Source organism: Pholcus phalangioides, unplaced genomic scaffold (genome assembly GCF_987345545.1).
Source record: "Pholcus phalangioides strain wild (caught in Gottingen) unplaced genomic scaffold, Ppha-v1.0 ptg000015l_1, whole genome shotgun sequence".
In the NCBI taxonomy this organism is placed as follows: Eukaryota; Metazoa; Arthropoda; class Arachnida; order Araneae; family Pholcidae; genus Pholcus; species Pholcus phalangioides.
This window is the reverse complement of record NW_028301608.1, coordinates 110,606,316-110,825,610: the sequence shown is the minus strand read 5'-3', so window position 1 is coordinate 110,825,610 and position 219,295 is coordinate 110,606,316. Positions and strand designations below refer to the sequence as shown.

Sequence of the window (219,295 nt, the reverse complement as noted above, 5' to 3'; positions counted from 1 at the left end):
CCGGGACTATACCAGGAAATACGGGACGTATAGTCACCCTATTGCTTTCTCCGTTTCGTATAATTTTTGCGTGTGACCACATTATTATCCTTACTTTACTAGATATTCCCATATTTTCTTGTTTTTGGCTGTCAAGATTTTTTGAATGTTCTGGTTTTTTTCCCTTTTTGTTCCCGAGCATCAATTTTCAATATTAACTCAAATTGTTGAAGGTAAATTCTATAACTTTTTAATTATATTACGATAATTATGGATAATACAGTCGAATCCCATTATAACGAACTCCAACAGACCGGAGAAATCACTTCGTTATAACGAAATTTCATTATAAAGGAATTCCAGGTTTTTCATTAGGGGCTGTTCAAGTATTACGTCAGCAAATTTTTAGCATTTTTGACCCCCTCCCTCCCCCTTGTCAGCAAAAGTCAGCTAAACTCTGCCCACCACCCATCAGAAAAATTTCGTCATCAGCTCTGCTCCCTCTGTATCCTAATGCATATTGGTAGGATCAGAGACGTACACAGGGGGAGGGGGGGGGCATGGAGGGGCTCGGGGGCACCGACGATTAAAAAAAAATTTTTTAATGCAAAAAAAAAAATTTTTTTTTAATTGAAATTTGAGAAGAAAATATCTTTATATATCATTATAATCCATTTTTATAATCTCGCATAACGGCCCTTGGTCCACGGACCAAATATGGCCCTGGGAATTATCTGATGCGGCCTGCCCTCCTCAAACCTAATTTTGAAAATGAACTAAGCGACACATTTACAGATAGCTTAAGTGGCCCGTGGCACATTTTCAGATCACTTAAATGACCTGGGACACAGTTCCAGAACACTTAAGCGATCCGTGACACATTTAGAGATCCCTTGAGTGACATGTGGCATAGTTAACTACATCACTGAAGTTACCCGCGGCACGCATTCTCATATTATTTCAATTATCGCGGCATATAATTACGGATCACTTGAGTGATGTGGCACAATTCCTGAGCAATTAATACTTGAATGACCCCTTATTTCTATGTAAACTTATCTGTGGATTGGAAAAGTGTTCGCTTAAACGAGATTTTCGCCATAACGATATTCGTTAAAACGGGATTCGACTGTATTCATCTCGCGTATTCTTCATGTTAAACGGTTTTTTCAATGAAATGCCTGTGTTATATCATTGTAGTTTGCTGTTATTCATTCCCTTCAATTCATGCCATGGGCAACTATTTTTAACAATTTCAGCGATAATTAGCAATATTCTGCCGGCACACTGGCGATTTCATATAGTCGACGCTCGTTATAACGACCCCCACGCTTTAGCAACCATTCCATTACAACGACCGATAGGATAAGTCTTAAATGTTTTCATACAACGGCTATCATATATGTTTTCCATTTGATATAAATTAAAGACTCTCCCAATATAACGTCCGTTTTCGATGGAACGAACGGGATTGTTATATCGAACGTTGACATTATTTCAGAAATTATGATCTTGATTTTCGTACTTTTCTTGATAAAACCGGGAAACGTGCGTCTATTACATTTTGACTGAGGGTGATCACGTATGCCTAGTATTTTTCAGGACATTCCCATGTTTTCCTGTAACTTTGACATCCCCGCTATTTATTTGTAAGGGGTCATTCAAGTATTACGTCAGCATCGATGTTGGGGGGGGGGGGGGTTCCGATTTGCTGACTTTTAATGACAAGGTGGGAGGTTTGGATAATGCTTACGTCATCAACCACGTTTTATGAAAATATGAAAAATATTCTTAAATGGCATTCTTACTCGGTGCGTCGAAAACGAGAAAAATCTTTAGCTATTTTGTGGGCACCTGAACTAACATTCTCCCTAATGATAAATCCCTTACAGAGCCACTTCAGTGATTTCTAAATATTTCACGGATCCAAGTGATCTGAAATGTGTCCGGGCTGCTTAAGTGATCCGTAATTATATGCCGCGGATCACTTAAATAATCTGAGAATGTACCGCGGGTAACTTGAGGGATGTAGAACCACACTGGGGTAGAACTCCTTAATATATGAAGGCGTCTTACACTGGGGGCCACTTAAGTGCTCTAAAACTACGTCACATGTCATTCAAGGACCTCTAAATGTTACACGGATCGCTTAAATGTTCTGGAATTGTACCACGGGCCGCTTAAATGTTCTGGAATTGTACCACGAGACACTTAAGCGATTTGTAAATGTGTCATTTGATTCATTTTTACAAAATTAGGTTTGAGAAGGGCAGGTCGCATCATATAACCTCCTATGCCCTCCCGCCCTTGTACGGTTCTGATCCCACCAATATGCGTTAGGATTCAGAGGGGCAGAGCTGTTGACGAAATTTTGCTGACAAGGGGGGGGGGGGGGGAAGGTCAGAGTTCTGCTGACAAGGAGGGGGGAGGGGGTCAAAAATGGCTAAAAATCTGCATACGCAATGCTTGAACGGCCCCTTACTGGCTAGTTCCTGTATTCAGCATCCAAATCTCCGTATTTTTATCGAGAATTATGGTCAGTTTATTATAACTTTCTGATTGAGTCCATGTTACGGAATACGTGCTGCCATCTATTTACCACGAAGGTGGGCTGGAAAACTGTCTGACTGAAATCGAACTTGATGGAGTTAACGGGCCTCTTAATGCACCCTTGTTCGCTTTTCAACGAACAGCTCCATACGAGCTGATTTTTCCAGTTTAAAATTGGAAATTATGATTTAAAAAAAAGAAGGAAAAAAAAAAGAAGTTTATTTAGATGCTTGTAGTTGATGTTTGTGTCGATAGATGGCGCGCGTGTGTAAGGCTGGAAGACCAGCGTGGAATTTTTGGCCGATTCCCCATCCTATTAATGACGACTGTCGGCGCACAAATCGGCCAGGAAGGCCTATGAAGAGAGAAGAAAAGGAAAACAAGGTGAAAAAAAGAAAAGAGAAATATGGACACAATTAGTCTGTCAGGCTGTCCTAAATTTAGCCAGAGTAATACCACAAGCATCTCTTTCTGTAAGGGATTTCATCATTGTCACCAAGAGAAAACGCCATTGAACAGTCACATCCCAATCTGGTAGGGAAAAAGAGGAAAAAAAACACTGCATGGGTGTCGCGGCGCAAAAAACCCCTAAGTTACATGCTATTCAAAAATTGTTCATACAACATAGGATGATAATCCAAAAAAACAAACAATACTAGACAATAAGACAAAATATGAGTTCTGTTCAGTAAGTGCTCATAACAAAATAAAAGGAAATTACTGCAGTCGGCCCCCGTATTCGCGGTTTTTTCCTTTATCGGAAATTTTTTTTTTTGTCAACACTCAGCAATCGTCATTCACGTGTTTTTCTTACAAAATTTGAGTTGTGCGTGCTTAGGATGGCGCATTTTCTAGTGCTACTGATAATGCTTCGAAAAGGCAAAAAAAAGTGGAAACTTAACAGGAAAAATTGGATATATATTGACTATGCTTGGCAGAAGTAAGTCAATTGCCATTATGGAATCAACGAATCTACAATATATCAAGAAAAGGGAATCTGAAATTGGAGCAACCGTGGCTGTATAGCTGCGCACCTTTGACAGCGAAAACTTAGCATCGTCCACGCTAGGCGAACTGACACGCAAGAAACAACGGAAAAAATTGGTATCGTACAACAAACCATAACCCAAGCTGATAAGACCACACAAACTGGGACACAGGAACAAGAACGTACTCTAGCAAACAAAGAGGACAGGGGCAGAAGTAACCAGCTGAGTAGCAAGTAGTAGACTCCACAAAAAGATGAAATCAACAAGGATAAAAATAGGAAGGAGGAAAGGACCAATTCATCTATGACCCGAAGAACTCTGCTGCCTCTCCTCCAAAGGAAAACAAAAAAGACCTGAACATTTCATCGTACAAGATGAAATAAATCAGTTCGAAATAGTTGATGAAATCAACGATATGGATGCAACATCGACAGAAACATCACGTGAAGAATTTAAAGAGGTAAAACGTAAGAAACGGGAAAAGAAAAGTGAGAAACCGGGTGAGAAGTAGAAAGAAAAACAGGAAAATAATTTCAGGAAAACTTCATACCATTCTTCTCATCCAAAATCATAAATCTAAGAAACGAGACATATACTACGAATTTGAAACAATTGTGTGCAAATTCCACAGGAAAATATGTCAAACTCGTAAAATTAGTAAAGGTTATGCAGTTGATTGTTATAAAAACGACACTTGTTTTATGATTAAAACACAGATTCCCCTCTAGGAAATTAACTAGAGATAATATTTATGCAGTGCTTACAGAATCAGCGAATACTGAGGAAAGAAGCAGTATTAAACAATTAGCAGTAATACAAAATCAAAATATTTCGAAAAGAAGTAAAAAAACCAGTTAAAATACATCAAATAATGAATCTAGTGTTCAAAAAACACGTATCGTTCTTATTTACATAAGAAGACACTCTATGGGTGATGAAACAATCAGCTTAACAAAATTTTTGGGCAATTTCGACTCGGAGATAATATCAACCGGTCCAATTAGGAATGGTACTGCAATTAAATGCAAATCTATACAAACTTGTCGTAATATCAAGAACAGTTTGGCAGTTCATAGATTTCTAAGAAATCATGCTATAACATTGAGTCCGACATTGTACTTAACCCAGAAAAATGTAAAGTCGTATGGTTTGCCAATCGTAGGACAATTTCACCGCTTTGCTGTTTGTACATTGTTCATCCACTCCGTCCCGTTAAATCTATATATATAAAATTGATTTTCTGTCTGTCTGTGTGTGTATGGTCTCTATACAAATATACAATTTTAGATCGATCGTCGCCAAATTTTGCATATATACCAAATGGGACCCAAATAGAGCAGGGCAAATGCCCCAAATGAGCAAAAAACTGTCGAGCAACAAGGGCCTAAACAATCACCCCATGTTGTCGCCTGACGTCAATAAAAAAGTTTTTTGGAAGTCATAAAATGTCTCAAACATGACGTGATAAAATGGTCATTATGTCCATTTTGGAAACGTAGAAAAACGACCATTTGCAAATAGTTAGACTTTCAGAAGATAGATGGCGCTATTTGAAGAGACGAGGGGGGTGGTGAAATTTTGGCACCGGTCGGAATCGAACCCAGTACTTTCCAGGATTGTCCCCATGTATCTCATGCCATGCCCCTACCGATCGCGCTATCGTAGCAGAAACCACCAGATGTTATTTTATGAACACTTTAAAAGTATTGATTAGTTATTACTTGTATTGGTAAGTTTAGCCGATAGCAGTTATTTTTTCGTTTTCTTTTATTTTTTTATCCTTGAAAAATATAGGAATATAATTATAAATATACTTATTTGCGTTATTTATAATTATCGAAAAAAAAGTAATAAAAATTCAGTTTTGTAGTTCAATGTACACGTCAAAGAATTCGTTGCATCTTTTTCAATTGTTGACAGATTTCACAGATTCTCTGATCTTCCCTAAAAGCATGATATGGATGCAATTATAATTTATATAACGTGTTGATAAATTTATATGAACAATTACGCATTGAAGAATTTTACATTTCCATTCAAACAAAATCACACGTAAAAGTACTTCATTTATCTTGTGACAGCCAGTAACGAATAGGCCTAGGGTAATTTTGAAACACCCTCTGAAGGTTCCTTAACAAACATTTCGGATAATTTTGATATTTTCAACCGGAACAGAGTTTTTCAGTTCGAAAGAAATTCGTGATTTTTATGACGCAAAATCATTTACGCCATTTAATATCACGTCATTTCATTAAGGTCATCAAGTATCACGTCATTTCCTGTGGCCATTAAATGACTTCGAAATAACGTGATTATTTTTTTGACTGACGTCATTCAGAGAAAATGACCAAATTTTCACGTCATATTTGACGTCAGGCGTCTACTTGGGACTTTTGGAACGTTTATTTTGGTTACCGTGGCCCCCTAGCAATGCATATATGAATTGACATCATCATCATCGTGCCCCTCAGCAATAATGGCCTTGCCCCCACAGACTTCCAAGTCTATCTCCGCCTATGGTATATATGTATAATAGTTTATGCCTTTATAATGGTTTGCCACTTTTTTCAATCCTCCCAGTAACGACAGCTTTTTGAATAGACGTCATAATCATCATCAGCATCGCTTTGAGGGTCAGGCAAAGGGTGATCCTCATAGAAATCAGCGTTAAAATTTCCGATTTTACTGTAGAAAATTCGGTGAGATTTTCTGTCACATCAATAATTTCAAAAACTGTATAGAATTCTTGATTTTTGAAATATCCGCTTAAGATATACGAAGCCCAGGAGATTAAATATGAAGTAATTATCCGGACCTACTTTTGAGTTGGATAACCATGCAATAACACATTGATTTCAACTTTTTATTTATATCTTCTCAAGCATGAACATTAATGTCTCCGTATTGTCTTTTGATATTCAACTGCATAAATTCATGTGGGTTAGGAAATTGAAAATTAATTATGAACCCGTAAAAAGTACATTTTTGAAAGCTGAAACAGGCAGATGGGTAACTTGAAGTTCAAATGGGGGAAAATTGAAATACTTAGCCCCCCTTAAAAAAGAGGAAAAAATATATATATATTTATTTCTATGTTTCTTTAAATCTAGATTTGTTTCTTTCATGAGTCGCACGGGAAGTCGCCGTATTGGTTAACTTAGACACGGTTTGCATGCCTCTAAAAGAAAGAGGGAGATATCACGTGATCCAAAAAGCCTCATTGAAGAAAACCCAGGCAGCGCCGGGTACTACAGCTAGTATGTTAAATATTTGGGTCGCGTTTTCAAAAAAACAATGACTTTCACACCTCACATAAAATACGCCTGTAACAAAGCCAACAAAATAATGGGAGTTTTAAACAAAATCACTTTTACTCAAGTAAAGCTCTCACTCAAAAATAAAATTCTTCTCTTTAAGTCAGTTGTCAGACCCACACTCCTTTATGCTTCCCCTGCTTGGGCTCCTGCGACAAAAACTAACATCAGAATTCTTCAACGAATGCAAGATAAAATTTTAAGGAGATTTGTATGGGCCCATTGGTTTATTAGAAATTGCAATATACTCAGAGAGTTTGCACTACCTAAAATTTGTGTTACATCAAACAACTTAATAAGAATCAATTCCAGTTGATGGATAACTCTGAATTTCAGCATATCAAAAATATTGTCAACTACAATGAGTCCCCTTCTTCACGAAATGCTCGGAAGAAGGTTTTCAGAAGGCCGAGGCAATTCTTCCATCTTCGATGGGAGAATCTTCGGTAGTTTTTGTTGTACATATTCTTGTAAATTAGTTCCTTTCTTGTTATCTTGTATTCTTGGCACCTATTTAATCAATTGGATCTTATTTAATCATATCCTATTCGCATTTATATCGAAATGTTTAAAAAATGAAAAATTTTTTTTACCTCTTATGAAAACTGATTACTTAAGAACTTTATATACACTGTGGCGTTGCCTCGTTAGTCCTTCTAAATCTTGGAGTTATGTAGACTTTTTTCGGAACTCGCAAATATACATGTGTTGATCCATTTGCTACTTGTATTTTACAGCCATCTTCATCTGCAGCTTCCTTTGGACCTGTTGGTGCGTGGTGGCATTTTTTGACTATGTTTGAAACCAGGCTTAATTTAACATAGCCATGATCGTGACTTTCGAAATTGACAAAAATTTTTCTTTTTTTCACATACATGCACACACACTTACTAACTTACATAATCTTTCTTCCCTTCTGCATAGGCGTATCTTGGCCCGTATTTATTCCCACTATCAGCTCTTAGGCGCTGGGTATGGGGGAAAAATTTTGATGCTGGTCTAGTGTAGGCATGGTCCCCAAAACATTACAGTATATGGAGTATGTCCATTAGTCCAGGACTAACTAAGCCTCGGAAAAGCGGAAGAATGACTTTAGGAGAACGCGAAGAGACCTTTTTGAAAATGAGATCAAGTATTCTATTCGATTTTTTGAACACCGCCGATTTTTTTCTGAACTATGTTCAGAAAACCTAAGCCACTCGTCAATGAAAAATCCCAAATCGGTGACCCTAGTTGCATCCGGGATAGTGACACCATTCAACTAGTAAGAGAACCGTGGGTTGTTCGAACCAAAATGAGCGACCATGCACTTAACGCTAAACATCATGCTCTATTTGCCCATGTCCAATCCGGTTTAAGTTGGTCTGGAACAACTCCCTATCACTTTGATTCCAGACTACCCCCATTAGCTTTACGTCATCTGCGAATTTGCTAGCAATCCCATCGATTTTATCGATAAAAAGTGAAAAAAGTATGGTGACAAGGACACTTCCTTGAGGAACTCCAAGGCCTGTCCAACCAGAGAATTCCCCGTTCACCATAACTCGTTGTGACCTATCTCTTAACCACGGTTCTACCCAATTCAGCAAATTGCCCCCAATCCCAATCTCGTGTAAACGCTTCAAGAGTTTACAATGTTGGACCATATAGAATGCCTTCTGGAAATCAAGGTAAACAACATCTACACATTTTTGCCATTACCCAAAGTCTTTCAAAAAGCCTCATTGCTCTTTGATCCCGATGGACTTTTTTTCATAGTGTTATTTAATATATTCCGTCATTAAGACGATACGTTTCTCGTCCGTCTCCCGAGTATCATTATACAGACGTTCCGCTATAATGCAGTTGGAAAAACAATTTTGATCTTTGATTTGAATAAAAGAATAAAAATCCAAATTGGCTTCGTTAGAAATGCGGCAGATAACGGGGGCATTTTTGCAAAAAATAAAGTCGGGATGGGATGACCAAAATCACAAGAAAATACGGGAATGTCTCGGGAAATACGGATCATATGGTTATCCTAAGTCACGGGTTCTTAACCTATGGGTCACGACCCAAACTTCATTCGCACGAGCTTCCGAGATGAGTTGAACAAATCCACTTACAACCAGGAATTCTTGAGCAATGGGCCACAACCAAAACTTCATTCGCATTGGGCTTCCCAGATGAGTCTTACGAACCCACTTAGAAAAATGTAAAAATATGTATGTTGTGAATGTATTTATTGCGTCACTTAGCTTCACTAATTTAGAGTAAGGCGACTTGATAAGGGCCCTATTATAGTGGCTATAATTTGGAGGAACAAAACGATCCTATGGATCACAAAGCTGATCTTATTATTGATTTTGGGTCCTGGCATAAAAAAGTTAAGAACCCCTGTCTTAGGTTATAACGAACGTCGACTGTAATATTATTCCACAAAATTTACCTTATTTTAACGTGTATAAGGAACCTGTTTTTGCCAAAAATTTGGTCCCAAAAATAGGCGGGGAGGAAGGTTTCCTATACACATGGATAGCATTATAGATACTTACAAACTACTCAATTCCTTGCAATTTGCTATGAGAGTAACTCTGATGATGATAATTTACTTATTGAAGCTTATTAGTGATGTATCAGATGAGAATGATGAGGAATTTAATAGTTTCTATGACAAATAAAAAATATCTTTGCAAACTTTTTTTCCCGAATTTTAAACCAAAAAAATCAATTTGTTTCTTATACACGAGGATTCCTTATACACATTAAAATACAGTACATGTAGAAAAGGGGGGGGGGGGGAGGAAAAAAAAGAGTTAATTTCCTTTTCTGCAGTGCTTTTTATTAGAACTACTTATGAATAAACAGATACACAAAGATCGTGAAAAGGACATGTAGTTCTGAGATATCTTAAATATCAATTATACAAACATGAAAAATTCCGGAATCCGACTATCAAATCCCAGAAAAAGACTCTATGACATTGAAGTACCAAAAAACTACCGGATCAAAATAAATTACTTATTAAAACAGAGTAAAAAACGATATCTTCTTATTTTACAGTGCAAATATCTTTTTTCTTTTTCTTCGGCTTTTATAAAAAAGAAAAACAACAAAATCGTCTTTTTTTTCTCCCACTTCACTCACAAACAGACAACATGTACATACTCCCATGTTTCTTTTCTTCACAACAATTCTGTGATGGTGTCATGTATATTTTTACCATAGCAAGAACAAACGCATAAATTCACATCAGGAGATTTTTAAATTCATTTCAATTTTTCCACTGAATAAATAAAAATTTAATTATCAATCATAAATTTCCACAAGGATGACTTAAATAACTTCCCAGCACACACAATTATCAGTGGAAAAATATTTGGTGGAATTAATCAACAATATACTAGTGATAGAGATATACCCTGTTTTGAATAATCCATAAGTATCTATCATTTACTATGTACTGAATGTTTGAAAAAATTAACCAATTTCCATTTCTTAATCAGGAACATAAGAGAGGATTTTGAAAGCTATCCATAATGCAATTTGAGCTTCAAAATGAAGAATAATTTATTAATTGAATATGCAAGTAATGATGGGTTTTTGGACGGATTATAAAAACATAAAAAAAAGAACCCACAGAGAGTGCAACAGGTACAATGGATATTTTAGTTTAGCAATTTCAATTTATTTCAATTAAAAAAATTTTTTAGAGAATTTTTACATAGAAATTGCAGCTTTTTGGTCGTACAGTAATTGTTACTCGATTTCGATTCTCCTTGGGTGTAAGTGTGTGTTCATGTTGCTATGGTTTGTTCCTTTTAAATATCACTTTTCCAAAATTTTTACAAAAACCGATTCATTGTAGACACTTGGAAACTACGTACAGGTATGCTTCAACATCAGTATTAGATTGGAAAGAAAGTAAATGACTGGTAATGAGACTCTGATTTTCGAAGTAACGATCATAAAATGGGTGACTAGGTAGCGAGATCGCTTGTGAATTTTGCATAATATTATTAGCTCCATGACTTAGCCTATTTGATTTGAGAAAAATTGATTTTGCAGGTAAAAATGAAAGCGACACATTACGGATGATGCAAAAATATAACGAGAGTGCCTTTCCCCACACCAGTGTGTCCAGTTTCAAATATTTTTCCATTTGAAATCCCTTTGATGAAGAACATCAATAGTAAGTGAGGAATAGTTGAAGACATTAGCCGAGATCAATCTACGTGCTTATTTAAATAGTAACTATTTAAACCAGCATAGTTACACACCTCATTCCAGTGGCGTAGGAACCAAGGATACTGTGAGTACGTACATTCCCGTGGAAATCTGTAAAACGAATCAGAGCACCCCCAGAACTGATTCAGAAATGAAAATTTTCCATGTGAAACTCAAGACAAGTACCCACAGGTTCGAAACACTTCCAACTCCCCTGCCTCCATGAACTTGGCGGGGTGAAAAATAGATTAATTTTGCAATCCAGCAAAGCCACTGCTGAGCTGAAAGTCAGTCACCTGGAAATAATGATCCCTAGCAAAATTTGGGAACTTCAAACATATTCATCTTTCCATTGCCCTTGCTGATAACCATTTTCTTTTTTTCCAGTTTTATGTAGTGTTTCCTGTATGGGAAGACGCACCAACACATGAGAAAGCATTAGGGAGGGGTAATCCTACATCTTAAGGGGTAATCCACATCCGTACATTCAGGACTCAGCACATATGCAGAAATTGGCTGACTGAATTGTGTAGACTGAAATTGTGCCAGTGCAAATAAAAGAATTGAGGGCCTCAAAATAATAAAATAAATTTTCATATCGGGTCACGAAATACCCAAGTTTAGTCTTATATAGGAGGAGAACAGGTAGTCTCAAATGAAGGAGATTATATTTAAATAGATCACAAGAGTTGCAATTTCTTGTGTTTTCCCTTCAAGGACTTTTACTTTCTTTCTAACCTAATATATACATCAATATATTTGTATACAAAGTATAATAAAGAAAAAAATACTTAAAAAAATATTGAAAACAAACAAATAATATGCAAAAAATTCCCACAACTTCTTGAATAGCATAACATTTGCACAAGGGGGGGGGGGGGGAGTAAATCTTATGACAATTTAAAGTATACATACAATATAACAAAGTAGCTCCCAAAGTCTAACAGTCAATCACCATAAATTCCATATATTCTTCAGTAAGTTCCAGTCACGTAAAAAAGAAAAAAAAACTCACATTTTTTTTAAAGTGAAACAGGATGCATTTTCGGGGCACCTTGTTCCCATTTTGTTTTACTACAAAATATAATACTGCTAAAAAAATTTCATTTCATTTGTTTATTATTTTTATTAAAAAGGCTACAGAGATATACAACGATTAAAAATAAAAATAAAATGAAATACTTTTTTTTTTAAATCCAAAAAAAAATTTCTCGCAGTAACCGAGAAAATGATAAGAAAAACGCACACCCATAATCAAAAAATTTGGTGTCTTCAATTCTTCGATTTCGATTCCGAATGACATTTAAATGAGCAGAATAATAATAGTAGATGGTATAGTAAACTTAAGGAATGGGCCATTTCTATGCATTATAACTACTTTCATACATTCAGCGAGTAATCAAATATTTAATTTAAAGATTATTTATAAAGCTACAGTTCTATTTGATGAAAATTTATAAGGGAAGTAAAATATTATTTTACAAATAAATAAATTGGTTGTGCAGCATTGATCCTTAGTTAAAAATTGGGTTGGTTCTGAAGTTTGGTTTATATTTAGAATTACAATTCAATTTATGAAAGTACAATCAAGCTATGAATAAAGTTTTTTTTTAAATGGATATTTTCTTATTTATATATGCTCTATAAAATCATGTGTCAATTATTTTAATGGCACAAAGAAAAGTTTCTCAGAACAATAGACATAAAGGGGATCACAAATTTTTAGGTAGGGTGCACATGAACACCAATTTCTCTAATAAAGACTGAGTTATTTAGAATCTTTTTGAAATGACAAATTTTAATTATTTCTCTAATTAAGGAAATCAATCTTCGAGTAAGTACAGTGGTAGCTCAAAGTATTGACCATAACTGATTCTGAGAGTTAATGTGAGGATTTTATGTTCCGCTTTTACACCCAGTAAAGGGAGGTGGGAAAAAAAGAACCTTCAACAAAAATATAGCATACTTTTTGACATGAGTAATAGTATCAACTGACTATCTTAGACTAATGCTTGATACAGTTTTTATCAAAATTTGAATCCGGCTTTAATTGAACCATTAAACTTTTCTATGTGAGAATATATACAGTAAAACCTTGTTAGTCGTCACTCTGGTTAAGTCGTTGTTTTTCTTCGGTACTGTCTAGCTTCCATAGATAATATATAATGTTCATAAACCCTAATTTACTCATCGCTAATTTTGCTTAACTCATCACTATGGAAAAGTTTGGGAGAGAAGAACAGATTATTTCTATGGCTTACCTTTAAAGAAAGAGCTTGATAACAGCATTGCCACATGTTCAAAAGCGACCATATAAGCCTTGTGTACAAAAGCGAAACAGCTCAAGTAAAGAAAGTTTGCTGAGGAAGTTCATTTGTCAGCTAAGACACAAAAGTTATTGTGAAACGTTTGGGACTGTCAGAGTTGGACCCGATTTCTACATAGACCCCACTAATTTGGAGCTTCAAATTTAAACAAAAATATCTTTGTTGTAAAACGAGACATTTTTTCCAAGTTGAGACCTTCTAATATCTGCTTACCCTGCCCAGAGTTTTATACATGTAAAATGAATGTGTAATAGTTATGTTGTAGAGAAAAGATTTCTACAACATAACTATATTTTAATAGTTATGTTTTATAGTTATATTTTAATAGTTATGTTTTATAGTTATATTTTAATAGTTATGTTTTATAGTTATATTTTAATAGTTATGTTTTATAGTTATATTTTAATAGTTTTTATAGTTATATTTTAATAACTATATAAAAAGACTATATTTTAATAGTTGCTCCAATTAGTCTAAATTAAAATTTTTTTGGTTTTAACAATAAGTATACCAGTGTATTTTACAATAATGAGTTAAATACTATATATAAAAAAAGTAAAAGTTTTGTTAATATTGTATTTTAAATTCATATGTTAATAAATGTTATATTACTTTAAATTTATATGATTTTTGCCATATTCCACACTGAAACTGATGGCACTTTGCTTAAGCCATCATAATGTTTAGATAACTTGAGTGACGACTTATCAAGGTTTTACTGTAATTTGGGAAATTAACTTGAAAAAAAAAACTGTAGAATTTATGATTTCAAAGATTCATACTTTACATAAAAATTTCTTTTTCATAGATACCTGAATTTTTATCATATTTTTCACAGAAAAAAGTGAAATCAAATCCGAGCTGTCTCACATCAATGACTAGCATATGTCTTATTTCTCTAACTTATACTAAAGATAAAGGAAAATTAAGATTATAAAAAAAGTTATTTTTGAATGGTTGAATAATTATAATAACAACAATTTACAATTATACTAGAAATATGTATACCATGCTTTTTATTACATCACTTAGACATAAATTTAACTTCAAATGATTCACACAAATGGCTCTTCCTCTTCAAATGACAGCATAGTGGTGAATGAAATAGCCAATGAATCAATGATAAAAGCAAAGCACTCATACAAAATTATTTGAGATTTCAGATTAAGATATTAATTTTAATAAAATAAAATTTAATTAAAATTTCTTTTTTAGTGTTTTTGATATTTCTTTAGCATATATTTCTATAATGGTGACAAAATGAAATCTAACATATAGTCTCCCAAAAACTGGTCATAATTCTTTCTAGTTTATTTTTCATTCATTTCACATTCAATTCATTCAGGTAATAACATTATTGGAGCAAAAAAGGAAAACTTTTTTGCGGGAATTTACGTGCTCCAATACAATTCTCAAATTATCATGTTCAAGAAATCATATTTTTCATCCTTGCACAATAAAGTTGATAATTACTGATTTAATGAAACACAAGCATATATAAGCTTGAATTTCTCAACTTTCATTTTTCCTAATTTGAATTACGTTGCAATTAAGCTGTGGGAGGTGGGGGTTGAATATGAAACAAAAGTGCTGAATTAGCAAGTTATTTAACATCTTCAATAGAGAATCATGAATAAGCATTCAATTTTGACAAAGCAAACTAACAGTTCAAAGTCAATGCATTTTTTTTTCTACAACAATACTGCTGTTTATATGAACATCTAGGTTTTCAGTTTTCATGAAAATTGGTTGTACAAGCGAAGTACATAGCAAAGTTCAAGCTTATTAGTTTTAATTAATTAAATATTCCAATGTCTAAAAAGAAAATAGAATAATTAAGATTGATCGAGGAGTGAGTAAAAACTAGCATCATTAATGTTTTTTGGTCCAAATGACAAAAATAAAATAAAATAATTCATATAAATAATATACTGGATATAAGATACTACAGAGGAAAAGAGAAACTCCACAGCTAGTTAAATATGGAGGACATTCAGTCACGGCACTGCATAAAAAAACTGACTAGTGGCATCATTTAATTCTTTTACGACCATATTAACAAAATGATGTAGTATTTTATGCACACATGCTTAACATATTATTACACTGTCAATAAGAAATTTTAAAAGCCATAGGTTGCAAGTTATGGGAAAAACTATGTACATGTGGTGGGGAGGGGAGGGAGAAAAAAAATGCACGAGAGGAAATTACAGCTTCTTTGGTTATGAGGGCGCACAAAAAATATATCAACAACATTTAGGAAAAGTGTCAACGTTTAAATTACAGACACCATCGCAATAAATACTATTCTCTACAAGTTTAAAGTCGACATCAAAAAATAAATTATCCTACCTCTAGAGTACAAATTCAGAAATGTATATATATATATATATATATATATATATGCGTGACAAACAATCAGGAAACAAAACTTTTTTTGGAGTAATTTCAAGTGTACAACCAGTTTTTCTTCACTTCTTTTTTCTCAATCTTTTCATCACCAACCTATTTACATACATTAGATTCAATACATATAAATACACAATCTGGTGAGGAGCAATCCAATCCTCAGCATGGGGGCTGCCAGACTATAACATGCCAATCCATGGTGATATAAACATCACTAGCTGCAATTATTACACACTGAGTGAAATTGGGGTGTTTTATCTCTATTGATTACTGATTCCTAAATTAGTACAAATGCTTTAAAGCATGTCGAATGGGGGGGCAGATAAAAGATACAAGATAATTTCATCATCAATCGCTTCTATTTATATAAAGTATTTTGGATGGAAAGTCATGTTATGCTACTATAAGTAATTCACAAAGCAGCATGAAATATTTACATATTATTTTGGAAATTACATGTTTGGTGGACTGTATTAATATAATTTCTTTTAAATGAATCTAAAATTCATACAACTGAACCATGTGTGGCAGAAAACTATTTTCATTTTCATGTTTTCAGAAAAAAAAACCTCACTTACAAAAATAAAGAGCAATTATTTGTAAATTTCCTTTTGAATAATAATTCTTGAAATCTTATAACTTACAAGGCAGTGACATATCTTCATTTTCACATAAGTAATGAGAAACATAATGTGTATTGAAACTGTCTCGTTGTCTATTCAATTGTAATCTTGATTTATTATTGTTTTAGAAATTAGATGAGAAAAAATATACGAAAAAGGCAATAAAAAAATTAATTTGGAAAACATTTTTTATTGTAACTTTTTTGCAAAAAAGAAAAAAAATTTTTAAGTAAAGTAAGTATTGTATTGAAATAATTTTTCAGAAGGTATTTCAGATATAAACATAAATCCAGTAAGAAGGGAATCAATGAAATCACCACTCGAATGATTAGTCAATGTCCATAGAAAGTCAATCCCAATTTCCATTTTTTTAACATCTCTCCTTTTAGATCAAAAAAATAAATTTAATCTGTGAGGATGAGCAATCACCCTCCCTCAATACAGTTTACATCGAAAAACATGAATGGTTACTTTGAATAGCTCACAAATGAAAAATATCAAATAGTTTTTTATTAGGTGATGAGAGTCGCGCTGAATCCAAATAAACACACACATTCAGCGCATTCGTCAAGACAAATATTCTTAATAGCTATAAAAATAGAATGATGCAGAAAACCTGCAATTTTGGTTTCAAATATATCTAGTCTGGCATTTCATTTAAAAAAATTCAGTTTTTTTGACCAATATTTTGTATGAAAATAAACGAGCTTTTCATTTTTGTTTATCTTTTTTTTTCCTCGAAAATTTCTTACCTCTATTTGGGGCTTAAACTGTGAGAAAGTAGGGATAAAACATGAAAAAAGAATCCCATTCAAAACTCTTTTTGTTCTGATTTCGACCCATGCTAATATTGTGAAGTTTTACAAATCTACTTTTAAAAATATTTCCACGGTTTTTTTGGGAAAAACAAACTGTTGGGGAGAAAGAGAAAGCTCATAGGGACAATTACGATAAAGAGCTGATTGTCAATAAATTTATTTTTGAAGAGTTGAATGGGTAATGGTTTTATTTCATGTCATTTATTCATAAAAATCTGCTCCACATTCATTCAGATAAATTGACAAAGACAAAAAAATAATAGTAAATAAATAATTCTCTGTAATCGTTCACTTCAAATTTTTTTAAATATGAGCAGCATCAAATAATAATAATAAAAAAAGTTATATAAATATGTTCATAAAGAAAAATATGTATAAAAAATACTCAAAGAACTTCAAAAAATACAGCAAATACATGACTTTCCAGCAAACCATCTGAGAAATTCTTGGCACATCAACGACACAGAATAAAAAAAAATCAAAGTGAAAAAAAAACAATCCTCATAATTATCAAAATGGCAAAAACTAACTATTGTACATTGAAATATGAATCTATAACATTTTATAAACCACAAACTTCAAACACACAACATAATCTGTAAAAAGAAAAGAGAAAAAACAAAAACAATGTTTTTCAGCAATACACATGTTTAGAATTTAAGTTTTGTATTTAAAAAAAGAAATCAAGAAAGCTGAAACAAATTTTCTCTAAAAACTCACAAAAATAATTTCAATTTGATTTAATTTATGATCTATCTATCAATCAGAAAGTCAGTTGCTGTGATATAAAATAGCAGGCCTATTAGAATCTTCATTTCAGTTCTTGAGTTTACAACCATTTCTGCTATAAGGATCGAAGTGCTGCTACAGCACTACAAATATGTCTATAAGCTATACCTCCTATTGCACATTATTTTATGCCATGCAAGCAAAACATTGAAATGCATGCATTTTATGTATATTTACATGTTGACACCAGTTAAAAAATGGACCATCATTGAAACAACATTGTTCAGTCATTTTTTCCTTTAATGAACGAAAGTTTTTCCTCAATCATTAGTGTACATGCATACTATTTCTTGAATTATACACTATTTTATTATCTGCATCTCCTTGGTCAGTTTTTATTAGTTCTCAAAATTTTAAATATTCAGACAGCAGAAAGGGATTATGCATTAAAAACTAAAAAATGTTGTTTCAATGCAGTTGTAACAACAAAGATACTTTTTACAACTTACTGCTTTACATTTTGTATGTATCAGGGTACAAAAAATTTATGTTTCCATTATTTGTGCACAGGAAAAGAGGTATGAAACAGGTATATTAAAGAGAGAGAGTACAGAGTTTTGCATAACACGCAATTTATCTAATGAATATTGTATGCAAGCAACATCACTGATACATGTACAAAATTCAAATTCTGATTGATGAATGAAAGATCAAAAGCAATATATATTTCATTCAAAACATTGGGAGAGAAAAAAAATCTAGACATTTCGAAATCCCATTCTTAATCAAAATAGAAAAAAAGTGAAAAAATAAACAAATAAAAGATAACTTTAAAAAAGAAAAATGCATTGTCGCCAGGTTAGATACACATGAATGCAGTCAATGTTTTAAGCATTTTACAGTACTTTGTACATTCTTTCATGTTTAAAAACAAATCACAAACCTCAAACATTCAACAATCGCTGGATTTGAACTTTCACTACAAAATAAACAAAATTCTTTTCTATATAATTTTGAATTTTTTCTAAGACACAAAATTCACCAAAATACACACAAACTTCCTGAAAAGGATGTCCATTATAATAAAAACTTTTCTCTTCTGTTGAGGGAAGAAACTGCAACAGAAGAGTGGTATTTACAAAAAAAAAAGGATAGGGATGGAGAGAAGAGTGATCATGTTTGATTTTTATCCCTTCATTATTAAAACTGTTTATTTTTTTTTCTCTTTCTTGATTCCCTTACACTGTTTATAAAATTAAAACTATGTATTCAGTGATTTATTAGTTAGGTAATGACATTTGCCTACTCCTCTTCCCAAACGTCAAAATATAAATACCAGTGGAAAAGCAGCATGAATTCGACCAAAGAAAAAATGAGACAGTGAGAATACAATCTTGATTAATCAATGAATACTGTAAGCATCATATGTTTTAATATAATTTCATAAATAATATCTAGTAAGTTTATTGCTATTTTTGATAGCTTCCTTCTAACTATTGCAGGATTTGACAAAATCGTGATAAAACAACATATGTATGGATATTAACTAGTCATCTGGCCAATTAATTTCTCCTTTTTCCCTTTCTAAAAATTTGAAGGCAATAAAATAGAGTTTCCTGATTAAAAAATTTTAATCAGGACCAGATGACTGGTTAATTTGTTTTATCACACTTTCTTACAAAACACTTGTCCACATTATGCCCACATCTTTATGTGGACACAATAATTTTGAAATAAAATTTTCTTCCCCTTGCACTAAAATTTGAATGACTTTGAACACTGAACACTTCTACAACAGAGCAAATTATTTGGTGATTTGAGTCCAAGTAAGCTTGAATGTGTGAAAAAATTCAATATCTTTCATAAAAATAGATAAATAGATATCAAATAACAAAAGGTTAAATAATAATTATTAAATGCATTTAAAATCTACTTGTTTACACATATGACTAGTCAATCTCATGAACACAAATATGACACAAGGATAATAAAAAATTCCAAGTATTTTAGGTATTAAAATATTTTTTAATTAAAAAAAAGTAAAAATCCAACTCAAAATTTAAAAAAACGTTTTATACTTCATCTGAAAAAGAAAGTTGACTTACAATCTAAATATTTTAACAGGTTTCAATTTTTTTCCTGAGAACATATTTTGGGGCAGATTCTGTTAACAAAACTAAAAGCTGTAAGATAAAAGTATTTCCAGCCATAGTTAAACTAATAAAGTTTCTTGAATAAAATTTTCATCATTATGGGAAGGAAACTATCACAACCTTAAATGATATTGATATTAAGATAAAAGAACAAATAATCCTTATTCAGAAATAGGACTATGCTGATAAAAAAAAAAACAGTTGCATGAAAACATGGCTGCTAAGACAATATATGTATACGTGTGTATGTATGTGTGTCTGTGTTTCAAATACTTTAGCATCAGATCTCAATCTCATAAATAAGACACACACTGACTGCACATATGTAAGATGCTAGAGATTTTAAAAACAACACTGGCGATTTATGCGCTTCCAGTTACTCAATAATCTTTTCTTTTTTTTCACAGACAACTTCACAGCCTTTTTAAATAAGCTCTACATTACTCTTGATATTCGCTGTTTCTATGTATAGTACAAAAAAAAGTTCTTGACTAAATAAAAATATGAGCTAAAAAATAAAATGTAGGGAAAATAAACAAAAATCAACAAACAGAAAAGGAAAAAAAAACCCCTTGAAAGTGCATCCCACTGCATTTTTCGGGACTAGAAAAAACTTTCACACAAAATAATATCAAATATATTAAATATAAAAATTGAAAGCTTTCTAAAAATGTAACAAAAACTCCATAAAAATGTTTTTACGCATAATTACAACACTGCATCCATTTAATGTACAAAGGAGACAGCAGTATTGATAGTAACAACAACAAGAACAACAGTGACTTTACAAAAATCTTGATAGTTAAAACACTGCACTTAAAAATAGTTAAATGACTTCTGAGGGAAAAATTTTTCACAGACACAGCATTTTCCCTCCAACTCTCTTTGAGAAATACTATGTTACAACTCCATGAAAGAACACACTCCAGTTTAAATATATAATATATGTGTGTAAATATATATATATATGTATATAGAGAATCATACACAGATATTTAAAAACACACGCACGCGCACACACAATTCTATAAAACCATAGATTGAATACAGTGGAATGCACTTTTAATTAAAAAAATTCAATACAATAGTCCAGAGGGGGTAATAGAAAATTGATTCACGATCACAAGGACCACTTTCTTACCCCCTCCTATCTATATTTTCAAAATATTTTTTGCTGTTACTGTTGCATCCCCCTTCAGTTACAGTCTCTAAAATGGATGCTAATATTGTAGCATAACCTGTATAAATATTGTGGGATTCTAAAATAAATACATCTATACCTAATTCAACGAGCACATCATGCATTCACTGTCATAAATAATAAATATATTTGTTGTCTTTTCCACAGGTTTAACTTCAGAAAAGGCTGAAAGACTATTGGTGGTCTTGCTGCTGCCAAAACCCATAGTTCACTAATGTGATGTGCAAAAATATTTTCATATTTCCTCCATTTTAATTTATGAATTTTTTCCCTTTCCTAATGAACCCAATCCAAGTACTGATCAGAAAACACAAAAATAGTTAAACGTTCTGTAGTAAAAACTTTTTCCCCTTCACTGACATATTTTTTCTCATTAAAAAAAAATTATAATGAATAAAAATTTTGAGCAGCCTTCAAGACTGGCAAAAAAGCAAATATTTGCAGACATTATTAGTTTTAATCAGCTATATTCTAACTGTACAGAGCTTCATATAAATTTTTCTCTCTTGAAAAAGAAGATAGTTATGAGTTTGCAAAAATTTTGTTAAGTTTAAATAACATTAATTCATTTAAAATTCATCCCTTCCATCGGAAAAAAGGACTGGAAGAGGAAAAAACTATTTCTATTTATTGCTAAGGTGAAAAACTTTAATTTTAATATATCTATATATATATATTTCCCCCTCGAATAATCTGTAATTAGCAGTGCTAAGGCAACAAATTTGCTATAATTTTCAGCATTTTTGCGGGAGGATATTAAAGATGGCTATGACAGACAGCTCTTGAAAAAAGAAATCTTAATAGTCAAATTCAAAAGAACTACTAAAATCTAAAGAGAAAATATTATTCAAGTTCTTGATTCCAAAACTATAATAAGATACAATTTTTAAAACTCAATAATTTCATAGAATACTAATAACTTTCACTAAAAGGATCTATCTATAAAAGGTGAGATGAAATATATTTAAAAAGGGGGAGGGGCGCATCTTTGGCATATCATACATGTATAACATACATACATATATTATATATTTGTTTAAATATTTCATTCAGTATAAACTGAATGAAATGTATATTTGTTTGTTTAATAAATCTATGTAGAGAAGGGAATTTTAGAAGCAAAATGTTATGAATCAAACAAATACTCAAATCGGGTAATTCTTTTCTTTTTTTTGTGAAAATATAAAATTTAGAAAAACCAAAAAAAACAACAACTATGCAATTGGACAGAACATGCTGCATTACAAGTAAAGCTTCAGCTATTTCTCATGACTTAATCATTTCCTGAACCAACCATAGTATTTACTATTAGAATAATATTACAAGCTGGAAACATTGGTACAAACATTGAATAATATATATTCATCACATAAAACTGAAGTTTTTCTGCAATTTTCATTTTCAATTTCTTCCTAAATTCATACATTTCAAATAAGCTCACTTTAAAAATTCAATTGCACAACTTCATACTAGGCAAAATAATATAGAATTGCACTAAAAAATATTATATATATATTATATTTTCTAATTCACACAGAGTCACCGGTCCAGTTTCTGAGTTTGTAGCATTCAAGAAAGGTTTTTGAATCGCAGCACATTTGAACATTTGACAGTCCAAAAGCGCAATCTGTAACACTATAATTTACATGCACATATATTTACATACATACACACACATACGCAAAATCACACATGCAACACCAGTGAAACATTTCAAGTGAAAAGGGGGGGGGGGGGTATCATAAATAAAAAATTTTGTCTTGACTTCCAAAGTATTTTTAAATTAAATTCAAATATTTAGGTTATATATATATATATATATCACTAAAAATTTCTATTTAGTTGGTTCAGGAAATGGAGTGACTCAACTTCTCCCGCAGCTGTTTCAGCAATAGCCAAAAATTAAGCTTGAAATTTGTTTCAACACCACCGGAAAGGTACAGCTCTTGGCCTGTCAGCACCCTCTTTGACAAGAGGTTTGTGAAATTCTCTACCTGGTCTCGAGTGAATTGTTGACCAGCAGTGCTCGCAATAATACTGCAAACAGGTGACATTAGCGCAAAAGAATGGAGCAAATTTACCAGCGCATCGAGCTCCTTGACATTCATCACACATCTGGTCATCTAATACATAGGGTTTGACTTCAACCTGAAAAGGGCATATAAAACATTTATCTATAAGAAAAAATATTAATACTCTGTACCTTTATTCAGCATATAAATACTTTGTTTCATTTATAATAAATAATATTATGAAAAAAATTATCACAATTATGAAGTTTTTGAATGGTTGGGAGTGTGCTAAAAAAAACCAGTGGTACCTTGCAATTAGACACTAATCCAAACTAATGTTAAAATATTTTCCTACGAAAAAATAAATAATTCTCTGAAATAATTAAATAATTCTATGAAAAATAGATAAATTTTTTTGTTAAGCTTATCTCCATTCCATTACTAGTAAAATAGAAAAATGAGAGGAATATGCAGAATAACTTTTCTGCAACAATATTGAATATAATGATGCGATGATACTTTTTAAAAAAAATCTTGTTTGGAATCGCTTATAGTCTGATATGATATGATATCCTCTTGAAGGGATTTTGAAACATCTACAACAATATTTTTATATTTCATTCATAATCCCCTTCAATGTATTTTTAAACTTCCCACCAGTTTTTTTTCTTTTCCGAAGGTATCTACTAAAATCTATATTTTGCTCCACCTGATCGCCAAAAATATTAATGAAGTTGTCTGTGTTGCCACTTTTTGTGTAATGCACAGAAGTGTTTACTGAATGAACCCCTTTACGGGGGTGAAGCATCAGACAATTTTATTAATCAACTTTTATTAATCAATTTCATTTTTGATTAATTATAATTTTTTGCAACAAATAAATAAGTGAATTTTCTGGAGGCAGTAAAAAAAATTCAATTTAGAAGACATGTCAACAACATCATGAACTTGGTTATGTGTGATGAATAGTGCTGCTGCTTCTCGATATACTATACCTTTTACAACTATATTTTCTCTTGGTCTGCAGAATATAGTTATATCGAGATTTCTCTTACCACACTATTGTGTGTCCTTTATGTATTTCTACCATATTGTATAATGAATTAAATCACAAAATACATTGCTGTATAGGCTTAAACAATGCATATAATATCTGAATGGCCTTAGATGTTGGATGGAATTTTTATTCATCATTTTTCTACCTTTTCTTGTTCCATCTTTGCCTGAACAGGGATGAAGAACTGATCAAATTCTGTCTTCAATTTAATCTTTTTAACTAAATCTTCTAATTTTGTCATGATTTTTGCTGCAGTTCTTTGACTTGCCGTAGCAGTTTCTCCCAGCTTCTGAGAACACTATTTGGTTGCCTGCTTGTTCTTCTTCCCAATCAAGAAAACCAGGCTTAACTTGCTTTGATTTTTAAAATTTGATCTGAAGTATAAGCGAATTTTTCTTCTGAAATTTTTCAAAAATTAACCCTAGCCTTTTTGAGTAATTTTCAAAGTTACCCGAGGTCTTTCATCATTTGTCTTCATCATATAAAGAGTGTGTGTGGTTTTCCCATCTCTTCACTGATCAAAGATCAATTCTGGTCAGAAATCTTCTTTGTTACAGTGCATCCTAGGTTCCATGGTCTGTTATCAAAGAAATCGCCACGATCGACACTTAAGAGCACCATACTTCTGAAATATACTTGTAATTTTTAATGTAACTTTGTTTTTATTTGAAATTTCTTTTATTCTTATCTATGATCAACTAAGTGTGCTTCTACACAGAATTATTTCAGCTGTTACTTCAGCAAAAAAATTATGAGCCCTAGGATATTTCCTTGAGGACCCTACTTGTAATATCTCTCCTATCAAAAGAATTTCCCATTTATTATAACCCGTTGTGATCTATCTTCTACCAATGAATCTAGCAATGCACCATGCTTTTATTGAGAAATGTTTATGAATATATAATGACTGATTGAAAAATTAGTGCATGCAGGGGACATTTCCGTGTATGTGTTATGCATCTACTGTAAAGATCATTATTTTAACCCTCCGAGGATCACAGAAGATTCACAAAATGGTTTGAAAAAAAACACTTCACCTTAAACAAAATGTTTTAAAAAGTGGCCAGCTAGAAAATGCTTTCCCCTCTTCTGCTCCGCCGGACATCGAGCAAGGGGTGCTAGGGATTTGACTGAAGTGGCATTTGTGTAACGCCCACTTAATGCCTCTATTCTTTAGGCGGCTGAACAATAGTGCACCTCTGGATTTTTGTCGAACCTGCTCAATCGTACTGATAGAGTAGAGACTAATTTACTTGTTCACGGTTTAACTATTCAGAAATATAGATGAGGGAAATATGCTGAAAAATTTGTATTTTAGGTGTTCTGCATATGAGATAATTTATAATTTAGGTTTAAAAAAATAAAGGAGGAAAAGTGTGTATAGATCTTGAACGTATAATTCATGCTTGATTATTTTTTTAGATCATCAATCTATTTTAGGGGTTCTTATCGCATCAACTTCAGAAATGGGTCATACAAATCCATCTGAATTATAAATATACCTCATATTTGCTGTTCCACTAATTTCACAAATAATGAAAATCGAACATTTTGTTTATATAGGTGTGTACAAACTTTTTTTATAGGTGTTTGTATTGTTATTTAATAGGCGCTTTCAGATACAAAATATAAGGCTTCTAAAGTTGATCATTCCGTTGAATTTGTGTTACGGCTAAAAAAAGTAAAAAAACTCCAATTTAATTTATTACTATGTCATTTCCGTTTTCAATACTCGAATTTTTTAGTTCGGTGTTTCTCAACCTTTCTGAACCCAAGGACCACTGAAATGTCTCACACAATTTTTCGGACCACATGTGTCCCCTATTACGGGACATTCCTGTAATTTTTGTTCCAATTATTTTTTTTATACAATTTGTTCCGTTTTTTTCAACAAGGCTTTATTTAAATTTGTAAATTTACTGAAGTCGTGAATGCACAGACACGCATTCATGTTGCAAGGGGTACTATAGTTATTAAAATATAAAATTTAATTTTCTATACAGACATACTATGCCCAAAAATCCAACTAGAAAGTCGTTGCCCTGACTCTCCTTATGATGTCAAAAAATTCCACGTTTCTAAGTGGAATATTCACTGAGATATTCGAATTAGAAAAATGGGGGGAATGTTGGGGAAAAATAGCATTGGAATGAGGGTAAATTGTTTTACCACGTGGAAACATGGAATTTGTTTTTGTTGACTGCAGTAGAGACAGGCTACAGACTTTTTAATTTGATTTTCGGGCACAGGGTGTCCGTACAAAAACTAATGTGTTTTATTTTAGTAACTAACCAGCACCCTTTGAAACATGAATGATGTATCTGAGTAATGCTCGCTATTTGGATACTTTTTCTCATTGGAAGTATGCCTCTAGTGACAACATTCACCAGTAAAATGCCGTGCGTACCGTTAACTGTGCCCCCCGTATATATTTTATGGTTAATGCAAAAAATTTGGTTATTATGCATAATTCCAGACCATTTTGACAAATTTGTTAAATTTTCCTAAATTTATCACATTTACCGGTGATAAATAGACAAATACCGATGTTCAAGACAAAGAGTCAAAAAGTCTGATTCTTTGTCTTGAACGGCGAGTAACTCCAGCTATAAAGATTATTTTGTCTTTCCACTATTTGTCTCTGCTACTGAAGAAGGAACTTCATACAGTTCCGAAACGCATCTAGCTGTTGTTCTCTTCTAATTTTTGGTATGCTCACGTTGTTTTCCCTAGTATATTGTCTCACCCAAAAGGTAATTCCAACATTCTAAAGGTAACATTCTAACGATAGCTAACATTACAAGATTGATAATAATTTATATGTTTTTATCATTATAACATCATTTTAATTTAATTTAATTCCTCCCATTAAGTAAAATTCCTCCATTAAGAAAAAACTGATAAGTGGTTGAATTTGGGAATATTTCTGCATGATTTGTTCCATATTTATGTTATTTATCAACTACATTCGGGAATTATGTGTAATCACTGATAAAAGTGATAAATGTAGGAAAATTAATCTACTTTATACCAACGCGATTGGTGATTACGCATAATAACTGGTGATTATGGGTAATCACCAGTTATTATGCTACCAGTATTATCACCAGTAATTAATCTACTTTATACCAAGGCGATTGGTGATTACGCATAATAACTGGTGATTATGGGTAATCACAGATTTTTCATATTTACTGCAACATATACACTTGTTCATACCATTCTCACAAAATCAGTTTTGATAGCTTTTCAATGAAGTATTTTCTCTACCATACAGATGTGGGGTAAACGAAGTACTTGAAAATTATGATGAATATAAGAAAGACACCTGAAGTAGCAATTATTAAATTTGTGAATTGAACCGATAGTAGAAAAATAAAAGAATGAGAAAAAGTCCCCACATAAAAATACAGTTGGCTACAAAAATTCAGTAAAATGTTCCGCATTGCAAGGCATTGAGAACTAGCGGCACATTTGCAATATTAATAATATTCTCGCATATTTCTCGAGGATTTCTTGCATTAAGTTTGGACCAGTCCATATTACATCATTTATGTCTTCCTCTTCCGACTCGGAAACGGATTATTTTAGATGATTCATTTTCTGAGCTAGATAAAAAAGCTCTTCTCTGTCACTCATTTTTTTTTTTTTTACATTGTTTCAATATTGTCGCAAGTGAAAATGAAGGTGATGAAGCAGTCAATTGATTATAGGCAACTGAATTGAACCGTTTTTGAGATAGTTTCTTAACAGGAAAGAAAAAATTTTAGCTAACAATAAAATAAAGAAAAAAAAAAAAGAATTTCAGGAAGAGGGATTTAGAGGGGAAAGGAAAATCTTTATCTCTTTTCACTTGTACTGACGTTACGTTTCTTTCAAACTTGCTAGTACAATGAATAGGAATGTATTTCGTACCGGTAATACGGGGTATTTATCTGTATTTGAAGAATGGTCCACTTATCTCAACGCAAAGCTAATAAAGCTGAATAAATTCCTGAAAATTATGTTGAACCCCCCCCCCTTCCCCACCGTGAACTTCCGTATCTCTGCTCATTACTATGTGCAAGATTACAAGAAAAATAAATCTGATTTCAAAGGATTCACCTATGGACTCTTTGTCACCGATGTTCAAATGATGATTTTTTTCCAGTAATTTCTCAATCACAAACGAAAAACTCCTTCTTTACAGTCACTCCTCTTTTACGGACAAGTTGTTTGTTCCGCAGGGTGTCCGCAAGAGAGGGGATTCACACTGTATTTCATTGATAAGCGGATGCAGGCGCTTTGAACGAGGGGGGAGGGGGCGGATTTTCCTCCTCCACTCTCCGCCTATGATAATACTGATTTATTTTTGGGGAAACGGAGGGCGGTAGGGGCAAAGGGGCAGGGAGGCTGACCCAACCCCACAAGCCCATTAAAAATTAGGAAAAAGAAATTATACAGTGAAACTCCTCTAAGATGACAGGTTAGCCACTGATCGCATACAGAGGTGGCCGCGAAATAGGGGTTATTTTTGTATTACACTCATGTCCATAAATTAAGGATAATTCAGAATCACACGGAAATCAAAATCTAAAGTAAAAATTTCCCCTGTAGAATTATCACACACATCTGCAAGAATGATATGCAAATTTCAGGAAGCTACCAGATGATGCCGATAGAAGTAACTTCCAAAAGAAGCAGACGGAGCGCAGCATCCGACCTGTCTTGTCAGCTATCTGCATCCACGGGTACCACAGTTTCAAGGCAAACCGTGTACAGACGTTTGGGAGATATTGGTCTATATGCTCACAGGCTTGTCAGATGTGTTCCGCTCACGGCAACTCACTGTCGGCAGCGATTAGCCTGGAGTAGAGAACATGCAATGTGGACATCATCACAGTGGGTTTGTGTGATGTTTTCTGACGCGTCTAGGTTTAGCTTGCAGTCTGATTCACGTCGGACTTTCATATGGAGAACGCCAGGTACCCGTTACCACCAAGACAACATCATTGAACGACACCGTTACGGTGGTGCAGCATTGGCGTTTGGGGTGGAATTATACTGGGTTCCAGAACAGATCTGCATGTTCAAACCGGAACCACGAAAGCCCAAATTTATCGGGACATCATTCTGGAAGAACATGTACGTTTGTTTAGGGGTGCCATGGGCGCAGAATTTGTGTTTATGGATGACAACGCCCGTCCTCACCGAGCAAACATCGTAGACGAATGCCTTGAATCTGAGGATATAACCCGAATGGAATGGCCAGCATTCTCACCTGACTTGAATCCGATAGAGCATGTGTGGGACATGCTTGGCCGACGAGTTGCAGCCCGTCAACCACCTCCTACATGTGTACCGGAACTTCGGAGAGCATTGCTTGCTGAGTGGAGGGATCTTCCCCAAGATCAGATCAATAATTTGATACGCAGCATGCCCAGGCGTTGTACGGACTGTATTTCATCGCATGGGAGACATACAATGTATTAACCATCATACCAACCATGTAATAGTAAGTTTTTGTAAAGGAGATATTTTTTACAATTGCTCCAGGGAGCAAAAATCGTAGTTTTTATGAATGGTATCATACATACACCATCGTTTTTGTTCTTTATCTTTTGTTTAATAAATGGGCTTTATGAATAAGCAACGTTTGTTTTGTTTCTGAACCTTTATTTGCCGGAGCTGGCATTATCCTTAATTTATGGACATGAGTGTAGGCTCCATATATGGCTCCAACATAGGCTTCATAGACATATGGAGCCTATTTTCCGTTCCAAGAAAAACTTGCTGCAAAGGTAAGTTGGCCAGAGAATAGGGTTGGCTGCCTATGAAGTTTCACTAGATTTATGTAAAAAAAAATTGAAATATTAAAAGAAAATACACTCTTTATTTGTTATATTTACCAATTTCTGTTAATATAAATGCTTTTTGAAGGGTAGTAACTCAGAATTTCTCAGTACGAAAATTTTTGTGCCCCCCCCCCCCTCCCCGCGAAGTCTTTTATGTCTCTCTCGAAAGTTGATCCTGCGTATGCCACTCGGTAGAGGCGACCAGTCCCCCTCTGTTTCCGCTCATGATTTTATTGCTCTGCTATAGGTATTTAATTTTCAATTGCAACACACAATTATTGAAAGGTTGCATAAAATTTCTATGATAAACACAACGTTTAATAAAAATTGCAGACATTGATAAATTGACAGAATGAAATATGCTACAGTCTATCAAAGTCTTTTACAAGAAAATCTGTTTCCCTTTGTTGACGGGAATTATCTGATATCCAAGAATGCTTCTATTTCACTGCTGAGTTCCTAATACCTCCCCAACCCAAAGTAGTCTACGTGATAATCCTCGAAGAAAACCGATGTCAAACAACACTCAATTGTTCATTTGTGTTCGTCTATGTATGAGTATTTGTGTTATCAATGTGTAGGAAGGTACATGTGCCCCACAACTCTTCTTTTCCCGTGTCCTTTTATTTTAGAGATCTTCAAGTGAGGGGCAATCTGAAGATTAAAAATGGAGAAAGGAAAGGAGCGTATGACATGGCAGTATTAGTGTCCAGTGCAATACAAAAGATATGGGGGAAGGAACTGGTTTTCTCAGACGCAGATGTGCGTTCCTGGCACTTTCGAAACTATTTTTGGTGAATGGATATGTGAGTTGCTGCCACTTTTGGTACACCAGAGTTTTGACTCACATATGCGTCTCGGCCCCTCAGCTGGTTAAGGAATGTGTTTGTTCGTTCATTGTTTTCTTATGTGTTTGGAAAGGGCAGCCATTCCAAATTCAAAAGCAATAAATCGGCAGATTATTTCTTGCCTGTATGCATCATGTGTGAATTTAAAATGTTGTTGACCTGATTGCTGTGGAGACTTTAATTTCCTTAATAATCAGAAACAATATATCTTGTCTTAACGCAAATGAAAGAAATTCATTCCAGCTTTACCTAGTTTTTTTACCTTTTCTCTCATCATCTCGAAGCTTTATTGTAACTCTATGAATGAAAGTTAGTTTTTTCTCTTCCCACTCTATACTCATGTTTACTGGGTCCCCTCCACATATAATGTATCTTTCTACATTAATGAACACACAGGGGAAAAGTGTACATATGGGAAGGTGAGAAAGAGGATAAGGACGAAAGAGAAATCTACTGTACCTTTTTCCTTCTCCTATTTCTAACATGCAAATAAGGAAACCAGTTTTTTTAGACACCTCAAGAGAAATCTACTGTACCTTTTTCCTTCTCCTATTTCTAACATGCAAATAAGGAAACCAGTTTTTTTAGACACCTCAAATACAGATTGTCTAAGTTTGTGGCCAAAAGCCTAAACATAAAATGGGGTTAAATAGGGGGAATGGGCCCACTCATAAAAAATCACAACTTCAGCCAACCACCACTGCCGTAGGGCAAGGGCATTGGATGTGTTGCCAACCTATGTGTGCTTGTATTGGGCTTCATGTAGGAAATTTTGATTTCTGAATTAATTGATGAGGGGGAGAGTTTGCTCAGACCCATGCCACAAATTACTGAGGGTGCTTGAGAACAACCCCAGCTCTGACATCACTGCCTGAGGGGATCAAACCTGAGTCTTTCTGATGCAAGCCCATCACAATGTCAATCTGACCAAAAATCTTGAGCCATACTTATTGCAAAACGTTGTCAAATTTCATTTTCATTTCAATTTTATTGAAGGAATACAAAATATTTGTTCTGTATTCCTTTCTTTATTGAAAAAAAGAATTCTCAAAGGTTAGTTCTTTAAAATTAAATTAGTAAGTTTAACAGTACCTTTGTACCTTTAATCTCATAGATATTACTCTGGGGAAATTTAAGCAATGGCACATCCTTCAGTAACTCTGTGAAAAAAAAACATGGTATTTGCTTTTGGTTAAGTGGTGTGTGTGTTATATATTCTCCCAAACAACCTTTACTACTTTATTTTCATTCAATCAAACATAAGGGGCTGTTCAAGTATTGCGTCATCATAGATGGGGGAGGGGGGGGGGGTTCCCGATTTGCTGACTTTTGATGACAAGAGGGGAGGGGGGGGGGGTTTGGATAATGCTTACGTCATCAACCACCCTTTATGAAAATATGAGTTGGATTCAGAGGGGCAGAGCTGATGACGAAATTTTGCTGACAAGGGGGGGAGGGGGTCAAAAATGGCTAAAAATTTGCTTACATAATACTTGAACGGCCCCTAATGAGATAGAAATAAAAAAAATGCTGGTCAAGACTATTATTCTTTAAAGTGACACCAGAAGTTTTAAATCTACCTGTATATGAAAATTTGGTGCATCAAATAAGATTAATAACATAATTTATAAAATAATTTTATAAAACTAAATTTGAGTCTTGATGTTAGAGGATTTGAATGAACTCTTACAAGTACAGTCAAACCTCAATACCTGAAATTTGAAAGTTTTCAAGACATTGAGAATCATTTTAAAACACATCCACAAATTGACAGGTATCGAAATAAGAGTTGCTGTAATTGTACATCATACTTTTTTTTGTTGCTACATAATTTTTGTTTTATTTTTTTAAGATATTCTAAGAAGTACTTCACAATATTTGAAAATTTGCATCAATTCCCTTTTTTTTACTAGCAAGTGAATTCAATTTATATTTGACTCTATCTCAAAATGTACACTTGTCTCCATCTTCAATGTACACGATGCATCCAATGTAAAATGTACAAATAGCTTTGTAATCTAAAAAATTTTCATGGGAAAAGAGTACTGCTCTCTGATTAGTGATTGCTCAAACCCAACCACCCTTAGTCAGAGAGCAATTCCAAAAAAGAAAGGGATCACAATTGTAGAGATAAACTCCCCCCGGCCTAATCAAATCCTTTTGTAATATATCCATCATTAAATCAGTCTGGGGAAAAATTCAGAGAAAAAACAGGTTCATTTAACAATGCTGAAATCTCATGTCCCATCTAGTGGTTAATGGCACATACCGTTACTAGTACTGAACCATAAATGCATCTCGTAGAAATTATTCTGAAGGAAATTAAACAATGGTACCATAGTAACTCTGTGAAGAAAAAACATGGTATTTGTTTTAGGTGAAGTGGTGTTATATATTCTCTAAAAACAACCTTTCCTACTTTGTTATTATGATTCAATCACACATAATGAGATAAAAAAAATGCTGGTCAAGGCTATTATCCTTTAAAGTGGCACCAGAAGTTTTAAAACTGATGCATAACCAAATTAAAGAATGGTGTGAAGAACTTTTGTGAGTATTGCAATTGACAGATTCAAGCACTGAAACTATTTAAATGCCAGTGAACATTCTATCATTCAAGGGCCAAACATATGCAATGGCCTATAATGAGATTGGGTTAATTTTACTTATTTTTTCTTTAAAAATAATATGACAGCATGCTGCTATTATACTGAAGTTAACTTATTAGACATCATCTTCAATAAGATGATGTGAAAAAAAGCTGATGAAAAATCATGTGAAAAACACCTTTCACCATCTGATGTCGAGCAAATGCACTTATAGTTAATTTCAGGTTAACTTTGCAGTGAAGAGAAAGGTAGATAGTGTATTCCTTTACCACAAAATACAGTTCCCATATATTGGAGGTTTATGATGATCATTTATACAGAATATTTAAATTTTTTTCTATGATTTTGAAGAAAATATTGAAAAAACATAGTTTTGAACCAATGTTTACTTGTTTAAAATATTTAATTTCGAAAAATATTGCTTACCATTATCAAAAATCCACAGCAACCACAACAACATTTTACCATGATATCTTAGAAATTTTCTCTGCCTATATCACTGTTGTGTTTTTTTCATTACACAATTACGTATATATTTTATATCGTTTATTTAGTTGAATTTCTCATAACAATGCAATTTTCCATTTAGTTTTGCATGCGGTTATAGGCTTACATCAAGATGAATATTCAATCAGTTTTTTTCTTCCGAAAATAGGCTTCAATAAATTTTGATATTTACGCGTAAATAACACAGGAAGTATTCCTCATTCAGGAGAGTGCCGATACCATTGTAAGAGGCTCTTTATGGCTCTTAAGGTGTTGGTTTCCTAGGTCCTCCTTTTTTTTAAAATTATTTATTTCTTGCCATGTTCATAGGATGGGGTGGTTTCTGAATTTCTATAGCCGATCATATAGAATGTTGAAATGAGTAATGCATTTTCACCCACACAAACACCATCTTCCACCCACAGCAGCAGGGGGCCACCTGTTTCTCCAGATGCTCTTTCAGTGTCTCTTCACAAACCAAGCTAGGGCCCACAGTGGTTTAGGATTGCAGTGAATTTTTCTTCTTTTATGTGTGACAGTTGTTTTTTTAATAATTGCTGTAAATAAAACTTGATAAGAATCATCTGTATTAACCATGAGCAGCATGTCAAAAATGAAACTGTCGTGAAAACAAATGGCATAGACGCACACCGTTCGGGTGGGTAAGCAATAGAAATTTTTTGGTAAGAAAAGTGAGTAAAGGAATTCTCAACTTTTCGCCATAATTGTTATTATTATTATTAATTGTTATTATTATTTGGTACTATTCCAATATTCAGACGAGAAAACCGGTTTGATAGGAGTTAACCTGCTTGTTCTTAATTACTTTTTTTTTATTGGCTTCAAAAATTTTATTTAATGTTTATTTGTTCCATGTAAATTAAAAAAAAATTCATAAACCCTGAGTTTTTGAGAGCCATATACACTGGTGAAATAAATTAAGAGAATTTGCATATTTTATCGAATTTCATGAAAAGAACTGAACTGAATGTAAACCACTGCTTCTAGACAAAAATACAAGTCTTGTACGTCAAATACGTAAGCGTACACGTGTGCGTAGGCGGAGCCAGTAGAGAAACAGGCTTTATAAGCGCGCGTAAGTTAAGATGCATTTCGTTCGCTAGCACACCTCGGCAAATTTCTTGGTGTTATTTTGCAGCAATCTGTTAATTTCAAATTGTAACAGTAAAAATGGGTAACCACCAACGTTTAGATGATGGCATGAGGTGGCGAATTGTGGGGAGGCTAGAAGTAGGCCAATCTCAAGTCCAGATTTGTAGAGAGTTCAATTTAATCCCCAGCGCCGTGTGTAACTTATGGAAACAGCTCCAGGATACCGGATCCATGGAGAGAAAGCCTGGGCAAGGTCATCCAAGACCCACGACGGCCAGAGAAGATTGCCCTTTGTAGATTATAGCGAGACGTAACAGGAGTGCTACAGCTTCTCAGCTTTCTCATGACTTGAATGCAGCCACAGGACCCGTGTATCAAGGGTGACTGTTTCCAAAAGACTTCATGAGAGAGGGTTGTTTGCAAGAAGGCCTGCTGTTTGCGTCCTGCTCACTTCTACGGACAGGAAAATCCGTTTATCATGGTGCAGAGAGCATAGAAATTGGAGCATGGATCAATGGGCGACCGTTCTCTTCACTGATGAGTCCTGGTTCAGCCTAAGCACAGATTCTCGCCGTACGTTCATATGGAGAGAACCAGGGATCCGCTACCTACCCTCCAATGTCAGCGAAATCGACCATTATGGCGGAGGAGGTTTGATGGTCTGGGCAGGAATCATATTGGATGGCCGCACACCTCTGCATGTCTTTGAAAGAGGCACTGTGACTGGTGTGAGGTATAGGGATGAGGTCTTGGAGCCCCATATTCGCCTTTTCAGGGGTGCAGTTGGCCCTGAGTTCATTTTAATGGACGATAACGCAAGGCCACATAGAGCTCTTCTGGTCGGCGATTTTCTAAAGAGTGAAGATATTCGCCAGAATGGATAGGCCAGCCAGATCTCCAGACCTTAACCCTATACAGCATGTCTGGGACGCTCTGGGGGGGGGGCAATTGCAACTTGCAACCCCCCTTCGGGAACCATCCAGGGAATGAAAACAGCGTTGCTGAATGAGTGGGACCAATTGACACAGGAAATGATAAACTGCCTTATTTCAAGTATGAAATCATGCTGCGAGACCTGTATATCTGTAAGAGGGGACCATATCCCCTATTAACCCATCTATTAACCCATTTTTTTGTGCAACCGCTGTTTCATACATTCCGACTCCAACGAGTGTTACGCACGATCATTCGTGCGTATTACAATTATTGAATGGTTATTTGTTTTGTATTGTATCAATGTATATACATATAAAATTTCATTAAAATTGGTACAATAGTTCTAGAGATAATCGACCAAGTCTGCAAATTCTCTTAATTTCTTACACCAGTGTAGTTAATATACAGCATTTTAAAATTATACGTTGCATTCGTATTACTGTGTAGCATTTTTTCTATAAATAAATTTCAGTTGTGAGGGGAGGGAAATATATTGCAGAAAAATATTATTATATTTTTTACAATTTTTGGTGTTACTTACATCAACAAGGAAAAAAAATGATTTCAGAAACCACACTTTAATTTCTGCAAGTATCGACAGTGTTTTTCTTGTTTGTTTTTTTCACTATCTAGTTATTACTTATTGTGAAATTTTTTATATGCATTACGTTACACGTGAAAAAAAATTTCTCCATGAGATTGGCGAGAATCAGCAATGTATTGCCGCGATCCTGAATCAATACATGGGTTGAAAGGCTTTCATTGCCGCAGCAATGTGTGATGCGGTTCCCTCGTTAGTTCCCCCTTCACTGCAAAGTTGACCTGAAACAGACTGTAGATAGTTGGACGATCGGGGATCGTTTTATTTTTGTTTTCTTCCTTTTTATCGTTTATTCTCATTATTACTGTTTTGTAAGATGGCAACAGTTACGTTCAAAACATCGTGGTAACAAGTCGCACATATATGTAGCTTGCATGTTTTATATTTGAAGAAATTAAATCTAATTCTAAAATGTCGTCTCATAATTCCGAACAAGCGACTGCAAAGCTAGCCCCAAAGAAATCAGCAGGTGCATATTGTGAAGCGCCATGATAATGGTCCGTCGAGAAGCCGGAGGCTCTTCATGTGTACTTGTTTCGATTTGGAAGCCGGACAGCTCGGTGATAGGAAAGGAAACTTAGTCAACCAAAATAAGCGAGTGTTATCGGTGAGTGAACTCAATTCTTTTCCGTGGCGTTTCTGTTTGAATTAAATTGTTTGTCAATATGCCGAAATCAAAATCTAGTGATGTGCTCTCAAAATTCAAGCTCTGGACGAAGGAAATTTGAACGGCGGAGGAAGAGGTGTCAGCCATTTTAGAATCCGATGACGTGTATTTGCTACGGGAATTCAAGAGCAAGCTAAAAAACTTGAATCAGAATCTAGAGAGGTGTTACCGCGATATCGAATGACTCAATTGGCGAAGTGGAGTATGACGGCTACGTAGAGCTGAGACGAAGAATTCGCGAGATGACAAGTTCGGTGTCGATGGCTGAAGATAGTTTCAGCCAGCCCAGTGAAAAATCTCAGTCGAAGGACAATAATCTCAAGCTGCCAACGTTCGAGTTGCCGGAGTTCAAGGGCGAGTTTGGGGGTTGGCTGAGCTTCAAGGAAATCTTCGAGGGTTCTATCGGGAACAACCCCAATTTATCAGATGTCCAGAAGTTCCAGTATCTGAAGGCGGCCCTGAAAGGTGAAGCAGCGAGATTAGTATCGGGATTTGCGATTACGAGTGCGAATTATTCTCAAGCGTGGGATTCTCTGAAGTCGAGATATGACAACAAGCGTGAACTCGCGTATGCACAGTGCGCCAAGATATTCCAGCTGAAACAAGTGAAAATCGTGAATTCAAGAAACATCTTGGAACTGCTGGACACGGCGAACGAGGCAATATGAAATCTACAGTGCTTGGGACTTGAAGTAAGTGGTCTCTCGAATGTACTATTGATGTACTTTCTAAAACAAAAATTAGATGATAGTCTAATCAAGCAGCGGGAACTAAGTCAAGGTCAAGATTATCCAGAGTATGATGAATTCATAGCTTTCCTTGAAAAACAGGCCAGGTGTCTAAAGTCTGTCCAAGATGGCCCCAGACCAAGGGAAGTGTCGAAAGGCAATTCTAGACTCGCTTTTTCCTGTGCTACTCGTAAACAAGCTAATGTGTTGTGTATAGTGTGTAAACAAGATCATAAGCTCAGTGATTGTAGCAAATTTAAATCCATGACATTCAACGATAGGTGGATTTTCGTGAAGTCAAATAAGCTATGCTTCAATTGCTTGAGGAATAATCACTCAGCTGCAAAATGTTTGTTTACAACCCGCTGCCAGTGTTGTAAAGGAAAGCACCATACTCTCTTGCATGAATTCAAGGTACAGCCTCCTGTCGTAACACCTATGAGTGAAGAAGCAGCAGTGTCGAGCACTTTCAATGTTTCCAAAGCAAAATCAAGTCAAGTACTGTTGTCTACAGCACTCATAAATGTCCGTGGGTGTCGGGGTGATTATGTAAAATGTCGAGCACTCCTGGATAGTGGCTCCCAAACATCTCTCATAACCAAGGACTGTTGCAAGAAAGTAGGAATGATATTCAACAAATCTAATCATTCAGTTCTAGGCGTCAGTGATGAAATATGTGACGTTTCGACAGCACAAGTGAATCTGAAGTTCATATCGCAAGTTGCAGCAAGGGTCAAATCCATACAACAACAGCATTAGTTGTCGAAAAACTGTCTTCAAAAATCCCCAACTTCGAGATATCCGTTCCTGAGGGAATATTTGGTGACATTCAACTAGCCGATCCTGAATTCTACAAGTCGAGGCCGATCGATATAATTCTAGGTGTAGATGTTTTCTTCAATATTCTGGAGCCGGAACGACTCTCAATGCCTGGAGTTCCACTTGCAGTGAGGACAAAACTGGGATGGATACTGACTGGAAGGGTGCCGGCTAAGGGGACACGGCAAGGACTCGAAATTAGCTGCACTCAGACTCAGTGTTGTAGTGCTAGTGTGGACGAGATTCTCAACCGGTTCTGGGAACTGGAAGCGATTCCCGCTGAAAGAGAAGAATTGCCCGATGAAATGATGTGCCAGGAAATTTACTCTACAGATGTCAAGAGAAGTGATTTGGGACGGTATGTAGTGAGTCTGCCATTCAAATCTACAACTGCTGAGTTGGGAGAATCTAGATCCATAGCAGTCACGTCAAATGATTCAAGACACTGGAGAGACGTTTGTCAAGCCAACCCGAACTCAAAAAGAAATACATGGACTTCATGAACGAGTACCAAGAACTGGGTCATATGGAGCTCATTCCAGAATCAAGCGTGAGTACTCATTGCACTGAGCATTTCTATATGCCACATTATGGTGTCCTGAGAGAGCAGAGCAGCATGACTAGACTGAGGGTGGTGTTCGATGTCTTGTGCAAGACGTCATCAGGTATCTCACTAAATCAAATTCTGCATTCTGGTCCGAGAATCCAGGAAGATATCTTTGATGTTCTTATACGATTCAGATCGCATGCTGTTGCACTCACCGCCGACATAGAAAAGATGTTTAGACAGATTCTCGTTCAGAGAAATCACTCCGAGTTTCAACGCATAGTGTGGAGAAACGAGCCAAGTGAGGAGTTGAAGGACTATAGACTGACTACAGTTACTTATGGTACAACCTGTGCTCCGTTCTTGGCCATTCGAACAATTCAGCAGCTGATTCAAGATGAAGAGCGACAATTCCCAGATGTTTCAAGGATTGCATTGAAGGATTTCTACGTCGACAATTTGCTGACCGGTGCTGCAACCATCAGTGAAGCAAGGATGTTGATGAACAAAATGATAAAACTCATGCAAAGGGGAGGCTTCCAGTTGAGGAAGTGGAACTCTAACATCAAGGCAGTTATGAATGACCTTCCCCCGGAACTTCAAGGTTCTACAAATCTGGTTCAATTCGAAAAAACTCCGTTCACAAAAATTCTGGGAATTCTATGGAATACATGTGTAGATACCTTCGTTGTTCAGGTTGATGAAACTTCCACAGAAATCCAAACAAAAAGACAGCTCCTATCCCAGATTGCTAAGGTTTATGATCCTCTGGGTTTTTCGAGTCCGACCACCATGATCCTAAAAATTCTGATGCACGGTCTGTGGAAGGATCATAGGGGTTGGGATGAACCCTTTGACGCCTCATGTCTTGTCGGATGGAGAAAAATTAGTAAGGAGTTTTCTCTCCTGAAGGACATTTCTGTTCCCAGATTTCTTATGGGGAGTACAAGGACTGTCACGAGTATGGACATTCATGGATTTTGTGATGCATCATGTAAGGCATATTCTGCAGTTTGTTACCTTCGCACTGAGTTTACAGATGATGCAGTGAATGTAGCCTTGATATGTGCAAAGACAAAGGTTGCCCCATTGAAATCTACAACCATACCACGTCTGGAACTGTGTGGAGCAGTGTTGCTGGCTAAACTATCCGAACGAGTGAATGGAGCTTTGAATTTGAAAATCAACAACACAATTCTGTGGGCTGACTTGAAGGTTGTACTTCATTGGATAAAATCTGATCCCACTAGGTGGAGGACATTTGTCGCGAACCGAGTGAAACAGATTCACGTATAAAGTGATCCAAATCAATGGCATCACGTTCCCGGCAAGGAGAACCCAGCTGATTGTGCCTCCAGGGGGTTACCACCGTCACAGCTGAGAGAAAATTTCTTGTGGTGGAGAGGGCCAGATTGGTTAAGTAAAAGTGGCATGGTGATACCATCCAATTCTGACCCTTCAGACCAGTTGATGGAGGATGAATCGGAATTAAAGAAGTCTGTGAATGCAACCCAATCTCACAAAATCGTGGAAGAATGGAGTTTGATCAGCAAGTATTCATCGTTTGTTAAACTTCAACGTGTTGCTGCTTGGAGTCTTCGTTTCATCCACTACTGTAAATCCAAGAACAAAATCGTTGGTACACTAAGTGCTTCTGAATTAAATGATGCTACTCTAGCATTAGTTCGGATCGTGCAGAACTCAGAGTTCAAGGATGAACACAGTTTTCTTGATAAGGGAAATCCCCTTCCACCCACAAACAAATTCTTGTCACTAAGTCCATTCATCGATTCAAGGGGTTTGATACGAGTGGGTGGTAGATTGAAACATTCGAATCTTAGTACAAGTGCCAAGCATCCATTGCTCCTGCCTAAAAATCATCATCTGACATCCCTGATAGTGGAACATTTCCATCTCAAATACCTTCATGCTGGAGCTGAACTTGTTCTCTCAATGATTCGACAGCAATTCTGGATTACGTCGGGTAGAAGCACCGTAAGAAAAATACTCAACAGGTGCGTAACCTGTTACAGATTCAAGGCACGACCTGAGACGTCAATGTTGGGTAATTTACCCGCACACAGAGTCTTGCCCTGCAGACCGTTCCAAAGAACTGGTGTAGACTTTGCCAGACCGATTACAACGAAGCCGATATTGACGAGGTCGAAGGTTCGACTGAAGTCATACTTAGCGAAATGAATGTTGTTGAAGCATACTAATAACGCATGCTTCACAACAAAGGCAATTCACATTGAAATCGTGTCAGAGCTAAGTACTGCAGCTTTCCTTGCAGCATTTAGAAGATTCATATCCAGAAGAGGGAAGCCCACAGATATGTATTCGGACAATACAACCAACTTCAAGGGTGCTGCCAATTATTTAAAGGTGCAGTTCGATTTCTGTAAATCTCAAGATGTACAGAAAGTTATCTCTGAAGAAAAAATCAACTGGCACTTCATTCCTCCGTTATCACCTCACTTTGGTGGACTGTGGGAATCCAACATCAAATGTTTAAAGCGTCATCTGTTGAAAACGTGCAAGGGAAGTGCTCTCACTTATGAGGAGTTAACTACTCTGACTGTCCAGATTGAAGCTTGCATGAATTCAAGACCCCTAACTCAACTCCGCCAAGATCCAAACGAGCTGCAAGCTCTGACTCCTGGACATTTTCTCATCGGTACTCCAATGACTGCTGTACACGAAGGTGATGGTGAAGCATCGGGAAGTCTACAAGCCAAATAGGCCAAGATACAAAAATTGCAAAAGGATTTCTGGAATCGATGGTCCAGGGAATATTTGACCAGTCTTCAACCAAGGATGAAGTGGAAACGTGAAACGTCAAACATAGCAGTCGGCGATCTCGTTATCTTCAAGGAAGACACACCTCCCCTCAAGTGGCACTTGGCTCGAGTGACCCAAGTCTTTCCAGGTGACGACGGAAAGGTCAGAGTTGTGGAAATCAAGACTGTGAATGGTTTATACAAACGTTCCGTGAAACATCTATGTCGTTTGCCAGTCGATTATTGACTGTCACGTTTTTGGGGCGAGAGTATGGACGATCAGGGATCGTTTTATTTTTGTTTTCTTCCTTTTTAATCGTTTATTCTCATTATTACTGTTTTGTAAGATGGCAACAGTTACGTTCAAAACATTGTGGTAACAAGTCGCACATGTATGTAGCTTGCATGTTTTATATTTGAAGAAATTAAATCTAATTCTAAAATGTCGTCTCATAATTCCGAACAAGCGACTGCGAAGCAAGCCCCAAAGAAATCAGCAGGTGCATATTGTGAAGCGCCAATAGTTATTTATTATGAAGTACAATGATCTCTCACTTATACATTTCTCTCAGTTAGTTATAAGATGATTTTCCTTTAGACCCACGTGAAATATAATCTCACATGATTGTATATGTGATATATCACATAAATTATAATTGAAGATATCAAGGCTAAGATAAAAAGGGGGTGACTATGTGAAATTACACCGAATGTATGTCTAAAGCAAAGGAAAAGGAAAAAAAAAGTTAAGATGCACAGGCTTTTATAATAAAGAGGTTTAAAACATTGAGGTTTGACTGCATACAATTTTTTATGAGTTATAAATGATTAAAATTACCCTTTTCTCAATATCACCATGCTGTAGCTGAACAAATCTTGCACTAATAGCAGCAATGTAGCTCTGTTGATTGGAGAAAGCTACCCTTCCTGCTCCCTTTGGATATTTTAATTCTGGATCAGTATCGATACCTGCATAGCAAACTCCACCATAGAGTCTATCCATTATCATTGCTAATTCCACTAAAAAGTAATGAAATAGGTGTAATTTTTATTTCATTTTTGAACAATTTAAAAGTCAATGTCACTTTTGAAATACCCTTTTTTTTTAAAAATTTGTGATTATATTTTTATGCATGATACATCTTCATCTAAACAAATGTAATCCATGGTGGCCATTCTCATGAAATTAGCCTCTACATTGCGTCAAAAATATTTGGAATAGAACTGTTTTTTGTCACTTTCTAATAATATTCCTGTTGCTAACATGTCACAACTCTATTCATAATTTTTTCATCAGTATACAGTGTCTTTATAATTAAAGTTTCACTTTGAGGTCTGGTCCCTCCCCCCCCCCCAAAATATGAGAAAATGACAAAAAAAGGGAAAAAGATGGCCAAATATATTGTTCTATAACTTTGGTTCCCCCTCTCGAAATAAAAGTGCCCCCCCCCCCCTGAACGAAATTTCTGGCTACGCCCCTGGGTCATGGGATTCAATTTTAAGCAAAAAATGACAATTTTTGACCACCAGGTGCAAAAGTGGCACTTCTTAATTGCAGTTATATTTTTTCCATGGTCCAAATAATGTATATACCAAGTTCTAATGAAATATGTCCACCACAACGGGCGCTACACAGGTCGGAGTAATGAGTATAATTCAACTGACATTCAAGGAAACAATTATTTTCCGGATATGATGCTGAGGTGAACTCGGAAAGAAAAGTCACCAGGACTCGAACCCAGGCCCTCTTGTATACCGGGCAAGCATGCTACCATCTACACCACTGAAGACATGACCCTGCCTTCCTTATTTCACGCCCTGTGGCATGAGGCGCTGAAGTAGAGGTATTAGTAGCCTCTCTTAACTTCAGGAAATGGCCCCCGGGTGAGACGGTTTAGGATGAGATGGATGGCTTTTTTGGATGGTTCATTCTGATGGATGGTCCGAGTCTCAGCAGAGACGTGATGACTTTTCTTTCCGAGTTCACCTCAGCATCATATCCGGAAAATAACAGTTTCCTTGATATCTCAGGCTGGAAAAAAAAAAGCAGCCATCCATCTCACCCTAAACCGTCCCACCCGGGGGCCATTTCCTGAAGTTAAGAGAGGATACTAATGCCTCTACTTCAGCGCCTCACGCCAAAGGGCTTGAAATAAGGTAGGCAGGGTCATGTCTCCAGTGGAGTAGATGGTAATGCCATTCACTTAAAAAAAAGCCACCCATCTCACCTCAACTGACACTACTCAGCTCACAGTGCCTATTGTGGTGGACATATTTTATTGAAACTTGGTATATACATTATTTGGACCATGGGAAAAGGATAACTGCAATTAAAAAGAACCACTTTTTTCCCTGGTGGTCAAACATTCAACTTTTTTGCGTAAAATTGAATCCCATGACCTCCTGTAAACTATTACCAAGTTCGATAACATTTTGTCCTGCAGTTTTCCTTTTATGCCCATTTAAAAGTGTTACTTTAATTATGAAGACCCAGTATTTTTAAACTATTGCTTGGACAAATTATCATTTCTTAAGAAAATGATCTTCGTCTGGCTGTCACCAGCCTGTTTTTCAAATTTTATACTGATAACTCTTTATCTTAAAACAAAAATATATTCTAATTTTCAATACTATCTTAGGGGCAGTATACTTTCATATTTTATGTTTTTTATAATTTAAACATTTTTTATCAATAGTTTATAGCTGAATGAAAATTTTCACCAGTTTTTTTCCCATTTGTGACTTTTGGAAAACATAAGTGACAAGTGGTTTTGTAGGACTTGAACCATCAAATTTTATGTTGAAAAAGTTGAAGAATATGGCCATCATTTGAACTTTCTTTCAAATCAATTAGAATTGGAAATTAATTCACAAAGTAGATGTATTCAGGAAAAAGGAGGCAAATCTTTTTATTAAACGTTCTCCTGGCTACTTTTTTTGGTGAGAAATATACAGTTGAAAATTATTTTCACTTTACCACATGCTTCAGATCAGAGTCCTATTATTTCTGAAAAGCTCATGTTTCAACATGCTTAGTTTTTGATGAGTGTTGCAAAACATATTAAAATGTATTTCTCCTGGCATTAGGCTACCAGAAGGAAGGCTTGATCATAAGTTACAGGGGGGGGGGGGGAATTAAAAAAAAAATCCAGATTTCTTGGTTGCAACATTAAGCTGCAGTAATGTTTCATCTAAAGACTTTGCTTTCAGAGTGTCTCTTGTTCTCTAGCAAAACAAAAACAAATTAAAAATCTGTTGTCTTCTTGAAATTGATGAAAAAAGGAACATTTTTATACACACACACACACAAAAATAATGATAATAAATAAAAATGCAAATAACAAAAATTATTCAGAATTGAAGTTTGAAATAAGTTACAACAGTAGATGAAACATCTTGCGAGTTTCAAACCTAAATATCAAGTTAAGTGATAAAACAGGCAAAATATCATGTCAGATTTGCTTATCTCTTAACATGGTTAAACTTGAATTAATTTTTTTCACCATGATTTTTGAACAAACTTTGGTGCTGACTATATTTTATCAGCAGGTAAAGAAGTTAAGAATTTTTTTGAATTTTTTTATTGACATATATTTTTGATAATTTTTTGTCCAATTTCATGAGAATGACCATCATAAAAACCATCATAAAAAAAAAAAATTGTGCTTGAATATCATGCTCATCAGAAAAAAAAGTACAACTGAATAATTAAATAGCATAATAAGCAGCACATTCAAATAGTTCATGAAATTGGAGAGCATGGTGATAGAACTCCCAAAGCCGAACGTTTTGCATTATTCTGCAATGAACTCTTGGCTGACTGGAAATTGTTTGCAGTAAAAATTCCCATAATAGTGTGGTTTTCTACACTTTTCTTAAAATTCTTCCAGATTATTCTGAAGTAGCACTGATTGTTCTGTGACATACGTCACAGATTTTTGCATATTCTGCTTCGAGGGCAAGAACAAGATAGCATACTATCTCAAACTTTTCAAAGAATCAAAAAAAATTTTTAATAGAAAAATAATTTTTTTATTTAAATAAATTATGGTAGGGAGGTATTAGGAAAAAAGATAATGTTCACCTCTAATTATATATGCCCTATATCTGTATCTGTTGCTTCACCAAAAGAAATAGAATACTTTTAGGCATAAAAACATGATAATATCATGGCAAAAAACAAAGCTATTTAGTTCTTGTACCAGGATGTCCAATTGAACTAAAATAGTTAATTTAAAAAATGGTATGATATGTCATGCATAATAGTTATCATAGCCATAATTTGTTTTTTCCTCCATAAAAAACAAAGAAAATAATTTTTATCTTTGCCACCTACTTTTTCAAGCAATAATTTGAATAAAATACATGTTAATAACTAAAATCTAAATGAGAGCATATTTTTCTATTTTTGTGTGCCGCCATATCTCAATTTGACAATTAGAAAAAAATCCAAATTCGCTACATACACTTTGTATGATATTTCTGAAATAAATGATTTATAACTGTACAATCACAAAATTCAAAATGCAAAAGTTGACTTTTAAACATATCTACCTGCTTTTAGGGGTCTTGGAACTCCTCCAACAAAAACAGTCTTTCTGGGATCCAGGGGCATCGAAGCATCAAGCACAAAATCAGCATCACTCAGTCTCCAAGGTCTAATTTGCACCTAATATTATCATAATGATTTATTATCCCAGTCAACAGTCTGATAAATACCAAAAACAAATTAAATAATTATTATGTCAAAACTAATGAAAAATATACTCATTTTTTCACATTTGGCTTCTGTATTCTGGCAGCTCACAATACTGTTGGCTTGACCACAAATCCTTAAATTACTGCTTGAACAAATGTCAACTGCACAAAGCTTTTGGCCTCCAAGATGCTTGCTCAAAGGACCAAATATTAAAAATCACCCTGAGTTTGATAAATGCTGTAGGATTAATGTGTGGCAGTACCTCACAACCAGTCAATAACTGCCCAGTTTTGGTGGTCATACTGAGTCATTATTGTGTCACAGAAAGACTTCATTAGTATCTTTGTTTAACTGAACGCGCTCCTCTACAGGAGAATTCTTCATAATTCTTATGAATGGCTTTTTGAATTGCACAAAGAAATAGCAGACAGTATATATCCATAATTAAATCAGTCTCCTCCCCCCCCCCCCCATTCAAAACATCCACATAAATAGTACACTTGTCATGACCCCAAAACACTGATGCATAACCAAATCAAAGAATGGTGTGAAGAACCTTTTGTGAGTATTGCAATTGACAAATTCAAGCACTAAAACTATTTAAATGCCAGTGAACATTCTAACATTCATGGGCCAAACATATGTAATGGCCTATAATGAGATTGGGTTAATTTTATTTATTTTTTCTTTAAAAATAATATGACAGCATGCTGCTATTATACTGAAGCTAACTGATTAGACATCATCGTCAATAAGATGATGTGAAAAAAAACTGATGAAAAAGCATGTGAAAAACACCTTTCACCATCTGATGTCGAGTAAATGCACTTAGATAGTTATTTATTATGAAGTATGGTGATCTCTCACTTATACATTTCTCTCAGTAAGTTATAAGATGATTTTCTGCTTTTCTGGTCAAAAATATAGGTAAATAATGCTATTCACTTATATGCCTTTCCCACTTGTGATCCTCATATATTCCTAAGGGGATTAGCATGATCCGTCTAGAGAAATAGACTCATGCATCTTTTTTTAAATTTTTTCCTTGTTCCCTTGCAACTCATATGTGAGAGGTTACTGTATTTATACACTGTACAATGAGACTTTGGTATAAAATCACCTCTGGGGATAGAATAAAAGTGATTTTATAAGCATGGTGACTTAATAATGGGTAAGTTTACTGCGTGTTATTTTATCCTATGAGTGCTATTTTTACTTGAGATCTTCCCCTTTTTTAAACTACTATGAAAGTAAAATTTGAGTATTATGAAAAAAAAAAAATTCCACAAAATATCTTCATTGAATACCAAATATTTAATATTACCATGATAGAGAAAAAAAAGAGGTTCCATAATAAAAAAATACAAACAATGCATGTGCATTAAAACCATAAATAACTATACAAAAACTATACAAAAATATTTGTCTCATTTATTGTCTGTCAAAGTATTTTCTTCTGCAGTATCTTTAAATTTCAAATTATTCAGAAAGCATTGGGTTTCTTCATTCATGAAAACTGTGTAGCTCTAATGAAGTTTTAAATCCAACATGAGAAGCTGGTGAGGATTGAAGGAAGGCAATTTGCTTTCAGAATTTTACTCTAAAAATGTTTTAGTTCATATATTCTTCTCCCAAAAACTTGAATGTGCTTGTATATAAGTTCTAAAGTATATAAATACAATAGATGCTGCTCATAATTGGAATCAAGAATAACATTATCATTAGCTATTTTTATCTCTCTCACAAAATACAGCAACAGATATATATCATAATATGCAAAAACAGAATTTTGGTTAATTACCTATTTTGTTTGTTTTCCCTTGTTTTTTTGTTTTTGTTTTTTTTGGGCTCATTTTGAAGCTGAGGTTGCACCAGACTTCCCACCCTCCCAATCATTTATCTTTATCAGCCTGAAGGCCTAGGAATTCAGATTTTGTACCTCCTTTCCCGTTAACAAACTTTTCTAGACACTTTTCACATTGTCCTAATTGGGCCATAGCAACTGCCATGATCCATGTACGTGTGGCACTGAGTGCTGGCAATAGGCTTCTCTATAGTGGAAGCAAATGAAAGAATAAAAAAGTCTCAAATTCTTGCTCAGCTTCTTTATGACCAGATTCACACTTCCAAGGATTTTTCCAAGTTTTTTTCAGTTTCCAAGGCTTTCCTCCAGGAATCTATGACATGTACTTATAGTAAAAAGTATTAATTACAGTCCGTATTAATCAATTCTATTCTAATTTCTCCCAACCAATGAATTAAAAAAAGAAATTATCTTAGCTTGAAAGAAAGAATTCACATTTTGGAACAATATGATAAGTGATAAGATGCCAAAAATGAATCAGTAGAATGGCATGGCATGATTTAGCATTTTGCGATAAGTTTTGTGTAAATACATTGGGACTGCCAATGTGAACTGCTATTTTTCTTATTCACATCTCGATTTTCCCCGGGCATAATTATGAATTGGTTATTGCTATAGAAAACTTTGAATCCTTCACATTAAGCAACATGCACTGCATTTTAAATGACAATGATATTTTTCTGAATTTCATTGAAATGAAATTTTCTTACTGGTTTATCCTTGATAGTGGGACTAGACACACATAGATATAACTTTTCATCTTCCTGAATGCACGTATCAATTAATGCTTGCACAGATGACTCGTCTTGAAATAATAAAAATGCATACCCTATAAAAAAGGGAAAAAAAATCCCTGAGGTGCAAGATAAACAAAAATGTTTTTACTAAAAAACACACACACATACACAAATACTGGACAATAACAAACTACAAGGATTACAAAAAAACACATATACACATAACGAATATACACTATGTGGCCCCAAGGGACACTAAGTCCTTCCAGGAAGCCAAAAAAGATTTGTATTATATTGCTTCGCCGCCATTGTGATCCAAGAGCATGCAAGGTATGGATGGTTTGACCTAATCGCTCTGAATAGCAAAGAGTGACGTCATCCTTTGATAAGTTGCCATCTGGTGGCAGCATCAGCAATTATGAGCTTGGCCTGAGTTATGTCAGACCGTTTATGTACGGTCCCGTTCAGTGCACACAAGCTCTAAGGAAAGATTGAAATGTTCATTGCCTTTGTAGTTTAATGGTCTAGGGTGCTAACCCAGAAAGTGAGAGGACATGAGTTCGATTCTCTGCAAGGGCAGTTGAATTTTCACTCTTTCCTAAATTCATATTCTGGGAATGTCTAAAATTATGGTTTCTAAATTTCTGACATTTTGATGCCTTCGGGAATCAAGAAATCTCATTTCCCAAGAATTCTGAGGAACTCCCATTTAATAGAACCCAGTTTATACAACCTTTTTCTCCTACCTCGATTAATCTTTATTCTTTTTAAAGTTAAAATATTTATGTGTTGTACCACTTTAATTATTTGACACAAATCCCAGATTTTATAACAATTAATTAAATTGATTAATATTCTATTATTATTAATATTATATCATCAGAAATATATTACTTGCTAATCCATGCAGTAGACATAAAAGGTTTGAAAATCCTTGCATTAAATGGTGAATTGGACAGTTCCAGTGCCATCTTAACACATGGCCTTGAGCTCTCAGGGGGAACCTTACGATAATAAGATGTCTTAAAGATTTTCGGGATAAGGCATGCAAATTTGTAAGCAATCACTTCTAGTCAGGTAGGAGACCTCAGAAAAATCAATTAGCCTGAGGTCATGGTGGTCTTAAGATGACTGTGGACACTCCTGGTGGGTCACTAGGTCCTAAACTTCATTGCAGTTTGACCAGGCTTTGAAACACATACAATTTCATATTTTTCCTATTGCAGATTAAATTAAATTTATACAGCATGAAATTTTATTTTCTCCAATTTTTCAGTTATCAAATGGCACATTTAACCCTTTTTTTTATTTTTCCCAGTTTAGATTGAGCAAAGTGATGAAAAAAGAGACGTGTCTACCTTTTCTATAGCTTGAATCCTAACTTGATAGCATGTATATGTACTATGAAGCTTCATTCCAATTCTGCTGATCAAATGTGTATACATCACACTCAATCACTATTGATAAAAATAATGATTACTACACACACACTAGCACAAAATAAGCGTTCCCAAATTTCTCCAGGTTCTGCTTTAGAATCTTTCATCAAAGCCATTGACATGTCTTTTTCCTCAATCCTGTTTTGATAAATGAATTTTGTGTTGATTCGTGACCATTTAAGTCCCTCTGACATATCCTTTCAGATCACTGACCTGGTAGATGCCATAAAAAGTATGGCAATTTACCAAAATATCCCCTCAAAGACACACAATACCCTTCCCCCTTTTCTCTTTATAAAACGTTTGAGAGATTTATAGTTTTAACTGTGAAAGAAAATTATTTCCCTTCCTGCATAACAATGTTCATGTTCAAAACCCAATGTCAACCACTCTAAAGTAAAAAAAAATGCTCCAATCACTCCTTCATTAGCCTAGGAGCGGGGGGGGGGGGGGCATGTTCCAGTATCTTCAGACCACAAAATGCTCAGCTTTAGATATCATCCTGTACTGATCTTCATCTAAACAGGGTGTTGTGTATTAGGACTATACAATAAATCCTGGTTGTATACCCTCTTTTTGTCTTCACAAACTTACATTTTTGGCTTCTGTTTCTTTCTTTCTTCTATTACTTTCCCAAGTAATTCAAGAGAAACTTAATTGATTTTTCAACAAATATTTCTCATTGATTTTTTGAAAAAAATTTTATGTTCCATTCTAAATATTAGTGTTGCAACAGTATTTTCCTAATTTCTTGGGAATTTTTGTCAGGATTTCATGAATGGGATATTGTAAAAAATTCCAGAGAACAGACAGATAAGTATTCCCGCCTGGAAACACTGCCCACAATACACATAATAACATTTAATTTTTAATATAATTTTAGGTAGTAATATATAATATAACCTTGCTATTTTTATATATACTTATCTAGCTTTTCAATGACAGTTTCAGAACATGTCTTCATAATTTTGAATGCTTTTCACATATTTGAAAATTTCATATTTGTGGTTAGTATTATTAGTTGTTGGTGGTTTTTTTGACTGAAATTAATTAGTTAATTTAGGAGCAGTAAATAAGAAACATTTTAAAAAGAGATGTTTTCTTTTGTTTTCGGCACTTGAAAATTATGTTTGAATGTTGTTGCAATTCTATTCGTTTTTCTCAGAAGCCAATCTTTATTTTTCATCGCACAGTGTATCGTTCTGTAAATATATAACTGTCTGATGTCTAGCGTGTGACAGCTTATTTTTCTATTGTTTAGGTATAGGTTCCAGTATAGGTTTGTGTTATCATAGTTCTTACCTTGCTATATTTGTTACTTAGTTTCATAATATTACAATGGTATGCTCCACCCCATGCACATAAACCGTAAATTACAATTGAGAAAGACAAGCGTAAAAGACATCTTTCACAAATCTTCCCCTATTAAATACTTAAGCTAATATAAAATAGCTGTGCAAAATCTTTTTTTTTTTGTTTTTGTTATTTTATTACAATGAGTATTCCATTTCAAGTTGTCCTGTATTAAACATGATTTGCTAATGATTTCTTTGTTAAGCATGCAATCACTATTTTTGAAATTAATTTCATAACCACAGAATGTTTTAGGACATAGTACTATTAACTGGGACAACTTTGCCAGTTTTTGAAAAAATATGATGTTTTGCATGTCCATGTTTTGTTGCCCTGTCAAGTTTCTGAACTAATCAATAGAGGCGCCAATGTTTTCATCACACAGAGAAGACATTAAATGATAGATTTTTCATGCATTTTTAGCCTCACCAGTTTTTTTACAGGCCTTTATCAGTGTGTGTGTGATTTTTGTTTTCGACTTGCAGTATAGGAGTTTGTGGTAGTCTACAAAAGTGTCACTCTGCCCATTCATTTAAAGGTAAGTAAAAACTGCTTGTTTTGCTTGATACAGCACATAATCTTCTTTCAGATGTAAATTTTATGTTGTATTTAGGTTCAATAATATTAATTGGCAATGTTGTGCCAGGAAGCTTGGTGAAAATGGGGCAACATTGCTAATCTAGTTTTGTCATTTTTTTCAAATTCTTACATACATTTTTTTTTTTTTTTTTTTTTGCATTTTTGTGTTTGTTTTAGAGGTCGCTTTCAGATGCCAAAATGCATTAGTACCAAGTTGAGAGGCCACAGGTATCAAAATTATGATGATACAATGCTGCAGCCAGATTTTACAGAATAGAGAAAGACGGTGAATTGATATGGCAGGAGAAGCTGTTGGTAAATCACACTTGATGGAGAAGGACCAACCCATTCTGAGTACCTCTACAATGAATCAGATTGGGGAAACTCTTGAGAAAAAAAACAATCAGAGGAATGACCATCACAGCAGTGAATCCAGACATGCCAACATTGGCTTGAAGCTTGTTAGTAGTGATGAATGTTCAGTTTTGCCATGGGGGGGGGGGGGGGGGGGGCAGGACAGCATAATCATAGTATGATAAAAAACCAAACTTAATTAAATATTTTTAAAATTTTAATTGAAAGTTCATTAAATACAGCACTTTATTGGCATTAGAGCCTAAAGGACTCAGGTCACATGAGCCTCACCACCTTCACTCCCAAAGCAACTTTCCAGGGTCACAGTCCCTGCAGGTCAAAACCTGCATACTCCCATGTTGGCCATATATATGGACGTCTGTCAACAATAGACCCCCCTCCCTGTTTTCTTCATATCAGATCTCCTACGGCACCTATGACAAAATATTCCTTCTACCACAATTTCCGCGAACTTGACCAACACCAGCTAGAGCTGCTCTAGTTAGTGTTGGCTAGACCATGCGCTATGCAAATGAAGCTGGGTCCAGACCTGCCACACTGAACCACTCAAAAACCTGTTTTTAGCCTACAGCGCATTGCAGTTTTGATGGAAAACAGATTTTTCACGTTTGGGCATCGAGTAGAGCAATGGGTTTAAACACGGCTTTACAGATTGCCTTCTGTGCACAGACAAAACAGATCGGCTCCGAGTTCTTCTATCGAACTCAGTCACATGCATATATGAATCCATCATTATGATAAAGATAGATGGAATTTAAAAATAAAAAAATAAGTAAAACACTGCACAAAACTCGAAGACCCAATTTTTTTAAACCGATTTCCGTAGTATTGAGAGTATCTCCAATAGCTCCATAGTTTATTGCAGGCATGCGTAGAAACTATGGACTTAATATGAAACATGTAAGGTGTTCTCATAGCAGTTGGCACCTCTGTGAATCTGACTGTGCTGCTTTTTGTTTACATGACACATCCAAATCAGAATCCAAGCAAGATGCAGAACCTACTGAAGAGCTTGATTAGTCGCTCCTGCTGTTTCCACTTATTCCCTGTGAAGATGGACATGATTCAACCATAGACAAAATGATGAATGCCAATGTGACACCAAGAGATTGAAGGTATGGTTCTTAAACAACTACAGCTAGGAGTGTTTGTTACGGTAAAGTTCCGTTTTCTTGGTCAACTCACTTAATTCTATGGAGATGGGGAGTTTGAGTTGTCATATTAAATATGACGACAGAGAAAATTTTTGACTTCCCTAATGCACCTGAATGTATATAATTGAAAAATGCACAAGACATCGTGTATATAATTGACTTTTCTCACAATGGAAAAATGTGGCAAATTTACTTTTTCGATGAAAATGTCAAAATTTTCTTTGAACTTTCAAACCTTCTGATTTTAATGTTTTGAATTTTTGTCTGTGTACCTTTTTTTACAATAAAGAGTTAATGCTAATGTGTAAGGTAGGGGTTCTCAAACTGTGTGCCTTCAACCTTTGTCAGGGGCGGCGCAGAGCTGATATCCTGACAAAAGTTTTTCGAAAATATTGTTTGTTAAACAGCTCTGGGGAGCCGGTGGAGCTCGTAGATAAGTACCGAACAGGGAAACATGGAAAAATACCGAAATAGAAAAAGTATGGGAATCACTGGAGTAAGGTGTTCTCATAGTTAAAAAAAAATTTCTGGTGTTTTTTTTTGGCAATTTCCACTGGTTTTAACATAGATGGCAAAGTTACCTCATTCCTAGGGTAACTGTGCCAATGTTGTTTTTTTATTTTTTTATGGCAGTTTTGAAGCTTTTTGTATATTACTGGTTGACAAAGCAGTTGAAAGAAAAAAAAAAATGCGGCAAAGTTGTCCCAGTTGACAGTACCAAAAAAAAACCCTTCTGTTATTTGTTAAAGACTACTGCTACTACTGAACCAGACATGCACCTCATCCATATTCCTCTGCGGAACTTCAAACAAATTGGTACATGTTGAAATGTGTGTGTATGTGTAGCGAATCTGACGTGAAGTTTGTTTCTGTGTAATGCTTGTTATGTGTAGTATGCCACCATCTGCTATCAGTTTTTCTAACTATGAGTGACATGTAATGATTGAATAATTGTATTGTTGTCTGCCTTTTGCTCTCTGTGGTGAGACTTTTTAACAGGGAGATCGGCTCGCATTTGCACCTAGAGGTTGGGAGCCACAGAAAACCAACTTCAGCCGACCACCACCATAGCGACGGTGAGGTTCAAACCCAGGTCCCTGCGATGCGAGTCCACTGCCAAAGACTGTAGAACTTTGGCAGTCTTTGCCAAAAAGTGTAGAATCGAGTAATATATGTGGGCTGGGCATTGTCTTTGTTCAAAAGCCAATTTCTACCACATGTATATGCTGTCCCTCAGATCTTGTGCACCCCCCCCCCCCACATGGTTCAATCCCAAATCTATATACATAATTTTTTTTTTTGTGTGTGTGTGTCTGTGTATGTTCTCTATACAAATCTACAATTTTAGATCGATCCACACCATTATATACAAATTTTGCATATATACCAAACAGGGCCCGAATTGAACAATAGGCTACTTTAAAAGTTCGTCAGAGAAGGGCAAATGTCCGAAATGAACAGAAAAACTGTTGGGAAACAATGGTTGTTGGACCTCAACAATTACTTCTGGAATGTTTACTTTGGTTACGACTGTTCCCTAGCAAGGTGTTTCTGACGTGCATATGCCTTTATAATGGTTTGTCACTTCTTTAATCCTGTCAGTATAGGCCTATGTATAATATTTTATATGTCTTTATAGTGGTTTGTTACTTTTTCCATCCTCTGAGCAATTGAAGAAACCTGGGCAGTGTCAGCTGGTCATTAATAATATTCAATGGCAAATGGCAAATTTTATAGCTCAGAAATTCAGATAAAGGTATTTTGATCATTTTAATCCATTCCACAGTTTATAAACTTCATTGATTGACATTATAAATGGCACAATGAAAATCACCACACTTTCGCACATTGATCTAAAATTGTTGCCATATATTTTTTTAAGATGATTTTGTGCAGGTGATAGTGATTTTCCACTTAACCCTGAGAACAATAAACCCAGGAAGAATAATACCTTATATTTATTATTATTATTATTAATACTATAGGCATATTCCTTTACTACCCTAAAAAGAAGGAAAAAAAGTAGATTTCAAGCACCATCACTTTCCTTCTGTTGCCAAAATGTAAACAAAAACTGGCTCGGCCCACTGGCAGCTGATTTGACAGGTTGGGGGTATGGATAACATGTTAGAGTGAAGAGCCCACTTCACAAAATCGGGCTCTGAGATGTCTCACATTGCCAAAATACAAAGCATCGAGTTAAGCAAGACATCCAGGAAATGACATATAGAAGGTCAATTGATAGAATATTAATCTTTTTTTTTTTTTTTTTTTTCCAATTTCACCTGTTGAAGAATGTCCACTTCACAGCCAATCTCAGTTTACAACAATAGTATTGAACCTTTTGGATTTCTTGGGCCCCATTGGAAAAAAAAGAAACTATTTCAGGTCACACTCACACACAATGTATAAATGATAGCTGATGAGAACACTTTGATGTCAAACTTTAAATTCCAAGACAAATAAAATGAGCGGAGCTCTTTCTTCTATGTTCCATAAGAATGTGGAGGTGGATGCTTTTGTAACTGCTGTTTTGGAGCTTGATTTTCAAGAGATTGAAAGTTTTGAAATAATAATTATAAAATAATAGTTGCCGTTAAAATTTTTATAAGGTTCTAATAAGGTTAGAAGTGGAATGGTTGTTTCCATTGCATCACTTTTTTTTATGCTGTTTTACACTGAAAATTCATAATAAAATTTAATTTTTTTTGTCACAGATATTTTTTAGGAATTGAAAAAAAATTACCTTTAGGAGGAAAATATGATTTACTCTCTGCTTTGTGTGGCCAGTCAACAACTAATGGTCCAAACCTTCTGAAACTAGCTGTTATCTCCTCTGTAATATGAAAAATATTAAATAAATCACAATGAAAAAGAGAATATTCAAAAAAAATTTTCACATAGATTTTCAGAATTACTATCATATGTTTTTAATGGAATTAATAAATCTTTCTCTCTCTCAGGTTCTATTCAAAAATCTAATTTAACTATTTAAACTTATATATATTTTCTATAACCCTTTCACTGAATATTTTGTGATTTCACTGATTTCATTCAAAGTGTTATTGTGGTGAATATGTAAGCCTGTCTTAATGTAATAATTTCTGTCCATCAATGATTAATGACTAAACAGAGTGTAAAAGAAATAATTCTATGATATACAGTCAAGTTCACTTATAACATACCCCTCTAGTGATAAGAGAAGTGTATTTTATACAATCAAAGTCCTGCACCTAGCTTATACAGCAGTTATATATCTGCATAAAGTGCACTATGGAGATTGTCATAGACGAAATAAGTTTATGCAGTACTTAATTAAATTTAATGCAACATGAAAATAGTTTTTGGTTGGCATCTTCTGAGGAATTTTGAAAATTTATTACAATGCATGATATACTGAACATGCACACATTTTTTAAATTTAATTAATTTCACTGGTATTATTTGAGTTTATGCTTACAGTTTCATTCAAACAAGTCAGCATTGTACAATTACTTTAAAAAACAAACAACTAATGTTCATAAATTTTATTCGTCATCAATCAACATGATTTTGTAGTCTTTCAACAGATAGAGATTTGATGCTTTTAAAACAGTGCAGATTTCTGCTTTTCCTGATCACAAAAGATGCTTGTTTATCACTGCCATCTACTAGGTGATCCAAAAGTATCAGAAAAAGGAAATATTTAAGGATCTGAAAAACATCAGCAATGCAGTTTTCACAGAAATATATAAAACGAGGTTTTTTTTTCAATAAAATAATTTTTTATGTTCAAATTATGTGTTTTTGTTATGTTGTAGCCACAGCGTATGTTCAAGCAGGGTATTTAATGACAGCAGTAAAAATATGTATAACTGAATGACCCAAAAATCAGGGGATTACAAAACCACATGTTATAATTGTACTCCACTGTAACTGGAATATAGATTGCTGATTACCCCAAAAGTACAAGATTACTTTTTACCATTTTCTGGCGAGCACACATGTTTCAGCTGCTGTTAATGTTCATTATAATATTAAAATGAATATTTTGTGACAACACCTGAAAGTCAAAAGTCTGCTAAGATGACTAGTTGAGCCTTTACTGAAATCAATGTATTAAGAATATTTTTACAAGATGCTCAATATACAGTCAAACACTATTATAGTAAACTGTCTGCGGACGCAATAAAAAGTTCACTATAATCAAAGGCTCACCATATCAAAATTTATTGAAACATTAATATTTCTTAGCATTTGATGGTGGTTTTGTTGGAAACATTCACTGAGATGACACACAATTTACTATTAAATTATTAATCATTGGGAGGCGAAAAAACAAGCTCGATGCACTTAAGATTTTCAAGTGGGGATAGCCAGTACAATTGTCTATGAGGAATACAATCTTGAACTTTGTTTTCACCAAGTCGCTGTCCTACTGACAAAGCTCTTCTTCAAGTGCATAAGCTGTCAACCTAGCTTTTTGATTAACTTTGTAATTTACAGGTAGCTTTTTAACATTCTTAAAACATCTAGGCTCTTGAGAGTTGCCTATTACAGTTAGTTTTAGTTTCTCTCCAAACTATTAATGTTTACACGCATGATAACACTTACTCTAACTTTCGACAGCTTCCCGCCACAGCATTTTCCTCTTTTAAATGTTAAAGTTTGATTCTGAGTCATTTTGTAAAATAACCCAGCTTCGTTAGCATAAAAATGCCCTTCTCTTATCCCAGATTACATCCGGCCACACTTGAGACTCCCAGTTTTCGACATCTGATGCATTCATGCTGCACCCGCAACCTTAGCACATAAAATATTGTTTCATTTTCTGTCCAGCTAGCCATTAGAATGTACAAAAGCCTTTTCTTCAAAACATTCAGCAAACTCATTTGCTTTGTTTTGCAGAGTGACTTCTGTCTCAGGAAAATTTCAATTAATTCAGCTGAATGGTGAACCATTTTAAAAGAGCTTTTTCTACCCTTTTTTGGCTCAATGTAGCTTCTTTGCTTCATCCAGATATTTTTCATAAGCAGCAATGATTATGCTACGATTTCTCCAAATGTTGGAAACTAGATTTTGATAAGGAAAATTCCTTGCACATTGCTGATTGATTGGATCCATCCTCAATACTTTTGATTATTTTTATTTTAACATCAACTGAAAATGCTTTCTTTACTGCATTTGCAATTTTACCAATTTTTTTTAAAGATGCTGCTGAGATGGCAAAATATCTGATTAGTCCGAAGTGGTCATATGGATATGAAGACAGCGGCAGGAGATAGAAAGGAAAAGGACATCAGATGCCTCTAGGTCTGTTCTACAATTGTTCTGATTTCTCAAGGAGTGTTTTGAAAGGAGTGGGGTCTTTTAGTGGTCCAGTGGATTCCTAGAAATGGGGGGAGGGTGGGAGGAAAGAAGAATGTTGTTTATTGGGTAGTGGACTAGGGGTTGATTCCTAGAAATGGCGGGGAGAATGAAAGAGTAGGATTTGACACAGAAGTCAAGAAACATTGTCTTTCAGGATCCTAATATGTACAAGCTTACTTTTGAAAAACTGGAAAAAAATCTGCAGAAGGGACATTTCATTATAAACAGACTTTCATTTTCTCAGCGGTTCACTATATAAATTTTAAATAACATTAGTTAAATAGGTGTTCAGTTGGGACCACTGAAAAAGTTCACTATAATCGAGAGTTCATTATATCCCAGGTTCACTACAGCAAGGTTCATCTGTAGATGACTAAATGTTGCATTCAGGCATTTTAGGCAGCTGATGTCATAAAAAAAAATGAACAGATAATGCTATAATGCTACTCAACCTTAAGTCTGAAGTCTATGGAGATGATATGATGCTTTATACAAATTTCATTTATGTACAGTCGAGTGCACTTATAACATATCTGGAACACGGTTTTGTATTCACAGATTTTTTTGCCCATTCACTTCCATATATTTTTACCTCTGTTACTGCATACCTGCTTAAAACATACACTGTTGATATACCAAAAACACTCTCTTAACCTACAAAATAATAAAGCTATAACATACTGCAAACTTAAACTTAGAAAAATAAAGCTAAAAACTGACTGATGATGATACAGCAACATATATTGTATGCAGATGATATCATGATTGGTTTTTTTTCACAGAAAGCTGTAGAAATTTTTATAATTATAAAAAAATTATTGTTGAAATAATTACATTAGCACTGCAATCATCTACAGCTAAAAAGCACTATCTGTTAGTAACAAATACAACTATCTGTTAGTAACAAATACAACTATCTGTACAGTAAAATTATGTGTTATTTAAAAAAAACTCTTTCAATGTATTTATGTGAAAATTGCATTAAATATGTTCTTCAAATTATTGAATGCTTAATTTTTCTCTGTTTGGATCACTTGGTGGATGGTAGTGATAAATGATTGTTGTGATAGGTAAAAGCAGAAATCTGCTCTCTTTTAACATCATCAAATCACAAAGTATTGAAGGCTATGCAAAAGCATATCGATTGATGTTAAGTAACATTCATGGACATATCAGTTGCTTTTTTTTAATGCATTGTATAAATGCTGGCAATTTTAATGAAAACTATTAGAATAAACAGACTAATAAAATTTTCATTCTTCAACAACAATTGGTTAGAAATGAAACAAAATAGAACGTCATCTAGATTAAATAACATATATAAAGTGCCAAAAACAAATAAAATGTTATTTCAAAAGAGTTATAGATACACCGCTCCAAAAATAATGAATCTATACCATACAATCAATCATACAAATACTTACATAAGATCTAATAACAATATATTCACGTTTTCTATGAATACCAGTCTAGAATCTATATTACAACAATAATACAACCACATGATACAATCCATCTGTATGTAAAATTTCTTTGTAACATAAATACAAAAAAAAAAAAAAACAAAAAAAAAAACTGTATATTGAACAATTATAAACCGACCTAAACCATAATAGGCTGTTGCTAAGAAAAATAATCTACGGAGAAACCCTTGTAGACCTACTGGAAGGACAGGCATGTCCCTTGAGGTCAAAAGTGTATGTTGAATGTGTTTCTGTATATGCTTGTATATATGTTTGTATGTTATAATAAAAATAAAAAAAACTCAAATAATTCCAGTTAAATCAATTAAGTTAGAACAAAATGTATGCATGTTCTGTATACAGTATCCTGTATGTACTGTACTCCAAAAACCATGTGTTCATGCTATGTTAAATTTATTTATTTATGTGCTGCACAAGCTTGTTTTGTCCAGGACAACCAAAATAATGCACTTAATGCATACAACTTCTATATAAGCTCATTTCGCGATCTTGCTTCTAACATATGCGTTGGTTACAACCTACACTTCTTAAATTACCAAGGGGGTACATTATAAGCAAACTCAACTGTATTTTAAAATTTCATTTAATTTATTAGATCATAATTTCATACATCACATATCAGGGCTTGACAAATCCCAGCTGCCAGATAGCTGCGGCGACTATAAAATCAGCATTAACACTTAAATTTTTTTGATTTCATGCAGTATGTCTCTCAACATACAAAGGGGATGCAGAGTTCCAAAAAGTAGGGAAAGCATTCTTTAGGACCATTTTTCTTGAAAATAAAATCATGCTTTGTTTCCAAGAAATTTGGCTGGCGCCTAAATATTTGAATAACTTGTAAAGAAAAACCCCTTCATATATATATAATTCCCTAAGAAGCACTTAAATACCAATACTGGGAGTGTATTTATAAATAACTTTGGAAACTGCTATACACATTTGATAGAATAAAATATAAAATGAAATTACACAAAATAATCATAATATACAGTCAAACCTCGTTAATGAGTCACTATTGTGAGAGCAAAAATATGACTCAGTAAGCGGAGTGACTCGTTAAACAGAGTAAGCCATAGCTATGCCAATTCCTGTCTGAGGGCAATTGGGACTTCCTAAAAGTGACCCGGTAAGCGAAGTGATGTGTTAACCACGTGACGTACTAACGAGGTTTGACTGTGTATATATATACACAGGTTTGAGTTAAGTTAGTAGCACAAAAAGTTATGGGAATATAACAAATACAAAAAATATATACCTATTATGTTGATAAAAGGTAAATACATATAGTGTGTGTGTGTGGGGCTAGCTTTCAGAGCACTACTTCAATTAGATATGAAGAAGCCAATTAATGGGTTATGCAGTTACGGTACTAAAATGTTAAAATAAATTTCAGTATCATTTATTGTGTGAATGTATTTTTTAAGTTTTCTTTTTAAATGGGGTAGATTTAAGATGTTTTGCATTTAAATATGATATTGAATCGAAAAACCTTGACACTAGGAAAATGAAATGTTTTTGTAAAATACCTTTGTGTACATAAATACAATTTGGTCTACATGGATTGGCAAATGATATTGATTTTGAACAGAGTAACTGCTGCTTTGAATAAATATAATTAGCAAACTGTTGAAATGTCAGCATTTTGGGAGAGAATTTGAGACAGGTAACATCAATTACACAAACATAAATTTTCCGAACTCGGTCAGCAACACCTTTTCAACCTAACTCATTTTCAGTTTTCTATAGTCAATAATGCTGAACACAGTTGGTATTTTCTTGGAACTTGAATTCTTTCATCTCCCAACTCAATAGCCTTGTTCTATTGTACAATAATCCACTTCCAAACAATTGTACATACCGTACCCATGAGCTATACAAGTAAACAATGGCGGACCCGTCTAGCAGGTGTTGCCACCTTGTCGCGGTGAGCGGGCTAGCGTGTGTTATGATCTACTGAGCTATGCTGGCGGTAGAATTCGCTACCGGTAGGGTCACCCATGTCAGACAGGTCAGTAGTGAAACACCTGACTAAGAGCAACACCAAAAACCCAATCCCAGGTGTGAGGAACCATGCTGATGGATGAATGTCACCTAGGGAAGATGGTGTTGCAAACGGTCCCCTCGAGGAACCAGGCAAAACCTCGTTGTAACTGAGCCCTGCACCTGCACAGGGAGGCTATGCAGGTGTAGACTAAGAGATTCCTCCCAGTTCTCCGGTTTCTGTATGGAAACTAATAAAAATAAACCAAAAAATGGATTGGGTACTTCTTTGAATGACACCCGATCGATCGGTTCATTTGGGTCACAGAAAGGAGGGCATCAGCAACCCTGCAGCACGCTGAACCAATGGTTGGGATGCGAGTTATCCTCACTAAAATGCAGAGATGCAATCAACGCCGTCTTCTGAAAAAGAAAGCTGAGAAGCAGCTGACAGCTGCTGATGCATCTGTGAAGACTGATGGTGGATCAAAACGACCCAGAACAGATGCCTCACCTACTGCAAAAGCAGTGACCACTGTAAAGAAGCCAAAGACAGAATCTAGTCCTAGGACATTTGCTCAAGCGGTGAAAAGCACCAAAATGGCAGTTGTGAGAGAAGCATTTCCCTCACAAAAGCTAAATAAAGAGAATGTTGATCTCATTCAGCAAGAGATCCTTGGGAAGATTGATCTGATCCCTACAGGAGATCATCTACTTAAGATTCAGGGTTCAACCTTAACTGGTGGAGCACTGATGATCTACTGCGATGATGCTGAAACAGTGGAATGGGTGAAAGCCACCTTCCATGGTAATAGGCAAGTTTTGAGTGGCGAGGCACTCAGGATCTTGAGGGACAAAGAGTTGCAGAAGCCTGTCAAGGTTGCCTTCAAAACAAAGGATACGTACACCAAAGAGCCCGTGACTTTGCTGAGGAGGATCAACCGTTACAGCCCAGAGTTGAAATCTGAGGAGTGGAGGGTGCTACAGAAATCTGTGGAGCTACACTCTATAAGATGGGATTTTTGAGGTTGGACGGGAGGCTGCAGAAGCAATCAAATGGGGATCTTCAAGATTCTCAATGATCCCAAAGTGAAGGAGGGTACACAAAGTGCATCTGTAATCTCACAAACAAATAATTTGAGCACTTCCAATGAGGAAGCTAAAGCAAAGGACGGCATATCAGAGCAATCTGCAACCTCCTCTCAAGTAAGTAATTCTACTATTCCGCAAGAAAATGAATTACCTAAAATTCATGAGCTAGATAGGATTGGCAGGACTTCAGTGAAGAGGGTGTCCCTGACCTATCCTCTTCTGATGATACTAGTGGGGGCAATTTGCCTTCATAGTTTTATTACTATAAGCAAAGCTGTTCTAGTCAATCTTCATCATAGTCGCTCTGCTTCAGCCATACTAGGTATGAAGATGACTAGAGGTAAGATTGACATTGCTTTGATACAGGAACCTTGGAATGTAAATGGTAAAATTTTAGGTCTGAAGGTCAAGGGATATAATATCTTTTATGATGTTCTCAGTGACAGACCTAGAGCTTGCATTATTGCCAGTGCTAGGCTCACTGTGATAAATCTGGTAAAATATCTGAGTAGTGACACTGTTGCTATCAAGATAGCTTATGAAATGCAAGGCCATAAAGAAGAAATCATCTTTACGTCAGCATATCTTCCTTGAAGAAAGACCCACTTTCAAATGCTGCTAAAGAACTTTTCCAGTATTGCAGCGTGGGCAAAAAGAAACTCATCCTTGGTTGTGATGCTAATGCTCACCATGTTTTATGGGGGAGCAGTGATTGCAATAAGCGAAGTGAGGATCTTTTAGAATATATATTGCATTACAATCTGTACATTCTTAACAAAGGTAATGAACCTATTTTTGTTACTGTTAATAGAAGTGAGGTTATTGACGTTACATTATGTAATAGCTCATGCTATGATCATATTGAAGACTGGAAGGTCTCGGATGAAATCATGCAGTCAGACCACCGTCTGATCATTTGCAGGACCAATTAAAACAGTAACAGTAAGTAGACATCCAAGGTTAACTAATTGGGTTGCTTACAAAGAGGATCTTCAAGCCTTGACATCTGGTCAATTTGGAAAGTTTCCCTCCGTACTCGATTTGGAGCTGTCTGTTGACCAGCTGCAACATGTCATTCTCCAATCTTTTCACCAAAATTGTAAGACTACCAATGCGGAATCACAAATATTAGTGCCTTGGTGGTCAAAAGAGCTGAGTAAAATGAGAAAAAGCTGTAGAAAGCTTTTTAATAGAACTAAAAAAAGTGGTAAGTGGCAGCAATATAAAACTGCACTCACTGCTTATAATAAAGCCATCAGAGATTAAAAGAGAGCCTCTTGGAGAAAGTATTGTGATGATATTAATGATATCCCTGCTACGGCAAGGTTGGTCAAAATAATGCCCAAAGACACTTGGTTGCCCCAAGACAATTACTTGATATTGAGGGAGACTTTGATAAGGTTCCTATTGACACTATTCTTCGAGCTCTTGAGAGAAGAAGTGTTAATAAGACAATTATTAATTGGATCAATAATTTGTTATCCTTCAGGTGCATAAATGCATCTGTATGTGGAGATAACATGACAATTCATGCACAAGCTGGATGCACGGAGGGAGGTGTAGTCTCTCCTACTTTGTGGTGTCTAGTTGTGGACTCACTTCTGGAGAAAATGGCTAAATCTGGAATGGCTTGCATTGGTTATGCTGATGATGTTGTAATCGTTGCTAGGGGCAAGTACATTGATACTGTATCTAGTATTATGTCTGATGCCTTTAGGAAGGTTGAAAAGTGGTGTGACAGTGAAGGACTTTCTGTTAACCCACAAAAGACTATCATGGTTGCTTTTACCAGAAAAAAAGACCTTTCTTTGAAGAATATAAAGTTCTTTGGTCTTTGAATATGCCAGTGAGGTTCAATTTCTAGGTGTATACCTAGATCAGAAACTGACCTGGAAGAAGCACCTAGAGTTTTGTCTGAACAAAGATAAGAGAGTTTTTTGGGCCTGCAGAAATGCTATTGGAAGGACATGGGGATTAAATCCCAGAGTCATCCACTGGATCTACTCAATGATCATATCTCCTATTATTACTTATGGTTCTGTTGTCTGGTGGTCCAGAACAAGATACAATACGGTTAAGTCAGACTTGGCTAAACTACAAAGAATGGTTTGCATGGCCATCTCTGGCTGTATGAAAACTACTCCTACTGAAGCACTCGAACTTTTACTCGGGATGTATCCTCTACATATGCGTATAGAGGCTGAAGCAATCCTCTGTATGAAAAGATTCAAGAATTTGGGTCATTGGAAAGAGTACTCACAGTACTTATAATGGGGTTGGTCTTGATGTAAATGTTACACAACATCCATATCTCAACATGCCAAGCAATGGCATGCTTTCCAAATTTGCATTTAATAAGCCTTATATGGTTCAATTCCCTTCTAGGGAAGACTGGGGCATTGCTCCTACTCACAGTGATAGAAATCTTATTTGATATACTGACGGCTCTAAGCTTGGAAACAGTACTGGAGCTGGAGTATGCTGTCCTGGAGATGGTACACAGTTATCATATCCTTTAGATGGCTACACCACTGTTTTTCAGGCTGAAATCTTTGCAATTCTCATGTGTTGTAAAATTTGCATAGATAGAGGTTTTAGTAGAAGATGCATTTTTATATTTTCTGACAGTCAGGCTGCTCTGATGGCTCATCAGAAGTCTAAAATCACCTCTCGTGTGGTCTGGGAGAATATTACAATGCACTCTGTAATTTATCCAACAACAACAGAGTCAAGCTTTGCTGGGTACCGGGCCAGACCTTCCAGATTTTCATGGTTTAAAAAAACCCACTGAAGATGATCAAAACCTTCCAGATTTGAAAGAATGCTTAGATATGCTTCAGGAGCTCCCTGTATTCCAGTCCCGTCACAAAGAGGATGTGAAAATGAACAATCAAGTTGATCAGGATGACTGTAAAAGTGATGAAGATGAACCAACGGCAGATGTAATAATGCACAGTGAGGCAGAACAGCATTTCATAAAATGTCTAGCGTGGTTAGAATCGCAGCCTAATGCTACGCCGCTTCAATTTCTAATGTTGAAGCTATTACGGGATGAGACTGCAAAATGTCGTATAAGCAAGTTGAAACAATTAAAGATTCATTTTTTTGAATGATTTGACAGCATTATTTATCATGAGCATGTGTATTTGTTTTACCATTTTATTATTTTTTTTACAATTTTTTCTTTTGTGATATACTGCTTTTTTTTCATTTACTTTTCAGAATAAGTCGGTTAAATTTAATTATTTTAAGGTTTTTGTTGCTAAATTTCAATTTATTCCTTTGTGTTATCAAATTATTTTCAAAATCGATTTTCTAAACTTTCCACTTTTCTGAACACCCTTCGTCCTGATGTGTTCGGATAATCAATGTTCTACTGTATATATTAATCAAACTACTTTTTTATAGGTTGGTTATAGGATGAACATTATTATTGTAATTACCACCGTAAATGCCAAGGCCACATATAATACATGTGATGATTGAACCCATGAAAAAATTTAATGCTTTTGACATTATAAAGACAATTACATGAACATAAGGTGATTACATTGGTTAGTTGGAATTTTTTTAGTTTTTTAGGGTCAAGAGAATCATCTTGTAAGAAAAATTTCATTCACTTACGCTTTTCCATATCATTTTATTATAAACCAATTCCAAATTTAAAAAAGTTGTAATTAATTTTTTGGTTCAATACTTCTGCTGGATTATTACTAGCATACATAATCACAGTATTATTAGCTAAGCAAATAATTTTACCAAAAATACTGATATTACCCATCATTTATGAATATTTGAAACAAAAGGGGAACTTAAAAAAAGACCCTGAGGTACTCAGTGTTGGAGAATTTTTTTAGTAAAAATTTTATAACATTTGATTTTTTCTATCCTTTTTTCCAGGTAGGATTTCATCAAATCATGCATGCCACTGCTGATACCTTTCACACACTTTTTACAAATAATTGACAAATTCATGAAATTTAAAATTTGAATCTCTGTCTAGAAGGGGAGGGTCAGAGTGGGTGAACTGTTACACCCAGTGGTAATGCCTTAAAATAAGAAACTGGAAAAATCTCAGAAATGACCAGTCAAAATTTGACAATGAATTCAAATACCATATCCTTGAAAGTAAAATTCGCAAACATTTCATTAAACTAGCCAAAAAAAAGCTATTTATCAATTTAACATATGAAATGCTTCTGAAACACAATGAAAAAAATCCCATTTTAAAGTTGTTTCTCTTTGGTTATCCAAAACAAATTCCATGAGGGAGACTGAGATGTTAGAATTGAATATTGAATCAATGAATTGTTCAATATTTGAATTTAAAATTTTATTGCTTTGGGTATTTTTATATGTATAGTATTAAAATTATTACATTAAACTATTCAGTAAGCTAAAAAAACATCCTCAATTACCTTAATGCTACATAAAAACATAGCTCTAACTAGATTCAGAAAAATTAAATAAATTAACTTAAATTTAATAAGTAATGGCTCAATACCTTCATCTATATCTGGTGGTAGACCACCCACAAATACTTTTCTTGAATACCTTTCTCCCGGATCAGAACCTGACTGTGATTTTGGAGAGCAAAGCAGTGATGAACCAACAATTCCCATTGGATCCAGAGAGCATCCCTCGTCCAGCAAGTGGTTGTCCTCCAGTCCAGTAAAAAAGGGTGATTTACCTAAAATAATAATGATGAAAGATCAAAATCTACAAAGTCAGAGCTGGAGAGAACAAAAAGATGAGTTATGTTACAGCCTTAGAGACAGAGCTTCAACTACTTATGTTTCATATGAATGTATGCTTGTATTTTTGTAATTCATCATCAACAGAGAACCAAAATTTTTCTCCAACTTCAAGTTTCTACAGTAGCAGAGCCTGGTATAAAAGTATGGTTTATAACAAGAATCTTGCTATAATGAGTGCTTAGCAAGGGATTGTCAAAAAGCTAATGTTAAAGGTAAAAAATATTCGGTTATAACAAATCGAAAATTATAAAGCTTTTGTGCTATAACATCGAAAAAAATTCCCAGAGAATTCCCAGTTTTTCCTTTCTCTTTCTTCAAGAAATAAACTAAGAATGATATTTATTATAGCAAATGCCCCTCATAAACATTACTCTGAAGTGAGTACTTTAACAAAGAATGGACTCAGAAAATTAAAACGTTTTTTACCCCCCCCCCCCATTCTCTTATACTTTCCCTCCAACTTCTGTCTCTCCTGATGACCATGGTTATTGTCAGGGCTTGTCTCACTTGTCTCACCAGAATTTACAATATAAAATTACTTCCGAACAGCTGAACAAATCTGCTAAAAAAAAAAAAAACTCCCTCATTCACAGAAAAATGTAAAGAAATCTGTAGAGCAATGAAAGTGAGAATGAATGAATGAACGCCAGATCTCTGACGCTAGGCTTATTCCGTTTAAGAGATCTCTTCCTGTCCAGCTGCACAGAATAGTCTGGAACAAATGGAAGTGTGCAGTGTTATAATACTCAGAATTTTAATTCTTCGGGTGGTCAACTAAATTGCTTTGATAATGCGAAATTCCATGCAAAAACCATAGAACTTGGAGAATCTACTGTTGTGAGAAAGAAAATCAATTTCATGACTGGAGTTCATTCCATATGATTATAACAACATGATCTGAGAGATGTTTTAGTGCAGATAAAGCAACAATTTCCAACAATTTATAGGCTAACAGATCAAGGGATTAAAATTTGCTTACAACGAGAAATTTGTTATATTGTAAATTTTTTTCATGATTGTGAGCAGTTGTTATAATGGTCTTTAACTGTAACTCAAATTCTAAAAAAATTTCTTTTGTGGGATTAGCTTAATTATTTGATGTACAGTATTTATTTTCATAATTTATACATGCACAAGACACAAGACTGATCTAATTTTCAAATGCTAGTCAGTGTTATGTAAATAAATAAAGAGCATGTACATATATATATATATATATATATATATATATATATTACTTGGTAATTAACCATGATAGAGTATGCCTGTAAAAGTCTTCAAAGATCTTTTTGCCTGTCAGGGAAGGTGAATTGAATAAGTAATTATTAGGGATAGGATTTTTATGCTCTAACAACTTCTAAAATATACTTTATAAAAAATTCATTTATGCTCTTAAAAAACTGTAAATATGCCCTATAAAATGAAAAATATGTCCTTTTCCAAAAAAAAATTTTCATTCTTATTTTAAATAACACCAGCTTTAGCAAAATAATATGATAATGAGAAGTGTTGATGCAGTCTAAACTAATTTGAACCATTACTTATTGTATGAACAGAAATTCTTTGTTTTACTAAATAAAAATCATCGAGCCAAATTTTCCCTTAAAAATTTCCTATTTGTTGAGCAAGTTTTTTTTTCAAATTCAGAATTAATGTGTTGCCATCTATAGGTAAAAATACCTAGCCAAGTAGCGTGTATTTGGCTTTAGAAAAAGCACATAATTAAAAGTAATAACAATAAATAATTCTTTTTATTTGATAAAATTCCCCACAAACACTAAATTCCCACCATTTACCAATTTTTCCCCACGAGTTACAATCATCAACACCAATTTAAATGATTAATCTATTTGCAGCCACACACCAGTGTCCTTGAAAGGCTAGTATTTTTATGCTCCAAAAATTCAATGTCATTACTGATGGTTGAAAAACCTGAATTCCAGGATTTTTTACCAATCAGCAGTGACATTGCATTTTCAGTGTATAAAAATCCTAGCTCTAGGAGCTTTTGTCAGAGGCAGGAACTGCAAAAACCAGTCTGAAGCGGGATTGGAATAGCGAGGAAAAATTTACTTTTTATTAAAAATTATGAAACATACAAAATATGCCTAAAAATTGTGAAAATATGCTCTATTACGTAAAAATAGTGAAATATGCAAAAAAAAAAAAAAATAAAAAATAGGCAAAGATATAGAAATCTGAGCCCTAGTAATTATATATACAGTATTAGGGCACATGCAGGATTTTCTCAAGCTGCATCACCAAACCTCTCATATGCTAGTGAATAAAATGAATCATAAAAATGTTTGAAATAAATCATAGTTCATAAAATTTCACCCAGTTATTCAAGAAAATATTTGTCACTTCCATCAAATTTCTACTTGAACAAAATTTAATCATAAAACCAATTCTACAATTATCTTAATCCCTTTCTGGCTTAACCTCTTGCGCTGGAAAGACATTATATGCACGTCGCTTGTTATCTGCTTCTAAAGTGGCAATGACGTGCTATGCACTTCTACTAAATTTACTGTTTATAATAAGTAAGTAGGTGTTACAGCAACGCGATATTCGAGAGTGCATCAGTATCAATGCAGTATTGCAGAGAGCTGCATTTGTTGTAAAATTTTATTTGCTTTACTGCAGTACAATGAATAACAACAACAGCATGGGTGGTGTCGATCTACAGGATAACTACTTATCTTCTTTTCCTATGATGAGAAAATTTTATAAAAGCTACAGAAAAATATTTTTTATCTAATGGATATGACATTTTTTAACGCATTTGTTTTATTTCGCAAAGTACAACAAACGCCAAATGGCAGGAAATATTCATTTTCAAAATTTCGGCTGGACGTTTCAGAAGAAATCTTACAAAGTATAAATATTCCTGAATATCAAACACGCGGAAGGTCTTTTGAAGAAAATATACCACTGCGTCTGCAGGCAAAACAGTGGGGACATAATCCAGGAAAAATTTCACCTACCAAAGGTAAACAAAGGCCTCAGTGAAAGTGCAAGGTATGTGCGAAACACAATAAATGCAGTGAAACTGTCTGGGAGTGTAAGAAATGTCTTGTTGCATTGCATATTTTTCAAGTTTATACTGTACAGAATTATTAATAAAATGCTTTAAAAACATTGTAAGTCTTATTTATATTTATCTAAATAGTGCGACTATATGAATTTTTTAAACACAATCTGCTTAAAACTTTAATAGAAATTATTACAAGTAAAAGCTCACTTTGGACAAGTTAGTCAAGGGCTTCTGCCAATTAACTTTCAGCACAAGATGTTCCTGAGCTGAGTGTAAATATAAATGTAAAGTATGAAAGACTGGATACCAAGGGTAGATGAATATGAGGTTTAGGAAGAAAATTCACATGCCTCTGCAGGGAATCAAATCACGAACTACTCACAGTCTGGACGAGTGTTCTACTATTATGCTACAAAGGACTGACATTTCCTTTCCTTAGAGAGAATTTTCATTTCGAACTTTATCTTCATCTCTGTTTGGCATAAAATCTTTCATACTTCGTTTGAACAGTGGAGAATGACATCATTTTTCTCAAATACGAATGATCTGTGAATCAGTGGTTTGGGCATAGAGAAATTGAACAGATAGTACCTAATGCTTCATATTAGCAATATCTGTTGATTTTGCAATCATTTTCAAAAATTTTTTGTTTATAAAAATAAGCATTAATAAAAATTTTACACTTTTTGATCTTAAATCTAAATAAATTGAGCCTGGTTAAAGTCTGGAATGGAACTGAAAGAGGACATAGAAGATTAAAAGTTTATTAAGATAAGTCTTCTATGCATTTAGAACAATTCATTTTTTTGATAGTATTCCAGGTTTGAAGTTTAAATGTGAAATGAATCAAGTTATGGGTGTGAAATGTCTCATTTAGACATGAAAACAAACATCTATATGGATATTCAACTGAATAAAATTGTGTGGATCAACAGTTTAAAATCAAAATAAATCATACATCAAATCAAGAAATTTTCTGGACATTATGCTGAGGTGAACTTGGGAAAGAAAAGCCAGCTTTCTCCACTGAGAAACAAACCCAGGACCTCTTGCAAACCTCAAGCAAGCACATGATGACCATTATACAATAGAGACATAATTGTTCTTCCCTTAAAACAGCATGAATTGCTGCAGCGTAAATTGCTGAGTAGAGACATTGCAGCCTCTCAATTTTCTCATTGTGAGGATCCAGGTTCAAACCCCGTTGATGCACACTGGGAGTCAGCTGAAGTTGATTTTTTGTAGTTTTACAATGTCAAGGCATGAATGTGAGCTGGGCTCCCATTTGAAAAAGTCTCTCTGCAGAGAGTTGGCAGACCTTTAACACAATGTTACATAACATAAAAGTTCAAGCATTTACCATTTTCATTTCAAAATACAGAAAACAGAGGACAGCACCAGCAAGAACACAAAATATGAACACCTCTAACAACATAAATACATTAGGGCCACGCATATACGTATACTCATAAAATACATTCCAACATGTACCAATTCATTAGAAATTCTGAAGAATCATGTATATGAGATGGATGTTCAGTTAAGTAGTAGTAGCCTCTCAATTTCAGCAATTGACTTCCAGATGGCGGCAGTAGAGATGGATGATTTTTTTTTCTGCTACGATACATCAAATCAAGAAATTTTATGGGTATTATGCCGAGGTGAACTTGGAAAAGAAAACCCTGTTGTTCCCAAGGGATACAATGGGCTTTTCTTTCCCAAGTTCACCTCGGCATAATATCCAGAAAATATTTTGATTTTATGTATCATGGACGAGAAAAAATCATCCAGATCATACATTTTCTAAATACAGTCAACGCTCGTTATAATGACAGACAGTTATAGGCACCATCCCATTACAGCAACCAGTATGACAGGTCTCAAATATTTGCTTATTTCCACCATGTTATTTTGGTGGAAATAGTATCAATATATCCATTACAATGACCAAGCTCAACTCGGTCCCCGCTTTATTTGCAAAGAAATGGGCATTGCAGAAGAAAGGGTATGAAACATAGATGATGGAAAGCCTGGTAAACTAGCGTCATAGCTGGAAATGAGGCAAACCAAAGACTCACTGCGGTCTGGTGAGTCGATTGGATGGTGGTGTTTCCCCCCCCCCCCTTCCCTGTTTCCTTATCCTATTATGCTATAATTTCACATCCACTTCCCATGCAGTTGATTTTTTAAAATCTTATTCAAAATTTTATCACACAATTTTACTTAATTTCTCGATGGCAGAAAAATAGACATGTGAACTCATTTTTCTGCATAGTCATCTTATATATATTAGCCAATATAAGCTAATATATTATATTGGCTAACAGAAGTAAGTTTCTTTACATCAGTCCGGGGGTGTGAGCATTTCTATTATGTATTGGCTTACTAATTACAAGCCAATATATTATATTGCACTATTGTTTGAATTTAAATCATTTATCAATGTCTTAAATGAAGGCTGAATGAATTTATTTAAATTTCTTTTTTTTTTTTTGAACAGGTCTATATAAATAATTATGCAGAATATTTCACATGTATTTTTCTGTTAAATATAAGCTACATATGGTATGCCAATTGTGTTTGTATAAAATGAGCAAATTTAAGTAAAATGCTCCAATAAAACTAGAAGAAAAATAAAAATAAAATATGAAATTTTAGGACATCCATATAAATGAAAAAATATTTTTGCGATTAACATGTTTTATTCCCTACAATAGTTCATTGTTAGACAATAGATTTTTTTGGATATTATGTCAAGGTGAACTTGGGGAAAGAAAAGCCAGTTGTCGAAACTGGGAAACAAACCTAGAACTTCTTGCAAACTGGACAAGCACACACTGACCATTATACTAAGCGGAGACACAATCTTTCTTTCCTTAAAACACATACAACAGCTTGAATTGCTGAGTAGAGATATTGAAGCCTCTCAATTTTAGCAAAGGTACACACACACACATTTTGGTGCACGCACATATATAAAAATATGTAAATTATGACATTTAAATTTATATGACTATAAATTAAAATTCATTTATTATTATTTAGACTCATTCATCCAAATCCAGAAGTATTTAGAAAACTGGATTGGAATGAGAAATGAATTAAAATAAATAGAGAATTTCTTAACCATTTTGAATTTTGCCAATGATATTGTTATTATCAGGGGTAATCCAGACAAACTAGAAGAAATGATACAAGATCTGGCAAAGGCACGTATTCAGGTGAATTAGAAAATGAATCTGCAAAAAACTGCCTCCATCCAGCAGAGGATTGAAAATGATTGATGACGATGAAATTAGAACTGATGTAACTCGATCCAGTGAGGAGAAACGTTGCCCCCCCCCCCCCTCCCCAACAAAAAATCCTGAAAAGCTGAGAGAAAGAGCAAAACAAAATATCAGAATTTCCTGGTTTTAAAAGACATTTTTTTAACTACAATAAATTCACTTTTACCAGTCATTAAAACAAAATTAGTTTTAAATACATATTAGTTTCATTTGACCAGAGTAAAAATAAGAAAGAAGCTAGGAGCTTTTTCTGAATTTCGTTATATTCTATGAGGCACATGACCCTGGGGGGGGGGGGGCGAAAGGGATGAATCCTATTTGTTTGTTTAAATAAACCGATAGGATCTTATGCTAAGCCCAAAGCTCCTACCACCCCCTGGACACTTGCATTGCCCCCAAGGGGGGTGATACTGCTCACTTTGGGAAATACTGGTTTACATCATAAATTTGTTTGGGAGTGGGGCCGTGAAAAATCCTGACTCGGGATGGGGGGAATGAAAGATTCCTTGAAGCCAGACTCCAGGATGCTTACTGGGCTATAACAAAGCAAATTATTTTTCTTTCCAAAGTAGCACATTTGTGCTTTAATTAACTTAACTTGCGATATAAACTGAAGAGCCAAAAAAACTAGTACAGGCATGCGTATGCAAATAAAGAGATATGCAACCAATCAGAGTACGGCGCTGCGGTCGGCAACGCCTATATAACACAACAAGTGTCTGGCATAGTTGTTAGATCGGTTACTGCTGCTACAATGACAGGTCATCGAGATTTAAGTGAGTTTGAACGTGATGTTATAGTCGGCGCACGAGAGATGGGACATAGCATCTCCGAGGTAGCGATGAAATTTGGATTTACGTACGACCATTTCCCAAGTGTACCGTGAATATCGGGAATCCGGTAAAAAATTAAATCTACGACATCGCTGCGGCCGGAAAAAGATCATGCAAGAACGGGACCAACGACGACTGACCGGAATCATTAAACGTGACAGACGTGCAACCCTTCCGCAAATTGCTGCAGATTTCAATGCTGGGCCATCAACAAGTGTCAGCGTGCGAACCATTCAACGAAACATCATCGATATGGGCTTTCGGAACCGAAGGCCTACTCGTGTACCCTTGATGACTGCACGACACAAAGCTTTACGCCTCGCGTGGGCCCGACAACACCGACATTGGACTGGAAACACGTCGCCTGGTCTGACGAGTCTCGGTTCCAATTGCTTCGAGCTGATGGACGTGTACGGGTATGGAGACAACCTCATAAATCCATGGACCCTACATGTCAACAGGGGACTGTTCAAGCTGGTGGAGGCTCTGTGATGGTATGGGGCCTGTGCAGTTGGCGTGATATGGGACCCCTGATACGTCTAGATACGACTCTGACAGGTGACAGGTACGTAAGCATCCTGTCTGATCACCTGCACCCATTCATGTCCATTGTGCATTTCCGACGGACAATTTCAGCAGGACAATGCGACACCCCACACGTCCAGAATTGTTACAAAGTGGCTCCAGGAACACACTTCTGACTTTAGACACTTCCGCTGGCCACCTAAATCCCCAGACATGAACATTATTGAACATATCTGGGATGCCTTGCAATGTGCTGTTCAGAAGAGATCTCCACCCCCTTCCCTTACTCCTACGGATTTATGGACAGCCCTGCCAATGGTGTCAATTACCTCCAGCACTACTTCGGACATTAGTCGAGTCCATGACACGTCGTGTTGCGGCACTTCTGCGGGCTCGCGAAGGCCCTACACGATATTAGGCAGGTGTACCAGTTTTTTTGGCTCTTCAGTGTATATATACACACACAAAAGGAAAAAAAATGAATTTTAAGAGAATGAAATAGAACCTATGCAGTTGGTCTGCATCAGGGGGAACCCCATGCATGGTTTGAAAAGCGTAGGAATTTCTGAAGGGTGGCTATGCCTAAATGCATCAAAAATGCCAACCCTTGTTATAAGGGAACATTGGCATTTTTATTGCATTTAGGTATAGCCACCCTTCAGAAATTCCTACGCTTTTCGAACCATGCATGGGGTTCCCCCTGATGAAGACCAACTGCATAGGTTCTATTTCACTCTCTTAAAATACAATTTTTTTCCCTCTCTTTTCCTTTTGCATATACTTTACATATTTTTGAAAGAACAAGTGAGCAGCACTAGCGCTTTTGTCATTCAAAAAAGATATTTTTTCACTACCTCTTCATTTTTATCTTCATTTCTCTTGCATTTTTATCGTAATATATATAACACACACACACACACACACACATATATATGTGTGTGTGTGTGGCTATAATTAATATATAAATATATTAACCATTCATATATATATATATATATATATATATATATATTAATGGTAAATTACATATATATTAATTAAATAAAAATCTTTCTTTTTGTAAAATTCGTTTCTTTCAATTTCTAATTTGTGCATGGTAAACAGTAAAATAATTTCCTAATATAAGTATTATTATATGTATTTCACGATATTTCGGTGGCAGATGTTGCGAAATCGGAAATAAAGTAAATTAAAATCCAATGAATAGAATTTAAAAGAAAGGAGATATTTTTCATATCTTTTGAAGGACACAGCGCTTTGCATCGCTTTTTGTAGAAGTACGTGTTTGTGTACAGAGCGATGAGAGGATAGAAGTGGTGTTTTCTGCGCCGATACCCCATTCTTGGTTCAACTTCCGGGTGAAAGCCGCGCAATCCCCCACGCTTTTTCCTTCTTCCAACATCCCCGATCGATGGTCAGCTGAGACTACCAAGGATAAGGAAAGCTCTTCCACTCCCTTTTCCCTCTCTATTTCTATGAATAGAATCGAGAGCGGCATTGCTGATGACGGCACTGCTGCAGACAGTGGCGTAAAAACCTTGGGAATTCATTTTTATATGTTCATTTTTAAGCTTCGAATATTTCGTGGGTTGAACAATATGAAAATGTCACTAATATTTCACCTGTAGGATGGTTATACCAATACCTCCTAAATAGCATACGTACTATCAGTTGCGTATTTATGGGGGGGGGGATGGGTAAGCGGGATATAGCACAGGGTAGCAAAATTAAGTAATTGACGGTCGTCAAGAACGTTAAATTATCAGAGAACACGGGGGCAAACTTCAATTAGCTCATAGGAGTTGTCGCCTTAAACCTACGTCTGCGTAGTATCTACGAGGTATTGTAACACTGTACACACAAAAGTGGAACCTCCCTTAACGGACACTCCCCGTAAGCGGACACTTTTCTGATTCCCGGTCCCGTGGAGTAGCGCTTTAATGTATTTCTACTAACGGGGAGTTACCCCGTTAGTAAAATCAAGCAAACTCTAATTTTTTTCCCAAACTAATTATTTGAGAATTTCTGTTCATAAATCGGGAATTTATCATATTCAACGGTGATTATATATAAGCTCAAGCTCGTATTGGCAAATATGATTATCCATAAATTAATTAGTTGATTAACTGAACATAACTATGATCCAGGATTCTAATTCCGAATGGTAATATTGGTTTTGTCTGCACATGTTGATACGTGTGAAGAAAGCCAACATAAACTGATAATGTTGTTATGAACGTTTATTTCTTCTTCACAATTATTTTAATTTTTATTGCAAAATATGTGTTGTGCATACTTATCATGTACGGGAAAAAATAATTAATTGGTTTGATGAAGAGAAGAAAGGCTATAAATTTTTCTATATTTAACATACTTTCCAACTTTATTTGGGACTTATGCATAATCGCCGGCAAAAGTGATAAATGTAGTGAAATTTGATGGAACTTTCTTTATCCAGACGATTAATGATTACATACCACTGGTGTATCATTTTTCCATACACTAACACAATGTTTCCCAAAGTGGGCAATATCGCCCCCTGGTGGGCGATGGAATAGTCTGGGGGGGGGGGCGATGGAAGCTACGGTTATACCATTGGATTCTATATGCTTGTTTGAGTTGGGGGGCGATGAGAGAAAAAAATTTCTGAAGAAGGGGGCGATGGAACAAAAAAATTTGGAAAACTATGCACTAACATATAGGAACCAATTGCAGCCGAAGCCAAACGTCATATAAATGTGAAAGGCGTATAAACGAGGTTCTACTTTATATCGTACCTCCCCAATAGCGGACACCCCGCGTTAGCGGACAAAAGTTTTGGTCACATGGGTGTCGGTTATCGGGAGGTTCTACTATATAAGCATTGTATGTTGACCTACGAGTCTCTTCTTGCGAGTGATCCACAGCGAAAAATATTCGTTGAAAAGGTACCAACTTTGGAATGAATGAACTCTAGAAGCATGCGACGTACGAAAGCTCACCCAACCTTCGGAAGCTTTGAACAAGTCGAAGCCGTCAGTGTCGTAAGACTGCACTGTATCTATCTTGAAAGCAAAATCACTTCAATTTCGCACTCACTTACCGTGCTTCACAACCCCTAAGCAGTATTTCTTTGTTAACCCCCCGAAAGCTTTAGAACGCACGTTTTGATGGCTACAAGGAATCCTCTCTAAGTTGCACACGTGCGTGACTGTGAAAAAAAATTCACTATATCGAACTTTAGGCTATATGGTGGCGTTTCATTTTTGCACTCCACGCAGACAAAATTATGTGCGCAGAGTAACAACGGGTCAACGTAGGTAAAAAAACCCCAATAAGATAGCACACGTGTTACGAGTTCAATAAGGGATCCTAAAATGTACTTTTGCTCAAATGAAGTATATATTATACTAGTTACAATACCCGGCGCTGCCCGGATTTTCTTCAATGAGGCTTTTTGGATCACTCTCTTTGTGGGACATACAAACTGTGTCCACGTTAACCAATATGGTGACTCATGAAATAAACAGATTTAGATGTAAAGAAACGTAGAAATGAATTTTTTCCTACTTTTTAAGGGGCGCTAAGTATTTCGATCCCCCCCCCCTGAACTTCAAGTTATCCATCTGCCCCTGTTTCAGCTCCCAAAAATGGTCAATTAAAGCTGTGGAATTTTTTCGATGTACTTTTTACGGGCCCATAATTTATTTTATAATATCCTAACTCACATGACCTTATGCAGTTGAATATCAAAAGACAATACGGAGGCATTAATTTTCATGCTATATAAATAAAGTTGAAATCAATTTTATTGCATGAATATCCAACTCAAAAGTAGGTCTGGCTAATTACTTGATATTTAAACTCCTGGGCTTCGTATATCTCTAAGCGAACTCAATATTTCAAAAATCTAGAATTCTATGCAATTTTTAATGTTATTGATGTGGCAGGAAACCCCCACTAAAAAATTTCTGCATTTATACAGTAAAATCGGCAATTTTAACACTGATTTCTATGGGATCATCCTTTGCCTGACCTTCAAAGTGATGCTGATGATGATTCTGACGATTATTGAAAAAGTGGCAAACCATTATAAAGGCATAAACTGTTATACATATACACTGGCAGCGTTAAAGAAGCAACAAACCATTGTAAAGGCATATACACGTCTGAAACGCATTGCTATGGAACCATGGTAACCAAAGTAAACGTTCGGAAAGTGATTGTTGAGGCCGAGAAACCATTGTTGCCCGACAGTTTTTTGCCCATTTGGGGCATTTGCCCTGCTCTGACGAAATTTTAAAGTAGCCTATCGTTCAAGTCGGGTCCCACTTGGCATATATATGCAAAATTTGGCGACGATCGATCTAAAATTGTAGATTTGTATAGCGAACACACACACAGAGACAGAAAATCAATTTTACCTATATAGACTAGTTATAATACCCGGCGCTGCACGGGTTTTCTTCAATGAAGCTTTTTGGATCACGTGATATCTCCCTCTTTCTTTGAGGGATATACAAACCGTGTTCAAGTTGAACCAATATGGCGACTTTCTGCGCGACTCATGAAATAAACAAATCTAGATTTAAAGAAACGTAGAAATGAATATATATATTTTTTTCTTTTTCAATGGGTGCCAAGTATTTCGATTCCCCCCCCCCCCGAAGTTCTAGTTATTCATCTGCCGGTTTCTGCTTCAAAAAAATAGTAAAACTGTGGAATTTCTTCGATGTACTTTATGAGCCCATAATTAATTTTAAAACAATCTAAACTATATGAATTTATGCAGTTAGACAATAAGGAGACATTAATTTTCTTACTTCAGAAGATATAAATAAAAAGTTTAAATCAATGTTATTGCATGGATATCCAACTCAAAAGTAGGTCTGGCTAATCACTTCATATTTAATCTCCTGGGCTTCGTATATCTCTAAGCGAACTCAATATTTCAAAAATCTAGAATTCAATAAAATTTTTAAAATTATTGATATGTGGCGGAAAACCCCCCCAAATTTCCGCATTTCTACAGTAAAATCGGCAATTTTAACACTGATTTCTATGAGGATTACCCTTCTCCTGACCCTCAAAGCGATGCTGATGATGATTATGACGTATATTCAAAAAGACTCATTACTGAGAGTATTGAAAATGTGGCCAACCATTATAAAGGCATACTAGACTAACTACTTATATTATACATATACATATGCTAACAGGATTAGAGAAGTGACAAACCATTGTCTATTGTCGATCATGGAGGAAAGAATAATTGAAAGAAGAATTATTCTTTCCTCCATGATTGTCGATAGCAGCCTATCGTTCAAGTCGGGTCCCATTTGGTATATATACAAAATTTGGTGACGATCGATCTAAAATTGTAGATTTGTATAAACACACACACACACACACAGAGAGAAAATCAATTTTATATATATAGATTTATGTTTATAATTTGTGTAATTATCAAGTTATAATATTTGTTTAACTTGAGTTTGTTTGAAGAGATAATTGGTACATATACATTTTTAAAAAGTGTCATCAGTATATGTAAATTAGAAATTATGTGACCACTCATTATCCTCCAATCAGAGTAAGCCCAGGGGATTCTGGGAAAATTTCTCTTTCATATAAAAGGTCAATAGATCAGTAGTTGATTGTGTATTGGAGAGGTAGGAGGTTCAGTAGAATATAATCTATTATCTGGCTTATCTTGTGCATAAAATTTTTCACACCAGTCTATTTAAGATTGTTTTTGCTTACTGAGAGCACTATTTGCTGTCTGGAACAGCAGCACTTCAAATGGGCTAAAAATTTTCTAGAAGTTTTCAATTTTTCTATACTCGGAAAGAAATTGTTGCAAAATGGGAGAGAATTTTAGAAAAATCAACACGATGTTTGGCAATTCAGCACTCATTATTTGGCGAGATTAGCGATCTGACACTCGTTATTTGGCGATATTGGCGATTTAACACTCGTTATTCAGCGACATTGGCGATTTAACGCTCGTTATTCGGCGGACATGCGCTTTTTACTCCCGGAATGAATTTTTTTTTCACGAAACACCGGGATTTGACGCAATGACGATCGACTATAGTAATTTCTGCTGCTTCCAGTGGCGACTTTTATATATTTTTTGAAAACGGAAACTGACTCGCATTTGCGCTTTAATGCTGAAAGACCATTGCAAGCCATCTTCAGTTGCACAATCACGGATATTATCGGGGTGTCGAGATGGAAAGCCCGATGAGAGGCCGATAGTTTAAATAAGGCGATAGTTTAAGTACAGTGTTAAGTACAGAGTTTAAGTACATAAAACACGATCTTCTCGGAAACAATCGTTTCGCGGCAAGCAGGAAAAAAAATCTTTTGCCGTCCTTTCCGATATTCCGGGCATAATGAAGGAAAATTCGCAATTTGGCGCAGAAAAATACGAAAATACACTATCGGAGCAGGATGGCGCAAGATGTTAATTTTGGCGCAGTGCAGCGCAATTGGCGCAGAGTTCCCACCCCTGCCCACACACACATAATACATATTCACTAGTAAGGGGCCATTCAAGTATTACATAAGCAGATTTTCAGCCATTTTTGACCCCTTCCCCTTGTCAGCAAAAGTCAGCAAAACACTGACACCCCCCACCCCCTGTCAGCAAAAACGGGGAACTGCAGCAATGAAGCTAAACATTGTCAATATTTAGAATTTTTCTTCCAAGTTCTTGACTTTCAGAGGAACATTTAAACAACAGTCTTCTAGGAACATTTCCAGAAGCATCAGAGAAACCTTTGGGAGGTTTTTTTTAAGACGTTTATTTTATACGCACAATTTATATCTCGTTCCGATACTAGAATTAGCACTCTGAAAAGTGGTTTCCATAAAACCGGGAAAAAGACCACGAATACGAAAACCGCGAATATTGAAGGCCGACTGTATTTTCATATATAAAGTTGGAGAGTTATTTTATGGACACCCTGCATGCTTAAAAAAGGTAAATTTTTTTGAAAATCAATAAATTAACACTGATTAACAATGCTTGATATTTTTATTCGAAAAATTTAGTCATTAAATAAATTATTCTAAAAAGAAGCAGCACTCAAAATGACTGCCCGAGGCCCTTATAGCTGTACCGTATAGTCCGGTCCGCCCAGTGTTAACAAAATCGATTTCATACTAAATGGTGATAAATGGTCTCAAAATGAATTAACGAAATGAAAGTTGCGAAACGAACGCTACTCTAAATTGTGAAAACTTTTTCATATTTATCAAGCGGACATATATTACTTTATTTTATCTTCCTTCTTTTCTTTGGTGCTTCGGCAAGGCAACAAGTAGATCCACGAGAGAAGGCGGTTTTGACACACAATAGACATGCCGGTAATAAATTTTCTCATTCGGTTTCTAATGTGTGGCAGTTGATCTATAGACAATGAGGAGGGAAAAAACTATAGAAAACGATTACTGTATATATATATGGGCTTTTTTTTCACATCGAATTACCCATTCGTTTTCTGTTCCTACTTTCGAAATAACTGCATTCGGTTTTTGTCTTATTACTTTTATTTTACTGAAGACAGCAAGCAGCAACATCCTATTTATCGTCTTCTCAACCTTCAAGAAAAGCGACCTCTACCTATTTACTCTTTTTGTACATGGAGCAGAGCTTTCCTTTCACTTCGTGCAAGGAGAACAATTGCATGCGCGCACAAGCAGGGTACTAAACAAAAATGAGACAAGGTTAGACCGAAAGTAAAATAAAAGTAATAGACAAATGAATAAAACAATAGGAAGCAAGCTAGAATTTTTTCAAGAAATGCGGCAGCAAACTTGCACAGAGCTTGGCTCCTCAAACAACACAGAAGACGGGCTTGACACACAATGAAACGAATCCCTCCGCTACGAAGAAATAGGAGATGTGAAAATAAAATTTTTTGTGAAGAAAAAATGTTTTCTAAAAGACAAGTGAAACATTAAAGACAAGTGCAAAAAATTGAATCCACGATAAAACTTACAACGTGTATGAGCAATGAAAAACAAAGTGAAATGAAGCACAGTTAAGAATGCTGTTATTAGACTAGAGTCCCAGTTTAACTAGCAAAAAATTGTGGCAAACTCAAATGCAACAAAAAGTCGGTCAGCTCGATGTATATCAGACGCGGGCTATATTCAAAAACATTCCAGCGAACGGGGCCGCATTTTGTGAACCAAGTTAACACAAAATGGAAAAGTAGGGCCAGCAACAGAGGTTAACAGAGAGGGTCTTCACATGAACATTTATAATTTGTATAACATTTAATTTTTTAATTCATACTTTAATTTAAACAAGCTTATAAACTAAAATTCAATTGCACAACAGACTGCAGGCCAGATTCGAAACTCTGCTAGGCTGTATGTGGCCCGCGGACCAACGATTTGTAACCCCTGATTTACAACTTCCTGCCGGATATGAGAATTGTGGTTTCATTTTCTTGCGCTAGAGAGGATTATAGAACGTGTGAATACAACTGCCTTTAATGATACAAGAATTAATCAATTATATTATAAAACTACTGTATCATCTAGCTGAGATAGCCATATATGCAATATCAATTCAATTTCTTTCCAGATATTATTTTTTTATCACATGTTCACCCATCTGGGAAAGAGACTTTCTGGATATTATGCTGAAGCGAGCTTCGGAAAAAAAAAAGGTTAGTCTTCTCATCCCGCAATCGAGCTCGTGTCCTCTTGTAATCCTGGCAAGCGCACTAACCAATACAGTATTTTATAGACACAACTTTCTTTTCCTAATAATATGCATAGTAGCGCGTATCCATGCTTACCTGATATTTACGTACGATACAGTATATACACACGTGTTGAATGAAAACACTTTTTTTTCTTCTCGAAATATAAACGTCAATGGATGTTTTTCTTTCCTTCATAATTTACTTCGCTATTTTTAAACGTGGTATCGTATTTTTTACATAGACTGAAAAGTAAAACCAAATCTCTCGAGTTTTTTGAAGTTTTCTTAAAGAGAAATTAAGCTGCTAAATTTATTAAATTTTCTGTATTGAAGAGACAATTCTGTATTGAAATAACGTAAAGGCAAATCACACGTCGATTTCCTTTATGTTACGTCTTTTTTCAAATACTTTACTATAGGCTAACTATTTTTATTTCTCTATAAATTTATAACTTCCGTACATTTCTTTTCCCGAAAAATTCGAAGATCGGCTACAAAGCAAAACCATTCTGCTGATGAAATAAAACATGAAACAGAATTGAATGTTTCGACAGAAAATGTTCGTAGACTATTCACGAAATCAGCTAGTATTTGCAAAAAAGAGCAAAATGATTCGCATACCTTTCTTGAAACCTCACCATAAGCAAGTGCGATTGGACTAGTATTCAGATGAATGACTGCGTATACTCTTCAGTGATGAAAAGAAGTGAAATTCAGATTGTCCAGATGGTTATTTTTATTATTGGCATGATCTAAGAAAGCATCCGAGAACTTTATTCTGTAGAAAGCAAGAAAAAGGTTCAGTAGTATAAGTAGAGTTCGGATGAAATGGACAGACCTCATCAGCATTCTTTTAGATGGTAGTCAGAATTAATAAGCGTACAAAGAAACACTCGAAGGCCATTTGGAAAAAATATCAGAAGGTCCAAGCAGCATTTTTCAGCACGATAATGCTTCAATCATCACCTCAAAATCAATGGAAAAGTGGTTGAGAGCTAAAAAAACTCAATTTATAAAGCATGGTTTGATTTTCGTCCAGAATTCCTACAAAACCTTGTATCTTCGATGAAAAATTGTGTATTTGGTGTTATAAAAAGAAAAGCGTATATTCTAAAAGGGTCTCTAATATAAAAAGCAGTGACAATCATATGACATAGGCGAAAACTTCCAGACGAAAAATTTAGAGTTTGTCACGCGATAAAATGTTTCTCTGCTAAAAAAAAAAGAAAAAATTTGGAGGTTTTTGTTTTGAAGACCGCATAGGGGGAACCCGTATTTTTTCCGGGAAATTCCAGTATTTTTCCGTAATTATGACCATCCCGATTTTTTTCATAAAAATGCCCCGTTTTTTCCATGAAGCCTACTTAAATGTTTATTAAAAAAGATTAAAGTTATTTTGATAACACACAAATTATATGATAATTATGTCAAAAAATATGAATATTTATCTCACATTTTTCATGTTGAACGTTTTTTTTAGAGCCAATTTTAATCCACTGTAACTTGCAGTAATGCTTCATTTCACGGATGCGGGATGCTGTGTTTCAAAATGTGGCAAACGTGCTAGGTAGTCTGAATGACGTTTATGGCAACCCGTGCGGAGGCCTTCTATCTCTAGGAGGTGCTGCACTGACCCATGGGACCAGTTGAGAACCTACTGGTCCACAGACATCATTACTGGTCCGTCAAACGAAATCGGTTCTGAATAATGATTCATTTTCCTAAAATATATTATGATTTACATGGTTGATATACCACCAAGAGGTGTAAAAGCCATAATGAATAGTTCGAACTGCAGTCGAACTTCATAAAACCCCTCATTGTTGATTCTGTGGCGATAAGTGTGGAGATCCTTTAGAGGCCCTTTTTTTAATTACATTTTCAGAAAACATTCTGTAAAAGATATTTGTTACTAAGAAAACGTATAGCTATACTGATTTGTTTGCTAAGATTCAAAGAGCAAAAAATTAATTTAAAAAAATTAAAACAAAATATCTTCATAAAAGCACATGCTGTTTTTAGCATATTCAGGAAAAAATATTTTCAGGTGTCAAAGCTTCCAAGACAGACAAAAAAAAAGGACTCTGGAATGGACTGCCTATGTACTCTCTGTAATAAGATGGGATGGGGGTGGTGAAAACCACCCACATTTTTTCCCCTGACAGAAAAGATGAAAATTCATTAGATGAATGCTGTAAGATTGACAATCGGCCGATATTTACAGCTCAAAATGAAATTCTTGTGCAGTGGTAGGCATGGCCCCCACGTCCTGGAGCAAGGATCCTAGTCTGGGATCTCTTGCGGGGCCCCTGGTCAAACTTTTCACGGGCCCTTCTATAGTTAACTTATAGCTTGAAAAAGCAAAAAATGATGAAAATTGTCACGGGCCCCAGGGTTAGAGCCATGTCAGCCCCCCCCCCCTTATAGAGCCTATTTTGGTAGGATAGCATGCAAATCTCGGAAAAATATTGATTTATCGAATGAATGCTTATAATGTATAAGGATTGAGGCAACACTTAGTACACATACTTTATAATGCAGCAAAATCAGTTAATCTCATAAATTTTTGAATTTCGACATAGAGACACGGTTTTATAGAAATATTTTTTTACAGCAATAAACATTCATCTTTCGACATTAAAACGGCTAAAACAATATAAAACGATTGCGGATCGGTGATTCTCCCACAGGAGATTCTTCCGCAATCAATTAATCACCGGGAGGAAGTTTTTCCCTACTGGTCCCGCGGACCACCAATGATTTCGAACGCTGATAACGATATGAAAAATCGGAAGAATCTAGTTCCAACCGGAAGATCTTGACTATATGACAATTTTAGAAATCACTAAACTCTCCAAAAGAGTATATTTTTCAATGAAGTGGGCTTTCTTCCGACTTTCAGCATATGCAAATTAAGGGGTATGGGGAAAATTTTCGTTTGAGAAAATAATTTTTACAAAATTTCTCTGCTTGTCGATGTTGAAATAAGAGGCTTTTATGGAGGCGAGATTGCAACGTCATTGCCGCTTAAAGGGTTAATAAGGCTAAAAAATCGGAAGGCTTCCAGGTAAATCAGAATTAAATTTGTACTCAAACTTGTGACACTCAATTTCATTGCTTCCACTACAACGTAGCAAATGTTTAAAAGATTCAAAAATTAATTAAATAAAAAAATTAAAACTAATAAATTAAAAATTACATTAAATTCGAAACATTCTGCTTTGGGGGATCCTCTTTTTCTTTTCCGCGGCTTCATAAATTTCAATGGTCCACATTATAACTGGCACATTGGATGCAACCAAACCCTCTATAAAACGTCACATCTTTTTTCAAGAAGATTTTCCTCGATTTTGGGGAGGTGGTACTGCCCCTCCCCAACTTAGAAAACAATAAAACGAGGAAGAGAAATACTCCATCTCTTTCTATTAATTATACTGTATGCATGTTCTTGTACTACTTACTCTAAACGAAAGGGGGAAAAAGTACACTGTATTACGAACCAGAGAGAGAGGTCTAGACAAAATCTCAAACAATTGACATGCCCAGTCGGGCATGCAACTTGATATAATGAATGCCCAAAAAAAAATTTTGCATGTCCGAAGAATGTTAGAAAATATTATTATTGGATTGCCTTTAATTTATTTATATGGCCGAGCCGGACACGTAGGAAAGAAAAATATATGCTCGATCAAAATTTTTACATGCTCCGGGTAAGTCGAGCTATAAATTTGTCCGCCGCCGTGCGGTCATGTGGGCATCGTGCTGGACTGTTAGAAATTATCAGAGGAATGTGTACAAGGTGCATGTTCAGTTACGTAGCAGTAACTTAGTATAGATTTATCCAGTTCTGATTCAAATACACGTCTCTCTCACCTTCTGTTACCAAAATGTATAAAAAAAGCTGATTTCGCACACTCACAGTTGATGTGACAGGTTGGGGGTGGGGGATGAAAACAATGTTCGTAGGAGAAACAAAGTTACAAAGTATCTTTGTAAAAGATTATCATTTCCGAAGTGTAAAATGGTTTTTAGGAAATATCACGTAATTTCCAAAAAGAAAAGCATCAAGTTGGGCGAGATATCTCATAAATGTCACTGAGGAGGTTAACGAGTGACTTGGATTTTCAGTACATGTTCTGTGGTGGTCAAAAAGCACAAATAGAATGTTGAGTTTCATACTTGTAAGACGCATTATGGATTCAAAACGCATCTTTCTGCTTTCCTGTGTCTTAAATTCATCCTAGTCTGCGGCAGTAAGTAAGTAGCAACAGGTCCAGAAGAGACGAGAATAAGACTTTTTTACGGTTTTGATGGCATACGAGCTGAAATACGCAACTCAAAAACTAACTCTCTTTTGGAAGCCCAGAATGTCTCAACCGGTGAGTCGATTCTTCGAGCTGTGGATAGGCCTTGGAGTTTTGATAAACTTTACTTACCGTAAAATTAATTCGTAAAAAAATTTAATCTTTATGTTTAATAATAATTCAATTTAAAAATTTAATCTTGCTTCAAAACTATATTGCATATTCATAACTTTGCGACTATGTGCAGGTGTTACATGTAAAGGGATGGGACAAAGTGAGTAACTAATATTTTCCCCTCAGAACACCTGTGTAAAACCTATGGTCATATAGTGAACCTATAGTGAATTTATAGTGCAACCACTGGTGTGCAGTGGTTGCACTATAAATTCACTATGAAGAAGGTCATGGGAAATCTGACTGGGGCCCCGCGAATATCCTAGCCTCGAGGGTCCTGCCGCGGGATGTGGGTGTCGTAGCTTGCACTATAACCCAAACTTTCTCTTCCCTTCATCCTAACCTGTTCATCTCAGTGCACTATGTATTGTACCATGGAATGTGTATCAAATATTCTGTAGACTAGGTTTGCACTGAGAAGTCACACAAGGCAAAGTAACATGTGCCTCAGTCAGGGTGGCAACTAAGTGGGGAGCAGGTGGGTCTGGTGCCGTACACTGAGCTATAGGAAGGTGCCAAATTCAACCTTCAACAGCTTCTAAATCCCACAGGGACACCAAAACGTGTGTTTGCCCTGAGTGACTAAATATCTTGTTGTAGTCCTTGCCTGTGGCACAGTGGTAAGATCATCCTCCATGAGTCTGCAGGTTCAATCTTCGGGAAAAACATAGACGACGAGTTATTTCAAGTTATTATTGAACCTGAGGCAACCACCAATAGATAATGCCTTCGTATCTGAACCAACTTGGCTGATAGCAAATTGATGCATTGAGATATGACCAGATTTGGTGTGCGGTAAAGAAGTACTAGTAGCCCTGGCCACTGGGGATGGGACAAATAGTGATTTAGCCAAATATTCCACTGATGGTTTGACCGAATATTCGCCAGTCGAATAAAATTATAAATAAAATTGTTTTTAATTGAAAATAAATTATTGGTAATTTTAAATTATATTGAATTTCAATTATGAAATTTATCATTTAAATAAATATTAAAAACTGTGGTAATTGAAATATTTTTATTAAAAAGATACTGACAATGAAATTTAACGATGATATATGGTCGAACTTGGATAATTCAAAGTCCAAATTCGCTGGAGAAAATTTTGATTTATCCAAAATTTGAATTATCCACTTAATCTCTCTTGGACCTGTAAAAAAGTCTACAAATTGCAACTTAATCATCAACTTTCACATGGGGGAAGGATAAAGAAAGAAAGAAAGAAAAAGGAGATAGTAGTTTTTTTATAAAGTATTAAAATTTTATCTCAGTTACGAAACTTTCCTGAATTTTAATTATTTATAATTATAATAATTGATCTTAGCTAGTGTTCTAGAATCAACACCACTGCAGAACCATGCTTAAAGCTTTATTTACGGGCAACAATTCATGTTCATGGGTTACGGAACTGTTTTCCAAATTTTGCTTGTCATTCTCATGCTATCAATTTTTTTTTTTTTTTTTTTTTTTGTGTTTTAAATTGGGTTGCTGTATTTTTTAATTGTATGACATCCATATTTGTTATGGGTATCTTTTTCTCAGCCACCTCATTGGGCATTTTGCCTGTTGTGGTGTTGTATTTGTATTGTTTTCAACTAGACGCCATCGTGGTACTGGATATTTGGAAGAGGCCACGGGTGGAAATCAGAAATCTGATAGAGAGGGAGCCATGACAGGTAGTTAAGGGGTCGAGCACAGAGAGCTGTGAAAAAAACCCACATTATGTGAAGAAATAAAGAGAAAGTAGAAAATGAATAAAGTGAAATAGTATGACCACTTTCGAATTCAGCAGAATCATCTACAGTATCAAGATAATATTGAAGCATGGGGCACATCCGGGCAGATTCCGGGATCTCATGTCCATAAGGGGCCTACATGATGAGATCTGGTATTATGATTTTCGAGAATAAGTACAGTAATTTCGCACAACTATAGTCCAAAATAACACCATTTTCTACATTTTTTCGCTGATATTGCCTGTAGAAAGATCAAACATTAGTGTTAAACACATTTTTTTTATTCTTTATAAAGCTCAAATATGTTCTAAAAAATTAAATTTTGGACCATAGTTGTGTTACGAAGTTCAACCGCTAAGGGGGGTCATGAGGGTTAAACGGGGGGGGGGGGGGTTCGTATGGAGAAATCAGCCGAGCAGAAACCATTGAAGACAAAAATTCAAACTTCTAAGAGTGGGGTTGGGGGGTTCAAAGGTTGTATTGAGCAATCATCACTGAGCTGAAATCACTGAAGCCATAAATATGAAATTTAGTCAATAATATATTTTATAATGTAGATACTCACTAAGACTGAATTCTGAAAATTCAGAGCGAATATCCACCTCTATCCCACCCGCCTAAGTCATTGTAGTGCAAGCCATTCATCACACATAATTGATAGTTCTGTTGGCGATACAATGTTAAGCAACATCCCAGCAATACGTGAGGGAGTAATGTACCATCCCAGCAATGCACGAGAGGGAGTGCGAAAAACAAAAAGAAGAGGGTGCGAACATTTCATTCTCATTCGGATTTTCGCTATGTGAAATTGTCACGATCGGCAACCGCCAATGATAACCACACGACCGCACAGTGGCTAGATGACAAAAATATGAATATTATAGCTGGAGTTTTTACAGATTTCGTTTTTTCCCAACGATCTACGAAAAATGTCGGTAATTTAAGAGTGAACCATTCCCCTTTTAGATTCTTCGCTAAGGCGCGTGTGCAATCTTGTAAGAAATAAAGCGAATTTACGCTATATATACTTTAAATATGTTGTCTTTGAACGCAGGTTGGTAGCCGCGAAATTACCGTTATTTTCAGTATATAACCCGCAGGAGAAAAACTCTCTCCAAAATTGGAAAATTAGGCATATTCATTCAGGAACTTTGATAGTTCATGGGTTATACCAATAACAGTACAGGACTTTGTACTTCAAGGTAGTAGAACTAATTTCCAAGGTCACGAGATAACGCGATTGTGGTAGATGGCGGGAAGTGAAAAAAATTGAAGTCCCCCCCCCCCCGTATCTTTTTTCTTTGTCTCGGAAAGAACGTGTCCCGCGAACAAAATTTTCATGGTTTTTTTTTTCCTAAATTCCGGGTATTTGAAGCACTACAGTGCATTAGCGGTACCTCCGCGAACCACAAACAAGAATTGGAGCAAATGCGCAGGAATTCGGTGCCTTAGCGTACCATGTACCATGTAGCAAACCGTTTCGGCGCATTTTGGCGCAGCTCTTGCACCCCTGCTAAAGTATATTTTTTCGATTTCTGAGCATTCTGAAGAACGTGTAGAATACAGTATCTGTATTTCGTATTACACTAAAGATAATTAGGTTAGAGCAACGGTTCTCAAACGGTGCTCCGCGGAGCTCTTGGAGCTCAATGTGCACTTCCCAGGAAGCTTCGCGGCGGTAAGAAGAAAATAAAATAAATAAGTAAATTCGATGAATATAAATAAATGAAAGAGGCTTACGGGATTCCACCATAGAAATTATATATTAAAAAGAACTTCGCGAGTCAATAAAGGTTGAGAACCGCTGGGTTAGAGCGATAAGTAAAAATGCTTGATTTTTTTAATACCATTATCAAATTCTTGGACAAAACATTGTTAAATGTTTCAATAAAAAACTACTATTTCATTCAGATTCGCGCATTCATTCGATATTTAGTATATTGATATCGATCTTCGAAATGAATCATATGATCCTTATTGATCCCCGCTTTTCCCGGCATGCCAAGAATGGATCAGACTCCAAAATTCAAAAAGCTTGTATCCCAGATACGGCATGCTGACTTATGCTGGAAAATATGGTGTTAACTTTTTTACGTTTTATCGATTCTTCTACACGCTCTATTATGTTTTGTATTGCAGAATAAATATCCATGTTGGTCACGTCTCTTTTGAAATATCAGTTCTTCTATACGAATTTACACCTCATCTGTTATCTTCAAAAATAAAAATTTATATTTTATGAATTATTTTTTAAATGCGTACTTATATTTACATCTAACCTCTCAGAAAAAAATTTATCAGATTTTGCGCAACTGTATGTAATCCCGTCAGGAAAATTTAGATGTTTTTTAGAATATATAATCTGCTGGTTACAATATACGCAGGAAATTGCGATATATACTCATTATTTTATATATCAGCGGTTCTCAAGTTTTTTTTGACTCGTGGATCCCTGGCAATAATTTTTATGATGCAGCTAGGCCTCTTTTTTTTATTCTTCAAATTTACTGATTTATGTTATTGTTCTGGCAGCGGAACGCCCGGGAAGTGCACACGGAGCATAGGTTGAGAATTCTATTTACATTCATATTTATCATGCTCATTCGAGAGCGATGATAGCTATTTTGTCATTTTTGATTAAGAAATTTATCTTTACACGAATTTGTATGTATGAGTATGATTATTTTTATGTAAGGAATTAGGTACTGCAACTGCATTTTTTCTATTCACTTCATTTTATATTTTCAACGTACATGTCACTTCGTTCGCATGGTTTCGGTTAAATCATCAGGATTAATCCCAACTTTTCATAATTATCACTGGTGATCTTCGCCACACCTGTGAATTTGGCTTCGGTCCAATTTCATTTGATCAATAAACGGCGACATTTACTCTTTGTTTGTTCTTCATCAAATAGTAAGCTAAATTCTCTACCAATACGTATCACTAGAAATGTATTGCCTCCATTGAAAAAAAAAATGTTCACCCACATTATATTCATTCTACAAGGATTTGATCGGAAATTGAAAAAATGAATTGAAAATTCTAGTTTTTATAAACAGGTAAAAAAACACAACCAAATGTCATCGAAAAAGTAGGTTGAAAAGAAACTCATTCTTTCAAAACCTCAGCAAAAAGAATGAGCAGAGAAGTAAATTGATTATGCTTAAATAAGAGAAGTCAGTAAAACTGACGTTTCCAGTACATTCAAATTTTCCATTATAGTAGAAAAATTCTATTATTCGTAAATTAGTATGATGCTCAATTAAAACGTTATCAATTCTTAGTAAAAGAACGAGCACGTAAATAATGGTGCTCAAAGATAGCATCTTAACTAAGTATCCATATTACAACAAAGTCTAGATGAATTTTCATTGATGAAAGTCATAGCATTTTTATTCGAGCGACATGTAGACTTTTTTCAAGGTCTGGAGCAACATTCCTCAGTCCGAGGAATGTTGCAGTCTTTCCGAGTTCACCTCAGCATAATATCCAGAAAATAAATGTTTCCTTGATATGTTGGGCTGAGAAAAATCCATCCATCTCTCTAATTCCTCAGTTAAGTTTATTGGCATTTCCATCAGGTACACCAGACATCTTCAACCTGTTGCCCGTGAGCATCGCGGCGCTCACTAAAGCACCCAAAAGGTTCAACGCTTATGCTTGATTTCGCACATTCAACGATTAACATTACAATAAACACGCACGCACACATATTATATCCATACACCAATTCCAGAGTTGCTACGGAGCTCATATTCTGATGATGGGCACTGGCGGTGCTCACGACTTATAAAGGCTCGACAAATAGTGCTATAGGTGAGTGGAAAAGAAGAATCCAATTTCAATTATTTATTTTTACTATTGTAATAAATATTTTTGTTCTACAGACAAAGAAAAGACAAGAAGAGGAAAGGTTAAAATTAAAAAGTTTTTCGGGTTTTTTTTCAAGCAGATTCATTTAAGGTTCTACTGGCAGACAGCTGAATTCTGAGAAAATAAACCAATCATTTGAAAGCCCACGATTTTTGTTTAGTGGCATTGTTCATTAGAATTGAGATGAAATTTGAAAGTTTTCTGGTGTACTGTCACATGTTAAAGGCCAGTTACGAAGATTTTTATCCTCTGGCTGATGAGAAGATGAATGAAAGGAAAAAAAACCAACATCTTCATATGAATAGCAGAGTGACATCACACACATCTTCAGATAAGCCAGTTAACAACGTATTTCGAACTCATTTTCATAAGCTCCACCAGCTGCGATGGTTCATTCGTCGGTGGTTCCAAATTGAATATAAAATCAGAGGGCGGTAAGGAAACTTAATTAAACACAAAAAAAAAAAATAAAAATAAAACTGATACAAACCGCAATTAAATCGAACTTTAAATGTTGGTGATCATTCTTGAGGTACTAATTTTTGCAATGATATTCATAGACGAGGAAGAATTTATCATTAACCCTTTAAGCGGTTTAAAATTAAAAACGTCCTTTAAAATTTCATTAATCTGCATTATAACTGCTGCAGTGGAAATCACTATAATCTGGGTAAAATGCCACAACTTTTTTGAAGAAGAATATTTTTTTTCGATTTTGTGCATATGATAGTGCTTTCCCTTCCCCCATCACAACTCCGAGAATAATAAATTTTATCCATGGTGACGTTTGAAAAGACGAAAGACAGAAAAAAAAGAGAAGTCCATAAAGGATATTTGAAAAATGAAGATGAAATACATTCGTAATTACTCATTTAACAATTAGTGCTCTTTTTCGGCTTTCAAAAAGCATGAACAATAAACACAAACGTTTGAAAACGATAAACGCAATTTTTTCTTTGTTACTTTTTAAGCGCACTCTTGAGCACATGTCCCAAACAAACAGTCAATTCAGCCTTATTGAATCAAATATCTGGAGGAAAAGCTTTCGTTTTCGAGCTGTATGATTTTATGAAGTTAAATGCATCATCAACAGTAGGTAAACAAAAGTATCATCTTTTTTCTTTCTCCTATGACGAACCAATTTCAATTCCAGAATGAAAACTAATTTTTGTGTATTTGAAGTTTCGTGGAAAGGTAGAGGTTGAAAACCAGAACGGCTGTCTCGAATCACATGCAAATTCATGCTTGTATAGATATTTTGCAAGTTTACATCTGGGAAAAGAGTCTCTATTAATGCTATAATTAATTTAATTTATAAAGAAAATAATTGAATTTCAAATATTTGTAAGATATTTACGGCATAACCAGAAATCGTGCAAAGTACAGCTAAAACAAGATAAATTTGACAGTATTTTCACATATTCATGTCTTTTCTTTCTTTTTTCTTTTTTTTAATGAAGAGTATTTTTGAAGGCAAACACATTCTGGAAATTACTCTATATTATGATGCAGAGCTTAACACATAGATCTAATATAGAAATGACGTAATGCATGCAGGTCAAAACATATGGAAGAAAACAAAATACATGCATCATAAGCATACAAAAAGTTCTGGTTTTCACGATTTTCGGAACAAATGGAAGGAGCGAAGTAGAAAAATGTATACAAATAATCAATTCATGTCACTTTACCTCTGCGTCTTCCGTGGCCGCGAGCTGCATCCAATAAGGAATATACATATATAAATATATGTGAGAGTCAGGAAAAACTAATAATCGAATAACTATAGGAACAAATTTTCATAATTTTCTTCTTTAACACCATCTTTGAAAACCAATCACAAATTAAAAGATTCTTCAGGAATATTCAATTGCAAATCATTTTTGCGCGGTAATTTATTTTCATTGTTTTGGAATTTTTTTATTTGAAACGTGATTTCATTATTCAGTCTATTTCACCAAAATATGTTCCATTCATTTGATGTACATAATGTGCTTGAGTATTTCATGAAATCTGTAAAGGTTAGTGTCACTTATTAGCTTATACAACATAAATATAAGGTATTGTGCCACTTCTATTAGCTTATATAACATAAATAACACTTTTTAAATGTGTTATTTACGTAAAGAATTACTCATCAAGTCTTTCGTCTGTGATGATGTGTGGGTGTATAAGTTAAATCAATCACTGAATATCTAATTAGATTGACTCAGAGTGCACACCAATCCAAATGTGTGCACACGAAATGGACATATATTTTGACATAATTCTAGACTTGCCTGAACAATATGTACAGTACCCACAACTTTTAACCGAACGATGGCGATATCTTGCGTTCTAAAAGTTGTAGAATGAAGCGGTTTCCACCAAAAATTATGGCTCGTGATTTTGTACCCGATTATGTGTAATTCGTCTTGATGAGCGGTCATCTACATATTTATTATTGTTCAAACTTCAAAATTTTCAATGTAAACCCTTATTTTTTTTCCATCTTATCTGATTTATCGCATTGCACACACACTTATCCTAAAAATAAATCGCCGTATCATCGCCGTAAGTATAAAAATGAGAGAGATATGAGTGAAAATGTGTTTGGGGACGTTCTCAACATTGAGAAACGGAATTTCTCAAGGTTGATTGAAGGTGGAAAAAACACACACCAAACAAGTTTCGAACGATAAATATTGCATATGCTACGCGAGTGCTTGGATTTAGTGCTGCTAAAAAATAAATAGTTTCTTATCACAAAAATTAGAAACTTTGCCTTTAATTTATACAAAAATTGCCACGTTTTCAAGACAAATAAATTCAATTGGTCGAATGGTTGACGCGTTTCGGCTCTTCAATGGAGAGCCGTCATCAGGACCTCGTGGTCAGAATTCATCATCACCCCTCCACGACTCATTCGTGCGAATTCTGATCACGAGGTCCTGACGACGACTCTCCATTGAAAAGCCGAAACGCGTCGACCATTCGACCAACTGAATTTATTTGTCTTGAAAACGTGGCAATTTTTGTATTAATTAAATAGTTTCTATTTTATGGAGGTGAAAAACAAACTTTTTTTATTACTCTTCATTTTAGTGACTTTATATCCGAGATTGAACGAATATTTATACCATAATTATTTCAAACGATGTGTCACAAAGCAATTGTTTATGACGACAATTTCATCAATTCAGAAAAAATATATAAGAATTTTCCGTAGAACATTGCACTATTTTATATTATAATTTTGTTTCATTTTACAATTCCTCAATTTTTAATGCTAAAAAAATATGGATGAAACGAAATGCCGTGGTTTTAGCAGAGACGACTCCATCAATAGCCACTACCCTAAACTTGGCGCACACTAAGATGATTTGCGCTTTTGGGAGAACCGTTATTTATTGATTATTATCTTCATAAATATTAACATCAATCTAATTGTATGGTATTAATTTGTGAATTCTTTGCACGTTATTATATTTACCATTTCATCTCATGAATATTGTCTAAGAAATGAAACGAATTTCTGAAATAGTGAAAAATTTCAAAATTTCGTTGTTTATTTGTTTACTCAAAGTTTTAAAAAGTAAAAAAAATGTTTGAAAAAAAAAACTGGATGGATGACTTATTTATCGTATCACCGTATACTTAAAACATTACCCATTTCAGTAAAGTTATGAGCTTCATATTTAAACATTTTCACATAATTTTTCATGAGAAATTTTTCAATGAGTTTCAAATTTATATCTAGTATATGGTCCCTAAAAGTGGTCATTTCCATATAACCGTTAATATCTCGAGAAATAGAGGTCAGATTGGAATGAAAATCAATTCTGTTGGGTTTTCGACTATGCCAATTCGAATGAAGTAAAAATTAATGTATGCTTCTATTCACAAATTTTTAAAATATGTTTTAATAATTCGTAACTCAATTTAAAAAAAAGCCAAATTCAAAATGAGTAACAAAATTGTTTGGCCCGTTAGAATCTATCATTTAAAATAAAAATTAATGAGATACCTATATTATTTCAGCAATTATGCTCAAAAACAAGATGTTTCTGTTTAACATTACGTCACTCGTTTTTAAATAATTTATATTCCACTAACTGTTCGTTCGAAATTGATGAAATTTGGTGTTTTGGCATTTCTTGAGAATCTAAATCCAAATATGGAAGAAAAAATTGGGTTACCATTGAACTTTCAAAAGTTGGATCTTGTTTCAACATCTAGTTGGCCCCTTAAGAAAAAATTAATTTAGTACACTTATGGAAGATCTTGAACGAAGAATGCTACCTTTCTTTTTTTTTACAACAAATACAACTCAAGAAATCGCCATCGTTCGGTTAAAAGTTGTGGGTACTGTACTTACAGAATGTTTTTATGAAGTTCTCTCACACCAAGTTCTAATTTTCTTCTACGATTCAAAAACTCGGTTTCCGTGAAACCGCTCATACAATGATTTCAGTGATTAATAGAAAACAAAAGCCTGATTAAGAGCAAACTCGAAACCAGCTATCATCAAACATCTATGAGAATCATTGGGATGTCTGTTTCTGGTTGTATAGGATAGGAGGAAGTGAAGACTCATTCTCGGATTCTAGTCCCGCTTAAAGCAACTTTGCGAGATCACTAGATTTCATTTCCCATTGAGTATATAGACGCTGCATTGTTGCTCAGGATAATCATACTACCATCTGTTGAAGATACTTTTCCCATACTCAATTGACACATGAAATTTACACCTACAATATATGTTAACTAGGGATATGTAATTTGCGTATTTACGAAATATATACAATATATATAAATGCGAAATTTATAATTGCTTCGTAACTAACAGCAGCATCCACGCGGCATGAGATATATTTTAATATTTACAATGGCAATATGACTGACAGAAAGCAAAGGCTAGAGCAGAGGTTTTTAACCTTTTGCATCATGGACCCGTTGTGCCAATAAAATAAATGCTCGTACAAACACAAAATAATATTCAGTATGTTAGCAATGTGAAAACGAGTAAACTTTTTTTCATCCAAGCTCATGGACCGACCCCCTGGAATCTCTCCAAGGACCCCCAAGGGATCCGTTGATCCCTGGTTAAGAAACCCTGGGCTAGAAGAAGACAATATAGGGACTACTAAAATATTAGCTTCCAAATAAGTACAATATTTTATACCTCGTAATTAAACTTGAAAAAAAAGTAATAGCTTAGTTCATTCTTGCGAAATTTGCAGTTTGGAATTTTTGTTTTTTGTGAAATTTCCGTATGCGTTAGAACACAGCGTCTAAATTTCCTAAATATTCACACATAACTTTTTGACATACGAGCATGTCACTGCAACAGGATGTGGGACGGTTGGAGCCCTGTCAGTCCCATCTTTGTGGGGACCATCCTCATATAGATACAGTAATTTTGTGATTTTCCTAACGAAGGAAACCAGCATACATACATGCTTGAAGAAGATAGCATACATATAAGCTGAAAGATAATAATGTAGGGTAACTCTGGACCACTTTTTTTGGTGGATTTTAAGTTACCAAGTGCTGTTGGAAATGTTATGTACGACATGGACATCGTGATGAAATGTTTTACAGGGATTTAAATCTCTTATATGCTCGAAACACATTATTCAAACATTATTTCAGTGTCCGTCTATTTGAACTTTATTGAATGTTTATTTTCTAGCAGTAGTATGGAGTCTTCTGAGAAAACAACTTTAAGATATCCATTATTTTTTTGCTACTGAAGTTCTGAGGCATTTTTTTTTCAGTTTATAATGAATAATAAAGTATAATTTTATTATAATTCATTCATTGAAATCTATCTAATCAGTGACATCAAGGCGACCAATTACGATCCGTCAGACTGGGGAAAAACAACAACTGCTGAGGACTTCGACCAGCACATGTTCTGCGGAATCACGCATTGAATGCTGTCAAAAGGTCACTTAAGTGCCCGATTTCTACAAGTTACAAGTCTATGAGAACTGATTTGTTCATTATTTTCTCCCTCCTATTGTATTTATTTAATGAAGGGGGAACAAAACCTTAGTGACTGTTCAATATATGAACAATTTCAAATAAATTGTACGCTGTTGAATAAAATTTAAACACACATTGATATTCTAAAAAAATATCGAATATCATTGCTTCTTCATTAATTAATTTAATGCATATCTACAATCCTTTCTTATTTAAATCGAATGATGTCAGTCAACGATCGTTATAACGAAAACCCCACGTTATAGCGACAATTCCATTACCAGATTCCAGGATGTCCCAAATGTTTTCATAGGACGACTATCATATACGTTTTACTTTTGATATAACGTCCGTTTTCGACGGGGGACAAAAGGGGCCGTTATATCGAGCGTCGACTTTATTACCAATAGACAAAAATCATCTGGAAGTAAAAACAGAATCAAATCAATGAAATGAACTCAATCACAGTTCCTCATAAAACTAAAGGCAACCATATCGCATTATAACGCCAATACAGTACCTTCCTTACTTAAAAAGCATTCCTATTAGAAAAAAGGGGCGGGGGTCCACTTTCATTTTATTTTCAACAAGATTTATGTACTTTAATTAATAAGTAATTTTTGAAATTACGATTATTAATGGTTACTTTAAGCCCTCGTACGATTAACTCTTTCCGGTTTTATAAATTTCACACATTATTATTTATTATAGTTATTTCCACATAATAACTGACATAGAGGAAATAACCAAACCTCCTGTAAAATGCCACATCTTTTTCAAGAAGACTTTTTTCCGATTTTATGCAGGTAATAGTGTATCCCCCCTCTCCCTAAACTCCGAGAAACTATAAACCGAGGAAGAAACACTCCATCCTTTTCTACCAACTGTACTGAATGCATGAACGCATATTCATATACGACCGCAAATGGAAGGGGAGGGAAAAGTATTTTTCCAGCACCGCCTCTCATCTTCTGTTATCTAAATACGTACAAAAGCTGACTGCGTCCACTGGTAGTTGATCTGAAAGTTTGGAGGGGGGGGGGGAATGGAAAAATATGTTCTTAGGAGAATTGAATTTATTAAGTATCCGGGCTCACCATTGCCGAAATAAGAGGGTTTTAAGGAGTTGAGATATGTCCTTATTTGCGCAATACAGAGCATCAAATTTGGTGAGATGTCTCGTAAATACCGCTGGAAAATTTGTAGTCCCATTTTTTTTAGAAATTACATTTTTCTGTCACATTAAGATAAATGCGAAACTTATATCCTTTTTTTCTTATTCTTTTTCATGTGCATCCTTAGAACTCAACGAATCGAAAACGATTAACAAAAACCAAAAGACATTGTACCTAGAATAAACTTGCCCTGATATTTGGGGCCATTCAAGTATTACGTCAGCATCGATGAGGGGAGAGGGTTTCCGATTTGCTGACTTTTTATGACGGGGGGGGGGGGGGTTTGCATGATGCTTACGTCATCAACCAACCTTTATGAAGATGTGAAATATTCTTAATGGCATCTTATTCGGTGCGCCAAAAACGGAAAAAACCTTTCGATAGTTATTGAGCACCTGAACTAACATTCTACCTATTGATAAGTCCCCTACAGAGACACTTTAATGATCTCTAAATGTTTCACGGATCCTTCAAGTGTGCTCTGGAAATGTTTGCGGGCCACTTAGGTGCTCTGGAACTTTGCCACAAATCACTCAAGTGATCCGTAATTATACCCCCGGATCACTTAAGTAATCTGGGATTGTTTCGCGGGTAATTTGAGCGATGTAGAACCACACTGGGGGCTGCTTAAGTGCTCTAAAACTGTGCCACATGTCACTCAAGGGATCTCTAAATGTGCCAGGGATCGTTTAGGTGTTCTGTAACTGTGTTGCGGGTTACTTAGGTGATCTTTGAATGTGAAAGTGACCGTTGAGGCCTACTTCAGTGATCTGAAAATGTGCCACGGGTCATTTAAGCGATTTGTAAATGTGCCGCTTAGTTCATTTTTAGAAAATTAAGTTTGAGGGGGGGGGCAAGTCACATCAGATAACCTTCAGGGCCATATTTGGTCTGCGGGTCACGGGTTTACCATATATGGCTTAAGGATGGGTAGAAATGAATTTTTTCAAGAGATGTTTTGGGTTCTTACCCTTCAAATAGCACTGAAATTAACAGAAATCGATTATAATAACACATATAAAGGTATTTTCTTTCGAAATTTTAATTTTTAAAAAAAAAAAATTTTGAATTGAAAAATATATATTTTTTTTTTCGTTCTATGGGGGGGGGGGGCCTATGCCCCCTTCCTCGTACGTTTCTGATCCCACCAATATGCGTTAGGAGGTAGGGGGCAGTGATGACGAAACTTTGCTGACAAGGGGGAGGGTCAAAAATGGCTAAAAATTTGCTTACGTAATACTTGAACGGCCTTACCGATATACAGTCGAATCCATTGTAACGAACTTTAAGAGACGGGAGAAATCACTTCGTCGTAATGAAATTTCGTTATAAAGGAATTCCAGGTTTATGCATTGTTCCTATGTTAACTTATCTGGGGGATTAGAAAAGTGTTCGTTAAAACGAGATTTTCGCTATAACGGTATTCCTTAAAACGGGATTCGACTGTATGAAATTAATTTCAACTCTTTTTTTTAAAAAACACCTGAAATTTACATGTGTAGTACAGTCAAATCCCGTTTTAACATAGGAACAATGTATAAACCTAGAATTCCTTTATAACGAAATGATTTCTCCCGTCTCTTGGAATTCGTTATAATGGGATTAGACTGTATAAGGATCCTCAATTGATTGTGCAAAGTGTGTCTTTCAACGTGGGAAGAGGACATTAAACCCTAAAACAGTCGAATAAACATTATTTAGGACAATAGATTTTTTTTTTTCGGACCAAAACATTTTGGATATCATTCCGGAGACAACCTCGGAAAGAAATTGTCCACTGGTCTCCACCGGGAATCGAATCCCGGTCCTCTTGCAATCCAAGCCCGTGCAGTAGCTAATGTACCACGAGAGACACGGCTTTGCCTTTATTACTTTTTTTGTCCGAGTTTATCTAGGCTGTAATATCCAGAAATTCACTTTTCTTGATTATTAAGGTGTTTTTTGTTTTTTTTAGAAAAAACGGCTCCTTCGAAATTTGGCTCTCTTGCATCTAAAGCTTTTTTTTCTCGATTTGTTACGCCTTTTGTTAAGTAACCTTAGTATTACTGTATAATAAATTTTCTTACACGAGATTTTCCCTTTTATAATTTAAAAATGGCTCTCATAAGAGAATAAAGAATACATGACAACAAATGCAAAAGAATTATTCGATGTTAACTATCTGAATTTCAGAAAGAAGAAAAGGAAGAAAGCTTTTAGCCAAGGAAAAAAAACGAATTGCAATTTTTATAATAAAGCGCACTTAAAAATACAATGGCATTAAAAAAAAACAATAGTTCCAGGCAAAATTTCAGTTATAAACAGTATAAGATGAGGCATACGTTTAATTTCTTGAATAGACTATATCCTAATCGATTTTTGTAAATAATTTTATATCATGCCAACTAATAAGTGACAGATTTATATAATAATAATACTTTTTTTACGAACAATTTTTCTTTTTAGTTCTGAATTTTTTCGGAAATAAATTTTCAGTAATCAATAAAATTGTTTTCTGAAATTCCAAAAAAAAAAGAAGAAAAAAAAAACCCAATAATAATAATAATAATAATAATAATAATAATAATAGCAACAACAACAACATTATAGAGTTATAGCCAAAATTATCTCTTTTTTTAAAGTTCATAATCCAACTTCTTTCCGTAGGGTTGTGGAGCCATGTCCATTATGTTTTCTCCATCCAACAAAATTAAGAGTGAAAAACAATAATTTCATTGAAAGATGTGAAACTAACATTTGGCTACTATGAAATTTCATTTACAAAACATTAGAACTAACGGTTACTGCAATTGCATGCTAAAAATAGCTACTGATTTTTTGATTTTTAAAGTGTTGAGTTTTTGATAAGAAAAACACGTGTGCTCCTTTTTTCTTTCTCAGATGAAGTGAGCGCTGGTAAACCGATCAAGGCAAGAAAACAGATACCTAAAATATGATCTTCAAACGACAGGGGTTTCCTATCAGGATGGCGAAAAGTAACACGCGTCATTTGCTACTAGGATACGCTTATAACTCATGCGAAGGAAGTAGATTTACGATATTTATGGACTTGAGCGAAACCTAATGAGTCCCTAAGAGACAGGCACACGCGAGCACTGCGTTCAGGAGATTTTTCCTCATATCAAACTCTATTCAATTATCAGAAACTCGATTTCAACTGCATGTGTGGTGTAGCAATAGTAGGTAGGGGCTCGGGGATCCATGATGTTCTTAAGTCAGCCGCCTCGTTGGGCAATTTGCCTGTTGTGGCGTTGTATTTGTATTTGTATTTGTAAAAATCGGAGCAATAAAAGGCGGTATTTAAAAAAAAAATTATGAATAAAAACGTGCAAGTTTAAGGATTGAAGATGAACTTCACTCGCGCAGATGTTTTTTTTTCCAACATTGATATTTCTGTTTCTTGGAACGCGGGGACTCAGTTTCAACACAAATTTTAAATGCATATGTGTTGTCATACATACCGATTAATCATTCCTCAATTAAAAGTTTTGGTGAAAAATGGTTACCCGAGTGTAACTAACTCCACTTATCTAACTAACTCAATTGAAATTGAATAAATTTTTCATTTCGAGTTCGATTACAGAACTTAAATAGCATTTAAGAAATAAATTCTCAACATCCACGTTATTAAAAAAACCTATTCTTAAGAAAGCCTTTGTTGAAAAAACGGAAATAAGTGACAGATTGAACAAACAATTTGTTGAACAAACAAGTAATAAGTAACAGATTTGTATTATAACAATACTTTTTTAAGCACAATTTTTTTTTGTTTAGTTCTGAATTTTTCGGAAATAAATTTTCAGTAATCAAGGGCGAGGATAGTGAGGGGAATGGTTTTGGGATGCCATTAGACGATGGGAAATGCGATTATCGCCCATCGGGTTTGGGTTTTTGTTTATTTTGTATTGCTGGAGCAGTTCCCCTTTATGATCCGCCATTAGTGCCAGAGGAACTAAGGGCCAGTCTTTATAGGGGGTTTTTTTTTCCGGCTTTCAAAACAGTCTCAATTTGTTGCTATATGAAGAAACGATCGACATGATGGAAATTTTTTACAGGTATTTCGTTAGAGAATCCATCAGCTGAGATGTTGTCCATGGAATATGATATATTTCTAACAGTTTCCAATGTTAATCCCACGTGTGCTCTATCTGGTCACGACCTGTAGACTACTACTACTACTTCTTCTTAACCGTACAATGTACCTCGTAAACATTCCTCTACGGAATTTTAACGAATTGGTACATGCCGAAATGTGTGTGTGTGTGCGGGTTTTTGCGAACTTAACATGAAGTTTGTTTCTGCTTAATTCTTATTATGTGTAGTGCTACTAAACCACACATGCACCTCGTCTATATTCCTCTGCGGAACCTCTAACAAATTGGTACATGTTAGAATGTGCGCGTCCGTGTTGTGAATCTAACGTGAAGTTTTTTTTATGTGTAATGCTTTTTATAGCTCTACAATCTGCCATCTATTTTTTCAACTATGAGTGAAGTGCAATGATTGAATACTTGTGCTGTCCTTTGCTCTCTGTGGCGAGATTTTTTAATGGGGAGATCGGCTCGCATTTGCGCCTCGAAGTTGGGAACCACAGAAAACCAACTTCAACCCATCACCACTGTGGCGACGGTGAGGACGCTGATTTTTAGACTGTACGGCGTATCTGGATTGGCTCTGGAAATCCTTGTCACGGACTCAGCGAATTCCGTGTTAAAACTCAAGTCTCTTGTCAAAAGTTCGTGAAAATTCTCGCCCTACAACGTAGCTTTACTAATAGCAGGCCTGTTCATCAGAAAAAGACATTTCACATGAAGTGATGTATCTGATCAGCAAGGCACAAGCATAGAAGATATTGAAAATATATTCGAATTTATCCTTAATTTGTAGATCACTGTCCAATTAGCTACCTGAGTGAAGTCTGATTAGCCCAACCATTGAGAGGCTGTGGTTAAATAAAAACAAAAACTACATAAAAAGTAGATTTAAACAATGGTTTGTGCTAGTTACTGAGCCATAGAATTCTATAATTTCTCTCAGAGAAAAATCACATGTATATAATGATGCATCTATATACGCCTCTCGAATCGACTAGAAAGTCCTCCGAATAAAGAGTGCGACTTTTGAGGAGGAGGGAAAAGACACAACCACCACCCGGCTATCTACCTAAAGCCATCTTAGAAATAAAAAAATCATAGTAGGAATAACATGGCATGGGGCGCCACCAATTATTTCATACAAAATATCTGAGATATATTTACCAAACGGGCTCGCTAAATGAATACTATACAAGAAGTCAGAAAGGAACGACTCCCAAAACATTATATCATTTATGAGCCTTTCTTTAGTTCTAAATTAAGTAAATGATGGCGGATTTTTTTCATTACTGTTATAAAAGAATGAGATACACAGGTGCGCGCGCGCGTCTTTTCCTTAGCATAGTCAGGGCGATGCCAAGGTCTTTTTTTTACACAGAAAAGAGATAAATGAGCCTAACAATAATAGCAAAACGCGCAATTTGATGAAGGAGATGAATGTCACACTTGACAATGATGGCTTTCTGACAACAAATCCCAACAAGCAATTATTATTAGTCTTCTCTTAAGAATCATCATTTTGCGAAACCGCTCACTGAGCAACACGTCCAAGTAGTTTTGATTAATCTGGGGTGGGGAGGGAAGAACTAGAACATAGAACACAGTTTTGATTTTCGTGTTTGGACTTCCGATTAAACTTTTCAAAATTTATTGAATTCATTTTTATTTCCGTTCTGGAATTCTGACGGTAATGATAAAAGTTACTGTCTGAACAAGTGAGAAAGTACCCAACGTGCAATGCAATGTGTAATCTATTGTATTATCGTCTGTTTCTGTTCCGTTTTTCATCTTTGGGCATAGTTGTTGGATGTCCCTTGTGCAGAGCAGTAACTGGGGGGCGGGGCAACTGCCACGGGCGGCCAAATTTAGGGGGCGGCAGTTTTAGGTGGAAACAAAGAACAAAATCATCGAAATTTAAAGTTGCGGGAACGGCAAAATAATGTTTGCCCCAGGCGGCAAAAATCCTATTTACGGCCCTGCCTTGTGTACGAGATTCAGGATCGTCAGCATGGGAGACATGCATTGTATAATACAATTACATTGTGTATGCATGGATTCTTGGGAGGGGGGGGGGGCTAAGCCTTCTTACAAAGTTTATTAGGGGAGGTGGACACTGGAACCTGAGTCCTCGGGATCCAGTGTCTATGTCCAACATGGTGCAGGTAAGACGAACTTCTACCGATATACGTACTTTCACAATCTGCAATGCGATAACCGAATTTATGACTCAAAAATACAAACAATTTAGAACTCAAAAGAGTGGTAAACTTTACATTTTTTAAGAAAATAAGAGAACAGCCGAACAATATTTTGCAGGAACGGAACCGTAAAAACAAACGTATGGTCTGCGCGTTAAAATTCGTAGAGTGGCACGTGCATCGAAAATAATCTTGATTGTGGCACGGCTTGGAAAAAGATTGGATATTCCCCGGATAGCTGATAAACAAAATTCAGTAATATGCGCTGCCCCCGTAAAGAGGTTTACTTTAATACACTTTGGTGTATTACACAAAAAAGAAGCGATACAGAAAACCTCACCCACACTTTCGGTGATCAGGTGGTACCAAATACCGATATTATTAGATGTCCTCGAAAGAACTAAAATATGTTATGAATTTAAAAATACTGTTTATTGAAGGATATTTCGAACGAAATATAAAAAACATCGTTGCAGCTGTTTCGAAATCTCGTCCAAAAATATCGTTATATACGAGGGGGGTTTACGTAGTGAAGGATATCGTTCTATCGAGCGGAGTTTAAGACTATAGGCCAGAGGTTCCCAACCTTTTTCAGTCTGGTTCCACCACCAGCTGGCTCGGTTCCTTTTCACATACCCCCAACCCCGAATCCTCGAGACTTGCTCCCTCCAATCTTTTTCACCCATTACAGTTTTCGAAAAACTTCAAAAAAGGTACATGTTGAATTAAATTAAATGGTCTATTTTTTAATTATTTAGCTTTTTTATTTTTTAAGCAAGCAAACAAATTAACACAAAGATTGGAAAAAAAATTAATGTGAAGTTTGGGACTGTAAATGAATTACAAAGTTTTGAAAAATTAAGCTCAAAAGAGGATAAATACAAACTCAAGGTCGGAGCTGCGTTCAATTTGCTTCTTTATTTATTTTTTATGTAAATATACGAAGAAAACGCCCGTTCAACAAGCTCCGTACTAACAAACGGCAACAAAACCAATATGGCTTTTCTAGAAAGTTCAACGTATTCGTCACCGCGGCAAGCCAATGCCTCCTAGAAGTAGTATCTAGGAGGCTTTGGGCAAGCCCAAAAACTGACTAGGTTCACCATTCCGCCATTGAAGAGGATCTTCAGAGAGTTTTCTGATGCGAGCTCTAGCAATTTCTCTTTTTCTAGAATCTACAATGAAGCCGGTTTAAAATACTCTTTTTTTGAAAGGATTAGATGTCCACCGATCGCCCCCATTTCCGGCTCTGAAAAATAATTTTCAAACGAGTATTTTAATCCTTCCAAGTGGCCGACTATTAAATTTAGCTCAGCTTGTGACAAGAAATCTTGAATTTTTTTAAACACTTCCTAAAAAAAGGGCTACCTCGTGCCGAAGTTCGAACAGCAACGTCAGGACTTAACCCTGGGACAACCACCTAACTTCGGTGTGCAAAAGCAAAGCGTTGTGAAGGCTGTACATGTCTTCATACTACAATTTATAGTTGCTAGGATTAACCTTGACAAAGATGAAAGTCTTGACCGCTTCATCAGGAACGTTTCGCAAATTTGGAGGCAACGGTTTCGATGCAGGGCTCTGTCTGTGAATAAGCCGTGAGTACATTTCATTTTGGGAGCGACTTCTGCCATCCGTGCACGACGGCCTGAGTAGCAACCTTCCGTAGATTTTCCTCCATCTGTTACCCGATACATTTTGACCATTGAATTCTTTTTTCAACGAAATAATGATTAATTGCTTCAAGTAAGTCTTTAACGTCGTACAACACCTTCAATGGGTGACAAATAAAAAGATTTACTTCGAATTCTCTTTAAGATACTTAGCAATTACAAGTAGTGCAGAAAATTGCGCAACTTCGGTACTTTCATTGACCTGGACAGAAAAAAAATTCACAACCTTTGACGTGACTTACGACTGTGCTCTCAACATCGTCTGACATCCTTTATAATTCGATACACCGTATTATTTGACAGAGATATTAAACTCATTATAAGATCACGTTCCACTGCATATATGCATCTGATAGCATCTGTTCACCAATAGTGTGATTTTTTCCTCGTCTCGCAATACGATAGCTAATGTAGTAGGAGGTTTCAGTAGCTTTAGCAGCACACTTTTTGAAAGATTCAAAATATGTTTTCACGTTTACAGGTGCACGGTATTTCATTTTGGTGTTTCAATCAACTTCGCTTCCACACAGATTCAGTTTTTAACACTGAGTAGTAGGTGCTTGGTAGAAAAGTTGAAGTAGAAAATTGTGGGAATAACATGCACACGCCTCAATACAAACGCCCACAACAAAAGTTAAACACAAGACGAATTAATTCCTTGCTTTTTTGCCCAGCCCGGCATTGTCAACAATCAAATCTAAAACGCCGAAGAAAAGTGAGCCGAGAGGAAGGAATTCACGAATTCCAATCATAGGTTGGGCGCGGGAGGGAGGAGGGAAGGCCGATCCTTTCAGCGGATGCAACCCCTCTGTTATAGATTTTATTGATAGGGAAAGTCAATATATATTATAAATGCCAATATTAGTAAAAATCTCTACCTACCTTTTTAAAATTATTTTTAATCTTTTTTAATTATTTTGTTCTTTTTTTAGATGGGTGGCCGCCATTACCATTTTCTTTTCGCGTACACCCTGTTGGGAGCCGCTGCTATAGGCGATTCAAAACAAGTGTGTAACGTGTAGAACTTAGGTGCATCATTCATGTTGCAAGGGGATTGTATAGTTAGTAAAACAAAAAAATTAACTTTCTATACGGAAAACCTGTACTCAAAAACCCAGTGAGAAAGCTGTTGCACTGTCTCTCCTAATACCAACAAAATAAATTTTAGGTTTCTAAGTGCAATTTTTTACTCCCATTTACACTATTTTTCCTTCAACTTTCCTCCATTTTGAGCTCAGGGTGTCCGCAGGGTATAAAAAGTTACTTTTTTCTTATTTTAATAAAAGCCCTGAAATAAGCTTTGCAACATGAATTATGCATCTCAGTTCTACACGTTATTTGGATACCTTTTTCTAATTGGAAATATACCTCTAGTATCAACGGTTCTCCAGTAAAATGCGATGCGTGCTGATAGCTATGCATTCTGTATATAACCACACGTATCAAATGTTCATCTTATTCGTTTCAGATAACACACAATTGAAAATTTGAATTTGAATTAATAATGTACCCGTAATCATTTTATGTAGTTCAATATTTTCACGACATGTATATTATTTCTGAAAAATCTACCAATTGCCAAGTGTAAGCTAATTCTGCTCTCAAGAGATAGGATTCTGATTTTCAAGCGCATCATATCATGATCATGGTTAGTCGAATATTTTCCATGATTCTGGACAGATACAACTCCCCTAATATTATACGATTTCAATCGTATTATTATTATTATAAAGATATAATCCCCCTTTGTCTAATAACACAAAACTATTTTACAGTCAGAAAGGAAAATAATAATCAAACTCTCTTGTAAGAAGTTAGATTTAAAGTAATAAAAGTAATAAAAGTTTTCATTGAACGAGAAAAAAGAAAAACAAGAATGAAGAATAATACAGCGAAAGCAGCCGAAAATAATCAAACGTCGAACGTTCTTTGATACATTAGTCGCTCCGATTACCTAAGAAATTTGCTTTTATTTCTAATCAGTTTTTTAATTAATTTATTTTTTTGAAGGCATCACGCGATGCCCTTAAAAAATGTCTTAACAACTACATATTGGCCGAATCTGAATATTGTGACTGAAATGTGTAATAAGAGTTAATATGTAATAATTCACACGCTTTCAGAAAAAATATTTGTCTCATCCCCCCCCCCCCCCAATCATCAAATCATTCAATCTATCCACCATCTCAACGATGTCTTTTAATAATTCTTTCTGTACAATAAAATAAGTATCTGGAAGAGAAAAAAATTATCAATTCAATAAAATTAACACATGAATATGAGATTCATAACCATCATTGGATCTATCATTTGAAACTTTTTCTCACTTCAATTTTCGGTTACTGTTTATTTATATCTATACAGGGTGATTCATAATTCCCTCCGCGGTTTCGGAATGCTATAGCGGGGAAGCTATGACGAGTGCAGCGGAGGGGAGCCTTGCACTGAATGCAGAAACAATTCAAGTTTTTTATAACAGCAGTCAGTGGTAGATAGCAGTACACATTCGACTGAAAGCAGCCAGTGAATTAAAATGGCTTTCACGGGCAAATAAAAAGCTTTCTACGTGTTAGAATTTACTAAATTGCAGTCAAGTTCAGTTTGTACGGGCCATTTTTTACGGAGCGAACTGTTACCATTATAGTGTACCTTTACAGTAACATCGTTATGATTGCATTTCTAACAAGATCGAGTCGCCGCCCCCTCCCATTTCCTGCGTAATGTGCGTGAGTACCTTAATGCTGAATTGCCTCATCCTTGGATTGGACGACCTTCCGAAGATGCTGTTTCTCTTCTCTGTTCGGACTTAACACCATGCGACTTTTTCTTGTGCCTCACAAGAAAAAGTCGTTACGTCAAACGTCATCGTTATGTCAAAAAACGATTTCATGTTTCCAATCAAGTTTTTTTTTCCTTTCACCAGATACGACGTCATATATATACTTTACTTCCCATTTTTCTCGAAAACTATGGGTCATACAGGTAGTTCTTTAAGCATTTTTTATGTATTCCAAGCGAGGAATCTGGCTGTGCAGAGTTTGGGCAGTCTTGATGGGACACCTTGTATGTATGTATACATATATATATTTATTTATTTATTTATTTATATATATACAGGACGGGCAAAAAGTCTGTAAAAACTTCAAAAATTCATAAAATCTGGAAAAATAACCGAAATAAAAAACTATTTGCAGGGTTAGCATCGCTAGGTCACGGGAATTTTTTTAAGACAGGAAAAAAACTGCCGATAGGTGACGCTGACGTGTACACAAGTCAAAGAAAAGATACGCAACTAACGAACAGAATGCCTCCAAATCGTTTATTACAGCAGTATGTGTCCCACATGACCTCCACCACAGGGGATAGCGCATTACAGACGAGTCACAAATCCAGCAACGGCAGAGTGCAGCAGGTCCGCATACACGGTTTACAACTTTGAACTGGTTTTGGATTAGGAGCGTAAGTTCTTATAACCGTCTCATTTGCATATTTACACCAAAGTTGCTCGTACCATCGCCACCTATCGGCTGTTTTTGTTTCGTTTTTCCCCCTGTCTTAAAAAAATTCCCGAGACCCAGCGATGCTAACCCTGCAAACTGTTTTTTATTTCGGTTTTTTTTTCCAGTTTTTATTCATTTTTAAAGTTTTTACGGACTTTTTGCCCACCTTGTATATATGTATATATATATATATATATACAGCACTACCCTATATTTTTGTTTTAACTAACCGCATTTAAAGAGAATGCGCAGAAAAATGACATTGTTTTCCAGGGAAGTGTGATGAACATTTACCGTTAGAACAAAACCCGTGGAAGCGCAATCAATTCAACCGAATACCACGTAATCAGGAAAAAGTATTTCACCAATGTAATTTCTTTTAAAGAAGACAGGCATTTAACTCTTTTCAAATATGAGAGTATTAAGGTCATGAGATTGCCATTTCTTTCCATAGAAGAGTTGACTTATACTGTATCATACTGTGTTGTGTCAGAAAGTGCGCGCGCGAATCCACCTACGCCAAATCGATTAACAGAGGAACTGAGAAAGACAAAGGTATTCACATCAGACAACATCACAGCTAACTTCGTTTTATAATGTTCGAAACTATCTTATCTGTTATTGAAGCTTACCTTTGCAGTGTTCGCTGACTTCCGTACCCCTCATAATGTCGAGTAGCGGCTGCTCGAGTTGATACCTCATGCTTTCTAAGGGGCTGTTACCGATCATCCGATCCTGCAAAATAAAAAAAAAAAGCAAAATTTCTAAGTTTGCCAAAAATCTTTGAAAAAAAACAAATCTTGAATAGTTTTCCGGCATAGCAGAAATCACTATCCCCTCCCTGTAAAATGCCCCTTTTTTTCTTTCTTTTTTTAGGAAGTAAGCTTTCTTCTGATATTCAGTAGATGCAGAGTAAAGGGGAATAGGAAAATACGTTTCGATTGAGAAATCAGCTTTCCAAAATTTCTGGGCTTGTTATTGTTAAAATAAAAGGACTTTCAAGAAAGCGAGAAAACTGCATCCTTGAAAAGCAAACGCATATTCCACTGAAAACACTTCCAGCATTGAATATAGATTAATTTTTAATTATAAATCCACCGTAACTACCACCCATACGCCGGACAAACGTTTCATAGGCCAGTGGTTCTCAACCGTGGGAAGTCCACGACCCGGTTGATTCCTTTTTTGTGAGTGGAAGGCCCCGTCGTACATACGACTAATGAGAATAAATAAAGAAAAATGAAACAGTGAAAGAGAGAGAGAGAGTATCACTCACGGCCCGATGTGAATGATGTCCGGGCCCGGCGGTTGAGAAATGCTCGTGTAGGCTACTCCCATTGATTTTAATGAACAATGGAAGACGACAAATTCACAAAAGCTATTGCAACATTAGCAAACACCTGTGCAAATTATTTATTATAATTACCGTATATACTCGTGTATAAGCCGAGTTTTTTTGTGGAAAAATTCGTTCCTCAAGTAGGGGGTCGGCTTATACTCTGGTCAGTTTTTGATGAAAAAATATCGACCCCCGCAATCAGTAGTCATTTTTGTAGCAGTGTTCGAGAAACCGGCATAGATGAGTTCCGGTGATAAAGAAACTACAAAATGAAGAAACCTGGTGCCTTGAAGAAACCTGGCATTGGTCTAGAGTGTCAATGGGTACATGAGACGTGAAATTCTGTTTCCGCCGAAATTATCATCCGATCCTTCAAAAAATGTTGCATGACAACTGAAACTATGAGAAGTCACAAAACATTCAGAAAAGCCATAAAATATACAAACAGAATAATAATATAGAATCACACATATTGAGAAAGAATTTATACTCGTAGCAACTATTTTTATTCCAGCGTCAGAACATATTCGAGTGGTGTATTAAGTGATTTTGCATGCGCTGAAGCATTTTCACCATGCGCAGCTAACAGGAAATATTTTAATTTAAACAAACGTTTAGAATGTTTAAAGTTTTAGGGAAAAAATTTTGATGGAAGTTTATATTAGATAGAAGTAATATATGTTTTTGGTTATATGATCGGTGGCCGCGAAATGCTCTTTTTCTTACCAAATTGTCGAAACAATCATTCCAAATTCTAAATTGATTTGAAATAGAATCGCGTCTCGAAAACTGAATTATAAGCAGCATAAAACGTTGCTGAAAATGTATGCGGAAAGGAATTTCGAAACATGAGATTACCCCTTAGTTTAATCTTATACTGACGGGTCAGGGTTTCATGGTCCACAGGCACATGAAATGGTTTTTTTTTTCATTTTTGGATGTACGCATTCGGTCTTAACAGATGCTGGTCCAGATAATTTCTTCTATTTTTTTAGTGAATTGAAAAGGTATAGCGAAAGTTATATAGTAATTAAATAATTGATATCGAATTTTTTGTGTGTGCGTAATTAGACTTTTATATAATTTCACAAAAAAAAGAGGAGCATTTACAATCTTATAATTTTAATTGCTTACAAAACACTAAGGCAATGAACACATCCGACTCTCGTACATTTTATGCCAACAAACATCGATCCCTGCAATGGCGTAAATGTTCGTGCGTGTGCATACATATGTTTGTGCGTGTCCCTATGAACAAGAGAGAGAGAGAGAGAGCCAAACAAGAGGTCAAACGTCGTAGGCAGTTACGTCTCTTCCAATATTTTCGCAGGAAAACAGCGAGATTACTGTTTTTTCCTTAATGAAAATCAATAATAGCTTTCTTCAACCTACCACTGCTAAACATTGCCCACACATGACGGTCTTTATTTTTGAACCAAACTGTCATATAATCTGAGTGACATCTCTTCATCTCTCTATTCGTTATAAAAAAAGTATTTCTTGATTTTTCATTAAAAATTGTTTTAACAATCCTGAACCCCTTCATACGCTTAAAATGAAACCCCCCCCCCCCATAATATTGCCCGATCGATTACGGTGAAAACAAATTGATGACACGTCACTCAATAATTAAAATTCAATAGGTATCGAATAGCAAATGGCAATGGGTTGGAAAAAACTCAGGTTTTTGTGAATATGCTGTTTGCAACATATATATATATTACATGTTATACAGGGTGCAACGCACGACATTTAACAGGCGAACCATTGATCAAAGAAGCATATTTTCAAATAGGATCTAAATAACGTATATAACTCAGATACGTCATTCATGTTGCAAGGGGTTGTATAGTTATTAAAATAAAAATAATAACTTTTTATACGGCCATCCTGTGCTCAAAATCACAATTAGAAAGCTGTTGCCCTATCTCTCCTGTTGTGAAGAAAATGACCGTGGTGCGACAAAAAAAAAAAAGATCAAATAATCTCTCCTGCCTCAAAAAAAATCCACGTTTCTAAGTAATATTCGAATTCAAAAACGGAAGAAAGTTGGGAAAAAACAGCATTGAGAGAGAAGAATGCGGGCAAACCGTTTTACCGGTATTCGTGCGTCAAACTAGCCGTAAGGGGTACAAGCAGCGCTCACGACTGGAAAAGTTGAAGACCTCTGTGTTGTAGAGAGTATCATTAGATGAGGCTTTTTTGGATAACGTGATATTTTCCTCCTTCAGCGAAAGGTTGAGGGACTTCTACAAACTGTACCCAAGATAAAAATAGGTTCAGCATATTTTATATATTTATTTTTCTTAGCTCTTACCTGTAAGTAAATTTAAGATTTTGAAAACAAAGAGAGAGAATTTGATTTTAATTTTAAAAATTATTTATGTGGCTAACCCCCCCCCCCCCGTCAATTTCCATATTTCCACTGTCAAATAAATCAAATTTTATTTTTAATTTCTATGACGATCATCCTGGGCTTGTCCCTCCAAGTGATGCTGATTATGATTCTTATGCGAAAAGCCTCATAGAATTTTGATTGTATTAATTTTTATATATAAAAAACTAAATACAAAACTACATTGTGTTAAAGCACACCACGAAAACATTTAAAATGACTAGACTGATGCAAGAGCAAAACAAGCCACGCAAAAGGATGAGGTAGACATCAAGAACAAATATACAAAATCATATTTACGACAAGTTATCAAGAAAGACATCCTCAAAGAGTGGCAAGAATATTAGGATGATAGCAACGAAGGAAGAATCACATATGCTATCTTCCCTAAGATTAGTACACACGAATTCAAGGAGACTTTTATATAAATCAATTACTCACACAACATGGGACACTGGAATTGCTCGAGCTAGGTTTCATGGAAAGTCCCCCGATGTGCATTTTCTGCACCAAAGATAGTGGCACCACCCAACATCTTATATATCAATGCGAATATTGGGAAAGCCAGAGAAAGAAGATAAACTTTACAAGCAGTAACATTCCAATTACGGCACTGATTAAAAACCAAAAAACGAGAACCCTTCTTTCTGGTATAATGGACTTGGCAGTGCAAAGGTATTTAGGAACAGAGTGAAATGTTCCCAAGAGAAAGAAATATATTGAAAAGTGGTAATTAATAAATATTAATATAAAAGTATATATATACCCAATATATATATGGCTCAGGATACGTGTAAATATTATCAGTATACATGCATATAGCAAGTGTTGTGTGAATAGTGACAAGTAACATGTTAAAATGTTGTTAATTTTCATTTTAATATTTGAATATATTCATGTTATTATAGGAATTTTATTTATTTATGACATACCGTTGTATTATTCAAATAAATTTGTATTATTTCGAACTGGCTTGCGTCAGTATGTTCCAGTCGATGTTACATAATATGAATGGATCACATATTGAACATTTGGGAGACTGATAAAACGCATGTATATTAATGTATATTTATGAAAGCAATAATGACATCTTAATGTAATAACCTCCGGAGCATCAAATTTCTGCTCGAGTGATGTTAATGGTGCTGCCCGAGGTATAATGTAAGCTGTAATGGTAGTAGTAATCTTTTGTTCTGTTATTTTAATTGTAATGCAATATAAATTGTTTTGTAAGGTGAATTGTCAACCTTGGGCTAATGGTGCTCCGGGGATGGAATGTATATATATTTTAACATATGTAATTTTTTTTTTTAAATTGAGAAAATAAATGCTCCCTCCGGGGAACCCCCGTATGGCGAATGACATTCGCCGGGTCGGGGTAAGTAACTCATACAAAAAAACTAGACTTGAAAAAATAAGACTGTTTTACTGAAGACTATATTCAAGTCTTCAGCAAAACATATTTTGGAATGGAATTTCCTGGGTCGTGATGAGCAAACTTTTTTAGAAGCTGGCCAAAAACAAAAATTTTGGCGGACCGGACATATTCGGACATTGATTCATGCCGTATTTTCCCACCTACACATTAGTCGGCATGCCGTGAAACTCGACGAAAATCAGCTTTTTGAATGTTGCGGTTCTGGTCGGTTCCCGGTATGCCGGGAAAAGCGAGGTTTGATGAAAGTCACCAAATGCATTTAGATGATTTAATGGATTTTCAAAACAAAGATAAAATATTTAAGAATTTTCCAGAATCTGTGACTCGAATTTCCCGGCGTGCCGGAAAATGACATGTCCAATGATATTTATGTTGGAACAGCATCTATTGTTATTTTGAATCAGCAATTAGGGCATAGAATTCAAGGCTTATACAAAGGCCAACTTCTCTATTTTTTTATCAGGGAACTGTAGTGCTCCATTGTATAATGAATTACAAATACTTAGTGCAGTGATATTTAAAAGTTTAGTTCTTCATATTTTTCTGCAATTTTTTCCATGCAAAAAATCTAGAAATAGAACAGCTATCTACTGAACTGCACTGTATCTAGGGATTTGGTTCAATGATTTAAATTTGAGTACCCTGATCGAAACGTTTGATATTAATAAAGTAATTTTCTGTAAGAAAGTAGTTTTAAGATAACTTGACTTCTTTTCTTGGCACGACCATGGGCTAGAGACGTCGTCAGAAGGTGGACGGGGGGGGACAAACACACACTTCCTGACGACCCAGTTACTCCTGAATTGAAGTAAAACAGTAGTAAATTGCCAAAAGCTATATAGATAGACTAGGACTGTGTTCGTGGCAGAAAATTACAGTATTTTGTTATTTCGAATATATAAATAAATTTCGTTAATGTGTGTGTGAACCACGAATCCATCATATTTATCAGTGATATACCGTAGCTAAACTGATATTCTCAAAATATCTCTATACGTTCAGTTCTTATAGCATTAAAAACTGTAAAAAATATTCAACATAATTTCTTAAAATGCATTATCTCGTTCTAATAATGTAGCCAATTATCACATATTTGATGAGTAGACTCGCGCTAATCCAACAGATAAGGGGGTTAACATTCAAGTGTTACGTTTGCAAATGTTTGGCCATTTTTGACCCCCCCCCCCCCGTCAGCAAAATTTCGTCATCCCTGTCCCTACCCTCTACCACCTAATGCATATCGGTGGGATCAGAGACGTAAGGCGGGCAGGAGGCGTCCAGGGGGTTCGTGGTCCCCCCCCCCCCAGACGATCAAAAAGTTATTTTTTTCAATGCAAAAATTATTATTTTTTAATCAAAATTTCGAAAGAACATATTTTAATATGTTATTATAATCAATTTCTGTTAATTTCAATGCTATTTGAAAGCTAAGAACTCAAAATTTCTTTTTAAGAAATTCATTGCGACCCACCCTCTAAGCCATACATGGTAAACCCTTGGCGGACAAAATGTGGCCCTGGGGGTTATCTGATGTGGCCTGCCCCCCCCCCAACCTAAAGCGGCACATTTACAGATCACTTAAGTGACCCGTGGCACAATCCTAGAGCATTTAAGGGACCCGTGGCACATTTTCAGATCACTAAAGTAGGCCCGTGGCACAATCACAGATCACTTAAGTGACCCGCTGACACAGTTCCCGAACATTTAAGCCATCTGTAGCACGTGAGTGACATGAGGCACAGTTTTAGAACATTTCGGTTCGACATCACTCAAGTTACCCGCGCTTACCAGATTACTTAAGTGATCCACGGAATAATTACGGATCACTTGAGTGATGCGTGACGCAGTTCCAGAGCACTTAAGATGTCCGAACGCATTTCCAGATTACTTGGATCCGCGAAACATTTAGAGATCACCAAAGTGGCTCTGTAGGGGACTTATCAATAGGGAGAAATGTTAGGTGCTGACAGACTAGCGAAAGTTTTTTCTTGTTTTTGGCGCACCAAGTATGATGCCATTAATATTTCCAATTTTTATAAAGAGTTGGTTGAAGACGTAAGCATCCTTCAAACCCCATCCCCCCGTCATCAAATGTCATAAAATAGGAAACCCCCCATCGATGCTGACGTAATACTCAAGTGACCCTAACAGACCAGGGTGTGCCAGATTATTAAAATCACCGGTTTACTGTAAGTAAATTGAAAAAAAAAATTTTAATATTAAAATATTAAATATTAAAAATTTAAATTATAATTAAATTAAACATTTAAATATTATAAACTTCTGTGCGCGCAGACACACTGACATCCGAGGATTATGTCTCACTCTCCGTTATCCATACAAAAGTTTTTAACGGCTTGCTGATACGAAGATGAATTTTAGGAAAGAGAGAAAATTCAACTGACCTCGCGAGGAATCGAACCCACGTCCTCTCACTTGCCGGGTGAATGCACTAGACTACAAAAGCAACGAATATCTCAATTTTTCCTCAGAGGTCGTGGGCACTGAACGGGGTCGTTCAGGCCAAAACTCACAACTGCTGACACTGCCACCAAATGGCGACCTATCCGAGGATGAAGGATGATGCGCCTCTCCACTACCGAATGGAAAAATTTTTTTTCTCTCTTTTCTAATCTTCGCATTAACCATGTGTTAAAAACCTTCGTATGGATAGTGGAGAGTGACATCATCCTCGCCTAAGTCACCATCTGGTGGCAGTGTCAGCAATTGTGAGCTTTGGCTTGAATTAGATCCGACTGTCCATATACGGTCCCGTTCAGTGCACATGAGTTCTAAGGAAGGATTGAGATATTCGTTGCCTTTGTAGTCTCGTGCGCTCACCCGGCAAGTAAGAGGATGTGGGTTCGATTCCCCAAAAAGGGCAGTTGAAGCTTCTCTTTTTGTAAATACATCTTTTCATCAGTTAGTTTTTAAAAACCTTTGTATACACTGACATGTTTTCCTCTTCTGTGGTCGAAGAAAACCCGCCTAAAAAAACGCAGGATTACTGGATGTGCCGGATTGGTTCCCAACTTCGAGACGCTAATGTGAGCCGATCTCCCCGTTAAAAAGTCTCACCACAGAGAGCAACAAGCCTACAACGATAAAATATTTCAATCATTACACTTCACACATGGTTAGAAAAGTTAATGGCAGCACACTATATATACACATAAGCATTACGCAGAAACAAACTTTACGTTAGGTTCATAACACGGACACGCACACTCCAATATGTACCAATTCGTTAGAAGTTCCGCAGAGGAATACGGACGAGGTGCATGTCTGGTTTGGTGAAGATATGCCGGATTAGCGCGAGTCTACTGTACTGTACCACAATTCGATATGAGTTCGCAAACGGATTATGAAGAACGAATTAGGACGCACCATTGTATGAAAACAGAAAGTGAAACATTATCACATATACATAAACATTATCATATTGTACAATGTACAAGCTGTGTATGAAACATGGGCATGTAAGTTGCGTATCTAATGAGAAAAAAACATGAAAAGATGGGGGTGAAATGTTATGTTTTCAAATTATGAATTCATCTGGTGGTTACCCTCATTCTCAATCGATAAACACAATTCTAGTCTATTGCTTATGAATTTTTTTTACACGATGCGTGTGCAATGTGCATCTCTCATGAGTGCCTATAATCTTCGTTGATAATCCGAATGCATGAGTCGGCACAAGCACATATTCTGGATATTCATTCTATATCGCAGAATATGTATTGCAGTGGTTCACTGCGATCAGCAAAATTTATTTTGAAAGCACCGCACCCAGCTGAAAAATGTGGAGTTAAAAGTGGGGTGGAGCAAAGCTGTATTAATGCAGCTCTTTAATACAGCTTTGGGGTAGAAAGCAATACAAAAAACGCATATGGTGTGGGGGGGGGGGGCTAATAATATCACCTGAACACCCCCTTCTCTTTCCCACTGGGGTCGACTACAGGTTTCACACCCACCCTACGGTTTGCTGCTAGCTTTGTCGTTGTTATGCCAACGGTGTGACGCGTCGCCAGCATAACATACACAGCAAACCCCTTCTTTTCATTGTCTTTGTTATTAGTCTGCTATGATGCTATGAGAGCTGGTGAAAACTCACTGTTGCTCGTTACGGTTTCAGTCATAGGAAATTACCCAGTTCTCAAGAAAACTTTTCTGAGAAATATTGATAGATGCGAATCAGTATGAGAAAATTCCAATAGCCAGCACGATTTTTTTCCTTGTTTTAAAATTATTTTATTAGTATTTTACTACTGTTATATACAGTTGAACCCTTTTATACGCGTATTAAAATACTTTAATATGCCTTCTTTCCTTTAGAGAAAATTCCCGGTGAGGGGAGGGGAAGAGGTGATATCACCCCTGGATAGGGAAAGGGAGTGGAATGAGCACGGGAGATTATAAGCTACACGTACAATATAAGATCCAATGGGTTAGCTGAGAAAAAAGTGCTGAGAACAATTGTTTATTCTCAGCACTTTTTCCCTCTTCCATTTGAAAATGGGATACTAAGACAAATAACTTAGAAAGAGACTACTTTGCCGCAACACCAACTCCGATCATATCGCCATACGGCAATTTACTATCTATGGAGTAGTGTGGGGTAATGAAGGCACCATCTATCGATGGTCACCTAAGTTCTTACTTGTCATCATGTTCTTTCTTCTAGATTGAACCTGGCGGCAGTGCTTTAACTAAGATTTTTGCCGCCCGGGGTAGACATTATTTTGCCACCCCCCCCCTTTATTATTAGATAATTTTTTACACCGTTGTTCTTTGTTCCCTCCTAAAAAATTGCCGCCTCCTAAACTTTTTCGCCCGGGGTAGATGTCCCCTCCCCCGTCCACCTCTAGTTCCGGTCCTGCCTGACGGTAACTTTCACTTTCTGGATACACCCATACTTCGGGAAAGCTTCGATATCTGTCCGAGATGGGAAGCGGGGTGTTTCCGGTCTTCAAAGGTAACCTTCATGGTTGAAGACGAGCATCTTAGTTTGGGAGACTGGTTTAATGTATATCTAATAAGAAATTAAAAAGCATAGATGCGTGAACGCGTTTCCCATTTCTGTATGTTTTGTCTCATAGATTTAAACGATTAAAAAGATGAGTGTGGTGCTGTGCTATAATTTTCTTCCTTCACAAACTTTAAGCGTAAAACGGTTAAAACGAGAAATTGCTGCAATTGCTAGGTATGACCACTACTTCGGTTGTCGTACTGAGCTCAACTGTAACATATATATATTATATGCACGTACGTTTGTTTTTTAAAAATACTACATCGACGTAGAGCAGATTATATCACATTATACTTTTGATCGCTCTTTTTCATTACGAAAACCATTCAGTGTTTTTTTCTTATTTGAACTAATGGTGAAGATCCGTTTGAAAATACAATAGAACATACCTCAAATCACAACCAATACCATCAATCTCACAGCAGTTTCCCCCGCCCTAATCTTCTTCCCCCAAAGGATTTATTCGTTAACCACATAAATGTTATGTCAACTGTGACTTTTACTGAAATCTCTATTGCGATCATAATTTGATCATCTTAATCAGAGGCAGATTTAACGGCGGGCACACCTGGCGCGCACCCGTGGTCCCGACTTCTAAAGGGCCAAGAAAAACTCAAACTTCACATTTTCTTCTTATTTAAGAAACCCAATATTTTCTTTTACGCCCGGTTCCTCGACCAACTTTAATCTGCCACTGATTTTGATACGTATTTCACTTTGGCCACCTGAATTAGAAAATGAAATCATGTATTTCCTACAAGCTTGATAATCGTCAGTGAAGATATGTTTTTTAAAAGAAAATCAGTAAAAACAAAGTAAAAGTAGTAATAGCAGGTTTAATTATTGTCAGTACAAAGGACAGTAGTTGTAAAACCTTTACTGTGGTCCGCACCACCAGTGAGAACTTCAATTCACATTCTCACAAGCCCCCAATAATATTCAATACATATTTTCATACCCTATATATATGAAATAAATATATAATGAAATATTTTTCCAGCTCACACACACTGAAACTGCTTGCACTCCCCCCCCCCCCCCCAGGCCCGTCATTTGAGGGGGGGACGTTACCCCCCGGCTTTTAAAAATACACTAAAAATGATATATATATATATATATATATATACATTGAGTACATGTTCTTTGTGTGTCCCCCCCCCGGAAAAAGTTGAAATGACGGCCCTGACCCCCCCCCCCCCCACACCGGCTGAAATTTAAGAAACCACCGATATAGACTAATGCGTTATGGGTATCTGAGTATAAGGTCTAATACGCTTTGCATTCACACATCTATATGTATCTATGTATACATATATAAAATTGATTTTCTGTGTGTCTGTGTGTGTATGCTCTCTACACAAATCTACAATTTTAGATCGATCGTCGCCAAGTTTTGCATACATACCAAATGGGACCCGACTTGAACGATAGGCTACTTTAAAATTTCGTAAGAGCAGGGCAAATGCCCCAAATGGGCAAAAAACTGTCGGGCAACAATGGTTTTTGGGCCTCAACAATCGCTTTCGGAAAGTTTGTTTCGGTTACCGCAGTTCCCTAGCAATGCGTTTCAGACGTGTATATGCTTTTACAATGGTTTGTCACTTCTTTAATGCTGCCAGTGTGTGTGTGTGCATGTATAATAGTTTATGCCTTTATAATGGCTTGCCACTTTTTCAATCCTTCCAGTAATGAGAGCTTTTTGAATAGAATCATAATCCGCATCAGTTTGAGGGTCAGGAAAAGGATGATCCCCATAGAAATCAGTGTTAAAATTGCCAATTTTACTGTAAAAATGCGGAAATTTAGTGGGGTTTTCCGCTATATCAATAATTTTAAAAATTGTATTGAATTCTCGATTTTTGAAATATTCAGTTCCCTTAGAGATACGATGCCCAGAAAATTAAATATGAAGTAATTAGCCGGACTTACTTTTGAGTTGGAGACCAGACTTAAACGATAGGCTACTTTAAAAGTTTGCCCGACCTGGGCAAATGCCCCAAATGGGCAAAAAAACTATCGTGCAACAGTGGTTTTTGAGCCTCAACAATCACTTTCCAAACGTTTACTTTGGTTACCGTGGTTCCCTAGCAATGCGTTTAAGACGTGCATATGCCTTTAGCGATCCTCATAGAAATCAGTGTTAAAATTGCCGATTTTAATGTAGAGATGCGGAAATTTGGTGGGATTTCCTGTCACATGACTAATTTTAAAAATTGTATTAAACACTCGATTTTTGAAATATTGAGTTCGCTTAGAGATATACGAAGCCCAGGAGATGAAATATGAAGTAATTAACAGGACCTACTTTTTAGTTGTAAATTCATGCAATTACATTGATTTCAATTTTTTATTTATATCTTCTCAAGCATGAAAATTAATGTCTCTGTATTGTCTTTTAATATTTAATTGCATAAATTCACATATAGTTTAGGTTGTTTTAAAATTAATTATGGGGCCGTAAAGTACATGGAAGGAATTCCACAGCTTTAACTAAGCATTTTTGGAAGCAGAAATAGGCAGATGGATAACTTGAAGTTCAAGAGGGAGAAGGGGGATCGAAATACGCACACACAAAGCGCCCCATAAAAAAGGAAAAAAATATTCGTTTCTTTAAATCTAGATTTGTTTATTTCATGAGTCGCGCAGGAAGTATCCATATTGGTTAACTTAGACACGGGTTGTATGCAACGACGGGTATAGCTAGTAATATATAAAATCTATTTTCTGTCTGTGTGTGTATGTAATACAAATCTACAATTTCAGATATATCAACGCAAATTTTGCAATTACAGTCGAATCCCGTTATAAAGCAATCCAAGAGAACGGAGAAATCACTTCGTTATAAAAATTTCTTTACAAAGGAATTCAATGTATTTTGCATTGCTCCTATGTTAACTTATCTGGTGGATTAGAAAAGTGTTCGTTAAAACGAGATTTTCGCTATAACGGTGTTCGACTGTAATTGCAAAATTTGGCGTTGATACATCTAAAATTGTAGATTTGTATAGAGAACACACACACACACACACACACACACACACGCACGCACACACACACAGAAAATCAATTTTATATATTACTAGCTATAATACCCTGCGCTGCCCGGGTTTTCTTCAATGAGGCTGTTTGGATCACTCCATCTCCCTCTTTCTTTGAGGAACATGCAGACCGTGTCTAAGTTAACCAATATGGAGACTTCCTGCGCTAGAAACGAATATATTTCTTTTTTCCTTTTTTTAAGGGGTGCTAGGTATTTCGATCCACCCCCCCACTCTGAATTTTAAGTTATCCATCTGAATACAATACAAATACAGCCTGTTTCAGCTTTCAAAAATTCTTAATTGAAGCTGTGGAATTTCTTCGATGTACTTTACGGGCCCATAATTAATTTTAAAACATACTGAACCATGAATTTATGCAGTTGAATATCAAAAGACAATACGGAGACATTAATTTTCATGCTTGAGAAGATATAAATAAAAAGTTGAAATCAATGTTATTGCATGGATATCCAACTCAAAAGTAGATCCTGCTAATTACTTCATATTTAATCTCCTGGGCTTCGTATATCTCTCAAAGCGAACTCAATATTTCAAAAATCGAGTATTTAAAATTATTGATGTGACAGAAAACCCCACCAAATTTCCGCATTTCTACATTAAAATCGGTAATTTTAACACTGACTTCTATGAGGATCACCCTTTTCCTGACCCTCAAAGCAATACTGATGATGATTATGACGTCATTCAAAAAACCTCATTACTGGGAGTATTGAAAATATGGCAAACCATTATAAAGGCATAAATATTATACATACATTTGCAGCGTTGAAGAAATGACAAACCATTGTAAAGGCATTGTACATGTCTGAAACGCATTGCTAGGGAACCACGGTAACCAAAGTAAACGTTCGGAAAGTGATTGTTGAGGCCCAAAAACCATTGTTGTCCGAGTATTTTGCCCATTTGGGGCACTTGCCCTGCTCATGAAGAAATTTTTAAGTAGCCTATCGTTTAAGTCGAGTCCCATTTGGTATATATGCAAAATTTGGCGACTATCGATCTAAAATTGTAGATTTGTATAGAGAACATACATACACACACACAGACAGACAGAAAATCTATTTTATATATATAGATGACTAGCTGATACCCGGCGACGTTGCCCGCCCCGTAAAAAATTTATATATGTATAGCTTATTAATTATTTCTTAATTAAAAAAATTTCTGCATCAAGTAAGAGAAAATTACTTTTATTTTTAAATATTTTAATTAAAATCTTCAGGCAATCGCTTGTGGATGCACAATATTTTTTCTTTTTCCATCTGGTGTGTAGGTGTACAAATTTTTGCTATTACCAACACGCGAACAGGTGACGAAAAGGTGTCCGTGTGAAAAACAGGGCTCAAGTAAGTTGATACCTGCCACTGCTAACGACTGGCCTTGCGCTTTGTTGATTGTCATGGCAAAAGCTAAACGAATCAGGAACTGTAATCGCTTGAAAGTCAATGGCATTTCTTCGGTGATAATTGGGATACGTGGAATGAAGACTTCTTTTTGTTTGTCACATCCAGTTAGAATCGTTGCTTCAATGATGCAATTGTGCAATTTCTTCACGCAGTCTGGTGCCATTGCAGAGTCTCGGTGTGTCCAAATTTCTTAAAAGCATTATAGGTGCTCCGACTTTGAGGGTCAAATTGTGTGGTGGCACACCCGGAGTATCCAAAGGAGTTCAGAAATTCTGCAGGATACAGAACTAAATGTCTGTGCCGAGTCTGTGACAGTGTCAACCGATTTGTAAGATGTGGAGTCTCCTGGAATAATTTTTAGGATTTTTTCGTTGATCTTGTTGACACTGTCATTTTTCGGTGCCAGAATCGCTCTCAGAAAGCCACTCATGGTTTTGGTCATTTTGTTGAATGTTTGGGAAGACTTTGTCTGCAAGTTCTTGAACTGAGTTTAACAACTGGCAAAATCCATTTGGGAACGTAATCGGTCCAGTGCTTGGGTCTACTGGTTGGTCAACTGATGTGAAAATGATAGCAGTGCTGAGTCATTTTGCAGATGAACTCGCATGTTGGTGGATAATGATAATTTTTTAACTTCGTGCCAGAGTGTTGATGATTTGAGGCAAGCATTGAGTTCATCAGTTGGCGTTGAACATTTTTATTCCCAGTTTTGCCAGCGTAGTTGTTGTTCTCTGTTGTTAGCGACGTCATACGTCCAGCTTGTGCAGCGAATGTTATTCAAACGCCTTTACGCATTTTTTAAATTGAAACTATACCTATACAATGGGCGGTTGATGAGATAAAGGCCACATTATCACTTACAGGACACCCTGTACATAGGCTAGCAGAAATACCCGGCGCTTCTCGGGTTTTCTGCAATTAATGGGAGGATTGGAAAAGTGACAAACCGTTATAAAGGAATAAACTGTTATAATAACAGAATTAAAGGTGTGACAAACCATTGTAAAGGTATATATTCATGTCTGAAACGCATTGTTGGAAACCAAGGTAACCAAAGTAAACGTTCCGAAAGTAATTGTTGAGGCCCCAAAACCATTGTTGCCCGACAGTTTTTCGCCCATTTCGGGCATTTGCCCAGCTCTGACGAACTTTTGAAGTAGCCTACGGTTCAATCCCGGTCCTGTTTGGTATATATGCAAAATCTGGCGACGATCGGTCTCAAAAACTGTAGATTTGTATAAAGATCATACATACATACATACTTTCACATTTATATATCAGACTAGCTATAATACTCGGCGCTGCCGGGTTTTCTTCAATGAGGCTGTTAGAAACACGTGATATCTCCCTCTTTCTTTGAGGGACATGCAAACCGTGTCTAAGTTAACCAATATGGCGACTTCCTGTGCGACTCATGAAATAAACAAATCTAGATTTAAAGAAACATAGAAATGAATATATACTTTTCTTTCCTTTTTTAAGGGGCGCTAGGTATTTTTATCCCCCCCCCCCCAAACTTCAAGTTAATTATCTGCCTGTTTCAGCTTTCAAAAATGCTTAATTAAAGCTGTGGAATTTTTTCGATGTACTTTTTACGGGCCCATAATTAATTTTAAAACAACCTAAACTATATGAATTGATGCAGTTCAATATTAAAAGATAATACGGAGACATTAATTTTTCATGCTTGAGAAGATAAGCATAAATAAAATAAAAAGTTGAAATCAATGTTATTACATGAATACCCAACTCAAAAGTAGGTCCGGCTAATTACTTCATATTCAATTTCCTGGGCTTAGTATACTTCTAAGCAAACACAATATTTCAGAAATCGGGAATTCTATACAATTTTTAAAATTATTGATGTGGCGGAAACCCCCCCCCCCAAATTTCAGCATTTCTACAGTAAAATCGGCAATTTTAACAGTGATTTTTATGAGTCTCACCCTTTTTCTGACCCTCAAAGCGATGCTGATGATTATGACGTCTATTCAAAAAGCCTCACTACTGACAGTATTGAAATGTAATTGTATTGAATAGTAGTAGTGTAGTATTGAAAGTATTGGCAAACCATTATAAAGGCATAAACTATTATACATATACATATACTAACAGGATTAAAGAAGTGACAAACCATTGTAAAGGCATATACACGTCTGAAACGCATTGCTGGGGAACCACGGTAACCAAAGTAAACGTTCGGAAAGTGACTGTTGAAGCCCGAAAACCATTGTTGCCCTACAGTTTTTTGCCCATTTGGGGCACTTACCCTGCTCTGACGAAATTTTAAAGTAGCCTATCGTTCAAGTCGGGTCTCATTTGGTATATATGCAAAATTTGGCGACGATCGATCTAAAATTGTAGATTTGTATAGAGAACATACACACACACAGACACACAGAAAATCAATTTTATATATATAGAAGATATAACCATAATACCCGTTTCTGCTCGGGTTTTCTTCAATGAGGCTTTTTGGATAAAGATTGATGATGAGATTTTTGCTATAACGTATTTGTTAAAACGGTATTCGACTGTATATCAAACAGGGCCCGGATTGAACGATGGGCTACTTCAAAAGTATCTCAGAGCAGGGCAAATGCTCGAAATGGACCAAAATCTGTCGGGCAACAATGGTTTCTAGGCCTCATCAATCACTTTTGGAATGTTGACTTTAGTTACCGTGGTTCCCCCCAGCAATGCGTTTCAGACATGCATATGCGTTTATAATGATTTGTCACCTCTTTAATGCTGCCAGTATTATGCATAATACAGTCAAATCCCGTTATAACGAATTCCAAGAGACAGGAGAAATCACTTCGTTAAAACAAAATTTCGTTACAAAGGAATTGTTTTCTGCATTGTTCCCATGTAAACTTACCTGGGGGGATTAGAAAAATGTTCGTTAAATGAGATTTTTGCTATAACGGTACTCGACTAGTTTATTCCTTTGTAACGGTTTTTGTCACTTTTTCAATCCTCTCAGAAATTGAAGAAAACTCGGGCAGCACCGGGTATTATAGCTCGTTTTCAATAAACTATGTCGAATGTGTGTAACGTCGGCGTTTATGTAGGTGGTTGTTATTATGACAATTTCTGTGCAATTTGTTCAATACCTCATCTGTCATTCTTGAATTTCATCATTTCATGATATCGACCGGCTGGTTCAAGGCAGCTGGTTATGGGCTACTTTAAATGCAATTTTTGAGTTCTGCATGTCATGAAAACGGTAGAAAATGCCTCTAAATAACCCCCTCCCCCAATGCCCCAACTGCGCATTTACGCTCCCCCCCCCCCCCTACAATTTAATGTGAGCGGACTCCGACTGAGTTCCATACAAAGTGAATCTTTAAAACTCTGATATCTCAAACTAGGGAATTTCGAGTTGTTGCCGTCGTGAACCTATCCGTCGATAGTACTTGACTGATTGAGTTACGACATTATACAACGAAAACGCATGTTTAAGTGTGTTATTTCAACCCCCTAGAGCTCCACACACACAGAATTATAGTGCAATAAACAGAAAGCTGAAGGGTTACAATCTGAAGCAAAGATTGGGATCACGTGACCAGGGTCGGCTCGAGCTTACCCGCCGTCCAGGTGCAAAGTCTCATGTGAGGCCCCTAAAGACGTCCCTCGCCTCAGTCTGACAGAAAACGAATTTTTCCTTTATTTGACCGTTCCGGAAAATTTATTATTTGAAGGCATCAAAATGCAAATGTGTTTCTTGTGATAGAGTATACAAGGAGACTTGACTCAAGAGATTCTTGTTTCTCGTATTACGGTCCCAGGCCCTGTCTGTTCCCACAAGTTTTCTCAATATTTTCGTCATCAAGGTATAGCTGAAGAGCTTGATGTCATGTGGATTATTACTATTGGAAATTTTGAAAAATTTTGGTATCTAACGTGTCTAAGATGCTGCCCCTTTCAACCTGCCATCCAGGTGCACCGCGCCCCTTGCACGTGTCGCTGGGTCAAAAGCTGGCTGAGAGATTTCCTTTTCGCAATGCGAAGAAATTATATATTTCCCCTTCGGCGATTCTCGAAATGAGCTCCTCCTGCTGCATATTTCTGACAAATACGGCAAATTCTTTGGCAGCAAATGAAAATTACAAAAAGTATTCAAAAAATAATTTAGTGTCTTTTCATATAAGTGTGAATCTGTTTAATTTACTTTCCTTGCAATTAAATAAAAAATTAAATTAGTGTATTTCAATTTCAAGCGATTTTTGTTGTGGGTCTCTGTTGATGACTGTGTTTATATATATAATTTTATATGATAAACTTCCAAATTTTGACGAAACTATAATCATGAATTATTAATAAATTCTGCATTTAAATATAAGTTTAAGAGAAAGAAATAATTATAACTATCATATAAACGTTTTCCTATGTATAAGTTTTAACTAAATGAATCATTGACTTTGCGCGATTTGATGATCTAATGATCTAGATTCTAAAAATTCACGCATGTTTTGTAAAATTCGAAGAGATATATTAATTTCAAATATCTATTCCTTCATGATTTCTGATGAGGTACACAGAAAACCCCAGCCATGAAAAATAATGAATTCGTGCGTACGACGCACTATTCAATATGTTTCATACGTGTGAATCAACGTAGCAGGGTAATTGAATATTTAAAATATTATTTTATATAACGTCTACGTGTTTGATGGTTTTAGTGTCATGCTTTCCTGAAAGAAAAAAGATGCCACGAGGTTTGTATATAAGCTTACTTTTAGAAAGAAAGGGCACATCTCACAACTCATTCTTCGATTGTAAGATGAGTGAGAATGACATCAGTCTCTTAATAAAAATGGGACAAGGTTATTCACTCACAAGTGAAAAGTTGAAACATGGCTGTGACATCATGAGGCCAATTAACATTTCTTGCTGCCAATCATCAACAAAGGGGAAAAAAGTAAATCAAGAGGCGTATCATCATAATCAACGGTGTTATTCGTAAAGGAAGTAAAAGGAAATGAAAAATAAGGAATATTAGGCATGCATGCATAAATAGTTATAGATTAAATTTTAAAAAAAAAACTCCTTTCAAAAGAGTCGATTAGCAGAGAAGGAGCCATGACAATTCAATTGCACAGGGTGTGTATGAGAATCATCTTTACAGCTTTTACGCTCAATAAAACCTGAAAGAAATATGATAGCAAAGTTGAATTACTTGCACTTGTAATTAGCAACGCATAAAGTGTTTTATACGTTATCATTTTTTTACAACTTTATTCGTAAAAGATTTAAAATTTAATTAAAAGCAACGGTCTCTCTAATTGTTTTAGGTGCGTGGACCTGTTTTTTTATGTGCGCGGCAGTGCAATTTGTCACATACACCAATGATGAATTTCGGCTCCAGGTCCTGACAGTTTAAAGGCTAAATTTTATAGGATGTTCTGCTTGAGGATAAGTGCTATTTGTGTCACGAATGTTTTCTACCTGTTTCGAGGCCGGTCGTACGCCAGGTGTCTGGCACCCATGTAATTATCACTTTTTAAAGGGTAGATCGGCTTACATTCGCGCCTTGAAGTTGGGAACCACAGAAACTGGACTGTGTCCTTGTGGACTAATGGATAAGACGATGGACTCGAGAGAATATATTCGGAGGCAGATAATGATATTTTTTCAGCCACCACGTTGGGCATTTTGCCTGTTGTGGCGTTGTATTTGTATAAAACCAACTTTCAGCCGACCACCACTGTGGCGACGGCGGGGTTCGAACCCCGGACCTCGCGACGCGAGTCCGTCACTATGACCACTCGACCACCACAGTGTCTTGGCTTAATGTCTGAAAGAACTCAGCAGGCCCGCGCCGGAAGTTGTCTGTCGAGACCTGTGCAAGTTACAAGCAGTATAATTCAAGGATCCGTTCTCGGGCCTGTGCTCTTTCGGTTTTCGTTCACTACCTCCCGCTTTCACTGAGTTTCTATACAAGTTTCCATGCACACAGATGATGCAAGATTTTATACGAGCATTTATGACTTCAACTCATGCTTCAATCTTCAGGCTGCTTGTGACAGGTTTCGTAGATAGTGTCAATCCAACGAAATTCCCATATCGCTATCGAAAACTGTGGTTCTTAATCTCGGGCACAGCAATCCAGGTTGTCAGCACTCAATTGGTAATGTCCGTCTTCCATCGGTCACTGAACACCGTGATTTCGGCATCCCCATAAATATCTCTTTGAATTTTTCAGGCCATTACTGTGAAATCTCAGCTCGTGCCAAGAGACTATCATATTTTATTTTTCATACATATCGCAAATGCAGCAACTTGACATCGACACTTATTCGGGCATTCAACACATTTGTAAGACCTATGCTGAATATGCTTCACCTGTATGGGTCCCCTTACCGAATGGGCGATATCAAGACGCTTGAACAGCCACAAAAAAGATTTACAAAGAACCTACCTGGTCTCCACGAAAAATCCTATAAAGAAAGACTGGAACACCTGAATCCCCACACTCACTCGAATGGCGCCGACTCTTCCTTGATCTAATATTACTCAACAAAATACAGAGAGGACTAACATTCATAGCAGTCGATCCCCTCACTTGTCATCAACTCAACAACAAGAGCCCACGAATTTACAATCAGAATTCCATTCTGCCTAAATAACACAAGAGACTATACCATAGTTTTTTCATTCGCGCAGCCCGCATATGGAACTCATTACCCGGTGAGATTGTAACGAAGCCCACAACCCATCAGCTTAAGGCCGCTTTAAAAAACCATGATCTGTCTCCCCATCTTCGATGCTATGCTTTTTAATTTATTTTTTATTTTTATTTATTATTTTTTTCCAAGGAATTTTCAGTTTTTATCATTTCTGAGCCAGCTCTGTTATGTCGTTGTGGTTTTAACTTTTCATTGTATTATTTTATGTAATTTTAATAGTTGTGTGCATTTTATTTGTATCACCATGTGTATTTTTTTTCCTTTTATTTTGCATGTTTATTTATTTTATTCCTTTGTACGTTTATTTGGTTGTGTTTTTCCTCCTCTGTGTGATGCAAGCGCCACCTCTGCCATTCCCAATAAATAAATTTCGGGATTTCGTGCGCCCGACTGCGCACGCACGCACGCAGCTTAGAGGGAATCTTGATCAAGAGTTCAATTTGAGTTAACATTTGAATTCAACTTTTTTTCCTTCACAAATAATAACCTACATTCAATAGGCACTATTAATCACGAGCCAAACATTCAATTTCTCTCAAACATGTCATATCTACGTTAATGTTTGCAACTTCAACTGATTCTCGTCTTCAAATCGTTGATATCTGCCACCGGTGTCGATACCGGCGAGCACCATGGTGCTCCCTGAAGCACCCACAGTGCTCGATGCTCATGTTCGATTTGGTGCTCGCGAGCACTTGATCAACGTTCCAATTGAACACCTTGTACAAATTGCATTCAAGGATTGAAATCATCCAGTTTTCATCCATTCGTATGTCAAACTTGCCGTGAGGATGTTCTTCTTTTGATGATGAGTACAGGCAGTGCTCGTGACTGGAAAAAGGTTGAAGACCTCTGTCTAGATACAACATATAAGCTATATAGGAGGTATTGCCAGAGTACGGTGCTCAGAGAAAGAAGTTTTAAATATATCCGTACACACTTAAAGATAGTCTAATAACAAAAATCGATATTGTATACAAAAGCCTAAAAGCTTTTAATGTGTTTAAATAATGCGTATTTAAACATATATATTGAGCATAAATAGTAGGGGATGAAATGTTATCCAGCTGGATTGTTGTGCCAAGTTTGATATATATATTTTTTAAGTTCTTTAAATTTTGATGTGCATATTTTAAATATCTTAGGTACCATTTTTTCTTACACATTTTTGAGGAAATTTTCAACATGGCTTCCAAGATGGTAGTCATTTACCGACTTCCTTAATATTCATGACACATTATTGACCAGTATGTAAAATTATGTTTCTGCGGTCAAGAAATACGAATTTACAATCAAAATAGGTGAACACTGTTCCTCTAGTGTTCCATGTGTTGTGATGCAAATAAAGCACAAGAAATATGAATTACATTATACAACTATACATATATATATATATATATATATACACATACTCTGTGAGACAGAGGGTGTCTTGACACCAGGTCTACAAACTTCTAGGAGGAATAGGGTAAGCTTAGACGACTCAGAATCACATAGTAATGCATTGTTGGGAATACTTTCCTGAGGCGATAGGGTACACAGAAAACATCAGTTAAAAAGAAGTGAAACGGCACCACGTAAGAGAACGCGCGTTGTAATACTAAATGTGCTTTGAAAAAAGTAATAGAGGTCAAAAGCGTTCAAGTGTCATCCATGAGCTGTAATGCAGGCCTCACATCTCATATGTATTGAATTTTGAACATCCTCGAAGATTCCGGGCATGTCTAGGACTTCCCTGCAATGCAAGAAGCAAGTTCCTCAACAGAGATTCCTCCTGCTGTCAACAGAGGTAAACACCAATGTTTTGATATGCCTCCAGTTTGGGGACTCCGGAAGAAGTAATCAAGGCATGATAGATCCGGCGATCGAGCAGGCCAACGCACCAAACGCCCGGAACCAACGCACCAAACGCCCGGAACCAACGCACCAAACGCCCGGAACCAACGCACCAAACGCCCGGAACCAACGCTCCCGTATAACGTTATCTAACGCGCCAGGAAATCACTTCCGACCCTGCATTATATGATTCCGAATCGTCTGGGTGCATCCTACCTCTCCTAGAAGTTTGTAAATCTGGTGCTGAGACACCCTGTATATTACATTGCACAGTATACAAGTTCAACTTGGAAATTTGACGAGAATGAAATTATATAGTTCTTAATAGAATTTTGGGTGCTAAATATACGATATAAAAAGTAAAAATCCTCTTTTCGATTATGAGTAATATGATCATTTATATTTTGTATATTATACCACATGTTTAAGATAAGTGAATTAATTCACCGTCTTCATATGAGTCTTGAAGCCAAAACACACTACACTGACGTTAGTGTAGTGTGTTTTGGTCTTTATTTTGGTCTGCCGCTTAAAGGGAACGTCCGATGTATCTCTTGGCAGTATCCAGCAGAAATCTGCTTGCATTGCAGTATTCAACTTGCCCATAAGCGTTCACAAGATTTTATCGGGGAGGGGGGGGGGGGGGTATGCTAATGCACTTACCTTCAAGTAACCCCTTGCGTACGCCAATGCACTTATCCCGGTTCTATTGAAGAAATTCCCAGATGGAATCAGGGGTGGCTTGGGCGCTCTGGCCGCCACTCGAATTGGGCACCAAATCCGAGTTGAAAGGGCCAAAAAAAAAACTTTGTAGACCAAAAAAACGTGGGCAAGAGTGAGAAAAATAGGTTCTACACGGGTGGAGATTTTTTCTCGAGCCGCCCCCGGGTGGAATAGCTTCCCATATACCAAGCTGACGCATCTGTGGTTCAATTGAAATCGTCTGTTTGATCTTAATCCCCAGTACTTAATCATGGCAAACTTTTTACACAAGGATTTAAATGCAAGGTCGTTTTTGTTTACAGCTTTTACACACATCACTCTATGACTCCCAGTTTTATGTTCAACTATATAGCTATAATACCCGGGTTTTCTTCAATGAGACTGTTTGGATCAAGTGATATCTCCCTCGTTCTTTGAGGGACATGCAAACCGTGTCTAAGTTAACCAATATGAAGGCTTCCTGCGCGACTAAAGCTCTGGAAATTCTTAGATATACTTTTGATTTTAAAACAGCCTCAACTATATCAATTTATGCAGTGGAATATCAAAAGACAATACGGAGAACTTAATTTTCATGCTTGCGAAGATATAAATAAAAAGTTGAAAGTAATGTGTTATTGCCTGTATGCCTGGATATTCAACTCAAAAGTATATAGGTCCGGATAATTACTTCATATTTAATCTCCTGGGCTTCGTATATCTCTAAGCGAACTCAATATTTCAAAAATCGAGAATTCAATACAATTTTTAAAATTATTTATGTTACAGAAAACACCACCAAACTTTTGCATTTCTACATTAAAATCGACAATTTTAACACTGATTTCTATGAGGATCACCTTTACCTGACCCTCAAAGCGATGATGATTATGGCATCTATTAAAAAAGTCTCCTTACTGGTAGGTTGAAAAAGTGGCAAACCATTACAAAGGCATAAACTATGATACATATAGTAACAGGATTAAAGAAGTGACAAAGTTGTAAAGGCATATATACACGTCTGAAACGCATTGCTAGGGAACCACGGTAACCAAAGTAAACGTTCCGAAAGTGATTGTTGAGGCCCAAAAAACATTGTTGCCCTACGGTTTTATGCCCATTTGGGGCATTTGCCCTGCTCATGAAGAAATTTTTAAGTAGCCTATCGTTTAAGTCGAGTCCCATTTGGTATATATGCAAAATTTGGCGACTATCGATCTAAAATTGTAGATTTGTATAGAGAACATACATACACACACACAGACAGACAGAAAATCTATTTTATATATATAGATGACTAGCTGATACCCGGCGACGTTGCCCGCCCCGTAAAAAATTTATATATGTATAGCTTATTAATTATTTCTTAATTAAAAAAATTTCTGCATCAAGTAAGAGAAAATTACTTTTATTTTTAAATATTTTAATTAAAATCTTCAGGCAATCGCTTGTGGATGCACAATATTTTTTCTTTTTCCATCTGGTGTGTAGGTGTACAAATTTTTGCTATTACCAACACGCGAACAGGTGACGAAAAGGTGTCCGTGTGAAAAACAGGGCTCAAGTAAGTTGATACCTGCCACTGCTAACGACTGGCCTTGCGCTTTGTTGATTGTCATGGCAAAAGCTAAACGAATCAGGAACTGTAATCGCTTGAAAGTCAATGGCATTTCTTCGGTGATAATTGGGATACGTGGAATGAAGACTTCTTTTTGTTTGTCACATCCAGTTAGAATCGTTGCTTCAATGATGCAATTGTGCAATTTCTTCACGCAGTCTGGTGCCATTGCAGAGTCTCGGTGTGTCCAAATTTCTTAAAAGCATTATAGGTGCTCCGACTTTGAGGGTCAAATTGTGTGGTGGCACACCCGGAGTATCCAAAGGAGTTCAGAAATTCTGCAGGATACAGAACTAAATGTCTGTGCCGAGTCTGTGACAGTGTCAACCGATTTGTAAGATGTGGAGTCTCCTGGAATAATTTTTAGGATTTTTTCGTTGATCTTGTTGACACTGTCATTTTTCGGTGCCAGAATCGCTCTCAGAAAGCCACTCATGGTTTTGGTCATTTTGTTGAATGTTTGGGAAGACTTTGTCTGCAAGTTCTTGAACTGAGTTTAACAACTGGCAAAATCCATTTGGGAACGTAATCGGTCCAGTGCTTGGGTCTACTGGTTGGTCAACTGATGTGAAAATGATAGCAGTGCTGAGTCATTTTGCAGATGAACTCGCATGTTGGTGGATAATGATAATTTTTTAACTTCGTGCCAGAGTGTTGATGATTTGAGGCAAGCATTGAGTTCATCAGTTGGCGTTGAATATTTTTATTCCCAGTTTTGCCAGCGTAGTTGTTGTTCTCTGTTGTTAGCGACGTCATACGTCCAGCTTGTGCAGCGAATATTATTCAAACGCCTTTACGCATTTTTTAAATTGAAACGATACCTATACAATGGGCGGTTGATGAGATAAAGGCCGCATTATCACTTACAGGACACCCTGTATATAGGCTAGCAGAAATACCCGGCGCTTCTCGGGTTTTCTGCAATTAATGGGAGGATTGGAAAAGTGACAAACCGTTATAAAGGAATAAACTGTTATAATAACAGAATTAAAGGTGTGACAAACCATTGTAAAGGCATATATTCACGTCTGAAACGCATTGTTGGAAACCAAGGTAACCAAAGTAAACGTTCCGAAAGTAATTGTTGAGGCCCCAAAACTATTGTTGCCCGACAGTTTTTCGCCCATTTCGGGCATTTGCCCAGCTCTGACGAACTTTTAAAGTAGCCTACGGTTCAATCCCGGACCTGTTTGGTATATATGCAAAATCTGGCGACGATCGGTCTCAAAAACTGTAGATTTGTATAAAGAACATACATATATACATACATACATACATACATACTTTCACATTTATATATAAGATGGCAGAACTATTTTCCTAGCCTACAGCGGTTCGGTTCGTATGCAATGTTTTTGTTTGTGCCACATTAATTCAGTTTTTCGTCGGGGGGGGGGGGGCAATCTTCTTGCTTGTAATGTGCTCTATTTGTGCGGCTATGCGACTCACGATATAGCAACAATACTTTGCTTACTCTGTACAAACTGAGCAAAATCGGAATCACCGCATATCAGCTCATTCATGTTTATTGTAGCTGATGACGTTTAGAACGCGTTATCGGGAAATTTTTTTTAGCTAAGGCTGAGCGACTGGAACTACCAGGCTGGCCTATGTGCCATATTTGAGCAAAATTGCGTGACATTAACATTATATACCGCTATACCCAACCGCTATTCGCTGTCCTGCTCTCCTTTAACGATTTCCGAAACATCTTTGAGAAAATGAATGAACTCCAGAATTTGCCACAGGAGTTATCCCGTTGCCGAGATCTCCTCTAGCTCAGCTTCGTGGCAGAGTCCGTAACACTTTATATTGAATCAAAAAAGAAAAAAAAATCACAAACATACAAAATTTTTACAACACATTTTCTTTGGACAATTAAAAATCTTTGAGCGACAAACCTGTTATTATGCAAAGTGTAGAATTATGCATACAATATCAAGTCTCGGAAGGAAAATTTACAAATTTTGTCCGGTAAATTTTCTTTCATAGTGTCAAAATGGCAATTAATATTGGCATTTTAAACATTATATGCAGTCAACGAATACTACTTCAATAGTAGTTTTTAGACTGAAATTTTTGAGGTTTTATTTGTGTTTTGTTTTCAGTTGAGGTTTTCAGCTCAGTTGATGCTATTACAAATAGTTTTAGTTGATGCTATTACAAATAACATGACTAAAGCATTTCCACCAAACATCATACAATTCTTGACTGATTTTCACCAAGTTAATGGAAATCAAACACTATCCTAAAATTTGGAAATTTCCTATAGTGATTCTAATTCCAAAAGCAGAACAAAACTTGACCATTGCCTCATCTTGGAGACTAATATCACTATTGAGTTCTCTTGTTAAGGTCTACGAAAGAGTAATTATCCAGAGATTGCATCATTATAATGATAATCACAACATTACTATTCCTGAACAACATGGGTTCAGGAGTAACACTCCACAACCACACAATTGCTGAGGATTATCGAGTTTTTAAAAGGAGCGAAAACTAATCGAGAATCAGTAGCATTAGTCATGTTTGATTTCTCCAAAAGTTTTGATAAAGTCTGGCACAATGGGCTTTCACTAAAACTAATAAGCATGAATCCCGGGTTCGAGCCCCACCGTCACCACAGTGGTGGTCGGCTGAAGTTGGTTTTCTGTGGTTCCCAACTTCAAGTAGCAAACGCGAGCCGATCTCCCCGTTAAAAAGTCTCGCCACAGAGAGCAACAGTCCTACAAACACTACAAATATTCAGTCATTACACTTCACTCACTTCACTTCTGAGATATAGATGGCAGCACTAAAAAATCATACATAACACTAGATACGCACTCAGACTGTTAGGTACACATACTTACACTTCCGGCACAACTCACTAGGTAGTAAATTGCCCATGGCGATAGACCTGAGTTGTGCTCGGCTTAAAAAAAAATAAATAAAAAGTTATGTTATGTTCAGCAATGCACCAGGGACATTGAAAGATGGTGTTTGAATAGCAGAGTCAAGTTAAATGCTAACAAAACTATTTTCATGTGGGTTTCAAACAAACATGAAATGTCAGCATTTGCCTCACTGGAGGTTAATGGCATTAGAATTGCTCCTGTGGAGAAAGTAAAATATCTCGGCGTTATTCTTGATCTCTCACTCAAACCTCAATGTGATGAGGCAGTGACAAGATTCACAATAGCATCACAAAAGATGAAAATAATCATACAGAATAAGATATCGATATCAAATAAAAATAAAATCTTACTCTACAAACTGGTTTTACGACCTACACTGCTTCATGCTGCACCGGTATGGGTTTTCATGTCAGATTCAAGTATCATACAAATAGAGCGTGAGCAATGCAAATTTAGAGTAAGCGATACAGTTAAAAATTGGGATGCGAATACAATGCTGAATGTAGAGCATCTAGTAAATGAACAAAAATAGTTAAAAAATATGATGATTTACAAAGTTCTTGTAGAAGTTGATATTGGGAAGGCACGATCCCACGTCGTGAGTCGTGGCTATCATAGTGCACCTGAAATTATTATAAACCCTTTCGGTGTGATCTTTGAAAAATGGAAGCAAAACTTATTAACTCTACATAAAAGTCATGGCTTAAATAGCACATTTGCACCTGTAGATGGTGAAGGCTGAGTAGGGAGGGTATGTAATGCGAACGCCGCATTGTGGTAACTCAACAAACCGAAGATGGTTCGAGAGAGGTTTTATTGTAATAGTTTGGAGCGCGATTGAAACCGTCTAAAATTCTCATGTGTCAAAAATATGTCAATCCTTGTTTGCGGTGCACTGCGTTCAAACACAAATTCGAAAGTACATGAAGATTAATTATGATTTGCATAGTTGAAATATAACTTTTGCATCGAATTCCATTGAGAGCAAAAACATTTTTTGTAACTAATGTTTTGAACCAAACTAGAAACACCCGGTCAAGCACTTCTGTGTGATTAAAAAAGTAACAATAAACTGCGAAAATCGAATCACTTAAGAGTTACAAAGACATATGAAAACTATGCAAGAACACGACATTGCAGCTTGCACTTGCAATGAAGATAACAAAGAATGATCGTAAATTAATTAAAGTGTTCCCGAATGTGGGAGAAGAAAAAAATTATTTCTAAATGAATAGCTTCAATACGTGTGATACAAATATGGAAAGGGTAACAGGCTTCTTATACAGTAAACTAAAGGCACACAAACCAGAGCGCACACAATGTGGTTAAATTTAGAAATCGAATTTTGTGAAACAAAATCGATGGATGCTGTAAAATAGAAATGCGCTTGAGCTGCTCTCGTACGAAAAATATGGAAAAAAAATTTTGACGCAGAAGTTTTTTTATTCTTCAATTTTTCTTTCATTTGCTCTTCATAGAAGAAAAAAAAATTCTCCCTCTAAAGAAAGAATAAAAAAAAATTGTTTTTTTCTTCCTCTTCTGGCCATCGAAATGCCTATTACCCACGACTATATACGTAGAGGTGGCCAGAATGCATTTATTCCAAAGATGAAATATGAAGTTTGTAGAAAGAAAAAAAAAAGGGGGGGGGCATCTCTTTATACACTTTTATATTTGTACGAAATGACGGGAATCGAAAGACAAAAAGTTCGAAATTCTCGGCTTTGTATTGATGGTATCTACAAACTTTTATTTACAACATTTTGAAGGAAAAAAAACGTGCTTGCTTGTTTTTTTGTTCATCCACCATGAACAACACCGTAATGAATCAAAAATTTGTAAACGAACTTCAATTCTCAGCTCCATTTTAAAACACTAAAAACTTTATACAGTATTAGTGATCAATAAAATTTATATACCATAAAAATACAAAGGCCACAACAGGCAAATTGCCCAACACGGTGGCTGAAAAAATTATGCTCATTAAAAATATGGTTGATATTCACTTTATAAAACAAAAAAGCTCCAAAGAAAATATAAAGGAATGTTGAAATAAGCAGTTCTAGCAAGATAAGTTCAAAAATGGCAATTTTTAGAAACTGCTACTGTTCTTTCAGAACCGTTTCATACCTATTCAAATAGAAAATGCCCTTATGTACGTGCATTCATTATTTAGAAGTTGTAGTGTCTGTGAAAACCCAACTAAATTTATGCATTAGTGTTTTTATGAATCATGTATTGTTTTTCATGTTTTTCAGAAGTGGTGCTGTAGAACACCCTTCGGGAATCATTGTTCTAGAGTGCCATGAGATCGCTCAGAAGTTACCACGATATATTTAGGGGAATAAAATTATATTGAACGTAGTATATATATATATATTCGTTCGTGTTATACTGGTAGGTATACTACTACTACTACTGCTACTAAACCACACATACACCACGTCCATATTCCTCTACGGAACTTCTAACGAATTGGTACACGTTGGAATGTACGTGTACGTGTAGTGAAGCTTCCGTGAAGTTTGTTTCTATGTAATGCTTGCTATGTGTAGTATACATCTGCCATCAATTTTTGTAATTATTAATCGCTAATATATATCGCGGTAGGTATACTGCAAGATGTTTTAACCCCTTTAAGGGCGAAATATCTCGTCCAAATGCAATCGAAAAAAATTCATTCCAGTTCTCTGTGTTTTCTTCACATTTTGAAGAGTAATTTCACTCCTCTCCAAAATTTTAAGGGGTATTTTTGTGAAAAGACGGGTATTTTCAAAGCTGCATTAAGAGTAAAAAAGTTTAAAAGCTGCCAAAGCTTCATTAACTTTTAAGCGGCTTTGGGTATTTTTTCCCCCATTTTTTTTTTTTGGTGAGAAATAACTCTGTAATAAAAAATAAATAAAATAAACTTAAAATTTGGAAGAGTATTTTCACTCCTTAACGAAATTACGAAATTTGGAGGAGTAAAATTGAATTTTGATGCGTGAATCACGCGTATTGGCGAACACTAGTAACCACTAGTACACTGGTCTTTCTCCTTTAGGGGGGCAACCGGTGTCTTCATTGGATTATAAGACCACTAGCCCATAACATCATGACAGTGAAGTCACTACTGTTGCTGCCTGTGAGATAATACACCCCAATCACATATTTAAATGTGTAATGCAATCCTCATTCATGAATTTGCTTAAGATAGAGCATTAGAATATATCCCAAAATTAGAAAATGTGGGTAAGAACGAGAAATTTTGGGCACGGTATATAACTTTAAGTAACTAAGCTATTTTTTATATGAAAGTATATAGGCCTATATATAATTCAAACCACTTTTATCAGATTTTTGAACCATTTTACACCATTTAAAAATACGCCATCAAAATGTACCGCAGGAATAGAAAATGTGGTAAGAATGAAGAATTTTGGCTAACAATGAACCAATGTGATATTTTTCAAGGGAAAAAATATATTTTGGCCACTTTTATATGTTATTTTCTGAAAAAAATCACTTGGTTGAGAAACCAAGATTTAAACTAGGGATCTTCAACCTTTCTCGAGTCGCGAGCAGTGCCTATGTTTATCATCAAACAAAGAGCACCGCTTATGGCAAGGGTGCTCAACATTTAGGAGAGTACGGGCCCCTTCATTGGTTTGAAAACGTGTCGCGGACCACCCTAGTGATCTGTGCACGTGCCGAGGATCTTTTAACACAGCGCGGTCATTCTGACCGCTTTCTGAACTTTCGATCACCCACTACATCTTTATTTTACAAAATTTGGCAATTTCGCTCCATTAATTTCTTAAATCGACGAAAGGAATCTTTTGGTGCTAAAAAAATAATTTCTAAGTCTATTTTCTATATTGTATATGCTATATTTTCTACCTGGAACTACCGATGGTCATGTTTGAAATTTCGAACTTTACTCGCAGCATTTGCATAGTTGTTACAGTTTTTTGCATACAATGTATAGTTTATTCAAAACTTTATTAAGTTTACTAAAAATATATAATAGTGTCGCTTCTAATCTCACCCACTTTTTAAGCTCAAGGAAACTTATTCAGTTTTCAGATGGTTTGGCACACCGCTATGGGATATTTTGTATGTACTGTCACCCCTGTTTGAAGCTAAAGACACCCGTCTCAAAAGGGGAGTATAAATGAGGGGTGGGGGTAAACTCACTGATAAACTCACTATTTTTAGTTTATACTTCAGGGGACTATGGCCCTCACATCCTACAGCAGGGCCTCTAGGCTGGGATCTCTTGCGGACCCCCAGACCAGACTTTCACGGGCACCTATACAGTGAATTTATAGCGACAAAAAATTATGAGAATCGTCTGAGCCTTGTCAGCCCTACCCTTGTGGGCGCCATGCAGAGGGCCTCTTTTAATATTGTCATCCACAGGCCGGGAAATGTTTATACTACTGTCACATCTTACGATTATATACATTTATTTATACACCAGAAAGCGTGCGTTTACATGTCATCGCGGGACAGTATTTTGTGTATTTTGCATGCATTTTCAGTATGTGCACAAGAACGTTCAGCTGGAGAGACCACGGTGGGGGGGGGGGGGGTCTTTCTAAGTAAAATTGAATAAAAAGTAGTAACGTGGTTGCCGGTGGTGCAACAGTTCTTTCACGTTAATCGCTGCGTTTTGACATGGGGACCCCACGCCTCTTCATTCAACTCATTTATAGAGCGAATATTTTTGTGAACGTCAATCTCGGTGTAGAAGTGAGTGGGAAATCGTAGCCAATTGTCGGGAAATCGAATGCCAACAAATCCTTGAAACTCTCAATAATATATCCGAAGGCGTCTCTGATGTAGAGGAAGATACTGAAGAGCAAAATGTAGAAAACAATGAAGATGAATTGATTATGCAAAATCAAAGCGACTCTTCTTCGGACGAAATTTCCAATCAAACTTGCTGTGATGAACAAGATAAGATGTTTGGAAATTGATTGCACTGGATTTACCATAAATCTTTTTGATTGAGAGAACTTGTCCTCTTTTTTTGATTATGCCCTCCATTTGAAGCATTTTTAGATCATTACTCTTTTTTTTTTAATACTTGCTTGCTATTCTATTTTGCACAGTTTCATGGGTATTTAGTTTCAGCGACAGGGTTTCAAGAGCAACTCTCCGGGATTTAAAAAAAATACAATTTTCAAAATTTATATGAAAATTGTAAGTGTGAATTTTTTTTTCTTGAGGGTGGCTGAGCATTTCTTCTCTTTCTTTCCACCCGATTTTCAAGTAACTTTTTTTCTTTAGATGGTACCATGAATGCTGTCGATGAAAATAGCCACTTAGCAGCATGCACGATTAATCTCGTGAGCATCGAGGTCGTAAATGACACGTCTATATCCCGAATGATTCTGAACACTTTCAACCTGGCAATCAACTTTTGGGGAAAGATAGTCAAACCGAGTGGACTGTTGAAGATATTTTTGCTCCTTCAACTGGTTGGCGTCAAAAACAGAACGTTTTGAAGGATTCACCAACTCCATCTTATTACTCTAAAAGAGAAATACAAGATGACAGCTGCGGTAGAGCTTGGAGACTCTTCTTCAATGAGCAAATGTTGAAAAATATACACTCGTACACAGTGTGTGAGGCTAAAAAGAATGCTTGACATGATTGGAGCCTTTCTCATGAAGAACTATATACCTTTATTGCTCTTATGTACCTTAGAGGAGGTCTTGGAGCAAAATCTTCTCCTGTTGGTGAGCTGTGGTCCAAAACATGGCTGCCAGCAATTTTCACTGAGACCATAGGTAGAAATAGATTCAGTGGAACCATGAAATATCTGAAGTTTGACATAAAATTTACTGGAGCAAATCGATTACGGCCGGATAAATTTGCTTTAGTTTCAGAAATATGTAATGAAATATGTAATTCCAGGTCCTAATCTGACGGTAGATAAATAGCTTTTTCCCACTAAGATGTAGATTCCTTCAATATATGACTAATAAGCCGGACAAATTTGGAATCAAGTCCTGGATGGTTGTTGATGGTGATTCTAAATATGTGTGCAACGGTTTTCCATATCTTGGAAAAGATGAATTACGTCCCAATGATGTACCTCTTCCAGAACACGTAATGAAGGTTGCACAACCATACCTAAAGAAAGGAAGGAAAATTACAACCGATAGTTTTTACACTTGTGTAAAGCTTGCGGAAAAATTAAAAATTGTTGATACTAGTCTCATGGGAACCATGAATAAATTCCGACGAGAAATCCCTAATGCGGGTCATAAACTCAAATGATCAGTCATAAGATACCAAACTCCTAAAAATAGATTTTATTACAATGACTGTGTATCAAAAAAACCCTAAAAAAGTGTCTTGGTTTTGAACTCCTTTCATCCCTCAATTGAAATTTCAACAATGAAAAAAAAAATCCAGAGTCTGTGGAGTTTTATAACTCAACAAAATTCAGGGTAGATATTTTAGACCTCCTTCAAGGCACTGGCCGATGTACATGTTTCATAACATCCATGATCTGAGCGCAATCGATTCATGGGTTTGCTAGAAAAAGTTAAAAAGAAAACATTTTCTGGATGGAACTTCATTTTATATAATTAGCAAATGAAATCCGATCACTTTTCTCCGCAGGTAGATGCGATTCCCCCACCCCAGACCTGTCTGACGATAATCAAACAAAGAAATTGAGAAAACGCTAACACTGCTACGTAAACAAATTCAAAAACCACGAATTGATGTGCAGGAAGTGTAAAAATCTAGTTTGTGGAAAGCATTGCGAAGCGAAAATTCAATGTTCAGACTGCTAAGCGATTTATGATCGCTCGATTTCTATTTCTCTGCGAAGTGTAAAAATGTGTGTAAAAAAGTGTGTCCCAATATCTATTTGTTTTCTTTTCGGTAATGCAATTATTCGTATTATTAGCCTATATAAATTAAAATATATATTTTGAATATTATATATTTATATTCAGATCATATACTGTATATACAGTATATATATATCAGTGTTTCCCAACCGTTTTGATGTCGTGGATCCCCTGTAGTGAAGGCTAATGCACAGTGGACCCCTGTGTAGCGTCAGAAGGTCAATTTAGACATCCCCCCACCCCGCCATAAAATCTAATAACTATTCTGTTCTTTTAGTTTGCATATAAATTTCTTTTTAATTTTCATATAAAAAAATGAATATATTGCTATTTCACAACACAAAATATGTCATTCGTGCAATGGTAGTAAAAGAAAATGATCCCGCGGACCCCTTACAAAGTACTCATGGACCACAAGTCGGGAAACATCGTATTATATCGTCTTTTCTTTAATTTGATTTTTTATTTTGAGGTTTTTAACCGAGACTGTTCTGTTGTTTGCTAATTAGAATTGTAAAAAAACATATTAAGCGTTTGCTTCAAAATCCGAGTGCTTTAAATCGAGAAGCTATCCATTCTTAGAATAAGACAACCATAAGTATTCTTTATGGGCGTTGTATAATATTTTATCATGTGTATATATTGTTTATAATTTGTGTTAATTGCATTTTTAATTGTGTTGCTGTATTTTTGAAATATATGACATCCATATTTTTATGGGCATCTTTTTATCAGCCACCACGTTGGGCATTTTGCCTGTTGTGGCGTTGTTTTTGTATTTGTATTTAATTTAATCGGCTGGCAGGATGGGGGAGGGGGGGGGGAGAAATTCACCCGATGAATGTGAAACAGTTCCTTAAAACTTGCGACTTGAACTATTGATATAGCATAGCTGCCAACTTTTGAAAATGAAAATTCGGGAGATTTTCGCGCACACCCGTATTTTATACTAAAACCACTCCCTAATAAATACAATAGGGATTTTTCCAAATAAAATAGGGATTTTCCAAACATAAAAGTTGAAGCGTAGGGAATAAAATCCCTACTCAAAAACTGAAGTCAAATTAAAATAGGGAATTTTATTCCCTTGGGAATAAAATTCCTACGCAAAAAACAAGTGAAATTGGAGGTCAAAACTTCAATGATGTAAAAATAAATAATGCGTTCAATCAGAAACGCTGTGAACAAACATTCTCCGCGAATGACCCCAAAATCATCGGAAGATGAAGAAAAACACCGTCAATTTTTGAAGAACACTGACTTTTTGTGACACTTGCTTGATGCTTTTTTTTTAATTTCACATGAGTGATGATGGCAGTCTTTCCATGCCCGATGTTTATGTCCGTAACACAACTTGTACAAAAAAGGAAAAGTCGGCCCTCTTCTGGAACGTTTGATGAAAGGAAATTCATCGGAATAAGTATCTTTAAAATTGATTAAATATGTTTTTGCTTATCATTATTCATGCTTTGTTATATCGCACGTACGTAACTTCAACAAAAGAAATTTTGACCACATGTGCATCACCATAATCTTCAATTATTATCCAGGACTATTGGCTGCTAAGCCATTTCCCTGCACGATAAGACAAACAACTTTCTTGTTACCATCAGAGGGTTTGTAAAACTTCCTTAAAAAGGGAATTTCCCCATTTACGACGTGTGACGTCATTTCGAAAGGGAAAAAAAAGAGGCTTCAGAAATTCCTTAGGGATTGTTTTCGTAAGCGGGGATTTTTTAATGAAGTAGGGAATTTTTAGGGACAATTAGGGATTTTTGTGATTTTCGTAAAAATTCGGGAGATTTAAGAACTTTTCGGGAGATCGAGCGATGAAGATAAAATTCGGGAGATTCCCGATAAATTCGGGAGACTTAGCAGCTATGATATAGGCCTACATGACTATTGATATAGGCCTAATACGTAATATAAATTCGAAAAATATAAGCATGAGATTTTTTAACGGAATTGGGGCCCCCAAAGCCCCCCCCCCCCCCCAGTGCTCCCAAAACCTCCATACGACAAATGTTAAGACTGGCAACCCTATGGGGAGACTTCGCACTTGTTTTAATCCAAAATAAATCCGTATTTACAGCTGTATCATGTATTTTTGCAATTCCGGTAGTTCTCAAGTGTTAAGTGATCCGCGTAAAGGTGTTGCGGGCCTCTTGAGTGATCTGCAAATGTGGTGTAGATCACTTAAAAGATCTGTAAATATCCCGCTGGTCGTTTTTCTCATGGAAATGTCCATAGGTCAACCATGAAACTGTGCCATAGGTCAGTTAATTCATTTGTAAATATGCAGCGAGACCCTCAAGTAACTTGGAAATGCGCTGCGTGCCACTTGAGTAATATAGAACTGCACCACGTGTCACTTAAGTGACCTGTAAATGTGCCGCTTAGTTCATTTTCACAAAATTAGAGTTTGAGGTCGAGGGCCATTTTTATTTATTTCTACCTTTTTTATCTATTTTCTTCCTTCTTCCGACTTCCACTTACTTGAACAACTTGAAATTATTCTAGAAGTGTTTTCTACTACTCATTCTCTTATCATCTCCGAAGACTGCAATCTTCCCGGTATTGACTGGAAAATTATGACACCTTTGTCGGGCAATCACCGAATTAACAACAAACTTCTCGATATCTTCCTTAAATTTAACTTAGTTCAATCCATCTTAAAACCCACAAGAACCACCACTCACTCCAGCTCTACCTTAGACCTTATTGCTACATCCAATCGGATCCCAATCCTTAACATTTCTGTTTTCGAGGGTTGTTCAGACCATAAAATCCCACTCATTTTGACTTTTCCCTTCCCAATTCTATCCCTTCCTACAAATTCGCCCCTAAACGTAATTTTAACAAAGCAAATAACTCACTAATGTAAAATATTCTTCGCTCCCACTTCAATGATTTCCTATCCATATCCTCGTCTAACATCCACATCCTTTAGACCACTTTTAAATGTATTATCAACAAATGCCTAACTACAGTTCCAATTAAAAAGTATCCTATAAGTATTTTCTTAATCCGTAGATCACCAGAGATATTATTCATCTAAAGAGAAAAATCCGCCGTATTTCTTTCAAATATAAAACTAACAAATCCAATGCACTTAAATCTAAAATTTCAGTCTCCACCCGAGACCTCATTTCTGCCCAAAATACCAAATACCTTTATCTCTCACTACCCCATTATCTGAAAACAAATCCCACAAAGTTTTGGAGCTACCTTAGATCTAAATCTATCGGTCCCACTTCCCTCAAAATTTCAAATAAAGATATGTCCTCTCCTTCCGAATTCAACTTGGCGTTCTGCTAGGTTTTCTCAATAGACTCCTCACCTCCTCAATACTCATTCATTGACTCCCTGACTCCACATTCACAACTCACCTCCTATATTTTTCTCTAAAGAAGGTATTTTAAAATTATTGAAAAAATTAAAACCTCTTATTTAGTAGGCTCCGATGACATCCCAAATTACATTCTTAAATTCTGTGCTGATAAAGCCTCTGATTACCTTTTAATGCTGTTCAATGTTTCCCTAAATACTGCTGTTCTCCCCAACGATTGGAAAACCAATAAAATTATTCCAATCCACAAATCAGGTCCACTTTCCAATCCCCTTAACTTTAAGAAAATAGCAACCACCGCTTCCTATTGTAAAGTTTTTGAACACATTGTATCATAAAAAATCCGTACCCACACTTACACTCCATCAACTTTCTTTTTCCCAATCATTACGGCTTCAGAAAAGCCCTTCCTACTACTCAGCTAGCCCTCTTCCTCCACGACATTTAGGGAGCCATCGATAAAAAACTTCAAACTGATGTAATTTTCCTTGATTTCTCTAAAGCTTATGATAAAGTTCCCCGTGACTAGGGTGACCATACGTCCCGTATTTCCCGGGACAGCCCCGGTATTTTCTGTTTTTTTGGCCGTCCCGACTTTTTGGCAAAAGTGTCCCGGTTTTTCCCGTATTTTACACGAAGCCTACTTGAATTTTTATTCTTTATTGAAGTCAAAGATTGACATTATTTTTCAACTCATAAATTATTTTACGATAATTGCAACTATATATGAGAATATTAATCTCCCACATTTGTCTTGAACGTTTGTTTTTCGTGAAATACATTTTAATCTACGGCAATTTGCAGCGATGCATCATTTCCCGCCATTGTGATTTTTCCGTAATTTCAACAATATTTGGCAACTTTGTTTGGTTTTGGCGTTGTTTTTGGCGATAATTGGCAGTGTCCCGTATTTACCCGTATTTTGAATCCCAATGTCCCGTATTTCTCTCGAAGAAATATGGTCAGCCTACCCGTGACAAACTTTTCCTTAAACTCTCAAATCTTGTCCTCAACGTTCAATTGTTTAAATGGGTGGAGGCTTTCCTAAAATATCGTAACTAGTTTGTACATTTTAATGATCATAACTCCCCATTAGCCTCCGTAATGTCTGGTATCCCTCAGGGATCGGTCCTCTCTCCGTTATTATACTTGATTTACATTAATAACCTCCCTCAAACCCTCACCTCTACTACTAGCTTCTTTGCTGATGACTGCGTTATCTACTGCATCATTTACCAACTATCTGACCAAGAGAACTTCTCCAAAATAATCTGGTTTCTATCTCTGACTTGTGTTCACTATGGCAGATGCCTATCAATATTTCAAAAACAGTTTTCATGAGAGTTATCCGTAAATTACTTCCTCTTGAATACTTTTACTCAATCGATAATTCAACCATATCCCAACTTTTTGAAATTAAATACCTCGGCGTCATAATCTCAGCTAACCTACGTTGGAACAAACATGTTGATTACATCTTCCAGAAATGTCTCAACAAACTTTTCTTCCTTCGCCAAAACCACAAAATTAACTCGGGATATCAGATTTCTCTGCTACCAAACTTACATCTCTCCCGTACTCTCCTATGCCGCTGAAATCTTGGACCCCCCTACACTTCCACTAACATAGAAAAACTTGAATCAATCCAAAATAAATCCACCCAATTCATCCACGATTGCTGGTCGTCCTTTGTCACCGTATCCGAACTTAAAAACGAACTTAATTTCCTCCCCCTTGCTACTTTTCGTCTTATTTTTCGATTAACTCAGTTTTATAAGGTCTATCATGGTCATCTTAACTTTGATACTTCCGATATTCTAGCCAAACCATCCTACGTCTCCAAAAGACTCGACCATTCCCTTAAAATAAAAATAATTTCTGCTTCCACTGACTGTTTTAAATACAGCTTCTTTCCTCATACCATTGGTGAATGAAATAAACTCCCCAGTTCTATATTGTCAACTCCTCCACTGTCACTAGTTTTTTGCACAATATCAAACAATCTCCATGTCCATTCAACAGCATTCTCTTGTATAGGCCTAGGGCCAACAATATATTGTATAAATAAACAAATAAAATAAATAAATAAACAAATAAAATAAATAAATAAACAAATAAAATAAATAAACAAACAAATAAAATAAATAAACAAACAAATAAAATAAATAAATAAAAAAATAAAATAAATAAATAAAATTGAGCATGTGTGCCTTACGGAAACGTTTACATACGTATGCTTGAAATCTGCATAAATCGTAATTCTTGAATACAAGTTTTACAGGGTATTTAATTGAAACGTTGATCAAGTGCTCGCGAGCACGAAATCTGGTATGTGCATTGAGCACTCACTCTTGGTGCCTCAGGGAGCACTTGGTGCTCACGAGCAACAGGTTAAAGATGTCTGGTTCATACGAAGATTCAGTGCAACCCTAAACACTTCCCCTCTCCCCTTTCTTTCTGTACTCCTGTTTAGGGATCGCCCCCACATATAATGTACCTTTCTCAGAGCTATATGTAAGCGAGAAAGAGAAATCTACTGTAGGCCTACTCTTTTATCTACTTTTCGACAGCGCTGCCCCCCTCCCCTTCTTTTTTCTTTCCCTCCCTTTCTTTTCCCCCTTTTTTTTACGTGCGAACAAGGCTACCAGATTTAGCGCCGATACTTCTAGAGATCATCTAAATTTGTTGCCAAAATTCTGTACGTGAAAGGGGGGTGGGGAGGGAGTTAAGAAAGAGCGTCAGCCTGAAACAAAATCTGAAATCAATATTTTAACTGAGATGAAATATGAAAAATAATTTGTAAAAAGAGAGGGACTCCAGCATGATAAGTGGAAGTTTGTAAAGTGATAAATGAGGTAAGTATAAAAATCAAAGTTTTTATAGACCTGGATCAAAAAATGCCAATTAGTAAAATCATAGCATCTGCTTTTTACACAGAGATATCGATGATTGATATTCTTTATTTTTACCACTTCTTCGAGCTAAAACAACTATTTCAAAAAATTTTTAAGACTTAAAGAAGACATGAAAACAATCGAAACTACAGTTTTTAATCACCTCAACGAACTTTGATCCAGATGTCTTAAACTTCTTGAAACAAAACTGAATTAGATATCTGAGCTTTCCGCTGTTGTAGAATATTTTCCTCTTTTTGTAAAGTTGAATTTCGGACAAGCACATTATACATACAGCCTTATTTCAAGGATTCCAGCTCTGATCGTTTTTTATTTTTAATATTGTTTATTACAGAAAAACTGGATTCACACATTAACGATTAGAAATGGAAGAAGTATTGTACTATTTTGTTTTTGCAATATTACTTCTAGACGAATTGTCATAATTGAACCAATTATCAAGAATATCTCGTCACTTTTTTTCTGTTTAGAATGATCGACAAAATAAAAATTACTTATCAAACAAATTTACTTAATAGATGTATGTTATTTTTTTCTCGGCCTGCAATACGCGTATATCAGAGAAGATTTTCTACGTGTTATGGCGATACGAACTTTTAAAAAGCAAAGATAGTTGTCAGCGTTTGAAATCATTGGTGGTCCGTTGGTCCGAGACCACATTAAACAATCGAACTACCGAGAAAAAAATGTGATGGTCTGCGGGACCAGTAGCGAAAAGTATCGCCCCCTCCTCCCTGCGGTGACAAATTCATCACAAAAGAATCTCCTATGGGAGAATCACTGACCCGCAGTCGTTTTATATTATCTCAGCCGTTTAAAAGTTGAATGTTAAATGTTTATCACTGTAAAAATACTTATAAAACGCGTTTTCTGATGAAATTAAAAAATTTGTGAGGTAAACTGATTTTGATATGCTGCATTATATACAGTATGTGTAATAAGTGGTGTCTCAATCGTCCTTTAGCATCCATTCGATAAATCAATATTTTTCCGACATTTGCATGCCTCTTCATCTTTTATGTTCCCACAAAATAAATAACTTTTTATTTTTGAATTCAGACCGAATTTTTCAAATGAATCCTACGCCAAAAAAATGAAGTTCTCAATTCACGCATTTCAGACAGTCTTTTTTTAATGAACCATAATTTTTCCGATATTTGCATGCGCAGCGTACGTATCAGGAGGCGGGCTAGCCAAAATCATTGCTGTTTTATGAACTGAAAAACGAACTCCACCTCCCGAGAAAATCCTCCGTACACCATTGTTATGCCATTTAAATTTTATCATGTTTGGAACACAAAATTATTTTATTGTTATTTTGTTGAATATTTGTAGACAAAATAACATTACACTAGAACATAGTCTCCCAAACTTTTTGTTCCATCGCCCCCTTAATCAGAAATGTTTTCCTCTCATCGCCCCCAACTCAAGTAAACCCATAGGCTCCTATGTTAAATCAGTAGGTTCCATCGCCCCCTTGGACCATTCCATCGCCCACCAGGGGGCGATATTGCTCACTTTGGGAAACACTGCACTAGAACACTGTTTTCCAAAGTGGACAATATCTCTCCCCGGTGGGAGATGGAATGAATGGTCCAGGGGGCGATAGAAGCTACGAGTATAACTTAGGGTCCTATGGATTCGCTTGAATTGGGGGGCGATGGAACAAAAAGTTTGGGAACTATGCACTAGAATATCATTTTGAGTTGTGAATATTAGCTGATTCTCAATCCTTTAGCATCCCTCTAATAAATTTTTATCTTTTCCGTCTGGGACAAGAATGTGTGGGTGGTTTTCCCACCAACCCCACCTTATTCTAAAGGGTGCATAGACACTCCATTCCAGTCCTCTCTCTCTTTATTTTATTTATTTTATTTATTTAAAATACAAAGCTACAGGTTCAAACCCCAATTACAGCTTGCAGTAATAATAAAAATTAGCACAAAATAGAAAATACAACTACATGATAAAGTACACAAGACAAATAAAAAGTAACAAAAACTATGCAAAATACAAAACTCCACACAAAGATATATACAACGCAATCACAGCAAAAATCTTCTTAAGTCGTTAACAGACGAATGAAAAATATCCAGATGTCGGGGAAGCTTATTATAAAATGCGAAAAATCTGTTTACAGCACAGTAATTACCAATATTAGTATTGTATGATTTGACGGCAAATAAACAATTAGATCTTGTATTGTGGCACTTAATATTGAAATAGATTTCGTTAAGAATGGGTATGCAATCAATTTGGCTAGTCAACAGTTTCTTGAAAAAAATAAAGAGCAAGTAATCTCTGCATTTTTGTAAACTAATAACATTGAAACTGTTTCGTAGATGAGTGGCAGATAAAATATGGTTATAAGGACCATGTTTTTTGAAATATAAATACCTTAGAAAATTGTTTTGAATAATTTCAAGATTCATAATATAGCAAGCGTGAAATGGGTTCCAGATAATTGAAACATATTCCAGTTTGGATCTTATAAGCGTATTAAAAAGGGATAATAAAATATTACTATCGTTGAAATCTCTCGACATTCTTTTGAGCAAGCAAAGTTTTTTATATGACACAGAACAAAGATTTCTAATGTGATCAGCAAAGTTAAAATTGGTACTATAAATCACACCCAAATCGGTCGCAGAGGTCCTTCTAAACAATTGGCTATTATTAATGCAATGCGTAAAAACGATAGGATTCTTTTTGTAAGTGAATGAAAGAACAAAGCATTTATCAATATTGAGATTAAGTCTATTAAGTATACACCATTCGTGAAGTAAAGACAACTCATTTTGTAAACAATAACGTACATCAATACAATCAATAGTTTTAAAAGTCTTCAAATCATCGGCAAATAGTAGACAATTTTTGAAAAGTGCGGATAGATCATTGATAAAAATGATAAATAACAAAGGGCCTAGGACAGATCCCTGAGGTACACCAGAACTAGCAACAAAACCTTGGCTTAAATTGGATTTATAGAATACATACAACACTCTATTGGATAAGTTGGAAATGAACCAATTCACTAAGTCACAGTTAAAACCTATTTTACTAATTTTGCTAATAAGAATTCCATGATCGATATGATCAAAAACCAGTATATATGACATCATGTTGTCGTTTGTTATGTATGGCGTCGATAATACAGGCATTAAGACTCAGTAGGTTAGTGACACTACCACTGACAAAACCATGTTGATTCGCGGAAATACAGGACTTGATCTGACTGAAATTTTTTTTGTGTAATATCGATTCGAAGATTTTAGCGAACGGAGATAAAATAACAACGGGTCTATAATTCTCAATACAAGATTTGTCACCTTTTTTGAAAATGGGAGAACAACTTTTGCTCTCTTCCACTCGGCAGGAAAAATTTTGGTAGTAGTTGATAAATTGAAAATAATTAGCAACGGAAAAACAAAATTTATAGCACAAGGTTTAACTATATAAGACGGAACACCATCCATACCGAGAGAAGAAGAGCCTTTTTATCTGTCTAGGAAACTTTGACAGCTGAAAATGTATTATTTTTGTTAAATTTCGATATTTACTGAATGTTGATAGTCAGGATTTACCAATGATACCAGAAGATTCATCCAACTGAATCGATTATATGTTTAATCTCTTTAGGTGAGATATTACAAGACATACTCGCTTCTTGACACATGATATTTTTTGAAAATCCAGAAGACAACGCGTCACATATTTTCACCTTCACCCAAAGAAGCGTTTTTCAATCAGCGTGCTATGAGTACATCGTAGATGTACCACGAAAAATTTCAAACGAAATTAACTAAATTATTTTCTAAAGAAATCTAAAGAATAATAAGTTCCAATTTTTATAACAATTAAGTGTGTAAAAATCAACATTGAAAGCCTTATGATATCGATCACATGAATAATAAGTTGTATATCATTTTAATAATAATAAGCTGGTAGTACGTATTTCAAACGACTTCTGATCAGAAACCAATACTAAACAAATAAAAATTTGTACCAAGTAGACAGCGATAAGCATTCACAGAAATCACAGCCGGGCAAATGAAATATACTATTTTGTGAGAAACTCCTTGGTTTTTTTTTGGGTGCGTGAAAATTAAAATATTCAAGAAAAGGGAGATTTAACAGAGGTATGAAATGATCGAGGAGATCGCAAATCAAGTATTTAAAAACCGATAAAACAATAAATAATTTTGTGTATCAATTAATCACATATTTGGAAAAAATACAAGAGAAAAAAAAAATCATCTCTCTCTCTCTCTCTTTGAGCGGAAATTTAAAATCACTAATACCCTCCCTCACTTCAAAATATTATATTTTTTAATGGAATAGGTTTCTTCCGATTTTCAGCAAGTGCAAACTAAGTGGTACAAGGAAAACTTTTCCATTTGAGAAATCTACTTTAAAAAATATCTGGGCTTGTCAGTGCTAAAATAAGGTTTTCATGAAGACGATATATCTCGTTAATGCCGCTTAAGGGGTTAGTCACATTTGTGAAACAAGATTTCCTTTAAGGGGCCGTTCAAGTATTACGTAAGCAAATTTTTAGCCATTTTTGACCCCCCCCCCCCTGTCAGCAAAATTTCGTCATCAGCTCTGCCCCTCTGAATCTTAACGCATATTGGTGGGATCAGAGACGAACACGGGGGGTGTATAGGGAGCTCGTGTGCCCCCCCCTCTCCCACGATCAGAAATTTATTTTTTTAATTGAAATTTCGGAAGAAAATACCTGTATATATGTTATTATAATAAATTTCTGTTGATTTCAATGATATTTGAAGGCTATGAACTCAAAATTTATCTTTAACAAATTCATTGCGACCCACCCTCTAAGCCAGCGGTTTTCAACATCTTTTGACTCGCGGAGCCTTTCTAGTAAAAAAATTCAATGGCGGAGCCCCGTAGACCATCAAAGTTACTAATTTATTTTTACTATTTCAAAATATTTATAATATTTTTTTTTTTAATTTTACTGGTTTTTTTACTTTCCTCAGCCCCTGGAGAGTGCACAAGGAGCCCTAGGGGCTCCGCGGAGCACCAGTTGAGAACCGCTGCTCTAAGCCATATAATGATAAATCGCATAAAGGCATTTGGCCCGTGAACCAAATATGGCCCTGGGGGTTATCTGATGCGGCCTCCCTCCTCAAACCTAATTTTTTAAAAATGAACTAAGCGGCACATTTACAGATCGCTTGTGTCCCGTGGTACAATTCCAGAACATTTAAGCGGCCCGTGGCACATTTTCAGATCACTTAAATGACCCGGGACACAATTCCAGAACATTTAAGCGATCCATGACATGTTTAGAGATCCCTTGAGTAACATGTGACGTAGCTTTAGAGCTTTAAGTGGCCCCCAGCGCGGTTCTACATCACTTAAGTTACCCGCGGCACATTCTCAGATTATTTAAGTGATCCACGGCATACAATTACGGATCGCTTGAGTGATGCGTGGCACAGTTCTAGAGCACTTAAGCGGCCCGGACACATTTCCAGATCACTTGGATCCGCGAAAAATTTAGATGTCACTAAAGTAGCTCTGTAGGGCACTTATTAATAGTGGGGGGGGGGGATGTTACTTCAAGTGCCCACAAACTATCGAAAGGTTTTTCTCGTTTTTGGCTCACCGAATAAGATACCATTAAGAATATTTCATACCTTCAAGAAAGGGTGGTTGATAGCGTAAGCATTATCCAAACCCCCCCCCCCCGTCATCGAAAGTCAGCAAATCGGAACCCCCCCCCCCCCATCGATGATGGCGTAATACATGAATGGCCCCTAATGAAAAAATATCCAAAATAAAAACCGATTACTGGTAGAAGCCGTGTCCAGTAAATTCATCGCGATGCAATTCATCGCTAGGAAAATTCACCGACCAACAATTCATGAAATGAAAAATTCACCGCTGGAAAAATTCACCAACAGTTCGGCATGAGTGAATGAATGATCAAGTGAGCAACTCAGTGAATGAATGACTCATTTACTCCCAGGTCACTCACTTCGAAACTCACTCACTTGGTCGCTCATTCTGTCATCAACTCACTAGGTTGCTCACTCTGTTACACACTCAATCACCTGCTCGCTCACTTTGTCACTCGCTCATTCACTAGATCACTTGGTCTATCACTGGGTCACGCACTATGACACTCGCTCATTCATTAGGTCAATTACTTATTAGGTCAATCACTTGCTCACCAACGATAGCTACTCTTTCAAGCACTCACCAACAACTGTATCATTCACTGAGTCACTAACTCGGTCATTTCTCGCTCACTTACTGGCTCACCGACTCGTGTCGAACTATCATTGATGAAGTGTTCATCGGTGAATTTTCCTAGCGATGAATTAACTGTTGTCGTGAATTTTCCGTAAATCCTGTTCTAAACCTGACTCTGAAAAATAAATTAGGTATTCAAGATTCAAAAGCATCAAGCTCAGATATCCAATCAAATGTTAGAATAAAAAGAAAAATAAATGAAAGTTTTTTGTTTTAAGAATTTTAATGAATCAATGAGGTTTTTGTTTGTGTTAATAATTTTTGTTAGCACATTGTTCACGGTCACGAATTAATTCGTATTTTTATACTCATACGTAGCAGGTGTGATGAGTGAGCTTTTCTTTAGAAAAACAGGTCTACAAAGTGTTGATAAATTTTAAGAGAATGAGTTGATTAAATTAACTGCTTCAACTACAAAACAGCAAATGACACTTGCAAAATTATTTTCGGTAAGCATCAAAATTATCAGACAATCTAGATTCAAAAAACATTTTTTTTGTATATCTCTTTTATCGCTTTCTTCATTCTTATCCCATCAATAAACGTTGAAAAACACTTCTACCATTCTTGAATTCTCTATATACATATATATGCCTTTTTCTTACCAAAAATTATCCAGAACTTTATCTGATAAGCAGAGAATACCCGTCATAAAAATTCAAAATTTTCTTTCCAACGAAGTTGCATGGTGTTGAGCAAAAAGAAGAAAATTTTTTTTCCTTAATTCCATTTATCGATTTACCCCCTGAGCTGATTCTAACCACTCATTGTAAGTTTCAACTAAAGCTCCCAAAAGCTCAAAGTTGGATTTCTGTAAAGAAGGCACCTGTTAGTCTTTGTTAGTAATTCTTTTGTAATTATATTTACTCGTGCAAAGTTACACAAAAAAAAAAACACGATAATGTAACTAAAAAAAAGTTGTCCCTTACTGAAAGTTGTTAAAAATAGGTCGTCGGAAGTAGTGAGAATGAAATTTAGAATAGTAGATTCCCAAAACTGTTGATAAAAATTTTTTATCAAGAACCATTAAAGCCGGTGTTCCCAAACTGTGGTCCGCCAAAGATCTTTCTGTGTCTTGCGAAAAAATTGGAAAAAATGAATAATTTTTTCAAGTATTTGAAAAATTTACATTTATTCCAGGTTAAAGCTGGGAACTATCTTCTTTTTGAATCAACGAAAGCAAATTTCATTTTTAATACGATGAAATATATCGGGGCAAACATCGATGGTTTTGTTTTTGCACTAAACTGTATTTATCCAACCACCGGTTGAAAAACTTCCAGATTGAGCCCATGCGTTGAGATGGTTCTGCATCATGCCATCATCGAATAACGATGAACGCGTACGATTACAATCTGGCATGCCACAGGTCATGGTTTCATACGAACTCAACCATATTTTTAGCCGCGCATCAGCCTGGTACAAGGAAAAATGGGATTAATCATTCCATGCTATTTGCTCCTAGTTCAAAAAAATAATTTATTATTTTTCACAATATCTTCCCTCAAATGATACGGGCTTTTTCTGGAAGCTGACTCAGTCATGGCCCTCCACAAAAGGGCGGGCATGACAGGGTTCTAGCTAATTATCATCATTTTTTTTTGTTTTTTCATGCTATAAATTCACCTTGGAAGGGCCCGTGAAAAGTTAGGCTTGGGGGCCCGCCAAAGGAAGATCCCAGCCTAGGAACCCCTGCTCCAGGATGTACGAGGACCATGGCCTCAGTGAACCCCGCACAGCTGAAATAACGTCAGCATCTTCATTGAATTTTCTGTAACGGAGTTGAAATCAAATGGTACGAAATCTAGACTGTAAGGGGGTTGTAGTATGATTTTAATATTGCATTTTTTGCTAAGATATTGTTGAACAGAAGTAGTGACCTGCGATCAGGTGTTATCATGATGTAGCGTCCAACTTCTACCAATTTCACGACGCTTTCTCGATATGTGTGTGTGTTGTAGCAAGCTTTTCAGTAGAGCTTCAAACTTTTCTAATTAAAATTTAATATTATAAAATAAAGATATCAGTCCGGATCTCGCATCATGTGATTTCTGACTGTTTCCGACGTTGAAGTAGAAGCTCCATGGCCTGTCTCGGCATAATATCCAGAAAATATGTTTCCTTGATATCTTGGGCTGAAAAAAAAAAAGCCGTCTCTCTCTCTCAAAAAACTTTAATCTTCCGAAAACGGGACATTTTTGTTTAAATCCGGGGGTGTGGTCACATGACATATATTGAACATCGGTGCTCCGCGATAAACCTTCCTCCTAAATAGTAGCTCCGTGACTTAAAAAGTTTGGGAACCACTGGATGTCTCTTCATATCACACTCATGGAGAAATGTTCTCGCAATTAATACCCGGATGTTTTTGAAATCTCTTGAATTTTTTTTCTCAATTTCAATTTTACTACTACGAGTAGGCCTACTAACAATATAAGTACATATTATAGTGAACAAAATAACAACAAAACAAAACGGAAATAAAAGAAACAAAAAGGAAGAAAAAACATAACGACCCTTTTCAGCAAAGGGAATTTCATTGTACAAAGTTTAAAGGCATAATTTTGATCCCAAGACGGGCGGCGGTACGGGGGGGGGGGGGGGGTATATAACAAGCTCTGACAACAAGCTAATGCCGTCTTTTGTTTTTAAGATTTACCTATGCAGTTTCAATATCCGTATCTCGTGAGTAACAATCTCGAGCTTTCAAGCACATGATTTAGCGCAGCCTATATTAAGACTTTTCTCCTACTTTACCTAGTTCTGAAAAAAATATCTCATCCAGACAAAAATGGTTCGAATGTGTAAAAATTATTTGGCCCTATCATTTGCTCAAGTTTCTGCAACCACTATGAGGATCTAAGTCCGCCACAAAAATCATGCAGCTGATCGATTATGCTGGTTAACACACGTGTGATTATGATGTTCTGATTTATCTGTGATGCATAACTCACATACACTTTTCAAACATGATACAAGTGGAAATCAGGACCGCAACATTAGCTCAAGTAGTTGAATATTGACCAACAGCAGACTGCATACGCAATCAGTTGCCGTGGCAATAGCGAAATTGTTCGATACGACGAGAAGAGAAAGCAGCGGCGTATAGAGCCATCGTGGCGCATCGATCTCCTAGCTTCCATGAAATTCGACTGAACGAATGCGTGTGTCTTAAACGCCTTTTTAAGCTACTTTCTTGGTCTATGCATTCTGAAAGGAACGTCTTGATTTTTTTTTTTACCGTTTATCATGAATAGTTCGGGATGATGTGTAGTCTGTGTATGCATAGTATTATGGACAGTAATAATAAATTCACTTTGTATGCAATTTAAAAAAAAGTAGAAAGAGCTCTTCTACTTGCTCTTTCTTCCCCTTTTTGCAGGTGCTTAACTTAGAATTCAATACAAAATAGGGTTTTGAAACTGAATTGAAAGCAAGATTTTTCTCACAGATTGTTCAATATAATAGTATTTTTACACATCTTATGAGAGTATCACAGAACGTCGGGAGAAGTGTGGGGGATATTACCGCAATCATAAAGATATGCAAAACTTCAGCTGAAATATTACTTTACTTAGCTTGAATAATAGCCGAGGTGGATATGAAAATAGTATTTTGAAAGTTCTTTGAAATATTTCAGTACAGAATATTAATTACATTATCGATGAATTTCGAATTGTTGTTAAAAACGTATCGATTTGTATTTGTAATTAACTTAGAAAATGTTGCAATGACAAAAAAAAAAAACCTGACACATTTTTCGGTGCATAAAAACTGAGGCAACGATAAGTTCAAAAACCCAAACAAAAATTCTCTCCAACTCTTTCTTTCTCTGCAGGTTAAAACAGTGTGTTACTTCTTCTAAACGGGATGTAAATATGATGAAAAAGCCAAAGAAAACTTTAAGACCAGCATGTTCAGCAAATGATGGAAGAGAGAGAAAGAGAGACGGTGTCATCACGAGCAAAGGACCCACGTCCTTGCAGCCAAAAAGTGAGCGAGACACACAAAATGTGTTACGCACAAGCGAGAAAAGAAGAAGGGGCGAAAAAAAACCCTTCTTAAATCGTATTATGGTAGATGGAACCTTATTTCTAGAAAACAGGGTGCAAAGATATCCTATTCATAGTAACTAGGAAGGAGCAGCAGAGCAGATGTAGAGTGGAATAGCGTGAGGGAGTTCGCATAATGTTTGTATGTGTGTGCATACCCATTTTTAGTGCGCTATCGCCGTGTCTATTTCTTCTCATCCTTCTCTTTTTCTGTAGTGAAGAACTGCCTCAAGAGTGGAAGAAGACTGCGCATGCAAAAGGACAGAAAATCTAATGAATATATTGGTTGTCTCTCTTCTCATGATCTGAGCTTCTTTTCTTTCGAAAGGAAAATATATTTTGCATGCAAATTACAGAAACAGATTCTTGAAAAAATGAAAGCTAATTCAATTGAATTTACTATGGCCACTCGTCATGTAAAAACTTTCTCTAATAAACTTAGTTGAAATTAAAATGTATGTGATGACAGGCTTCTAGGACTCATTTCAACTGATTACTTAACTATCCCAGGATCTCTTCACTAAGTTGATTGCTTAAACACTAACAGCAGAGGCAGCCAGAAGTATTTTTCACGATTGGAATCTCACCTTGAAAAATAAAATGAAAAACATTCTTCAAAATATGAATGTTTTTTATTTTGTTTACAGTACATGTGAATGCGGTTGCATTGACGTACTCAAGGGGAGGGGTTTGAACCCATAAGTCAAGATTATAGTGTTATTGTGTATGAAAAAATTTAACCTTACCCCTTCAGAAGAAAATCCCGCGTACGCCTATGTACGGTTGACATTAGCATTCTCGAACCCCAACCCACCCCCATTTTTAAAATCTACTCCGAAAGACCGAAAAATTTCGTTGAGGGAGTAATGTGAGATATGATTCATTTATGTTCTGCACATTTTTTCAAGATTTACTAGGGTCATATATAGCCTATCAATTTATCATGGGCGTCATAATAAATTTTAAAAAATAAAACAAAAGAGGAAGGTGTTAACGCTTTTCTGTGTTACCATACACTATAGAGTGATGTTTTAAAAATTAATACTGCATTAAAAAACTTAAAACCAATCTGAAAAATGGATATAATAGTTTAACATGCATGATAACAAAAAATTCGTAAAAAAAAGTAACAAAGATTCCAAGTGATGCCTTCGCATCCAGCTTGACAACAAAATTGTCATTAGGGGGGAGGAGAAACAAACAGGAAGGATGCCACTAACCGTGTGACCATGAGAGGGGAAAGAGAGAAAGGAGAGGTAATATACTGTATATAGCTACCATTCATGAGGAAACACCGATAACACAGGAAACGGGATCTTTCTACAATATGAGCGAAGAAGAGAGCACAAAAATGAGAACGAACAGTAGTGATGATGGTCACAGGACCTCACAACATTTTGGATCGGCTCAACAGAAAAGCGCAGTCGAAATGAAGATTGCATCAAATGTGAATTACGATATTATCTTATATGGACTAAGAAATTCGAAATTCCATTGTACGTATTAGACCACGAACATTCACAAACTATATTTACTGTCCGAGGACAATGATGTAACTTACAGTACTGCACAAAAGTCTTCACAAATGCAATAAAGTACAATAATATTTAAAGCGTCAACTCATTTGCATGCACGACCTTGACATATGTAATGATATTTATCGACACTTGTAGTTGAAATTTGTTTGCTTGGGGTTGGTGAGCTTTAAATTAGATATTGTCTAATTTTTGTTTTTAGACGGATCGAAAGTGTTTTGACAAATAAAGTTTAATCAGATATGGAAATAATTAATTCTTATTTAATATGAATTTATAGTAGAATTATGCAGAACATTAATGAAAACTTTAAAACATAAAAAATATTCTGTGGATTTTTTTTCGCGAAAACACAATTAAGGCTTCAAGGAAGCGGTGAAGTCAGGCTTAAGTGGCAAGTGATTTTGGTATTTCAAAACAGTTCATAATTTTTAAAACCATGTAAATCGCGGGAACCTGTAAAAAATTATCTTTCTTTCAATACGACCAAAGAAGACAACAGATAGAGTAGATAGAACAATCAAAATGCAAGCAAAGAGAGATCCTCCGAATGTCCATTAGGCGAAAAACTTGATGAATTCTCAATTCAAAACAGGGACTGAATGTGAGTGCATTGTAAAACGTTGAGCACTTGTGAATCGTTGGCTGAACATTATGGGCTTGTTTGCTTGTCTTCCAAGGGAGAAAAAAAAATCGTACTTAATTACAGAAGGGCGAGGGAGAATTATGCTAATCTTCCTATTGACAACAAAAACAAACCAAGGTGCAAATAGGTAATATATAATACACATATTAGGTGTGTACAGGCTCCTACAGATAATTATCAAGGTATTATGGGTTCTTACTATTAAACACGAAGACGAAAGTGGGAAGGCTTCTCTGCTGTATTGTGTGTGTGTGGTATTCTTTTAACTTCTGAAAAAAACACAAGGGACAGGTTTCGTTATAAAAATATATTTCATAACCACATGTCGTCCTTTACGTCTCGACGCATGTCGCTCTTACCGATATTCCAGCAAGACAATGACGTAAATATAGCTCAAAAGTTTCTAGACATCACTTGAAAGGCAACAAAATGAGTTATAGGTGGTGAAGTTAGAGCCTTGACTTGAATACACTAAGCATTTATGGATTGAGTTCTATAGACGAGTCGCAATCAGAAATTATTTTAAATTCGAGGGTTTTTTTTCAATTGTGTGAAAAAAGAAAAAAAAAATAGCCACTGTGTGTGTGTGTGTGACCATAGGACAAACTCATTGAGTCCATACCAAAACATGGCAAGTAATTTTACAATCTGAACCGCTTCCAACAAAGTGTTGACTTATTATACTTTGATACATTGCCCAATGAATGACTGATTTGATTATTTAGTAGATGTTTGCTTTCTTGTTTGTGTCAAAAGACTTTTGAGACTACATAAAAGTAGATTAATTTTTTTCTAAACTTGAAATGTTTAAATACGCAATTTTTAGTTCATAATAGTTTGTAATGAGGCTCACTGTTTATGTTTCATAGGATAGATTTCATTAAAAAAATTCAAATGCAAATATCGCAGACACATTTATGGTTTTCAAAAAAGGCGTTAATGCATGTCCTTTATAAGTAAGTATGATAAGTTGAGGGGGGTAAAAATAAGACGATATCTTGCTTTCCTTCAACAAATGTTTGGTCTATTATATTCTAACATTACCTTCGTAGGAAAAAGTGGTGTAAATGTTAAATGCAGTTGTACCCCGAAGTTGCGCGATAGGTGGGACCGACGACAATCGCGTAAATTGAATTCGTATAAGTAGTAGTAGTTTTTTCATACAAATGCATATAAATATACATTACCATATTTTAACGTGCATAAGGAACCCCTTTTGCCAAAAATTGGGTCCTAAAAATTGGAGGGGGTTTCTTATACATAAATAATACATAAAAAAAATAATAATAAATACATAAATCTTTTCAACTTTTTCCCCAAAGTTTAAGTCTAAAAAATCAGGGGAGAGGGTTCCTTATACACGTTAGGGGTCATTCAAGTATTACGTCAGCATCGAGGGGAGGGGGAGGGGGTTTCGGATTTGCTGACTGTTGATGACAAGAGGGGAGGGGGTTTGAAGGTTGCTTACGTCATCAACCACCCCTTTTTGATGATATGAAATATTCTAAGCTGCTGACGAAATTTTGCTGACAGGGGGAGGGAGGGTCAGTGTTTTTCTGACTTCTGCTGACAAAGGGGGGGGGGTCAAAAATGGCTGAAAATCTGCTTACGTAATACTTGAATGGCCCCTTAAATTCGGTAATGGGACCAAATTTTGGGAAAAACACGTGTCTTTTTTCCTCCTTACTTTGATACCACTTACAATGATGCTCTTCTATGGCTCGATAAAATTTAACTTGCCCTTGTAACTGCAATCTAGTCTTTAAAAAATACTGTGTTCTATAGTCCGTTTCAGGTTAACTTTGCAGTGCAGAGAAAGGTAAAGAGTGTATTCCTTCGCCGCAAAATATAGTTCCCATATATCGGAGGCTTACGATGATCATTTATGCAGAATATTTCAATTTTTTGAATGATTGAAAATGAATACTGAAAAAATAGTGTTCTGAATCGATCTTTATTCGTTTAAAGAATTTTAAAATAGAAAAAATGATGATCACCATTATGCGTAAAAAAAAGATTTTTCTCAGTGAGGTTGGCGAGAATCAGCTATACCTTACCGCGACTGCGCATCGATACATTGGTTGAAAGGCTTTCGTTGTCATAGCAACGTGTGATGCGGTTCCCTCGTAGCTTCCCTTTCACTGCAAAGTTAGCCTGAAACAAACTATAGTATCTATGCAAATGACTGTCATCAGTAATAAGGTTTAATTATAGAGATAAAACACCTTGGTCCATCAAGAAAAATAAGCTGCTTGTGTTTGGAAGCCAGAAAACTGCCTTCATTCATGGGTTGAACAATTAAGAGTGGAATCGTCATTAATGGCAATTTTATCAAATGGTTTTTTCTTTCAGATTTGCAATAACATTAAACTGCAGGCATGAAACATTACAGTCTGAAAAAATGGCAGACTTATTTCAAGCCTTGAGATTCCATTTCTAAGAATCACGGTTAAAGTTTTCATTTTTAACAGCTCTTCTTCACGAAGTACTAAAGCCTGGATAACCAAGCGGAGATCGAGATGTTGTTCGGAAAGAAAATTCACATTCCTCTGTGAGGAATCGAACCACCAATCTCTCACTGTCCGGGCGAGTGTTCTAACCATTGAACTACAGAGGTTAAAACACTCGCCCGGACAGTGAGAGATTGGTGGTTCGATTCCCCACAGAGGAATGTGAATTTTCTTTCCGAACAACATCTCGATTTCCGCTTGGTTATCTAGGCTTTCGTACTTCGTATGAAAAGCGGAGAGTGACATCGTTTCTCTCTATAGCTCTTCTTCAGCTTACAGTGTAACCTCTCAAAATTTAGTGTAGGTTAGTTACACATGGTTTACTAAACAATGATCAACTAAACACAATATCTTACTAGATTAACACTTTTAATAATTGCTACCATCTCTGAGAATATACTTGAATTTGAGGAATGTGCATTTTTCATAGAAAATCGCGTAACTTCGAATTCTCGTAAGTCAGGGTATTTCTGTATAGCGTAGCCTATACTATGTAGCTTATACAGGGTGACCGTGACATGTTCTGCCAAACGAAAGGGAGTGATGAACGAGCCCAAGTGGAAAATGAAACATCCTACCAACTCTGTTTTATCTCAAACCGTTTTCGAATTATGGTGGATAACCGATTATGGAAAAAAAATACGTCAAGTCTGCATCCAAACTAAACACCTATTTGAAAAGAACAGAAAAAATCGTATAAAGTGACACCAATTTCATCGAGATATCTGGATTTTATAGCGAGCTACAAGCGCTAAAACATTGCCGAAGTTCAAAATCAAATTGTCACCAAAATTTTTCATCGCCAATTACGCAAACACCCTTCCAGCTACCATCGGTCAAATTCATCAAAAATTTGCCCATTGTCAACTTTCAAAAAGAGCCTACAATAAACTATATCAGCAATCTGGTTCAGGATAAATTTGGTCTTTTGTTTGCAATACATCACTGAAATCTGCGTTCGTCGAAGCACGTAATTTTAATAGAGTTTGGCGACTTTACGATTTTTACTTCATCAATTTCTCAGCACTTGAAACTCGCCATCAAATGCAGATATCCTGTGGATAGAGGAAAAAATGGTACCTTATAGGATTTTTTTCTGCAAAATGCAAAATCAAATTGTCACCAAAATTTCTATCCGCCAATTCCAAATTTTAGTCAAATACACGTATCTACTTCGACAAACGCTGATTTTAGTGATGTATTGGGAACAAAAGGCTAAACGAATCAGAACACAGATATAAACTGAAGAGCCAAAAAAACTAGTACAGGCATGCGTATGCAAATAAAGAGATATGCAACCAATCAGAGTACGGCGCTGCGGTCGGCAACGCCTATATAACACAACAAGTGTCTGGCATAGTTGTTAGATCGGTTACTGCTGCTACAATGACAGGTCATCGAGATTTAAGTGAGTTTGAACGTGATGTTATAGTCGGCGCACGAGAGATGAGACATAGCATCTCCGAGGTAGCGATGAAATTTGGATTTACGTACGACCATTTCCCAAGTGTACCGTGAATATCGGGAATCCGGTAAAAAATTAAATCTACGACATCGCTGCGGCCGGAAAAAGATCATGCAAGAACGGGACCAACGACGACTGACCGGAATCATTAAACGTGACAGACGTGCAACCCTTCCGCAAATTGCTGCAGATTTCAATGCTGGGCCATCAACAAGTGTCAGCGTGCGAACCATTCAACGAAACATCATCGATATGGGCTTTCGGAACCGAAGGCCTACTCGTGTACCCTTGATGACTGCACGACACAAAGCTTTACGCCTCGCGTGGGCCCGACAACACCGACATTGGACTGGAAACACGTCGCCTGGTCTGACGAGTCTCGGTTCGTTCCAATTGCTTCGAGCTGATGGACGTGTACGGGTATGGAGACAACCTCATAAATCCATGGACCCTACATGTCAACAGGGGACTGTTCAAGCTGGTGGAGGCTCTGTGATGGTATGGGGCCTGTGCAGTTGGCGTGATATGGGACCCCTGATACGTCTAGATACGACTCTGACAGGTGACAGGTACGTAAGCATCCTGTCTGATCACCTGCACCCATTCATGTCCATTGTGCATTCCGACGGACAATTTCAGCAGGACAATGCGACACCCCACACGTCCAGAATTGCTACAAAGTGGCTCCAGGAACACTCTTCTGACTTTAGACACTTCCGCTGGCCACCTAAATCCCCAGACATGAACATTATTGAACATATCTGGGATGCCTTGCAACGTGCTGTTCAGAAGAGATCTCCACCCCCCTCTCTTACTCCTACGGATTTATGGACAGCCCTGCAGGATTCATGGTGTCAATTACCTCCAGCACTACTTCGGACATTAGTCGAGTCCATGCCACGTCGTGTTGCGGCACTTCTGCGGGCTCGCGAAGGCCCTACACGATATTAGGCAGGTGTACCAGTTTTTTTGGCTCTTCGGTGTAGTTGGTGCAATGGACAAGTTTTTGCTAAATTCGACCGATTGTAGCTACAAGGGTGTTTGCGGAATTGGCGATTAAAAATTTTGGCGACAGTTCGATTTTGAACTTCGCTAATCTCTCAGCGCTTGTAGCTTGAAATTAAATTCAGATGCTTCAATGAAATCGGCGTATCTTTGGTGTATCAATGAAATTGGTGTATTTTTTCCATCATCTACTGTCTACCATACATCGAAAACGGTTCGGTATAGGACAGAGTTGGTAGGGTGTTTCATGTTCCACTTCGGCTCGTCTATCACTCCCTTCCGCAGAACTATGACTAACAATATGTCATGTTCACCCTGCCCTGTATAATTAGCAACATGATTTTTGACAAAATTAGTTGCCATTTTTTAAAGTCTACCCTTTTTAACGATTTTTCTTTTTTCTTTAATCTCAAGTCTTTTAATTGCTTTCTGTGTTATGATGTTTTTAATACTTTTATTCTCAGTTTTTGTTATTTTGTTATTGTATGTTTATATCTTTAAGAGCTTTCTTCTCTTTTACTTTATTATAATTCTTTTGCCTGTTCTAATATACTTTCTTGTTTTGTTTCTTTTTTGGGATCGTGTGGAGTAAGAGCTTACCACGTGCAGTGATAAATAAATAACAAGAAATAATTGACAAGCTTTCAGTGTGTTTGAAAGGAAAATAGAGCAGATAATCAAAACGAAAATTCTGATATTTGTTTTTGAATAAAGTACAGTATAAATAAATTACATAATTGCAAACCTCGTTGAATCAGTTTATTTAATCGACTGAAATCTGCAAATCATTGCTTTTCAGCAATTTTCCAGACGCCATGTCAGCGTAAATACTTTATAAACAGATTTTTTTTCCCTCGGCCTTACGCCATATAAAACTACTCACGCAGCATAGCATAATAGGAGATTTTCGAAACAAAAATACCGTTTCTCGGAACCTAATAGCAAGGAAAGTTTATGAACCAGCGATTTTTTTTCTTTAAGGAATCTGATGTTTCATCATACACAAATCATAATGGTGTGGTGTATGTTCTTTTGTTGGAGGCAGGGGAGAAAAAATAAAATAACTTTTGCAAGATCAATTATAAGATATCTGTAACATGAATTATTTCCATGAAATTATCGCAGGTGCTATCGTTTACGCAAGCAAAAGAAAAACAAAAATTAATAAAATTCATTTACTTTTGCAATCCATTTCACCGCACACCAGCGCTAAGACTTGTATAACAAATGCAGCCATTCTGATCCGAATTGGTAAATCATCGAAGAAATAGACAGCACCCCCCCCCCCACCAACACTTGCGGGGGTGTTTCGAACAGCAATTTAACCTAGGTATATCTAATTTTTTCAGCAACTGTTGAATTCAGACAATATTTGTCGAGAAGTCATAGCAAATATTTTTTGCGGATGGGAGCTTTGAAAGATTGGACGGAGTCTAGATCAGTGTTTCCCAAAGTGGGTAGTATCGCCTCCTAGGGCAGATAGAATGGGCCGGAGGACGGCAGAAGCTATGAAGTTAGTATAGGATCCTATGTGTTTGTTGGCTTGAGTTGGGGAGGATGGAACAAATGGCGTCTAGATTTGGAGTACATAACATTTACGCACCTTTTTTGATCAACTTTTCTTCGATCATATATGGATGTGCGTACATTTGTGGTGGACAACTTCACTCCTACCTCGTTATGATGCCAATTCTAGCGAGATTACTCGATGCAAAATTAGCGAAAAATCTTGATCACACGGAAGCCAAAGCTTGACAGCATGCACTGGTTGATGATACACTGTCTGTGGAAAAAGTTCCCAGACAGTATTTTTGATGGTCGTGTCCGTAAAATTTAGTGCAATAAAATACAGCCACTAAACATTACTAAGTCATCATGGATACACTTTAAAGTTTTTGTAAAAGAAGGTCACTAAAAAATGATAGTTTTAACTGAATTTTTACATATTTAATTCCTTTACATAACTTGAACTCAATTAATTGTCTATCAAAGACTTTAAGGTGCAATTATCCATAATGAAGATAAATGGACTTGGTCTACTATGGTTGTGGACCCCTCATATAAAAGTATGACTATACCATGCGTAGTAAAAAAATTTTTTTTTATTAAATCAATAAATAAATTTATTAATTTTTACTATTCATTAATAATTTTTCTTCCCTAATTTTTTTTTCAGGGCTGTTTTCATTCCTTCGTGAGTAATTGGTTTTTATTCTACTTCAAAAACTTTACATATGAGCAAATTTTGCTTCGAAAAGGAAATTTTCGGATCGAAAACTTTAGAGCTGACTAGCTATAATACCCGGCGCTGCCCGGGTTTTCTTCAATGAGGCTTTTTTGGATCACGTGATATCTCCCTCTTTTTCTTGAGGGACATACAAACCGTGTCCAAGTTAACCAATATGGCGACCTGCGCGATTCATGAAATAAACAAATCTAGATTTACACAGAAACGTAGAAATGAATATATATTTTTCTTTTTTTAAGGGGCGCTAGGTACTTCGATCCCCCCCCCCCCTGAACTTCAAAGTTAACCAGTATGGAGACTTCTTGCGCGACTTCATGAAATAAACAAATCTAGATTTAAAGAAACATAGAAACGAATATTTTTTCCCCCTTTTTTAAGGGGCGCTAGGTATTTCGATCCCCCTCCCGAACTTCTATTTGTTATCTATTTCTGCTTCCAAAAATGCTTAATTAAAGCTCTGGAAATTCTTCGATATACTTTTGATTTTAAAACAGCCTCAACTATATCAATTTATGCAGTGGAATATCAAAAGACAATACGGAGAACTTAATTTTCATGCTTGAGAAGATATAAATAAAAAGTTGAAAGTAATGTGTTATTGCCTGGATATTCAACTCAAAAGTACATAGGTCCGGATAATTACTTCATATTTAATCTCCTGGGCTTCGTATATCTCTAAGCGAACTCAATATTTCAAAAATCGAGAATTCAATACAATTTTTAAAATTATTGATGTGATAGAAACACCAAATTTTCGCATTTCTACAGTAAAATCGGCAATTTTAACACTGATTTCTATGAGGATCACCCTTTTCCTGACCCTCAAAGCGATGCTGATGATGATTATGACGTCTATTCAAAACGTCTCATTACTGGGAGTATTGAAAATGTGGCCAACCATTATAAAGGCATAAACTATTATATATATATACATATGCCAGGTGGCAACATTACACATAACAAGCATTATTCAGAAACAAACTTTACGTTAGGTTCACAACTTGTACGCACACATTCCGGCCATCTTTGACTGGCAAAGCTTATTCGATTAGTTTTGAATCGTTTTCAAACGGCTGCACGAATCTAAGAGTAAAAACGCAATAATACTGCTAAAAAACTTACCAATTAGATGTTTTTTTGTTGTTGTTTTTTTATTTCTGGGCTAAAGCAGGGGCTATTTAAAATAAAAGAAAAATAGCGTTAAACCCGAATGACATGAAAAAAAGCTATATCTCCGAGAAATATTTCGCTCACCATATTTTAATGTTCTTGATAATTGAGAACTCTTGTTTTCTGAAGGAATGACGAATTCTACCACGATGAAAGATGACAATCATTTCAATGAAGCTGCAACATTTACTGATGCTTTATTTTGATGACCCCTTAAATGACTGACAAGGATTCAGCTAGGGAACCCTGGATGTTATCCATTATTCTTTGCTTTTCACGATAATAAATTTACTTTAGAGAGGTCCATGAAAAGTCCTGGTCTGCGAGCCCGCCAAAGATCCCATCTTGTGGGCCGGCTCCAGAATATGGGTGCCATGACTTATATTACCCATCTTCTGCATTCAGCATACTGTGTTAGTGTTATGAATCTTCTCCTCCATTTAATGTGCTTTAAGTCAGTGTTTAATCCATAGTCAGTGTCCAGTCCAACTGGGTCGCTGTTTTGGTTAGTAAGTCAGTGTTTAAAACGAACGCAAAGATTTTAAAAGAGAACGTCGTTATCGATTCAACCAGTTTCTTATCTGTTACTCGGCTCAGTGACACCGATTTTGCTTTTGTTTTATCGCTATCTCTTGGCAAATACAAACATCAACGTAACCAAAAGCGTATTTATGTATGTGTTTCTAGTTTATAAAGAAATCTAACAGTCACAAGCACTAAACTAAAACTATCCTACATAGTTTATTTACTTTGGCAATACAGATTAGTGAACCATAACTTCTAATTATGTGACAAGCAATATTTAATACATAAAAAATTAATAAAAGAAAATTACTTTCTCGTTTTCTTAATACCGTATCTTGTTTATGCCTTCGCATTAAGAAGTGTTCGCGTATACCAGTAGTTCTCTCAACGTGTGCGTCGCGGAATCCTGGCGATATTGATGTGCTTTGAAATGGTTCTTTCACGGAACAGAATATCTAAGGGGGTTGGGGGCGATGCAAGATCAGTCATTTCACGACTCGGTGTATAGGTGCGTAATAAGAAAAATATGGGTTTTTTATGGCATATAAATAGCCGCATGTTCAGAAACCTTCTTGTGGGGAGGTGAGTAATTTAAAATGACATATGTATAACATATGAGCATGTTATTTGAATCCTATTCAGTTTAAGGTATATTTCACAATACCCGGTTGAGAAGAAAAAAGCTTGAAGAAGGACTTCCTGGACATGCTGTATAATAAGGTTTGTTGATGATATTTCCTAAATAATTGTTATTTAGGAGCTACTAGCAATTCTTATTTAATTTCCAGCTAGGACTTTGTTAGGGAATTGCGATGGCTTATACAGTTAATGCATTTTAATCTATTTTATTTTTACGGCCTTTAATATTTTGCAGCCTGGTGCTGATCTCGTCGCTCGCACCTGTCCAAATCAAATCCTAGAAAGTAAGTCTGATTCCATGAGCTAGTAACTTACCGACTTCAGATACCAACAACAGAAAATTATAATTGACTGATCTTGGATTTTCAATATGTGACCGCACTAATTTTTATGAGTATCAAGGATCGATGGAGTAAAAAAAATTGATGAATTTGACCCTAAATCTAAAAACAGTTTCCGACAGTGGCAGTAGGGCAAATAAGATTAGGCAACTCTCTGCTGAATTTCATCGTATCAACAGTCATAGTGATAAGGCAGATTCAGACGATGATTTATATTAAAAAGTTTGTGTGTTCATGATTTTTTTTTTTTGGAAAATATTATGCGAATAATTATCATAGGAATCTATTTTGCGCGTTCTTTTAACAATGAGAAATGATTTTAAAAATGAAGTAAGTAAATCCGATAATATTTAGGAGTATTTTTCGGGAAATTAAAATACTGATTCTTGCACAAAGTCACATGCCCGACCGGGCATGTAAATTTTTGGAGATTTGTCCAGCCCTAATTGAAGTCACGAAGAGTTTAGGTATAGGTGTTTCTATCATGGAATGAAACTCAAGTAATGCATCAATTACTTGAATTATTTCTGAATAGCACAACAAACCGAAAAATATATCAATATACAATGTAATATTGAGAGTCGATCTTGTATGTTATATTATTCATACAAAAATGACTCTGTGATCATCTAAACTTCTGGCGTTACTTTGAAAGTGGAGTGTATTTTAAAAAATCAACGCATAAATATAAATGATTTCTTAGAATCTGTAAACAACGAAAATGACAAATAAAGGATTTTAATCCTAACGTGTTGATAGAATGATAATATGCATAACGCTCTTTCACTTTCCATCAATTACAGGTATGTCGTGCTGGTGAGATACCCACACTTCAAAGTTAAATTCGTTTTTTTATCATATAGATGTCTAAATTTTAATTGTTTTAGTGTATACACCAATAAATTGTTACATGATCAAAAAAATTATTCGATGATTTTATTCAGAGCTCTTAAAGCTCCATCTTAACGTTTTTTGAAATAAAATGAGTCTATTCTACCAGGTGTTTCGAAAAAGATTCATTCCAAAACATAATGATATAAACAAGTATATTATGTGTACTAAAGATCTTTAAAAATAAACAAAAATCACGAATATCCATAACACCATTGATACGAAATACATTTTTCGGGCATAATCGAAAAAGTAAAACTGACTCGTATTACAGTGAATTACGAGCAGCGTAATATCGGTGGCTGGTTTTAGTTGCTAGTTGGAAATACTGTACATGAAATCCGAAAGAGATACATGAATTCTTTAGGGAAAAAAATGAACTAGGGCTAGCCCACATGAAAATCAATGTAGTAAAAAGAAAAGGCAGGCAAGAAAATAAATCAATCCCTTTCCTGCACAACGATTAAGCAATAAAGATATGCAATTTTTTCATCTGCATTCGGAAATATAGTTCACTTAAAAATCATAGTGGAAATATGCACGGGAATTTTTCCTTTTGTAACTTAGCAAAGATAAACTAAAATTTTTCCTCTCCGAGCGCCCACTATTTAGGCCATCACCACTCTCCAGCCAGAGATTAAGATTGGCTTTAAGCCAGCAACAGGAAAAAATCCGATTGCTTATTCCTCCAACAGAAAAAGAAATAAAAAATAAAATAAAATCCTACAAGCAGCAAGTCGGTCGGTTAGTCGATCCAATGTTTATTCCTTCAAACGGTGCATATGCATACATATCATTCTCTGCAGCTGCTGGCAGTCTCAACAGACAACGCAAGCAAGCAGCAAAAGCATTATTATCGTGAGCGCGTGCGTCTGCGGGTCAGCTGAGCGATTTACAGCTAGTTCTGCTCTGGCTTCCTTATTACGGAGCAAGCGCTGGGACTGGCCCTGCTGCTAGCTTCATGTTTCTCCGGAGAGAGACAGCGATTTCGCCCGCTTTTGTCTTGAACCTTTGCTGGGCTCGTCTCAGGATCGATTCACACTAGCACCGTAGGGCTTGCTGTGTGGCCGGGCTCACGCGCGACTACTCACCTGCCCTGCTGCGCCTTCTCCAGACTATGTAAATTCCTAGTTACCCTGGCGACGATCACTCGGTGCGCGCTGGCCTTAGTGCACACACACACGTATGTAGGCTCTCTTTGCTGCTGCTGGTAGTTCGTCCATTTCTCGTAAAGGACCCACCTTAACCTTTCTTTATGTTTCTTTTATTCTGTGAGCTTATCTCTCTTTGACAAGGAAGGCTTTCGAACAAAGGTTAAAAGCCCTTGTTTTGCGTCATGAGACAAAAGGATGAGGAACGCGTTGAACGACAAATTTTTGTTCTTTTGAACCCTTTCGAGGGAAACGAAAAGAAACAACTTCTCTCCTGAAAACAATGGATAAAAAACAACTTTCTGTGAAAGGCCGATCAAGATATAAGGGAAAGAAAGCATTACACATAATCCTCCTCAACAGAATAAGTTAAACTTGATAATTTTGTTTTAAAATGATTTCACATCCCCTTTCAAAAACAAGAGTTAAAAATAGATCAACTGTATGTATTAGTTTCAAATACTTCTGAACAATATTCATTCAAAGAAACATATTTAGATCATTCCATAAAAGCTTCAACAGCAATAGTGGAACATTGTGAGGGTTGTATCAAAATATTGTGTTAACTACGTGAAAGACATTTGTTTCTTGTCACTGAAAAAAAAAAATCCTTTCACTGTCTTCCGAATTCTATAGTTTTAAGATTAAGAAAATACAAATATCATAAACACAATTAATCATAATCAATTGTACTAATATCAATTATAACAGCAATAATGACACAAAATGGTTTTTTTTATGTCTTAGGCCTTATTATCATGCCATTATTTCCTTTCCTTTCAATTTATGTTCATGTTTGATTCAGAATTGAAGATAAATATAGGCTAAAGAAAATAATTTTTTTAGAAAATGAGAAGGAAAATTAAAATAGATAAAAAATCATAATTATGAAGAAAGAACTGTCAAATTTTCAATTATGAAGTTGTGTGTGAAGGTGAACTTTTTTTTAATGAGCAAATATTTTCAAATTTAGACTGATGATATAAGACTTGCATAGTATCATAAAAATACAATTTTTATCTAAATTGACATTTTGACCCCAAAAATATTTATCATAAGTAATGCATGTGTATTTCAAACACACAAAATTTGGCTTTACCAAAGTGCAACTATCCTAAGTAACAATGCAAGGTTTATAATGCAGATTAAATATCTTTAAATTTATGCAGTGAAAATAAATGCTTTCACATCTGTATTTGGTTTCAGTTCGAGAGGTACTTATTACAATACCACAACTACTAGGAGTGTTTTGATAACAAATATGTTGAATGAATAGCAGGAATTGTAACAGAAAAACTGATCTTTTTTTTCCTATTAACAGTAATTTATAATTCTTAATGAATGAGAATATGAAGATATGAAGAGAAATTATAGCAATAATCTGTGATAGTATTATCAAAACTTCCTGTACATAATGTTATCATGTATAGGTACATACTAATACATAAAGTGTTGCATCCAAAAGAAAAGAGATAATCGTGCCGATGATTTTTATGAAATTGGGACTGAAGAGTTTAATATGAAGTATGTACACAACTATGAGTGGAGATCGCACTATAAAGATAAAAATTTGAAAGCTAAATATATTCAGTAGACAGAATTGAAGCCCTGGTGGTGAGACCAGAAAATTAAATTTTCCACTTTAACCCTTTATATCCTGACAGTAAAGTACCAAGTCAAATTTGTTTTGAACTAATTGTTTCAAAACAATCTTTTTTTTTTTATTTTGGTTTTAATTAGAACTGACATGACCTACCCAATAATTTGCATGATAACTATTTATTATTATCATTGCATTTTTATACTTTCATTCAATTTACTATTTTTTTCTTTCTACTTTTCATAATTTTCATAATATAAAGGGTTACACATCCACAAAGAGTTGAATGCCCCTGAACATCCTTCATTATTTTAAAGACTTTTCAAATTAAAACTTTTGCCACTTTCAAGTGCCATCATTAGCTGTTCATTGTTTACTTTACTTAATGTATACCTAAAATTTACAGCAGTTTACTCTACTAGAAAATTCTTTGATACTCATCAGTAGAATGAGTCCTCAGAATTAGCTCAACCATTTCAAGTAGAAAAAAGAACAAGGTGTGTCATCATAGATAATGCATCAAATTTACCATAGTCCATCATAATGCATATTCATCAAAATATGAACCTTCAAAATATACATTTGACTTGAATAGAAATATTATTGCATTTGATAGATGTGTTCATACTTGAGATAGAACTAACACTGGCCAAGCGAAATCTCTGGTTCCAGGTCACCATAGACTGAAAAAATGGTACTAGCATTTGAAATGTTGTATCTGCGATTATTTAAATGGAGTCACACACACATGATCCCCACATCCCTCAGCAGAGGCCCTAGGATAGGATCTTCCTATGATAGGATCATACCAATACTATATGGAATTTATGGTATAGAAAGAATCGGCCCAGGACATCTCCATCCTTGTTAGAGCCCATGATTGTAGTCTGAGAACAAAAATACATATATAAATTTGGAATTTACGTGAGCATGTCTACCAACAAGGAAAGGGGTTACAAGTCCCAGAGAATGCAAAAAATATAAGTACATATATTAGATCATTTCACTCAGGGAAAAAATAAATTTGACTAAGTGTGTCTAATTGTTTTTTGGGTTTATCAAGCAATAGACCAACACAACCTATATAAACACTTAGAAACTCGATAGATACTCATTTTGTACAGTAAGTAACATTAACATATGTTTCCAATACACAAATCTGTTATCTTTTTTTCCTAATACTTCTATTTTTTATTATTGCCATGTTAAACCAATCTTCTTTTAAATTTTCCTCATTTCAATTCAATTCATATGCACTATTAAAATTTATCTACAAACTGTAGTAGGTTGATCATATATATTCCAGATATACTGATGCTACAATCTATCAATATTTTCCAATTCAACAGGAAGTTCTTTTCATCAATCTATAGGCCTAATTTATGTACACTATAACATACATATGCATAGCTACATATCTGTAAATATATGTATATGTTTTATTAAAGATTTTAATAGATCACATATTCATATATTTTAATTATGTGTACACTAGGGCTTGACAAGTGCCAGGTCACCATGGTGACTAGAAAATCGTATTGCTGACCAAAATGTTCTATACGAGATTGCTAAATTGGAGTCTAAAGATAGCACAAAATGTTCCGACTTCATATCTCTTTGTTCTAGCATCATTAAACTTGAAAAAGATGAAAAAATAACATTTTTTAGGACTATATCGCTTGGAAGGAAAAACCTTACTTGGCTCCCCAAAGAAATTTGGCTGGCGCCTGATTTTTTTCAATTTGTCAAGTACAGAATAAGTTAATAAAGCATTACTTTTCTTTCATAATCTTTTCAAAGGACATATTGACCAATTATCTGGGGATGATGATGGCTATAGACATCATATAACCCTATGCTAAAACTGCCAGATATTTGGTTAAAAACAATAATACTGAAATTTTTAGCAAGTGTGTAGGTATGCATAATCCATAAAAAAAAATTATTACTATCATATTGTATTTTTAGATTTTAAAAAATATTATTAAATAAATTAATTTAAAAATTACAAAAGAAAGAATAATAAAAAAGACAAAGTGAACATCAGCAACCATGATATAGCTTCTTTATATTGTTATTCTGTTATTGCCATATTATAATGACACTGAAGCTTCCATATAATGACACCATCTATAATGATAATCTTATGTTAAACTGCATTACTTTCTCTCTCTCTGTGGAGATTTCTTATTGAGCAGTGGCATCAGAGCCGAGGTGAAAACACCCACAGTAATTTGTAGCATGGATATGAGTAGTTATTAATTCTCCCCCAGAATTAATGAAGAAATCACAAATCTTCTATATTAAGCCCAAGACAAGCATTTACAGGTTTAAAACACGTCCCTGCTTTAGTAATAACATAAATTCATCAGATTCCATTTTTTACAATAATTTTATCCAATCCTTGAAAATTGTTACATATAAATTCCACTGTCTTGAAAACAGTGTATTTTAACATTTTAACAGTGCAAAAAATTCAATCTTGATTTTTCAGTGTAGCATAGGTTTTAGTGGGGTTTTTTCCCCCAAAAAGAAAAGGAGTGGAAAAAATTTTCTATTTAGGGATCATTATTTCAAAGCGAGTTACAGTATATTATGCTCTTCAAGAAGTTGCATCGATTATTATTTTTTATTTGAAAATTTATTTTCATTAACACAGAATATCATATTGATCACTTGAGATGATAGATACAGATTAAGGGTTAGATAAACATGGAAGTAAGATTGAATTAGAAAAAAAACTAATGAGATTAGTAGTGATTTGATCCAGCTGTAGAACAAAAATTTCAACATTCATTGTACTGCAATTGGGTTTCAAATTTTTTTTTTGGCTTTGCAAATCATACAAAATAGATGGAAATAAATCTAAGTATAGATTTTTCATTTATAATCACAGAGAATTACAACATCACATTGATTGTTTATGGGAGGGGAGGGGATAGATACATTTTAAGGGTCAGATAAGCATATGATGCATGGAGGTAGGATTTGATTAGGAAAAAACAATTATTGAAACGAAGAAATGATTCAATTGAGCTAAAATAAAAGTTTCAACCATCATTGAACATCATTTGAGTTTGTAATCTCACAAAAAATTTTATACTTCGCAAATCACTACATAATTGATATGAATGATGAAATCTCAGTAGATTTTTAAATTTATAATCAAATGCTTGCCCGTTTGATATAGCTTGATATGATCAGAATTCGTCATGAAACATTTATAGTGAATCCTGCTTATAATGTTTCCCAGCTTAGTATGACTTATTTTCATATTATCAACTCTTAGTAATACTCATCAAGATTTCCTGTTTAAAACATTTTCCCGCTAGCAACATTTTTTCATGACAGTTTTTTTTTAATGTTATAAGAGGGATTGACTGTTTCGGCCTATATATATATATATATATACAGAACTTAATCACAGGGCCGCAACTTGGGAACACACAGGCGGGTTTAGTGTCCCAGGCACCACAAACCTGAGGGGGCAAAAATTTCACCCTTTAACCTCTCCTTCCAAATTACAAAGGGTATCGAAATGCGAACTTGTCCCAGCTGACCAAGTATCTAGTTGCTGCCCTGCTTATACATAGCTTATGTTAGAATATTCATGCAAGATACATACACGCACACCATGGCCGCAACCAGTGGAAAGCTGCCAAGGCTGTATAACTTTGGATAACCAGGATGAGTCTTATCATTTCTTTATCTACTATATAAAGGCACGTCAATAACTGGCCAAGTGAACCTCAAAAGATCCCAAACCAGATCTGGCTTATAGTATAGGCCTACCACTTCCAGTCACGAATTCAAGTCTGTCTCCCATTTCAAAAGTCTGTCTGCAGAGAGCAGGCAGACCTCCAACATAATATTTACATAACATGAAAATTCAAGCTACCATCTACCACCATTACTTCAAAATATGGTGCAGGTGGCAGCACCAACAAGAACACAAAACAAGCACAACTCTGAGAACATATATACACAAAGCCACAAATATACACACACACAACACGTTCCGCCCTAGAAATTTTTATAATAAACATATAAAATTTAGGGTACCTATAAATTGGTAGGCTGACATTTCCATCCAAGTAGGGGGACCCCCAAAACATCACTTTGCCAGGGGGCCCATGATGCTGCTAAGATGGTCCTGTTCCAGACATCTTGAAACTGGGCCTCTAGGAAGTCTTTTTGTTTGGAGTTACATTTAACTGGGCCTCTGGCCTTAGGGCCCAGGACAAGTCTCACAATTTGTTTTTTCACACTACAAATTAACTATGGAAGGGCCCGTGGAAGTCTGACTGGGGGGGGGGGCGCGAAAAAGATCCCAGCTTTCCCCTGCCCCTGGGCTGTCTTTCTATTCGGCGAGACACCTTGCTGGTCTCTATATAGCTATATAGTAAATTTACAGCATGAAAAAACAAAAACTGACAATAATCGTCTGGAGCCCCCGGAATGAACCTCACCTTTGCGGGGGGGGGGGCATGATCTAGGGGCCTGGTTCTGAAATATGGGGAGGGACACCTTGACACAGCTCAAATAAAAAAAAATAGTTAAATGATCTAACATACCTGGAACGGTAACATCATGGTGCTATCCCGAAGACCTTCTTCACAGCTCGTGGTCATATCGTAGTTTGTATTAGCTCCAAGGATATGTGGGAAGGGTTTACCAACTGGCATTGATGTGCTTCTGCGAAATTTGGACGGTGAAATAGCCATCGAGTGTTGACCGACTCCTGACGAAATCTTTTTCATGGTAGACAAAGGGCTGATGTTTGGAACGGTCCTCTTGTGGTTAGCTAAATTAGCGGTGTTCCAGGCCGAGAATGCAGTGGGTGTCTGGGGTGCCGACCATGTCGTTTGATGCGGGGTGCTCCAGCTGGCATAAGACTTGAATATGTTGGGTTGCCTCTGGTGTCTGCTCTGCGAGAAATTGTGAGCGCCCGTGATGGCTCTCCTCTGGGGCATATGCTGAGGTAAACTGATCTGCGGTCCCAAGTTCGAACTCAAAAGGGGATTCGGCGACGGTGCGAAGCTTGGAAAAGACAAGGTCCCGTTCATGGCCGCCGGTATCCCCTGTACGAAAGCATCGTCCGCTCCGATAGTCGACCAAAAACTCGGTGCCGTCGAAGTGATGTTGAGATGCGGAGGTTCCGGGTAGCCGCCGACTGGTGGAAGAGGAGGACTGGTGGCATTCGTAGGAGCAGTTTCGAGCTGTTCGGTCTGGGAACTGACATCCGAAGCTGTGTCTTCGTTGTTTTTGCTTCTTGCGGCATAATCCTGCGGTGTTTGATCGCCGTTCGTCGCGCTGGTCGTCGCCGTCGTCGTAGCGTTTTCGGTATCTGTAGCCTGCTGCTGCGGTTTGTTCTCGAGTAGCAGGTCATCTTGCATCGTATGGGTAACCGGCTCCGGGGCGAAAAATAACGAACTGCTCTTGGTGTTTGGCTGGTAATCGGCGGGAGATAATGCTGCTACACTAGAATTAATGTTGAAATTGAAATCCCCCATCAATGCGCAGCTAACTCCCCGATAAAAAAGATTGATGTTTTGCGTCGACGAAAGCCAGCTGCTGTTGGTGACCTTCCACGTCGTCTCTACCTCTTTCTCTTCTCTCCGCACGGATTCTCTCTCCTCTGCATTTACTATATTCCCGTTAGCCCCGAAGCGCACTGCACCAGACGCTAGAAACCGTTTGCAGACGACAAGTCAGGAGCGCCATCTCACGACTCAGAAACTAATCACATTTCACTTCAGATGTCGTCTGCTCCTCACCCACGCATCAAAATAACGGTATTTTCTTCTTCCAGTTTTCTGAAAGCAAAACCATTTCCTCTTCCCCTTTCCCCTTCTTTTTTAAACAAAAATTTTTGATTACGTTTAAGTCGCTAATTTCTGACAAGGAAAAAAACCACATCACGCAGAATACGGCAGTTTTCTCTCTCGAACCATCCTTGGTTTCGGCCAAACAAAAAGAGCCGAGAATCACAAAAACATGGCGAATAACACCATCACACAACTGAAAAATCCATGGAATGCCAGGAGTGCATATAATGATCTTTATACAAACACAAATACAACGCCACAACAGGCAAAATGCCCCAAATTCTCTTACTGAATTAAGAAAAGTAATAGTAGAGAACATTGGCTTTTACGTAAAGGGGAGCTTTTGGGGTTCAAACTCCCCTCCCCCAAGAAAAGATTGTAGTGTTATTTTGCAGGAAAAAACGTAATCCCCCCCCCCTTTAAGAAGAAAAAAAAAATTGAACCCCCCTCGAGAAAATTCTTCGTACGCCTATGATAGAGAATAAAATATCTGGATGCAGCTTTAATTTAAAAAAACATGGCTGTGAAGCCATTTAATTCATTTAAAATTGCAAATTTTGATGTTATTCGCAAGGATAGGCTGTTTAATAGAGGGAGAGGGATTGCAATAATTATTAAAAAATATCTCGCCTACAAGATAGTGGATATACAAAATTCTAGAAATGTTGAGCTGTTGGTGGTGGACATACATACACAAAACAGGAAAAAAATCAAGACTCGGAGCCGTTTTTTTACAGGCCTCCCGAACAATCCACTGGATTTTCCACCGTTTGACAATTTCTTTAATTGTAGACCTCCTGCTTTACTTGCTGGTGACTTAAATTGCAAATCCAAATTATGGAACAGCAAAACATCATGGAAAACATCTTGAAGGTTATTGCGGGAGGAAAAATATTGCACCATATGGCACTGTTACTCTTACCTATCATCCTGAACGTTCAAATGGAGTTTCAGATACATTGGACACTGCATTAACAAAAAAATCTTTTGGTTCCAATGTCCATTGTGGTTAAACACATTCTTTCATCAGACCATGATCCGATTTTCATGACAATAAATTTTTTTGACAATGACAATGAAATGATCAGTCAATTGGGGTCTTCTCACCAGCGTGGTCCAACCCCTTGGTGTAAAATGCTTATATGCCTCATGAGACAGAGCTTAGGCCACGACTGGTCTTGCAGTTACAGTACAGTCGATTGGGGTCCCAGAATCCGAATTTTTTTTTATTCCAACAGGTGCTAAACCGAAAAAAATTACAATTGGGAAATTTTTAAGTAAAAATTCCTACACCAGAATTAATGGGTGACACGCCCACTGACATAGAAAATGTACTGAACATTTTTACTGAACAGGTTATGGAGGCTGCCAACAACTCATCCAAGGTTAGATCTCAAAATAACCCTTTAGCCCTTCCGGCTTGGTTAAAAAAAAAATTAAGGAGAAGAATAGAGCCAGAAGACAATGGCAACACTGTAGAGATGGAATAAATTATGTCAGATACAGAGTACTAAAGAAAACAATCTCCAGAGAAATAAAAAAATTTGTAAATGATATATAGATATGAAAGATATATACTGAATCAATCTGTGAGGATGGGTCATTGTACAAGGTATGCTCCCCCATGGGTGCCATACATGGCCCAAACGGGTTAGCAGTTGCGGATAAAAATAGGGCCGAGATTTTCGCTGACTCGCTAGAGGAGCAATTCTCACCCAACGATAATACACTGATTCGACAAATTGAAACAGTTGATAAACGTGTGGCGAATTATTTTGCATCTAACAGGACAGAGCAATTTTCTGCACTTTATCTCACTAATGATGTGGAAATAACAAACATTATTAAAACACTGCAAAAAAACAAAGCTCCAGGCTTTGATGGTATTTCAAATAACATGATTAAAGCATTTCCATCAAACATCATACAATTCTAGACGGCAGTTCCAGAAGCGGATTTATGGTTTTTCGGCCTGTGGGCTACATAAATTTTACCACCCTATCACCGGGGCCGTCTTAAGAGCATCATGGGCCCTCGGACCAAGTGATTTATCTGAGGCGCCCCACCTGGTTAATTCTAGAGAATTTCAACCAGATCTAATTTTTTTTTGGGGGGGGGGGGCCTCTTCTCTTGAGGCCCCCAAGCCGTGCCCGGGTGGGCCCATGCGTTAAGCCGGCACTACCCTATCCTCATTCTAGTACAGTAAAACCTGTCTTCAACGGAATCACGAGGGACCGAGATTTTTTTCCGTTGAACACAGATTTTCGCTTAATAAAGGTTCAATTGATATAATGCGTAAAGTTATGTCATTCGTGTGTGAATAAAATAAAATTAAAATTAATTAATTGAAAATAAAGTAAATAATTCAAAAATAGATAAATAACTAGTCTATAATTACTAAATACTGTGTTTAGGTTTTGATAGCATCTGTATAAAATTCCGAAACCTACATTGGTTTTTCTTCTAAAATATAACGACATTTACGTTATTTTTAATTTCCTCAAAAATTTTCAATTATATCAATACCTGTCGTGCCAGGTTCAGTTCGAACATTATCGTCTATGTCTTCGGTCCTTAACCGGTGCTTCGCGGAGCCCTTGGGGCTCCTTGTGAACTCTCCAGGGGCTCCGCGGCCGCTCGAAGAAAATTAAAAAAAACTAAAATTTAAAAAAATAGTTTTAAACATTTTTAAATAGTAAAAATAAATCAGTAACTTTGATAAATAATTAAAAAATTGGCTTACATAGAATTTTTTTACTTGAAAGGGCTCCGCGCGCGCGAGTCAAAAAAGGTTGAGAGCCGCTGGTCTATGTTTATGACAGTATCAGGGCTGTAACCAAGAATTATGTGAGGGAAAAGAACATAGAACAAAAGAAAATTTGCCACCCTTACCACTGTAAAATTCGATTATCTTATAACGGTGTTTTTGTTCCCACCTAAAATTTGTCACCTCCCTAAATTTTGCCACCAGGGCAGTTGCCCCCTCCCCCTTTGTCTCCAATTAAATTCCGGCCTTGCGATCACGGAATGCGCACAGCTTGCATAAAATTTTATGTCTTGCATATCATTTGGAAATTCAACCGTTAGACTGATTTCTCCCGTTGGCCTGCTTTTCCGAAAAATTTTGTTGCAATTTTAGACAGCAACTGCTTTACTACATATGGCTTATCAAAACCACATCATACGGATACATATACGGATATGGTTTTTGCTAATCTAAGGATGGATGATGTAGAACTCACATTTGTAAGCACAAAGATTGCGCAAAACATTTCGGTGGAGCGCTTTAACATATTGTATGATCATTTGGTCTATTGGTCGCTAAACACAGTCAAAGTGTTTTTGGGAAATTTTCCGTTACAGGGTACAATATTTTTCCGTTTCCGCGTTAGACAGGTTCCATTTAATCCAGGTTTTTTAATAGTATTTTTTCATTGAAATCACGGGACCACGTTTTTATTAGGTTGAAGACAGGTTTCCGCTTAGTACAGGTTCCGTTAAAGACAGGTATTACTGTATAATTTTCTTGCCCAGTCATTCCTCAAATTTGCCGCCCCGGTCAATATACTTCTGTCTCTAAGTCACTCTATTGGTCACTCGCATGCTTGTACATTTTCTTGGTCACTCTTTTTGTCGTCAGCTGACACGGTCCCTCGCTCTCTAGCTCACTTCCATGATTTACATGCTCTTTTGATCACTCCAATGCTTTACGCACTCTCTTGGTAACTCCCATGCTTTACGCACTCTCTTGGTAACTCCCATGCTTTACGCACTCTCTTGGTAACTCCCATGCTTTACGCACTCTCTTGGTAACTCCCATGCTTTACGCACTCTCTTGGTAACTCCCATGCTTTACGCACTCTCTTGGTAACTCCCATGCTTTACGCACTCTCTTGGTAACTCCCATGCTTTACGCACTCTCTTGGTAACTCCCATGCTTTACGCACTCTCTTGGTAACTCCCATCCCTCACATACTCTCTCGAGCATAGGAGTGACCAAAAGAGCAGAGCAGCAACCTGGGGGGGGGGGGGGGGGGAGAAGGCAAGTCTGATGCCTCGGGTGCTGGACCAGATGGGGTCACCAAATCACCCTTTAACTACTTCTTCTACATTACACGGAGCAGCCAAAACACGTGCTTGCCATGGCTGGCAAAGTACAGTCGAACTTGGTTAATTCGAAGTCCAAAAGTCACAGGGAAGTGCGAATTACCCGAAATTCGAATTATCCAATTAATCTATCCTGCATCCATAAAATGACCACGAATTGTGCAACTTAATCATCAATATTCACATAGGATAATAATTATCCATTATTAAAATTTGATCATCAGTTACGGATGTTTCCCAAATTTTAATAATTTACAATTATAATAATTAACCTTAATCACTACGTTATTCCACTGTTCTGGAATCAACATCAGTGCAGAATTTCGTGAGCATGGTCCAAACCTAATTCACGGAAACTGTTTCCCAAAGTTTGCTTATCATTCTTATATTGTCAAGGAAATACAGGGTGATTATAAAAAAACTATCCCGACATATGGGCCCCTAACTATCATACCATTCACAGAAACTGAATGAAATTTTGGCATAAGGTATTTTGATGTATGCGCTCAAGAATGATATGGAAACCAACAGTGTCACTCTAACAGTTACGGTTACAGTGAGAAAATTTCGAAAATATCAAATGGCAACACCAAGTTTTTTGTATTGGAATGTGATCTTCATTGTGAAAAACCCTAAATAGCGTTCGAACGGCAACTGTAGCATGGAAATCACCGGCGGTAGATAGGCTAAAAGTGAGGACAACCAATAAGGACAGAGAAGCAGCATAAAATAAAGCATTTTATTGTGTTTCACAAATTTTCCATATGACCTTGTGGAGGACTAATCAGGCTGGAATCTCAGCTGAAGAAACGGTGTGACGAATGAAACGAACATTAATGCTCTGGTGCACGGCAAAGTCCTTTTTACTTTTTCCTTGCCTAGCTCCGGGGATTTTCGTGCTACAGGTGCCATTTCAACGCTATTTAGTGTTTTTCAGTATGGAGATTGCATTCCAATACAAAAAACTTGGTGTTGCCATTTGATATTTTCGAAATTTTCTCACTGTAACCGTAACTGTTAGAGTGACACTGTTGTTTTCCATATCATTCTTGAGCGCATACCTCAAAATACCTTATGCCAAAATTTCATTCAGTTTCTGTGAATGGTATGATAGTTAGGGGCCCATATGTCGGGATAGTTTTTTTATAATCACCCCGTATACTACTTTCATTAACGTATTACGCACACAATCTGAAGTTTTCGATATTTTCCCTGCTCTTAATAACGGCAAAAAATTCTGATTTTGAATGACACAACCTGATCCGGAAGTTGAAAAACATAATCGGTATGAAGTGGTACACATTATTGATGTGTGCACTCCAACTGAATAAAGTTAAAATGGACATTAAATTATCAAAAAAAAAGAAGAAAGAATAGGAAAAAACCAGAATATTCGAGCTTTCATTTGTCTTCGAAGATTTATTAACAACTTGATCGAGAAAAGCTAACTGCAAGAGCTCTTGTAGAATTTTTCCAAACTAAACTTGCCCATACAAAAATCATATAATTTGTTTTTCCTCCAATTTCGAATTATCCAAAAAATTCGAATTAAACGAGAAATTTTAACATTAAATTAGATATAAACTCAATGAGAGTTCGTAAAAATTCGAATTATCCAAAATGCAAATTAACCAAGTTCTACTGTATGTTTTCATTAATGCATCACTTAAAAAAGTCTGAACTTTCCGATACTTTCCATACTCTTAATGACAGCAAAAAGATTCAAATTTTGAATGTTACACCTTGACATTATAGGTTGAAAAAACATAATGAGTATCAAGTGGTACACTGTCTCGATGTGTGTGTGTTTGTGTGCACTCCAGCTGAAAAGTTTTTTCAAACTTTCACTAATGTTAAAAAATTTGTTTAACAACTTGATCGAGAAAAGCAGTCTGACTACTTGTAGAATTTTTCCAAACCAAATTTGCTCATACAAAAACCACGATTTTTTCCCCTTCAACTTAGAATTACCCAAAAAATTCGAAAAAAAGGTTGGAATTAAACAAGAAGGTTCAACATTTAATTAAATAGAAAACTCAATGGGAGTTCATAAAAAAGTTCGAATTATTCAAAATTCGAATAAACCAAATTATACTGCATCTAGTTGCAACCCTGCAACAGAGTTAGGTTATACCTTATATACTTTTCCTGATCACCCCTATGCCCACACACACACGTGTCACTATTTTGGTCGCTCACTGACCTGCTCCCCTCACACTCCAAGTCATTCTTTTGATCTCTCACTAACCAAAAACATGTATTTTGTGAATTTCTTTGCGTAAAGGAGGTGGGAGCAGAAGTGAGTTTGGACGATGTATTGAATTGAATGGTCTTCGTAGGTTGTTATACTAGATAGAAACATAATCGCCGGAACATGGGGGGCTGAGGCTACTTCTGTCTGCCCCCCAATAACTGATGAATAATAAATACAATGCAACACAGCCCTTCCCCTCTTACGTACTAGTTCGAGTCTCGTCATATCGCCATATAGAAATTTTCTACCGATTAAGTTGGTTTGGAAATGTAGGCGTCATCTATCTGTGGTCGTCATCGGTCTGTAGTTTTATTTTATAATGTAAGCAATCACCAAGAAGAGGTTTTCAAAATTAAACTATAAAGGGGTCAAACGAGGAGAGAGGATTGAAAGTTATATGGAGAAATCACGCCGAGCCCAAACAATTATCACTGTAAATGTGGAATTCGGTCAATAGTTTTGTTCTCACTAAGCAGGGATTTTCAAAAAATCGAACCCTAAAGGAGTCATAAGATAGTTCAAATTTCATATATGGAGAAATCATCGCCAAGCAGAAACCACTGAAGCGATAAATATGAAATCTGACTAGTATGTAAATAAATTGGTTCAATAAAGACTTGATACGATAGTGAATTAATGAAACGAAACGAGAAAAAATATAGATAAAAATAAATACATTATTTGATGTATCACAGCACAGAACTTTACAGCAGAGCTTCTCAACCTTTTTTCGCCCATGCACGCACCCCCCCCCCCCCACAGGACCATATATTCTTATTAGAATTCCCATGTTATACAACCAGGGCAGCAACTGGAAGGGGGCAGACGGGTCAGGTTCCCCGGGTGACGGACCAGGGGGGCGCAAATTTCATCCTTTAACCTCTTGTTCGACATTGCAAGGGGGCACCAGGATGCGTCCTTGCCCCAACCAACCAAGCATTAGCTGCAAGTTGTAGCCCGGGAGGGGGGGGGGGGAGCAGGTGAGTTTGATGGTGCTCCGGGTGCTGGACAGAGAAGACGCTGAATTCACCCCTCCTTCAACATAAATCGGAGTTGCCAAAATGCATGGTAATCCCGACTAGAACTCCTTAATACATGTATATGAAGGCGTCTTAATCCCGTCTGACCATGCATCTAGTCACGGCTCTGCCTCCCACGTTCAGGAGTGAGACTCCTCCTACTTCTCAAATCGATTTCCCAGTTAATTTGTAATGGACCAAAATTTTGCAACTAAGATTAATCTCCGACGTTTTGCTTGGAGACTCGTCAGTCGAGCGGAGGGTAATGACTATACTTTCCGTATGTAATGATATGGAACCATTCTTTACCTACATTTTTTGTTTGTACGGGACTGATCGTTTCATTGTCCCGTCTGGACCCACACCGGCTGTCAACCACTCTCATGGATAATTTTTGATCGAGAATTCCTTGCTTCCCCTTTACGGAAATTTTTGACGTGATTTCCCGTTCTAAAATTTACGAAAAACTGGTCAGGAGACCAGGAAAATTGCTTTTCAACCCAATTAATTCACAATGTGAAAAATAAAAAGAAGTGTCCGTCGATGTTTTGTCTGGAAATTTATGAATTTACTTCTTCACTTTTTTCTTCACCCACTTACTCTCTTCAAACACTTTTTTTTTTCCAATCTTTCCATCCATCTTTTTTTCTCTTCGGAACCTGTCTGGTTTATTTTCTTTGACCTTTCAAGCGATTCATAAAATTTTCCTAATCCGGATTATAACTGCCACAGTGGAAGTCACTAAACCTAGAAAAATTGCAACCTATTTTCAAGATGAATATTTTTTTCCGATTGCGGAAGCTGATAAATGCTCGCCCCCCCCCCTCCCCAAATGAAAATAATGATAATAATAATAAACAAGGGAAGAGAAAAATCCCATCGTTTTTACTTTGTTTATGCAAAAAAATAATGCAAAAAAATAATTTTTTTTAAATATTGAAATTTTGGAAGAAGATACCTTTATATGTTATTATAATCAATTTCTGTTAATTTCTATGCTATTTGAAGGCTATGAACTCAAAATTTATCTTTAATAATAATTCATTGCGACCGTCCTTCTAAGCCATATGATGATAAATCACATAAAAACCCGCGGACCAAATATGGCCCTGGGGGTCATCTGATGCGGCCTGCCCTCCTCAAACCTAATTTTGTAATAATGAACCAAGCGGCACATTTTCAGATCGCTTAAGTGTCCCGTGGCACATTTTCAGATCACTTTAACGACACAGTTCCAGAACACTTAAGCGATCCGTGACACATTTAGAGATTCCCTTGAGTGACATGTGACGTAGTTTTAGAGCACTTAAGTGGCCCCAGTGCGGTTCTACATCACTCAAGTTACCCACCACATTCTCAGATTATTAAAGTGATCCGCGGCATATAATTACGGATCACTTGAGTGGTTCGTGGCACAGTTCCAGAGCACTTAAGCGGCCCGGACACATTTCCAGATCACTTGGATCCGCGAAAATTTTGAGATCACTAAAGTGGCTCTGTAGGAGACTTATCAACATGGGGAGGGATGTTACTTCAAGTACCCACAAACTATCGAAAGCTTTTTCTCGTTTTTGGCGAACCGAGTAACATATGCCATTAAAATATTTCATATTTTCATAAAGGGTGGTTGATGACGTAAGCATTATCCGAACCCCCATCCACTTGTCATCAAAAGTCAGCAAATTGGAAACCCTCCCATCGATGCTGACGTAATACTTGAATGGCCCCTAATATCATGTCATATTGTTTTTTTCACGCGGTACATTAGTCAAAATCCAGTTACTAATTTCAATCGAAGAATTGTGACAGTTTTATTTGATAGGTGATGGAAGGGGTTTTAGCTCATTGATGCATTTCTCAAATGTAAATGCAATACTGTACTGTATAATTGTTTTCAATATTTTCTAGAAGGCATATTTTTGCTGATGAAATTTCATTTTACCCATTTATTATGGACAAAAGTGCCCATAAGAGAGGCGTAATTTTTTCATGGTAAATAAGTGTACAAAATATGGCCGTTTCGAGTCTGAGAATGCTTCCATGTACACAGAGGTTTTTTTTTTTTGCTGCGCAGAAAAAAAAATCCCTATATTGTATAAGGCAGCGTATTATTTTATCATTCCGCATAGATATCGAAATTCTGTGCGCAAAAAAACAGGCCTGTGTTGGTGTAATAAAAGGCAATGTGCCCCCCCCCCCCTGTCTGTTAAAAAAAATTAAAGGGCACATTTCATGTAATAACATTTTTCCTTTTTATTGCGAGCATCTCGGTGTTCAACCCCCCCCCCCCCCACAACACTGAGATCTTTGGTGGGGGTCTCCTCTATAGTGAATTTATAGTGTAAAAAAAAGAAAAACAACGAGGTTTGTCCCGAGCCCCCGTGATAGAGCCCTACCCTTGTAGGTGTCATAGTGCTCACCTTAACCATTGAGGATAGATGTTTGATTTCTTACTCAGGAGATATTCACCGACAACTCAGATGAACACCCTATGATTCACAGTGATTCGCATCATGATTATTGCAGTTAAAGCCATATGCCAGAGTTCTTGTGCGGGGGGCTTTCTTCTGGTGAGGGTTATAATTAAAGCTCTCGATCCGTGAATATGCCTCCCAATAGGGTGATGGGGCTCCATCCTCGTGAATCCCAACCATGAGTTCAATCGGGCACGTCACGCAGACCCATGGCCCCCCCCCATCCCGCAGTAGGGCCCTAAGCTGAGATCTTTGGTGGACCCCGAGGTCAAACTCTTCACCGCTGTGGTGGTCGAGTGGCCATAGTGACGGACTCGCATCGCGAGGTCCCATTTTCAAACCCCACCGTCACCAAAGTGGTGGTCGGCTGAAGTTCGTTTTCTGTGGTTCCCAACTTCGAGGGGTGAATGCAAGTCGATCTCCCCATTAAAAAGTCTCGCCGCAGAGAGCAACAGGCTTACAACGGTAAAGTCATCAAAAACATTACACTTCACTCATAGTTCGAAAAATATGTGGTAGATAGCGGCACTATAATAATCATTACACAGAAACAAGCTTCACAACACGGACACGCACGTTCAAACATGTACCAATTCGTTAGAAGTTCCGCAGAGGAATATGGAAGAGGCACATGTGTGGTTTAGTAGCAGTAGTTCCAACTCTTCATGAAACTCCTTCAATATGAATTTGTAGTGTGAAAAACAAAAATATCATCACATCTGATAAGAATTATGTCGGGCCCCGGGCAGGAGCCCTAGTCGACTCACTCTTTTTTTGGGGGGGGGGGCTATGCAAGGACATCAGTCCTGCATGGAATAGAAGCTTCCACGATAAGATCTGGTGCAATGATTTATGGGAATAAATATGTAAATTAAGAGGTGCTGCCCAGGCCCTCTTTCATTTTGCCTTGGGGCCATGATTTTTTTGAGGAAGTAGTAGGGACACGCTTGAGTTCTGTAGAACAGCCTCATTATCATCAAGGGTTCCGCGTACCGACCTTATAACTATCAAGGGCTCCGCGAGAAACTTTACTCTGGTATAAAAAACAGATACAGGTATACAGAAATGGGCATTGAACATTGAAGGACAGGACGCACCCCGCTTCCCATCTCAAGGAGATATCAAAGCGTTTCCGAAAGATGGGTGCATCCGGAATTTTATTAAATGTTTATATGTATATATATCTATATAAATTTGTATAACAGAATAACAAGTCCAATTACAGGAGTATAAATCAACGGAATAATTATGATAAATCATGATCTAAGAATCGAAATCTAAATTGATATTATAGCGTCCTTTGCACGTCCGGACTCGATAATCAAATTCCGTTGGTGGCGGTCCGTCCGCGTTCGTTGGATGTCACTAGTCGTGTAGGCAGTACATTGACGAATCGATGTCATGTTTGCATCACATGTCCTGGTCCAAGTGTCCAAGTCAGCCAATGTTCGGACACCCAGATGTTTCAGCTCATTCTAGGCACACATTCCTGTTCCATAAGCATCCTACGTCTTAATTCTCCTGGGCAATTAGGAGATTTTCACCACTCCCGAAGCTACATCGGCTGGCCAGCTGGATTATGGGTGGCATTGATTCACCACGTTAACATGTTAAGTGTTTCTAGTTTCTCCAATAAAGTTCGCCGTTCAACGACGTATCAGTTTCGTGAATTTCCAGTACCCCTACGTGGCCGCAAGTTGTAGACTCTCCCTGGTATCAGCTTTACTGGTCTGGAAGGCTGAAATTCATCCTGCTTCTTCCGTAGTCCACCCTTCTTGTCGTGCAGCAAATATAGGTTACTGTCTAAAAATTGAATCAAATTTTGAATGCGCGAGAAGTTCATCGGACTTTTTAGTATTCTTCTTTTGAATGCCGTCATCTGACTTTGGGACATCTGACCAAAATGAAAGATTCTTCTACCTATGGTGTTGGCTGAAAGAGGCATTTGTCAGAACAAGGAATCCAAATTTGTGCTCGGTAAATCGACTAAAGGAAGGAAAGTCATTCGGAAAAATGGTGGTAAAGAGTGAAAAGATTTTTGGGAAATTCATCTTTATGTGTCCGTCATTTTCAGGTTCGCATGTTTCTTTCTTTTTCTTCTGGGGCAATTTTTTTCCACACTCTGAAACATATTATACTGCTTCATTGGCATGAGTGTTTGTATGGTGTTTTTCCACACATTTTACACACTTTGACCAATCGCCGTCGAAATTCCCGGAACACAAGAACTCAAGTTGGAAGCAGGGCAGCAGATACTACTCTAACCACGACCCAGCTTGCTCTCGTCTAGGAGTTTCAGGGCTTTTCAAAGCAGTTATAGTTGAACACAACATGTAATCAATGAAAATCTCACCTTTCGCACCTGCTCAACTCCAGCCCTGAGGATAATTTGAAAAGACAGTCTCCGAAAAAAACAGCTCTGGAAGAAAACCACCAACATTTTACGAATACCATTGTTTGGAGTTTGCATCCAATGCCATGTACTGAAGGAGGAAGTGGGGGGGGGGGGGGTTAGTTTATCAGATTCGAATACTAAAAAAAGACACAGCCTGCGCACTCACCCTTCGTGAAGTTTTCCCCAAATTTTCACAACAGATGGCGTCACTATTCCAAACGATGAAACCGGTCACAACAATAATTTTTCCCGACTGAAACAAAACCACAAAAAAGAAACACAAATGCACAAAAAATTCGCTGGGACGGCTATTGGCCAATGAAAAAAACCCACAAGGACATTCATGTCAATGAAGAGTCTTCATTGACATGAATGTCCTTGTGGGTTTTTTATATATGTTTCAAATTGAGGAAAAAAAATTAAAAAAAAAAAAAAGAAGCAACAATTCCGGAAACCTGAAAAAGAGTACAAAAGGGCGAATTTTCCGAAACCTAGTAACCCTTCTCTTCCATAACAAAAACAGGAAGCAAACACTCAATGCTGATTCCTGGTAGCGTCATCTGTTCGGAAAGACGACGTTTTAAAATAGTGAGCGTGGGAGTCCTTCTTTCTGTTTTTTTAATCTGGTAACCTTGATTATAAAGCCAGGATTACCTACTAGAAGTTGTAATATTTTGGAGTTATTTTTTGACTATTTTTTAAGGATCTGGCAACTTCGTTTCACAAACAGAGGATAGCCCGCCGGCATATAGCCCTGTATAATTGAAGAAGAAGAATCGAGTTCGCACCAAGCAGCTTTGGTCGTGCTTATAGCAAATAGTCAGAGGAAGAGTATATGTAAATTAAAAATAAGTTGTTCCCTTCCCCTCGTTAATTAGCCATGGAGATTGTAGATTTAATCAAATTGGACGACTTGACAGGGATCTTGAAGAAGAGTGATGGGTAAGACGTGCAGTCCCTGTCAATAATTCTTATAGATCCGAACTTAAATTGCTCGGTCGCCGGTTTCTTTCTTTCTCTCTGTACTTTCATTTCTTTTAATAATAATTCTTTACTAATACGTTGCACGTCTTCCATTGTTAACTGCGCACCTTTGTTTTTCAGAACTTATATTTCCAGTATTATTTGAAGTTGATAGTGTTTTTTTTATTCAGTGAAGAAAAATAAATTCCTCTTGAAAGGAATAATTCTGTATGTGAATGGTTATTTGTTAGAAAAGATGATAGGGGTATAATAATTATTACACTAAAATTGAGTCCATTAACACTAAGCATAGGAGCAGGGCTATCACAATTGTGCCATAATACCCCAGGCTAGGCGCAGGGCCGTCTCAAGAACATCATAGGCATAGCAGAGATAGACTTGGAAGTCTGGGGGGGGGGGGGTACGATGATGATGTCAATTTACATATGATCAGTCATGTTAGATCAGTCAATTTCACCTTTGACGCTGGAGGAGGGGCAGCAAGCCCCCACGCCCTTCCATATTTCCGCCCATGATCATAGGCCACAGGGCCAAGTGGCTTTTCTGAGGCCCTACCGTGTAAATTCGTGAAAATTTCAACCGGATCTCATTTTCGTGAGGCCCAGGTAGGCCCATGCATTAAGACAGCACTGGCTAGGCAGCATGGGCCGTGCCTCAGTGCTGTCTTAACACACTCGAGAGAAGAGGGGACCCCAGAAAAACGAGAAGTAGTTGAAATTTTTGATAATTTTTCAGATAGTGCCTTGGGGGGGGGGGGAAGGAGGAACTGATACTCTTAAGACAACCCTGCCGGACCCTTGGTGGGGAGAGGTCTGTTTGGTATCCAGGAAGCTGCAGCAAGTAGGGTGCTGAGTTTACTTTTTTTTCTATTCAAAGTTAGGAGGGCACTAAAATGTGTACTAGTCTGAGACAACCGAGCAAATTTTCTTTTCTACTTGCAGCCCTGTCGTGGACTCGCTTACCTAAGTATTATTGTAAGTATCAGTCCTCCAATTCACACACTATTTGCATATATACTCTTGGTTCTCAGTATCATGGTGTTCACCGAGGCTTGACAAATCCAAATAATATTTAGATATCAACCAAAAAGCACAGTTTTTGCTGAAAAAAAGTTCCTAAAAATAATCAAGAAAACATATTTTCTGGATTTTATGCCCAGATGAACTGTAAAAGAAAAGTCATCTGGTCTCCGCCGGGACTCGAACCCAAGCCCTCTTGCATTTCGTGCAAGCATGTTTCCATGTACACCACTGGAGACACGACCTTGCCTTCCTTATTTCTACTTGAAAAAGCCATCTATGTCTTATCTCTACCATCCCACCTGGGAGCAATTTGCTGAGAGGCTACTATATTGCTTTTACTTAATCTTCACACCATGGTGCGTGAAATAAGGAAGGCAGGATGGTGTCTCCAGTGGTGTAAATGGGCCGCTGTGATAGTCAAGTGGGCATAGTGATGGACTCGCATCACGAGGATCCGGGCTCAAACCCCACCATCCTGCAGTGGCGGGTGGCTGAAGTTGGTTGGTTTTCTGCGGTTCCCAAATTCGAGGCACAAATGCGAGCCAATCTCCCCGTTAAAAAGTCTCACCACAGAGAGCAACAGACCTAAAATGGTAGAATTATTCATTCACTACACTTCACTCACTATGAGTTAAGAAAAAGCTCAGTTTAAAAAATAAATTGATTGCAGATGTACAGCATTAGAGACAAACTTCATGGAAGGTTCGTTATACGTACACACACATTCCAACATGTACCAATTCATTAGAAGTTCCGCAGAGGAATATGGACGAGGTGCATGTCTGGTTTAGTAGTGGTGTAGGTGGTAGCATGCTTGCCCAAAATGCAAGAGAGCCTGTGTTCGAGTCCGAGTTCACATTGAGTATCCTATCGACCTGGGCTACTGCGCCCTTGAGTTATATGTACAAGGAAAAGTTTTAACATTAAAATACTGAAAAAGTTCTGGGACAGTGCAAACTTTGACTTGACTTTGAAACAGATATTCATGTCATCGGAGTTTGACTTATCGTCAGTTGAGTGTAGCATGTGAATTTTATCTAATGTTCTCTCTATCAGCATAAAACTTTTATGCCAGTTGAACCAATTGGCATATTTTTGTAATATTGCATAATGATCTGAATCTAATCATTTTGAAGATCCCATGCTCTTGAAAACATAGGCAGATATGGGAGAAGGTGATCGCATCCTTTTTCCCTCCCAGTATGAGGAGAATCTGTATCCTTAAAAATAGTTTTCTCTGAGTTCTTTGAGAAAATAGATTTCTCGTTTTATTTTCATGGATTCTTGTTATGGATTCTTTAATAACTTTTATCATTAATTGTATTAAACTTGTATTATTCCTTTATCTCTTTTTTTTACAGGCGTTTCAAAATATTGTATTTCTTTGTCAATGAGTCACCAGAGTGTGATCAGATCACAGATATTTTGAAAGATTTATCATGTAATGAAGGCGGAAAATATAAAGACTTCCTTTGTTGTAAGGTAGGTGAGAAAGTTTTTCATATGTGTGCATATAAATAGTTATCTTTAGAACTTACTAGATTTAGTTTCATTAATTAAATATAGGTTTATTCACTTTCAATATGCATATTACTCCTAGTCAGTTATCATAGGTCGCTTTGTTCTTCAAAGCTATGGAATGTAAGTTTAGTGATACCTTGGCTAACAAATGCCTATACTTAAGAATCTTTTGACTAACAAAGATTTTTTTTGCCTCTGCAAATGAATACAAATTTGGCTAACAAACAATTTCCTTGATGTGGATGTGCATGATAATGTAAAAAACATCTGAGTCACGAGTTAAATTTTAGTGCAAATCATTTATCTGAATTCTTGTCACCCCACCTGGTCACTACCATGAACTCAAACACACACCTGTGTTTTTAAACTCAACAAATTTTAATTCTGTGAGAAGGGTGATTTAATAATGCGTGACTGAAAAACGCTGGGGGATTACAAATACCAATACAATGCCACAACAGGCAAATCGCCCAACGAGGTGGCTGACTTAAGAACATCATGGATCCCCGAGCCTTACCTACTACTGCTACACCACACATGACATACATAAGACAACCTCCCACTGGAGGGTTGTTACATACACTCTTACATTTTTCCCCTTCGAGGGGGAGAGAGACATAATAATAATAAGAAATACACAAGAAAAGAAAAGCGAAAGTTGACATCAACTCCATCTTGTGTTGGGAGCAACAGATAAAAAGTTAGGCGTTTCCGCCACCCAAGCCCCAAAAACACTCATGTCCACCGCAGAATCTTTTTCCAGATGTACTCTCACTTCTCTTTCTGAAAGTTCTTTGAACCATTTAATTTAAAATGAACGATTCTGCTAATAGAAAATGCATTAAAAAAAAATTAGCCCATGTTTTCAGAGCAGGCGTTCTTTCAGTGTAAGACTTAGCATCAAACTGAACAGTGTCTGGACATTCTAGAAGCTTATCTTTTCCATCTATATGTATCGGACACAGAAATGAGCGGACCAAATCAAAAATTATCTCAACTGACTTGTGTTAACTCCATCTTTAGTCTACTAAAGTTGGCGTTGGTTGTGTACAGAGTGTGAAATAAAAAAATCTTCAGTATATCTCTCTCATATCTTCCTTTAAATTCGCGTTTGTCCAATTTTGAAGCTGTTGATTTTAGCCTTTGATCAGCTTTTACTTTTTTTTATAGTGTTTCTTGATGTTTTAAAAACTTATCTTCAGAATTTAGGTCTTGTCTGGAATGGATTTAATGATTTCCCATAGAAACCTATGGGGAGTCACGTTTCAGCTAATGATGATTTCAGCTAAAAAACATGATTCTGGAAAGAATTATCTTTGTTAGCCAAGGTATCATTGTATAGGCCTACAGTAGTGTTCTGTGGCACTTCAATGTACCACCAGATTAGCCAGATGGGCTGCAAGATATTTTGAGCACAAGGGGTATTGGAAAAAGTATTCAAATGATTTATGACTGGTGTGACATGGCTCTTAAAGTAGGAGATGATAGTAATTTGAAATCGGGCAAGATGATGCAAGATAGGCCTATTTTAAATTCAAACTTTGTGATTTAACTGAATATGGTTAAAACCTGTTGGGTATAAGCCTATGTAATACTATGAAAAGGGACATTTCTTAATTAAATTTTCTATGATATTTTCCATATTTTTCTATAACTTTCCACTAAACCCATTCATACTTTAGAGAAGTTTTCTAGGGTAATTTTTTTAAATTTTTCCAGTGAAATTGACGCTCTCTATAATCATAAGAATACATATACAATCAAATTTTTTTGTTGTGTCAATTATGATCATTTTATCTTATTTTCAGATTGATGCTAAACAATTTGATTCCATAGCCAAGCAGTTTAATGTAACCAAAGTTCCCACAGTCATAGTTCAAAAGGTAAGCTTGTTGAATGCGATCTGAATCTAACTTTATTTCTCTCTATTCAACAATTGAGTAATTTAGTTTATATATCTATTCAACTTCCCTTTTTAGTATTGAACAATGTATGCTGAATTATAATTTGTTTGCATGTTTATTCATTACACAGTGGCGCCTTTTACATAGGTGCTAAAAAACTTCAACGTATGAGTTTGAAGCATGTAAGAAATACACCTGATTCAATTCACTAAGCCGACAGCAACTATCAATCAGGGTGTGAAGCACAACTGAAGAAATCCCAGGCACCAGGTCGTCGTGGTGAACAAAAATTAGTATTGGCACCTAAAGTTTTCTTTGTGTAGTTACTAAATTGCAGGCTGATAGCAGAACAAAAGTTTTGGAATTTATAACGTATCTGCCAACATATGAAGGTCAAAAAAGAGAAACGTTATTTTAGCATATATCGCAACAAATCCATCTGGAAAAGTATATTTGTTTTTTGGGGAAGTGCTGTTGTGCACTGCATAAACACACACTCTACCGCTTTTGTTATTGCAATTTGACCACTCATTCTGTGATTAAAAATGCTTGATTAGGTGTCTTATATCTCTTTTTAAAGTTTGTCCCATGAATTTAGAATTACCCCTTATACTGTGACTCATAGATGCACCTACACTGACCATTCAGGAAGCATTTTTGTTGTTAGAGCTGAAATTCTGTAATTTAAACAAAAAATATTTGCTTTGTTTCTCTCTGTATCCGTAGAAAAAAAGACCCAGTTGAAACAGGCTTTATAAAACAAGGTATATACAGTCAAACCCACTATAACGCTCCGCTCACCGCCACAAATTTTCAATTATGATCATTTTATCTTATTTTCAGATTGATGCTAAACAATTTGATTCCAAAGCAGTTTAATGTAACCAAAGTTCCCACAGTCATCCCTATCTGGAAGATAGTTCCAGTTCGATTATGATACAAAAAACCTGTTATAGCGCCAACTTGTTATAACGCTGTTATTTGGATGTATAGAAAGTCTGTCATTTTCGAAGAAAATTTCCACAACATATCTTCTTTCATTATTTTTTTTTTTCTGAAAGGAGTTGATGAATTATCCTTTTCTCATTCCATTGTTATTATCAGTCAATATGACAATAGTTTAGAGCAAATAATTTTATGAATAAAAAATTGTGTCAAGTCAACAGTGTGCAACGGTGTTCCACTGTATTTGTTTCCGCTGGAATGTGTCTTATATGTACGGGGTTGAAGATAACTAAAAATTTATTAAAAAATTTTTACCATTCTTTGTCCTAGGAGAGAGAAATTCACAGAATTGAAGGAGCCAATGTTCCAGAAATTATGCAGGCTCTCAGAGACACATTATCTTTGAAATCAAAAGAATCGGTAACTGTCCTTTTATATTTGTTTCATTTGCATATTACACAATATTACGACTTCTTTTACTGTTTTTAAGATTTTTTTTTTTTTCATATTGGCATAGCGCGCCATTAAAATCCCTGTGCTCATTTTATTATATGTCATTTTAATTTTTTAATGTAATGGTAGGGGTTTTTTTTATGAATTCCTGCTGGCATGATTTTTCAGTATTTGGATTAAATGTTTCTACCCTCCCAAAAATCTGAAAAACAGATATCATATAATACAAATAGCTCTAATATTTTTGCTACAGAATTGTCCCATTTTTATGACACATGATTATTTTTCTTTGTGCATTTTGAGACCTTATTTTCAAATATTTTACCTTAAATTTACTAATAAATTAAACCTTTAACTGATAGATGAACAGAGGTACCAGGCAGCCTACCCCAATGCTGGTAATGAATGTGTCAATGTATTTTTCATTCACTTATGTGAATGTGATTTGATTAATGAAATTGATGATTATTCTTATTTATAATTTTTGAAAATGCTCATTTAATTCTGAAGCCATTGTGCAATAGAGTTTGTCTCATCAATAATGTGTGTATCTGCAGCTTTTTGTGGCCTTATACAGTGAAACCTCTGTTAACTGTTTCCCCCTTTTGACAAATAATCTCCCTTGTATAATAATTTTTGTACAGCCAGTGTCCACGAAAGATGTGTTTTACTATAATTTGTATCCGCATTAATCATGTTATTAAGCATTTCAGTTGTTTTTTGTGTTAGATTCAAATTTTTGGCAACTTGGTTCAAAAAGAAATGTTTATGAATTGCAAAAAAACTGTGATCTAATTTCATAAAATAAACCAATCCGTGCGAAATGAATCCAACAGAAGTGCTTGAATAACGAGTTAGCTATTTCAAATATGAATTGTCATTATAGGAAAATACCAAAATTCTAATTTGTAAATTTTAAGGGTTTTTCCTTTGATAATTTAATGCCCATTTTAACATTGTTTAGCTGGAGTGCATCAAGAACGCTTACTGCGTGATGCAAATTACATTGTTCAACTTATGAATCAAAGTGTCCCATTCAAAATCCAAAACTTTTTATCGCCATTTTAAGAGTGTAAAATATCAGAACGTATGAATTTTTTACAGTTAAATTAGTTAAAATTTGGGAAGCAGTTTATGATCGTAACTGATAAAGATTTGGATAATTGATAATTGTTATTTTATGTGAATATTGATGCTTAAGTCAGGGTTGGCACTGTATTTACCATTAATGGTTTTTACTGGTATTTACCATAGTTTTTACCATCATAGTAAAAACATTTTTTCCATGGTTTTTACCATCCTCAGAGAAAAATATCACTGTTTCTGCCATTATTTAAAAAATTTATGTACTCATTCATTTTTTCTGAACAAAATGTATAATTTTAACCCACTGTTGTGCAAACACCGAAAACAAAAATTATATTCTTACTAGTATACCTATTAAAGTACCTGTACAGGGTGTCTCAGCACCAGGTTTACAATCTTCTAGGAGGGGTAGGGTATGCCTAGACGGCTCGAAATCATACAGCAATGCATGGTTGGAAATGCTTCCCTGGTGTTGTAGGGTGCACAAAAAACACCAGTGGAATTGAAAATTCATAACATAAGTGAACATGAGTTTTAATAATAAATGTGTATCGAGAAAAAACAGAGGTCAAAGGTGTGCAAAGTGTCATTCACAAGCTGTAATGAAAGTGTCACATCTCAGATGTGAATTGAATTTTGAACATTCTGGAAGATACCAGGCATGTCTAAGGCTTATCTGCAGTGCAGGCAACAAGTTCTTCAGTGCTGTATACAGGTGTATCATAACACCAATGTTATGATATGCCTCCAGTCTGGGGACTCCAGAAGTAGTAATCAAGGCATGATAGATCCAGCAATCGAGCAGGCCAATGCATCCACCTGGAACCACCGCTCCAGTATATCGCCATCTAACATAAAAACATCGCCATCTAACACATCAGGAACCTTAGCCCCCCCTTCCTAGAAGTTTGTAAACCTTATGTTGAGACACTCTGTATATGCTCATCTCATATTATAAATTCTCTTGGCATAAAGATTATATTATGTTATCAGATGGTAATACGAATAGCAGTAGAAACAAAGTAAAAGCTATAAATTTTGGTCAAAATATCTGTTCATAAAGAGTCTTTTAAAAAGTAATCTTATGGGTTCTTAGTGCTAACAACAAGGGTTGAGTTTTTGTCATCAAAAATAGTTTTAAACTGGTTTTTGACATGACAGGCATCAAAAACTGGTTTAAACCATCAAAAACCTAAATGAATGCTTTTGGATAACGTTTTGAACACAATAGGTATATAGCATGATGAAAAACTTTTTTTACGTATTACTGTGTTTTGTTTTTAAACATTAATTAATTGCAACAATTAAAACAAAATATTAATTATATATTGGCTCCTAAAATGTTTGGTTAGAGCTTGGATTTTTCCTTGATTTGCCAAGCCCATTGGTGTATGAACAGTGTGATAGTATTTACCAGTCAAACCTTTCCTGTAAAAAACCAACTATAATGAAGCTTTCTACTTGATTTTGTACTTGAACAGGTTAGCAAAAAAAAAACTTTGGGAACCATTTACATTCTAATTGAAAATTTCTGACTAACAATGATAATTCTAGTGGTTTTATCCATCTTTTCTTCTAATATAGGAAAAAAAGTTACCAGTATTACGTATAATTTATTCATGGTTTATTCTCTGCTATAGATCCAATTGTATGCATATATTATAAAATATACTAAAAACTTTTAATTACTGATTAATTTACTAATGAAGATTAATATTTATTTAAAAACACACTACATATTAATTATCGATAAAAAAAATCAATGAAGTATAATTATTTACCAGCTTTTTACCACGGTATTTACAGTTTCGACCAGTTTCACCCTGGCTTAAGATGCAATTTGCAGTCATTTTTCAGATCCAGGATAGATTAATTAGATAATTGGAATTTTTTCAAGTGACTTTGGATTTCGAATTAATGAAGTTTGACTAATATCTGAAAATGGTTAAAGTTCATACTATTTTATAATATTACACTTGTGTATGTGATTTGATTCCACAGTTATGATGATAATCACATATTGTTCTATTCAAAAGGATCTCAATTCAAGGTTAGAAAAGCTGATAAACCAGAGTCCCTGTATGTTGTTCATGAAAGGATCTCCAGAAGTTCCTCGTTGTGGTAAGTGTTGTGAATCCTTTTTTTACTTTTAAATATTCACACTTTTAACCAATTACACACATTAGTCAATAGGTACATGTTATTCTTATTTGAATCAGGAAGAAACTTTTTTTTCATTTCTGTGTTGCAATCGCATCTTTTCTTACCCCTTACCCATTTATTTAAATGAAAGCACATAATAAAGCATGAATAAAATAATAAAAAATAGAATAATGAAGCATGGTATTATATGTGAGTTATGTATTGAAAATTTGCATACATCATTGAAAATGTTGAATCTCAATAGTTTTACTTCTTGATTTGAATTTTCTTGCATTTAATTTACAATAATTCATGAGCAATGTGCGCATTTCTTTTCAGTACGTGAAAAATCCTTCTTTGTAAATATCTATCTTATTGTCCACAATGGGAAAATAATCATTGAAGTAATTATTCAAAATTCATCCTGTTCTTCAGAAAAATTCAGCTGTTCCTTCAGTAATTTTTTCCCCTTTTTCATGTACTGATTACTCCCCAAAATACTGCTGAGAAAAACTAATATCTTGACAAGTTTAGATCCAAATTTTATAGGGTAAATTTTTCGGGGGAGTTTCATAGAGAAAAGTACAAAATTTACTAATTGACATTTTTTAGATTTGGGGCCGTATACAAATTTAAATTTTTGTATTTCCTCCAATAATGATTTTCAGGGGTTCCACTATCGCAGATAAATTTCATTCTATTTTCTGATAATTTTTCACTTTCGAAATGAACCATGAAATTTACATTCCTTTGGGTCAATTATGATGAAACAGCCTGCCTGTATATTTCAATGACAAATGACAGGGGTGGGAACTCTGCGCCACACTGCACCAAAATTAACATCTTGCGCCATCCTGTGCCAATAGTGTATTTTCGTATTTTTCTGCGCCAAATAGCGAATTTTGCTTCAGTATGCCTGGAATTTCGGACAAGGACGCCAAAAAATGTTGTCATATGTTTATAAAATGTTTATAATCTGTTGTTTTTTTTTAACTATGAGTGAAGTGTAATGATTGAAGATTTTAAATAGACATGGACTGTAGACTGCAGCGCTCTCTAGTTTAAAATATATTAGAGACGCCAAATTTATCATGCATGAATTTCCTACATACATGCCCTCACCGGAATGTTAATAACAGGGCTTGACAGATTGAAAATATTTAGGCTCCAGCTTGATTTCTTAGGAGCCAAGCATGGTATTTTGTTCAGGATTAACCGTACAAAATAATGTTTTCTTTTACTTTTCCTGTGTTAAAATAAGTAGCTTAATGAAATCAGAAAATTTTGTGTCACCCTTAGCCTCCAAATTTAGAAATTTACTCTAATTTAGCAATCACATTAAAATAATTTTAAGTGCCAATGGCGACTAGAAAACTGGAACATGGCACGTAGTGGACTCTCTCCAAGGGTCACATGTTTATCTGACAGTACGAAGAGTACTTGAGAGTGGTTGATCAAATTTCATGATTGAGCCGTCTGTATAGTGCTGACCTTTTTACAATATTCGGATACCTTTCGAACGAGGTGTTGATTTGATGTGATAATGACGAGACATGCTTTGAACTGCATGAAACCTCCTTTTATTGGTACTCTCAACAGATAGCAGTCAAGTAATCACAGTAGACAGTCAAAGGTTAACCAGGAATAGAAATCATTGAGTATGACAACTTCATGGTGGATATACCCATCTCATCAGTCATCTTGTGATAAGCGTCAGGAAAATTGAATGCTGCTTGCGCTGATTTGCCAGTACTGTGGGGGTCCTCAGAAAACAATGCAGGCTGTTCACCAATTTCTAGGGGTTTCGTCCTGGCACTTGGGATTTGTCCAGGCCTGGTTAATGATATATTATTACTGAAAGTGAAACTAGTTTTGAATTTAAGAAATCAATATTTTGATACAGAGACATGTTCTGGAATCATTCGAAAAATATAACTTCCATTTCAGGTTTTAGCAAACAGGTCATCGAATTGCTGAATAAGCATTCTGCCAAATTTGAAACTTTTGACATCCTCGAAGATTTGGAAGTTCGGGAAGGTAATTAATTTTCTTAGTATGAATATTGATGAACATGCATTGGAACTTATGATTCAAACGCAAATTTTCACCCACGTTATTTTAACATCATGAGACATGTTTGAAAATTATTATGACTTTAACAGGACTGAAGAAATATTCTAATTGGCCTACGTATCCTCAACTCTATGTGAAAGGTGAATTGATTGGTGGTCTTGATATTCTTCGAGAGCTTTCTGAAAGCGGTGAACTATCTGATGTTTTGAAACAAGACTAAAGTAAATTGGAAATGTTTTCTTTTCTATTCAACTACATGCTGCATTATTTTTTGAATATTTCATAAATTGAATAAGGTGTCTGATAACTTTTTTAAAATTAAGTTCTTGAAAAAATGCCCATTGAATACTTTGAAATCTTTGTTGGCCACCTTCAGTTGTTGGGAATATGACCAAGAGATACAGTATTTGAAAAAAAAAAAAAATCATATTTCCTCTGTTGGTATATACTGTCGATCATTATTTTCGTCCTTTTTAACGACATTTCAAAATACTTTTTAACATTATCTGTATTTCAGTATTTATCACACAGGCTTCATCAAAAATCACAGAAGCTTAGCATGGCCATATTACCCTCACTTCCTTTGTAAACATAATATGCATGGGAAGTATTCAGTTTTTTTTTTGTTAACCATAAAAATATTCTTTTTCATTTCAGGCTCAGCGTGAAAAAAGCCAACACATGCATTGTTTAATTTTTTCCCCATGTTTGTGAAACATGCTTGCCATTTTGTGTTTCAAAATTATTTAATAAACCAAAAAAAACAACTGGTGTTTTCTTGATTTTTGTCTTGTTTTTTCCACTATCGTGAACATTTCCTTTATAAAATGGCATAGCTGTCGGAATGTCCAGAATTTTTACTCCATGAAAAGTTTTATATCTCCCAAATGCCATCCATGATATCTACCAAATTTTGTATAAAAAAAGTCCCTTTTTAGGGAGGGATGTTACCAAAGAATTCACCCACTACCTGTAATTTTTATTTCCTGAAAATGACGTCACATGCATGATTTAAATAGTTTCCATCAGGGCTTGACAAATCAAAAAAATGTTCAGGCGCCAACCCAATTTCTTGGGAGCCAGGCATGAGATTTTGCTCTGGAAAAACTGCCTTAAATAATGTTTTCTTTTACTTTTACCATGACATGGGTGGAAAATCTGTGCAGACTGCTACAATTTCCTACATTCTGCTACAAAATCGCTGAAATTCATCAAGTCTGTGCTATCTTGCGCCAAAAACAGAATTCTCCTTTAGGACACTTTGAAATTGCGTCACAATAGAAGCTGAATTTGATTGATGCCATTGGTCCTCCCTGCCATTTTATTTCTGAGTGACAAGCAGAGATAGCTTGAGCCCCCAGCAGGGCTGTCTTAAGATTATCATGGGACCTCGGGCCAAGTGAGGCATGTTAAAAGACGTAGGGTAATGAAATCAGAAATTTTTTTGTCAGTCAAGACTCCAATTTAGCAACCACATTTAAAAAATTTCAGGCACCAATACAGATTTTCTAGGATACATGGTGCCTGGGATTTGTCCAGTCCCCATTGCATTAAGTCATTAAAAACTAAAAAATTTCATTTTGGGAAAAACAACTTTTTGCCAGTTCGGCCTTTCAACATTCGAATCGGCGAAATGTATATTTAGGATGACCATACGTTCCTTTTAGTCTGCATGTCTTATTTTTTGGGGCTGATGATTTTGTTGGTGCTGTGATTTGATAAGGTAATTCAACCTACTGTTTGCTGATGGTTGGTGTCTTTGCGCCAATGGTGATCACTAGGATGATACCATGTTTTTCGAAAAGGGAAAACATCCTTACAATTTTATTTTATAAAAAATTCTTTTTGTTTTGTTTGAAATTCAGATCTACGTGAGAATCCCCCAGTTCTCATTCTCCAAAGTTGGCAGCTGTAAAATAATATATAATTTTGTGTGATGATTTTCGCCTTGATCTTTCCAATACTATAAAAGATTTATGTGAAATAATTATATTTTTATATCACAGTTATCAGAGTATTTAAATTCTTAAAGTATAACCCGTGGGGTAGATGTTTAAAATAAGGGAGGTGGTTTTTCCCTTTTCTTCTAATTGGACTGATTGAAATTCCCTTATGTGTGTAAAAATACCATTTTATAAATACAACAAAATTGGGTTCCACGATCAACTGTTCATTTTTGAACACACTAAAAAATTATTTAAAAGGTTATAGAAAATAAAAAGAGAAGAAAATAAAACATTTCTGAAAGAAATCAATTTTCTGTTGTGAGTGTTCTTTTATTACAGCAGCCGGGGGGGGGGGGGGGTGTCCTGTTGTCAACAGACTCCCTTAAAATTCCTGGGAAATTATTTTAAGGGCAAAAAGAAAGTTGAAAAATGTTGAGCTATCAATTTAATATTTAAAAAAAAATTGATTTCTCGTCTTATCCTCAAGGGTGCCATGAACATGAAATGCTTGAGACTCCTTGAAATAGTGGCGATGAAACTTTTCCTGATCTGTGACTACAAATCTTGGGCATGCTACTTAGGGCCAGAACTGTCCCAGGTGGCAAACTTAACACTTCTTTGGTGACGTTGAATCTGAGAGATCCACACTTGAATTTCTTATGATTATACTACTAGTTTAGAGGTGGTGGAGCCACTGCCAGTTTTATATTAATACATCTGATTTATTCTATCACCTTTTCCCTTATATGATTGATTTTCAGTCGTAGATCTTAGATAGGTAGATACCACCATTGAATGTTAATGGGGTGGTGAATTTCAGGAAAGAACAAAAATACTGCTATAAAATTATTGAATTTTACAGTGGAGGGAGCTTAAAGAGTCTATGCAAACTAACACCATCTATAAAAGGCCTCCGCTCGAAGCTTGTGACGTCACTGAAGGCCATCGGATATATTACAAAAAGGGTAAAGATGGCACATGCATCGGCCTTCAGTGACGTCTTGGGCTTCATGCAGAGGCCTTCTATAGGTGTTGCAACACTATACCTACATAACATGAAAATTTGGACATTTGCCATTTTCACTCAAAATATGGAAATCGGATGGCATCAGTGTAACATAAAACAAGCATAACACTGGCAACATAAATATACTAAGGCCATGTGCACACACACAGTGTTCCTTCATGTACCAGTTTGTTAGAAATTCTCCTGAGGAATGTTCACAAGGTGTATATATATGTACAATTAAGTTGCCAGGATTGGGTTCAGTGTTTTGATTAGATCCGTGCAAACTACACTCTGAAACTCAAATTTGTGTGTGCACACTGTTCATTTTTTATGATTGGTCTTGTTGAAGGTTGATATGTAAAAAGTAAAGAGTCTTGCGTTGAAAGAATATGTGCTTTGAAATCATAAACTTCCCCCTTTTTTAAATGAATTTTCTATCAGCTGAATCTTTCATCTTACATGAAATACAAATTTTAAGAAAGAGAAGCGGAGGTACATCTGGAAAAAATATTACGAGGTGGGCATGAGTTAGCTGCTGTTTCATGTTGGCACATGCATCCATATCGACAAAAATGTTCATTAGCCGAATTTGCATTAGTTTAGCAGAGGCACATAAATCATGAAAAAAATATTCGTTAGCCAAAAATTTTATAAGCTATGATATCACTGTACGCCTTAGTTTGCAACTGTGGAAGAAAGCCTATTTCATGAAAAAAAAGGTATTGGATTTTGATGAGGAAGGTCAGCGATTTCCACTGGACCACTTAAAGGGTTAAGATCTCTAAAACTGCCTCGTTTCGAACTTTCCCCTGAATGATTCATTCATTAAGATAACAGGCAGGCACCTTTAGGATGCAAGTGAAAATACAATCATGGCCACAGAGTCCAAGAAGCTTTCTGTTCTTCGATTCATAAAGGGCATATGTGAATATAGTATATCTTCAGTGCAAATGCAATTCCTTTAAAAGGATATAAAATGAGCTGATCATTAACCTTTTGCAGTCTAGAGGTTTTTCGGTACTTTGTTGGCACTTTACAGCTTGCACTTTATAGTGCGGCTGCCCTTCCCACAATCATGATTACAGGAAGGCCTCTGAAAGGCTAGCTCTTGCATTTTTTTTTTAAATAACATGAGTAGAGCCCGGAAGTTCAAGCCAAATACCACAAATGCCTATTTTTTACTTTTTTTTTTAAATTTTTTCCTTAAATGCCTATTTTAACAATAGGCAGAATTTCAGAGGCTAATATTCTGTAGAACGTTGATATATTTCGAACATGGGGAAATATTTAAATGAATAGGTGTGAGTGTTTTCTTTTGACCTCAAGGAGTAAAGCCCTGACAAAAGATTCTGTAAGCTTTTAGTTGATTGTGTATGGTGAATATGAACTTTGGGGGCAGAGCATGAACATCAGAGGGCAGCACTTGAAGTTGAACTTTCAAGGGCTTTTTAAGATGGCTTAATGGACGGGAAAGGTGTGATGTAACATAAAATTTAACAAAATTCTGGAAAAAATTGTATGTGAATATTATATACCCTCAGGGGTGCAAGAGCTGCCCCAAACTGCACCGAAACGGTTCTCTTGCTACATGGTGCGCCAAGACGCCAAATCCCTGCGCATTTGCGCCAATTCTTGTTTCTGGTTCGCGGAGGTACCGCTAATGCACTGTAGTGCGTCAAATACCGATAATTTAGGAAAAAGAAGCATGGAAATTTTGTTCATGGGACGCGTTCTTTCCGAGACACGGAAAAAAGATACGGAGGGAGAAACTTTTTTTTTTTTCACTTCCCACCATCTACCACAATCGCGTTATGTCGTGACCTTGGAAAGTAGTTCTACTACCTTGAAGTATAAAGTCCTATACTGTTATTGGTTAACCGGCGGGCTATCAAAGTCCCTGAATGAACATGCCGAATTTTCCGATTGCGGAGACCGTTTTTTCTCCTGCGGGTTATATACTGAAAATTACGGTAATTTCGCGGCTGCCAACCTGCGTTCTAAGACCGCATACATCGAAAAGAGGATTGGTTTACTCGTTAATTTACCGACATTTTTCGAAGATCATTGGAAAAAAATGGGATCTGTTAAAAATCCAGCTAAAATATTCATAGTTTTGTCATCTAGTCACTATGCTGTCGTGTGATTATCGTCGGCAGTTGCCGATCGTGGCAATTTCACATTGCGAAAATCCGTATTTGGTGAACACCGGGGCGGTTCGAGGAAAACAATTTCTACCCATGCGAAATCTGTTTTTGGCGCTACTGACGGCGTTTTTTTTTGGTAAACAAAGCTTTTTTCACCCTTTCAATTCCATTCGGCACCCCTCCTACAGCGGCGCCCAATATGGCTGCACGGTCCGCCACTGCATTGGTGGGGGAGGGGCATGCTTTTAACAATAGTCAAAGGAAGGAGTACTAGGAGCATGTGCTCATTTTACATAACTTCTGTGAGATACCTTTTTTTACATTAATGTCCTACCTTTCCAAAACATGTTGTTGGAGAAAATGAAACGTTTGCACTCCCTCTTGTGCATTGCTGGGATGGTACATTACTCCCTCACGTATTGCTGGGATGTTGCTCAACATTGTATCACCAACAGAACTATTAATTATGTGTGATGAATGGGTTGCACTACAATGCAAATAATTACAAGAAGTGAAATCAGTTCAGAGAATAGAGAGATAGATATTGGGCAGACATATTCAAACTTCGTAACTTTGAAAGCAGCCCAAAGTTCAAAATTTTGCCAGTTTTGGTGAAGGCGTTTTTATCTTTAGCACATGGTAACGCAGACAGTGAAAGAGAGTTCATTGTTAACAAATAAATAAAAGTCTGTTCGAACATTGAAAAATCTGTCCATCCAATGCTTTAATGGAATAAGACATATAAAATCTTATGTTCAAGGGCATGAAATATTTGAAAAAAAATTGTCATTGAGATGCTGAAGTTCTGAAAGCGACTCATGATTCGTAATCTAGTATTAACATGCTATTAGGTTGAGAAATTGTTTAAGTAAATAAGGGATTTATATTTTTCTCGTTTTTTACATTTTGCGTTTAAATTTAATAATTTCTTTAAATTTTGTGAGAAGCTAATTTTTTTTCACGAAAACCCTTATTATATTCTGCACGCACTTTTTTTGCTATATCAGGATGAATAAGATTTTGGTGTTCAAGCAGCAGAAATTCTTGTTGCCTAGGTTTTTAGTATGCATGTTGCTTAATTTGAAAAGAGTCTGATAATTTTTATTCGTCATTTCAGTAATGCATGTTTTAGTAGTTACAGGTAAGATAATTCAGAAAAATTTAAATGGATTTTAATTTGCGAAGGAAATTTATTCAGAATTATTTGTTTCAACCATTTTTGGCAAAACTTTTGGCATTTCACAGAAAAATTACTTCTTATATTGCAGATATAGTTCGATTTTAGTTCTGCTCCATTTTCAAAATTTCTGCTCCAAAAATGAAATTTGCTGCTCCGAAATAGATGAGGGGCGCTTGCACCCCTGTACCCTGCATCATCTGGGCTGAAGAAATTTGAATGAAGTGGATTATTTTTTTATTAAAAAATAAAATTTAAAACAAAGATTTGCTGACATTTGTTTTTAATGCATTTTTTTAGTATCAAAAATTTAAAAACATTTTGAAAATTCCAAAAAAATAAATGCTCAGGATCTGAAGGGGGTTTATGTGTTGCGGACTGATCCCTGTCGCAAGAGCTCATCAAATGACATCTTGGTTCACCCAGGCAGTGCAGGAGTTCAGAGGGCTCCAGGACCTACTTTATATTTTTATACCCCAAATGCACTGCAAACAATCATTGAAAGTTATATTAGGTATTCAATTGAATTGACTAGAGATGCCCTCAGGGTCGTGTGACAAGTATACTCAAAGGAGCTCCACGTCTGATAATACTATCCCTGGAATTAACCTAATCCTGAGAGGGACCATAAACACTTTATGTTTGGCATAAAAATCAATTTAATATTGAAAGTAATACAATTGTCATCAGGTACAGTAGAGTCTCACTTATCCGACATAAACAGGCCGGCAGAACGTTGGTTAAGCAGAAATGTCGAATAATAAAGATGTGTTAGGAAAAAATCGATTAAACATCAAACTATTTTACAATTTTTACACATTACAAACCTAATCACATTTTATAACTTTCTTTTTGTCGCCATACTTGCACAAATTTCAACTTTTAAACACATCATCATTTGGCAAATTAACCCACACATATGCAAGTAACAGAT

The 219,295-nt window shown here is 36.0% G+C and overlaps 2 protein-coding genes across 3 annotated transcripts; one reads left to right on the top strand and one right to left on the bottom strand.

The window, feature by feature from the left end:
• Positions 1 to 9,637: 9,637 nt before the first annotated feature.
• Positions 9,638 to 187,530, bottom strand: LOC149077577 (cytoplasmic polyadenylation element-binding protein 2-like). 2 transcript variants are annotated; one of them, XM_089245146.1, is made up of 9 exons: positions 186,453 to 187,530; positions 114,916 to 115,018; positions 97,368 to 97,391; positions 68,948 to 69,133; positions 57,282 to 57,371; positions 49,609 to 49,727; positions 46,890 to 47,004; positions 43,174 to 43,355; positions 9,638 to 23,446 (listed from the first exon to the last, which is right to left on the bottom strand). In XM_089245146.1, exons 1-9 carry the CDS (start codon positions 187,389 to 187,391, stop codon positions 23,219 to 23,221), a joined length of 1,986 nt encoding a protein of 661 aa, XP_089101272.1. In that variant the 5' UTR covers positions 187,392 to 187,530; the 3' UTR covers positions 9,638 to 23,218. The 2 variants fall into 2 exon arrangements, with proteins under 2 accessions (XP_089101272.1, XP_089101273.1); XM_089245147.1 differs by lacking the exon at positions 97,368 to 97,391.
• Positions 187,531 to 200,711: 13,181 nt separating this feature from the next.
• On the top strand, positions 200,712 to 212,852 carry Grx3 (Glutaredoxin 3). Its single transcript, XM_089245145.1, has 8 exons — positions 200,712 to 200,897; positions 203,323 to 203,443; positions 205,291 to 205,365; positions 206,662 to 206,751; positions 209,907 to 209,991; positions 211,960 to 212,049; positions 212,175 to 212,306; positions 212,743 to 212,852. Exons 1-7 carry the CDS (start codon positions 200,836 to 200,838, stop codon positions 212,303 to 212,305), a joined length of 654 nt encoding a protein of 217 aa, XP_089101271.1. The 5' UTR covers positions 200,712 to 200,835; the 3' UTR covers position 212,306; positions 212,743 to 212,852.
• Positions 212,853 to 219,295: the final 6,443 nt, after the last annotated feature.

Bases quoted from the DNA above. Each gene is read 5' to 3' on its own strand.
- Grx3 (XM_089245145.1), top strand. From the start codon at position 200,836: ATGGAGATTGTAGATTTAATCAAATTGGACGACTTGACAGGGATCTTG. The intron at 200,898-203,322 runs GTAAGACGTGCA...TTTTTTTTACAG, and splicing joins ATCTTGAAGAAGAGTGATGG to GCGTTTCAAAATATTGTATT. The intron at 206,752-209,906 runs GTAACTGTCCTT...TCTATTCAAAAG, and splicing joins CTTTGAAATCAAAAGAATCG to GATCTCAATTCAAGGTTAGA.
- LOC149077577 (XM_089245146.1), bottom strand. From the start codon at position 187,391: ATGGGGGATTTCAATTTCAACATTAATTCTAGTGTAGCAGCATTATCT. The intron at 115,019-186,452 runs GTATGTTAGATC...TTTATTTTGCAG, and splicing joins CCATGATGTTACCGTTCCAG to GATCGGATGATCGGTAACAG. The intron at 57,372-68,947 runs GTATTGAGCCAT...TTCATATTACAG, and splicing joins ACCACCAGATATAGATGAAG to AGGAGATAACAGCTAGTTTC.